This window comes from Pholcus phalangioides, unplaced genomic scaffold (assembly GCF_987345545.1).
Source record: "Pholcus phalangioides strain wild (caught in Gottingen) unplaced genomic scaffold, Ppha-v1.0 ptg000022l_1, whole genome shotgun sequence".
Lineage (NCBI taxonomy): Eukaryota > Metazoa > Arthropoda > Arachnida > Araneae > Pholcidae > Pholcus > Pholcus phalangioides.
Window position 1 is genome coordinate 29,308,713 of NW_028301615.1, and position 288,358 is coordinate 29,597,070.

The 288,358-nt window shown below is 37.4% G+C and overlaps 2 protein-coding genes across 2 annotated transcripts; both read right to left on the reverse strand.

The window, feature by feature from the left end:
• Positions 1 to 45,530: 45,530 nt before the first annotated feature.
• LOC149070155 (cholecystokinin receptor-like) lies at positions 45,531 to 151,428 on the reverse strand. Its single transcript, XM_089249864.1, has 5 exons — positions 151,214 to 151,428; positions 59,804 to 60,208; positions 58,524 to 58,721; positions 54,165 to 54,335; positions 45,531 to 47,761 (listed from the first exon to the last, which is right to left on the reverse strand). The coding sequence occupies exons 2-5, from the start codon at positions 60,156 to 60,158 to the stop codon at positions 47,283 to 47,285; spliced, it is 1,203 nt and encodes a 400-aa protein (XP_089105990.1). The 5' UTR covers positions 60,159 to 60,208; positions 151,214 to 151,428; the 3' UTR covers positions 45,531 to 47,282.
• A 39,057-nt stretch (positions 151,429 to 190,485) lies between these two features.
• On the reverse strand, positions 190,486 to 191,742 carry LOC149070156 (uncharacterized). Its single transcript, XM_089249284.1, has 2 exons — positions 191,001 to 191,742; positions 190,486 to 190,694 (listed from the first exon to the last, which is right to left on the reverse strand). The coding sequence occupies exons 1-2, from the start codon at positions 191,740 to 191,742 to the stop codon at positions 190,486 to 190,488; spliced, it is 951 nt and encodes a 316-aa protein (XP_089105410.1).
• Positions 191,743 to 288,358: the final 96,616 nt, after the last annotated feature.

Here is a 288,358-nt window from a genome sequence, read left to right on the forward strand (position 1 = left end):
ATGCAAAGTTTTCTTTTACAACATATGCAAAACAAAAATTTCACACAAAAAATTCAATATATATATATATTCATATACAAAACCCCCTCTTAAACATATAACGATTAATGCAATTTTCGTGACATAATGCAACGAACATAAACATAATGGACATGAAATGCAATACAAAATTTTGAATCAAATAATATGCATTACAAATACAAATACAACGCCACAACAGGCAAAATGCCCAACGAGGTGGCTGATAAAAAGATGCCCATAAAAATATGGATGTCATATGTTTCAAAAATACAGCAACCCAATTAAAAATACAATTAACACAAATTACAAACAATATATACACATGATAAAATATTATACAATGCCCAAAAATAATACTTATGGTTGTCTTATTCTAAGAATGGATAGAGCTTCTCGATTTACCCCAACATGTTTATCGTATTTCTTTTTAAACGTGTCAATTGTGTTACAATTTACTACCTCCGGGGGTAAGCTATTCCATTTATTAACAACCCTATTGGAGAAAAATTCCCTGCGACACCATAACCTTGCATTGTCCCTCACCAATCGATACTGGTGTCCCCTTGTAAAAGCAGTCGATTGGCGGTGTACTAAAAGTTCATGGTCCATCCTATCCATCCCATTGAAAATTTTGAACACTTCGATCATATCTCCTCGACACCTGCGTTCATCCAATGTAAACATATTCAAAAAATGAAGTCTTTCTTCATAACTCAAGCCCTGTGTGCCAATAAGGACACGCGTAGCTCTTCTCTGCACCCCTTCAACCAAGTCTATGTCCCTCTGTAGGTATGGTCTCCAAAACCTTGCAGCATACTCCAGTCCAGGACGAACTAAGCCTCGAAAAAGCGGAAGAATGACTTCAGGAGAACGCGAAGAGACCTTTTTGAAAATGAGACCAAGCATTCTATTCGCTTTTTTGACAACCGCTAAACAATGTTCAGAAAACTTAAGTCGCTCGTCAATGAGAATTCCCAAATCGGTGACTCTAGTTGCAATCCTAACAGCTTACACAAATTTTGATGCTTACTCTTTCCTAGACCTTTGGTAAGCATGTCAGCTGGCATATCCAAGGAAGCTAAATATTTTACACATCGATAACACCATTTTCATAAATTTCGCGAACAAAATGAAAACGTATACAATATGCTTGCTTCTAGCATGAAACACAGGATTTTGCACAAGCTTTGTTGCTGATTGATTGCCACAAAACACAGTCACGGGTGCAGTTAATGAACTTGGAGACAGTTCAAGGATGGAAATATACAGTCTCTTTCGCAGCTTCGGATAACGCCATGTACTCTGCTTCAGTCGATGATAACGAGACACTTTGTTGTTTTCGGGATTCCTAGGTCACGGCTCCTCCAGCGAGTGTGAACGCGTATCCAGAGTATGATCTTCTGTCATTGATGTCTGAAGCCCAGTCGGCATCCACATATGCAGTCAATGGCTTTCCCGAACGCTTGAATGTGAGACCTTGATCCATAGTGCCCTTGAGGTACCTCAGGATTCTCTTAGCTGCAACCCAATGACATTTTCCGGGGTTGCTGTTGAATTGGCTGAGAAAATTCACAGCACGCGTGATGTCAGGTCTAATTGCCACAGATACAGTAGTTACATCAGAGAACCAACCAGACTTCGGTACGGAACGTTTTTCATTTCGGATTTTTCCACATCATTTCCGGGACACATCTCTTTAGTCAGCTTGATGTCGCTTTCCATCGGATGTGGATACAGGCCTCGCGTCTTGCATCTTGAACCTCCCCAGGATATTCTCGGTGTATTTCTTTTGAGACATTTTTTATAGAGCCCATGGTTTGTTCAAACTCGATGCCCAGACAATAATGCAGCTTTCCAAGATCCTTCATCTTGAAAGAATTTGCAAGATTATCCCTGATTTTTTGTAGTTCAAAGAGAACTTTGCAATTTGTAAATACAATTGGATCATCAACATATACAATGATGATTGTTTCTGTGGTAGATGTTTTCTTGAAATATACACACTTACAAGAATTTAGAGGATGGAAATTCAGAGATTTCAATTTTTCATCCAATTTCTTGCACCACTGTCTTCCGGATTGTTTCAGTTCGTACAGTGATCGCTTTAACAGACACACTTTATCAGCACTCAGTTCGTCTTGGAATCCGTCTGGGAGTTCCATGTAGATTTCTTCATCTAAATCACCGTTCACATATGCCATCACAAAGTCTAGTTGATAACCCGTGAGATTATTCTCAACTGCATAGGCGATTACAGTTCTGATTGAATTTACTGCAAAGTCCACTCCGGGTACTTGAGAGCAACCTTTAGCTACGCGGAGCCTTGCTTGGTATTTTTCCACACTTCCGTCGGGTTTGTATTTCAATTTTAGTACCCACTTGCAGCCAATCAGCTTTTTGTTTCTTGGTCTATTGACGATATCCCATGCTTTTTCTTGGGTAAAGGCATCATATTCATCGTTAAGGAATCTGTTCGTAAGTCGGAGACTACTACTTAACTGTACATACTCTCGTATAAATATTCCTTTGCGGAATTCATAATGAATCGGTACATTTCGGAGCGTGTTGCGTGAGTATATGTTATGTAATGTAGTTCTAAAACGCGTCTTACTGTTGTCAAATGTTCTTTCGTATTCTTGCTGGTTCTGCCACCTGACTCCCATATTTTGAAGTAAAGATAAATTTCAATGTTATTTGCGTATCATGTTGAAGGTCTTCCAGCTCTTTGCGGAGAGAATGTTTTAAATGGGTGACCAGGAGGGCTCGTGTTCAAGCCTGGCAGTTGGAAAACTACAGGAAAAACAACTTAAAACGACCACCACTGGGCCGCCAACGGGAGTTTAAACGATGAGAGTTCAGTACGATGCTCACACGACCGCATAAGCGTAAGTCGGGGACTGGATGTATCTAAATAATGACATAATGCAAAACATAACAAAACGCCTAAAATCATACCTTTGATCAGCCATTTGAACAGGAAAAAATTTGAAAATATATCGAGAACGACTCAATACTTATATTTTCAGTGCGAAAATAAATCTGTAATTTTCTGGAATCTTTTAAGAATTTAATGATTAGGGATTTATTACTAATTAAGACACATTTCCGTTATCTTTCGCATGTATTTCATTAATTGGAGTTGCGTAAACAAAAATAATAGTACAGTTTGTTTGAATGAGGAAGAAGGGAAAGATTGGATTGAAACATTTTCACGCGTTAAATATTCAGAAAATAACTAGGAATGTGTTGCCGTTTGTAAATCAATCAACGAAAGAATCCGAACCTGTGTATTTACGAACGTATAATTACATTTCTCAGAGGTATGACAAGAATCTTTATTTACTTTGGCTCGTTTCCCACCGCATACGTAATCATATCACCACGGCTGTCAAATATGGGAAGTATTTTTCCTGGAATCCAGGAACTGATCACGCCTGTTGTTGTTGAAATGCCGGTCGCGTGCGAGACATTCCTAGATGAAAATATATTTGTATCAGTGGTTGATGGTAATTAGGCGTATGCGGGGGGGGGGGGAAGGGGGGGAGTTGCCCCACCTCCAACGGGATAGAAAATAATTTAGAGAAAAATATAATTGAGATGTATGTTTCCCAAAATAATAGCTGTTTAGTGACGTTTATGTTATTTATATAAATGTAAAAGTATGCATTGTCTGTATGTATGTGTGTTTGTTCTTTATACAAATCTACAAATTTCGCATATATGCCACACAGGACCGGGCTTGAACCGTAGGCTACTTTAGAAGTTCGTCAGGGGCTGGACAAGTGCCCGAAATGGGCAAAAAACCGTCGGGCAACAATGGTTCCCGGGCCTCAACTTTCGGATTGCTTACTTCGGTCGCAGTGGTTCCCCAACAATGCGTATCAGACATGCGCATGCCTTTACAATGTTTTGTCACTTCTTCAATCCTCCAAGTAATAGAAGAAAACGCGGGCAGCACCGGGTATTACAGCAAGTATCTTATATATGAATGTGAAAGTCGGTATGTATGTTCTTTATGCAAATCTAGAATTTTAGCAAAATTTTGCACATATACCAAACAGGACCGGGATTGATCCGTAGGCTACCTTAAAAGTTCGTCAGAGCCAGGCAAATGCCCGAAATGGTCAAAAAACCGTCAGGAAACAGTGGTTCCTGGCTCTTCCAACAGTCACTTTCGTCGGAATGCTTACTTCGGTCGTCGTGGTTCCTTAACAATGCGTTTCAGACATGCACATGCCTTTACAATGGTTTCCCACTTCTTTGATGCTGCCAGTATTATTGTTCATTCCTTTATAATGGTTTGTGTGTGTGTCACTTTTTCAATATCCTCCCAGCAATTGAAGAAAACCTGGGCAACGCCGGGTATTTTTTCTAGTTCTCCATAATCATGGAAATTTTCAATTATTTTTGAGTACAGTTCACGACGGTCAATGTGATCACGTTGAAATTGCGTTTCCGATGACAATAACCGGATGATAATTATGTACGAAAAAGCCCCGTTTGCAAGTGAATTGTACATACACTCGTTTGTTCGAGCGGGACAACTCGGGTCAAATCTGTCGAGTGGGTTTCTCGGTAAACGAGTATTGGTGAAACGTGACAACTATTTTTCTTCCCCACGTAATTAGTTTAAAACGTTTGATAGTTCCATTTTTTCTTATTGTATTCTAAAAAAAAAGGACTTTTTTCCCCTTTTACCTAAAATACATAATTTTGAATGCCTAAAATACATAATTTTGAATGGAATTGTCTGATGTATATCAAAAATCACGATTTTTTTTAAAGTGTATGACCCGTTTCAAAGATCCCTTGAAGAAGTATCTCGGAAAAAAAGAAATTGAATATGGTCAACTGAAGGAAATTGATCAAGCATTGAAGGAAAAAAAGTATTTTCTGTTATACATTTGCCTTCAGTAAATGAAGGACGTAGCACAGCGAATACTGCGGACTGATTACAACATTAAATACGGGAACGTTTATTAACAAAGGCGGTGGGGGAGAGAAACCCCCCCCCCCCCAGCCTCCTAGTAGTCACGCAGCCTGATAACAAGAACCTACAGGAAAATATGAAGTTCAGTTAAAACCTTAGATTCAGAATGATGAAGAAAACTGTCGAAGGCAGAAGAAAATTGATAATATTATCCAAAGTCCCGATAACTAAACGATGATATTGGTTTTTGTTCCTTTTTTTTTAAAAGTGATACCAATACCAGAATGATAACATAATTCGTGATTCTAGTAAGTGTCGTCAAGGTTGGAGAAATGAAATATTTTTCAAACCTCAATGTCCCGTGTATATTTGAATCTACATGTCAAATACATGATAAAAAATCCATTATAACAATTTGTTTTCTCAATTTTTCCTCTGTTTTTTAAAAAAGTACATCTTTTAATGTAATTTTGACACAAAATACGGTTATATATCTATAATACTCTTTTTCATCTAGAGTTGATTCTTCGTCGGTGTCATGTTTTGAGAGCTGCTGAAATCTCACATGTTCAGAGATTTCTAAAATCACACCAAATTGAGAGGATTGGAAATGAAAATTAAGTGGCCCGTGGGACATCCCAGCACCTCCTAGAGATAGAAGGCATCCGCAGTCTGCTTGAGACGTCAGTAAGTAGTCCGTTTTTCCCTCAGAATATTCAGGGAAAATAAAATTCCCTGCTCGTTCCAGTATCATCGTTGTGCGGAAAAGAAATGGTCAGGTTCAGAATTGGAGATTTCTACGTCCCACATTCAATCACTACGCGGTATTTGTGAGCCAATCGGAAAGATTCTACGCCAAAATAAGAAGAAACGAAATAGGAGGCTGTGTTTCAAAATGTGGCGAACTTGCTAGGTATATTTTTAATGACGTTTATGGCAACCCGTGCGGAGGACTTCGATCTCTAGGAGGTTCTGAACATATTCCCTTTAATTAAAGGCCCGTTTACACGACGCAAGCGCTTTAGTTGGTAACTTAATTTTTAGTTGCCAAGTACGATACGATGTATGCAGACGATAAGGGCCATTTACACGGCTTTAGTTGACAAGTGCGCAAGTGCAGAAGTGATTTAGTTGGTAAGTCAGATAAGAACGGTTCTATTTTTTCCGGTTAAGTAGACGTATGCGCATGCGCCAGTGGGCGTGACCTGCCGCGCTGGAGGGGCCATTTTGCTCTCTCACGGAGGGGTTTATTTTGATCTCAAGCGTGAACCTGTTCATACTCTGTCGTCTCCTGAAGTTTCGCCAGAATTCCGCGGAAATATTGGATGGTGAGGTGGCCAGAGGACACAACCTTCAAGTTTGTTGAAAAATATCTTCGCCATGAATGTTTGTTGAACTATAGAAATGAAAATTACCTTAACAAACAAGCTAAAAATTATTCGATGTTGGAAAAAGCTATAGAATATTCTGTCGACGTGATGTCAGGAGTGGAAAAAAATTGAAGATTCAAAAATATATATCGGGTTGGGAGGATTTATATATTAAAAACTGGAGGGGGGGTTTCGAATATTTCTCTCGTCCAGAACGAATTTGCTGCCATCTGTTGTAAAAATACATGATCAAATATTTAACATAAAGATGTCATCTCTATAGATTAAATTAAAAAATAATAATGATTTCGAAAATTTGGAAATAATTTTTGTTTAATGAATTTTTATTATTTAATTTTTAAAACTTAGAATTTCCTACGAATGCCAAGAATCTTCTCCCGTATTTTCGGTTTCCATAATTCATAATTTATCTCCTCTTCAACTTCGATTAAAATATCATATAATCGATATTTACAACTTGGACGAGAAATAGAGAAATCTTATATTTCTTCTCGATGACTTACATAAGTTTATAATATGTTGTGTATTCTTTTTTCCCCTGTGGCGTCATCTCTCGCCCCCTTGCATGGGTGCAGAGGCGAAAAAAGGGGACAAGCGAACTGTTTCCCTTGCGTGACCTACTTCTTGCTCAGTGTGTTGCTCTCGTGCAAGTGAGAAAAAAATTTCCCCTTTTTTATTGAATAAATTTATTTAAGTGAATAAATTTATATTCTTTAAAAAAAATATCATATAATGTGGCTCTGATCACAGTATTCGTAAGTTCTACCTGATCATCTTCATCCATCGTTACGAAAGCTATGAGCTTTAAAAAAAGCACCTCTCTGAATGCCAGATAAATATAAAAAAAAAATTATTACTATTATACTCCCGCGCGTTGTGCATCTGTCTCTCTTCGTGGATTTGAGTAGACTGAAGCGCGCATGCGCTAACTGCGCTCGCCTCCGTAAAAATTATCCAATGAGCATCAACTTGCCACTTATACGTGTGGACACTTTCAAGAAGAATCGGTAAGTTAAAATTAAGTTGCCCACTAAAGCGCTTGCCTCGTGTAAACGGGCCTTAAGATGCACATTCCCAGGTCACTGAAGCAAAAACGTGCCGTGGGCCATTGATCTGTAAATGTACCTAGGATCACTGAAATGATTTTTAAATGTGCTGTTGGTCACTGAATCGGTCTTTAAGCCGCGGGCTGCTTAAGTGATCTTGAGCTGTGTCGCGAATCACTCAAGTGATCTGTAAATGTGTAGTGGTTGCTTAACTCTATAATGCCCAGATCACCCCAAGTAGGTTAATGCCCATAGCCGCCTCAAGTCGGCCCAGCTAGGGGGTATGGGTATGTTTTGGTGGGCTTTTGTCACCAACGGGGAAGAAGATGAAAACTCTAGTCAGAGGCGGGAACGGAAAAGACAACTGCAACGCCCTATCAATGGGATTTTAAAAGCTGATGTACTAGAATGTTCCTTGAGAATGGACTAAGGGTACTCAATGCATTTTACAAAGAAATAATACTGTGAGGAAAGGGGTGTTTTCAGTATATATATATAGACAAATTATCTCCCGAAAATCCATTGAAATGAAAGGGTGGCATGAATAGAAACTCATGGAGAAAGGGTGGGGAGAGGGAAAGTGGCCGAAATTTGGACGAGTCCACTTCGAACACAAAAAACTTGGTATTTTCACGACCCTCCCAGGTTTTCTATCTAGGCGTTAAAGAGTTAAGTAATCTGGGAATGTGCCTCGGGCCAAATAATTGAAGGAAGAATGTGTGCGACGGGCCACTTGATTAAAATGAAAATGCACCACAGGACGCTTAAGTGATCTGGGAAAGAACTACAGGTCACTTGAGTGATCTGTATATGTGCTGTACGTTATAAAAGTGATCTGGGAATGAGTCTCTCACGCACACACACAATACTGGTAATATTCAAGTGATACTAGGATACTTAAGTAATCTCGTAATTTGCCACGTAATACATTTTTACAGAATCAGATTTGAAATTGGGGCCAAAATCAAGTGACTCCGATTGACGTGGAGGGATTTAAAATGACTTTTTTGAACTCAAAAACCATTTTCTGAACTTTCTGGAAGCTTTATTTGTGCACAAACCTATCTTCGTGAATTACAGTGTGTCAGTACCCATCAGTTGGGGGGGGGGGGGGGGGTTCTAATACACGCCTATGCTCAAACGCCCTCCTATTAGGAGGGGCCAACAGAGCTCTAGTCCGAGATGAATGTGGTCTAGAGGTGGTCTGTTTTTGCCTGTACGTTTGCTTCTTAGCAATAAACTTCTTATTACACTTAAGCAAACTTTACAGCAGAGAGTAAAGTTATTTTACCAAGCCTCAAAAAAATTGTGAGGTTCATGCTCAGCTTCTATTCATCTTGCATGGCTAGTAGTAGGTCTGTCCGGCATAATTTCATGTCCGTAGTACATGTTCTGATGGAGCGATACATTTCCATCGGGGAATTCAACCCGTTGTCAATCCTACCTGCGCGAATACGAGCCGATGTCCCCGTTAAAAAAGTCTCGCCACAGACAGCAGCAGTCCTCTACAACTATTCAACCATCACACTTCACTCATAGTTCGATATATAGATGGCAGCACCGTAACAAGCATCACACAGAAACAAACCACGTTAGGTTCACAACACGGACATGCACATTCCAACATGTACCAATTCGTCAGAATTCTCGCAGAGGAATAGGGGACGAGGTGCATGTGTGGTTTAGTAGCGGTAGTTGTCTTTCCTGCCGACTCTTGTAACGATACGGCTTTTGATGGCTGATAAGAACTATGGATTTATTTTTAAATAATTTGATTACGTTGAAGTAGATTGCCACGTTTTATTATAGATGGAAAACGCTATCACAGCGGCATGGCGAAGTGTGTCAGTCTTGGAACAACAAGTAGACGGGGAGGGGGAGGGGGAAAGGGTAGGTACAAACAGGTGTTGTTGGCTCCTGATTGGACGAAGGGAGAGATAGGTTTTGTGGAGGAAAATAGGGAAAGAAATAGAGAGAGAGAGAGAGTGTGTGCCCACACACACAAGGACAAGAGAGAAGAGGCGTATATTTCCTTGTATTATTTCATACATATATTAGCTGTTACCCGCGGCTTCACTCACGTGAATTTGGTAATCCGAAAAAATCCTTCCTTGAGACCTATTTTAGGGAGTGAATTTTGAGAAATCCCTCCTTAGCGGATCTTTTCATCATAGAATGAAGATAATGACCAAATTTCAAATATAGTTTCAGCGGTTTTCACTTGGCACGATTCCTCTACATATCATTTGAACCCAATTATGACCGCCCCCCCTTAAGAGTCAAATTTTGAAAAAACCCTTCTTAGTGAGTCTTTACGTCATACAATCAAACAACCGACCGAATTTCATGTTCATAACTCTAGTGGTTTCGACTCGGCAATAATGAATCAGTGAATGAGTCAGTCAGAACATGTCATTAGGGGCCGTTCAAGTATTACGTCAGCAAATTTTTAGCTATTTTTGACCATCTTCTTGTCAGCAAATGTAAGCAAAACTCTGATCACCCTCTCCCCCTTGTCAGCAAAATTTCGTCAGCACTGCCCACTACCTCCAAACGCATATTGGTGGGATCGGAAACGTACGTGGTAGGAGGGAGTCATAGGGGAACTCGTCTCCCCCCCCCTCCAAGACGGAAAAAAAATTAAATGCAAAGAACATTGGAAAAAAAAAACTAAAATTTCGAAAGAAAATACCTTTATATGTTATTATAATCTATTTCTGTTAATTTTAGTGCTATTTGAAGGGTAAGAACTCAAAATTTTTCTTTAAGAAATTCATTGCGACCCACCCTCCAAGCCATATGTAGTAAACTCTTAACCCACAGACCACTTAAACGATCCGTGGAATATTTAGAGATCCCTTGATTGACATGTGGCATAGTTTTACAGCAATTAAGCGGCCCCCCAGTGCGGTTCTACATCGCTCAAGTTACCCGCGGAACATTCCCAGATTACTTAAGTGATCCGTGGCATAATTACGGATCAAATGAGTGATGCTTTGCACAGTTCCAGAGCACTTAAGCAGCTCGGACACATTTCCTGAGCACTTGAAGGATCCGTGAAACATTTAAGAGATCGCTAAAGTGACTCTGTAAGGGATTTATCATTAGGGAGAATGATAGTTCAGTCTCTAGCGAAAGATTTTTCTCGTTTTTGGTGCACCGAATAAGATGTCATTAAGAATATTTCATATTTCATAAAGGGTGGATGATGACGTAAGCATCACCCCCCCCCCCCTGTCAAATGTCAGCAAATCGGAACCTCCCCCTTCCCCTTCGATGCAGACGTAATACTTGAATGACCCCCTTTGAATAAAAACCGACTCCTACCAAATACCAAAGCTTCACAACACTACAAAGAGAAACCACTCCAAGCTTTTATTCCAACTTAGTGTCCAGGATCTATGAATTCATGACAGGTTCGATTGAAAAATTGTTTGTCTTGACTTGTGCTATCAATCGAATTCCCGTTGACCGTGAATTCTGGGACACCCTGTACGTATCATACCAAAAATACTTGCATGCAAATAACTCACTCGTATATTAAATCTATAGTATAGTATAGAACCGTGCACGCCCAGGCTCTGTCGCTTTTGCGATATAAGCTCATTGATCGTGAGATCGTGGGCGTGCCGGAAAAAAACTGAAGCCGGCCGGGACCAACATCCACACCCCCACACCCCCGGGCACATCATCGTCCATCGACAAGCCAGGACAGCACCGCGGGCGCAATCTCCCCTCAACTCCGCCGACGCGGCCCACAACGTCCTCAATACGCCCCGCGAAGGGAGACTCCCGACCATCCTGACGAACCTCCACCGCGGACACGAGAGAGAACCCTCCGCAGGACGGGGACACCACCCCCACCAAGAAATACACGGAAATCTATAATTTGGTTTTAATATTGAATAATCTCCTATAGAGCGTTCGAGAAAATGGACCAAAAAATATTCATTGGTATAGAGATGATTAACGACGGCTCATTAATTCGTTCGAAATTCAATATTAACTCCATTCTTTAAAAGTTCCCATACGTATCTTTTGAATGCAATATAAGAAATGTCAATAATAATGGAGATATTTTATGCTTTTTTTGTGCCAGACTCCTAAACGGGCGATTCATTTATCATATCGGGCCTGTGGCTCGATTTACCGAAATATCCCTTTTCCATACAACCAATATCACTTTTGTGATAGATGTCAAAAGACGTCTAATATATGAGCATTGTTCACGACCCATGTCTACATGATTGTTGAAATGATGTTTTTCGGATCCATCATGTCATCGTGTCCCATGTCCTCTGTCGGACATTATAATGGGAAGGACAATTCTATTGTAAGATATATTCTTTCATAGCGTTACGTATTGGGAATATATTTGAAGGAGGGGAAAATATGGCTCCAACTGCGAAAATTTTCTCTCGTGAAATATCGTTGAGGAAAGATCCGAAGTCATATCACGAAACGTACAGGGTGATTCAGAATTCATGGTCACAAATTAAAGGAGTGATAGAATAGGGGCCGGGTTTAGATTAGATGGAGGCCCCAGGCTATATTGAAGGATGGGGCCCACACATTATATGCCCAACTCCAGCGGTTCTTTATCAAGGACAAATAGTCGCTGTTTTATATGTTCAATGTACGATATATGGTAATTTATGGACCAAATACGTATTTAAAGCAGGGCTGGACAAATCGCAAAAAAATCTAGACAAAAAAATTGTTTTACCTGAAGGAAAAGGTCCAAAATTATGCTTCTTTTGACTTTTCATTGCATGTTGACCCTCGTTCATGCTGCCATAAATTCCAAACATTTTGTGCTTGCAATTTAGTAACTAGACAAAGAAAATTTTGGGCGCCAGTACACATTTTATAATGACGACCAGGCACCTAAGATTTGTGCTGCCCCGATCTAAAGCATTTTGAAATTTTTAATCTGAGGTAACAAAATCCTAAAATTCCTACTTCAATGTGTCAACATTTGAACTTTGAGCAATTTCTTCCAAACATAACAGTTTAAGATTTTTGAGGCCCTCTGTAAACCTCGAGGCTTTAGGCTGCAGCCTGTCTAGCCCAGGCATCTTCAACCCGTTACTCGCGATCACCACCGTGCTCCCCGAACCACCCAGAGTGCTCGATGCTCGTATCCGATTTCGAGCTTGCGAGCACTTGACCAGCGATTCCAAATTAAACAACTTGTACGCATTGCATTCAAGGATTGAAATCACCTTAATTTTCCGAATTCTAGAAAAAGGAGACTAAAGTCGCGAGCACTGCTTGTACTCATCATCAAAAGAAGAGCACCCTTACGGCAAGTTTCGCATAAGGGTGCTCTTCTTTTGATGATGAGTACAGGCAGTGCTCGCGACTAGAAAAAGGTTGAAGACCTCTGGTTTAGCCTGTAGAGAAATCCGGTGATGGATAGAAGTAAAGGATCAACAAGTAATTTCTGTCGTACGTCCCGCAGTCGTAATAACGCAAGTGGTGAACTGCTGGACGGCGCTGTAATTGACAGCGTAAAGCGCCGGTTTTGGCCATTAACAGTCATTTCTATCGTAGTTTACAGAAAGGATGGTTGGTTTCACGAATCATCATTTCGTGTATGGTGCTGTCGACGAGATTGCTCTAAAAAAGCTCAAAGACTGCATCGAGAGTGCTCCCACAAGACGCTTGACAAATCGAAGACTCATTGTTTACAATTTCAATGTATCATTATCAAATTCAAGTTTCATACCGACAGTCTCAGTGATAATGATGATGATTATAAATCTCGGGCTCGATTTAACCAAAAGATGCTCGAGAAGCGGTGATTAGTCACGGGAGCCGGAACCTGAGGGGGGTCACAGAATATTTCAGCCCGCCTTCTACGCCTCGAAGAAGAGGGGGAGGGGTGGTCCCACCTCTAAATTTAGAAATTTCAAATTAGAACCTCCAATTAGAAATTTCTAATTGGTCTTTTGAGGACAGGGTGGCCGTGTGCAAAAGAAGTTATTTTTTTATTTTTATAACTATACGATTCCTTGCAACATGAATGACGTATCTGAGTACTACACGTTGTTTGGAAAATGCTTGTGATTGAAAGTACCCCTACGCCTTTAAGATCAACGGTTCGCCAGTATAAAGCGGCCATGGGAATTAATATTAATAGCCCTGTGTATGGATGCATTCTTCACAAATGAATTTTTTTTTCCAGATCTCTCTACGGCCCTCCTTAACCCGTCATGGATCCCATTTCACTTCATTTTCACCCTTGCCTGCCCCTCCCCCCTCCCAGAGACCGGTTGCGAACCACTGGACTAGTTTACGGTCATGTAAATGATTCCTCAGTTCTGCCAAGATTTTCCGGAATGCAATGTCAAATGTTTGCGGTTGTTAACATTTCCAAGCAGTACCGACTGGATATTTTATTGGGACAATAAATATCACTCGATACGTATTCTACGCCCTCAAAGGGGGTGCGGCCGTGACTCTGTGACATAGTCCTGTTTGTTTCTTCGTGAAAGACCGTCACTGAATCGGACCGAGTTATGTGATAGCACACATAAAAACACAAACATCCAAACGAAAAATAGTTGTTTCGACTCCTTTTCCAACGAATGAGAATATGTTGCGGAATCAACGGAAATGCCATGTAATAATTTTCCAGGGGTAGGAAAAATTGTCAATGCGCCCATCAAACAAATTTGTTCCCACGAGTATATACGGATTGAAAAGATCCATTCCTCTCTGGTTGTTTTTGTCAACTTCTTTTCTGACCTTAATGACAAATGAGCGTAAGAAACTCGTGAGCAACGTACAGATTCCATCATGGCTCTCGCTCTCTCCCAGCCTGTCACTTTGGTGAAGGAAAAAATATATGTACACATTAAAGAAGACAAAGTTGAGACGTGAGCTAAAGATGAATGGAATTCTTCGTTCAACTTGGTCGTCTTTCATATGCCATGACGGACACCGCGAGAGTGGATGGAAATGGGCATCCCATGACTGGATGATACACGATAGAGATGTTGGAAAAACAAAATAAGAAGTCCATGGTGCTGCTGCTGATGCTCCTCAGATAAAGTGGTTTCAGGCTAACACACGGCAGATACAAAAACAAATATGGCTGAGGGCCACGAGACACGTCTCTCTGATCATCGGAGAGAGAGAGAGAGAGAGAGAGAGATGAGATTCATGTGAGTTGTGATTAATGATTGTCTCAATGTCTTAGAAGATGCTAAAACTTGTGGTTGACATCGTGTCGAAAGCCTTGTGTGTCTTCTTTGACGATGATTGCCGATGGCTTTAGAAAAAACTAAAGTTTTGAGTACCCTCGAGCTATTTACTGAATACGGATATGGGTATTGCGAATTACATCGTTGAATCGTACAAGGCTGGATAAATCTCCAAAAATTTACATGTCCTGCCGGAACCTAAAATAATGTAATAAATATTCTGTGTAATATCCCCGTGGTGTTAAACGTCCGAGAAAGCGTCCCCCAAACAATCGGGATCCGAAAAGTGGCTGCAATCAACGGGATGGCAAAACCATCAGACAGAGTAAAATGGAAAGTAAGTTCACAGTATAGTATATACGCAGTACTGTATATGTTATGGTAAATGTGATAAATGCAGTTATTGTACATAATTGCCGGGAATTTTCCATCAAGTTTAATGCATTCCCCTAAATTTATCACGTTTACCGGCGATTATACATAGTTGGTAGCATCGTTGGTAAATTTCATTAAAACAAAAAATGCCACTTTCCGGCGATTATGCACAATACTCAAACGTCGCGTCGTTAGTAAACATGATAAATTGTATTGTATAACATACTATACATGGTAATTCATACATGTATTGCATCATTATGTCGGGGTAGGATCGTGAAATTTGTTATCACTATATCGGGGTCTGACTATATTCATCACACATACTAGAATCATTTGGAATTTTTTTAATATTTATCAAATTCACCAATTGCACTAGGGTATTATGCATAACCACAGATAAATTTCAAGTATTCATCAAATTTACCAACGACACTTGATTATTATGTATAACTGCCGGTAAAAGTGTAAAACGATAAACATGTTTGCAATTGCATTTTTAATTGGGAGTTGGTTGCTGTTAGTTAGAAATATGACATCTATATTTGTTATGGGCATCTTTTTCTCAGCCATCTCGTTGGCCATTTTGCCTGTTGTGACCTTGTATTTGTAAAAGTGATTATGTTCAAAGTATTTATCAAATTTACCAACGACGTTTAGGTATTATTAGCATATTCACCGCTAAAAGTGATAAATTAATCAACTTAAGAAGATTGGTAAGTATGCATAATAACTGATTTATCACATTCCACATCCATATTTTTAATGGGCATCTTTTTTTTCTCAGCCATCTCGTTGGGCATTTTGCCATTTGCATATTCATTAATAACATATTCACTTCTATGTCACATAATATACTACACGCAAAACATTATTGTAATGGAACGACTGTTGACACCTATACATCAAAAATACAATTGCTGTGATTTTTCGATTGAAATTGATGACCGGTTTTTGATTGGTGCGCCGCATTTAAAAACGCAATATAGTTATGATATTGACAAATATTTTTTAAACAATAATATTAAGTGAAAAGAACAAATGCCCGAATTTTCATGGTATGTGAGCATCACGTTGAAGATCTGCCTGCTGTCTACGGAGAGACTTTTTCAAGTTGGTATCTACTGTAATTCGCGGTTGTAAACAACGCAAATACGTGATGAAAATTAGATTATTTGCAATAAATATCAGCATGGCCCCTACATGGGAGGGGCTGACAGGGCTCTAGCCCTGGGACCCGGGACAATTCTAATCATTTTTTGATTTTCTCACTCTATAAATTAACTATAGAAGGGCCCTTGAAAAGTCTGTCCGGGAGGCCCCCCCCCAAAGATCCCAGCCTAGGGGCCCTGCTCTAAGATGTGGGACCATGAATATCAGCGTATCATAATGCACTTTTTCCTCCAATGGCCCCGTCATTGAAGCCCGATGGCGTCACGGCTATCTTGGCGTTTCTTCCCCCCCCCCCCCGCGAAAAAGTAAGAAATGATCATCGATTTAGCACAACTGTCTCCGGATCACAACAAAGAACACAATCGCGGTACGAGAAAAGTAACTTTGATGAGGCACGTTAAGCGCGTAATAACGCATATAGATTTTTATTCGTTTTGTTTTTCTTTTTTCGTTGTCGTAAGATTTTGGTCTTTTCTTAAAGATCGTTTATTTCTGGAAAAGTTCGTCCCGCGTCTGTATGGGAAGGAAAATGGAATCGATCGGCGGCGAAATCGTTCCCAAGAAAAATAAAATCGCCATTTAACCTCGAAAATTAATCACCTCTATCGCTGGGAAAACGATTTTTTCTCCGATGAAATGACTCTTTTGCGACTCTTGTAGGAGTGAGTTCCGATGGCTATTGATGAAAATTTACCCTTTTTACCCATTTAAGAAGCTCTTAGCCATTTATATCAATTTTCGGTTATTGTGCGCATATTCTTGTGCGTATTGTATATTCTGGCTGGTCTCCCGAACTTTGAAAAATATTTCCCCATAGTAAACAGACTCAGAACAGTGAAATCACCTCCGTTGATCTTCCTAATTCTCACTCACAGTTCACAAGATATATGGTAGCAACTGGTACATATGAGATACATGATACACACGCGACGTTGTTAGGTTTCCCAATTTTATCTCTGAAAATAGTGCAGTGTAATGTTGAAGACCATTCGTGATTCTATCCAGTTGAAATGATTCTATCTGTGTTCCCTCCTCTCTTGAGGTCTGAAAGCGGCTGCCGTTAATGACATCGCAAGATCCGGGTTCAAACCCCACCGGCGGCATAGTGGTGGTTGACTGAATTTGTTTCTTTGTAGTTCCCAACTTTGTGGTGCGAATGTGAGCGATATCCCCGTTAGAAAGTATTGCCACAGAGAGCGACAGGCCTACAAACGGTACAAATATTCAATCATTTCATTTCACTCCTTCTGAAATATACATGTCAGCACTTAAAAATCAGACACAACACTAGATACGCACTCAGACTGTTCGGTAAACACACTTACACTTCCGGCACAACAACAGGCCTACAACGGTTCAAATATTCAATCAATACACTTCACTCATTGTTTTAAAAATGGATGGCAGCATAAAAATTCAGGTACAACACCACTGTTAAACACACATGCACACTCATGACACAACTCATTCGGAATTAATCTGCCCATAGCTTGACATACGCGCGCACACACACACAATATAGGAATAGTTTAAATAACGATTAGTTTCTTCCAAACTGAGCACAACTCCGATCTATCGGCATGGATCGGAAATCCGTGTACTAAAATGAAAATGTGAAATGTGTGAAATGTGATTTAAAGTACGTGTATTTTTGGGTATTTAATTGTGCCTCCTCATATATAGTTGACGCAATCTCCGTGTATCATTCGGCAAAATGCGTATAAATCCTTAAAAAAATGTGAATTTTTACCTACTTAACACTTTCGGGTCTAAGGCCGAGCCTGATTCGGGATGCCGTTTTTGTTCAAGGCAACTTTTAACTCTAGTAGCTATAAAATGGCTGAATGTATATGTTCCCAGTGTTTTTAAACTTAATCTATAAATCTAGTTCCAAAAAAAAAAAAAAAAAAAAAAAAAAAATATATATATATATATATATTATATATATATATATATATATATGTATATATATAAATGGCAGCAGCCAATGGATGTAGCTTGTAGCTTTATGAAATGCTATAGAAGTAAATATAGTTGAAAAAACATTTGTCTTCCTCTTCCTAGGTAAGGTAGCCATGTTTGTTGGATGACAAGATGATATTTTTTTTTAATGAAAACAAATTTTAGATATTTTGTCCATTTGGATAAGTTTTTATTCAGGATTGTTTGAAATTTTACGTTAAAAAATGATGTTTTCTTGTGCGGAACTTGTTTTCGAACGCTAAAACATACTTCTTTAATTATTTCTCATTAAATATTAATTATTAGTAACTTTAAATAACTGCTATATTATGAAAGAAAAGAGTTTAAAACTGTTGAGATGTATATATTTCAAGTAGTTTTAAAAATATCATGAAAATTGCCAAAAACCCTCAGCCCACAGGGACAAACATAGTCGAAATACCTCAGACCAGAAAGTGTTAAACTCAAACTAAGGCTGTGAAAAAGAAGACACTTTTTGACATTAATTTTTCTGTCCATTACACGTATTTTTTTTAATATTGCAAAATGCTTTATCCCCCCCCCCCCTCCTCCAATAGATAAATTTTGGAACTAAATTTTTTTCGTGGAATACATATTTTCTTGTCTGAATTAATCCCTGTATGCAATTTCTTCTTATTTCGGTCTAGGGAATGCCATGATCGATTGGTAAGGGACAATTCCAAATTGTGGTGTAGAACAGTGGTTCTCAACCGGGGGCCATATGACCTCAGGGAGGCCCTAGGATATTGCACGGGGGCCATGGATGAAAATCTGGCAAAAGGGGAGCCACGGCTACTGATACGGGGGCCACGAAGAAGTTTGTGGAATTAAATTTTTTTAGTCACTCTGACTAAAAAAGTTTAATTTCAAACAAAAAATGCATAGAAAATATTTTTCGAAATTTTTCCGCTATTCAAGTAACATTAACATGAAGAAGAAAATAAAAAAAGCGTTGCATGTAATCTCGGTGGGTTTACGACTTGGGGGTGACAAAAACTATAGAAGAGGTTTGAAGCAAAATGGAGTAACTGTAAAGACAAAAAATTGTGTGCGTTCGAAGACTTTTCATTCAAAGAGGGCTGCCATAAAGAAAGCAGACAAAGATTTGTTGACCATTCATTGACATTCTTTTGAGTGCTGGTAGTAAATGGGCCAAGAAGTAAATGGGTGAAAAATGAAAGCTTTTAAAAAACCCCCATCGTTTTCATGCAATTACAGACGGATAGCCATCTAGTTTATCACAAAACTATCTTCAACCGGCACTGAGTGGTCTGATCATTGATAATTTTTGTCGCACCACGGTCATTTTCTGCACACGAGGGCTAATTAGACCCCGGGACCTACAATTTATTGCCGATTCCGAACGGCAGGCTTGTTGCTTATACTCACCGAGGGGTTGGTGCGCTAACCCCTCGGTGGGGGACTCCGAGCGGTAGCAATTTTTTGCTGCGGTCAAGTCGCCATTTTTTGTTGTACCCCTGTGTCAGGAAAGTTTTCTGACAAGGACGAACCGGGTATCGAACTCACGACACCTCTAAACCTGAGTGGCCAGATGGGGAATATATTTATAAAAATCGAATAAAGAACGATTGCTCTGGGGTATTTTTTCAATGAATTTTCGGGGAGGGGTGTGCCAACACCCATCGCCTCCACTGAAAAGAAACAAAGTCGAATTCAGTTATAACGAACTCCAAGAGACCAAATCATACATGAGGAAAAATACCCGCGAAATTACATTTTTTTAAAAATGTATAACTTAAGAAACTGTAATTGCATAAATTTGCTGTTGCTTCAAAATCGCAAGTGTTCATATGCCATTCATTTCAGTTTAACAGGAAAAACGTGATTTTAAACATATTTACGACGATCTTAACGTCATTTGGTTTGCTGATTGGTTTCTATATGCAATCCAAGCAGATAATGTATTGGTCTGCATCTGTCAAACTAAAATTTGTGGTTTTTAGTGTTGATAATACGCGTGCAAAACCAATTCAGCGACGCATTTTTCACAATCTTCAAAAACCTCGTTTTATTTGATTGTTGGAAATGATGTCTAAATGCCCAAGATTTGGAGTTCGAGTCAAAATGAAAATGCCAAATAATTGAAATTGTGCTTCGTATAAATGAAATATTTTAATATTGAAAGCTATATATATATAGAGGTTAATCGTAACCGTAGTCAAACGTCTCATAAATGTGAAATTTTGTCATAAAACTGAGTGTAAGGCCCGAATCCCCTTGCACACAAGTGGAATTTCAAGGCATTTACGCACAACCGAGCCCCTCTTGGCCATTTTTCTTTTTTTCTCCCCACACTTTCTTTCTTTTGTTTCCTTCTAAAATTTTATAAAAGTAAAATGACATAATCATTATAAAAAGGACTGCTTTCACATCCAAGGGGGACAAGGGTTACTCCAAGACACCGGAGTAATAAAGAAATTTCGTTAAATTTCAGATTTTTATATTGTTTCTATGTAAACTTATCCGGGGGGGGGGGATTAGAAAAGTTTTCGTTAAAACGATATTTTTTCCGTTACAACGGTATTGGTTAAAAATAGAGTCGACTGTATTTTTTTACGTGTATATGTAGACTGCATGGGTAACATGGAGTATGGCACTACTTGCGAGCCGTTAGTCTTAAAGACATACCCAACTAGAAAAAGTATCCAAATCACGTGCCCAACTCAGATATGTCATTCATGTTGTAAGGGGTTGTATAGTTATAAAATAAATAAAAAAACCAACTTTTTATGCCATCCCCGTGTGCCAAAGAATCCAATTAAGAAGTTGTTGCTCTGTCTTTTCCGATGACAACTAAAATAATTTCACGTTTCTAACTGCAATATTCACCGAGATATGCGAATTCGAAAAATTGAGGAAATTTGGGGGGAAGAAACAGCATTAAATGCGGGTAAAATGGTTTTCCCGCATCTAATACTGTTTTTTTCCCTCCAACTTTCTTCGAATATCTCAGGGAATATTGCACTTAGATATGTTGAATTTTTTTGTTGGAGACAAGGAAACAACTTTCCAACTGGGTTTTGGGGCACAGGGTGTCCATATAAAAAGTTAACATTTTTATTTTAATAACTATGTAACCCCTGGCAACATGCATCAAATATCTGAGTACTACACATTATTCGGGTACTTTTTCCAACTGGAAGTATGCTTCTAGGACCAATGGTTCGCCAGTAAAATGTCATATGCCCCGTTACCTATGCGCCCTGTATATTAAATATAGTACGGACTGTTATGTGAAATATTGTGTTGCGTTCAAGCCAACACGCACGTTGCTTCGTTCGCCTGCGAGAGAGCGGCAACATCATGAACCAAAAAGCCACTTGAAGGTAGCTTGTCACATCCAACGAAATATATCAGATCTTCACCGTATCGAAATTGAAGTCAACAAGCTGATAATTTTCTTATTTGAAAATCTGATTAGGGGTCATTCAAGTATTACGTCAGCATCGAGGGGAGGGAGGGGGTTTCGGATTTGCTGACTTTTGATGATGGGGGGGGGGAGGGGGTTGAAGGTTGCTTACGTCGTCATCAACGACCCCTTTTTGAAGATATGAAATATTCTAAGCTGCTGACGAAATTTTGCTGACGGGGAAGGGGGGGGGGGGTCAAAAATGGCTGAAAATCTGCTTATGTAATACTTGAATGGCCCCTTATTTATATTTGCCGACGGGCTTGAAATCCTGATAATGAATCATTATTATGTTCACATGAACAGTTTTGTCACTGCGTTACGCAATGACAAAATCCGTATATACCGGGTGACTCGAAAATGTTACGCCGTCCGCCAATAGAATTTTTTTTTTTTTTTTGCCTTGTAGCAGCATTTGCCGCGAATTCACAATGGCACTAACAATTTTAAAAGGGAATTAAAATTAATTTAATGCTCTAGAATACTTTAAGAAATTCATTTTTAAAAATATTGTTGGTGCTGCTACCTACTTTCAAAATCAGAAGTGCGTTATCAGGTGATGACGAGAAGCTCAGGTATAAAAAACCACGTTATAGTAATGTGCTGCCATCTAATGTCAAATTTAAAAGTGACTCATATGGTGATGATGAAGTTCAAAGTGAAAAAAACTATATGCTTTATTCCGCTCAGTTCCTTGTAAACAAAACTCGTGAACTGAACTGGGAATTCAAACTGAAAGTTCGATTATTTTATTTGAGCATGAGGAGACGTCCAAAACAAAGGGCCTCTTAATGAGCAGACGACAGACGGTTTGTTCGGTTCCCTACAAGCTAAGCCCACAAACAGAACTGGAAGTTCGAACTACCAGTTCGGTTATTTTTTAAGGACACAAGGAGAAGTCCAAAACAAATAACCTGGAGAGAAGCAGACGACATTACTGGTGGGACATTACTGGAGGGAGAATCCAGCCACCGCGACCGCAGCGACATCAAATGCAAGGAAATCGCGTGACTCGGTCAAAACAAACTTCTCGCCTGGCAATTTGCACATAGAAACGTACAGTTCGGGCTCTAAATATTGGGTTTTAAAGATTTGAAAAAAGGATAGAGAGAAGAACTCATCTAAAGAGAGATGAAAAAAGGTTAAATTATTTTTATTTAATACTGGAATCATTTCTTTCATCATTTCTTGAATTTTCCTTCATTATTTTTTGAATATTCTTTCATTAATTCTGGAATTTTATTTCCTTCATTAATTATTATTTCTTTCATTACTTCTGAAATAATTGCTTTCATCAATTCTGGATTTGTTTCTTTCATTAATGCTGGAATTATTTCTTTCATTAATGCTGGAATTATTTCTTTCATTAATGCTGGAATTATTTCTTTCATTAATGCTGGAATTATTTCTTTCATTAATGCTGGAATTATTTCTTTCATTAATGCTGGAATTATTTCTTTCATTGATTCTGAAATTATATCTCATGAATTCTGGAATTGTCTCCATTAATTTTGGAATTATCTCTTTTTCATTAATTTTGGAATTATCTCTTTTTCATTAATTTTGGAATTATCACTTTTATCAATGCTGTAATTCTCTCTTACATTAATTCTACAATAGTTTCTTCCATTAATGCTGACATTATAACTTTCATTAATTTTGGAATCATCTCATCCAAGCTGAAATTATTTTTCATTGATTGTTTTAAACTCCTATTTATGTCATAAGAAAATAACGTGACGGGGGGGGGGGGGGTTCATGTTTGTTTTCACCGAGTCACGTGATGTTCCGACGGAAGATATTGGGGGACACAGTTCTCAGCACTGCCAAGGCGGAGACCACCTACTCTCTCCAAAGGCTTGATTTATATACTGTTGGTGCTGCCATTTAATCTCGAAATTTCAGGCAACTCATGAGATGATGAAAGAGGGATAAGAGAGTTCTTTGTCATTTTTTGGCATGAAATTTTTTTATGAGTCGAAAATTTCGGTAACAAAATTCGTACATTTGCAAGAATCGATTTTATGTAGAAAAAATAATTATTTCTTTGTACAAAATCATTCGGAAAATATGGATGATCGAACAAATAAGTGAAAACACGGATTATGTGCTCTTCGGATGGGGTTACCAGATTCAAAACTGAAGAAGGGGAACGCCTGGTGCGAACCTTAGGCAGTGCCGTCTTAACGCATGCTCCCCCCCCCCCGGCCGTGCCTGAAGTGCCTCAAGAGCAGTGGTGCCTCAGAAAAACGAGACGTAGTTGAATTTTTCGAGAATTATCCAGGTAGGGCCTCCAAAAAATCCCTTGGCTCGGGGGGAGGGGGGCTATGATGCTATTACGACGATCCTGCCTGTCAGTCCTACTCTTGTGGAAGTCATGAAATTCCAGTAATTGATTCCTTTACTTCTATTAATTTACATCAATTACACAAAAATGGCAATAAAAAATTCGAAAAATGATCAAAGTTATCGAATTGCAACGTATATTTGATAAAGAGGTGATGAAGCGCTTTAAAAGTACGACAAAATGTTATGACTGTTCAATATGGTTCGAGCCACGATGAAGTGTCAGCAGGTGGACCACGTGCTAATTATTATTAATAATTTATGAATTTTGTAAAATTAATTTAAATGTCATTCTCTCTCAATGGGTCGTGTTTGATTACGATACAGGCTATCAACGCGTTCATGAAATAATGAAAAAAATTAGAGTAATAAAATGCGTTCTTTCTGGAAAAAAATTTACCTCCAAGATTTATGTTCGCAACTCGAAAAGTTTGTAAGTCGGGAACAACTACATAAAATTTTTTTAGAGGGAGTCGCAAAATTTTTTTTTTGCATTGGGCCGCGAAATTCTTCCGAGCCCGGACCTGTGTCCGATTTTGAATTTAAATATCTCAGGGAATAATGCAGTCAAAAACATGTGATTTGTTTGTTGGACTCAGAAGAGAAAGAGCAACAACTGTCTCATTGTAAATTAGAAGGGGGGGGGGGGGGTCGTACAAAAATTTACATTTTTTTATTTCGTGTACACTGTATTTTCATCCTCAAAACTCGTACAGGGTGATTTTTGGTCATATTTTCAGAATTTTTAAAATTATAACCATACCGCTACGACGAACGGTTGATGAATAAAGGCTGTATCAACACTCCAAGGAGAAACCATTGAAACTTATAATGGCCATAATATTACCAATAGGCAGGGCCGCAACTAGGGGGGGGGCAGGCGAGTCTGGTGCCCCGGGCGCATTATAAGAGGGGGCGCAAATTCAACCTGTCCTTCAGCATTACGGGGGGGGGGTGCCTAAACGAGTAGCTGCCCTCGCTAACCAAGTATCCAGTTACGCAGTTGCGGCCCTGCCAATAGGTATCTTATTTCTGACACATCGCCGTTATATTGGGTACTTTTTCTTTTAGATACATTCTCAAGGCAAGTTTGTAATTTACACCTGGTAGCATTTCTTTTACTTCTATGGATCAAACTGGCAACCAAGTGACAATTAGATCTGGTTCCGATTTTCAAGAATAAATATGCAAATAGGTAGGTAGGAATTTTTAGCAAGGTAGTAGTTCCTCTCTCAGAAAAGTCGCTTTGTACGTGGGCGTATGATAATGTTAAGACAGTCCCGGGCGAGCTTTATGAAAATTGTGAAAAGCTAATCGAAAAACTTGTCAATAATGTGAAGTTCATCTTTCGTGTCATTCTTGTGATAATGACCTCCAACAATACAATCAAGTGTTCTTACAATTTTAGGATCTTCTATCGGATGATGGATGTTGAAAAAAAATCGTGCATTAAAAAGAAAATGCCATATGATATCTTTTTGGTGGTGCCTCTTTAGTACTGATACCCTAAGCACGTGCTTATTTTGCTTAATGTTTAATCCGGCCCTGTGACTTTCTCTGGAATGAATGTTTCAAACAAATATTTAAAAATTTTTCACACGTGCTTCACACGTATTTTAGTTCATTTTTTTAAGTTCATAGTATGGCTACTACAACATGGACCTATGTATATCCTTGATACATTATTGAAAACGAGTGAAAGGTTGAACTTTTCAATTGTGATTCATTTCTGTCTGGCTACTCCCTCATTATATACCACTTTTATCCGCATGAAGAGAATAAAATTAATAAAACTACTTGCTATCACTTTTTGTGATTTTCATCACTACAAGAATGCTTATTTTGGAAGCTACAACTGACATTTTCTCAACGAAACCATAATAATTTACACAAAAACAAACTAATTTGAAATAATACAAATTTCATCCAGTACAGTAACTTGATGACATTGTACCGTCTTCAAGCGCAGAATTTACATTGATTGAAAATAATTTATTATATATATATATTTTTTTTTACTGTATTCTATTACGTTCATTTTGCTCTTTCGTTATTTTCATGAATTAAAAATTAATCAAATTAAATTCAAACATATTTATATACTTCAGACAATTTTTGAATAACTATCTTCTAATGGAAAAACGGCCGGCGGGAGAGGGGGGGGGGTAGAAAATTATTAATGTTCGCAAGAGGGAGCCATAGGAATGAGAAATGGTTGAAAGGGGGGCCATGGACAAGAAAAGGTTGAGAACCACTGGTGTAGAAGGCCGGGGTTGCGAATAAATGGAATAGCTTAACGCACGCACACACACAGACAATTATTGTTTTTCGAGATAATTGCTCTTTTATTAGGCTGCTGTGGGGCCGTTCAAGTATTACGTAAGCAAATTTTTAGCCATTTTTGACCCCCTCCCCTTGTCAGCAAAATTTCGTCATCAGCTCTGCCCCTCTGAATCCTAACTTATATATATTATTATATTTTCATAAAGGGTGGTCGATGACGTAAGCATTATCCAAACCCCCCCCCCTTTCATCAAAAGTCAGCAAATCGGAAGGCCCCCCCCCCCCCATCGATGATGACATAATACTTGAATGACCCCTGTACAGATATATTTGACATTCATATTTTTGTGGGCATCTCTTTTCAGTCACCTCGTTGGGAATTTTATATTTGTTTGATAGAGATACAGGTGGCTTTGAATAGTGTGAGTTTAATTATGGATACCCTGTACATTTTCAGTATCATTAGTATAATTGCCAGATTATAAAATCAAAAGTATTAGCAAAAATTGCCACGTTTTTTTTTAGAAATATCCATGCCCGAGCATTTTTCTCCGATATGTCCGTTCCCCTGAGACGGAATGGCTATTATGTTGCCCTTAAGAGAAGATGAGCAAATATTGTGATAATGATGACGAATCCATTCTTCACGAGTTGCTTCGTATACAAACCTCTCACTATCCATGAGATATTCATGAGTAAATGTAACCGGCTATTGATCAAATTCCAAGAAAGTTCGAGTTACCGCTTTCTCTTTGGAAGATGGATGCACTGTTTTGAAATTCTAAGGGGGCAATCTCTGGAAATCTGCCATAGGAAGTCAGCACGGTGGTGATTACCATCTGATATCTTGCCGTGATGGATCTACCAAGATGCAGTGAATAAGAGAGGGGGAGGGGGGGGGGTTCAACTTGTATGAGTATTCGTTCCTGTGAAAACTAAAACAGTGGTTTCTAACCTTTGGTATGCGTACCGTTGAGGGTAAGTGACTGCCCACAAAGAGGTATACGGAAAAGCTAATAATTAGGTAATAATGACTAAGTAATAATTCTCTTTCGCCGCAGAGAGCAACAGGCCTACAACGGTTATTCACATGCTTACACACTAGTTTGATCACTCACATGCTTGAAAACTCTCTTGGTAGCTCACCGACAACATGGTTCGTTCTTTGCTCGCCAAGTCGCTCTTTTGCTCACTCACATTGTTGTAAACTCTGTAGGTCATTCTTTTGGTATTTCAATGATCTAATCCCTCGTTCTGTAGGCTTTCAAATTCTTTAGGTCATTTTCTTGGTGTTTCACTGACTTATTCCATTGCTCTCTACGCTACTCACATGCTTGCCAACTCTCTAGGTGACTCTATTTTGCCCATCGACCAACATGGTCCTTCACTCTGTCGGTCACTTTTTTGATCATTCACATGCTTGCACTCTCTTTTGGACACTCGCATGCTTGCGTACTCTTTTGGCCACTTACTAGCAAATTATCTAGGTCACCCTTATGGGGATACAACGACTCGGTCTGTTGATCACTTTTTTGATCACACAGTGATTTGGTTAGTGACTCTCGAGGTCAATTACTGACGTAGTCCCTCACTCTCTACGCAGATGCGGATTTATGGTTTTACCGCCTGTGCGCTATATGGATTTTGACGTCTTTCTCCCATTCTATTAATCAACCGTCAAACCGAAAGATACCCAGGCCACATCGCCATATGGCAATATCGGCTCATTGTCCACACGGACTGGATACCTCTGGCAATTTATTCATAAAAAAGCATACATTACAAAATATACATTACAATCATAACAACTATAAAATTATAATCTAAATGTAAAATCATAATCTAAGTGTAAAATCATAATCTAAGTGTAAAATCATAATCTAAGAGTAAAATCAATTGCGAGATCACAAATCTACGTATACAATCGGAAATCAAACATATACAAATACAAATACAAATACAAATACAACGCCACAACAGGCAAAATGCCCAACGAGGTGGCTGTCCTATAGGAATATTCCGAGGTAGGAATATTCCTATATATTCCATATTAAATCTTAATTCGAGTATAAAGTCCTAAATCACATATTGAAATCAATAATAAATCAGATGAAATTCATAATCGATTTCATCCTCAATTTAAATCGTTCGATTTCCATGACATCATACTGGTCTTGGGCTATCAGTCAGTCTTCTTTGTAGTTGATCAGTTTCTTTTTTCTTTGTGAGCGGCGAGGTAATGCAGTTTGTACTTGTGCTATAGGTTGATATGGCGTCCGTGGGATCACTTTGTCTTCTATTCATGTAATTATTTTCTTGACTTTATTTATTCTACTTTTGTTTTTAAAAATCTCTCTGATCCAAAGTGTGTCATTTTCAGCAGCGGGCACAGCCATGTGCTTTAGATGTGCAGTTAATTTACATGTTGTCAAGTAATGGATGGGAGTGCCAATTTTATCACAAAGGCAATGATCTGTTTCTCGTTTTTTGAAGCGGTGAAGGTAATTTGGAAAAGGTTTGTCCGTGATTGGTTGTAACAAATACAAGTTCTCTGCTCCAATTTTTTGCGTTGTATGAAACTTTTGGTACTATTTTGTGGACACTTCTTCCAGTTTTGGCATCATTCCATCGGGTTTGCCATAGATTGAGTATTTCTTTTCTTGCCTTTCGTTGATGATGGTAATAATATTTTAATTAAATGTGCGCCATTGATTGTCGCTGCTTTGGCTATTGCGTCTGCTTCTTCGTTCCCCCACTCACCCACGTGCGCTTTGATCCAAGATATGCGAATTCGTGGGTTCTTGTGGAGGACCTGCCGAATTTCCCTAGCCATAGCGTCGGGCTTTCTTTGTTTTTCAATGTGAGAGACAACCCTTCCCCCCCCCCCAGCAAAAAAAAAAATTGTTTTTTCACCCTTACTGTCTTTTTCCATATTATCCTGAAGCAGGGATGCAACTGGAGGGCATGTTGCCCATGGTGTCGGATGAAAGGGGGAAGCGCAAATTTCATCCTTGGACCTCAACTTCAACATAGAAGGGGGCGCCAAAATATATTTGGATCGCCTACTTGCCCCGATTGACCAAGGATTTGGTTGCGACCCTGTCCTGGAGAAGGCTGGGTCGTGATTAGAATAGTATCTGCTGTCCGGATTGGAACTTGGGTTCTTGAATTCTGAGAATTTCGACGACGAAATTGTCGAAGCTTGTAAACGCGTGGGAAAACACACAAATCATATATCGCAATGAAGAGATATATATGTTCCAGGGTTCGTTTATAAATGCATTTGGGGAAGCTCAATTTTTCCAGTTTCTCTCTCGCTCATGAAAACAGTTTTTCTAGCATTCAATTGGGCCCGACTTCGAAGGCACCACGCTTCAGATTTTTGGCCCATCTCTTGAAGATTTGATAAGACTACCTTCGCCTTTTTATCTGATATAATTATGGCGCTATCATCAGCATAAGTAGTGGCAATTCCTTTTGGTGCCACTGGGAAATCATGCATGTACAAATTATGAAGCAGAGGGCCAAGCACACTTCCCTGAGCAATTGAGGCCCTGAGAGGTCCAGGATAAGATGTGGTATCGTTTATGTGGACTCGAAAAATACGCGAGTTAAGATTGGAGGAAAACATTTTCCCTAGGAAAGAAAATAAAATAATAATAATTACGGAAACCTGCAAAGGAGGAACAAAAGGGGTGAATTTTCTAAAACATAGGAGAATGTGTGAAATTACATCAAAAAGGAGGACATGTCCTGCTGAAGGAGATCTCGCAACGCTATGCTGACGTAATACTAGAATAACCCCAAATTTCAGATTCCATTGAGGCGGATTTAGTGTCGCCATCTATCGAAAATTCGTTATAGTATAAACATATTGAAAAAATCGCAACAAAATTAATATATTACCTATTAAAACGAATGTTTATAATTGCAAATCACTTAAATTATATTTATTAATTGTACGATTTAAATTGTATTCTTACGACTTTATCTGTTGAAATTTTAAAATAAATTTATTATATATATTAACTGTACTGCATATTTTTTGCGTCACGACTCCCATGTGATGTTTTTTTCCCCCGTTCCACTTCGAATATATATTGCAAGCTGCAGATTGTGTGAACTGTGATGACATTTGCCTGCTTATAGCCAGATCATGACTTTTCACCAATTTGACCAGTTCTTTTTACATACACTACACATTCATGCAAACACATATCTATCTACAAACATGTACACATTTTCTTCTTCACAGGCCTTCTTGGCCAGTTTTTATGCCGGCAGTTGGCCCTCGCGGGCTGGGAATCGGCTTAAAGTTCAATTCTGGTCTGGTCTGGTTTTTTATATTGGCGATTAATGCAGTCAATCCTCGTTAGTGCGTCACCCGGTTACTGGGTCACTTTTTGGAAGTCCCAATTGTCCTCGGGCAGGAATTGGCACAGCTATGGCTTACTAAGCCATATTTTTGCTCTCCCAAGAGCGACTCATTAACGAGGTTTGACTGTATTTGAAATTTTTGTTTCATGGGACTTCTCGTAATTTTCAACGTCCCGATTGCAACTGTATTTATTCTCAATGAAGTCAAGTTACTTAAATAATTGAAAACTAAATAATTAAGATTACGTACATGAATTATTGAAAAATTGAAGATTGTGGGGTGTTATAACCTCTTAACCTTTTGCAGTCCAATGATAAGTTTACTCGACATACAACCGCATCAGGAAACAACGGTACTCATGGACGCCGGAAGTCAAAAATTATTGGCGTTGCTCAAAGTATGAGTCACTTCTCTGTACAGGCCACGATATTTAAACATATTTTCCACTGACCATACGTCCTTTTTCTGAAGTAGAGTGTCGTGTTTTTTTGTTTCGAATCTATTTGATTTCAGCGATAACCCGTTCTTCAACCTACTTTTGCAGTAGTGGTAAGATTTTTACCACAGTAAAATTTAACAAACCTATGCAGGAGGGGGGAGGGGTGTAGGGGTACCATGTCTGCCCCAAGAAGACCAGTGCCGTCTTAACGCATGGGCCCACCCGGGCACCTCACAAAAATGAGACCCAGTTAAAATTTTCGAGAATTTGCCAGGTGGGATCTCAGAAAAATTACTTGGCCGGGGGCGCCCATGACGCTCTAAAGACGGCCCTGCCCAAGACAATCAAAAGTTAAAATTATTTTTTTCCAATAAATTAAAATATTGAAAGAAAATACCCTTATATATGCTATATTTTTCAATTTCTGTCAATTTAAAATATCTCTGGGACAGATGCCCTGTGCCCAGAGCCGTCTTAAGAGCATCGTGGGCCCCCCGGATCAAGTGATTTTTCTTAGGTCCTACCATACAAATTTTCGAAAATTTCAACCATATCTCATCTTCTTGAGGCTCTGTTTGTGGGCCCATGCCTTAAGACGGCACTGCCTGTGCCCCTTCATAATATTCACATTAAACTGTGAAATTCTATCACAAACCGAAAAAGTGGTGGAAAATGGGTTTTAATCATCAATTAATGATGGTTTTGATCATCAGTTCTTTAAAACCATGCTAACAGGGTCGTCTTAAGAGCATCATGGGCCCCCGGGCCAAGTGGTTTTTCTGAGGACCTACCAGGTAAATTACAGAAAATTTCAACCAAATCCCGCGTTCACATGGAAAGTGAAAGGACATGGGTTCGATTCCCCGCAGGGGCAGTTGAATTTTCTCTCTTCCCAAAATATATCTCGCATCAGCAAGCTGTTAAAAAGTGTATGGATAGCGCAGAGTGACACGTCATCCTCGAATGATAACTATAGTTTTTTTTTTTTAATTTTTTATAGTAAATTGAAATTTATACAAAAAAAATTGCTGACATTGCCACCAGATGGCGACTTACGCGAGGATGATGTCACTCTCCTCTATCCATGCAAAGGTCTCTAACAGCTGGCTGATGCTGTTAAAAACCTTTGTATGGATGGCGGAGAGTGACATCGTACTCCCATGTAGCTAATCGACGGCGGAATCGCCAAATATTGCACATAAATAACCCTTGTCATAAAGTACAGTGCTACGGCAGACCTGCTGAAATATATTTCACGGAAATAAAATGAACATGGTACAGTCGACGCTCGTTATGACGACTCCAAGTTGTAGTGATCATTCAGTTACAACGACCGATCTCCCCCTTTAACATTTCCGCTATTACTATGAAGGTATTGACAGCTGGCGGATGCGCAGATGAATTTTAGGAGAGAGAGAGGACACCTGGCAAGAGTGAGAGGACGTGGGTTCGAATCCCTGCAAAGCCAGTTGAATTTTCCTTCCTGGAATTTATCTTCGCATCAGCCAGCTGTCAAAACCCTTCGTAAAAAAGAACGTTAGTTTATACTGTTTTATCCCCAATTTTTCTCAATTTTTTTAAATCCAAATATCTCAGCAAATATTGCACTGAGAAGCGTGTTTCTTGTTAGGTCTGAGGAGAAGTCTTTCTTATTTTGGTTTTTTTTGGCACAGGGTGTCCGTTTAAAAATTTATTATTACACTTTTAAAATTAATTTTCATGAAAACTTCATGGAGGAAAATGGATGTGAGTGAGAGAAGTAAGAATGTATATTACGGTATGTATGTTACCGCCAAATCCCGAAGCTGGCCACTTCGCGAACTGCCTGGCCCAGTTGATCTGGCCAATGTCCGAATTTCGCGCTTTTGCTGGGCTTTGACCGGCCTCTATGTGCCGATTCCTACGTATGGGTCACTAAAATATCGACATTCAGATTCATTTGATCTGAAGGGGTTTGTCATAGCTCCCATAACAATTATGGCTAGCTATGCCAAATGTAACAATAAATAAATAGCTATGGCTAATTGTAAATTTCCATAATTATCATAAAAACATACGCCAACGCCGCGATAACCACGAATCATAGGGGTCAATTTTCAAGGATATAGAGGGTCCGGCCAACGCACGGCGAAACCCCGACTTTCGTACATTGGCCGGGGCTACCGGACCGGCCAGTTCACGAAGAGGCCAGATTCGGGCTTCGGCAGTAACATACATTTATGAAATAGGAGCGGTTTTCGGTACTAAAATGGTGTTTTTGATGGTATGATGAGAACAGAAAGTAAGCATTCTGAGAATTCCGGCCTATCCGGCTTCTATCTGGATCACCCTCTTTCTACCACATTAGGCCAGATACATGGATTCTACTGCACTCATTAAAAACGATATTTCTAATAAAAGTAACTGCAAATATTCAAAAATTTTCTACTTGAGAATGTTTGATGTTTCGATCCTATCTATAAAGAAATTGAAGTCAATGTAAACATACATTATACGACATTTGGGGGTTTTTTTTTGATTTCGTATCCAAGTAGAACTCTTTTCCCACGTAAAATTTCTTTACTTTCGTTTTATGTTTGTTATATATGGCTCCTTGAGTGTTATTTCTTTTTATAACAACTTCTTTTCCGTCTTATTTTGTAAAAAAAAAGCCCATAAACCAAAGAAAGACCAATGCCGAAGATCGGTGCTTGATCACGTACATACCATTAAGTTTTCGAGGAACGAAAAAAACAAACAGAAAAAAAAAGACTTACGATCGTTAGTTATCCGCGACTTCACCCTTTAAAATCGTAAAAGTTGTTTTTACTTACGATAAAATAAAAAACGCAGTTTTTGGTTCAAAAATATTTCTATGTAAATTTCAATTTACTATAAAAAAATTAAAAAATACTATAATTATCATTCGAGGATGATGTCACTCTCCGCTTTCCATTCACTTTTTAACAGCCGGCTGATGCGAAGATATATTTTGGGAAGAGGGAAAATTCAACTGCCCCTGCGGGGAATCGAACCCATGTCCTTTCACTTTCCGGGTGAACGCCCTAGAATATAGAGGAAACGAACATCTCTTAATATCTTGGGAATATCTTTCCTAAGAGCTAGCGTGCACTGAACGGGACCGTACATGGATGGTCGGACCTAACTCAAGCTCACAATTACTGATAATGCCACGAGATATCGACTTATGAAAGGATGATGTGACACTCTCCGCTATCCATACATGAGATGTCACTCTCCTCGACTTATCCGAGGAGAGTTACATCATCCCCGGATAAGTCGCCATCTGGTAGCATTGTTCGCAATTGTGAGCTTTGGCCCGAGTTAGGTCTGACTGTCCATGTACGGTCACGTTCAGTGCACACGACCTCCAAGGTAAGATTGAGAAATTCGTTGCCTCTCTGGTCTAGGGCGTTCACCTGGAAAGTGAAAAGAACTGGGTTCGATTCCCCGCAGTGCAACTGAAAAAATTTTCTCTCCTTCCAAATATATCTTCGCATCAGCCAGCTGTTAAAAACTTTTGTATAATTAATATGATTGAGGAAGGAAAAAAATTGCGGTTATTTCTTCTATTTTTCTTTTTAAATTTTCATATATGATTATAGTTGTGGATTCATTAAATATTATGCAAATATATCAAAATAATGAAATTTTTTTCACAGTTGTGGTAAAAAAATTAATATAATGTCTGTGCAAAGTATTTCCGATTTTAATTGATTCATTAAAAATATAATAATGCCAAAAAAATAATTCCCATTTGGTAGTAATAAATGAGTTTCAATTTGGTGAAATATGATTTATTACATATAATTGTTTGGTAGATAGCATATACAGGGTGACGGGAATTTAACAGCTGTGAAAGTATAAGCATCATCCTGATTACATTGTTTTCAAATTGCAGAAAGTTTTTGTTTTTTTGAAGTCACATCACATGAGCACGTGATGTAACATGCATGCTACATTCGAACATACGGTGCAATTAAGATTCTACTATTCAGATAGAGATATCTATTTTCGATCAACACTTTCCCGATGACCGTTTAGTCCAGCGGTTCTCAACCTTTTTTGACTCGCGGAGCCCTTTTCAGTACGTAATTCATATATCGGAGCCCTGTTTGACTCGAGGCGCCCTTTTTGTATATAATTTTTATGGCGGAACTCTGTAGGCCTCTTTTTTTCATTTATTTATTTACTTTATTTATTTTATTTATTTTATTTATTTACTTTATTTATTTTATTTATTTACTTTATTTATTTACTTTATTTATTTTATTTATTTACTTTATTTATTTATTTTATTTATTTACTTTATTTATTTATTTTATTTATTTACTTTATTTATTTTATTTATTTACTTTATTTATTTATTTTATTTATTTACTTTATTTATTTATTTTATTTATTTACTTTATTTATTTATTTTATTTATTTACTTTATTTATTTATTTTATTTATTTACTTTATTTATTTACTTTATTTATTTACTTTATTTATTTACTTTATTTATTTTATTTATTTACTTTATTTATTTATTTTATTTATTTACTTTATTTATTTTATTTTCCTTGAGTCGCCGCGGAGCCCCTGAGAAGTGCACACTCAGCCCCAAGGGCTCCGCGGAGCACCGGTTGAGAACCGCTGCTTTAGTCCATAGTTTCCGAAAGTTTTTGTTCCATCGCCCCCCTCCTTCAATTTTTTTGGTTGGCATCGTCCCCCAATTCATACCAACCCATTGGATCTCATACTAAACCCATAGCTTCAACCCCCCCGGACTATTCCATCACCCCCAAGGGGCGATACTGCCCACTTTGGGAAACAATGCTTCAATCGAACACTGAGGGTACTAAGGACCACCTCCCCCATCCCCCTACTATGTCATAGTCACTCACTCATTCCATTATTATTCTAATGTCTTCTTTTGGGGAGAAATACATCTCACGGACGCCTTAGCAATTTCTCGAGGACCGTGGAAGACCCAACCGTTCATGATTCGAGTAGCTCTCGGAAATGCGTTGAAGGCTTTGGTATCCCCTCGCGTCATTGTCGTTCTGATGCATTCTTAGTTCTATACTACTATTACTTAACCGTACACATTGCGCGGCTGAATTTCTAACGAAAGGATACATGTTGGAATGTGTGTTATGGTGTGTATGCGGGGCCCCCTTAACATATTTATGTTGTCAGAGTTGTGTTTGTTTCGTATTCTCGCTGTTACTGCCTTTAATCTTACTCATTTTGGAGTGAAGATGATTAACGTTTGAATTTTTATTTTCTGTAAGTATCATGTTGTAGGTTTGTCTACTGGGAGACTTTTTCAAATGGGAGGCTGGCTTGCATTCGCGCCTCGAGTTTGTTCTGGAAGAAAAATCACAGACCGCTTAGGGGCCATTCAATTTTTGACCCCCCTTGTCAGCAAACGTCAGCATAACTCTGACCCCCTCCCCCTTGTCAGCAAAATTTCGTCATCAGCTCTGCCCCTCTGAATCCTAACGCAAATTGGTGGGATCAGAGACGTACACGGGGTGGAGGGGGGGGGGGCATACTGGGCTCGTGGACACCCCCCCCCCCCCGACGATCAAAAACTTATTTTTTTAATGTTAAAAAATATTTTTCAATTGAAATTTCGGAAGAAAATACCTTTATATGCTATTATGATCAATTTCTGTTCATTTTAGTGATATTTAAGGCTATGAACTCAAAATGTATCTTTAATAAATCCATTGCGACACACCCTCTAAGCAATATAATGATAAATCACATAAAGGCCCTTGGCCCGTGGACCAAATATGACCCTGTGGGTTATCTGATGCGGCCTGCCCTTCTCAAACCTAATTTTCTAAAAATGAACTAAGCGGCACATTTACAGATCGCTTAAGTGTCTTGTGGCACAATTTCAGAGCATTTAAGCGGCCCGTGGCACATTTTCGGATCATTTAAATGACCCGAGACACAGTTCCAGAACACCTAAGCGATCCGTGACACATTTAGAGATCCCATGAGTGACATGTGACGTAATTTTAGAGCAGTTAAAGGCCTGGTTCTACGTCACTCAAGTTACCCACGGCACATTCTCAGATTATTTGAGTGATCCGCGGCATATAATTACGGATCACTTGAGTGACGCGTGACACAGTTCCAGAGCACTTAAGCAGCCCGTACACATTTCCAGAGCAAATAAGTGACCCGGGCACATTTCCAGATCACTTGGATCCGCGGAACATTTAGAGATCACTAAAGTCGCTGTGTAGGGCACTTATCAATGGGGGGGGGGGGGTGTTACTTCAAGTGCCCACAAACTATCAAAAGGTTTTTCTCGTTATTGGTGCACCGAGTAAGTGCCATTGAAAATATTTCATATTGTCATAAAGGGTGGTTGATGACGTAAGCATCATCCAACCCCCCTCCCCTCCCCCTTGTCATCAAAAGTCAGCAAATCGGAAAGCCCCCCCCCATCGATGATGACGTAATACTTGAATGACCCCCTATACAAACCACAGACACATCTTGCAGATACCGGTTGTTCCCAACTGGAACCCCCCCCCCCTTTTATAAGTACCTTCTGAAATGCGTAAGATTCTTTCTTTGCCGTAGAAATGCGTAACTGACATGCTATGCGTATTTCTGAAAACGCGTAGAAGGCGTATATCCCTGATTCTATATTATTCATGTCTTTCTAATTCTGAAACACATCTCGCGGACTCCCAGAAGTCCCAAATTTTCATGATTCAAGAACCTTCTGAATTCCGTTAGACGCTCCCTCACCAGTAGAAATGCGTAGAAAACGTATGAGTGCTCCTATAACGCGTGAAAAGCGATAATTTGGTTTTGTGTTGTTCCGATGCCTTCTTAGTTCTCAAAGAAAGCCCACAGATCACAGCAACCTGTGAGCATAGGTGTATGCAAAAAAAGAAGCCGCCATCCCTCCTTCTGAGAAGAAAAGAAAATATTGCCCCCTTTTTCTCCCAGAGATAGTTCTGTGTACGCTATTGCCTGGGAGTGTTGTTTGCGCACTATAAATTCAACATAGTGACCATAAAGTAAGTTAAAGCTGAGGTCATAGTGGTAACCTAGCAGGGGATGTACCACCTTCTGATTCTTAATAAGAATCCGCTTCTTAACTATGGATTTGATCTTTAGTTAAGAATCGAGAGAGAACTTTGCTACCACATTCTTAACTAAGAATCGTTTTTGTTCCATAGTTAAGAATCGAGTTAAGAACCAAGGCTACCCACTTCTTAGCTTGATTCTCAGTACACAGTTGTTTTCTTCTATGCGAGATAACTTAAATTCTTTCTTTAATATAAGTTTTTTTGTGATTCATATTTTAAAAAATGAAAAAAAAATTAATAATGCATTTTTATTTCGAAATAAGGAATTCATCAGACTTTTTAAGTTATCGAAAACTTATCTGAAGGTTGTGTGGGAGAGTTGAAAACAGTGTTGGAGTCTATATACAGCACATATATGTTGATAATAGTGATAAAATATCGGATTATTTCAATAAAGTTTGATAAATTTTGCTACATTTATCACATTTACCAGTGATTATGCATTATTCTCAATTTTTCAATCCATAAATATAATCGATCGATGAGTCGTAAATACAATTTTTTTTCATATTATGGGAACTTGTAGTTTTTAATTTTTTATTAGTTTAAAACTTGAGAGAAAATTGAATTTCTCGAACAATATATGTGAGATAAAGCTCGAATCGGCCGAAATATAATTGCAGATAAATTAAAAATCGTTTATAGCCTGCTACTGCGTTTGTTTTTTTCACATGCTTCGCTGTACGTGAAAAAGCCAACATTACCGAAGTGATGACCATTTTTAATATTGATGTATTATCTGATCACTATTATTTTTATTTGACCACGAAGCAGCTATGCAATACATGTGCAGCAGCACGTTCATTTCGAAATGACAATTAATTTAAAGAAACATGAAGTATATTATGTTATATTATGTTAGTCTTGTAATGTTAGCTTCACTTACATACATAATGTACACACAACGATGTGACTCATTTATCGCATTAACCATGGTTTGACGATTATGCATAATGACCTACAAATGTGATAGATTCACGGTATATGAGACAAATTTATCAAACTTACCGAAATGGCCGGTGATTATTCATATAATAACAGCTCTTTATCACTTTCATCATAACATATACAGTCAAACCTCGTTAGTACGGCACCCGGTTAACACGTCACTCCGCTTACCAGGTAACTTTTGGAAGTCCCAATTGTCCTCAGGTAGGAATTTGCACAGCTATGGCTTACTCCGTTTAACGAGTCACTCCGCTTACTAAGTCATATTTTTGCTCTCCTAAGAGTGACTCATTAACGAGGTTTGACTGTATAGCATATAGCCCCTCTTCATGGAGGGTGGCAGGGACAATACCTTCTAAAGCAGAGGCTTGCTCTAGAAGGTGTTGGCAGGGATCCATCCCTGTGAACGTGGGATGAATCGTTGATTCGAATCATATTGGATGTGTTTCATTTTTACTGCAATATGTTAAAAAAATATTATGTATTTATCATTTCATATCGGTATTCACATTTGCAGAGATAATTTCCGCATTTTTTCAGGTTAGCGTCGCTCTAAAATTTATTTTTTTCTCCTCCATCTTGTCAACATTAAGTTGTTAATTTTTAGCTGGGCGTTGATTGGCCAATAGCGAAATTCCCCAAAAAGGGAAATTTATCGGCCTGTCCATCGTCACGGGACCTTAAGAATAACTTTTAACAATCACGCCGTGGTTGCATTTGGAGCTCGATTCTTAACGTGATTCTTACGAACCGATTCTTACGTATGGATGATTGGTTATTAAGAAGCAGAAGGTGGTACACTCCCAGGTCTATAAAATCGAACCTCATGGCTCCCAAAGAACCACAGTTATTGTGGTGGCTCTCGGAATTGTTTTGCATTCTATGCTGATGGTACCTGAAATCTACCGTTTTCGTTGTGCAGATTAATTTTTGCATTATAATTGTAATTATTGATTTCTGCCATACGTCAATAATGAAGCTCTATGAACGCGGTATCGACGTTAATAATTTGTGAATGAGAATGATCGTTCAGGTTCAGCAGTTGCCATCGGCAACCGTTTATTGCAGATTCGGAAAATTTATAGTCCCCTTTCAGTATTATATTTTGATTTAAAAGCTAGATGGCAGCACCAACAACAGTGGGTGTTTTTGTTTTCTCGAGAGCCCAGAAGTAGTATATTAATTAGGGTAACTAGATTCAAGAAAGGGGAAAATCAGAAAGGATGCATGCACGTGCATCCTCGCTAACGTAACTTTTCCCATTACTCAACAGAGGGCGCCACTATACTAACAAAAATCCGCTCGCGATACAATAATTTTTTTCGAACCAGGACCACTCTCTTTCTTTCTTTCAACCAATCACAACTCCGGTCTATCGCCATGGGAAATTTACTATCTAGTGAGTTATGCCGAAGTGCGTGCACCTAAGAATCTGAGTGCCTATCTATTGTTACGTCTGATTTTTCAGTGCTGACATCTGTGTTTCAGAAGTGAAGTGTAATGATTGAATATTTGTACCGTTTGTAGACCTGTTGCTCTTTGTGGCGAGACTTTTTAACGGGGAGATCGGCCTCCTCGAAGTTGGGACAACAGAAAAACTATCTTCACCTACCACCACTGTGGCAACGGGGGGGGGGGGGGGACGAACGAACCCGGTACGACCACTCGATCACCACAGCGGCAAAAAAAACTAAACCAAAACAAATACCTATCCGTCTCCCCCCGCTCTTAATGAATAGTTCATACAGTCTGGTCAGATCTATTTATTTTGCTGAAGCAAGGCAAGAGAGCTTTCCTTTCTATACCCTCAGAAGGTTTTTTCTTTCAGGATCATCGATCGTTTTTGTCACACCACGGTCATTTTCTGCACAGGAGGGCTAATTAGAACGAGACTTGCAATTTGTTGCCGATTCCGAATGGCAGCGCTCTTGAGAAATTTGTTTTTTTTCATATTCACCGAGGGGTTGGTGCGCGAACACCTCGGTGTGGGACATTAAAGTTCTTTTCAGGAACATTGCTTTTTTGCCAGTGTTGATTTCGCCATAGGAATCAGCATTGAGTGTTTTTCATCTTATTTTTCTCATTCCTTTATGGGAGAGCTAACTTTGGTACTTTAGGCGAGTATCTTATCGAACTGGGCTACTGCGCCCAACAAGGACTAAAGTGTGATGTTTGAAGATTTGTACCGTTCTAGGCCTGTTGCTCTCTCTGTGTCTAGACTTTTTTTCAGCGGAAAGAACGGCTCGTATTTGCACCACCAAATTGAGAACCACAGAACTTCAACCGACCAGCACTGTGGTGCCAGTGGGGAGTTCGAACATATGTCCTCGCGGGCGAAGTGACTACTACTACTACTATTTAACCGAACATGCACCTCGTACACATTCCTCTACGGAATTTCTAACGAATTGGTACATGCCGGAATACACGTGTTATGAACCTAACGTGAAATTTGTTGATATGTCATGCTTGTTATGTGTAGTGTGCACATAATCTGCCATCCATTTTCTTCAACCATGATTGGATAACTGTTCAATGAGAGCAGCGAATGAAAATTCATGATTGAATGAAGTGAACACTTCAGCTGATCCCTACCTTATGATCTGAGGGGATCACAGCCACTGAGGGATCTTTTTAATATACAGTTTAAATTGTATAAGGATTGTTGAGAAAGAAACTCAGTAAGTCTTATAAAATTGAATCTCACGGTGCTTCAATTATGCATGTACGGTACTTACGAATCGGAAATAAGTTCTCAAAAAGTTATTCAAGTCCTTACTTTAAGTGGATACGAAAGCTCGATTTTTTTTTAAAGTCTTTAAACTAACGAATCTTTAATAAGTTACGGAATCAGCATTACCAGTTGGAAATAAGAATTGAATCGTTAAGAGTTCTTTTCTCCAGAGAATATTTGGAATTTTCTAGAAATTTCTACTCCTTTGATATTCAAGAGGGAGGGAGGAAATCCTATACCGAGATTTCTTTCATCTCAAAAGTTCCGGGTAAGTTTTTTATTTTTCTTTCTGCTTGCGAAGGATTATTTCCCATTCTTTAGTTGGTTCTTCGTGGTATTGTTCTCACGTCGTAAATGTAAAGGAAAAAAATATTTTCTGTAGCGAAATTTTCAGTGAAAATTTTCTCTTTTATAGCCGCAAGTACTTTCTTGAAAGTTCTTATGTGAACTGTGTGTAAGAATTTTCGGAAATCATTTTTTGGTGCATTTATTTTGAAAGAATAGGGGCTGTTCAAATATTAGGTAAGCAAATTTTTTAGCCATTTTTTACCTCCCCCTCCCCCTCCTTGTCAGCAAAAGTTAGCAAAAGTCTGACCGCCTACCCCCCTTGTCAGCAAAATTTCGTCATCAGCTCTGCTCCTCTGAATCCTAACGCATGTTGGTGGGATCAGAGACGTACACGGGGGGGGGCATGGGGGAGCTGGTCCCCCCCCTCCCCCTCGATGATCAAAAATTGATTTTTTAATGCAAAAAAAAATTTTTTTTTCGATTGAAATTTCAGAATACCTTTATATGTTATTATAATCAATTTTTCTGTTAATTCCAATGTTATTTGAAGGCTATGAACTCAAAATTTATCTTTAAAAAATTCACTGCGAACCACTCTCCAAGCCATACATGGTAAATCGCATAAAGGCCTTTGGCCCGCCGACCAAATATAGCCCCGGGGGGTTATCTGATGCGGCCTGCCCTCCTCAAGTCTAATTTTGCAAAAATGAACTAAGCGGCACATTTACAGATCGCTTAAGTGTCCCGTGGTACAATTCCAGAGCATTTTAGTGGAGCGTGGACATTTTAAGATCACTTAAATGACCCGGGACACAGTTCCAAAACACTTAAGCGATCCGTGACACATTTAGAGATCCCTAATGACATGTGACAGTGACATGTGACGTAGTTTTAGAGCACTTGAGTGGCCGCCCAGTGCGGTTCTACATCACTCAAGTTAACCGCGGCACATTCTCAGATTATTTAAGTGATCCGCGACGTATAATTACGGATCACTTGAGTGATGCATGACACAGTTCCAGAGCACTTAAATGGCCCGGATACATTTTCAAACAACTTGGATCCGCAAAAAATTTAGAGATCACTAAAGTGGCTCCGTAGTGCACTTATCAATAGGGGGGGGGGGGACGTTACTTCAAGTGCCCACAAACTATCGAAAGGTTTTTCTCGTTTTTGGCACACCGAGTAAGATGCCATTAAAAATATTTCATATTTTCAGAAAGGGAGGTTGATGACGTAAGTATTACCCAACTCCCCCCCCCCCCCGTCATCAAAAGTCAGCAAATCCAAAACCCCTTCCCCCATCGGTACTGACGTAATACTTGAATGTCCCCATATAGTTCTGTACTTTTTAAGGAGAAAACAAACTTTCTTGTGTGTTTCATGCAACGCATGTTTCTTTGACGAATTATTTGTCCTGTTAATGTATTTTTTTGCCAGTCCGTAACATACGCTTAATATTTACGTATTTTTTTTTTTACCTGTCCACAAATTATTTCTGTTATTAATGCATTTTTTACCGGTGCTAAAGTTGTTTCTCCTATTTACGAATTTTTTGGCCGGTCCGCAAATTATTTCCCTTATTAATATATTTTTGCCGATGCTCATGTCATTTCTCAAACCGTCGTGAGATAGGTTAGTTTCAGCCTGCTTTTGATAGAATTGGGCATTCCAGGTTGATACAGTGGAGTGAGGCTTTAGCTTAGTGCTGCAGTTTTGGATCACTAAGCCTTGCGGTCGAAGGCTATAGAAGGCTGCAGAGGCCCTGCGGTCGAAGGCTGTAGATTTACCATAAACCACACACGACGGACATTAAGAGGGTTGGCACCACCCTTTGAATCTGACTCCGCTGGCTCTCGATTCGAGAATTATTTCCGTCTCGTGCAGTCAGATCTGTACCGAGTAGGATGGCGGAGTCCGATTTACCGTGTTACCTGAATCGATAGATAGATAAAACCGCTCACAACCCCGGACTGATGAAAAGCACCTTACTTCAGTTACCTCAAAAAGAGGCAGAGTTTTGTCGGAAAAGTTAGCAAAGATTTACAGTGGTGGCTCCCCTTGCTCGCAAGTTTCGAATTACTCGCGTCGTTCTCCCCATGAAGACAGCCATCAACTCGATGCAACGTACAAGCCATTTGACAAAAATGGGTGACTGAATCCAATGACTAGGGAGAGAAATTGCACGTGCGTCCAGTGGCACATAATGTTACCTGAATACCCTTAGTGGGTGGGACAAGGGTGTTTCCTTGAAACTTATGCCATTTCTCATATTCATGTATTTCATGAAGGTTCGCGAATACTTTTTCTGGTCATTATCTCTCTTATTCGTGTATTTTTTTCCGGTCCGAAAGTTATTTCAGTTTTTGATGCATTTTTCTGCCGGTGCTTAAATCACTTCTCCTACTTAACGTATTTTATGCCGGCCAAAAAACTATTTCTCTGGTCCACACGTTATATTTCCTATTTATGTATTTTTTTGATAGTTCACAAAATTTTCTCCTTTTTGTGTATTTTTTATCCGGTCCACAAATTATTTCTGTTATTGATGCATTTTTTTTGCCGGAGCTCATGCCATTTCTCTTATGTATGTTTCTTTTTTCGTGCCGGCCCGAAAATTGTTTCTCGTATTTATGAATTTTATTTTGTAAATAAACATATTATTCGAGGATGATGTCGCTCTCCGCTATCCATACGAAGGTGTTTAAAAGCTGGCTGATGCGAAGATATATTTTGGAAAGACAAAAAAATTCAAATTTCCCTGTGGGGAATCGAACCCACGCCCTTTCACTTTCCGGGTAAACGCCCTGCTGAATTTTCTCTTTCCAATATATATATCTTCGCAGCAACCAGCTGTTAAACACCTTCGTAAACATATTATTCCTCGTTTTTACGTATTTTCTGCAGGTCTGTGTGTGATGTGCTAGTTATTTCTCTTATTTACATATTTTTTGCTCGTTTTTCGTTGCTCTTCAATCATACGGTCCAACTATACCACAGAGCCTACTGTTTAGAACACTATTCTTCAACCACTGGTCCGCGGTCATATATCGCCATATGGCAATTTCCAAGGCACCATTTAACGGTGGTCGCTCTCAGGCTCGAGAGGAAAGAACTTTTTCTGATGTTCTTTTGGCTGGATTCGAACCCATGGACCTTGACGGCAACCTTCATAGTGGGAAAACGAGCATCTTACCACTGCGCCACTCGGGAATATGGCATCTCTACTATTTACATATTTTTTGGCGGTCTGCTAATTATGTTTCCTGTGGATGCATTTCTTGCCAGTCTCCAAAAAAAGAACTACTCCCCAGCATGGCCCAACCCACATGGGCAAATTTATGGGACACCTTGCATTATTGTATGTATTAATCTGTATCGTGATTGAATGTGTTATTAAATATTATTATGTAGATGCATTAAAAAAAAATCCAGTAACTTTATTGATATCAAGACGGATTGACACATCAAATCCAAGAAGCCAGAGTCAACAGGATTGTTGTACACAATTCAGGATCAAAACATGCCATTATTTCACATGATGAGAAGGATTAGGTCATTAGGAAGTCAACGTGATGTATAAAAAGAAGAGAATGACTCACATGATTAAAATAAAAAAATCATTCACAAAAGGCCAGGAAAACATACTGAGGTCCAGCATCATCAATAGTCATCAATATTCAGTACATGAAAGGTGGATTCGTACTCCGTAAATGGGGAAGAATCATTTTCGCACTGAAATATTTCGATTTATTTCCAGAAAATTCCAATCCGACATGACAGAGTGAATATAAAAACTTCGAAGTCAACGTACGCTATGACTTTGGGATCAATTTATTTGGCGTAAGGATCGATTGCGGTTGGTTTCATGCAGGAAGCTTCCAAAATATACATGTATGCCAGATTACTTTGTTTACATGAAAGCAAAATTGATTCGTATAGAAGTAACATGAATCGTGACCGAATATTATTCGCAACCCTTTCCCCGGCATTGTTTATTTTCACTGATTCCCCCCTTTGGAAATACCATAGTAAAAACCACTGAAGAAACCTCTCTGTGAAAGGTGATTCATTCTTCGTATGAAGTAGGCTTTCTTCCGATTTCCAGCGGTTTCCTTGACGAAAAATTGTTCCGTGAAGAAGTCCACTTTAAAAAAATCTTTTAGCTCGAAAGTGCTGAAATACCAGGCTTATAAGTAGGCAAGGTACAGGGTGTTTCAAAAAGGATTTCCAAACCTTCAGATTTGAAATAGTCGCCTTGTCCGGCAAAAACATGACAAAAGTGAGGGGATTAGAGTTTCAATTCCCCCCCCCCCCCAATTTCGCAATGTTCTCAATATGACTCCACGAGTAACCGTTCAAGCTGATATAGCGTTTGAGGAGTCTTGCTGTAAATAATGACCCTCCGAAGGCCCACAAGATGACAGTTGTTAGATAAAACGACTTCAGTGCCATCTATTTGTTAACATTGTAGTTTTCGTGGGGCCCACTCTTAGCCTGCAGGCGATGTGCGTCTCTGCACCTGCCCATGTTCCCCCATATCTTTGTATATCATTTCATGCACAACAAGTGGGGAAGTATGTGTGTGTGTGTGGGGGATGAAGTTGTGGGAGGGTCCTGCTGCTGGTTGGCTTGTGGCTGTGTGGCCTGGTGTGGGTGGTTTGCTGGTCTTGGATGTCGTTGGATTTTTCCACCGTGACCCACGTCTCCTGATACAGGCCAGCTTATATCCACTAGGGGGACGCAGCGGGGTTCACGGTTGGTCTGGTAGTGGTGGTGTTAACATTGTATGGACTTCTTAAATCGGTGTATCTAAAATTCGGGACCTAGCGATCAAACATAACGCTTGTTCCCCCTCTTTCTATCACATGCAACGAATGAGCATGCTCTAAAGATGAACTGTCCAAACTGATGGAGCATTGGGGACTCTTGCTTTAAACAATGACTTACGCCTATGGCACCATCTATTGGTGAAAATTAAGATTAATATTGCAAACCGGTGCTTTTTTTAAAATTCCAGACCGGAACAGCAAAAACGTACCATTTGTTCCATCTTTCTATTACAAAGTTAGGAAGTCCCTTCTGAAACATCCCAATTATCGGTAATGCCAGTGATAGGGTAAATATACAGAAGAGGTTTTACGCAACACAACATTAATCAAGTGGCTCTCTGATAATAGTTGGAGGATTACCGATTCTAACGGATGTCGTCAATTCTGACCCGGCTCCTTCTGCACGGCATAATCTTGCAAAAACTCTCCCTGAAGCGTTCGTTCATGAAACAGTAGGTGATCGGATTACAGCAGGATGACGTGTAAGCCAGCAGCTGGAACAACAAGATCCCTTTCGATCCCAACACCGAATAGACGATCCGGCTTTCGAATAACGCGACGGTGTTTATCACGTACAGCGGAGTCCAGCATATGAAGAACTCCAGCACGACGACGAACAGCATCTTTATGATCCTCTTTTTCTGGGTGGTGCTGCGCTCGACGTTGCTTTTCCGAAAGTGCAGGCCTCCACCACCACCATAGCCTCTCACGGTCGAATGGGACTTTGATGATATCGAAGACGATGACTCGAACGTCAGTTGCTTTGGAAGTCTCGAGATCCTTGAATACTTCTTACTTTTACAAGGAGTGCCGTCTTCACTGTGGTATTGTCCTTCAGTGCCATCTACTGATACAAATTTAAATTAATTATCAACGTATAATATATATTTTTTTCTGAATATATATACAGAATGAATAAGACTTAAAATAGAGAAAAATAACAATATACATTTTTGTTTTCAGATAGGAAAAGTAATCACTTTAAATACTGAAAAATGGGTTTAGGACGGCCAGAAGAACATTTTCAAGCAAATTTTAAAAAATGTATTGATAAAAGAATTGCAAATAGAGTGGTGCCAGAAACGGGAATATAAATAGAAAGTGAAGGAAAGAAGTTCTGAAGTAAAATATATTTAACTCTTTCCCTACTATATCCGGCCGATCCGGCCCGTCATGCAGACTACCAGATCCGGCCCAGCCGGCCGAGGTAGGGGGGATAGGCATTTCACATTCTTTTATTCCGTGGGCGGGACGCAGTGACGGATTGTTGACGGCTGCTGAGTGGGGTTCTTGTCGGAGAAAGAGGATTATTTTACAGCTAGTTGCCTGTGAAAGAATGACTATTGACAATGACAATACCTCTGATGAGCTTTGAGAGAGACGCGTGGTTACTATCCTTTGAAATTTCGCCAACATTCTGATTTTCATTGAAAGTTTATTTCGTTTTCTTTGAAACTAGTAAAAGATCCGCCAGCTAGCTATAGGTTTAATTAGTAGTCGAAGAATTTTTTCCGTAATACAATAGAAAAAAAAGAACATTAATTTAAATACATCAGAATATCTTAATTTATTTTTCTAATTAAAAACTTACGAAAATTTTATTTTTGACATTTTTTATGAAACACTCAAAAAGTTCAGATGCACTGTACATCGGACCCATTAAATTTTGAAGGAATCAATGTCGAAAAAGACAACTAAATATTATTGTATTTGCACATCACTGTCGTTATTGTTAATTAACTTACGTACAATTTCAAATGATTTCTAGAACTAAGATTACCGAAGTTCGATCTTTCCCTATTTTTTCTAGCTGTTTGTGTTTTTCTAGCAAAACATACGCACACCAAGAAAATAAGATGTTTCCGTCAAAAAAGTAATTAAACATCAGTAAAACTGAAAGGGAAATTTTTATTTTTTATTTGTTTTGGATTTAGTGCGAATTCCATCTTCCACATCCAACTGCAGTGGTTCTCAACCTTTCGTCACTCGTGGCCAAACCCCCCCCCCCCCCCCCACATATTGAATCAGATTGGCTCGGATCTCCTGCATCACGGGCCTTCTTATGCGGGAGGGGGGAATTAAGAATCATCCCGGACCCCGGGGCTGGTGCCCTGTCAGCTCTACCCTTGTGGGGGTCATGCCAACATCTACTAGAGAATTTTCAAGGTCGCAACACGAGCTCGTGACGTCACTAAACTTAGGCGACTGCTTGCGCTACGCACTGTGGAATCGACTTGATATATGTACCGTACTCATTTATTATTCCGCGAGTAAAATTGGTGCTATGAAATATTTCTGCCTTAACGTTTTACTAGATGAATTTAGATTATATATATTTATATTTTTTTATTTTACTCACCCCCCCCCCTCCCCTCATTTTTTAGTTCAGACAAAAATACAAAAAATTCCCTGTACTTGTCTAGGTTCACAGAACCATTGAAAATATGAGCCACAGAAAAAAATTATCCTTTTCCTCCTTGAAAATGGTTTTAGGAAAATAAATTTATAACTGAAATGAAATTTTTCTCAATCAAGTTTCATATCACACACCCACAGAGAAAAAAAAATCAACGGAAAGTGGAAGTTTTTTTTAAATTAATATTTTCTAGTGGGTTTATTATGTTTTCTAGTGGGTGTTGGTCATGCTCGTGCCTCCCTTGCCCTGTTCATAGTTCATCTGTAGCTCGCAAAATAATTTAATATAGATATTGTACATCCATAAAAGAACCACTTTAAAGCATAAATAGGCACACACATACACATCAGTATTTCCAGCTCGTCGTGACGCCCCTCACAAAAAAGTGGGAACACCCCCTAGGAGCCACAACGCACACTTTGAGAAACACTGCCCTGTCGGCTTAAAATTGGTGATAACAAAACTAGAATAGATTTTGATAAGCACCACTCCTTGTCTCCAACATTTTCAGCTTCTAATCCACTTGACAGAAGGTTGAGATGCTTGAAGAATTCACTATCGCAAAGTGGACAATACATGTATGAGAAGATAAGTAAGGGCTGTTATACAGGCGAGTTCCAAGAAAAATTGGCCTGGCCTATACTCAACACATATACGCTTGTAACAATAGCAGAATTTGGGTTGTGGCTCTCACCATCGGTTTGTTGTGCTGTTTGTTATCCTGCTGCTTTTTCGTGTTTGGACATCTCTTTTCATTTTTAGCTCTCATTTTGTTTGTATCAAAACAACGGCTGGATTAAGGAAAATATTCGCCCATGGGCAGGGCACTGCAAAAGAAAGACTTCGTGAAAACAGAAAGACTTACGGTGAAAAGATTCGGGGCTTCAAATGATTTGAATGATTTCCTACTGCGATTGGAGTTTGGGAGGTCCTTACTTATCTGAAAACACGGTATTTAAAATTCTTTCAAAAAAGGGGATTTTTTTTATCGATTCATAGATTGGGAGTGGAGAACTACGGCTCTGTGGGTACGTACACGTGGCTCTTCAGTAAAACTAAGAAAAGCATAATACAGTGTAGTTTACTAGCAAAAAAAAGAAAAACTTTTTGTCTCGTGAATAAGTTTTGAGTTATTGTGAAAGACAGCTTTGAGGCTCCTTGGACTGAAAAGCTAGCTGACCCCAAGTGGCGTGTAATTCAGAGATCTCTATAAGTATTTTGTTGGGAAATGCAAAGGTGTTGTATTAGAGAAAATCTACCTTTATTCTCGTGTATTTCCCAGGGCACCTTTTTTTGACCACCAATGCGTCTGGTATTGGGTTCCATTGTGTGATAAATAAGGATTAAAAGTTTGTGGGATGTTTATATAGTCTAAACTCTGTCTTCTACTAACAGATATGCTACTAGTTATAAGCAATCTTCTTGAATAGATAATGTCCACAACATAGGCGTACGCAGAATTTTCTCGAGGGGGTTTTCAGATTTTTTTCCCTTCTGGGGAGGGGTTTTTACTTTTTTTCCTGCAAAATATCCTGCACTATAATCTTGGCTCAACCTCCCCCCCCCCCCCCAATACCCTGCGTACGCCAATGGTCCACACAATTCTGTAATGTGATTAGTTTAGGGATTATTTTTAAGCTTCACATTTCTCTAGTTTTCGTCATCTTGTCTTGATACATATTCTGTTTAAAACAGTAGGTCGTAAAATATTTTGTCACTCAGCCTCTTAAATCTTTATCGATTAATAAGTTTAATCCGATTTCTGCTGTCACAAAATGCCGTTGATGAGGACAATTGGCGAAGTTGGTTATGTCAAATAGCATAAGTAGCCAAAACTTTGCATCACGGGAAATTTACTGTGTGAAGAAAGACGAATCTTCTTTTCATACCCGTTCGCTTTGTTTGGTCGGAGAAGAGAGCGTTGAAATACTTTGCTTTCTACGAGTAGTCCAGTCATTGTTGCGAAAGGTTCTACAATGTGCAGCAGAAGAATAGACGAAATAAATATGGGGGGAAAGAAATTTGTCTCGAAGAAGCTCTCCGAAATTCTAGGGTCCATAGATTTGCACCCCTCTGGTAGGTAAAGAGTTAATGTAAACGGCTGAGAACACAATTTAGGCCAATTTTGTGCAAATGACCCATATACATTAGGAGAAAAAGCGAGAGAGAACACACGCACGCACTTGGTGCGTTTCATTGCTAGCCTCATAATACCATACTGGCAAGTAATACAATGTACAAGGTGTTTATAAGAAAGATGGGCTACACTTAAATGAGTGAACACGCGAAAAAACCATAGTGAATAGTCAAAATTCTTCTTTTCGAAATACTATAGACCACCTCCATATTCAGCCAACTCGTTGGGCATTTTGCCTGTTGTGGCGTTGTATTAGTAGTTGTAGAGGGATCGAGCGAGGAGATCGAATAGGTTCCTTCGTCTTCACGAAAGTGCAATCAGCCGTGTGTCCGCCATTTCTGTTTTTGGAACATCTCAAGAGCTCCATTTATGAGACTCGTCTTGGATCTAATGAGGAATATTCCATTCGTTGCTGTAGCTGTATGAAATATGCCTGGTGTCTTCCAGAATGTCCACGAATTCATTTTAATCTCTCGTGCGTGGCTGCTCTATGGCTGGCAGTCACTCTTCAGAACAAGTACAGTAAACTGGGGTCATTTGCAGGGCCGCAACTAGTGGGGAGGTGGGGAGCAGGGGGGTCTCGTGCCCCGGGAGCACGAGACCAGAGGGGGCGTAAATTTTATTCTCAAATCTCTCCTTCAACAATAAAAGGGGGCACGGGCACCAAAATGCGCACGTGCTCTGGTTGACCAAGCATCTGGTTGCGGCCCTAGTCATTTATATCGGAAGTTGATATTTCTGTACATTTTTTACCAAAGGATAGCCTTAAAAACATTAATTATCTTGATAACCTAATTTTTGCTACTTTTGTGATATTTTTCTAAGATTATATGTTTTTTCCCCCATACCAAAAAGTTGAATTTTATGTACAGGGTGGTTATAGTTAAAGTTCCCGTGTACTCTGTGTGTGTGTGAGTAGTTTTTCTAACTACTCATCCGAACACAGACAAATTTTCAGAATATCTTAATGAGACATGGGAGAGAGATTTATGCAATTAAAAAAATTATTCAATTTTTGACCACTAGATGAAAGTTGGCGATTTTTTATTGCATTTCGTGTTTCCCATGGTCCATATAGCGTATATGCCAAGTTTCAATGGAATACGTCCACCAGAACGGGAGCTACATAGGTCTGATCCGTGTCAGAATATTGAAACTACTCAGACCTGTATAGCGCCCGTTCTGGTAGATGACATTGAAACTTTGCATATACACTATATGGACCACGGGAAAATTTAAAATGCAATAAAAAGCTCCGACTTTTCACCTGGTGGTCTAAAACTGAACTTTTTTATTGCATAAATCTCTCTCTCCCATGGTGTCGTTAAGATATTCTGAATATTTGTCTTATTTGGATGAGTAGCTTTTCAGAAAAAACTACTCAGAGTACGGGAACTTTAATTATAATCACCCTGCACATAATAAATTATTGAAATTAGGGTTCAAGTCACCCCCGGATTTGGATTACTCGTACCCAAGCTACATTTCCCATGAAATAAACAATTCAAATAGGTAATGGGGAGTAAGTAATAATAAGTGATGCAATAAAGTAAGACGTAGGATCTGGAAATAATAACCCCTAAATATTTCAGAGACATTTTAGTTCTAAGAATATTCTCGTGATTTGATATTAAATTTATAATACATCATAAATTCTGTGATATTGAACGAAATATTTTAGCACCCATTTATATCTTTCGAATTAGTCCTAATAAGAATAATAATGTAAGAAAAATTACTTCTATTGGAAAAACGAGCCACCCCCCCCCCCCTCCCTTTATCAGTTTTGGTGGACTGATTTTCTATTTTATATCGCATTTCTTCTTCACTGGTTAAAAGAATTAGACGTCTAGGTCTGATTAATAAATGATTCTTCACAATCTCATTTTCATGTTTTATTTCAACATGATAATTAGTTATGACAAACCTACACATTTTAATGTGGGCTTATGCGTCTCTCTCAGACATTTCTCCTGATCTCACAGCATTTGAACATTCTTCTAGTTTTCCAGCTGCAGTACGCAAACTTTCTGCTCCCAGGAGACACCCTGTTTTTTTTGTGGCTCCCAACTTCGAGTTCGGTGCAAATGCGAGCTGATCTCCCCGTTAAGAAGTCTCGCCACAGAGAGCAACAGGCCTACAACGGCACAATCATTACAGTTCAGTAATAATTAGAAATATCAACGGCAGATGGCAGCACTAGGTTCACAGCACATACACGCACAACTTCCAACATGGTCAAGGTCTTGTCCGGCCACCTGCTGAAATCTAACTCTTCATTGAGACAGAGCGATGGGCCATGATCTGGTTAGGAGGAGAAGACACCCTGTAATTTTGGAGTGTTTTTGGTTTCAGATTTGCAAATAAATGCACATGTGAACCGTGACAGCAGACCCAGGAGTGATTTCAAATTTTTTTTTTTTGTCTTGGGTTCAAGTAACACCCTATCCTAGGGCTCAAGTAACCTCAGTTTACGCTACTTTAATTTTATTCATGATGGTTTTTGATACTTACTTCGTCGGTTTCCTTCTTAAGTGCATTTTCCAGCACCTTTACGTTAGATTTTCAACCCTGCGTTGTTATTGATCACGACAGTGTATGACAGAAAAATTTTTGGTGACTTTTAATAAGTTTTACAAATTTGTTTGAAAACCTTGTACATTTATAATGAAAATATTGAGAAGGAATAAAAACCATCGTTATCTTTGGAAGATGCCTCCATCGCTTTCCATAAGGTTCTGATGATCAGGCTGTAGGTCGCGATCATAATGATCAGCGGCAGCAGCAGCAACACCACGTCTAGGAAAATGGTGAAGAACTTCTCTGACGCTTCGTTAGGCCAGTGCTCCCTGCACTTGTATTTGCCTGTTTAAAAATGACACAAAAAATTAGTGCATTTATATATAGCTTCGCGTATCATACTCAAATAGCCTTAACCAAACAGTTTTTGTGGGAAAACATTTTAACTGCATTCAGGAAAGACGATAAGCTGATAAGATTTTCGAGATTCTTTCAGAATCTGGTAATCTTATGGTACTCTAATCGTGGTTCTTATTTTAAAGTTCTGACTTGGAGCAGTTTATAATGACCTATCTCTACCGATCTCTACACACCAATGGGTATTTTCAGCCGATGACCTGTTCCAGAAAGACGATGGCATGTTCCGAAATGGAGATGGAATGTTCCAGAATACTGGCTCTTCTCCATCCAAGAAATAAATATGTAAATAAAAGAATTCGTGTCTCATTCATTGTGATATTTGCTGATTGAAAATTAAGGAGGGCATCTCAAAAGTTAGATACGTTTCTATGCACTCCAATTGTAAGAATAATGTTCCGAATTTTTTTTCTCTCGACTTCGTCCCTTAGTAAATGCTGTTCTTTCCTTCATTTTTTCTCCGCTTTCTTGAACTGAAATATATTGGCTATTATTGCACTAAGCAATATTAATTTTTTTTTGTTGGGCTCAGGAAAGACAGAGCAACAATTTTTTAATTGGAAGATCGGAAACATAGGGACCGTCTAAAAAATAAATTTTGTAATTTTTTTTAAATTTTACTTTGCTCCCAAAATAGAATTTTGATCGCCTGGAGCATGGGGATCGTAAACCTCCCCCCCCCCTCCCGCGTACGTATTTGGTCCAGATATGCATTGGGATGTAGGAGGAGGGACAGAGCTGACAAGTGGGGTGGGTCACACATTTTCTTACTTTTGCTAACGGAGGGGGGGGGGGGGGGTTAAAAAAAAGCTAAACATCTGCTGGCGTAATACTTGAATGATCCCCTATAGCGAAACCTTTGGAAATGATACCCAAGAATGCCGGAACGCGTCAGGTTATTTAAATTCTTCATTCTTAATCTCTACTAATCTCGCTCCGTTGGAATAATCATATCGATTACCTCCGTCTATACCAGAAATGTCTAAACAAACTTTTTTCCTTTGTCGCAACTTCAAACGTTCTACTCGTGACGTCCGACTTCTCTGCTACAAAACTTGTATTTCCCACGTTCTTTCTTATGCAGCTGAGGTGTGGGACCCCCACACCTCTAGTAACATCGACAAACTTGAATCTCTACCCAAAATAAATCCGCCCGCTTTATTCACAACTGCTGGTTATCTTTTAGTTCAGTTTCCGATCTTAAACTCGAACTTAATCTCCACCTACTCGCTACTCACCGACTTATCTCCCGCTTATCCATGCTTTACAAGATTTAATGCTTTCATGGTCATTTAAATTTCGATACGTCCGATATTCTGACTAAGCCTTCCTATGTTTCAAATGGACTTTATCACCCCAAAAAATTAAAACCTATTTTTGCCTCCACAGATTGTTTTAAATTCAGTTTCTTTCCCAATACCATAGTTTAATGGGACAAGCTCCTCTCTAATATTGTTAACTCCCCCTTATCTCCCCCCCCCCCCACGATCTCCGATTTCTTGTCAAGTGTTACAAAGCATATGTGTACAAATCTTCCGCATCCTCTTGTAATAGGCCTTGGGCCAACAATATTGCATAAATAAATATTTGTCTTAAAAACATCCTCTTGAGGCTTCTACAGTAAACGCAATGAAATACTTAACGATGTTTTTGTTTTGGATAGGCAATGTAAATGACAAAATTTTTATATATAACTAATTATATCCACATCTCGCACTAAATATAGATATTCATTGAAACCCACGCATATACTCTCAAGTGTGAGAGTGAATATAGAGTGAATGTTTGAGCGCATACACTGGCTTTCAACTGTTGTTTGCCTCTAGGGAACGTAAAAGAAAAACCTAAAATATTCTAATTCGATAGGTACTATAATTTCAATTAGTAAAGGAAATAATTCTTTAGTTCACATATATTTGTAACTGAGTTACAGTTTCTGCTTTCAGTGGCCCCACCAGGGTTCACGGGTTCCATACCAGAAGAATCAGAAGTAAGAGAAAGTAGACCCGTGACTCACTTCTTTCTCGTGGTGAAGACAGATGGCGTCCGCACAGGAGGCGTCACCATCGAGTCACCAATAAAAGTGCTCAAAAGCAATGATTCTCAACCTGGAGCCATATGGCAAATTTGTGACCCTGGGTTATTTTAAGGGGTGCCACTGGCGAAAACCAAGTTTCAGTGGGAGCCATGGCAGGTGTTTGACGGGGCGGGGGGGGGGGGGAGTGACGGAATAATGTGAAAAAAATTCAGATACAAAGAAATGAAACTTTCAAGTGAAGTATGATGGGAAAAAAATTTAATAATACTACGCTTTCAGAATTGAGCAGAATTTTTCATCGTACCGGGTATATTATGGACGTATGGAACCCATCCGGGTATGGCACAAGGTATGGTCATACGAAGCCCACATGATGAGATCTGATGCAGTACAATGTTTTCCGAGAATGACTGTTTATACAGGATGTCCTGCAAGTCTTAATGTATATCCTTTTTATCATCCACCATTCGTCGACGTAGAGGAATGATTCCAATTTAAAAAATGATCAGAATGTGTTCAGAAATCACGCCGTATCAGCTCTAAGAGTTGAAATACAGTTTGTCACAAAACAAAAAAAATCTAAATTTTTATATTTTGACACCCTGTCCTAAAAACCCTATTTGTGAAAGTTGTTGGCCTGTCTCTCCTGAGGTTAACAAAGAAAAAAAAATTCCACGCTTAGAAGTGAGGAATTCAAACAGATATGCGAATTCAAAAAACGGAGGAAAGTTGGGAAATAACAACATCAAAATGATGGAAAGAAGCGTTGTGTGATAGTTTATGCTTTGTTTCTAAACCGAGCACAACTCAGGTCTATCGCCATCTATGAGCAATTTACCATCTAACGAGTTGTGCCGGAAGTGCAGTCTGAGCATCTAGTGATGTGTTTTGATTCTTCAGTGCTGCCATCTATATATCCAGCAACTTTTTTAACTTAGTTTCTGAAGACAAGGTGTCCATATAAAAATTAAGTTTTTTTATTTTGTTAAACACTATATTTTCACTCTAAAAACTACTGTAGTACAGGGTGACTCTTGAATATAATTTGATTATTTTTGAAATTGAAATCATTCCTCTACGACGAACAGTTGATTAGATGAAGACCGCATTAGAACTTACAGGACATCCCGCATATGTAAGCTATGACACTTTCAGCTAAGTACGGGGTCACAAGAACATCACTTCGAACGAGGGCATGTCTTCATGCCCCTGCATAGAATCTCTACAAGAGGGGGAAGTTCACTGAACTCTAACTTAGAGTTCCGGAGATCGATCTCATCTATCAAGTTTTTTTTTTTTCACTTTATATTCAGTCCAAAAGCAATTCAAAGTCAGTGTTTCTCAACATACTGTCCGCGGGCCACCCACATGTTTGCTACTACTATACCATACATGTACCTCATCCATATTCCTCTGCGGAACCTCTAACGAATTGATACATGTTGGAACGTGCGTGCACGTGTAGTGAAACCTGACGAGGTTTGTTTCTGTGTAATGCTTGTTATGTGTAGTGCTGCCATCTGCCACCAGCTGTTCTAACTATGAGTGAAGTGTAATGATTGACCCTTAAGTGTACTGTTGTAGGCCTGTTGCTCTCTGTGGCGAGACTTTTCAATGGGAAGATCGGCTCACCCACATGTTTGCTGCAATGTTCAATTTTTTTTTCCCCGTTAAATACATTTTAAGTCGGTGCAGACTTGTTTTAGAACTGCATATGGTCTTCCCCCAAGGGCTATTTACAAGCAATACTTGGCGATTTTGCTGTTACTTGACAACATTTTTGGCGAGAATCGACAACATTTCGTGTTCATGATCCCAAGTTTCCAGACGTTTTTATGATGGATTTCGGTCACCCCAATCATAATGAATAATAGCAACATCATGCATAGTATTTGATTGCATCTGGTTATTTTTCTCGTCCGAAAAGTTCTTGAAAATGGCAACCAGGGCTGCAACGACACCTCGGTTATAACGATAAAATTTCGTGGAATCTTCGGTGATTCGTAACCGAGTTTGACGGTACATAATATTTTTTGAAAAGTATACAAAAATATAAGCATTTCATGAAGATACAAAACCTGTCCGAAGTTTCTGCAGCTTGCTCAAAATGAGAACGGGCAACATGCAGGTGCAGGATCCAATCCACACTGCCGTAATCATCTTATACGAGTGACCTTTTGTTTGAAATTTTCTGGACTTCAGCGGGTGGCATATCGCGAAATACCGTTCTACCGACATCGATACCAACGTCCAAGCGCTGACGCTTACGCTGACAGCTGAAAAATTCCATAGAAAAAACAAATAAAACTATCTAGAAATGGTCATAGAGAAATACACAGTCAATTTTCGATAAGTCAAGCTCCGATTTATCGAATATCTGTTTAAATCGAAGTTTGCACTCAGGCTCAGAATTTTTCCGCATTTTAGAGCTAAAAATGTTTCTTAATTTAAAGTTTTCTTCCTTTATGTCAAATATTTCGGGAGTGAGAGCCATGGCCCCCCACAAAGGGTGGGCTGACAAGGCCCCAGCCCTCGGGCCCGGGACAATTTACACAATTTTTTTGCTTTTTCACGCTATAAAAGAGCCCCGTGAAAATCTTGTCGGAGGCCCACAAAATATCCCAGCCTAGGGGGCCCTGCACCAGGATGTGGGGGCCATGGTGAGAGCAATTCGATAATATAGCATCTAGTAATAAAAATTTAGCATTTAGAAATAGAATTTAGTATTTAGAAATAGAATTTAGAATTTAGAAATAGAATTTAGTATTTAGAAATAGAATTTAGAATTTAGAAATAGAATTTAGAATTTAGAAATAGAATTTAGCATCATTCAGAAATAGAATTTAGCATCATTCAGAAATAGAATTTAGCATCATTCAGAAATAGAATTTAGCATCATTCAGAAATAGAATTTAGCATCATTTAGCAATAGAATTATGCCGATTCATTTCTCTGCTTACGAAAAGTAAATGACTTTATCACAAAAGGAAAAAAAAAAGGGATAAACAAGGGGAAGAGTAAAAAAGTATTTTTCGACAGAAAATAATTTTGCATGCAATCATCATAAATTAATTGTACACTGCATTTATAGTTCGTTTCATAAGAACGAGTATCATGTATGCGTTCCATGCATGTATGTTCCGTACGGCATGTACGTCTATTTTATTTCTAAATATTCTCACGATATTCGCAAATAGCACTGCAATTTTAATAAATCTTTCCTTAAATTTTAATAAATCTTTTTTCCTTACTGTGAAATCGGCATTTCCGATAAGTCGAACTAACGATAACTCGAAGTATTTTTGTGCGCATTTCGACTCATTAAGACTAACACGCTTATAGACAGACACAAACTCACCCTGAAAGTATGGTATAAGACTGCATAGGGCCATGCCGAAAATGAATTCCCTCAGCAGCACACCCGTCAACGTAAACGGCATGCAGAGCACACCCAGGAGCAAATCGCTCAGAGCCAAATTGAACAAGAAGACGTTCGTCACGGTCCTCATCTTCTTGTTCATCACCAGCGTTATGATGACGAGGACGTTGCCGCATATCGATAGCAGAAATATCAGGCCGTAAGGAATGATGAGATGCAGAGTGTCTGATGACGAGAATCGGTATCCGGATTTCATCGACGAGAAATTGGCGGATCCTGTCGCATTGTCAGCCGAAGAATTCAAAGAATCGACCAGAGAGGATTCGTTCGACATGTTTCTGTGATCCTTCGGATTACGCTGACCGGATTAAAATTCAATTACACCTGGAAAACAAGAGCAGAAATGAGAATTTCAGTTACACCTGGTACGAGGGTGAATCGAATATAAACCAGAATTATTTTATAATAAATTTCTCAATAAATAAAAACATTACTTTTTTACATAATCTTAGATATTGAAATGCATTTTTCTAGACACGAATTGACAATTTCTGAATCCCTTCCTCGGAGAAAGAGGTGTGTGATCATCTAAGCCTTATCCTGGCCCGTGTGTGTGTGTGTGCTTGACAAAAGTTCAATCATTGATGCATCATCGTCGAATCGCTGTTGTATTCAATGCCGGGTATACACTGGACCGGTACGATAAGCGATACGACCGTGACGTCTCGACACGGACCAGTTAAAAAGCCTGAAAAACCCGGCCTAATAAGTGCACAAACGAAGGTATTAATCCATACCGTGGGGATGTTGTTCCAGAGCTGTCCAGTGATCTATCTGTCTTGAGCTTTTCAGTTTTTGTGTAGTAGAAACCATCAGAAGGCATATGTCAGCACTTGACAATTAAACACATAACAACCATTGTTCATAAAAAAACTTCATATTAGATTCACGCACATTCCGACATGCACTCATTGGTTAGAAATCCCGTAAAGGAATATGAACGAGGCGGATGTGTGGAATATACGTAGTTGTTATAGTAGTAGTTATTAATGTAGCAGTGTGTGGCCTCGCATTGTCGTGGAAGAAAATTTCAGGAGGAACCGACCAAGCCGACATTTTAGAATTAGGCCATAGCTTTGGACAGAAACAAACTAAACAAGGTTTTGTAGAGAAAGTTTTATTTATTTTCCAAATACAAACATATACTACAAGCATATAATATACAAATACAAAATAATACACAAATACACACGCATAGCACTACAAACATTATGTGGCCTTAAGGGGACTGAAAAGCCCTTCCACCAGGCCTAAAGGAGAATTCGTTTATTGAATATTTAGCGACAGCATTATATTCATCAGAGATGTTTTACTGTAATTTTGTTTATATATTTTTGATTAAAAAGTTCAGTATTTAGCTACTTGTAGTGGAAGCTCAAAAAAAATATATATCCATCATTTCTCTTCTTTATTATTGTTGGTCTCTGGGAAACATTGTTTTTATGTAAACTCTTATAATATATTCATCAAAATGGTTTCGTAATCAATCTTCTAACGAAGTCAAATACAGTAAAACCTCTCTTTTGCGGACACCAGTGGGACAAAGAAATCCACCCTTAAAAGAAAAGCGGGGTTTGAATATGCACATTAATCAGGGGTTTGAAATGCACACTTTTATTATACGAAGGGAAATTATTATTTGGCCGTAAAAGAAGGGTTACCGCATCTGAGAGGGTGTCCGTTAAGGGGTTTTTTACTGTTTATCTGATTTATGTTCTTACTATCATTAGTTGATTTTCAGTGTGAAAAGGTGAATACCTTTTGGACTATGCATAGTCTCCTCAAAATACCAGTTGGCTTTATGTTAGATCTGTTAGAAATTTTATAACAACGCCCTGCGCAACCGATATACACAAATACAAATACCACGCCACAACAGGCAAATTGCCCAACGAGGTGGCTGACTTAAGAACATCATGGATCCCCGAGCCATTTTTTTGGAGGCCCTACTACTACCCTACTGCTACACCACACATGCACCCCCCCCCCGCGGAACCCCCAACGAATAGGTACATGCGGGAATGTGCGTGTACGTATAGTGAAACCTGACGTGAAGTTTTTTGTTTCTCTGTAATGCTTGTTATGTGTGGTGCTGCCATCTGCCACCAGTTTTTCTAACTATGAGTGAAGTGTTATGATTGAATGATTTATCGTTGTAGGACTGTTGCTGTCTGTGGCGAGACTTTTTAACGGGGAGATCGGCTCAAATTTGTGCCTTGAAGTTGGGAACCACAGAAAACCAACTTCAGCCGACCACCACTGTGGGGTTCGAACCCGGATCCTCGCACCGCGAGTCCGTCACTATAACCACTCGACCACCACAGCGGCAATGTATAACAAATACATACATTTGATTTTTTCGTGTATAATCGTCTGGCTCTATGTGGAGTGCAGACATGTATTGGTGCAAAGAACAAGTAAGATACTGCAAACATCCAAACCACTGCAACTGCCACTAAACATTAAAATGCCATCCAATACCCCACCTTCTTCAAAAATATTCTGGTTTATATTCGATTCATTTAAACAGAGAAAAATTCGATTACATAATAATTTTTAATTTTTTTTAGGAATACAATTTTTTATATAAACAATTTCATTTAATGTTACAAAATAGCTTGATGCATGTAACTGTACGCATGTTACCAACTGTAGGGCATTGTATTAAGACTCGCTCCTTTCATTATGGGACACTAAGAAAAGCTGAGATTCAAGTGGCAACTCGAAATTTGAATCTCCGCTTTTTGTTAAGAATTTACATACTATTGTGAGTTAGAAAAGATCTTGACATTGATTAATGTGCGAGCCTTTTTCTTGTAGCCTTCTGGAACATTCTTACATAATAGAAAAGAATCTTGTTTTCAGTTTTCGGCCGCTTTTCTTGTTACATACGGTATAAAAGAAAGAAGTTTCTCGAGTGAAATTTTTTGATTTACAACATAAGGTTCTGTATAAATGTTGCTTTTCTACATGAAGTTTATAATATGGTCATAGATACATTTAGATTCTGTTTGGTTAACTATAGTAAAAACCCTCTTAACGGACACCCCTGAGATGCGGCCACCTCTCTTTTATGGGCATTTCCCCATTGCAAAATAAAAGTATGCATTTCGAACCCTTACTCACGCTCACCCCTTTTTTTACGGAAGAATTGTTTTTGTCACGCCGGTGTCCGCAAAAGAGAGGTTTTACTGTGATTACTTAGCTACTCAAATGCGCGCTGGTTTGAATACGATTAACGGAAAAAAAATCCCGGAAAAATAGCGAAGAAACGTGTTCGAGAGAAAATGACAAGTTGATACGAAATTTGCGTATAGTCTCTCCATGAAAGACTTCGGTCACGTGACATTCGGCGATTGTTATGGATTAATGTAAAGCGCCTATAAAAGAGAGGGGAATTGTCATCCATCTTAGAGCTAATAATAGGTTTGCTGCTCCAAGTGATTACTCGGAAATCGTCGAAAAGAAAAGCAGGATACGAAGTGATATTGAAATCTATCGGGTCATGAACATATTAAAATTAAACAAGCAATAATCATCTAAAACATCTGGCGCAATATACACTTTTAATGAATTACTGAAGCATTTGTTACAATTTGCGTAACTCAAAATAATTAATCGGATAGACGATATCAATCAAAATAATGAGAGAATAATTTTCATATAAAGCAAAAAAGCTATTATTTGCCACTCTTAACATTACCACTTACCCACCTTCAGTCCTGGGCGTCTGGAATATAAGTTTATATTTTACATTTTAAGTTATGTTCTTAAAACAAAAAAAAAACTTAAAGCTTGATGGCCAACTGTCCGAATGATCCTTGTACAGGGTGGGAAAAAAGTCCGTGAAAATTTTAAAAATTCATAAAAATTGAAAAAAATAACCGGAATAAGAAACGGTTTGCAGTAAGACAGGAAAAAATAACTAAAAAACTCGTACCAGTGCCACCTATAGGCTATTTTTGAGTTTTTTCCTGTCATAAAAAAATTCCCTTGACCTAGCGACGCTAACCCTGCAAACCGTTTTTTTATTCCGGTTACTTTTCCAGTTTTTATGAATTTTTAAAGTTTGTACAAACTTTTTGCCCACTCTGTACTTGAAAGACACACCACAGTGTGGTGTTATCAAGGACCACACTTGCAGATGTTTTCTATTCGGGTATGTTTATTGGCTAACAGCGATCAGTGGTGGTTTTCCTTGACTCTGGTGGTCGTGACTGTAGACAAAACAGTTTGATATGGAGGATATATCAAACAGCTTTCGCTAAAAACGAAGTTGAGAGAGACAGGCCTGTATCGGCAAGAGAGCAAAGAGAAAACAATGCTTCAGTCCATGATTGAAATTAAAAATTGAGGAAATTAAAACATGAGGAATTAAAAATATTAATGGGGAAAACGCTCCCACGAAAACTCCTTCAAACCCCATGTTAAAATGCTATAGCAAATCACCTTGAACTAAAACTGGTTTTGCATCTCAAAGATGGAGAACGATGAGTCCACCCGCGCCTCTTTAGGCAGCTTAATTTTGACATATCGATCATACTAACGTCACACTTTTGCCCAAAGACGGAAGATGAGTCAGTCTAGTATTACAAGGAGTGCTCTAGATGAAGTTTGCTTGAAAAAAAAATTTGCAACTATATATGCATTAAATATTTTCCGTTCTATTTCTTGAGCATCATACTAGCAGTAATGCCAAGGCATAATGACACTCGGGATACAGATACGATTATGCGACAAAACCCATTTTTAGTCCCTATCCCCCCTCCCGGTAAACTCTTAATTCACCCATTGAGAGAATTCCGGACAACAACAGGTTAATTCTCCTAGCAACTTGGAGAATTCTGCATTTCTTCCCACAACAAAATAAACCTCGTCTCCAAGGAGAATTCTGATTGTCCATCCAGGTTGGACTTTAGAACGATTTACAGATCAACTTTGATATATAGCACCAGAAATTTGCAGTGCAAAAATCTTTCACATAAGAATCAGAACCGGAACCGTGACTCGTCAATAACTCATTACAGCGCCAAAATCCTCTGCAACGTTTACCACGTTGAATCGGCGTAAAATATGCAAAGTCATCGAACTAAATACATCATGTGCTCGTGCATAGTAATACCAATTTTCTTTGTAAAGCGCCGGGCTTCCCTAAGAATAAGTTTTCTACGCCGCGTTCAGAGTGAAAAAACGCTGATTGCTTAAAAAAAATTAAAATTCCGGTTTTTCAACCAATCGGCGTGCTGCACGCGACTCATAAAACCTACTCTTAAGCCAGGTTTTCCTAGGAGCAGGTTATTACAGCGTGTGCAGCGTAACAACGCTGATTGGTCAAAAAACCTGAATTTCAGGCTTTTAACCAATCAGCATTTTCACGCTGCACACGGCGCAAAAGTTCTACTTATAAGAAAACCCGGCTTTATTGCTCGATAAGAAATCTTTGAAGCTCGAATCAAATTTTAGAATGTGATCTACATGCTATTTTCAGGACGAACTGAATTGTTTTCATTGCTTTCTCATGAACCCATTCATACTTATAAACACTTTTTTTAAACGTCAAATAAAACTCACCACATCCTGGGTTGTCTTGGAAATGAAGAGCCACGTTTTACGGTGGGAGATGCGAATACTGCTTACGACAACAAAGCTAAAAGGGAGAGCCAGTGACCCTCCTAATAACCTTTCTATGGATAGTGGGTAAACGCTACATTAATAAGACTCATTACCACAATGATTTACGTATTCACTAAACGGTATTTGGGTATATTGTTGAGCAAGACTCCAGAAATTATAAACGTCTTTGTAAACTCCGGCACGATATTGAGTGTGGACAAAACACGACGGACCTTTAGGTTGGATCAAAGCCAGGAAGGAATTCGCGCTGAGTCCACGTGACAACATGAAAGCGACTTTATAATTAATATCTCTCTGTCTCTCTCTCTCTCTCTCTTTCTCCCCCTCTGATGTTCGGATGTAAAAGCAGTCAATACAAATCCTTTTAGTCCACTCCTCGAGTTTGACGAAGATTGTTTCTTGAGGGTTTCGTATTTCCACGTTCCCTGGTTTAATGTGGCTCTTATTAATCCATAAACCTCTGAAATTGTTTGCATGGTTTTCGAATTCATCGAACGGATATTATTTCATTGCGTTCGAAAATGTTTGTCTTTCGTTATTTATAATCCTCTTTTCGTAATCTCTTCTTCAAGTGGAAAAAGTAAACAATGGATTCTTTCTCTCTGTCGAGCACTTCAGTTGAAATTAGTTGAAATTTGAGTGCCTGGGAATTTTTATTTGGTCCATATTGTCGCCCGCGCATCTTTTACTTCGTTTACTTGGATACAATGGTTAGAATTCCAAAACGAGTGAATACAGATGTATTTAAGTCTATATTTTGAGATTCAAATTGAGGAGTCAAACTTTTATTACTTGGCTTCTTTTATGATAAAACATGTGATTTATTTCAAGTTTGTGTAGACCTCCTTGAGGTACTAGGCCATAGTTTCTCAACCTTTTTTATCTCATCGCCCCCTTCTTTACAAAATTTTTTCTCCCATCTCCCCCCAACGCAATCTAACCCATAGAATACTATGTTACACTCGTAGCTTCTACCGCCCCCCCCTCCCGGAACATTCCATCGCCCCTAGGAACCGTTAACACCCATGCTGGGAATCACTATACTAGGCTGACCGATCCGACATCTTAGTTCCCATAGTGTTTAATTGTAATTTCTGCGAAGATTCCATCCGAACACTTCTCTACTTTGTCGTAATATTGCTTCGAAAAATTATCATTTTGGCCGTCTCCAAAACGTTGGCGGTGAAGACCAATGCAAGAAATTACGGACCAGTGTAGCGGATCGATCTGCTCTTCTTTATTGATGCCTAAGGCTGAATAGCGAAAATCAGCAGATCATGGTGAAAACAAACATGTTTGTTCAACTCCCGCACCTGGTTGAGTGGTCTCTTTCCTTGAACCCTTGATAATGAAGCTATTCTACGGAACTTTTGAGATTGATTGAGAACAGATTTTTGAGTATTTATCCAAAAAGAAAAAATTGCGTCCCTTCTGCGGTCTCCTGGGACTTCAGTGAAAAATAACAGAGGGCTTAGGCATGACCTCTTAATTTATTACATATTTATTGTCATAAATCATTGTACCAGATCTTTTCGTGGAAGCCCCTATGCAAATGGTGTTGTCGTGCTCAGGCGGGACTCATGTTTTAGGATGACCCTGGGTGCCTGGTACAAAAATTCTGCTATTCAAGAATATCACAAATAGATAAAAAAATGACCAGAAAAACATCAAGTTTACTACATATAATTTCCTGATGAAACGAAGAATGACATTCAGCAATTTCTGGTTTCGGAAAGTCGAAGTTAAGAAAATGCAATGTCACCGTTTCTTAAGTAGTTGAGTTATCCAAGATTGGTCTGATTTTCTTTTTTTTAAAGATATTATCTGGTTAAAATTTAAAATAAATAACAGCTTTGTGAGTATCAGTGACAAGAAATTTTTCTTTGAAATCTCTGCTGTTTCCGAGTTTTTAAGGTTCTCTGGCGTTTGATAATGCGGAATCCCTAATAACTGTCAAGGAATCCCGGTTGGAAAACAGGGCAAGCTGCGAATTTAAAAAAAAAAAACTGCGCAAGCTGCGATCTTTGGTCGATCGGCTGATGAAAAATCATAGAATTGTAGCCACTACCTCACCAAACACCAACTCTGGCCATATCGCTATATTGCAATTTACTGCCATTAGTGAGATGGGTTGGAAGTGAAGGCGCTGTCTATCGGTGGTCGCCTCGGGTTCGTTAGGGAAAATATCTTATCTATATCCTCCCTTGGGTTCGAACCCGGGCCCCTGACAACAACCCTCACGATGGTAGACAGAGCATCTTACCACCATGCCACTCGGGCACGTAGACTTGTAGTCAGCAACCTCTTCTATTTCAATATCTGGTAATAACACCACAACTTAGACACCTCCTGATGATGCCAGCTACCAGCGTGGGCGAAACGTTCAAGAGAAAACGAATTCGTAGACTGAAAAGAGTGGCGCGAAAAACAGAATTTTTCAAAATTGCGCAAATACACTTTTGTCATGAAGCTCATTTTTGCGTTCCTCGCAGTTTTGTTGTGTTTTAACATGAAAAGCTAATTTTTTTTACGGGGAGCCAAAATATCACCGAAAATGCCAAATGGGAGAGATTTGATGTGCAGTTGTAGTCCTTAGGACATGTTAAAAAAGACAGAATCACGTCTGATGTCCATGGGCGGTGATACTCCACGTAGTCAAACGTGGAGTCGACTGATGTAATGTATATTTGTATAGATGAATTGATATCATCATCATCATCGTGCCCCTTCCCCCCAGCAATAATGGCCTTGCCTTCCAGACTTCCAAGTCAATTCCGCCTATGCTGATGTCACGCGACACGTGCATGTTTTTCTCTTGTTCTTGGAGGACTATGTCAAAGACACATTGACTTCTAGGACACTACATTCAGATGTCATTTAATCCTTTCGAAACGTGGCAGCCATACATTTCTTGCATTACTTATTTTTCTTTTCTAGACTGATCATAAAATTTAAAAAAAGTCAGAAATCCGTGAATTTTGTGAATTGGCCAAACTCGATCGTCACTTGAGTTGATATAACTAAGCTTCAATGCGCGCAGACACTTCCGAGGCACTGAGAATCCACGACTAACAGATTCTACCCATTTAAAGAGGGGAAACAAATGTATATAAAAATGAAATATATATATAATGTATATAATGCAATATATAACTCCTGAAAAAACTCGGATCAAATCCCTTCCAAATTGATGAAATTCGCTGAACATCTATTCGGTTTGTTTTTGTTTTGTCTCGTGATCCTTCAATAAATCTACGGCAATACCCTCGAAATGCATGGCTCGAAATAAAATGTTCAAGCTTTCATGTCAGCAATGTTTACAGGCCATTTTTCAAAAAAGGCAATACGTTATTTTCCGTATTTATGTCCTTATGGAAAGAGAATCTTCTGAAAACGACACCGAATTCAATATCATTCACGCAATTCGACATTTTTTTCCCCCCTTCACAGTATTTTCCTTTTAAATTTAAACCGGATATTCTCATTGGGACTATTACTTTCCTCAATTTATTATTTCTCATAGTAGAGATAATAATACCTCGGAGATATTCTTCAGCAATTTTGCTCCAGAATTGTAAATTGTAAAGCTACACCGTGCGTAAGTGGACTCTTACTTTTTATTCTTTATAATGCTATCTATTAAGCATCAACAGTACTAGTTCCCTATTATTTGTATTATGTTTTTAACCCTTAAAGTGTTTTTTTGAAATTTATTTAATCCGCATTATACCTGCCATATCATCAAATCTTCTAGAAATTGCCATCTATTTTCAAGAGGAATATTTTTTTTTTTCAGATTTTGTGCTATAATATTGTTTTTCCCCCGAAACCAATAATGATAATAATAAAAACAAGGAAATAAATACTCTATCTTTTTTCTATTACTTATTACGCACGCATATTCCTATGCTGCTCCCAAATGAAGGGTGGGGGGGGGGAGCACTGTTTCTGTTTTGTTATTAAATCTCTCTCTATTTTTGTTATCGAAACAACTTCAACTCAGTAGCTGGGCTCATCATTTCCGAAATGAGGTCGTTTTAAGGAGCCGAGATATTTTGTTATTGTAGCTGTAAAGCTCATTAAGTTAGACGAGCTATCTCGTCAATGCAGCTATAGGGGTTAAAGCAGCAATACCTTAAGGGTTAAGGTATTGCCATTTATTCTTCTTGATGTTTTTATTGCATCACATTTTGATACGATTGAAGACAGAAAGTTGCCGTAGAATAGTCTTTCAAAACAAATTCCAGATTATTTAACTTTAGTCACGTATCCGGTCCTGCACTATCCTCATATACGGTAATTTAACAGTCGACGTGTTGGAATTAATTATTCTGCAATCTCTAACTGAGCATGTGATGCCCAGGGCCGTGTTAAGAGCATCATAGGCCCCCGGGCCAAGAGGTTTTTCTGAGGCCCTAGCTGATAACTTCTCGAAACATTCAACTACTTCTCGTTTTTTTGAGGCCCTCTTGACTTTTGAGGCCCCCGGGCCGTAGCCGGGTGGGCCCATGCGTTAAGACGGCTCTGGTGATGTCATTACAGACATAAAGTTGCATTTTTTTGGTACTCGACGCCGATCGCAAAATCGGCACTTATACCGCTCCCCCAAGAATATATGTGTGCTCGACGCAAAGAACGCACGGAACTGTTTATCGGCAGAAAGTCATTTTTCTGAATGCATCGCTCTCAAATGTTCAACAGACTCTCTGTCTCCGGACCAAAAAATGACTACCAATCTTCTACCAACTAAGGGCGAACTATCTCTTCGATTCAACGTAAGGCTCTTGTACATGCTCCGCTGCAACCAGAACTCACCGGTTATAATGACCGCTACAGTACTAAAGGACACTCGATCACGCCAGCTTGGCGAGATCGTCATCGCCAAGGTGTAAAATTGTCGAGGCGAGAGTACAGTCATCATGTAGCGAGTATAGCGGACGATTTGCTGTGGACCGCGTCGTCTTCAAAGCCCTACAGGCATAATACTAAATTAGTTTTTGATATTTTTCAGACTTAATAATTTTATGTTTATCAAATCAGTACCAGTCATGCTGCCCTGTCACAAAAGAAAGAAAGACACAATTTACACAATAACAAACTTCACATTCACGCAGTAACAGACTTCACATTCGCACAATAACAAACTTCACATTCACAGAATAACAAACTTCACATTCACACAATAACAAACTTCACATTCACACAATAACAAACTTCACATTCACAGAATAACAACCTTCACATTCGCACAATAACAAACTTCACATTCACATAATAACAAACTTCCCATTCACACAATAACAAACTTCACAACACGTATACGCACATTCCAACTTGTACCAATTAATTAGAAATTCCGCAGAGGAATGTGGACGAGGTGTATATTTGGTTGAGCGGTAGTAGTAGCAATAATTCAAAAAAAAGCAGTGGACAATTTCTTCATCTAAAAAACACGGCAATATTTTACAAAGGCTACAAAGAAATTTTGCGTCATAATTCTTTATACGCGCAAAATTTCTCAATTTACTGCGATTTCGAAAAAAATCTAATTAAAAGCTAGAAAAAGAATGTAATAAACTTTAGAAAAAGAGGAAAAAAACACAAACCCACGCAATCGCGGAAAATTCATTTATTTTTAAGAAAGAGGAAAAATCATAATTAAGAAAAGAACAGGGGTAATTTTTGCTAATAAAAGAATATTATTAGCAATTTTTATCTATTGATCCTTCATCGTATCCAAGTAGCCAATTAAAGATAATTATGACAGCGTATTGCCAATTTTCCAATATATATGAGGAAACATTTTGATTTCTTTCCCCACTTCATGAAACAAAAATGATTTTATTTAAAAGAATTATAGGAATAAAATACACAGGAAGACTGAGTTTTAAGCTGTTTTAATGAATTGCATATTTAAAGACATTGTGGTACCATCTAATTTGGTGACTCCCAACGTGGGGCCCCCTCACACTACAAGGGGACAATTTGGTTTTTTAAGGGGGGGATTTAGCATGATGTTTTCTATTAAAGCTTGTGTATGCGTGAGATTTTTCGGAACTCCCATAATTTTTTTATATTAGTTGAAATGTTTACTTTTTCAATAAATTCTTGATGATTTCTACTTTTCATTTTTGCCTCAAAATTTTCCTCGGAATGGGTTTAACGCAGGGCTGGCTCTTAATGTTTTGTGTCCCACAGAAAATTTCTGCCACGATAAATGAAGAAAAATAGAAAAATAAAAGCCTTTCGGACCTCTTTATGTAATAATATTCCATACAGGGTGTTCTGTAAGTGCAAGCACGGCCTTTATCTCATCAACCGCCCGTCAATTTGAGAAAATTCCCAACAGGTGTCAAAAATTACCCCGTATAAATTTTGAGAGTGAAAATACGGTGCGTAATAGTGTGTAATAAATTCCGGTTCGCATTCGAAAAACGAAGGAAATTTGGGAATAAAACCGATAAATGCGAAAAAACCACTTTACCCGCATTAAACGCTGTTCTTTCCCAAATACCTTCCGTTTTTCGAATTCGAATATCTCTGTAAATGTTGCACTTAGAAGCGTAGAATTTTTTTTTGTTGGCATCAGGAGAGAGAAAGAGGGCAATAACTTTCTAATTGGAAGGTCGAGAATGGGGGCGTATAAAAAATTTAGATTCTTTATTTTGTTACAGACTGTACTCTCACTCAAAAAACTGGTACAGGGTGGATTTTGAACGCCTGTTAAGCATTTTTTTAATTGAAGTCATAACTCTACGATAGACGGATGATGAGATAAAGATTGTGAAATGAAATGTATAGTATGCCCTGTATATTACAATGTGAAAACAATGAGTTAATTGGTTTCTCATCCAAGCTCATCGACCCCTAAAAGTCTCTCTCCAAAGACCCACGAGTGTCAGAAAATTCACCGCCACAGAATTTACCGAAAGGAAAATTCATCGAGAAAGTCACAAAGTAAGAGTGGATGAATAGGTGAACGAGCATGTAGGGGCCAGGATGTTAGTGAGTGATCAGGTGAGCGAACGAGTGAGGGAGTTGGTGAGTTAACAGATGAACATGTGAGAAAATGAGGGAATGGGTAGGTGGATGAGCTCAATCGCTTACTCACTCGGCCAGTTAGACGGTGGTGGGGTATGGACTAGAAAAGGTTCTGGAATTTTCATAAATTTCTAAATTTCCATGAATGTGGGTTTCCTATACTTCTTTTTTTACAATATTGTAGACCCAAAAGAAAAAAAATATTTTTTTATTTATATTCATTGTTGTACCTCTGATTTCGTAAGAAGGTGGCGGCACCTACCGATATCTGTCTTCCTTGTTCAAAAAATAAGCCCCCTAGATTAACATCATTAGAATAACTCATTTCATCAAGCATTCGTACCCATTGGTAATATATTTATTAAATCGCTTCATGAAAAATAGGGTGCAAGTCCATTTTTTTGATAGAATTAATTTATTGACACCTCTCACTTCTGCACGTCTTTATGCCAAAAGGGCGTAATTCTGACGTACATCGTAAAACACGACACTTTACATAACATGAAAATTCAAGCATTTGTAATCTTCGCTTCAAATATAGTGCAGGATATATAGGGTATGGAGGATGCCTGTGCGTGCGTCACCCTCGGAAACGTCACTTTTCACAATTTTTGTAATAGATGACGCCACTGTAATGACTAAAAGTTGACCAGCACAATAATTTTTATCTAATAAAACAGAACGGCTAAAAAGGTTAAAAACAAAAAACAACGATCCATTTCTCTTCGCTTACAGTGAATTGTTCCAGTCCGGTCAGTTTTATTGCTCTGTGACCTTTGCCTTTAGCGTGGCGAAATTTTTTGTTTTACTAAGAGACTTATTTTTTGTTACATTTACACTCGCGTTTCGGTTCACGAATGGCTCGGTTTGTTAACAATTAAATTCTTCAGTTTAAAACCTAGTCTTGGTTCACGAACATAAAGAAAAAAGTAGAGAATCTCGAGGAGAGGATAATTCAAAAGGCTGTGGTCACGGGCAATTTTTAGTCTTTTGAGTGAAGAGTTAGTTGAAGAATTTTATTTCATCTGATTTCATCGTCTCCACATACGACTCCTATTATGCACTCTGTGGTCCATGGATCAGCAAGTCATATCAAACTTCAAGAAGCTCTACATCGGAGAACTTTTTCAAAAATGTCTTACGATAATTTTTTGGCATAAAACGAATATTCTCGGTAACTTCTAGGAACATTATTGTAATATTTTACATCACATATTGCATTTGCTATCATTTTGACAGAGCTTAGCAGCTAATATTTTACGGAACTACGAATTGCAGGCAGAGAATTTGAAAGCTTTCACACTGAGATCATAGAAGATACAAAAAGGAAACCACAGACACATGGTTCTAGCATCGTTTTCATACTGTGGTTATTTTTTCTGTAACTTATTATTTTAATGTTGTTCATTGGGTTCATTGGGTGAGCATATTCGAAGACAGCAGGTGATGTTCATCGCGATACTTGCATAACATGAATATTTCGGTATTCGACATTTTCACTTCAAACTATGGAAGGCAGATGGCAGCGCCAGTATTAAATTAATCTCTCTAGCATGACCCAAATCAGCTGAGTAAATGACTTACATCCCTAGCGGGACAGAGCTAGGGCCCTGCCTGGTTCTTCAGTATTAAATGTATAGTGACTGGCGTCTTTCGGTGGTAAGATGCTTGTCTACCACTATGAAGGGTACCATCAGGCGCTCGGGTCCGATCCTCCGGAAGGACAGAGGTGATACATATTTTCCCTACCGAACCTAAGGCCACCACCGACAGATGGTACCTCAAAGCGCCCGAGTGGCGTGATGGCAAGATGCTCATCTACCACCGTGATGGTTGTTTTCATGGTCCCAGGTTAGAGCCTGAGGGGGGATATAGATAAGATATTTTCCCTAATGAACTTAAGACGACCACTGATAGACAGCGCCTTCACTGCCAACCTATCTCATTAATGGCAATAAATAGAGACATGGCCAGAGTTGGTATTTGATAACTCAATATCCTCTCACCGGAAATCTCATCTGACACAGACAGAAGTGCAAAATACGACTTTCCGAACTAACTCGATCGGTAGTAAATTCAATCGCCATATGGCGATATGACCGCAGTTGTTGTGCTGTCAAAAACGAAGCAAGCATAACTCTGACGACATTGATACATTAGGGCTAAGCATACACTCAGAACATTCATTCCGGCGTGTGCCGATTCGTTAGAAATTACCCAAAGGAATGTTTACGAATATACGGATAAGAAAACTACTCTATGGTAAAATACACTCATGTCCATAAATTAAGGATAATTCAGAATCACACGGAAATCGAAATCTAAAGTAAAAATTTTACCTGTAGAATTATCACACACATCTGCAAGAATGATATATGCAAATTTCAGGAAGCCACCAGATGATGCCGATAATACGTCACAATTACGAGAGTGTAAGAGGGGAGTTTATAAGGAATAATGGCAAAGAAGTAAAATTGTTCACAAGAGTTCTGTAAGGCGCTCAGTGCCATAAGCGAATAGTTATGACACAGAGGACGCATGTGGATGATTTTTTACGTGGTAGAATTATCGGCCGTCTGGAATGTGGGCGTACTCAGATGGAAGTATCCAAAGTGTCATCTCTACGCTTTGGCAACGATTCCAAGATAACGGAAATGTCAGTAGACGTTACAGTACAGGTCGCCCCCGAGTTACAACGCCGAATGAAGACCGGTATTTGGCAGTAACTGCCAAAAGAAGCAGACGGAGCACAGCATCCGACCTGTCTCGTTAGCTATCTGCAGCCACGGGTACCACAGTTTTTAGGCAAACCGTGTACAGACGTTTGAGAGATATTGGTCTATATGCTCGCAGGCCTGTCAGATGTGTTCCGCTCACGGCAACTCACTGTCGGCAGCGATTAGCCTGGAGTAGAGAACATGCAATGTGGACATCGTCACAGTGGGCTTGTGTGATGTTTCCCAACGAGTCCAGGTTTAGCTTGCAGTCTGATTCACGTCGGACTTTCATATGGAGAACGCTAGGTACCCGTTACCACCAAGACAACATCATTGAACGACACCGTTACGGTGGTGCAGCATTGTTCGTTTGGGGTGGAATTATACTGGGTTCCAGAACAGATCTGCATGTTCAAACCGGAACCATGAAAGCCCAAATTTATCGGGACATCATTCTGGAACAACATGTACGTTTGTTTAGGGGTGCCACGGGCGCAGAATTTGTGTTTATGGATGACAACGCCGGTCCTCACCGAGCAAACATCGTAAACGAATGCCTTGAATCTCAGGATATAACCCGTATGGAATGGCCAGCATTCTCACCTGACTTGAATTCGATAGAGCATGTGTGGATTGACGGGTTGCAGCCCGTCAACCACCTCCTACATGTGTACCGGAACTTCGGAGAGCATTGCTTGCTGAGTGGAGTGATCTTCCCCAAGATCAGATCGATAATTCGATACTCAGCATGCCTAGGCGTTGTACGGACTGTATTTCATCGCATGGGAGACATGCAATGTATTAACCATCATACCAACCATGTAATAGTAAGTTTTTGTAAAGGAGATATTTTTTACAATTGCTCCAGGGAGCAAAAAGCGTAGTTTTTATGAATGGTATCATACATACAACATCGTTTTTGTTCTTTATCTTTTGTTTAATAAATGGGCTTTATGAATAAGTAACGTTTGATTTAGAGAGATATAGATGGCTTTTTTCTCAGCCAGAGATATCAAGGAAACTGTTATTTTCCAGATATTATGCTGAGGTGAGCTCGGAAAGAAAAGTCATCACGTCTCCGCCGGGACTCGAACCCAGGTCCTCTTGCATGCTTGCCCGGTATGCAAGAGGGCCTGGGTTCGAGTCCCGGCGGAGACGTGATGACTTTTCTTTCCGAGCTCACCTCAGCATAATATCCGGAAAATAACAGTTTCCTTGAACGTTTGATTTGTTTCTGAACCTTTATTTGCCGGAGCTGGCATTATCCTTAATTTATGGACATGAGTGTATATCCATACCAAAATTTTCAATTTTATACCAAAAAGGCTCAAGTCTTAGACAGTTAAGTCTTCGACTTTAAAAGCAGTTTTTGTGACAAATGCCTTTTTTTTGCATGAAGCGACTCTAATTCGGGAGACATTAAATATTAGAATTTTAAAGAATATTTAGAACGTAATTTTGAAACCTTAAAACGTAAAAAAAAAAAATGTCTTCATACATATTTAAAAAACTCAAATAAAGAGTAAAAGCCATTTTAGAGTCTTAGCTTTAATGCCAAGTTATACTCTATTAAGTCTACTACATTTACCCGTTTCTATACCTAAGAAAAGGAATACTCTTCGGAGATAAATCTGTTTGATCTTAGAGTTCTCATGTTACCCCTGGTATAGGATTTTTTTTCCAATTATTCTTTTTCTTTATCATTCCATTCTATTTTAAAGAAAATAAAATCCTCTAAAGGACTTTTAACAAAGATTGAAAGTTGTTATTTCGGTGTCCGTTTTCCTCGTTTTATTTCATAGAGAATCCTTAATCGATTCGATTAACTTTTTGACAGTTCTCCTCTCTTAAATTGATTTCTTCCGCTACGTACTTAACTGAAAGTGACTTTGATGTATCGAGATACAATGAAATAAGATGAGGCGTAAAATATAGTATTCTCGATATGTATGTACATATTATATTCGATATAGAAAGTGAAGAATTGTTTTTGGATGTAGAAATTCTTATTGGTGATTCATAAATAGTACAGACCTGCTGTCTGGCTTTAGAATGCAATTATTAACAGGATGTATCAATGTAATCAGGCAACTAAACCAGCTTAGATTAAAGGATGCATGCTCAACCTGTGACTGACGAGCTAGATACGGCCCATGAACCACTCTTTTTTTTTCTTTCAAACGGAGCACAACTCAAGTCTATCGCCATCTATAGGCAATTTACTACCTAGTGAATTGTGCATGAAGTGTAAGTGTGTGTACCTAAACGTTTGAGTGCGTATTTAGTGTTGTGTCTACTACTACTAAACGAAACATGCACCTTGTCCATATTCATCTGCACAACTTCTAACGAATTGGTACATGTTGGAATGAATGTTTGTTTCTGTGTAATGCTAGTTATGTGTAGTGCTGCCATCTGCAATAAATTTTTTTAAACTATGAGTTTTCTCAACTCATAGTGAGTGAAGTGTAATGAATGAATAATTGTACCGTTGTAGGACTGTTGCTTTCTGCGGCGAAGCTTTCTAACGGGAAGATCGGCTCGCATTCGCACCTCGAAGTTGGGAACCGAAGAAAAGAAATTTAAGCCGACCACCAGTGCGGCGATGGTGGGGTTTGAACCCGCGATACTCGCGATGAGAGTCCATCATTATGACCGCCCGACCACCACAGCGGCTTAGTGTTAAGTCTGATTTTTTTAATGATTGAATTACACTTTTATCGTTTGTAGGTCTTTTTCTCTCTGTGGCGAGACTTCTAATGCAACTCTTACGCATTCCTCTGCGGAATTTCTAATGAAACGGTACCTGCGCGAACTGCTGTGTGTGCATAAGTGGGGCCTTAACATATTTTTGTTGTTAGAGTTGTGTATGTTTCGTGTTCTACTCCTACTTTACCAACTCCAGTTATTTCGCCATTCGGCAATTTCCAACAGATAGAGTTGGGTGAAATCTATCAATGGCCGCGCCATGCGAGGTAGGTGAAGAACTTATTTTCTATATTTTTTCCCGCTTATAGATCCCGCTAACGCTTACAATAATCATCATGGTGGAAGATAAGCATCGTACTACTACAACACTCAGGCACTTTTATGCTATGCTGATGCTGCTATCCGTCTTACATGTTTTGAAGTAAAAATAGTAAGTACTTAAAATTTCATACTACACTATATGACAGCATCGTGCTACTACCTGTGCTCGTCTACGATCGTGAAGGTTGTTGTCAGGGTCCCGGGTTCGAACCCAAGGGAGGATTTAGATAAGATATTTTCCCAAACGAACTGGAGGTGACCACCGATAGACAGCACCTTCACTTCCAACCCATCTCACTAATGGCAGTAAATTGCACTATAGCGATATGGCCAGAGTTGGTATTTGGTGAAGTAGTAGTAATCTCCCTGTGCAGAGACTTTTTCAACTGACAGACTCGATTGCATTAGCGCCTTGAAGTTGGGAAACTGCAGAAAGCCAACATCAGCTGGCCACTACCGTCAACGGGTTCCGAAGCTCGATCCTCACGATGAGAGTCCACACAGCACCCGATACAGAGACTGTAAGATATTTGAGATCAAATCTGAAATGTTACGATTATATGAATTCGATCGAAATATTTCATGGACTGGAGGGAAGTCCTGCACTTACCAGAGCTTGAAGCATACTCTTCACATTTCTTCAACCTTTTGGATCTTTGTGGACCGGCATAAATGTTAAAAATAATTTCCGAACCGGCAAAACAAAATGGGTAACAACAACAATATTTCAATAGGAAAAACTTTCTTGTCGTTATGCGCTATTTCATCCCGTATTTATTACTGTTACATGCGAGAAAAATCGTTGAGTTGCGACCCGTGATGCCACCTATTAATTAAGAATGAAACCATCCGTATAAATAATAAAGTAACGTAAGTAAAACATAAGTAAAGTAAATCATAAAGTAACGTTTATGTTGCAAGTGCTGCCACCTACTTCACAAATGAACAGCGAAAGATAAATGTGTAAATAATAAACTAAAAATTATTTTTTGATTTTTTTTTTTACCTCCAATTTCACTGTGAGGCTTATAATTGGACAACCAGGTCATGTTTCCATTTCGAATATCTTTCCACAAAAAGGGGGAATCCTACAATCTATGGAACTCCATGTATTTCGGAAGGTCATGAATATGAAAGTGCGTTTTCAACAAAATCATTGCATATGGAGGAAAAAAAAGAGAAAATTTCAATTGGAAAACTTTTGAGTAAAGAGATCGGAAACTTGTGCAATTGGTTGGGCAAATCCAATTACCGTCAAAAAGCAGTAACAAATGATAGTAACTACTTAAAGCACCTCGCAGTTACGAACTACAGGAAATTCCACTCGTCAGTGACAGTTTCCGAGACACATTTTGGGAGAAACTTTACAGTTAATTGTTTCTCTTCCGGAAACAACAGATGGACGAAACGAGCTCGAGTTGATTAGGTGCAATCTCAGCGGGAAAATAATGATTATGACGTGCTAAAATAAATTACACGCGATATATATATATATATTGGAGAGAGTCCGTACATTTTCACCTTTTGTCTTGAAAACTCCGTTAATTGAGTTTCAATGGAGTGAAACTGTCTCAAGTTCCAAGACGAACAAAAACCAATATATGGGAGTTCGTATTTCAATCTAATTGATAGTATCATTCATGTTTGATGGCAGCAAACTTTGTTCTTGAATTCTACTAAAATTTTATTCATATTTAACGGAATATATGTTTGCAATAAAAAGAGCAACGAGTGGAATTACAGAAAAAAAAAGTTTTACGGTGTACACACAGGGTGCTTCATAAATACGTGGTGATTTTTGAAAGCACGTGCAAGGTGAAACGGACTTTTTTCTTTGCCATAGGGGTTTCTTTGCCATATGACGTCAGCATAAGGGGAGGGGTTTGGATTTGCTGACTTTTGATGGCAGGGGGAAGGGAGAGTTTGAAGGTTGCTTAAGTCATCAACCACCCTTTTTGAAGATATGAAATAGTCTAAGCTGCTGACAGGGGGGGGGGGGGAGAGTGGATAAAATCTGCTGACGTAATACTTTAATGCCCCCTTTCCCCCATAGAAGAAATGACACGTGTAGATTAAAAAAGAACCAGTTTAAGTAAGCGACTTTCCTTCAGGTTTGGAATGATGTCATATTCCACTTCAGCATGCTCTGGTATACATCGCTAAACGAATCTGGATCTCATAGATATTATTACTTTTAGCTGAAACGAAGAAGCAGCTCGGAAGTCGTACACTACAACTACAACTTGACCGCACATGCACGCCGTATTTATTCCTCTCCGGAACGCGTTGTGTGTGTGTGTGAATGCGTATGAAAACATATTTATGTTGTCGGAGTTATGTGTGTGCTTGTTTCGTGTAGTGTTGGTGCTGTCACCTGTGAACACGAATTTGAAAGTTTTACACTGTCAAATTCTCGACCATAAAACTTTCGTGTCACTGAACAAGGGAGCTTTCACACTGGCAGCTGTCCGACAGCCGCAAAGAGCAGACAGACTTCCAACACCATAATGACAAAACATGAAAAATTCAATAATTTATCATTTTCACTTCAAAATGCGGAAGGCAGGGTCCCGCATACAATACCTTCCGGCATGTAACAATTCGGTAGAAATTCCGCAGTAAAATATGGACTAGGTACGTGCACATATGAAAAATGAAATGATTGGTTAGAGCTCAAATTTAGAAATTATTATCTAAAATTTTAATGGTTTGGTGGCGGCAGAGAAAATAATTTTACCAATAGTCTAAATGGTTTATAAGTCAGTGTCAGAAATTATGTATTAATATTGGACCTAATACTAATCCATGCAAGAGCCCATAATTGACCTGCATAAATGAAACAATCGAGGTTATTGGCTCCAAGTGAAATAGTGAAAGGTGGAAAATACTTAATCTTATTTTACAAAAATGTGTTTGTTAGAGCAGAATTTGATGATTTACACCAACCTTTTCCAAAATGAGTGATATCTCTCCTTGGTTCATGGGCCATAGAATATACGGGTACAACATGTGATCCTATGTGTTGGTTCAGCAAAGAAGGCGATGTGTGAACAATTTTCTTCTGGAAAGGGAGGTGATGTCACTCAAGAGCATGGAAGAAGCTGACTTACCTTGTCAAAAGACTTTATAATGTCAATGAATATTCTTATAGTTTTATACATTTAACTAGACCTCTTTGAAAATCCCAGGATGACTCTTCTTCCACCTTTGAGCAAAGGTGGATCCACTAACACTGTAGCCAATTAATGTATAATAATATCAAAGTACAATAAAATTCTCTTTGGAGAGCGACAAACTTGTTCTTTGCCCAAAGATTGACGACGAGTCCGCTCTCCTTCACAGGCACCGTAGATGGATCAGCTATTCTAAAAGCATTCCGGAAAGGGTTAAAATAAATCTTCACGACGGTGAGGAGAGAGGGAAGAGAACACAGAGAACTGGATTGAATTTATGCCCCTGGCGTTTGCTGGAAATATTTTTTTCCGTGATCGCAAAGGATTTTTATAGGCATAACTGTATATAGTAGATTTTTAGATATTCAGGAAATTCATAGAGTACTTTTCTTTATTTTTTCGTAGTTTTCGATTAGTTTTCTTAGCCGAGACCAACATGCTCTCTGGTTCCACGAGCGTTAGAGGAATCTCATTCAAACATGTTTGTTGCCTTGCAAACATCCAAACATATCATCATCACCCATTTCCAATCCACTGCTGGATATGAAGGTCTCGTCTACATTTTTCCATTTTACTCTGTCTGATGCCAAATATATATCGATACTTTTATTTTCCCATCGATCCAAATATTTGCGTATCCCGCCGACTCGAGAATATTTTACGCTCCCCACACTTATTCATCTTCATGGTTTGACATATTGGGAAACTTCTATTGGACGACATCTGTCTCTCCGATTTCTTTCATTTTCCTTTGCATTTCCTTTCTGTTGAGCACGAATGTGTTGCGTAAAGTCCCGTTTTATCTAGTCAAATCCTTTTTCTTTCCCCACCTCACGAATTTTCCTCTCTCGTGCTCTGCAGCAGAACGTGATAAAATATTTTGATAAATTTCAACGGAGAGTACTACCTGTCAATATGAAATACGTAGCCTACATTTTTCATGGGTGACTTATCTCGAGGAGGAATAACACCCATGTGCAACATTTTACCGACGTTTCAGAATCTAATGGTAGTTTTTTTCCTTAAAAAAGAAATTGAGGTTTTTTTTCCCCAGTGGTGTTTTTGTCAGTGGGTCCTCTATCTGGTCCTCAACACAGACTATTTTACATTACTTAATTCCGGGTTTTCATTATTTATGCAATTTATTATTTCTTTTATTTACTTTGAAATTATTTCCGTGGTGTTTTGTCAGAATATGACATCTGAAAAATAAGACTTTTTGATCTAAAAGTAAATCTTGCTAATTATAAATAATTAGAAGTGATATGAATGCACAAATACGTGTGTACGGCTAAACAACATGCTGATGTATGATGTTTTCATTTTTCATTTGTGTGTATGCTTCCTTAAATCACAATGAAAATGCATGTACCTCAAAAATGTGATTTTGGAATTATGTTTTGTCAAATACCACAGAATTAACATTATCAATTATAAATTATCAAAATAAAGTGTTCGAGACTCTGGCACGAAGCTGGGCTGGACGAGATCTCGGCAACGGGATAGGTCCAGTGGCAAAGTCCTGACGTTCATTCATTCAGTGGGACCTACTGCCTCAGGGACTCCTCAGCTGTCTCGTGCCCAGTATGCCGTCACGCCGTGCGACCTGTGTGACTGTAAGAGGTGACCATACCTCACATTGGATTCATTTTCGGTTCGATCTCGGAAAGTGGTTTTTGAACATTCCTGCAATGGTGAGCTTTACTGACAATCACGCGTGCGTACTATGAATTTTGCATGGCACATTTATTTTTCCGTTATAGCTGTGCATTCGTACCAAATTTCATTAAAAGTTGCCCATTAGTTTTTCAGAAATTCGACAGAATGTGCCAATTCTCTTAATTTTGCACACGAGTGAACATGTTGTATATATACACTGCTCAAAACAATTAGGGGAGCACATGGTTTTAACAAAATTACGCAAAGATGTATACCGATAAGTAACATAAAATGAATCATCCATAATTTAAAGCCTAGCAGGAAACGGAAGAAGAAAACTTCATATGCAAATCAAAGTTCATGACGTCAAAAACCAGAAAAAGGAGATAAGGGCAGAAATCGGGATGTTGCAGAAACGTCTGTTTTACTGCCGTAACTGTGAAATTCGATTACGCAGTTTTTTTTTTTTTGAGACAAGGTGACTTGAGGATGTCTCAACAACGTGATTTACCGGAATCCATGGCATGGCGTGTTATAGGCAGACTGGAATCCGGGCAAACACAACGTAGTGTCGCGGAGTCGCCAGAAGTGTTGTTACAAGGCTGTGGAATCGATTCCAAGAAAAAGGAAATGTTAGACGTCGACCAGGGCAAGGTCGGCCACGCGCCACTACAGCAACTGATGACCGGTATGTACGGTTAACAGCCCGTCGAAACAGAACAGGGAATGCTACGCAGCTGCAAAGACGGTTGCTCTTGGCAATAGGACGAAGAGTGTCCAGCCAAACAGTACGTAATCGGCTTCATGAGGGAGGGCTCTATGCACGTAGGCCAATGGTCTGCATTCCGTTGACCCCACGCCACCGTGCGGCCCGAAGAAGATGCTTGCAGATTGCACTTCTTGAGGATTGGAACAGTATTCCCCAAAGTCTGATCGATAACCTCATCGCATCCATAGCAAACAGGTGTGCAGCAGTCTTAGCTGTTCGAGGAGACCACACGCCCTATTAAAACTCATGCATCATGTCTAAACGGTACTTTTTTTTATCGTTTACATTATAGTTTACATTAGTTACACCAAATTGTTACATGTAACTAAATCATCTTTTCATGTTTTTTCCATATTTTCAAAGAATTAAAGCTTAATTCCATATTTTTTTACGTCTTTTTTCTGTATTGCGCATTGATACGCGTGTACTATCCATTGTATGCCAATACGTGGCTGTCTCGCACTGTTTTCTTCACTTTTTTGCTTGCTCCCCTAATTGTTTTAGCAGTGTATTATGCATTTAGTTTAATTTTCTTTCTTCAGCCAGATGCATTTTCCTTGCAACATTATAACAAAGTAAAAGAATTATCTTTGTTCCGTCAATAGAATGTACAATTTTCCTGGGAAACTAAACTTTATGATTTTTAAAACGTTCGATATAACGACCTTCAAAAATATAACGTCCGTTTTTCGTGGAACGAAGGGGGTGGTCGTTATAACGAGCGTCGACTGTATTTTCATCGGACTGCGGCTGTGAAAAGAACACTGCTCCAGAACATGTGTGACCTTCAACAGAAACAGGAGATTGGTATGAAAAACATTTTTCTAAACATTATAGTAGAGATAATTTCCGGACAATTGTGATCCCAATTTCTATAAATTTCAGTAAACAATGTTAACTATCGAAAAAAACAAATAAAACTAATTGAAACTCTTTTTCTTTCAGGGTTTCCTTCGCGGAACAAATCGGTCTCAATCCAATTTTAGCATTTCGGCATGCTTTGTTATTGTTGAATGCTTCTTTGACCAAAAGGAAAAGTTATGATAACTTCAATTAATCATCGAACGAACGAAATCTTTGATTCTCGAAATAGTGGGAATGAAAGAAATAACATTTCACTCTACTCAAAATATCTTCTCATCAGAGTAATGGTTCTTTGATTGATCACGTGGAAGAGCCACTGACCACACAACAACAAAGGACACGGATTTTTCTAACAAAACAGCAAAAGAGAAATCGCTCCTTTTGCCGACGGAAGTGCATTTCATTTCTGTAAGGTTTCGTCGTCATGTTTTGCTCTGGACCTTGTTCATTCATTTTGTATTAAGCCCAATACATAGCAAAGTTCGTTTTTCTCTTCAAAATAATGATACCGAAGAATAAAAGATATAGGTAATAGAGATCATTTCTCTCTGGTGGAAAAACGGTAAGACATACAAAGAAAAATTACTTTTGAAATTGAAAGAAACATCTGTGTGGGTAAATATTATATTTAGTCGAGATAGGAATATAACGTATGTATATTCACGGAAATATAGGTAGCTATCATATTGCCTAAGTATTTCCCGATCTAAGTCTTTTAAGAGCGAGTTCGAATAAATGTCAACTGAAAATATTTTTAGATGTCTTTTTGACCTTGTGAAACGCTTATAGGAGAAATGAGAAGACAATCCGGTATCCAATACTGCAATAGGAGACGTATTCGGCGTCGGGAGGAAAATTGAATTTTTGTTATAATTTCATAAACATAGTCAAAAAATTGGTAACTTTGTTTTTTTTCTTCAACTTTCTAAAGTTTTTGTTGATTTTTATATGAGAATTGTTTTCTTCCTTCTGATTTATGGGTATGGTGAAAATAATTTAGAAAAATTGAGAGAAAGGGACATTTGTTTGACCCCGTACAGCCGACCGAGAAGACCTCACCTTGATAGCACTTACCAAAATATTTGTCGTTTGTGTCGCATTCCATGTGTCATAGAGTTTTTATTGTTGATAAAGTGACATCTGTGAGTGAAATATGGAACTATTTTTTAGAAATTCATTAAAAAGAATCTTTACACCATCAGGGGTATGAGAAAACATGTTTTCTCAAACTGCACATAATTTATCAGTTTTTCGTTTCTGATTAAGCGGACAGATGGCAGCATCCACCACATGAACGCGTAACGAGGACGAAGCAAAATCGGATGATTAGCGAGAGAGTAGTGGTAGATTAGCGAGAGAGTTTATAAGCACAAAAATGTGTGGGATCATCACCGGTATAAGTTTATTTCCTTCTAAACGTTCTTATCAAGGCTAGAGGTTAGTACCATTGAACATTGAAGGACCCGACACACCCCGCTTCCCATCTCAAGGAGATATCGAATCGTAGAGATTAGTACCATCAGTAGGTTCTAATTTTATTATTAGATACTGTATTGGAAGATTTGTCATTAAGAGATACTAACTCCCGGACCGGCAAACATTGTTCGCCATATGGAGTTCCCCGAAGGGAGCATTTATTTTCTCCACAAAAAAAAAGCAACATTACATCTTACCCCAGGGAGCAACCATTAACAACTCGCGAGCAGCAATTTAGTGTCCCTGAGGTTTATAATAATTACTTCACTTAAGTATTTATTGCATTTTACATTGTAATTATCACACTATAGATATACATTCACAACATATCATCGTATGATTCCGACAATCATTTGATCTTTCAACAAAATAAAAAAAAAAAACCACCCTATACATATCGGGTCAGCTGAAATATACACAAAAGCAAATCAGTCCGTCCATCACCCAACACTGTTCAGCGGTGATAAAAAAGGCAAACAGAATACTGGGTTTCGTTCTTAAGGTGTCTTCGCGATGTCCCCTAAAGTGATTCTTCCACTTTTCCGGGGCTCAGTTCATCCTGGACTGAAGTGCGCCGTAAGGGTCTGGAGACTTTACCCTTACCTGCAGAAGGATACAGACTTGTTTGAGAGGGTGCAGAGAGAAGAGCTACTGCTCTTGTTGGTACACAAGGATTGAGCTATTGAGAGAGACTTCATGCCTTGAATATATTTACATTGGATGAACGCAGGTTTCGGGGAGATATCATCGAAGTGTTTAAAATTTCCAACGGGATGGATAAATGGACCATGAGTTATCTATACAACGCTAATCAGCTGCTTCGACAAGGGGACGCCAGTATCACTTACTACGAGCCCCACCGTCACCACAGTGGTGGTCGGCGGAAGTTGGTTTTCTGTGGTTCCCAACTTCGAGGCGCAAATACGAGCCGATCTCCCCGTTAAAAAGTCTCGCCACAGAGAGCAACAGTCCTACAAACAGTACAAATATTCAGTCACTACACATCACTCACTTCACTTCTGAGATATAGATGGCAGCACTGAAAAATCATACACAACACTAGATACGCACTCAAACTGTTAGGTTCACACACTTACACTTCCGGCACAACTCACTAGGTAATAAATTGCCTATGGCGATAGACCTGAATTGTGCTCGGTTTGAAAAAAAAAAAAAAATTTCGCATACTAAGGGACGACCCAGGTTAAGGTGTCGCAGGGAGTTTTTCTCTTATAGGGTTGTGAATAAATGGAATAGCTTGCCCCCGTGGGTAGTAAATTCTAACACAATCGACACGTTTAAAAAAGAAATACAATAAACACGTTGGGGCGAATCTCGAGAAGCTATCCCTACTTAGAATAAGGCAACCATAAGTAGTTTCCATGGGTAGTGTATTATATTTTATCATGTATATATAGTTTTTAGTTTTATAATTGCACTTTAAATTGGGTTGCTGTATTTCAGTAATATATGACAGCCATATTTGTTATGGGCATCACTTCTCAGCCACCTCCTTGAGCATTTACCTTGTATTTGTATTAATAAGACACTAAAATTATCCACAATTACTCTTATTGCGATAATAATATCCGTAGGAGTCTCTCGGCTTCACATCGTCCTCATTATCTCTTGAGAATAAGAACAAAATGGATTTGAATAACCCATAAGAATATTCGGGGGAAAAAACATATTCAATAAATGTTAAAATAGTACATGATTCATATCAAAAAGAAAGTTATTCGTAAGTATATTTCCAGAAAAAGGGGGTGGTCTCTTCAAAATAAGATACATAGGACATGACTGACATTATGTGGAGAATGTAACGAGCAAACGCTGATGCTTCTTCAAAATGTGTCCAAGTGATGACGTGTGAGAAATGGTAATGGCGGCTCCGACAGAAATGGCGATATTCATCTGTGTCGGTCGTTTAGCGAATCTTTACAGTCAAGTAAGCAATTCTCAATACGAGTAGTAGTAACTCTTCCTTTTCAACCAACTCTATAACTGCGTGTCATAACGTGAACAAAAAATGATAATGGCGGCCATCTATTTCAATAAATAAAGAAGCATTTACAAATAAACGTCTCCAAAAAATAACGTCTTACAAATAAATCCGTCTCCGAAACACACACATATCTCAAGGAGAAACATCTGATAATGTGAGAAATAATCGATGTGCAGGGTGTTTCACGAAGAGTATTTGGTGGTGTTTAGGGGCTATTCAAGTATTACGTCAGCAGAATTTTAGACATTTTTGGCAGCTTCCCCCCCCGTCCCCCTTGTCAGCACCCCGTTACCTCCTAACGCATATTGGAATCAGACACGCACGCGCGGAGGGGGAGGGGGTGCATAGTGGGGCTCATGCCACCCTCCCGATGATAAAACAAAAATTTTTTTGATGCAAAAAATATTCAAAAACAAATTTAATTTGGGAAGAAAATACCTTTATGTGTTAATATAATCAATTTCTCTATTAACTTCAATGCTATTTGAAGGCTAAGAACACATTTTTTTTCCTTTAAGAAATTCATTGCCACCCACCCTCTAAGCCACAAATGCCAAACTTATGGCCCACGGGCCAAATGTGGCCCCCCTCAGGGATATCCGATGTGTTCCGCCACCTCAAACATAATTTTGGTGAAAATGAACTAAGCGGGGCATTTACAGATCGCTTAAATGATTCGTGGCGCAATTCCAGAGTATTTAAGTGGCCCGTGAGAAACATTTTCAGATCACTCATGTAGGCCTGCGGCACGTTCACGGATCACTTAAGTGACCCGCGACACATCTACAGATCACTTGAATGGCCCACGGCACAGTTCCAGAACACTTAAGTTGTCAGTGGCACATTTAGAGATCTTTCATGTGGAATGTGACACAGTTTTGGAGCACTTAAACGGCCCGCAGTGCAGTATTGCATCACTCAAATTACCCGCGGTGCATTTCCAGATTATTCAAGTGATCGACGGATCAGAGTGACGCGCGACACAGTTTCACAGCACTTTAAGCGGCCCGCTACACATTTCTAGAACACTTGAGCGGCCCGAACACATTTCCAGCTCATTTGAAGGATCAGCGGGACATTTAGAGATCGCTAAAGTGGTTCTATAGAGAACTTATCAATAGGAAGAATGTTAGTTCATGTGCCCACAAACTAGCGAATGGTTTTCCTCGTTTTTGGTGTACCCAGTAAGATGCCATTATGTCTCATATTCTTATAAAGGGTGGTTGATGACGTAAGCATTATTCAACCCCCCTCCCCCCGTTGTCATCAAAAGTCAGCAAACCCGAACCCCCCCCATCGATGCTCGCGTAATACTTGAATGACCCCCTCAGAATGAAAGTAAATAATATAGTTGCCACCGTGCGGTCGCACATCTGTATTAATGCAGCATCGTCCTGCACTCTCATCGTGAGGACAAAGGTTTGAACCCCATTGACGCACAGTGATGGTCAGCTAAATTTGGTTTTCTTCTGTTCTCCAACTTTGAGACGTCAATGCGAGTCGGTCTTCCATTTATATATGTTACTGCCAAAGCACGAAATCAGCCAGTTCGAGAATTGGCGAATTTCGTTTAATATTGACCCAGCCAATGTCAGAATTTCGACCTTTGCCCAGCCAGTTCACGAAGTGGCAAGAGATCAATGACCAAAGCACGATAAAAAAAAAATAAACATGATTCCGGAGCATCGCCAGGTTGGCGTATTTTCTCGCGATAACCATGCCAGCTATGGTAGCCCGCCAAACCAGTCACACAATGCGGAATATATATATATTATTTTGTGAAAATATATTTTTTTAACTTCAAAAAATTTGATAGAAAAAACTATGTGTCTATTATTATATTAAAATACTAGGACTAGGAATCGATTAAATTTTTGAACTAGTTAATCGGAAATTTTTAATCGATTAATCTACTGATTCGATTAATTTACTGATCGAATTTTAATCGAATATTTTCTTTCTAGAAATGCTACTTCATAACTTATTAATTAGTAAAATTTTTTTTAATTGATATATTACAAAAATGTATTTTATTTATTAACTATTCGCTAGATGCAAACAAATATTGGAATAAATTAAGAAATTCAGGCTGTACTCTTGAAGTAATACTTGACATTGTCAAATCCTGGAGTTTCTTCAGTAGGATTTTGTCGTTTTTTTTTAGATAATCAGTCGTTTTAGGTTAGTCACGGATATCAAAAAATTATTCTCTGTCTTCATACTGTTACTTTTTTTTTCCCTAGAAGGTGTTTCCGAATGGTACGGGGGGGGGGGGGGCTGAAGTGTTTCCCGAAAACGAAAATTACTGTTTACAGTTGCGACAACAAATTTTAGCATTGTCTTGTGAAACTTCCACCAGACCTAATACAAAAATGAAATCATAGTCAGTTTTCGTTGAACTGACTTATATTTCCTAAATTTATTAAATAAATTCCGAAGTTTTAATACAAATTTTAATAGAATTTTCGTCGGATTAATCGAGTTGAACTAAAATTTTTAACATTGATTAAAAATTGATCGATTAACCGACCCGATTAATCGATTAATTGGACCAGCTCCCTAATAAATACTTTTTTCCTCTCAAATTTCTCTTTTTTTTTTTCTCTTGTTACATGGAGCTAATTGGACATTTTGTGAGTTGTGGGCTTTGTATTTTTGTAGTGCAATATAGCTACTTATATAGCCGTGTATCATATATTGGCGATGAAAAAAAAAATAATTTGGTGCTTACTGGACCATCTTACATCAGCGCATCGAACTTAGATCAAGGATCTCCGGCTTCTTGACACATTGGCAGGCCAAAGCCCGAATTATTTTTGAAAATCGGACTTCAACCAAATGTATCGGCCATTGCATGAATTGACCGCAATTCGGGATTTGGCTGTAATATATGTATCTCCGCAGAGAGGAGGCAGGCCTACTACACGACACTGACAAAAAATGAAAATTCAAGCACTTTTTACCATCTTTACTTCAAAATATGGAAGACAGATGACATGATTCTGTCAACCTTCCAGCATGCACCAATTCGTTTGAAATTCCCTAGAGGAATATGTACGAGGTGCGTGTAGAGTAGTTGTAGTAGCAAATTACGCAAACTTTTCATCAATACAAGGTCAATTGGGTTGAGGGAGTCTCCACTCGGTAAATTAAAAACATCTAGAAATATATAGCACGCATACGACGTCATCTAAATACGATGGAGTGCGTACTTTTACTTCTTTTTTTTTTTCAAACAGCCCCGTTCTGTTTGCCATTATGATGACTTCGTTCCGTTTTACACCTCAGAAGAATGAGTTCAATCTGAGTTGTGTTGGCTTACCTACTGGATTGTCTACGTAGCGTTAAATTATAAGTATTTTATGCGTTTACGGGGGGGGGGATTCCCATGCATTGAAAAGTTTCAAGTCATCAATATCTCAAATTCGCATGCCGTGTGTGTATCGATAATTATATGCGTTGCTGCTAGCTACGGTGATATTTTTCGAACGAAAAGTTTTTCAAAATTTGAAAAACCACAAAGAAATTTCAGTCAACCGAAAAGAGCTATATGTAATTAGAATTACATTTCCACTTCAGGTTTTACCACGCGTACACGCACGTTCCAACATGTACCAATTCGTTAGGGGTTCCGCAAAGGAATATGGACGAGGTGCATGTGTGGTTTACTAGTAGTAGTGGCGAACTACTGTATGTGATTAAAATGACGCGTTTTTTTTTTGTTTTCCGTCACGTGAAAAGATTCCGAAGTACATTTTGTGATGGGCGGTGAGGCTTTGCAGTGGTGCCAACTATCGGTGATGGGTCAAGGTGATTTTTTCTTCTTCTTTTTCAGACTCTACAATGGATCCTGTTGATTTTTTGATGCTTCTAACACAATGACAGCCGTGAGTTCTGCCACTGCACCACAACGCACCCGATCCAAACACGGTATTTCTTGTAGTCTAATTACATAGATACATAATCTAGTTGTTACATAATCTATCTAAAAACTAGATTAATTATATTCAAATAAGAGTTTTAAACTTTTTAAATTAAAAAAAAAGAAAATAAGTGATTGAAAATTTTTTACGATTTTTTTTAAAATTGAAAAATTAAGTACGATTTTTTTGTAATGTTATTCCTAGCCATGGAGCCTGAAATTTTAAATAACTAAAAGCCCCATAAAACAGGTGGTTAAAAACAGGAAATAATAGATCGAAATCTTTAAGAAATAATAATTTAGAATAGCTTATGTATAACAGCGGTGAATGCGTATCCACCATATCCGCCTTCACCGAGCACTGTGACTTCAGCATTATCGCATGATGCGCCCGCCCGTATCTTTAGACTTTATAGATCAGGTACATCACAAAGAAAGATAAGTAACCAGTTTCTAGAACAGAGAATATATGAAGGAAAAAGAAAGTGAAAGTTTTTTTTCCATAGATATCGTGAAGAGGCGATGAGTAGCCAACTGTTTTAAGAATTTTTTGAGTCTTTAATCATTGCATTTTGCCTCTAATATTTGTATTTTTATGTATTTCTGGGTGAGACGAATGTACTTAGATTCTTTTTTAAATAATTTCCTGAGGACAACAATTTGAGATCCTTTCCTTGTGAATAGCACCATAAAATTCACAAACTTTTCCTTAATTCCATGAAAAAAAAATTATTCATTTTATCTCTTTTTTCCTCCCTTTATTGCAAAGTCTTAACCATAATAAATTGAATTTCATCGTGGAGAGATAGAGACTCGACTCTTTATGTTAAAAAATACTTTTTTCTTTCTTCTTAAGAATTAGAAGATTTTCTTCTGTTTAAATATGAACTTTTAAAAGAAGTAGTCACTTTATGTCAGAAATTATTTTCTTCCCGAAGTTTCTAGAAATTTGCAAGAGCTAAAAAATAACTGTCAGTTTTTTTTTTCTCCCCCTCAAAAACAAAATCCATGTAGAAAAGCAGGGGATGTTCGATTTTGAAATACATAAATGTAGAACGAATTGTGTAGCTGATTTTTCTTATTCCGGATTTTAGATCTGATTTACGTTAATTTTTATGAAATAAACAAATATTATTTTAGTAAACGAAAAATATAAGTAAAAATAAAGACTAATAGAAATATGCAAGATGAGACATTGAATGAGAGGTCAATCAATGTTCGGCGAGTATGACGATGAATGAATGATTAGTAATGCAAATCGGAATGTTTTATATCTTATTAGATCGTATTTGACACATTTATGTTTAACAGTCTTTTATGTGCGTGGTGTTTTTTTCCCAATCACATTGTAGGGCAATTTGCCCTCCTCGAACCTTTAATTGTAAAAATTTGTATATCGCTGTGCTGTTTGTAGATGAGATTATAACAGCGAACGTTGTATTTGTATTATTCTATTTGGTTAACCCATGAGTAATGTGTTTTTGGGACATGATACGATCTAACGGATTTCATTGGACCATTTCAACAACACGAGGCACTATGGACCGAGCAATGCATAAAGGTCCTCTGCAAGTGTAGGTACATGCTCTACAATTGATGTTAATTGCTAAGTAGGTTGAACCGATGTCCTCGGGCTACACCTGTTTGAGCCAATGAGTTTTAGCCCTTTATATCCGAGATTGTGAAAAGTAAAATAAGAAAAAAATTATAATAAATTAAAATAAAAGTATGTTATAAATGAAATGATAGTAAAATGAATAGAGTTATCAATGTAAATTATTTGGTAAATTATTTTAGTGTTAAATAAAGACAAAAAAGAACAATGTTTTTGAAATAGTTCGTTCGAAAAAATTATCTAATTGGTACTTTAAAGTACCGCCAGGATAATAAAGGGTTAATAGAGCCCGATTAATACAAAAAAATCACGAGATTAGTACTCTATACATCTGTTTACTACGTTCTGTCAAGGCTAGACAAATCTATTGCATATGCCGGGGGCATATGGAATTTTTGATATGGGTATTTATGTACTTTATCCAACATTCAACATGTTTTTCCACAATAGGCATATAAAATACTAATTTGGGTATATACATTTTTGAAGATGAGTCCAGCTCTGGTATCTGTATATCTGTCCATGTAGCCATAGCGGTTACGTAGCTTTGACTTTCGTTTGAACATGGCCGAATCTGATGAACACTTAGATATATGAGATATATGCTTAATAACTAACATCAAGGACATTCAGTGCCTGTAGTGGCATAAAATGCGTAGTGTGTATTCATAAGACCCTTGATGTTCGAGATGTCAAAGATATATCTCGTGGAATTGCGGTCTAAAAAAACCTGACTGTTGAACAAGGGTGACCGTTTGAGCAGAAAAACGACGTTCTGAGAAAACATTTTCAGAAAAAACCACATCAGGCACTTGCAGAGTTTCTTAAAAGGCTGTTTTCGCTCATTTCAACAGCTCATTATCGTATCTAGGATCTAGCTTAAGTATAAACAAAAATAGGGAAAATGGATAATTCGTGAATTTAAGAAAATACGGCAGAAGCAGTGTTTGATCATTCGCAGTTCCTTAGCGATCCGTTGCAGAATTCACCCCTTTTAAACCCCTTCATCTACTTGAACTTGCTTTCATAGGTTTCTGTTTCGTAGCTATTATAAACAATCTTGACAAGAAAAAAATACTACGAGACATAGAAGACAATGAGGTTAACAGCGGACGATTTTGTGCTCGAAAAACCAAGAATATCTTTTAACGAGTTATTTAAGAAAAGTGTTTGACATGTGGCAGAGAAGTGTCGAATCGCAAGACAATGATATTGATGACCGAAAATTGCGTTCCAGGCACGTCATCGCCCTTTTCTTCCTTGCGCGAAAAAAAGGGACATTATTTATGGGATGACCTGACACAATTTACAAAAATAAATTCGATAATGTGAAGAAATCGAATTCCAATCACGTCAGCAAAGGAATCCAAAGTAATGCACTTGTACAGGGTGTCCTGTAAGTCTTGATTCGGCCTTTATCTCATCAACCGTTGGTCATAGAGATATGGTCACAAGTTAAAAATGTGTTCTAAATGTATTCACAGAAATCACTGTGTACCAGTTTTGAGAGTGTAAAATACAGTATATCACAAAATTAAAAAAAAAACTATATTTTCAAACAGACAAAAAAAACTGTCCTTCAAATCCCAATTGGTGGGGAAGTTGTTGTGCTGTCTCTTCTGAGCCGGAAAAAAAAATCCACGTTTTTAAGTGCAATATTCACAGAGATATTCGAATTCGAAAATCGGATAAAAATTGGGAAAGAAGAGGGCATTGTCGGTTAGTTTATGCTGCTTTTCCCTCAACTTTTTTTCCGATTTCTGAATCCAAATACCTCAACTTATACAGTCGAATCCCGTTTCAACTAATACCGTTATAGCGAAAACCTCGTTTTAACGAACAATTTTCTAATCCCACAGATAAGTTAACATGGGAACATTTTTAAAAGACCTGTAATTCCTTTGTAACGAAATTCCGTTACAAAGAAATGATTTCTGCGGGCTGTTGGAGTTCGTTATAACGGGATTCGACTGTATTGCAGTTAAAAAACATGGTTTTTTTTTTTTTGTGTGTTGGGTTCAAAATATACAAGGCAACAATTATCTAATTCGAAGTTAGAGGTGAAAGGGGCCGTATAGAAATTAAGACTTTTTTTATTTTGTGAAACACTCTATTTTAACGCTCGAAATCGGTACTAACAGTTGATGAGATAAAGGACACGAATCAGGACTTGCAGGACAGTGTATAAAATAACGCATCCTGACATTCATAACCGCCAAGCCATAAGTGCCGAAGCTATAAAAATGAAATTACGTCAGTACTTTTAATTCATAATGTAAAGATTCACTAAGAAAGGAGTTTTCAAAATTCAATCCCTAAGAGGTGATGGAGGGGTGGGTTCAAAGGTTACATAGAGTAATCATCGCTGAGCCGAAAACTCTAAATCAATAAATATGAAACTTGGTCAGCATTTCTATTTTGTAATGTAGAGGATCGCTAAGAATAATGTTTCAAAATTCGACCCCAAAGGGAAGCATGTGGGGAGGGGGGCGGATTCAAAATTTATATGTGGCAATAATCGCTGAGCCCAAACCTCTGAAGCTATAAATATGAAATTTCTCAGTATTATATTTGACAATATAGAGATTCATTAAGACGGGATTTCTCAAAATCCCCTAAAGGGGGTTCAGGTTTCAAATGTTTAATGAAGAAGGGGGTCATAGCGGAACAATTTTTACATTACAAATTCAATCATTCATTATCCACGCGAGTGAGGGTTCGGATAACAGCTAGTTGCACATTTATTTTGAAAAAAAAAATCACCCAAGAATTACTTCTTCCCCCACAAGCGTACAAAGCATAATGTACATTTTTGCTATAGTTGTGGTACTAATGCACTTCTTCGCAATCAATGAGAATCTAGACTTGACAGCAGAGAACCGATCATTAAAGCTGCAATAGATGTGCTTACAAAACCCATCCAAGCATCCAAAACATTGCAGCCAAACGTGAGAAAATCAGACGGATAATAAAACAACTACGTAACTCCGAACAGCGAATAGTATCATCCGTCTAGAACCAGACGGCGGCCATTTTGTGTTGGAATCATTAATTTCACGTATACTCGGCTACAAATGGATTTTGTTGGATCTTCTGATAGTAATGGAGAAACGAATGTGCTAGAAAAGGATGTGGAGTACAAAATACCACGTAGTAGGTACAAATTATATGGAAGACAAATTGTACAAATATTATTGTGAATCACGACGGATAAGTGAAAAACAATTGTTTCAGCATTTTACTATCAATTAAATTATTGTAAATTAAGTAATTAATTATTGCAATTAAAGTTTTAGTCTATAATCTCAGCAGGGGCCCCCGACTTTGACTTTAGTGATCTTTGAGCAGGGCAAGCATTGAGAGTCTCGGGGCTCCAACTGTGAGGGAGCAAACGGGTCACATATCTTAAGAGCTATATACCAGAATTTTATCAACATTATAAGCACTACTACTACAGGGTTTTGCATAAATTCGCAAATAGTTTAAAAATTCACAAAATTGAAGAAATCGGTATATTTAAATGCGGTTTGCGAAAAAAGGTGCTCTCACGAAGAGGGGAATTTTTTTTTTCGTTGGTGCAGAAAAAAAGTTCAAATTCTGTCGATAGAGGGTGCTACATATCTATCTGGCAGAAGTGATTGGACTTGAATATTCTTCAATCTCTTCTGTGTCCTAAATATTCGCAAAGCTTCAGTCGGCGAATCGTGGTTGAGGTAGAACAACTACACCAGTCGTGCTTATGAATCACAACATGAACATCGCAACGAAAATTTTGTGGAAGCACCAATAACAGACAGACATGACCACTGACCGCCCAGAGAGACCATCTTGGGATGGTTTGCGCTCTTTCCCAAAGGGATGGACGGTCTCTGAGAGAGCACCAATAACAGTAAAATTAAAAAAAATACGGTTAATTATACAGTACACCCTACATTTTATGGGACTCTGATTTGCATATTGCATTCCGCTCATTTGATTTCGTGCTGCACCAAGAAGAAAAATCTCCCATCTTTTTCCGTTAATCGCATTCAAATATACCCATTTCCTCAATTTTTTTAATAAATTTTTAAACCATTTACGAAATTATGGGATTTATGCATGTAATTAATTGAAATTGCAACCCTGGTGAGCTTACATGACAAGGGTGAAAGACTTAAGCCTGAATCACACTACACTGATGTGACGTGATGTTCAGAAACGTTGTTAATTCTGATTCGTGAAAATTCTGTGACAGGGGAAACGTTGGGGAGAGAGAGAGAGAGAGAATCCCACGTCAAATAATTTCTCCGTCACAAAATTTCCACACGCATAAGAATTCACAAATTCTCTGACGTAACATGACAAGTGTGTTTCGGCATCCATCAGCATCTCCTTGAGCTAAAAGTGCTGCTGCTCGTGACGTCAGCAAGTAGTCCATTTTCCCCTCAGAATATTCAGGGGGGAATTCCCTGCTCGTGCCAGCATCATCGTTGTGTGGAAAAGAAATAATAAGGCTCCGAATTGGCGATTTCTATGCCCCACATCCAATCACCGTGCGGTATTTGTGAGCCAACCAAGAAGATAATACGCTAAACTAAAAAGAAACGAAATAAGATGCTGTGGTTCAAAATATGGCAATCTTGCTAGGTAGTCTTAACGACGTTACAGATGAACGTGGCAACCCGTGCGGAGGCCTTCTATCTCTAGGAAGTGCTGCCTTAATGCATCTCTTAAAACATCAGGCCAGTGTGCACACCATATAATGTCTAATATGTTACCACGCCATCTGACCTGACGTGGTTATATGCCACGTCACATAATAGTGCGTACCGGCCTTTATTCAAGCCCATGAATGCACATTGTTTGATTTTCCAGGAAAAAAATCAAGCTTCCCCTCCCCTCCTTCTCGTAAACGGAAAACCGATCTACGGTGTGCACAAAGTGGAGACGTTGAACCAGGAGGTGCTGGTTGAACACTCTATTATGATTTCTAAACCGTTGATCATAGAGACATAACGTGTACAAATCTCTTAGTACGTCATTTATTTCTCAAGGGGGATCATTAAAAACATTTATCTATAGTCCAATTAGTCTGATTGAAGATTGCGGAAAAAGCTTACGAGAGGAAGATGAAAGATATTGCGCTTATGAGATGGCAGTGTTGGGGTTTTTTCGCTTTGGATTATTGAAAGCATGGAAATGTGTGCTTTAGCAATATTATGTCTTCGTAATCGGGAGATCGTGATCTGTATCTCTGGTCGGAATTCGCAATCCTATGCTAATGATTAGCATAGTTAATTTCTAGTATTTCTTTTTATTCGGTTTCCCCATCACCAAAAAATATTATGAAATGGATTTTTGTCGTGCGTTTGATGAGTCAATGAGAAAAAAAAAAATTCTATGTTTCTCTGAGTGTGATGTTGACGGAGCTATCAAAAAGTCAGATTGATTAAAATTTTGAGACTGCACCTAGAAAGCGGTAAAATTCAACTTCGTACAGCGAATTTCGCTTATAGCGTTGTTAGAACGTTTTTTTTTTCAAGCTTGGTATGACTGATTTACGTGTCATCTCTCTCCTAACTCTTACTAATACTCATCGAGAGGGGTCATTCAAGTATTACGTCAGCATCGAGGGGGGAGAGGGGTCAAAAAGGACTGAAAATCTGCTTACGTAATACTTGAATAGCCCCAGATTTCTCGTTCAAATCGTATTTTGCGGACCGGCAATAAATAGATAAATATAACTCGTATACCTTCTGACGGCTAAGACAGGAATATGAACTAATACAGAGATTACATAGACGGGATAGATATTAATATAGGCGGTATCGAAATTAAATCTAAAGTTATGCAGCCCACAAATTAGGGTCTTCAACCTTTCAAACGTTGCTGGCAAAAATTTAACTTTCCACGGAGCCCGCGGACCACCAAATCATACCGCGGTTGTCTCAGTTATTAACCCCCTTTGGTTACGAGCGAATTGGAAAGAAATTCGGATGCTCTCTAATTGAAGAATCCGCAATAAGTATAGTAACCTTGTCTTGACCTAACCGAGCGTTAGAAAATGGGAAAGGAAAAGAAACAAGAACAAATGTGAAAGAGTGAGACAGTATAATGTATAAGGTGGATAACTTATTACCATGGTTCTATGGACAGATTATTTAGTTGTTGAGTTACTTTTCTTCTGGCTTATTATTATTTGGTAACTTGGTAACTGTATTTGGGTGTGACAACTATATTTTATTAATGGGGGGGGGGTTATTCAAGTATTACGTCAGCATCGGGGGGGGGAGGGGTTTCGGATTTGCTGACTTTTGATGAAAAGGGGGTGGGAGGGGGGTTTGAAAGTTGCTTACGTCATCAACCACCCTTTTCTGAAGATATGAAATATTTTAAGCTGCTGACGAAATTTTGCTGACGGGGGTGGGGGGGGGAGGAGTGTCAGTGTTTCGCTGACAAGAGGAGGGGGTCAAAAATGGCCGAAAATCTGCTTACGTAATAATTGAATGGCCCCATGTTTATACAATGACACCTTCGTTTCCGTCGGTAATCCGTCCGAAAACAATCAGTGAAATCCAAAACCGACGGAAATCGAGGCAATTATTTCCATATGAATCAATGTAAATCTAATCGTTCTAGACAATCCAAAATAATCTCAAAAACACATTTTAAAAAGAGAATAAATACAGTGTTTAATACTAAAAACAATAAGAAATTTATATAAAGTGAATATAAAAGACTAATGTGAAGAATAAATGAACATTTAACATGACACATTTACATTTTCATACCTTTCAAAAGGCTCTTGGTGAATGAAAATTGATCTCATGACCCATGCTTTCTTGTTTCCCCCTAATCACAGTGTTTCTGCTAAATTCTCTGGGAGTTCCTGAATGGTTCACCAGTAAGGGCTTCACTTTACAATCACCACTACCAGTCTTGGCAGTTCCTTTTTCTCTCGTGTAATGAGTCCTCTGGCATTTTTTTTTCCAAAAGAGGCCAGTTTGGCATTTCACGGTTGAAGACTTGTTGAATAATTTTTAAATTCGGAGCAAATTTTTCGGCCCCACACTTGTCTACACTTGCACCATCTTCGACGTACCTAGTAGTAACACTGTGTATGATAGTGTGCATCTTGAATTTTTGGAACCATCCTCAGCTGGTCATAAAAATCAAGTATACTAGCGCTCGTCCCAGGAATTTTCTTAATGAGATCGGCATACAACATTCTGGTCTTTTTGACATAAATGGCCTCCGAAACAGAATCGTCATCTAACTGCTTTTTTTGATTGATCCAAATTAATAATAACTATTCGACATCATCAAGTGCTTGCGATCTCTGTTTCGTTAGCACATTCACGACATTTCGCAGCATTAGAGACTCCTTTATTGCTTCCTTTTTCGCACCACAATGGAACTTATCGTGGCTGGCGACTTCTCGTACATGCGGCCGATTTCAGTAGCAATCTTAATGCCGCTCTCATATTTTTCAATGATTTCCTTCTCGAGTTCCTGGCCTTCTTCTTCACTGTTTCAGGAAACTTTTTTTGATTCTATGGAATCCCATGGAATTGTTTGGCTAGACGACTGGGGTGATGCTCACACAACTATAAACAATGCCACACTGAGCAGGAGAACGAAAATTAGCAGTTAGGTCACGTGGGCACACCGACAAAATTCGAGGCAACCAATTTTACCTTCATAGTGCTGTTTATGTGCATTCCCAATAGTATAAAAAAAGGGACATTTTTGTAATGTCAATAATGTATGCGTATAATTCAAATGTGAATATCCAGCACTCAACGGAGGCTCTGGTTGATTATTCCCGTCGCAGTGCAGGCTCTGTGTTGTGTGTATACTGCATATTCTGTAAAAGGAAAGGGAAGCAAAACTGCCCAGCACTGTGGACGGAGGCTTTGTTTCTTCGTTTCTCGTCACAGTGGAGGCGCTGTGTATATATATTGTGTATTTAGACCATTCTCAAATCTCTCCCATTTCAACATGCCCGCTTCTTTTTCTTCTTTCTTGCCCACAAGTTTTTTCCACACTTCTTTCGAAATCCATGGCTGTGGTCTCCGACCCTTATGCGCCACTGGGCGCACATGCAATTTTTCTCCCTAGTCAATTGGTTCAGCTGTCAATTTAAGTCAAATGTCTTGTACGTTGCATGAGATTGGCTGTCTTCATGGGGAGAACGACGCGAGTGATTCGAAACTTGCGAGCACGGGGCAAGGGGAGCCACCACTATAAATGTTTGCTAACTTTTCCGACATAACTCTGCCTCTTTTGAGGTAACGGAAGTAAGGTGCTTTGCATCAGTCCGGGGCTGTGAGCGGTTCTATCTATCTATATATTGATGTTATTTTATTATAATATTTTTTATTATTCCTGTATATTATTATTGTTTTGTATTTACTTTTTGTTATATTTCCTTTTTTTTCCAGCCACCTTGTTGGGCCTGTTGTGGCTTCTGATTTCTTATTTATACTGTATTTGTATTTGTACATCCCAATGGCAATGGATAATTTTACCGGAAATTACGGTAACGAATACAGACCTCTTGACTAAATGACTCTCAAATAACTTCCTTACTCAAATGGAGTGCAGTCACTGCAGTCACTGCAGACCTTACTACACGGAACTCCACATGGATCAAACAGCCGAGGTCTCAGATATCCCGGAAGATATAGTTTCTCATTCGAGGACACGCTATCCAAACATTTGGATATGGAAATGAGATAACTTACCTTCGGTTCCCATAGGAACAAACATATCTGTGGTGATACACAGTCGAAAAATGGTTGTAATTTCATTTCATATTTACACGCATATATAACTTATATTTTCAAACGAAGTGCAAGTTAAATGGAGCTGGGATTCATTTCAATACCAAATGGTTGATTCAACACACAACAGCATACAAAACATCCGTATTGTTTAAAGAATTCGGTTTTTGGTGTTTTTTTCTTCTCTCGTGTCAAATAGATGGTTTTTTCGTGTAAAATCAAATAAAGCTTTTGTCGGAAAGAATCTTACAAAAAAAAAAAAAAAATTGGGATTGGAAGGATATACGGCTACATTCTGGGATATGTTTCTACGTTAGCAGCTTCGAGCGTAAATAAAGAATTCCTGGCTTGGAGATGAAGCAAAGGTATCTGTTGTACCGCATACCTAAAGTACTGTTGAAATCCGTTTCCCTTTAGAAGAGACTATCTGACAGCTGAGTTCGTGTCCTGACAAATAAGTTTGATTTGAATTATTGATAAAAAGCGGTACGAAGATCTCAGAAATCACAAAACATGCGCGAATCCCAAGTTCCTTACTTGAAATCTGAAATTTGCATTCCGACACAGCACGTTGAATATATTTCTTTGGTATGTATCTTATATAAAATAGAAATTCCGTAGAATGTCGTATAGAGAATTCTTGGTGAATGAAAATTCCAAGTTACATCACGAATTATTCGTGATGTTACTATGAAATGTTTGCTGTGAATTTTTCCATGAATTTACGCGGTGAGTGGAACTGAAAATGAAAGTGAAAGTCAAATTCAAGTGCATCAGGGGATGGAGTTTTTAATGCACACACACAAATCCAGAAAAATACTGGTTATTAAAACACTTGGACCGAAGTTTCATGGAAACTTTCACGAAAAATTGCTATCAAAAATTCCGTTTTTGCCTACGTAATGCCCTGAAACATGAAAGAGAAAGTTATTTTTATGGCCACGGATTCAAGAAATTGAAAACACTCGAACGGCAGAAAAAAAAAAAAAAAAAAATCAGTGAATACACGAATGTCATGTTTATGCCGCTTTGAAGTTTTTGACGACATATCCTTTGACGACCGGCGAAAAAGGTTCCATTCCACGTATTTAGCCATTTACGTATGAGTTTTTGGCTATACAAATTTGGCCAATTTACATTTGTAGTACCAGTGATACACGTCAGAAAATTATATCTGCTTTTAACATTTAGGAAATAATGAGGACGAAGATGAGAGAGAGAAGCAGGTTTTTCCCTCTTTCATCCCAGAGTTTCCCTTTTCCCCTAAAAATGTGGAAAGATCAGAGAGGGAGTCCGAATTTATTTCTTCAATCTACTTCCAATCCTCGAGAAGAGCGTTAGTGGTGATCACACCTTTATTCGAAATTAGAATCTGATACTTAGGGCTTCATTTCAAAATTGTAGGCAAGTTTTTCATTTTTTACTGCTTTCCCCAGCTTCTAATTTTTGCCTACAGAAACTCAGTCCTGTCGCCGTATATAGCTGCCAAGTCTCCCGGATTTTCCGGGATGATCTTGAATTTCTACTCCACTTCTCGAACTCCGGAAAAATTCTCATATCTCCTGAATTTCGATCATGATTGTGAGAAAAACTCCTACTTTTAGGGAAGAAAATTATTCCAAAATAAATTATACTCAGAAAAAAAGACCGTTGCGTTAGTTTTTAATCCTCAAAACGACGTCGCAAGGGGCATATAATTTGACATGTAAATTGTCACCGTTGCGTCAAATAACAAAACAATATTTCATTTTCGGGGGGGGGGGGGACACTGTCGATTCAGCCGTTTGACATCCCATATTAAGGAGATGACTTGTATCCGACTTGACCATGTGTCTCGTAGTGCCTTCATGCCCCGCTTCGGGCCCGAAGGCGATTTTTTTTTGTCCGCGAGTAGTAATTTCAGGTATGCAATTTAACATACTAGTTGCCGATTATTGATGATTTGGCACTAATCGACGTTGGCTTGAAAAAGACCTCGTTTTTGCAAGGAGAAAAGTCCCTACAGTTTTGCCTTTTTATTAACGAAAAAATCGATCGAAAAAACGATCTTTTTTTGTTTGGAAATTAGATCCACGTGAGAACCCCCCCCCCCCCCCCCCCACTGAAGTGAGTTAAGATTTCGTATCCAACACAAGTGGGATCCTCAGTCAGCGTGGATTTAGGCAGCCTGCCTTAGGGGTTTTCGTATTTTTCGTATATTTGCCTTGTGTGTTGGTGATTTCTTAACCACTTTACGATCACGGACGTCATATTACGTCCAAAAGCCTTTGGAATGAAGTCAAACAAGCTCTCTTTGTTTTCTTTCCTCTCTTATCACCGTCAGACTTTGTTGTAAGCCTAAGAAGTTGTCTTTTTACTTTCCTTATATTTCTATACAAGTATTAGTGACTTTTCCCCCACGTATAATATAGCCTTCTACTATATACAGATAAGAGCAAAAGAGAACTGATTGGGTGAAGTGAAAAGAGAAATCTACTTCGTATATATATAACTACACTCTCTTATCTATATCTCTTATCTGCACTTGTGTAATATACTGCTTTCCTTTCATTTGTTTTTTTTTCTTAATTTTTTTTACCTTTCTCTAACGTGTGGTTAGGTTAGGACTAGTTTAACATATTTTTTGCCTATTCCTCAAGTAGAGAAAATCCGAATTTCTCGCCGAAACCTTGTAAGCCAAGCGTTAATAGACTTGCCATCAGTAGGTAAAATAATAGGAAAGAAATTTAAGTTTTGCTGAATCATGATTTTTTTTTTATTTCAGGAGGGGAAAACAAGTTTGGCGTTTCGTGAAATTTGTTCAGTAATAAAAATGACGCCAAATTCCTACGAAAAAAGGAAAAAGAATCATGAAGATCATTACCCCGTAAAACACACAGATTGTCGAGACTTTGAAATAGAGTTCATTTAGGGGAACATCGAGAGCTGCTGAAGAAAAACGTTAACTTGTTGCAGTGAATTTGAATGTTTCGAACATTTCAGGAAAGCCTATTCGTTTGCCAGTTCTACCTATTACTTCTAAACGAGATGAAAACTTCGTGGAAACAAGAAATATATCCCCCCCCCCCAATACGTTTCCACGCATTAATAGAGACAGCACAGTGTCAACAATGAACTTCCATTTTGATCTTTTGAGACGTTATTTTTAGGGATGAAAAGTAATGTATAAAATATATGTTACTCCTGCATCTTCGTACGAGTCACAGTAACCAAAAAATTTTTTTGCATATGCTTGACTGCAAAACATTACGACAGATATTGCGAGAGATACTGACTGATCATAAATAGGCACGTTGTAGGCCCTGTAATTCACCCGTTTCTATATCTGTTAAAATTTATTGCAAATACCGAATAAGACGAGAAAACGTATTTTTGCGCTTGTTTTTTTTTTCCCACAGAGGGGAAATGTTTGTGAAATTATTGAAACTCTTCTTTGAAAAAATTTCTTTGGGAATTCATAGAAAAAAAATATTTCAAAACTGCAATATTAGATCTTGAAATTTCAGAATATCAATTCATTTCTTGGAAACTGACGCGAATGTTTTCTTCCCCTGACTTCCCTTTTTTATTTTTCCCCCCATTTAATTTTCGATAACATATATACATACAGTAACGCCTTCAGAAATTCGAGAGAACTTCAATTTTTTTTTTGCTTTCAAATTTCTTTCAAAACTCTCACTAATGTCTTCTTAATGGCACTCAAATATATCACAGCTCCTTTAACGTATGGAAATCTGCCGAATGGAATTTTTTTTCCACCCCCGTGTTGCGTGTGCTGAAATGCTTCCAAAAAATGTTCATTTCTCGCGAGGATTTTTTATTTTATTTTCCAGAGGAATATCTATTGCAAATTCTGGATTTTTTTTCATCGACTCATGATTAACTTGAACTTAACATAAATATTATATCTTATATTTGGCATTAAAAATATTTCATCCACTTCATGATTACTGTGTTCGTACGAAAAGTAAAACTTACATGAATGTTTCCCTTTAATTTTTTGCAATCGAATAGATGTTCGAAGTGATCAAATATTTTTAATATATATAAACATCCAAATATTTTTAAATGGAGCCTCCAACGAAGGTGGCTTTGCCCTGCAAATATGATCCTTTAGCAATCTCTATAGACAGAAGTCGAGAGGTGAAACTTCCAGGAGACATAAATAAAGCTCAACAGCAGCGCCTTTTCGACTTTGGCTGGTCGTCCACTGGAAGATCGAACGAGCAAAAACAAGTCACGAAACGTCACGTGTATGCGCAAGACCGCTATAGTAGTCTTGCGCATATAAGTGACTTACTTTCCCTCGTGGTAACTGCAAGTGGATGACCAGCGTTTTATAATATGACTACATAGTGCACGCTGGTTTTCGATTCTGTGAGTCGGCGCCTTCACGGATTGCTGAAAGACCTGAAATTCGGGGTTTTTAAAAACTTGTCTGAATCATACGAATAATGAAACGTATTCTCATATGTATTTATAGGTGTCTAGTAGAGTCATAGGTAACGAACCGTACACTTTAACGGTAGAGCAAAACCTTTACTTGAAATCAGAATTGGATAAATAAATCAACTGCCCGACCCGACAAACCCGGGGCATGTAAAAATTTGCATCGCCATGCACTTTTTTTCGACCACATGTCCGACGCGGGCGTATAAGACCAACCAAAACATTGCACATCCTTCTTTTAAAAATTTTTCATCTGTGATTATGCAAGTGTTCTTACACATATGAGTGAAATTTCACCAAATTTTTTTCTTTGGAAGACTTATTGCAAATATTCAGTCGACGTATTTTGATCAATTTTTTCAGTCCTAATATTTAGCAGCCCGGTACGATCATGGGCCATACACGAAACTATCTAAAAAAGATACCATCCAAAATATATGGGAGTACGTACTGCAGCTGGGCTGTTTTGGAAAGCGGAAAACCTCACCTCCAAAGAAAACAATATAATATATGGTCGTTATAACGGCCGTGTACTGAAGTAATATTTGAGATTCCCTCCATTTACCAAAAGAAATTCACTCCGTAACATTTTTATAAAAACTCGTCGATGTACCGGTAATTGAAATGTTAAATTTTTGTCACTTCCAGATCAATCATAAAATGACCAATGATGAGAAAAGAAACAAAAGGAGAACGACATAAAAAATGCCGATGAAACCCGTGTTTGCTGCTAATCTTGGTTAGATTTTTGTTTCCTTCCAATGGCCTTGGAATATTAATCATGTGTCATTATTACATCGCTTTCGAACCAGACCTCGGACTAACTTCCAAATACAGTTAGTTCAATACGAATTGAATTCGTCGTTGCTGTAGAACTTGGAAAACTTGACTGAGAGAAACTAATTGCTCCTTTTGAAGTTCCTAAACAGTTTCTATTCATCTGTATCCGTCAATATCTTTTGAAGTGCTCAATCAATACTGCACTCTTTTATTTCATTAAGTATTTACCTCGCTGGCGGTATCATCCATTAAAGTAATGGGACTCTATGAAATTCCTCTAAACGAAGAACGGTTCGTGGTTTTGTTTGAAAGACAGGTTTGTAGCAATGATCGAATAAAATAGAGAGGAATTTAATTTAATTTAGGAAAAGGTGTTTTTCGTTGTCCTAAAAGTGCTTTTGATTACGTGGGACAATCGGCCAACAAAATTAGGCATTTGTTTCAGACGGAAAGATATGGTATAAGAACGAGGTACATATCGTTCATGGTGAGCATTGATTGAAAATTTAAAATTGATGATGATGGATTACATCCGTAAACTAGATCTTGGCAGGGTGAATTTTGATTTTACTCTTGGAGTGAAAAATGGTTGGAGGGGGGAAAAATATGTATGGTGGGCACGAAAGAAACATACAGAATACAGAATGAACCGAGCACGTCCAGGCTCTATCGCTATTGCAATTTAAGCACAGTGGTCATAAAACCGCGGACGCACCGGGAAAACCTACTGGTGTTTCAGCCAAGCGAAGCCACCCCAAGAAAATCCCACCCCCCAGGGCGCCCTTCACCAACTCTGTCAGTTCTCAACAGCTCCTCAGAAATTCATTGCATTGCGTGTAGCGCCCTTATGTCGTGGCTACACAGTTTTCCGTCTTCTTCACGTACAGGGCCCCTGTGGCCAGTCCACGCGGGACTCTTTCTCCTTCACGTGCAGGGCCCCATTGGCCTGACTACACGGGTATCCAACTTCTCCACTTGTAGGGTCCTCATCCTAATAGATCTTCGAGTGGAAACCGGTGGGCTTATGGGCCTTTTTCCTTTATTGGGCCGGCCGAGCTAAATATCTTATTTTCCCTCTTGTTCATCGTCAAGGTAAGATCTAAGGATATGCCGATGAGCATATTAGCCTTTTTCCAAAAGGGCCAGCCCTACGTTGCTTCTTTTCCCTTCTGTATCAAAGGTCAGAATACTAATTCTTACATTACTATCCCGGAGGTTGTCCTGTGGGTTGAGTTACCTCTTTTCCCGTTAGGGCCGGCTGGGCCATTCAGCCACCTTCTACCCTATTACATCCTCCTCCTCTGAATCCTGGCCACTTCCTAAGTCGGTGTAGGAGATTAGCCTGTTTGCTAATCTAGAGGATCGTGCTCTGGTCACTGATGTTTGATTATCGTCTAGATCATTGTCGAGTGTCATCTTCACTTTTTCGGGGTGTAGCTCGATGAATTTTATCATAGGGACCAGTTTTAGGGTGGAATCCGGTCTGTTGATGATATTTTGAATCCCCGCCGCTTCATGTTGTTCCGCCGGTGCCCGGAAGTGCAGTTCCCTGGTGAGGGCACAGCTCGTGGCGTAATGCCACTTTGATCTCAGAGCCCCGCAGTTGCATCTGTCACTTGCTGTTAGTTTGAATCTTTTCAGGTTCTCTGGGAATGGTCCATGTCCTGTCACAAACATCGTCACTTCTCGTTTCCAGTTTGAGCTTCGTAGACTGACTTTTTTAATTACCGCATGTGTAGAACGACCAGTAATATCCGAATCCCATTTCGCTTGCCATTTCTTAAGCATAGAAAGAAACATACGGGGATTCTCAACCTATTGTGTACCACTAACCCTTTATACCTTTTTCCGGACCTCGTGGATCTCTCTGGAACCTTTTTAAGCGTCCCTAATGGGGTCCATTCACCCCTGGTTGACCATCAAGAAGTAGTTCCCCGAGACTTTTCATTCCTGTATCAAGGTCATCTTGTAGAATATAACTGATCTGAAACTCACGGGATCATAGCGGCTGTTCTGAGTTCTAATAAACAGAGGAATGTACCAGAATCTTGAGCCTGGCTAACTGGGCTGGAAAAAAATCCTTGCAATGGGATATGTCGTGTGGCAGAGCTTCTTCGTTTGTGTCTTGCTATATGGTGTGCTCTGAAAAATATACGCTACAGGTATTGTCAAAACATTGATTATATCGTAGACCAGTATTCTTCAATGTGTATGTCTAACTACCGAAGAATGGAATCTTGAACATCCATAACAAATCGGACTGCCATAGATGAAACAGTAACAGCTCAATACCCTCTACGTTACCCATAATTATTGTCATTATTATATTTTGGGTGACATATTTTACTAATGACATCATTGGCATACATCGTTTTCTTCATAACTTCAGAGCAGTAATAAGCAAATGACAGAAGTTTGTTAAAATTACTCCGAAAGATTTGAGTGTGCCAGGGAAACATGTTATGTTGCCTTTACCATTCGTGATTGAGTTAAAATTTTCTATTCACTTTCCGGCGTCGATATTTTTGTATGGAAGAGAAATGTGCATAAATATAGCAGAAAATAGAGAAAACTTTGCGCTAAGAGTTCTGCTGCCATCTATCGAATAAAACGAAAACAATTTATATATATATTTTTTCAAAAAATATTCATTGTTTGTTTTTGACCGGTGTGTAGCATGAAAATGCATAATTAGCGGTGTGATGTCATGTATTGCTATTTTTCATGCTATATAATGATGAAAATTTTATGCGCCAAAATACCGGTCACTTTGTTTTTATGGTTTTCGCAGCAGTGCTAGCAAAAAAAAAAAAAAAAAAAAAAAAATCGATTTTGCTGCAAACATAAAAACATGGTGACCGGTATTTTGGTGCATAAAATGTACATATCACGGAGCATTAAAGTAAACAACATACGATATTGTGTTAGATACATACTATATATTTTCATGCTGCTTACTGGTTTAAAATCGAAAACCAATTCCGTTTTAAGAATTATAATGGATAGTTTTGTTTTTATTTGATAGGTAGCAGCAGAGATTCCGTCTCAATGATTTTTCCTAATATTATTATTTTTTCGGTTCGTAAATTACTGTCTTGTTTATCCGTAAAATAGTGTTGATCGCTGATTAAGCCCGAAAAACGTTTAAAACCGAAATATTTTTTCAAATACACACTCCTGTTTAATCAACATAAAAAAACCGGTGCACCAAACGGAGTGAAATGAGCTTTTTCGGTTATTAGTTTGAAATAAATAAAAGAACAATAATATTTCATAAATAATATTAAATAAAATATGATGGGTCTCTACATATAACCATTGTAAATTTATTCCGAGATTATATCGGAAGATTTTCCCCCTCTTTTACGAGCATAATTGGCCCATATGGCTTGTGTCACCATAGGGGGAATCATATCCCTGACGCGATTTCAATTTGGCTTGAATTGGAATAAATTTGAATTTATGCTGTTGCTACAATGACGGCCATTCATCACGTGCGTAACGAGAGTAAATAAAAATATACATGTAACAACGGCAATGAAATCTGTTTTGGATCAAATACATGAAGCGAATGCTCGTGAGGATCGAAATGACATTATTAGATGGCTTTCGTCATCATAACTTTCCCCCTGTTGGTGGATTTTGCTTTTTTCCCTCGTGGTTGTTATAAGCAGATTTAAATATTCCAAATGTGAATTCAGAACAAGGTGAAGTATATGTACCGGCGCGGTAGCCCAGGTCTATAAGATACTCGCCTAAAGTACCAATGGATGTTTAGAGGCGTCACGTGTTCGATACCCGGTTCGTCAGAAAACGTTTCTGACACAGGGGTGCAACAGAAACGGCGACATGACCGCAGAAAAAAAAATACTTCCGCAGGAAGTCCCCCGTCGAGGGCTCTCGATGAGTATTAAAAAACAAGCCTGCCGTTCGGAATCGGCAATAAATTGTAGGTCCCGGTCTAATTAGCCCTCGTGTGCAGAAAATGACCGTGGTGCGACAAAAATGATCAAATGACATCTGTCATTTTCACTTCAGAATATGGAAGACAGATGACACCGCCACCAGAACATGACAATAGTGTAATTCTAACAACATGAATACATTAGGGTCATGCATACACACACAACACGTTCCGGCATGTACCTACTGGTTAGAAATTTCGTAGAGGAATATTTGGGAGGGCATTTATAGAAGTCACTGTAAACATCGAGACCAAGACTGGAAAAATCATCTAAATATTTACATCTTTAGTCAGGCATATAACTTGAAATAATGGATGCTCAAATCAATTTTTTACATGACGAAAAATATCTTGCTAAACATCTTTTTTATTGGGTTTAAAAATTAAAATTACTGATATTTGCATAAAAAATAGAAAGTAGGAAAAACATTTTTTTTATGGGTATAAATAATTACAAATGTTTAAAACCAATTCGGGCACCAATTAAAAATCGAAATCATTGAAACCACTAATTATAGGTTGAGCGTAAGAAAAGAGGTCGCCAAGTTGATGTTTACGTCGTTGTGGGAATCACCGTTGTGGGATAACCAATTAAAAAGACAGTAATACGCCGGAGGTACGCGATATGTGGGACAGACGCTAAGCGCTTAAGTCGGGTGCAATTTTTCATTTAGAAAACAAACATTAAATACTGGTTAATTGGAACCAATATTTCTGAAAACAGGTCTTTCGAAAAAAAAAATTGCCATCAAAATGCAAGATTTTGTTTTTCATGTAATTAAAAAAAAAGTCGCATCAGTATTTTTTGACTTGCTACAAAATATGAACAAATGAGAAATTTTTGTCTATCTAAAGGAACGAGCTTCTTGTGTTAAGCAGGGATATGTTTCGAGTAATAGGCGGCGAGTAATCTGATAGGATTGAAGTCTCGTGGATGTGTCCGAGTCTGGAGGTAGGCTAGCAGAAGGTCTAGTCTTGGTGTGCCATATATACGAATGGGTGTCCATGGAATTTATAAGGTTTTCCATCTTTTTAGCGAGGACATGCGACCTAATGATTTGTTTCTTCCATATGTTTATGTAAGATGGATTTACTTGTGGAAAATGAGCATCGCTGGTGTACGGGCACTGCGTGAAATAGTGCAGTAGGTCCCCTTTACCGCCACAGTTACAGAATTTGTTGTTGGAGAGTCCGAAGCGTTTTAAATAAGTTGGCAATGGGCAACGATCATGTGACTGATAAACCGGGCCAAACCAGCACCTCCTAGAGATAGGAGGTCACCTCACGGATTGCTGTAAACGTCATTCAGACTACCTAGCAAGTTCGCCACATTTTTGAACCACAGAATCTTATTTCGTTTCTTCTTAGTTTACCGTAGAATTTTCCTCGTTGGCTCACAAATACCACATGGTGATTGGATATGGTGCATCGAAATCGCCAATTCTGAGCCCGATCGTTTCTTCCCCGCACAATGATGATGCTGGCTCGAGCAGGGAATTTTACCCCTCTGAATATTCTGAGGGAAAATGGACTACTTACTGACGTCACAAGCAGCGAGCGGAGGCCGTCTATCTTTAGTAGGAGCTGGGAAAACCCTGATAAAAACCGGAACATTAAAAAAAATAATAATAAAATCAGAGGGCATTATTTGTGCAGGGTCTTTATAATTAAATTTTCACTTCGAAATGGCCATAAAAAAGAAACTACTGGACAAAATGTTATCAAACTTTTTAATAGTTTACAGGAGGTCATGGATTCAATTTTCCGCAAAAAAGAAAAGAAAAATAGTTCAAAAACTCACCACCTGTCGGGAATGACACTACATGCAATATTGTTAAACGAAATAAGACATGAAGAAACATCGGTTTAAAATGTTTTTAATCGTTTCTAAAACGTGTTACAAAGCATTCTCAAAATGTCGTGCTCACTATTTTTTCAAAGCAAGTGAAATCGCATTACTGCGTTCTCAACAATAGCTCTTATCATATCAGGAAGAATGTTAAGGAAATGTTAGTATATCGCATTTTTCCATTCCGCCAAAACCCCACTAACAGTTTCGTTTTAGAAACGATTAAAAACATTTTAAACTGGTACCTTCGTGTCTCACAATATTGCATACAGCGCCGCATACATTCCCCGCAGGTGGCGAGTTTTTGAACTTTTTTTTGTAGAAAATCGAATCCCATGACCTCCTGTAAACTATTACCAAGTTTTATAACATTATGGCCAGATTTTCTATTTATGGCCATTTCAAAGTGGAACTTTAAATATAAAGACCCTGCATATATAGTGTCGAATTGTGTGGTGGTATGGCAATGGATAAAATTACCTTACTGGCACTGAAAATCTGGGCCTTGCGCTGTTTGTGTGTATATAACCCGAAATGGGCTGAAAAACCGTCGGGCAAACAATAGTTCCTGGGGACCCAACAGTCACTTTCGGAATGCTTACTTCGGTTCTCGTGGTTCCCTAACAATGCGTTTCAGACATGCATATGCCTTTGCGATAGTATGTCACGTCTTTGATGCTGCCAGTATTATAGTTCATTCCTTTGTAATGGTTTGTCACTTTTTCAATCCTCTCAGCAATTGAAGAAAACCCGGGCAGCGCAGGGTATTTTCGCTAGTCTGTTATAATTCGCGAAATAAAATGATTGCTGGTTTTAAACCGGTGTGCGGAATGAAAATGAACAAACATGTGGTGTAAAACAATAATTTTTACTTTTATTGTGTGAACCGTCGTAAATTGTACGCTCCAAAATACCGGTTACTAAGTTTTTCGCTGTTTACAAAAATAATCTGGTGGCAAACACAATTACGTATTAACCGGTATTTTGGCGCATGAAATTGTAATCAGAATGCAGCGTGGAAACATATAATCCTATAACATCATACCAAATTTTGCTCGTTTTCGTGCTGCACACTTGTTTGCAATCAACAACCAACTTTAATTAAGTTCAGAAATTATAATATATAGTTCAGTTTTTATGTGATAGATGGCAGCAGATGCTCTATATTTAGTGAAGATATTTTTTCCGAATTTATTTTATTGTGAAGAGAAAAATGCACTACCAATATTTTCTACAATTTTTAGAATCAATTGTAGAATTTTTATCCCTTTCGGACACTTTATATACGATACATAATTTTTTTTTGAAAAGAAATATTTTTACGTTTTTATGCGAACTAAGTATTTTCTCTCTTCTCTTCAGTGAATACCATCAGGATAAACTATTTCGCTGGAAGTGAAGATTTTTTTTTTGTTTTCGAAAACAAAGCCCAGTTGCAGAATATGAGGGCCCGTGACCACACGGGACTGCGAAATATTAAGATGTGAAAATATATAAAAATGCGTTGACTATTCATTAAACCACGACCATTTATTCATCCATTAATTATTTCCATTTATTATTTATCCATTTATTATTTCCATTAAATTCATCACGACCGCTAAAGAAAGCATTTTTATGGCCTTTCACGTGTGTGTATGACAACTTGCATTATCGTGAATGAAAAACACACACAAAGAAAATGCTCAATTTTTTTCGGGTTTTCTTATGTGCCCACGTCGGGCATGTGGTCGAAAAAAATGTATACCCGGCAAAAATTCTTACATGACTCGGGCATGACGGATAATAGAATCATATATTTGACCAGCTTTGGCGGATACGTCCTCGGAAATCGGCTTCATTTGTTTCCTTGGGCATCCACAGTAAGCGACTTCAGGCAGAAAGTCGCTACATTGACGCGATGTGATTATCACGTCACGTGAGACACGTTGTGAATTCTGATACGTGGATATTATGGGACGTGGGATTCTCACGTTCCAGAATTTGCACAAATCAGAATTCACAACGTCTTTTACATGACGTGAAATCACGTCACGTCAGTGTAGTGAGTTTCGGCCTTTAGCATGCTTTTTCGTGAAGTCTATTCTTTCTTTTTGCACGTCGATGATCGTGTTGTTCTCATGTCCCGTTAGACCTTGTTTTCAAAGATCGGAACTGATGAAAGTCACATGGTGACAGATAGGAGTGATATGATGGGTGTTGGATAACATTACGATTTTTTTTATGATTACACACACAGCAAATTATTCAGAACATTGTCGGGTAAAATAAAGCCGCAATAATATACAGTATATTATTGTGGACCTAGATGCTTGAAGCACGTTTATATACGTGAAACGTGCTTCACACATCTTGGTGAACGTGCCATTGTAGTGGGCCTATCAAAATCTTTCACAGACGATGTTTCTCTTAAAAGAAACAGATCTGAGAGAGAATGCGTGTGATTTCTTTCAGCAAAATGTAAGCTTTGATTCTACCACTCCGACGGGAATTTATTTTCTTAAATTTTGTGAAATCTATTATAGCTGGTTTTATTTGATTAGCCTTAACAGATTCGTTCACTTATAGGGTATTCCTGAAATCATGGGCCAAACTTTGAGGGGAGGTGAAATGCACATAAAAAAGCATTTTTTGTACACAAATGTCGGGTCGTAAATGCTGAGGAAATGGGGGGGGGGGAAATATATATATATATTTACATCATTACGTGAAAGTCTTGCTAAGAATGCTTTGATACAATTAAATGCTGCCAGGCCTGTATCGATGTTGGTGGTGGCACATTTGAGTGCTTACTGTAATTATTAATGCAAATAAAAATCGTTTTCATTTCCTCAGCATTTCGTGATTTCCACCAACACTTTTCATTTCTGACCCCACATTCCCATACAAAAGATGCTTCTTCACGTGTACGTTAACTTCCCTTACAGTTTGACCCTTGAGTTCGGGGAGACCCTGTATATTATCATGTTCAGTCCTCAATGAAAGAGAAGTGAAAAGGCTTGTTTTTCTTAGAGCTCTTTCCAATGAATAGACGGAGAAACCAAATGTCAAAACTCAATGTCTTACTAAGCAGTTTTCTGGGCTGGACTTGTGAAAGGAAGAATTCCTGATTGTGCTGATAGTGGCAAAGATAGGCAATGTATTCATTAATTATTCATAAGAAGAGAAAGTAGAACAAAAATGTGAATCTATCCTCGTTAATAAATGAATGTCTTTGTGGCCTCCGTGTCTCATTTATCAGCTCCCGTGGAACACACAAGTATAATTTCTTATATGTAGTTTTATACACGCGATATTGCGACGTATTCTTGTCGGGGGCGAGTTCTGAATTTTCCAATTTCTAATATTTGATAAAATTATTTCTTCCAATACTCATTAGTTATGAAATCATTCTTTTCGATTCCAGTTAATTCTCAAAATTGTTATTTTCAATTTTCGTGCATTTTGAAACTACATTCCATTCAGTTTCCATTGATTCCAAAATTATTTCTCTCATTAACTCTAAAATTATTTTTTTTATTTTCCTGAAATTACTTCTAATTATTTTCAAATTATTTGTTCGAAAAGTAGTTTCGAATTTTTTTAAACAATAATTTTAAAATTATTTTTCTCTTTCTCTCAATCCTAGAATAATTTTTCCATTCAAAGTTTTTTAAGCATTTAAGATAGTTTAAGATAACCCCGTAACTATGCATGCCTTTACGTCAGCGGCCCAAAAAGATACGAGGGTCCCACGTCACCTGTGGACCGTGAGGCGAGGTCCCCTGAGCAAGACGATCGAAACGACCACCAAGTACTAATCAGTAACAATTGAACGAGCATTTCATTGTAGAAAACTAGCAGATTCTAGTTTTAACCATTTATAACAGCAGCTAAAAGTGCCGAAAAGTGCCAGTTTTCTTTATACTTATGAATATTTGTTTGAAGTTATTTCGATTGCATTTATAGTCTAACAAAAAGCAACATGCAATATTTTCTTTATTAACGTCATCCGTATACTCTTTTGCCGATTATTTTCACAGATATTCCATTTACTTCGAACTAGGGCTGGTCCGATCAATCCATTAATCAGATTGATCAATCAGTCAATTGTTAATCGCAGTCAAAATTTTTAGCTGTGTTAATTAATCGACTCGATCACACAATCGGATTAAATGTTTTATTAGAAGTGTATAGTTTGACTAGATTCCTTTCATGAAACAGATTAGAGATGTCTTGAATTACGTTACAATGCATAGCATGCCATATAAGTAAGATTGCTACCGCAGGGAGTCCCGCATCGAAAGGTTAGCGCACCAACCTCTCTTTGAGTACGAAAAAAAGGCTGCCGTTCGGAATCGGCAATGAATTTTAGGTCCCGGTACAATTGGCCCTCGTGCACAGAGAATGACCGTGGTTTCGACAAAAATGATCAAATGACCATATAAGTACCTGTCTGTTAGCATGATCGTTAACCCCACATCCCGTGTCACGTATTTCAAAAAAAAAAAAAAATTTGGAGCCTTCTAGTAATAAATTTGGGTTCGCAGATGATGTAGGTGGTGTTGGGGCTTCAGATGGCCAAAATATTTATATGCAGGTAAGTTTCATTCGTTCCGTTGGACATCATGTGTAGAGTCAATTTATAATAATTATCTACTGCTTAGCATAATATTTTTCCTCTTTTTTCAATTCCCCCGCCCCCCCCCCCTCCATTTTTCTATTTGTTGTCTTTTTTCCAAAATTCCCTTGACTTTGGTTTTCAAAATATTTCAAGACTATTAACTTGCTCTACAAAACTTGCGCGAGTAGGTATTTTGATCATTCAAAACTATAAGATTAGTCACTTATTATTCGCAGGCCAGGCCTTACAGAGCTCGGGCACAAATGTCAACCGAATACATATTAAACGAGTTAGAATTTCATTTTCAAAACTGAAGGAAACATTACACGAACCAAGCACATATTTTGCAAAACAATCGCATGCAAAAATATGATTTAGTTTAGTTTTAAAGAGAATACTGACTTTTTCAGGCGCGTAATAGAGCGCAAGACTCAAGTACTTGAAAATAGTTTTCTCTTTTAAAACTGCAAATGATCAATATTTCACGGGAGAGAAAATAGTAAAAAAATCAAATTTTTTACATTTATTCGTCAAAATTTACAAATTTCTCATTTATCGCATCTATTTCGTTAATACGAAATTTATACGTATTGCTATACCAATACGTACCAACTCCTCTACCCTCAAGTAACATTTGGGAAGAGTTTCTATTACAACAAGTAACATTATAATCGAAAGTAGTTCCGAAATCAGTAACTAACTTAAAATAACTGATTTTTCCTGAAAAAAAACGGCAAGATCAAGGTAAATAAATTTCAGGATTTGTCAAATATATTCAACATATAGCTCTTTTTAAATGGATGCCCCTCAGATGCGGTCACCCTTCTTTTACGGACAAATAATAATTTACCCTTCTATAATCACAGTATGCATTTCAAACCCCTGATTAACGACCACCCTTCTTTTACGGTCGAATGTTTTTGTCCGGAGAAGAGAGAGGTCTTACTGTATATTCATTCAAGCAGGCGGACTTAATTTCATTATATTTCCATATTTGTTTACATCTGGCAAATAGTTGGAATGAACAAAATATATTTTTGCAGCATCAATTAACACTGTACAGTTACCAATACGTTTGTAATCAATGACGATCGTATGAAAATATTCGATTAAAATACGATTATTCAGTCGATTATTCGATTAAAAGTTTTGTGATTATATAATAAGTTAAAAATTTCAATCGATTCTGCGAGCTACTTTCAACCTATACGACAGTATATGGGATGGCACATGTGTGTTTACATACATCAACATCTATAACTTTGTCCTTAAAAGGTTGAAATATCACTAATTCCATTTCAGTCATTGATTTATACATTACACTGAGGCGAATAAACTGCACAAAAGCCCGAGACGTGAAATAGCTTCACGCATTGTTTTTTGTTCTGTTCCAGTGGAATCGAAATGTCAGTTTACGCAAGGGCTGACACGCTTTAAATCAAAGATCTGTGGAATGTTCATTGTTCTCACAGAAGAAAACGTCTAATTGCCTCCAAGTCCGTGGAGTCGTTATCCGAACTTAATGTGTTTCCTGAAGTCTCTTTTCTATTTTCTTTAAACAAGAACAAGGGGAAAAGTCTGTCTCTCTGTATATGCGTGAAAAACAACATTTCGCTTTTAGGATTTTTAGAGTCAATTTCCTGTATTTAAGTTATTTCTGTTTTCTCGATGTTCATACTCGCGCGCGAAAGTATTGCATTTTCCAAGAACATCCTGATGGATACGAATTTACAAACCATCTAGTTTTATTTAATATAGTAACAGTATAGTGGAACCTCCATAAAGGACACTTTCGTCTGTATTACAGGGTCACAATGTATTTCGCTGTAAAGGGTGCATACGGAAGTCACTTTACCCTGGCATAATTTGCGAACCGTTGATCTTGGAAGCATAATTCCAATAGGAAAAAAGTATACAAACAAAGTGTATAAACGTCACTGATATTGTAAGGGGTTGTGTAGCTATTACAATAAAAATATTAACATTTAATTTGGTCACCCTGTCCTAAAAGATTCAATTAGAATTTTTTTTTTGCCTTGTCTTTCTTGAGCACAGCCAAAACAACAAAACTCCATGTTTTTAAGCGTGATAATCGTTGAGATTCGAAATCGCTGAAAATGAAAGAAAGCATATGAAGCGTAAAGTGAGCTTGCCTGGCATTTTATGGGCTCTTCCTCTCATCTTCAGTGATTTTTGAATTTAAATATCTCAGCAAATATTGCAATTTGAAACATGCAATTTTTTTGTTGAGCTCAGGGGAGACAGGTCAACAATTTTTTAATCGGTGTTTTAGGACTGGAAAAGACCAACTATAAACTTTTATTTTAGTAACTATACAACGCCTGAAGTCTACACGTTATTTGGATACTTTTTTCCAATAAGAATGCTTCTAGGATCAACGTTTCTGGAATTGTTCCACGAAAAATAGACTTTCGTATGCATCCTGTACATTAATGAACAGGATTACTACAAATGCCTATATTGCTCTCTGCCCTAGACCCTTTTATCGAGAGGGGGTGGGCTCGTTATATTTATGTTTTGTATTTGAATATAAAGGGTGTTCTGTTAATGGACCGAAAAACTCGGAGGGTTGTTAGTAGGCATCAAGAGGAACAAAAATTGCAATGGAACATGGTGTCGCAAACCACGTTGAGAGGGTGAAAATCGCGAAAAACGCATGCAGTCTCTTATATACCCAAGGAGGTAGATTGGACGCGCAGGACCCGTTGCTAGGCCTTCACGTTCGCCGGATCTGAATCCGCGTGACTTTTTCCCTATGGGTCACCGGAAATCACTCGTTCATGGACACGCCGGAGTATCTCATAGCGCGGATTGTCGTCGCTGCGGCAGACATCAAAAGCATACCTGGTATCTTCGAGCGCGTCCGGGAATCGTTTCTACGTCGTTGTAGACCGTGCAATGACGTCCACTTCCAACAACTCTTGTAATAATTAATCAAATAAAACTTTTTGTAGTTATTATTGTACTTTCTGTCGTTCCAGCGCGACGTCGAAACCTGCATGCGCGATTTTCACCTTCTCAACGTGGTTTTGCGACACCAAGGTCCATTGCGATTTTTTGTTCCTTTTCATGTCTAATAACGACCCTTTGAGTTTATCGGTCCATTAACAGAACACCCTGCATATATATTTAAATATAAATTTTATATTTTTGAATATATATATCAACATATTTTTGTGGAAAAAATCAGGCTCACCAGAGTGCAACAGATCTTACCAGAGTACAAATATTCAATCATTGCATTTCATATTCACAATGTAAACTATAAATGGCAGCACTTACTTCACCATCAATAATCAATATTAGATAAGGTCGCAGACCGTTAGGTACACACACGCACACGTTTGCATATACACTTTTCAACTTGCCAAAACAACTCAGTCATCATCTTTTGATTATTACGGCCCTCAATCAGGCACCAAAAGAGTATATAACCGACTCAGTTCTCTCTCTCCGGGCAAGTATATATCTACCACCTCATTCAAATCACGGTTGCAGAAAAGCATTATTACTAATCTGTGAGTTGTTCTGTGATTATGGGTGCTCTTTTTTTCCCCTCAAATGCTGAACATAAACGGTGCTCATGATGCTAGGAAAAAAAATTGAAAATCTCCTTCCACACAGTAAGTATATGTAATATGTCAACTAATTACTAGGCCGTGATTCAACTGTTAATGTATACCATATTTATTTCATTACTAAATAATTTGCTCAACCGTTTAAACGGCAATGACGAGATATCTCGCCTCCATAAAAGCCTCTTATTAGGTTTTCTCTATATTGATATTTTGCACGGGCTGAAAATCGGAAGAAAGCCTACTTCATTATATAAGTATATGACATTTTGAAGGGGGGGGGGGTTGTGATTTCTAATTGCCGCTTAAAGAGTTGAAATTCGATGCAAATTTTCTGTTGTTATATATTGTATATATTTAAAAATTATAATGCGTACAAACACAGTACACCAAATTAAAACATAACTAGGCCGTATTCAAAAGTTAATCCCGTACTCGAATATTTTCAAAAATTTCAAAGTTATAAACATCTAAAAATATCCAAATACTTATTAAGCCAGTCAATGAAACTAGTCTAGGATCTTGATAATTAAGCTTGCCAACGTGAAATGACAAGTAATTAATAATCCCCCGAATACGTTCCGAATTCATGTCCGGAATAAATTCCAATAATTCCTGCGGCAAAACACAGAGTATCAACAGTAGTACATCAACACAAAATCCTTCGAATATAATTATGGGCCACGTTGATGAAGTAATTAAACTCAGGATGCAAAGATCATGGTCTCTAATTGATGCATTTCATGCAACCTCCCATTGTCATTATTTCGTTAAATGAAAAGAGCGCGAACAAAGAAAATGTCAAAGACCTCATTAAATTCTAGAGATTTTTTTTCTGTGCATTAAATTCCTTTAGGAATTAGAGAGATTCGTTGCTAGGAATAATGAATACGTGAATCGCGAATTCCAACAGGCAGGAAAAATTCAGGAAATTCGTTATTATATCACGTTCCTAGGCAATATCTTTAACCGAATATGTTTCCAATTATGTTCACGTTACAGTTTCTAAGGGGGAAAATGTCAGCTCGGCGGGGTTTGTGTGTCCATCTGGAAACATGGGTGGAATTTTTCTCGGAAAAATGTTTTCCTTCAGTTTTTTTTTTTTTAAATATATATATAAATATAAATAAATATATATATATGGGAAAAAACTTCCCGCTATTTATCAAAATCGGGAGATTCTTGGCCTCCAGTTTAAGAAAGATACAGTTTCCGAAAATAATGATAAAATACAGAAAATATTTTTTCGAAAGGATATACGAGACAAATCGTTCCGTTCTATCATCGGGCCCATTCATGTTTATTTGAATCCTCGTAGCTTGAAAAATGAAAGTACTTAGAGAACGAAGTATATATATGTATCGCAGAAGAGAACATGGGAGAAACCTTATCTTGAAACAGGAGCGCGAAAGTCAATTTTTCACACAGAAAAGAAACATGAGTTTAAAGGTTGTTTTTTTTTCAGGGCAAACAAGCCGATATTTGACAAAATATGGAGGATGATCACATGAAAAAATGAGGCACCGTTTCAAGTTTGCTTTTCGAAAAATTGAGAAATTTGAATCCATACATGGTGTACACGAGTTGTTTTCGGTTTTTATGTATAAATAGATATGAAGTACCGGGAAATATACAGGGTGATTCAGAAAAGATAGGAAAAACTTTAAGAAGCGGTAGTACACACAAAAACAAATAATTTCCATCAAAGAATGCATGGTCTAAAATGAAATGCAAACGTGCTACAGGACGAAACATAGTAAAACCGAGGATACGATGACAAAACACAAGTATAACGTATACGTTAATAAAGCAATTTTAATGAATAATTTACAATAATTGCTCAAAAGAGCGACCGCCAACGGTGATGCAACTAGAACAGCGGCGAAGGAGGGATTGGCGGACGTTCTGGAATATTCCAGGCACATCGCCAGCATCCACAGCCGAAACTGTGATTGAGTCCTCTTCACAGTCAAGAGGAGTCTCATACATCAGTCTCTACAGCTGTCCCCACAAAAAAGAAATCAAGACACGGCAGATCGGGTGATCTTATTACTAAAGTGCGCCCTTATCCCGTACGTTACAACAGTTAGAACGGCTGCACGCTGGAATAACTTCACAGGGCTGGCATCCACGCCCTTTTATTTACCATGACGCAGATTTGCTTGCGGTTTCCTTCTTTTTCTTCAGGCTGCATTTGCATGGATGGCGTTCTTTTCTCCCGATAAATTTCAACAGGAATGTCGTTTTAACGTTTGCGGAACGGCCGTTTCGAAACGGGCTAGCGCGTTTGCGTTTCACGTCGGAGTATGCATTCTTGGATGAAAATTGTTTGTATTAGTGTGTACTACCACTTCTCTTAAAGTTTTTCCCATCTCTTCTGAATCACCCTGTATATTAGACGGAAATACATATTTTTGATAGACCTTTTAATGAAAAAAAAAAACCTAAAAAATTATTTTAGTGGAAGTAATCCATGCGGACCTTGTTTTGAAAAATAAGTGAAAAAAATTAGCTCAACTTATGTGCGAAATTCGTCTCAGGGCTGTTTAAGTTATTATGCCTTTACATTATTTTCTATAGTAAACATGATCATGATCAACATTGATAATTTATTAATAGGTGTTGCTTTTTATTAATTTTCGAATTTTTCGTGGATATATGACGCGTTGTTCTGTATTTACCAGCCATAACATTCGAATAAGATTGAAAATAAATATCATAAAAAAAAATAATAATTAAATTAAATTAAAAATGAAAAACAAATTAAAAAATTAATTTAAGCAAAAATAAAAATGAAATTCAAAAATAAAATTAATTAAAGCAAAAATAAAAATGAAATTCAAAAATAAAATTAATTAAAGCAAAAATAAAATAAAATAAATAATTATTCGAACGAATACAAATGTAGGTAAAAATAGACAAAAAATTGCATAAAAGATAAAATTTAGCAAGTAAATGAGGAAATTAAAACCAGTAATGCAAGAAAATAACGTAGAATTGAAATAAACAAAAAAAAAACTATATCGATGTATATTAATAATAATTAGTTTTTATCAGATATAATTAGTTGAATATAATAAAAATAATCTAATTCTAATTTAGTTATGATAATTACACTAACGCTATTGATTAATGGGAAAAACACATATCGAACTAAATTAAATCAGAAATAACTTGATTAGCAAATATATTAACTTTACAAGGTGTATAAACGAAAACAAGATGTCTCTGCTCATAAGACATTCCGACTTCAGACAACCACGGATGGACGATCTCTCTTTCGATCCATCAATGGAAGACACTTCTTTTACGTTTGTTACTTTTATTTTGCCACGGAACTGATCTGATTAAATCAATGTCGGGCTGATTAGAGAGAGCAGCTGCACTTGAGAAGTGGACGTTACAATGGAATTAGGAACCTTTACTGATTTTTTGATTTGTGCAGCAGGAGGCCCATTTCGACTTTTTCCTTCGAGCTGGTACGTACGTACGTATGTCGGAGCATCCATCGACAATCCGACTAACGGAATATGCGTTCGCAGTAACCGGAAATCGATGCCGCTCTTTCCTCTTTTTTTTCTCCTGTTTTTCTGGATTCCTGTCTTCGAAAAGTTGATTACGTCTCACGTAACAGGGTCGTTTGACACGAGACTTTTTAAACGCTTCCTTTTTTTCCTCCCATGATTCTTTGTTTTTCCCACATTTCTGGTCATTTTTACGCTAGTGAGAGCTAATTAGCCAGCCACCTTATGCTTTAGGCTCATTATAAAATGTCTAACGAACCCATAACTTCAGCGTCGATGCCTGGAATTTTAGTGGCTTTTAAAAATTTTAGTTTTGGAACTTTTTTAAAGCTTTTACTTCAATTTTAATCCTCTGTTTGAAGAATGCCGTACGTCACGGTATATATATCATGTTTTATAATGATATACTGTATACAGCATGGGTCTCATTATCTTATATATAAATGTGAAAGTATGTATGTATGTATGTATGCTCTTTATACAAATCTACGGTTTTAGGTCGATCGTCGCCAGATTTTGCATATATACCAAACAGGACCAGGATTGAACCGTAGGCTACTTTAAAACTTCGTCAGACCAGGGCAAATGCCCGAAATGGGTGAAAAACTGCCGGGCAACAATGGTTTTGGGGCCTCAACAATTACTTTCGGAACGTTTACTTTGGTTACCGTGGTTTCCAACAGTGCGTTTCAGACGTGAATATATGCCTTTACAATGGTTTGCCACACCTTTAATTCTATTATTATAACAGTTTATTCCTTTATATTATCCTTATATATTCCTTTTTCCAATCCTCCCAGTAATTGAAGAAAACCCGGGAAGCGCCGGGTATTTCAGCTAGCCTATATACAGGGTGTTCTGTAAGTGATAATGCGGCCTTTATCTTATCAACCGCCCATCTTATAGGTATAGTTTCAATTTAAAAAACTCTGGCACAAAGTTGACTCTCTGGTACGAAGTTAAAAAGTTATCATTATCCACCAACATGCGAGTTCAACTGCAAAATGTCTCAGCACTGCTATCATTTTCACATCAGTTGATCAAACTTGGCAATGGAAGAATTCCCGTAGACTCAAGCACTGGACTCATTCCGTTCCCAAATGGATTCTGCCAGTTGTTAAATTCAGTTCAAGAACTTGCAGACAAAGTCTTCCCAAACATTCAACAAAATCACCGAAACCATGAGTGGCTTTGTGTGAGAGCGATTCTGGCACCGAAAAGTGACAGTGTGAACAAGATCAACGAGAAAATCCTAAAAACTATTCCAGAAGACTCTAAATCTTACAAATCGGTTGACACTGTCACAGACACAGAGCAGACAGTTCTGTATCTGTGGATATTCCGGGTGTGCCACCACACAACTTGACCCTCAAAGTCGGAGCACCTATAATGCTTTTAAGATATTTGGAGACACCGATACTCTGCAATGGCACCAGACTCCGCGTGAAGAAATTGCATCATTCAAGCAACGATTCTAACTGGATGTGCCGGAGGAGAAGACGTCTTCATTCCACGTACCCCAATTATCACTGAAGAAATGCCATTCACTTTCAAGCGATTAGTTCCCGATTCATTAGCTTTTACCATGACAATCAACAAAGCGCAAGCCCAGTTGTTAGTAATGGCAGGTATCAACCTACTTGAGCCCTATTTTTCACATGGACAGCTTTACGTCGCCTGTTCGCGTGTTGGTAATCCTAAAAATTTTTACATCTACACACCAGATGGGAAAACAAAAAATATTGTGTATCCACAAGCAATTGCCTGAAGTTTTTAATTAAAATATTTAAAAATGAAAGTAATTTTTTCTTACTTAATGCAGAAATTTTTTGATTAAGAAATAATTAATAAGCTATACATATATGCATTTTTTACGGGGCGGGCAACGTCGCCGGGTATCAGCTAGTTATAATTATTTCTAGCCGTGACCCAGAATCAACAAAGCGATCACTTTTACGACAGGTGACTTCAAATTTAAAAATGCTTGTTAAATATTCCTAAATAGCAAAATGTTTGGTTTTTGGAATTCGTAAAACCAGTCAGTTGTGTCTAACTGGTCGTCCATCGGGTGCTGAGCCCAGGGCTCCGAGTCCAACATGGTCCCCAAATTATTGAAAAACTTTCACTAATTCTGTAATTATGTCTTTCATAAATTTTGAACTTTCGTTAATTCCAGAATTATTTACTCATTAAATATGAAATTATTTACTCATTAAATATGAAATTATTTACTCATTAAATATGAAATTATTTACTCATTAAATATGAAATTGTTTATCTCATAAATATGGAATTGTTTATCTCATAAATATGGAATTGTTTATCTAAATTTCCCATTATTTCTTTCATCAATTTGCCTCACTAACTAATTGGACATTTTTCATTAATTCTGTAATTATGCATTTCTTTAACTTCAAATTATCATCGATTCCAAATTATCACTAATTTTTGTTTTAATGTGTGTTCATATTTTTTGTACAAATATTTTTCAGCATTTCTGGGCATTCGTTGATTATTAAAATCTTGATCCTGAAAATATTTCTCTCATAAGTTCTGAATTTTTTTCTGAAAATATTTTCAAAAATCAATCAATCCATAATCAATCCTGAACTAGGTTTTTAATTAGAGGTTTTTTCAGCATTTATATATAGAATCTGTAACTATGTATTCTTTACTGTCGGTGTAGTTCTTACCTTTCTGGACTACGACGAAAAAGATCCGAGGGTCGCTTGTGGCACGTGGGCCATGCTGTAAAGAACCCCCCCCCCCCCCCCCCCCGTACTGGACCCATCGAGACAACAGCCAAGTATGATACAACATGGCAATTGAATTGACGTTTCATTATAGAAGATCGGCACAGATTCTAGTTTTTACCTGTTACTAGCTGATACCCGGCGGCGTTGCCCGTCCCGTAAAAAATTTATATACGTATAGCTCTTATTAATTATTTCTGTTATATTTTAATTAAAAACTTGAGGCAATCGCTTTTGTGGATACACAATATTTTTTGTTTTCCCATCTGGTGTGTGTAGATGTACAAATTTTTGGGATTACCAACACGAGAACAGGCGACGAAAAGCTGTCCGTGAGAAATACAGGTCTCAAGTAGGTTGATACCTGCGACTGCTAACGACTGGCCGTGCGCTTTGTTGATTGTCATGGCAAAAGTTAAACGAATCGGGCACTGTAATCGCTTTAAAGTGAATGGCATTTCTTCAGTGATAATTGGGATAGGGGTCATTTAAGTATTACGTAAGCAGATTATCAGCCATTTTTGACCCCCTCCCTCCCCTTGTCAGCAAAAGTCAGCAAAACACTGACCCCCCTTCCCCCTGTCAGCAGCTTAGAATATTTCATATCTTCAAAAAGGGGTAGTTGATGACGTAAGCAACCTTCAAACCCTTCTCCCCCCCCCTTGTAATCAAAAGTCAGCAAATCCAGAACCCCCCTTCTCCCCCCCCCCGATGCTGACGTAATACTTGAATGACCCCATACGTGGAATGAAGACGTCTTCTCGTTTGGCACATCCAGTTAGAATCGGTGCTTCGATGATGTAATTGTGCAATTTCTTCACGCAGTCTCTTAAAAGCATTATAGGTTCTTCGACTTTGAGGGCCAAATTGTGTGGTGGAACACCAGGAATATCCAAAGAGTTCAGAAAATCTGCAGCATACAGAACTGTGTCTGTGACAGTGTCAACCGATTTGTAAGATGTGGAGTCTCCCGGAATAATTTTTAGGATTTTTTCGATGATCTTGTTCACACTGTCATTTTTCGATGCCGGAATCGGTCTCTTACAAAGCCACTCATGGTATCGGTGATTTTGTTGAATGTTTGGGAAGACTTTGCAAGTTCCTGAGTTTAACAACTGGAAAAATCCATTTGGGAATGAGTCCAGTGCTTGGGTCTCTACGGGAATTCTTCCATTGCCAAGTTTGATCAACTGACGTGAAAATGATAGCAGTGCTGAGTCATTTTGCAGTTAAACTCGCATGTTAGTGGATAATGATAATTTTTTAACTTCGTGCCAGAGTGTTGATGATTTGAGGCAAGCATTGTGTTCATCGGCTGGCGTTAAAGATTTTTATTCCCAATTTTGTCGTCGTAGTTGTTGTCCTCTGTTGTTAGCGACGTCATACGTCCAGCTTGTGCAGCGAATATTATTCAAACGCCTTTTAAGCATTTTTTAAATTGAAACTATACCTCTACGATGGGCCTTTGATGAGATAAAGGCCGCATTAGCACTTACAGGATACCCTGTATATAGGCTAGCAGAAATAAACAGCGCTCTTCCCGGGTTTTCTTCAATTACTGGGAGGATTGGAAAAGTTACAAACCGTTATAAAGGAATAAACTGTTATAATAACAGAATTAAAGTTGTGACAAACCATTGTAAAGGCATAGATAACGTCTGAAACGCATTGTTGGGAACCACGGTAACCAAAATAAACATGATTGTTGAGGCCCCAAAATCATAAGGTGCCCGACAGTTTTCGCCCATTTGGGGCATTTGCTCAGCTCTGCCGAACTTTTAAAGTAGCCTACGGTTCAATCCCGGTCCTGTTTGGTATATATGCAAAATCTGGCGACGATCGGTCTAAAACTGTAGATTTGTGTAAAGAACATACATACATACATACTTTCACATTTATATATAAGATAACTGCACCTAAAATAGGAATGAAATCCCAGAATAAAAAATAGTTTTCCGATACAGCCAAAATTCTTCGGAAATAAAATTTTTAAAAAACCTGTGGCAACAGGACTAGGGCCATGTATGGTTCGCACATATAGTGAAGACTTCAATTCATCACTATTCCGCCAATGATGTATAAAAACACTCCTTCAAGTAATAATTCCTAAGAGTGATGAATCCGAAGAGGAAAATATTCAAGTGAAATCGCCAAACATGGGAATCTGACATGATTGAAAAAGTGTTTGGAGTCGTCTTGTTGGGAACAAATGGTATCCAGAAATTTTAGCTGTAAATCTAGGATGAGTAATTATGTGATATTTCATATTTAGTATTACCATTCAAAGTCACTGCATCATCTTCAAACTAAGGGGCCAATAACACTCTTGTCAACAAATTTAAACATTTTTTTAAAACATGAGTGAAATTAGTTTTTCCGGACTAATTTTGGGATGCTGAATATTATTAGTGTAAAAAATCTCCATCATGTACAGCTTTCTCTGTATGCGTGATGGCTATTTTATAAATACACATACACTATGAAAAGTTTACACATCGTGAAAAGGAGATATAGTCAGCATATCCTAACATATTATATTTATTACGATTGTCATTTTATCATATCCATACATCGTTATATATGATATAGCAACAAAATTTCTTTTTATTCATGCACATACATGTAATATCCATAGAGTGCGCACATGCATATACACAAAGCGAAATTTATACTAATTTTTCTGGTGTTTCATAAATATAATTCATTTCTTTCTCTTATGTATCGTGTTGTATTCTTTCTGCAAAAACCCACAGTAATTCATCATTGAAGGATCCCACCTGCCTTGATTTTCCCCTAAAAACACCTTCATTGCAGATGTGAATGATTGGCATGCAGCGAGTTCTATGTAAAAATAAAATCACTCGATATTAGTTTCCTCATTTGAGGACTTGCAGATACTTCTTTTAGTTTTATCACATTTTATTTCGGAAAAATTTTCTTTCAGATGCAAGAAACCTGGGCCAAATTTGTCCATAGCCTTCATAATGTTTTCCATCAGGCCCAGGGGCATACGCAGTATCGACTAAATAGGGATCATAAAAAGGGGTTGCGGGTGGGAGTTTATGAGGATTTTCTTCCACATAGCCTACATTATTAGCTATTTACCTAAAAATCATTTAAATTAACAGAAACTGATTAAAATAGCTGATAAAGGTATTTTATTATTCTTTCGTATTCAGTCTTTCGAATATATTTTACAAAAATATGTTTTTGATTTTTGATAGTCTTGGGAGACGATCGACCCTCGTGCCCCGCACTGCGTACACCTCTGATTTAATGTGGTGGCAGCAAAACTTTCTTAAATTTAATCCATTAATGAATTCTTATAACATTAATGAATCTGCGACGTTGATGAATATTTATTTATTCATTTATTCAATATTGCTTGGCCGAGGCTTATACAAAAGAATGAGGTGGTAAATTTTAACACTACTTCACCAAACATATCGCTATATTGCAATTTACTGCGATGGGTTGGAAGTGAAGGCGCTGTCTATCGGTAGTCGCCTCGAGTTCGTTAGAGAAAATATCTTATCTATATCCTCCCTTGGATTCGAAACCGGGAACCAGACAACAACCTTCACGATGGTAGACGCGTATCTTACCACCATGCCACTCGGGCACGGCTAATTTTAACAGGAGAGACGGTTGATGTTACGAAGGAAATCGGAAACTGATGCACAATCAAAAATGTTAGGTATGAGGTTGTCCAATCGGTTAGCGGTCATTCAAGTATTACGTCAGCATCGGGGAGGGGGAAGAGGGGAAGGGGGTTCGGATTTGCTGACTTTTGATGACAGGGGGGGGGGGGTCAGTGTTTTGCTGACGGGGGGGGGGTGCAAAAATGGCTGAAAATATGCTTACGTTATACTTGAATGGTCGTTATTGTTTGAGGAAAGAAACTAAATTTGTGCGTGTGAAACAATGAGTGGATGCATAGATGGGTTTCAATTTATGGGATACGTTATATATCAATAAATGTTCTTTTCTAATATTCTATTAGAAAGGTATGAAGCTCGAATTAGAGAAATCGAGGTGTCGCTATGAAAATGGCCGTGAAGGATTTGGAAAAGAAATGGTAATCGAGAGATATATATCTACGGGTAAAAAGCGGTTGCATATTGAGTTGGCGCTTGAGTTCAGTGATGGAGGCAGAGGAGGAACAACAATTAAGAATGAAGCGGGCAAATTTATTTTGAAAGATTATAATTTGTCTATATATTGGAGAGAGTATGGGGTCCCAGATTTCACAGGCATATGAGAGTACAGGATGAATATAGGTTTGAACGCAGACATGTCTGATGAGACGGGTGGCATTTTTAAGGTTTCGACGAGGAAAGGAGAGTTTTTGGAGACACTTATGAAAGACGTAATCAACGTGGAGGTTCCAACGGAGGTCGCAGAAATAATTACACCCAGATATTTGTAATAGGAAACCTCGTTGATTAGAGAATTATTGATAGAGTAAGAAGAATCGAGGGAAAGTCTTTCGCGGGTAAGTTTCGTAAAAACTGTTTTTTAAGAATTCAGGATTAATTGCCAAGACGAGAATCATTCCGAAATAATGTTGTTGTTTTGGAGAGATGCTTCGTCGGATTCGTTGCGCACTGTTTGGTAGATGACGCAATCGTCTGCAAAGAGTCTGACATGGCAATTGATGGAATTATGAAGGAAGATCATGTATATGAATCAAAAATAATAATGACGAGAGAACCGAACCCTGGGGCGTGCCAGACTTAACTTGGAGAACTTAACCTGGCCCTTGAAGGAGACAAACTGACTGCGGTTGGTAAGGAAGGCTTCCACCCATTTAAGCAGTTGAACACATAGGCCAAGACAATTTTATCTGTTTGAACGTTTTTATCGATACTGCTTGATAAATTATATATGAAAAGATCTGATTGGGTAGTTACTGATAAAGATGATCGAAAGCCGTGTTGATCAGGGAAAAAGAAGTTTATTGAATCAAGGTGTAAGCGGATTTCCTTGGCAACTATGTGCTCAAAAAGTTTGCAGCATGTAGAGGTGATAGCAACTGGTGTGAAATTAAAGGGATTTGAAAGATAACCCGCACGCGCGCGATTTATGCATATATGAATTGGAATAATATTATTACTTTTCCTGTCAGAGGGCACGTTAATTGAGTTTAATGAGACGTTGAAGATAATTAAAAGGTAATATAAATTTTATCAGTGAAAAATTTCAGAGAATATGATTTGGAATCCCATCGGGGTTTTCAATTTTTTTAGAAGATTCAAGAGGCCTACTTTAGTGAAGAAGATAGTACAAGAATTGAATAATGAATCGGAAAAGGAGTACTGAGAGGAATGGGATCAGAGGAATAAACAGAAGAAAAAGCCCAATGAAATTCTGTGACGATATCAAGGTGAGAAGTCAGGCAAATGTTATCAATTTTAAGGGAAGAAGGGCCAGCTGGTTTAGGGCGAAGAATATTGCAAAATTTTGAGGGGTTAGTTTTAAGGTATTGAGGCAAAGAGTTAGTTAGGTAATTTGTTTTTCGGTGAGAGATGAGATGTTTAAGGTTACGTGTGGAGACTGAGATCTTATTTCTGAGAGAAAAGGAGTTATTGAATTTGCGTGTGGAGATATTTCGAGGAATTTTCCTTTTTGAATAGATAAATATCATTATTGATCCAGGGGTTAAAGAGACATTTAAAAGAGGTATTTTTGATGGCAACAGAGGCTTTGCATTTTTCGATAACCGCTTTGAATTTACTCCAGAGAATATGAACATTTAAGGGAGATGATGAAACGAAATCCGGGGAATGGGTGCGAAGGATATTTTGCATAAGAGGATAATCGACTTTGTTAAAGTTGAGTTTTGCAGCATGTTTAAACGAAGAGAGAGTGTGATGGAGGGAAAAATTCACAAAAGGAATTTTTTGGTCGGAAATGCCATCAAAAACTGAGAAATCGAAAACCGGAATTTCGTTTGAAACAGCAATTAGGTCTAATGTAGAGCTAGTGTGGTTTGAGATTCTTGTTGGGTCTAGAATAGTTTGAACGAGATTAAACTTCATGAAAAGAAAAAAAGAACTCTGTTATTAATATAAGTGCTTACCCGAGAGGGACTTCATTTTGTGCCAGTCAATTCCGGGTAGGTTCGAGTCACTGGGTATGATTAAGAAGTGTGAATTATGAAATCTATCTAAAATTGATTCCAATTCAACGAAACAGTGAAGATCTGGAGCGGGGAGGGGTAAATAAAGAGAAAATACTGCAATAGGAGTACAGCAGCTCTGGCAACGCCACTCGGCACCAACGATTTCTTGATTGGTGTCCAAAGGAATTTCAAGAAGAGGGATGGAGCTACTAAAGACGAGGGCAACGCCCCCTCCATGGGAGTTTCTATCTTTACGAAACGCAAGGTAGTTAGGTAGTAAGAATTCGGAATTGTTGATGTAACTGTGTAACTAGGTTTCAGTGACAGCAAGAGAATTGGGATTATGAACCAACAACATTGATTCGAGAGAATGAATTTTATTAGTAATGCTTGTTGTATCCCGAGCCGATCTCCCCGTTAAAAAGTCTCGCCACAGAGAGCAACAGTCCTACAACGGTAAATCATTCAACCATAACACTTCACTCATAGTAGAAAAACTGGGGGCAGATGACAGCACTACACATAACAAGCATTACACAGAAACAAAAACTTTACGTCAGGTTGCACTACACGTACACGCACATTCTCGCATGTACCGATTCGTTGGGGGGTTCCGCGGGGGGGGGGGGAGGGGTGCATGTGTGGTGTAGCAGTAGTAGGTAGGGCCTCCAAAAAATGGCTCGGGGATCCATGATATTCTTAAGTCAGCCACCTCGTTGGGCAATTTGCCTGTTGTGGCGTTGTATTTGTATTTGTATTATTAATATTTCTGATTTTTAAGGGGTCCTTTTGAGGTTCTGCAAGGGAATTTGAAGTGGTGAAGTTCGAGGGGCGAGGCCTAAAAGGGTGGTGGAGGAAGATTGAGGGAAGTCAGAGGGGAGTAGGACTACAATGAGGTAGGGAAATCGGGAAAATATCATTATTGTTGGGATCCCAAATGTATTTAGTGTTGTTGATAATGACAAAGTTATGAAATAGTTTAACTTTCAAACCAGTATCGTGGAATTTTTGGGAAGCCCTCCAAATCTGGGCCCGCAGTCTGCGGGTCTTCGGCGAGAAATCATTGGAGATGGAAACGCCACTATTTTTTAATTTGAAGGCGCTTTTAAGGATTCCGGTGTTTACCTTGAATTTATTAAATTTAATTATTGAGAGTCTAACGGCTCTTTTAGAGCCAAGTGTGTGTACAAGCCAACGGTATACATCGGAAGGAGAAATTATGATTTCTAAAAAATCAGAGCAGTATTTGATTATTTTTGATTCTAGCATCGAGGGGGTTTCCAAGCCCGAGGGATCCTCTGGGATGCCACGAAAAATTAAGTTGGCACGACAGGAGTGGTCCTCGAGATCGATTATGAGATAAATCGTTCAATTGTATTCTTAAAAGCCCCGTTTACATGTGCAATAAAATATCCCGGGCAGTTCCTGGTAACAGGGATTTTCGCTACAACCCGTTTACATGTCATTTAGTTTTTGTCGGTATTTACCCCTCCTTTCTTTTTGGATGTCGTCACTGGTCACGTGGATTGAACGGGTGGTTGGCCCAAGATGGCCGACGAAGAAGCTAACAGCAATTTTCACAGCACAAAGGATTATGGAGGAAGAGGTCGAAGTAACCCACCATTATTCCGCATTTTCCGTTCCACCTTTTTTTCCCCATGAGAAAAAAAAGTTGCCATGCAGGTAATAATCCCACACCAAAGCTACCCGCAATCTTGCGCACGTAAACGGGGCTAAAGAGTTCTGTTTTTTGAGAGAAGCGTCAGTTTTTTAATTGAGAATAGCCATTTGAGTATCTTGTATATTAAGAAGGATGAAAGAATAATCGGAATTATCGGGTGCTTTGGCTGCCTCGGAAAGGGAATTGGATCTGGTTTGTATTTGAGAAGTTGTGAGGGAGCGGATAGCTTTAGGACCAGGATTCGACTTGGTATCTCCAGAAAGCAAGAAAAGAAGGAACAGGTGGGAAGTGGGGGGGGGAGAGAGCGGGGGAAAATACAATGATGGGAACAACCTCTAACAAATAATAGCGGAGATGGGGCGATTCACCCAGAAACAAAATATAGGCGGTACGGCAAACAAAGCATAGGTAAATATGTACATTAAACGATCAGAAGATGGATGTGGGATCGCCGGAAAAATATTGACAACAAAAGAGTGAAATAAAGATTTTAAAATACGGTATAGATTATATATATATAGGAAAAGGACTAACCTGAATAAAAAGTAATACTTTTAGCATCTTAGCTCCAATTTTTGAGTAAAGGGTTGTACGTAAACCTAAAGCGTGTGTTTCTCTTCAACATAAACAAAACTGAGAATCCGGTTGCCGTTACAGTTAAAATCAGCTTTGCCATTTCCCAAGTGTTAGATGGCAAATCATAGCAATATGGTTTTTAGTATCATTTCACACATATATATAGCCTAAATATGTAAATTTTGAAAGATATTCAAAAATAAATACCATGTAACAAAAAAATTAGACGTGATGGCCATTTTTAAGGTCAGATGTGGGATCAGCACCCGAAAATTAATTGAGAACAGCTAAATTTTTCCATATGAGGAAAACCTTATAGACTTGTGTAACCAAACGAACACATTTAAATAAATTTAACATCATGCCGCAACTTATTACCCAATTCATTTCATATGAAAGTCAGAAATTTCCAAGCAATTTTCATCCAGCTATCATTACAGATTAATTTCCCCAACTTCACTAGCTCTCAATAAACAATAGTCATACCATACATGCGTATACTTATTGTAATAACGTTGTCGGTTAAAATTGGTAGACAGACTATTGCATATAGTTCACCATGATATCTTCCGATAAATGTGGATACCATCTTCTCGAAGATATTTTATAAATTTTAAGTATAAAATATACATACTTCATATTATTATTATGATTTATATAAGAAACAAGAATCCCGTCCGTTTTTCCTAGCTGATAAAAATGACATATAAAAGCCCTGACGGAGAGGGGAAAAAAATATTTATTGCGGTGAATAGAGTCATATTTTTGTTTTCCCTTCTTATGAATAATTAATGAATATATTGGAGCTATCTTTCTCTCGCCATAAACACAATTTTTTTTTTCTTTCGGAATCGTCCAACCCAGAAAACTGCTTGTAAGACTGATGGAGAGAGAGAAGCTCTCGAGAAACAAGCCTTTTCACTCCTCTCTGATGGAGGTCTAAACACGAGAAATATATGTCTGAATATGACCAGGGATATATCACGCGGGAATAAAAATAAATATTTGAGAATATTATATATATACAATAAAACATCCTATAATATGCCCACGATCATTGTCTCCGTCGTTCGTCATGGCGTCTCTTGAAGTTCGGTCTACTTATAGCGACCGCCAACAGAGAGAGAGAGAGAGCTACGACGATGAGAAAGCTCTTTAGTAATGCCATTTTGTGTTTTTACATGCATTCACATTAACTCATTTAGAGAAGCCGACGGTACTTTTGAGAAATAGAAATTAAATTTTTATTTATTGTTATTGGATGTGCACGTAATGGACGGAATCGTTCGTCGACAAATTAATCTTATTCCGAGCAGAACAAAAATGTATGCCAAGTATATCTTTTACTGGTTGGGAATGACAAAAACCAGATGGATTTGTTACGGTAATGTGATAAATACGGTTACTATACATCATCCTCATCATCATCATAATCAACAACCATTTTCAATCCACTGCTGGATGAAGGTCCTTCTCTAAATTTTTGTCACTATACATAATAACCAGTTATTATGCATAATTTCCGAGCATTTTCGTTAAGTTTTATAATTTTCCTAAATTTATCACTTTCACCAGTTATTACGTATAGTATAAGTACCATAACACAGTATCATAAGTACTTGTACCATAACATGATAAATCGTACTAAATGATATACTATACATGAGGTAATTCATGAATGTATTGTATGATTATATTGAGGCACGATCGTAAAACTTTTTATCGATTATATGGGGGTCCGCGACTATATCATACACATACTAGAAACATTTGGATTTTTTTTTTTTTTCATTTTATCAATTTCACCAATTACACTAGGGTTACACTACTTTATCTGTGCATAATCACAGATAAAGGCGATAAATTTCAGTTTCATTTATGATTATGCTTCGCTAGTAAAAAAATAATATATTCATCAAACTTACCAAGACGATTGGAAAGTACGCATAATAACCGGTTGTTATGTATAATAACCGATTTATCCCATGTACCGTAACAGATACACTGTAAAAGATGACATTAATCTTGGTGCATGGTTCTCAAATACATTTTCTCAATATCATGATCGTATATCAAGCCAATTAGTATGGCAAACCTCTTCTAAATTTTGTACATATATATATATATATATGGGGGTACTACGGCCTCCCCCTGCCCCCCCCCCCTAAATGACGGGCCTGATATATATATATATATATATCAGGCCCGTCATTTAGGGGGGGGGGCAGGGGGAGGCCGTAGTACCCCCCTGGCTTTTGAAAATACACTAAAAATGGTATATATATATATACATACAATGAGTACATGTGCTTTGTCGTCCTCCCCCCCCCGGAAAAAGTTGAAATGACGGTCCTGAGAGATATATATATTTTTCACTGATAGTTTACCGGAAAGATTTAAAACTGAAATATTCCATTTTTCTCAAAAAAATGCATTAAATTAAGCAAAGTGACATATGTCGGTTATTATACACGATAGTAGGCTTTTATGCATACTTACCAGTCGTCGATAAATTTCAGGTATTTATCAAGTTTACCAAAGACGCTTGTGGATATTATACATATTCGCAGGTACAAAAGTGATAAATTCATCAAACTTACCAAGGTAAGTTTGATGAATTTATAATACCCTAGTGTAATTGGTGAGTTGGATAAATATTCAAAAAAAAAAAAAAAAAATTGCGAATAAGTCTAGTATGTGTGATGAATGTAGTCGGGCCTCGATATAATGATAACAAATGCTACGATCGTACCCACCGATGTAATGATACAATGCACGTATGAATTATCATTTGTAGTAAATCATGCAGTACGATTCATCATGTTTACCAACGACGCAACGCTTGGGGTGCTATGCACAATCGCGGGTAAGTGATAAATTTAGGGGAATTCATTAGACTTACCAAAGTGCTCGGTGATTATGCATAATACCCAAATTTATCACATTTACCGTAACACATATGTACAGCAAAGTTACATTTTAAGTTTGGATGTGTTCCTTTTGGTTATTAAGTATTACTTGCCATTTCTTTTACGCAATATAATAAGGGCCTTCATGAATTTTCATCAATAATTCTCTTTGGTGCAGTCCAAGTACTACTGCTAAACCACACATGCACCTCGTTCATATTCCTCTGCGGAACTCGTAACGAACTGGTACATGTGGGAATGTGCGTGTAGTGAAACCTGACATGAAGTTTGTTTCTGTGCAATGCTTGTTAGGTGTAGTGTGCTGCCATCTGCCACCATTTTAATGATTGAATAATTTATCGTTGTAGGTCTGTTGCTCTCTGTGGCGAGACTTTTTAATGAGGAGATCGGCTCGCATTTGCGCCTCGAAGTTGGGAACCAACTTCAGCCACCACCACTGCGGCGACGGTGGGGTTCGAACCCGGATCCTCGCGATGCTAGTCCGTCACTATGACCACTCGATCACCGCAGCGGCAGTACCAAGTGCTAGATCTTTGATTTCTTTCACCCTGTATAATAAAACCCGGTTGTAACGTACTCGGCGGTTAGGACATCCTCACTGATAAAATAATTTTTAATGATCATCGCTTATAACGTCGATGGAAACGCAGCGACCTCGACATAGCCTCGATACAGTGATGTGGTCCGTCTCTTTCATACGTTCTTACGGTGTTTTCCCGAGAAATTCCTAGAATTGCTAAGCGCATTCATCGAATTTTCATGGGTTGCTCTATTCATAACTAATGAAACAAAATACTTATCGCGTGCTTCGATGCTTATAGTTATGACGCCTATGTTGGACGTTCTCGAATTTTTCTTGGCCAATGTTTCGTTTTTCTGTGATACTCACTTTAACTTTACTAAAATCAAGGATGAAGATTATTTGCATGTTATTAGGATAGTAATGATAAAATTAACATGACTGTAAATATAAATATTTATCTCATACGTTCATTATGTTCTTTTTTACGAGAAATACGTTTTAATTTAATACTGCAAAGTTGTATCAGCATACGATAAATTGTATCGTATTCGATTAAATCTTCACATTTGAAAGATATTGAAAAGCCAACCTTGGTTGCAACGAAACATCGGTTATAATGACAATATTTCGTGGAATGTTCGATGTCGGTTTAGGGAGTTTGAAGAGCTCCACGTATATATAGAAGAAAGCCTCCACTGAAGAAGGTCATTTCATCTATAGTCATTGGATATACTGCAAAAAAAAAAAGAAGATATCGCATACGTCGATGCTATATCCAGTGGCGATAGTTGAAATGACCTTCTTCCGTGACGTCACGAGCTTCGTGCGGAGGCATTCTTCTATATTTGGTGTTGGTTTGACTATTACTATTCGACCGTATATGCACGTCGCATACTCTGCGGATATATATAATGTTACGAAGGGTAGAATTTGAAGAGGCTGTGAACGAGATTCCAAATAGACTCGGACCAGTGCGTCTTAAGGCATGGGGCCCACCCAGGCACGGCCCAGGGGGCCTCAAAAAACTAGAAGTAGGTGAATTTTTACCAGGTAGGGCCTCGGAAATATCACTTGGCCCGGGGGCCCATGATGATCTTAAGACGGCCCTGACTCGGAAAGTAGAATTCGAAGGGACAAGACGTTTGGAAGGCTGCTCTAGTTTTAGCAGTATTTTCAGTTCATGTAAATAAAGGCGATTATTTGTTCTCGAATCCTCGTTCCCGTGAGGGTCTACCCATATTCAAGTCTTCGAGGAAGAACCCCGGAGAGATCCACCCAACGGGACGAATCTGGTGACTAGAGGTTCGACGAGTGACCCGGCGGCGTAGTGCGACGCAACAATATCTATATATATATAATTGATTTTCTGTCTGTCTGTCTGAGTGTGTGTGTATGTTCTCTATACAAATCTACAATTTTAGATCGATCATCGCCAAAGTTTGCATACATACTGTTACGATCTGTAGGCGATAGATGCGCGATTTGTTCGATGGCTCTCAGAAATATCGAAATCGGCTGATGCCGGTTTCGGTTTATCGGAAAGATATGCTTTTTTGGTGGGAACATTCTAGAAAGTCCCACCCCTCCAGACATTGGTTCAACCCCTCCGTACGGTGGCGCCGCCGACTAGGAAACTGTAAAATAGAATTTTGTGGAATGTTCTTTTTCTCGAAGTTTCTCCGGGGTTATAAATACCGTGGCGCTCACAAGATGGCAGGCACAAGGAGATTCAGTCAGTTGTGTTTAAACTTTGCGAGAAAGTTGTTAGTTCTCTGGTTAGCCTGTAAATACGTGTAAGTTGCTGTTCTGTAAATAAATCTGTGTTTTAGAGAGATATAGATGGCTTTTTTCTCAGCCAGAGATATCAAGGAAACAGTTATTTTCCGGATATTGTGCTGAGGTGAGCTCGGAAAGAAAAGTCATCACGTGTCCGCCGGGACTCGAACCCAGGCCCTCTTGCATACCGGGCAAGCATGCTACCATCTACACCACTGGAGACACATGAATCTGCCTTCCTAATTTCACGCACTGTGTCGTGAGGCGCTGAAGTAGAGGCATTAGTAGCCTCTCTTAACTTCAGGAAATGGCCCCGGGTGGGAGAGTTCATGTGTCTCCAGTGGTGTAGATGGTAGCATGCTTGCCCGGTATGCAAGAGGACCTGGGTTCGAGTCCCGGCGGAGACGTGATGACTTTTCTTTCCGAGCTCACCTCAGCATAATATCCGGAAAATAACTGTTTCCTTGAAATCTGTGTTTGTCCGTCGAACTGCTTCTTGTTTTTGCAATCCCGAAGTCTTGTGGAAAATCATCCGGAACAATACCAAATGGGACCCGACTTGAACGATAGGCTACTTTAAAATTTCGTCAGATCAGGGCAAATGCCCCAAATGGTCAAAAAACTGTCGGGCAACAATGGTTTTTGGGCCTCAACAATCACTTTCCGAACGTTTACTTTGGCTACCGTGGTTCCCTAGCAATGCGTTTCAGACGTGTGTATGACTTTACAACGGTTTGTCACTTCTTTAATTCTGTTAGTATATGCATATGTATAATAGTTTGTGCCTTTATAATGGTTTGATACATTTTCAATCCTGCCAGTAACGAGGCTTTTTGAATAGACGTCATAATCATCATCAGCATCGCTTTGAGGGTCAAGAAAAGAAGGGTGATCCTCATAGAAATCAGTGTTAAAATTACCGATTTTACTGTAGAAATGTGAAATTTTCTGTCACATCAATAATTTTAAAAATTGTATTGAATTCTAGATTTCTGAAACATTGAGTTCGATTAGAGATATACGAAGCCCAGGAGATTAAATATGAAGTAATTAGCAGGATCTACTTTTGAGTTGGACATTCATGCAATAACATTGATTTCAACTTTTTATTTATATCTTCTCAAGAATGAACATTAATGTCTCCGTATTGTCTTTTAATATTCAACTGCATAAATTCATATAGTTTGGGATGTTTTAAAATTAATTATGGGCCCGTAAAGTACATTGAAGTAATTCCACAGCTTCAATTAAGCATTTTTGAAAGCTGAAACAGGTAGATGGATAACTTAAAGTACAGGGGGGGGGGATCGAAATAGCGCCCCTTAAAAAAAGGAAAAAAAAATATTCGTTTCTCTATGTTTCTTTAAATCCAGATTTGTTTATTTCATGAATCGCCATATTGGTTAACTTAGACACGGTTTGCTTGTCCCTCAAAGAAAGAGGGAGATATCACGTGATCCAAAAAGCCTCATTAAAGAAAACCCGGGCAGCTCCGGGCATTATAGCTAGTATATATATATATATATCAAAAACACTTACAATTTTTTTTTTGTTTTAAGTGAAACATTATTTAACAAGCAGTACAACAACGAAAAATGCATGAGTTGACAGTTACAGAAAATTTAAAAATATAGCTGATATAGCTATAATTTTTTTAACCCTGAATTGAGAATAACAGAATGTATAATCACCATACATTATAGAATCTCTCGCTCTACTAATTAATTTTATTCCATCTGCTGTCAAGAATTGATGTCACCTACGCAAAACGCGACGCACAAAAGTATTATTTTCCACGAAATTTATTAGATAAAAGAAAGTTGTTCAGATACGTGTAAACATGTCAGGTATTACCATAATAATGAAGGATTCGTTGAGTTTCCGCTTATAGGTATGAATATTCAAATAATCTGTTAGTAGCGGATTTTAGAACTATCGCTTTTAAATAATTAGCTAAATATTTAGACAATAGATTGAACAAAAGTTAAGCCAAAAAAATTTTTTTTTCTCTTGAGAATTGGGGAGCGTGAAAATTTTGAAGTATGCAAATGAAGAGGATAAGCTTCTCATTGTTGTATTCAAAATAAATATCCACAATTTACAAGTTGTTCCATAATTGACTGACCAATTTCAAAATAGAATAAAAAAAGAACGGAAGCGATAGAAAAATGCGCCATTTACTGCATTGTGCTTGGCAAAATTTACTTTAGCATTATTTAATCCATTATTATTATTTCCCAAGCACAATGTCAGAAAAAATTTCAAAATTACTTACGAATTTCGGTAACAAAAGACATAGCAGTTTGAAAAAGCTAAAATACGATAGTTTCAAAATATTCACCATTTCCTGGAACAACATGGTGTAGTTTCAAAACAAACTTCATAGAAACCGGTGAGACTGTCTCAGCCAACACCTTCTATAGCAGAAAGAATCCGCACGAAGCTCGTGACGTGACTGAAGTCATCCATTTCACCTATAGTCATTGGATATACTGTAAAAAAAAAACGTAAAGATTTCGCATATGTGGGCCTGCTATATCCAATGGCTATAGGTGAAATGGAAAACTTCAGTGACGTCAAAGCGGGGGCTTTCTGCTGTAGAAGGTATTGTCACAGCCGAGATATTGAACAAAAAATTCTGGAAAAATCGATACCGCGTGCCTATATTACTATATCGGTTTTCCGGACTGCAGTTACATCTATTAACGGACTTATAACTGACGGTATAACGGATGGTATAACTAATTTCAAAATTCTCTGTCAGTAGGGCATTGCAGCTTGTTTCTGCAGAATTTGTTCTGAGATTAGATCATGTTGTTGCTGCTGCAGATGGTGGATATTCTGAAATATTGTATTTTGGTATTTTTCTTACATTGCAGCCATCTATTGCAAAAAATTTTAAATAATTTTTAAATGCCTGAGTTCCAATCAGTTATGTATGAAATTATAATTTAGCAATTTTTTTCGATTTGAGCGCATGCTGAAGAACCGACTCTTGGTTATATATCCGAGTGAATCACAGATTTCTATATTAGCATTATTAAGTCGCCAAAAACTGGTTTTTTTTTTTACAAAACAGGTGTTTAAAGAACAGGGCTTGTGCTAAGAACTGCCAAAGTTTGACATCGCTGAAGAAAGCTCTGAGTCGGGAATGATCTTAGTAACGGACAGTACGGCGAGAAGCTCAAAATTTTACAAATCGTTTAAGCTTTGTATCGCAGCCAAAGGCAGCTACTACTTTAAATTCTAGTTAATGAGACTGTCAACCAAATGCATATGTTTATGTTATTAATTGTCAATTTGTTGTAATCAGAATTAATAAAAAGTTTATTTGTGAAAAATGTTGCATATATTTATATTTTGTCACCCTGTGCAAAACAAACAGGAATGCTGAAAAATACACACACACAAATTATACGACCAATTAAATGTAAACTGACAAAAAAACTAATGAAAATTTGGAATCCAAGCGAATTTTAAATTTATGAAAAAAATAATACCAAAACCAATAGAAATTAGGACCTAATGAAAGTAACTGTCTGAGAGCTAATGGAAAATCAGAATCAATGAATTTAAAATAAGAAAAATAATTCACAGAGTTAATGAGTTAATTTCAGCACATCCGTGACAATTCAGAATATGAATGAAAAAAATATATATAGTTACAGAATTGGGGAAAATTCAGAATCGATGAAAATTGAGAATTTCTAGATTGATGAAAATTTATAATTTATGAAAGTATTATTAAAGTAAGTGCGTTGCCCGGTTTGACCGCACCTGTCGCACACCCGTAAGGGCGGCTCTGCCCCATAACAGCATATTAACCGTTGTTGTATTAAATAAATTCGACTTTAATGCTAAAAAGAAAAGCACCTGGAAATTGAAATATCAGCCAAATAAATTTCTGAATAAATCTTTTCTTTTGAGTTTTGTTTTCTATCTACAAGTTGTTGTTTTTTTTCAAAACTATCGGGAAATATCGTGATGAAAATCATCATTGATATTCAATTTTATTCGTTAATGAAGCTGTGGAAAGAGGGAGATGCAAATCAAGTCGAAATTTCACTAATAATTGAAAATTTATTTCAAAAATCTGTTACTCAACGAACGTATTTTATTGCGTATAATCCGAGAATTATACGTCAGAAAACATTAGCATTTTTAGTGTGATTTGATGCAGCTGCATTTCACCCCCGTTCCTTTTTTTTCCGAGGGCTACAATATAAATAAATATTATTAAATATTAAGGTTTTTCAAAGCAAATCAAATTTTAATCGGTTTAAAATCAGTTGAAACAGCCAAGGGGATCGAATAACTTACACTAACGTGTTACAATAATGTTGCCACATTATGCGCAATCATTTTCAGTGTAAATTAACACATAAACATGGTTTTAGAAAAGAGCAAAAAAATGTACAAGATGGCAGCAAGCATAATGTGCATAAATTTTGAAACTATCTATAGAAATCTTTAATCAGGCATCACAAAATGATGCCATTCGTAAGTACGTAATAGCATGTACTGAAGTGGGAAATGTCGTTAAGTGAATTTTGTGTGAAATAATGCATATGTGGATTATACGATGCCATTTTCTTGTCGTGTCAGTGAGATTCGCATCTGCGTATTTTTTCGCATGTATTATGCGAAAAAACTGCGTACTATGTATTCGCATCTGCTACGGAATATTTTAAAACTAATGTTCCACCCCTCCCCTAAAAAACGTATTGATTTTTTTCAACAAATACGGATGTAACGATACCGCCTGGTGGTCGAGTGGTTAGGGAACTAGCTTCTCACTGCGCAGGTCTGGGTTCGAATCCCGGTTCGGGCATGGATATCTACTAACACTAACAAATTCCCTGGGCGGATCATGCTGATCCCTTGGGAATACGTGAAGATCACGTTATTATTATTATAAATGGGTGCTAATAGCATACTCTTAATTGGAACAGTACCTCAACACAGTAACTTAATTACAGCACTTTAACTATAAGGAATCCTCTGATTTTTTGGGCTTAAAATTTGGAAAAAACAGTTGGAAAAATATATCTGTAATACTAGGGTATTTTATGAATGGCACTAATATTATTAATATGCAATCCATGTATCAGGTAGACCTCCTGTTTTTAGGACCCAATTTTTAGCAAAACAGGGTTTCTTATACACGTGAAGACACGGTAGTTAGAATAATTTTTTAATTAGTAACAATGAACAATTAGGGATAAAATATACATTTTCTCTTTATTTTCCTTATCTATAAACGGATTAAATCTGCCTTAGCAAAGTAAAATAGCTGCTAACTTTGATTTCATTTCCGATTCTCCAAATTCGGTGTGATTTTATGAATCTCTGAACACGTGCAATTTCAGCAGCTCTCAAAGAATGACAACAACTAGGAACCCAAAATTCCCTCTTTCATGGTAAAAAAAATATTGTTCTTATATAAGCTGTTCCAAATTGTTTGCAAAGCTTATATCTCTGCTCTGCAATCGTTGGCACTTTAGAGGCACATACTTTTAATTACGAAAAGTTTTCAAACAACGTGCAGTTATTTGAAATCTTTAAATTTGTTTGAGGTGTAGAAAACATAAAAATAAAGAAATTAACTTTTTTTATGCGAACGCGCTGTCTTCAAAAACCTAATTATAAAGTTGTCCTGTCTCTTTCGAGACCTAAAGATGGATGAAAACAGCATAAACTAACGGACAAGCTAATTCTCCGATTTCCCAACTTATCTCCGATTTTTCAATTCGAATATTTCAGCGGATATTACACTCAGAGACGTGGAATGTTTATGTAAGCAATTTCTAATTGGGTTTTTTGAGCACACGGGGACTGTGTAGAGAAAGTTGATTTCTTTATTTTCACACCTCACCTCGAATGAGCACATGGATCAGCTGAGAAAAACTGTCAGCCGGGAAATCGAAATAATCACTAAAATATATTTTTTTCTCCGTTTTTAAAATCAAGTTGCTACTTTGCAATACCATGATTCTTCCGCCTCCCACTTACTGTCACCTTGTCTGGGGCAGGACCACTGATAGCAATATAAATAAACTTTTTGTTCTGCAGAGGAGATTTTTACGTACAATAACATATTACGTTCTCTATTGACCAATCCTTTTTCCCGTACAATATACTATCAGTCTCGCTTCTATATGATTATTTTATTTCCATTCTCACGTTCAAAACAATTAGATTCTGTGACCACAGAAGTAATCCTGCAATAACCACAAGGCTCACGTCACATCATTATAGCGTACTCATCTGATACCAGCCCACGACAGAGCTAACATTTTCTACAATAATGTAAATTCTCTTGGACGCAGAACTTGGAATAGCCTACCACAATCCTTGACACTCATAGTCTGCCCATGATTAAGAAGAAATTGAAACACCGTTTATTATTGACATAATAACCTCTAGTGTATATACAGGGTGATTCAGAAAAGATGGGAAAAACTTTAGGAGGTGATAGTAGACACCAGTACAAACAATTGTCATCAAAGAATGCATGGTGTAACATGAAACGCAAACGTGCTAGCTGGTTTCGAAACGGCCGCTCCTCAAACAATAGAACGACATTCCTGTTGAAATTTATCAAGGGGAGAAGGACACCATGCATCCAAATGTAACCTGGGGACGACGAAGAAACCGTATGCAAATCTCGCGCCACAGTGAATAAAAGGTGCGAACTGAGTATTACTAAAGTGCGCCATTATCCCGTATGTTACAACTGTTAGAACGGTTGCACGCTGGAATAACTTCACAGGGTTGGAGTCCGCGCCGTTTATTCATTGCGACGCAGATTCGCATACGGTTTCTTCTCCTTCTTCCCCAGGTTACATTTGCATGCATGGTGTTCTTTTCTCCCGATACATTTCAACACAGGAATGTCGTTTTAACGTTTGCGGAGCGGCCGTTTCGAAACGCGCAAGAGCGTTTGCGTTCCATGTAAGAGCAAGCATTCTTTGATGACAATTGATTGTATTGGTGTGTACTACCACCTCCTAAAGTTTTTCCCATCTTTTCTGAATAACTCTGTATATGTATGAGTGCGTAGGTATGAGATATTAGATATGTGTATGTGATCACGATACACATTTTTAGCTAATGTATTACGCTGTTGCCATTGTTTTTTGACCAGGGTGAGGGAACTCGCCAGATCATATTATGATATTTTCAACCTTATCCCATCTTCATACATGTATGCATATATCAAAATAACTATTATCAATTCTTTTACTTGTGTAACATGTGCAGGTGAAATAGGAGAAATAAATTTGAAATTTGAGAATCTATGTATATACAACTCCCTCAAACGAATTTTACGATTTTAAGTAGCTGCACGTCATTTATAAACTTTTCGTAATTGAAGGTATGTTCCTAAAGTAAATAATTACAGATATATCCTCTGTGCAAACAATTTGGGTCACCCTGTATAGCCGTATTTTGTACAGAAACAACACAAGAAGATGTAATTTATAAAATACCAAAAAATTGAAAAAAAAAGAACCAGTATAACGGGATTAGTTTCGATGGTGTATTTTCCATGTGCATTCAAATATACACCGGACCATAGAGGATTAAACATATCAGGAAGGGTTAACCCCTTTCACTACGGAAAGTCTTTAAGGTACCACCAATGTTTTAATCTCCATTACATAGATTGCATATGTTGTTAGGTATTGGTATTCGGAAGTATAAAGGCTGCATAACTTCTTTACAATCACCAGATGACAGCACAAGTGTGAGACAACTAGGTTTTAAGTATGCAAATTATTAAAATTCACTTGGATGTTTCTCCAAATAAAGTTCTTACTGTTTTTATAAAATTTTCTTCAACAAATGTATAAAAAAAATTATGGCTTATTTTGTAAAATAAATATCCAGTATTATTCAACAAATTTGAATAGAATTTTTTTAAATTGTAAACGTATAATGCTGACGAAACTTTTAACTACCTGGTTAGTTAAGAGGTCTCCTACATTTTAACATGGTTTTTACTACTTTCTTTTTAATAGAAATATTGTTAAAAATATTATTTATCGAGATTCATTCTTTTCAAATTTTACCACATATATTTCATTGCGTATGCTATTCTGTGCCGGTATAAAGTTCTACATATCTTCAATAGTTAATTTTTTCCAAATTTTCAAAAAGAAATGCATTAAACTGCTTGCATGCGTGATAAAAATTCATGAAATCAATGTAATTGAAGGAAAAAAAATGATTCCAAATAAACAAAATTGAGTTCACAAAAATATGAAAAAGATTGAAATTTTACCGAATCAAATTTTATTCAAAATTAAATTTTAAATTAAATTTTTTTAATTTAAAAAAGTCATAACCAAATTATTTATTAATATATCTCAAATCTTTTTCATCATTTTATATGAACTGAACAGTTTTCTTTTTTCTTAATCTTTTTTTCCCAATTTCAATAATATGTCATGTTATTTCAACCTGTGCGCAAGCTGTTTTTAATGCATTTTTTTAAAAAATTGTGCAAAATCAAGTATTAGAGATGTGTGAAATTTTGTACTAGCATTAGATAGCATATACTGGGTGTACTGTAAGTGCTAGCACGACCTTTATCTCATCAACCGTCCGTCGTACAGGTATGATTTCAATTTAAAAAATATCACCAAACATTCAAAAATTACTCTGTAATGATTCTGAAAGTGAAGATACAGTGTACAACAAAATAAAAGTCTAAATTTTCATACGGTTCCTTTGTACTCTACCTTCCAATCAGAAAGTTGTTGCCCTATCGTTCCTGATATCAACAAAAAAAAAAAAATCCATGTTTTTAAGTGTAATGTTCACGGAGATATTCGAATTCAAAAAACGGAGAAAATTTGGAAAATAACAGTGTTAAACGACGGTAAAACTGTTTTTCAGCATTCAATGCTGTTTTTTCCCAAATTTCCACCGTTCTTCGAATTCGAATATCTCAGTGAATAATGTTTCTAATTGAATCTAATGCCTCTAATTGCACTTAGAAACATGCAATTATTTTTTGCCATGAAAGAGAGACAGGGCAACAACTTTCTAATTAGAAGTTAGAGCACAAGGGGGACTATTAGAAAATTAAATTTTTTTTATTTCGCAATGCACTGAATTTTCACTCTCAAACTGGTACAGGGTAATTTTTAAGCACCTGTTATGCATTTTTTAAATTGGAACCATAGCTCTCTACGACGGACAGTTGATTAGATAAAGGCTGTGCTAGCATTTACAGGACACCCTGTATAATCAAATATATGTGGTAAAAATTTGAAATAAATCAATGGATAAAAATAATATATTTATAATATTTCTACTCAAGAAAGTTTACCATGTTGAAATTTAAGAAATCCCCTTAAATCGTAGCGCAAAAAATAATTTTCTGAAAAGAAATTTTTTTGTTTTTAGATTTTATTTAGAACTGTATTACGACCTAAAACTTAACAAGATAACTATTTCATTTTCTCATAATTTTGTAGTGAAAGGGTTATTAAATACTAGAACGAAAAATCGACGACTCACCAGGTAGCAAAAGTTTCTTGAAGACACAACACTTAGTACTTGTAAAAACGACAACCAGAAGCAGAATGAACTTTTCACTCAGTAAAAATTAACGTTCGAACACATCTCACGGTGTCGTCACCATCAAAATTTATCCCGCGTATCGCGGCAATTTATAACGGGAGAAATTTCCAAGATAGGAGAACAGGAGAGGAAAAATATCTTTTTCCCGGACAACCAACTCATTCGATTCTGGCGAGAAAAGACTTTGTGCTCCCGCGCTTCCGTGATCTCAAGAGCTTTTGATCATCTCAAAAACTCGAGTTTGCGCAGAATCACTTTCTACACTTTCTTTTCTCACCACTAAAAGGAAAAGAAAAACGTAAGGCACCAAAAGCCTGTTCCGAAACATTTGGTAATCGTCTAACGATCGTAAAATAAGATTAAAAAATATATAGAAAAAAAAAATAAATTCCTTTATTCTTTCTAAGAAAGGCCATCGAACGACCAATTTTCAACCTCACTTTCGACCGTTTCATTTTATTTTTCAAGCCCATAAGCAGTTTGACTCTTTGAGTGAGAGAATGAACCCTTCTCTCTCTTTCCCCTTATATGGTATTATAAAAATCCTGACTTCTTTCGATTTGCCACGATTTTCCGGGTCGGATAATAATAATAGTAGTGTTAGGGGGAAAGAATCCAGGAATTTTCAATGATCCCTGGATAAAAAATTGTCTTTTTTTTTTTTTGCCCCTCTAAGTAGGAGGTATTAGAAAGACAGTTTTGTCAGTTAATGGATTTGGTGCTGAAGGTGTTTAAAGTGTAACTATTTCAAGAATCCGATCATGGAGTCTTCTTCCATTCGATTTCACGCATTTGTTTGATATTCTTTGTTCTTGTCAATTTGGAAAAAATTGTTTTTCACACTTAGTTTTCGAGGGGGAAAAATTAAAGGAATTCGAGGAATAATTCGAATGAAATTTATTGTTTCCTATTTAAGTGTCTTTCTCTTAAAGAATTTTTTTCTCTAATTTTTCTGTCGATAAAGGACTGGAAAAGTTTTTATTCTTGTGATGGATTCTTTTTTGAATTTTTATAGGTGGTAATTTCGTTCCCAAATTGTTTTGTTGAGCTCAGGAAAAAAAAATTATTGGAAATTTCATCATTGGAATTTAACTAATGAACAAAAAAATAGTTTCTATTTCAATTTTTTTTCCCCATGGTGAAGCGAAATATAAAGAAATTGAAAAATCAACTTTTGTTTTCCTTGTAGGTCACTCTGAAAGTTTTCAAGAAGCAAATTGAATTGAATAGCAGCTGAAAGAAATATTTACAGAGAAATGACTCTTTACCTTTTCTTTTTCAATCCTCACATCTCGAACTGCAATTATTAAAAATTAATTACATTAAGGTAAACAATATTAGGACTGCCATAATTAAACTTCACCAGCTGCTATACGTGTTGTGCTGTGGGAAATAAAACACGATTCCCACTAAAATGTAATACATTTTGTTCCGGCAGGCTAAAGTATACCGTTTTAACGTTTTCACCGACGTGGGGCAAGATATCTGGCCTTACTGAGTAGATGTCATCATGACAATGACGATCCTAATGCTCAGGAAATTTAAAAAACTTAAGAGGTCACATACCTTTTAACATTGGGAAAAAGTTAGAATATCATTTAAAAATACTATTTAACCATTGATTTATTAGAAACGCTCTGTCTCATGGGACATGTAAGCACTCTATCCCAAATCGCTGGGTCATGTTGGATGCCTCTAGACTGTTTTTTGCTTGTTTTCTTACCACTCACGTGTGAAGAAAAACTGGGAGATGCATTAGAGCGGTGTTTCTCAGCCGTTTTCAGCGGGCATCGTGCTGGACTCTCATCCTGAGGATCCAGGTTTGAACCCCGTTGACAGCACAGTGGTGATCGGGTGAAGTTGGTTTTCTGCGGTTGTCCAGCTTCGAGGTGCGAATGCAAGCCGGTCTCCCATTCAGAAAGTCTCTCCGCAGAGAGCAGGCAGACCTATACACGATACTGACATAACCTCAAAATTCAAGCATTTCCGTCTTTACTTCAGAAAGTGTAAGACAGATGTAAGCATGAGCACGAAAAACTTGTAACTAGACTGTAAACTTGCAACTCTACAACATAGACACGTTAGGGGGTAACACATTCACTCAGAACACACATTCCGGCATGTGCCGATTCTTTAGAAATTCCGAAGAGGAATGTGTACCAGGTGCATGTACGGTCAAGTAGTAGTAGTAGTAGCAGCAGCAGCCGTTTCCAGCTCATGGCCCCATTGGACCATATTTTCTTCTCATAGCTCCCCTATCTTATAAGGCCCACCCCCCCCCCCTTTATCCAAGAGCGAGACAATTTATAATTATCGAACTGAGTTTAATCATAATAAAATTTACAATGAACAAAAATTTTAGAAACAAGACCGATTCCTGCAACCCTGGATCAGGCGCGGTTCCAGAAAGTAGGTAATAATTTCTCATAATAATATGAGAAAAATAGGTCTGCGTAAAAAACAGGACGATTCAACAAACCTACACAATAAATAGAACCTCCCGATACATCAACCTTTGGTCCACGCCCACCATGGGCTAGAACTGAGTGAGCCTTCTTCTTGTGAGAGTCTCATGTATGGCCGTCTCAACATCGTGGGTCCTCAGGCAAAGTGTTGTTCTGGGGGTCCTAATACCTAGTTGAAAGTAACAGTTAACACATATTTACATACTTTCATTTGAAAATCACAGTACCAGATTTCAGCATGTAACCCCCCCCCCTCCCATGGATATGAGGTCCCCGGGATATACCCCCATGGGTTAAAGATAGATGCCCTTGGTCCCATCGACAGCTCTGTTGGACTCTGAAAGTAGTCACATTTTTCTTGTCATGTTTCACTCGAAAGCTTTATTTCTTCATAGCTCCCTGTGGACCCCTTCACCATCGGTCGTGGCTCCCGTTTTATCTGATTTTCATTCGTGGCACCCTTAGAATATCCCAGTACCACAAGGGAGCCATATGGCTCCACGATGAGAACCATTGCTTCAGAGCACAAAAAGTAATTTTGCCATTTTTGGTTTTCATTCCCTTCTTAAAACTGACGATTCAATTAATACGAAATGTTGAACGCGTCTCGGTGTTATGTAGATGATATACAAGGAAAGTAATAAATTAACTCGAATCTTCTCATTAGATATGAAATCAAAAATTTCTTTTCGAAACTAAACTGAAATGAAAGAAATCCAAGTGGGAGCTTATCCTGGAAACAACGTGGAATTACGTAATGTAAACGTTTACCACACGGGGATTATAAGTATATCATCTGGTAAACAAACGCGACGACATTGCATCAACTCTGAAGTTTCTCCTCCCTAGGAATTATCTCAGTCGGATTATTCTCGAGAGAACAGTAGGCCTTCGTTGAGAAATTACGCCATATTTTCGGCTGGATGATTTTTGTACCGCTATCATCAAGCCGTTCTCTTTGCTGAAAGAATGTGATAAGCAACAACTGTGACTTCAAGCTATTAAGGATAAATAATGTCCTATTATTGATGACGATTGCGTGTACACTCCGACATGATTAGAATTGTATTCGGTAAATACTCATGGCACAGTGTGTGTAATTAATATCGGTTTTCTTTTCTCACTAATAGGAGTGCCTTTCTGAGTTTGCATATTATCTTACTGATTGAAGTTGGAATAATTATCCAATTTTTCGAAGTGAGTCGGATAATTCTCAAGCAATTTATACGATGAAGAACATTATGCTTTTTCGATCCCTATGCGAAATGATTCCCCACATCTGGAAAAAAACAACTAAGTTCACTAGGAAACGTTTTCATGTTATAATCATGTTTCAAACTCAAGTAAAATGTCAAAAATAGCATTCTTCGTGAAACACGTTTAACTCTATAATGCCCAGATCGCCCGAAGTCGGCCGAGTAGGTTAATGCCCATAACCGCCTCAAGTCGGCCCAGCTAGGGGGTATGGGTATGTTTTGGTGGGCTTTTGTCACCAACGGGGAAGAAGATGAAAGCTCTTGTCAGAGGCGGGAACGGAAAAGACAACTGCAACGCCCTATCAATGGGATTTTAAAAGCTGATGTACTAGAATGTTCCTTGAGAATGGACTAAGGGCACTCAATGCATTTTACAAAGAGATAATACTGTGAGGAAAGGGGTGTTTTCAGTGAATGTCTATATATATTTGTCTATATATATATATATATAGACAAATTATCTCCCGAAAATCCATTGAAATGAACGGGTGAACGTTAATGCAAAGGGTGGCATGAATAGAAACTCATGGAGAAAGGGTGGGGAGAGTTAAAGTGGCCGAAATTTGGACGAGTCCACTTCGAACACAAGAAACTTGGTATTTTCACGGCCCTCCCAGGTTTTCTATCTGGGCGTTAAAGAGTTAAAGTTTTATTCACGCATTACTTGTATGTAAAAATACAACACTAAAGTGGAAATACACTGCTGGCCACCCAAATTGCAACACCAAGAAAGACAAGAGATATCGCAACAATATTTATTTTGTAGATAACATGTTGACCAAGCATCAAATGATTAAATTTATAGAATTCCGTGAAGTGTGGTTCCTGCCAAAATCAGTGGCCAGAGTAGCCGCCATTGTTGGAGATCACCGCTGCCACACACCTCGGCATTGATTCAAAGAGACTTTGGATGTGTTCTTGGGGTACAGCAGACCAAGCAGCTTCCACGCGTTGCCAAAGTTGATCTGGTGTGGCAGCTGGGGATGCAATCTGGGTCAATCGTTGAGCAACCATGGACCACATGTTTTCTATCGGCGAAAGATCCGGAGAGCGCGCTGGCCAGGGAAGCAATTCAATCTGGCGATTGACGAAGAACCTTTGGACAATGCGTGCCACGTGTGGTCGCGCATTATCCTGTTGAAATATGGCTGTGGGCAAGCCCTGAAGGTAAGGAAGGACAACTGGCTCCAACACCTCGGAGATGTAGCGCTGGCTTTTTAAAGTACCGGCAATGCGTACTAGAGGAGTGCGAGAGTGATATCCAATACCGCCCCATACCATGATACCCGGTGCAGGACCAATGTGGCGGTGCATAACGCAGCTGTTCAGCATCCTCTCTCCACGGTGTCTCCAGACTCGAATCCGACCATCGTGGTGTTGCAGACAGAAGCGTGACTCGTCAGTAAAGACAATTTCATTCCATTGTGCCGTCCACATCTTTCTTTCATCGCACCATTGGCGGCGGAGACGTCTGTGGTTCTGCGTCAAGGGTAGACGAAGCAATGGACGTCTTGCGGACAGACCACTCTGCTGTAAACGGCGTCGAATGGTACGCGCAGACACTGGATGATGCGGTACAGACTGAATGTGCTGTGCTATGGTTCGTGATGTGGCTGAGCGATCCGTCACTGCCATACGCACAATACGCCTGTCATCACGTGAAGTGGTGCACTGAGGTGGATGCGATCGAACACGTCGGTCCGTCGTACCCTCCTGGATCCAACGATCACATATCCGCATTACAGTTGTTTGGTTTCGTCCAACACGACTACCGATTTCCCTGAAAGATAATCCACAATCTCGGTAGGCCACTATCCTTCCTCTGTCGAACTCGGATACTTGATCAAAAGATGACCGCTGTTTTCTACGAGGCATAATTGATCGTTTTTTTGAAAAAACCACAAGAAAAACACAATTGCCGTACTTCAAATCGTCGAAATCTCCAAGCCTTAAATAGCGCTTTGAAGTGGCGCCACAGGCGCGCGTGATGTGCGTCTGCGCTGAAATTCTAATCATTTGCATATCTCACCTCCGCTAATGCATGTTGTAAATTTCATATTATTTGCATGCTTCCTTCAGGGTGTTGCATTTACGGTGGCCAGCAGTGTAACTTCGATTTTAAGCGTCATATGAACAAAACAAGGCCTGCTTTGGAATCACAACTAACAGTGATTTAGTAAAAAATAAAAACTAGAAATCGATATTTTCTTCCAAAACGTAGTCGGATACCTTTATATAAGCTAATCTCAATATTTCAAATGTTCAGTAACGGAACTCATTTTATAATTGCTTTTGAATTGTTGAGATCTAAGTAGTCGGAATTCTACCCACCCCCTGAGCTAACTAATTGTTAGTTCTGCGGACTAAAAATTAAAGAGAAATAAAAAGACATCGTTCTGCAACAATTTCCTCTGTCAATGGTAAAAATAATGAAGGAAATGTCACTCTATACCCCTATTGAAGTTAATAATTACCTTTTATCATTTCTCATATCGTATTGAAATTTTCCGGAAATCTGGATCTCGATTGAAAAAGAGTAAAGGTAAAAAAGGGGGTGGGGTGCGTATAGATTATATACTGCATTACGGTGCGGAAAAGTTCCAATATCTTCATCCGTTCGGCTTTCATCGAACTTATCACAGCTTTGAACTTTGAATCTTTCATCTTTTAAAAACACTTCCTGGAAAAGGTAATTGAAATTCCGTTCCCGTAAAGCGTAGAAAAAGGGCGGATATTAAAAGAGAGAAATAAAGAAAACTGGTGAAGAAATCGTTTTCTTAAGGGAATTCTGCGCAGTTTTATTTGATCTTTAAGGAAATAAGCTTTAGGATAATTCTTGAAAGGACACTATTTGAATTCACGAAGAGATCACGTTCAACACCTTTACGGTCTGGAAAATACCATAATTTATTTTCCCGCTCAATTTAAAAAAAAAAAAAATTACGCATTATAAATGGGGACTGTACTGTACAAGTTGTCTGAACTAGATACCCACAATGGATATGCCTTAGGTTCCTTCACATTTTTGAAGAGAGAAACCGTTTCCACAGGAATTTTATCGGCGACCCCTTACATAGGGTGACCATATGTGACCATACTAATCGAACTACCCACACTATTTTAGTTTTGAATCCTGTGAACAGCGTCATCAACACAGCCGCAAGTTAAAACATTATTTGTATCTTGCGTATTGTAATGGTGCAGAATGGACAACTTGGTAACCAACTCGGGGTCACCCATTACCAAACACGGAGCGCAGTGCCAAAATATTTCGGGTTCATTCGTGGAAGAATAATTTTAGTTTATTTCTTACACAGTATTTTAATTTTGATTGTTGTGGGGCACAGTCAAACCATGCTTTATTATAAACAACAGAACGGCCGAGTACGACCAGACTCTGTCACTTGCGCGATATTTAGCTCATTGCCCCAGAGGACGTGGTGGTGCCGGAGAAAATATTGGGGTCTGTATCATGGGACCTGAAGGATTTCTCCCCCCCCCCAGTCATGTGTGTGCATTCATATACAATTAAAAATAAAAGATACTAACCCCCGGCCCGGCAAACATAGTTCGCCATACGGGGTTCCCCGAAGGGAGCGTTTATTTTCTCCACAAAAAAAAAAAAAAAATCATCAACTCGACATTTTACCCCACGTTACAATTATTCAAATAACTTTTCAATAATATCTATTTATTTAAAACAAATATATCATATTATGTATTCATTTAAATCTTGTCATAAAATAGGACATTATTGGTGATGTATATAATATTCCACGCTTTTTTGCATGATGGATTTTAAGAAACTAGCTATTTTCTTATTTTTCACCAATGTTAAGATTTTTATGTTGTGATCGCTGAAATTGCATTCTTTTCTGTCTTTGTCCCATGCTTTACATCTACATACTATATGTTGAGCGTCGCTAGCCTTCTCCTTGCAGAAGATACATAATGAGTCTCGTCTGTGGAACCTTGCCTGATAGACTCCCAGTGCCCCATGTTGAGTCAACAATTGGTTGATGTAGAAGTCTCCATAGATGTTGGTTGTTTTAACCTTCGGCATTATTGAGTGTAAATCTCCCTTTTGTAGTTGAGTTCCACAGCCTCTGCCATTCATCCAGTATATTTTTTTTAATGGCATTTTTAAGTTGTATTTTAGTGATTTTAGTTTTAATGTCAATTTGGTCCTTTTTTGTTGGCTCTTTAGCTTTATTATCCACATAGTCATTTCTTTTATTATTATTATGCGCTTTGATCCAATGAAATTTCATATTATTTATCGTAGCCAGATTTTGTATTGTACGATGAATTTCGTTATAATTGTTAAGGTTTGCTAGCGCTTGTAGTACCGATTTCGAATCACTAAAAATGTGCACATTTTGAAGGTTATTTTCATGAGTATATTGCACTGCCTGTGATATCGCTATAATTTCGGCTCTAAATACAGTGCTATTATCACTAAGCCTTGTTAGTTGCTCCTTTTCAATCTGTGTGTTTTTATAATGCACATAAGTACAGTCAACCCTGTTTTCAATCCTGGATCCATCTGTGTAAATTGAATTTCCCATACTGTCCTTATGATCTTCTTTCCAGTCGATCTTCTTTTTCTCCCACGGTGGTATTAGAGCTGGCTTATCTTCTTCTATGTGCTCTATTTTAACAACATTTTGATTAATGCATGTTTGTTCTCCAAGTTCAAACAATTTGCAACGTTTCAGCAGGTTTTGTAGCGTAATCTGTATGGGTGGTATCCCAGTAAGCACATTCAATGCTTCATTAGAAAACGTAATATAGCATTTTGAGATTACAATTAAAGCTTTCCTCTGGATAGAAATTAATTTGCCATCCTGAGTTCTTGTATTTGTGTACAAGATTTCGTACCCATATATTAGCATTTTCTCCGAGCATTCCAAATAATTTTTTTTTAGCACTTCAGCTTTGACAAGCAAGTGGCCCTTGATCTATGAACAAATTCTTGCGTCTTTTTGGCCATTTTGTTCTTAATGTATTGTAGATGGTCAGTCCATGAAAAGTTTCTATTGATAACTACGCCTAAGTATTTGAATTTTGTTACATATTTTAGTGATGTTTTATTCATCTTTATAGAGGGGATCGTTGGTATTTTCCCCCTTTCTTTTACTATCGTAAATAGACATTTTTGAAGATTAAATTTCAAGCCAAATCTGTCCGCCCATCTTGCTAGCTCCTTAAGGATGTTTTTTGATTTCTTGATGAACTTGTATGGTGCTTCTCCTGTTATTATGATCAAGAAGTCATCAGCAAACGCTTGTAGTATTATACCTTTAGATGTGGCCTTTTTTAAAATCTCATTTGCTGCAATGTTCCATATCGTGGGTCCCAATACCGAACCTTGTGGCACTCCAATATTATATTCTTCAAACTTATTTGTAAGTTGATTCCAACACGTTCTTTGTTGTAGGTAGTCAAACAATATATTTTGTAGATATGTTGGTATTTTCATTTCACTGATGACAATTTTAACTTGATCTATTCTAATGGAGTTGAAGGCATTAGATACATCCAAAGATATCAAGCATGTTAGTTTATCTTTCTCAAAGTTCTCCATCATGGTGTTTTTAACTTGTTATAGGGCTTGAATTGCATTTTTGTTTTTCATAAATCCATATTGATTATCAGACATTATCTTAACCTTCTCAAGGTGATATATCAATCTGTTATATATACATTTTTCTAATGTTTTCCCCAGATCCGATAGTAAGCAAACAGGACGGAAGTTTTTAATATCATCGATCTGTATCTCCTTTTTGGTTGTATATAAAATTTTGCCCCTCTTCCAAATCTGTGGGAAAGTTCCTTGTTCAAGACACAGATTGTAGATATGAAGAAGTTTGTCGGGGTATGTTTGAAATATGATTTTTACAATAAATTTAGTAATGCCAACTGTAGTGACCTTGTGTTCTTCGAATAGTGAGCACTCATCATGACAAACATAAACAGAAATGCATTAATAAAAACAATTAGAATAAGAACGTAAACTTGAGACTACGATCCTACTCGAACGCTTTCACACACCATTTCCTCTCTCTGTTCACTTTCGAATGTTTTTTTTTTTGCAATCTTCCGTCTCCTGAGACTTCTCTTCTTCTTGTGCTCTGGAGCCTTATACCATATTGTTACGTCAAGGTTTTCAACTGAGAGACGCGCTACAGAACACTACACCATCTATTCCCGGTGCGGTGTCTTTACCGAAATCCTCTATAATCATAGAGAGTTCTTCTTGCCCTATATACTGCATATCCAAATCTCCCTCTATCTTCATAAATGTCGAATACTGCTGATCATAGGGGAAGAAATATCTATTCTTTACGTCATTCATCTCTGCTACATCACACACTTCTTTACCTTCTGAGTTCATGACCTTCTGATGAATTTAATGTTTTCTTTCTTCATTGATTATGACTTTATACCTCCGCTCACATAGATTTTCCTTATTTATATTTTGCTGGTATTTTTTGAATGAGTCTTTCTTTGCTTTCTTGCTTATACGTTTGTATATGTTATACTGTTTATTATATAAAATTTCCATCTTTTTCCTTTCTTCTTTCCCTTGTATTTTTTGCATTCTCCTTCTGCATGCTCTCACTTTACTTCTTTGTTCTTGCAATTGTGCATTCCACCGCGGTTCAGTTTTATCTCGATTAATTCTCTTCAGGCTCGAAGTTTTACACATTTTAATACGTTCTTTTTGGAAGTGATTCACATAGTTCTCGATGCCTATTTGTTTAATGCTGTCTATATCATCTTTTTGTGGAAAGTTTCTCAAGCTCTCTTTCAACTTCATTATATTAACATTCTTAGTACTAAAGTTCAAATTCTGTCTTTTGATTTTTTTGTTTTCCTGTTTTCTTCGTATTTATAAGTGATGAGTCTGTGGTCACTAATGGTACATTCATCGTGCACCTTCCAATCTCGAATCGTCTCTAATCCTCCCCTTGTTATTGTGAGATCAATCCATGATTGTCCACTGATGCAGAAAAATGTTGGAATATCTTTGTTGTTGTTAGCACAGTCCATATTATTAGTCAATAAGAAGTTTTCTACCTTGTCACCTCTTTCATTCTTTGGATCCGGTCCCCATATTTTGCTGTGAGCATTTAAATCACTATTTATAATAATAATTTCATTGCCATATTTATTGCACACATCTTCGAGTTGTATTAGATGTTCATCTATGTCTGGCGATGGAGAAAAATATGTAGATATGTATACAATCTTAGTGTAATCAGTCTCTATCTTTGCAGCAACAATATTTTTACTGGTTTCTAATTTTATCACATTCAGTCGTTTATTTGTTATTGCTATTTTAGGTTCTTCTTAATTGGCAATTATCCTCCATCTCATCGGAATCCCCATAACTTTTCCTTTGAAGACATATGGTTCATTAAGGCTGAGGATGTCAATTTCTTTTTCTGTGGCAGTTTGTCCAAGTAAAGACGACGCATAGTATGAGTGGTTCAAGTTTATATGACCACACTGTATCGTTACTATATTCATTTTTTCTAAATGTTAGATGTGTTTGTATATTTTATTTCAAGCTAAAACCACTCTTACTCTTAGAAATATTTCTTATTGTTGAAAACTCTTGTTATGAGGATCCGTCCTTCTTTTATAGGTCTATAAGTCGTATGTAAGTCATTAGAGGTATCCTTGTTTTGTGAAATATAAACTGCATTTTTGTTGCTTACATAATTGGCCCTATTTGCATTGTTTTGTCTGTCTTTCCGCTCATTTTCTTCTACACCATTCCATCGCCTTTCTCTCTCATATCCATTGGTGTTTTGTCGTTGATAATCGTTCCATCGTGCTTGCATATTGCTTCCAAAGTAAGTTCTTGTATTATACCCCATGCCATTCCATTCGTTTCCTTCACTTTTGTTCCAGTTTGTTGTTCGCTCATATCTGTTGTTATTTCCTTGCTTATAATCATACCATTCTGTTCTTCCATATGTATTCGCATATCCTCTTCTGGGGTTGTATATTTGATAATTTCAGTTCCTTGGTAAACGTATGCTCTGCTTTCTTCTATTGAGTCTTGGACTCCATACATATATGGTAATTTCTCTAAAATTCATCTTGTAAAATCTTTTGTCTAATTTCTTCTTTTTCCTTCTCATTCCGGCAGTACACAATTACAAATAAATAACATGTACGAGGTTAGACATATACCAAAGAGAATCAGGTTATTTGATCATTTTCGTCGCACCACGGTCATTTTCTGCACACGAGGGCTAATTAGACCGGGGCCTACAATTCAATGTCGATTCCGAAAGTCAGGCTTGCTTTTTTTTTATACTCATCGAGAGATTGGTGCGCTAACCCCTCGACGGGGGAACTCCCTGCGGTAACAATTTTTTCTGCGATCATGTCGCCGTTTCTGTTGTACCCCTGTGTCAGGAAAGTTTTCTGACAAGGACGAACCGGGTATTGAACTCGCGACACCTCTAAACATCCTTTGGTACTTAAGGTGAACATCTTATCGACCTGAGCTACCGCGCCCCGAGAATCAGGTTATAAAATGAGTTCAGGGAGCCTACTTTTAAGGTACCTAGAGGACTAACAATATGCATTCAAATACGAGTTTCAAAGTAACATGAACTGATATAAATATACAGTGTGATTCAAAACTCAATGTGCAAACTTTTAGGGGAAGGTAAGAAACACAAAATAGAATCACATAGGAATGTATAACCGGAAATCCCAACCTGATCAGCTGGAGGATAAACGAGGATGAAGAAATGCCATGCCAATAATAGGTGAAAAAACTCTTTATTCAGCGATACTTTACACGAGGACAGTATACGGTACACGTTATGTTTCCCTACCCCCTTCTCGATATTTTTGAGCTCTACTAATAGTTTGAATAACTTCGCTTCTTCATCAAAACAGCTTCATAAACTCTAGCGTTACTAATTGTTTATAATCTAAAATGTAAGCATTTGTTTCCTCTATGCATTCCCATATTACTCATCAAATGTTGACCTATAGTCCGTTTCAGGTTAACTTTGCAGTGAAGAGGAAGCTACGAGGGAACCGCATCACTCGTTGCTATGACAACGAAAGCCTCTTAACCTATGTATCGATGCGCAGCCTCGGTAAGGTATGGCTGATTCTCGCCAATCTCGCAGAAAAAAATATTTTTTACGTGTAACGTAATGCTTGTAGAAAAAATTGCAGTCAGTTAGTAACAAAAAATTAGCTAATGAAAAAAAAAATCATTGTCGATACTTTCAGAAATCAAAGTTGCAGTTTTTGAAATCATTTTTTTTATTGAACAGTACCTTAGTAACTCCTATTAACCCGGTTTTCACGTTTGAATTTGGGAATAGCCCCAAATAATAATAAAAATGATATGGAAAAATTTAGAATTCTTTTACTCACTTTTCTTGCCGAAATTTCCGTCACTCACCCACCCGAACGCATGTACGTCGATGCCACTTGTTATCACTACAGTTTTAGTCATTTTTTACGCCATTCTATGGAATCCTCACTTGAAGTTGTAGAACTATCTGATTCTCTATTACTTATTAATTGCTGTTGCTCCAACATGTGTTCCGTCTGTCTCTGGTGAAAAGATACAACTGTCACAGAAGGAAAAAATACACTGCAAGCCTAAACCATTGCGGGTCTCTCTCTTGCTTATTCATATTTATCTGGAGAGACAGCCTCTGTGTGTGTGTGTGCAAAAGAGACATTACTTATGGCAACACCCTCCGCTATCGGCTATTGGAATTCAGAAACCACCCCTATCCCACGAACACAAGAAATAGATAATTAAAAAAAAGGGGGGGGGCGCCTGGAACCGTAACCTACACCCGTAAAGAGCCTCTCACAACGGTATCGGCGCTGTCGTGAAAGAGGGACTTTTCCTGTAATCTGTGAGTGAATATCTGAATTCGTTGGAGGTTATTTTCGGGAGAAAAAAAAACCCTGATTGAATATTCGTCTGGGTGTGTACGCCTATAACTACATGCAAAACTGAATGGAAAAGTGTATTGGAAAATTCAACAAAATGACGATATATATAATATATATATATAATTATACAACCAAAAAAAATCACGACAGTGATATTGGCGGGGAAAATTTCTTGGAAATCGCGCCAAAATGCTCTTGAGTTCACCATGGATTTTTGATAATGGTAACCAATATTTTTTCTAATTTAAATATTTTTAACAAATATACATTGGTTCAAAACGGTATTTTTTCAGTATCATTTTCGAAATAAAAAAAATTTGAAATATTCTATATAAATGATCATCAGAAACCTCCGATGTATGGGAACTATATTTTGCGGCGAAGGAATACACTCTCTACCTTTCTCTTGTCTGCAAAGTTAACCTGAAACAAACTATAGGTAAAATTACGTTTTATGATAAGTTCAGTTCACACAGTTGAGGCATCCTTTAGTTTTTCACATATTAGTTATAAATTTCTGCAACAGATGGCGATGCAGTTAAAGAATCAAAGTCCAGTATTACCACGATATATTCGTCGTTTGCATCAATCAGTGATGGTAACTCGTGGAGAATTTCTCATATTCGTGGGAAAAATTGGCCAAAATTTGTCCAAGTGGGTAATTTCTTAGCATTTGTGGGAAATTTTGAGAGTTCATCAAACAAAAGAATTTTTTGGAAAAAAAAAAATGAAGAAATTAATGCAGTGAAGTACTTTTCTATTGTAAAATACTTGATTACGTATTTTTCCCGCTAGATGGCAGCAAATTTTTCGGAATGCATGGGAAAAATTCAGTCAAAAGGGAAATTTTTGAGGGAAATTTTGCTGGAAGAGGTTACCCCATCACTGGTACCAATAACTTTTCACTTAGAGCACACACACACACACACACACGTAATCAATCCTACAACATTTGAAATTCACGCATTGTTCGTTATGCGAACAAATACTGCAGACTACTAGAAATAAAAAACAGAATTGAAAAAGTTGATACAAATCTTTGCGACAGGTGATGCTAAAATGTGTTACAAAGTTCGTTACCGGATGACGTTGCAGTCTAAAGAATTGAAATACGGTACTGTACTTTCAAAACCCCGAGTAAGACTCGTTTGCCAGGTTGCTATCCATAGTCAGTTTTGAATGTCTTTCAAAATTTACATATTTAGACTATATACACGTGAAATGATACTAGAAATCATAATTCTAATTATTGCCATCTGAAACTTGGGGAAATGGCAACACTGATTTTATCTGTAATTGATAGCAAATTCTCCGTTTTTTCATTTGAAAGAGGAACACAAGATTTATGTTTATGTACAACCCTCTTATGTCAAAAAATGGAGCCAAGTCAATGTCGCAGATGCATTTAATGTTCAAAATAAGTTTTGCTGTACCACTTCACATTAAGTTGTGGCTGATCAGAGATGTATACAATGGGGCGGGGGGGGGGAAGCATGGGGGCTAATCGCTCCCAAGACGATCAAAAACTAAAAATATCATTAAATATTTTTGTAAGAAAATAAAATATCGAAAGTCTAAATGTACGAAATTCAAAATATCCCTTTTTCAGCTGTTGAAAAAAAACCAAAAAATCCGCGAAATCCATTGATTACACGCATTAAAATATACGGCAGAAAAAAAAATAACTTCCTCACTGTAACAGGGACTGGGTTCGAGTCCCGGCAGAGACCAGATGACTTTTCTTTCCGAGTTCACCTCTGCATAAAATCCAGAAGACATTGCTTCCTTTCCAGTAAGGATGTCTAACAGACTTGGACGGCTTCTAGTTCCAGCTGTAATTACCGTAATTCACACAAGTTTTCCGTGCATTCTCATCGATTGCTGAAACGCAAGAAAAAAGAGGAAAAATACATAGAAAAAAAAATCCTCAAATTTATCATCACTATTCAAAACCACAGAAGGAAAGAAAAAGAATCAGTAATTTTCTTATAACGTTGAAACAATCGGAGATTTCAACAAGTGTGGTGCGTAGTAACGGTATATATTCATAAAAATTCTGCATTGCGAAAAATCAGATAACAATAATACCAATAAGTCTATGATGTCTGGCGAACAAACATCTCACGTTACTTCATTCTTATATGGGGAATCCCTGGATTTCTATTCAAAGTAATTTCTATATAAATCCAACTTATTTCCATTCTCTTTCGTTTCTTCGAATGCCGGATGCAAAATAGTAAAAAAATCAAATAAAAATCAGCAAAAAAAATTTTTTGTGGGAAAATTTCATGCAGATCCCAAATGAGATTTCATTTCTATTTTCTCTTATTTTTATATACATTATCCTTCCTTTTTAAATTCCTGACAGAAAGTATTTCAAGGATCCAATTTCTTCTTCAAGAAAAAGCTCGAAACAGGATTCCCATACACGACATATTTACATGCCACTTGAGGATGCGATTCCGTTGTTTTTTATTGGGGACCAGATTTTACCTCCTTGAAAAAGAATTGGTTTTTTTTTTATCCCTTACAACAAACAAATCCCTATTTTTCTCATTCTTTTTATCCCTTACAACAGACAAATCCCTATTTTTCCTACTCCTGTATATATTCCTTATGCTTGCAGGAGTGCATGTTTACTAGTGAATAAACTTTTCAAGCACAGGTAATTTTATTTCAATGAAACAGTATCTATTTTTTTTTCTCATGTCAAAGGACTTACTTTATGGATAAAAGCAATATTAGAAAACAATAGAAGTAAAAATTTAAAATAAAATATCTAATCATTCATTAAATTCCGAAGTTAAATACGCTTTTGTTTTTTCCCCAATTCTTTCGGACGTATTTCCATGATTGCTTTTCTCCTTCGAGAATTATACAAGAAAAATCATTTTTTTCATGGATTGTACAGGGGATACATACCACGTCCTAGTCCTTAGAATGAAGCTAGAGATGCATAACTTCATCATCCTTGAGAATCATTAGCCGCTCCGAAATTGAAACTAGTCCGTAAAGCAGTTGATACTACTCGACCGGCACAGCGGCAGCAGTATCAGTTAATACTACTACTACCGCTGTAGTGGTCGAGTGGTCATAGTGGCGGACCCCACCGTCGCTACACCGGTGGTCGGTCGGAGCCAAGTCAAAAAATTCACAACGCGTACACTTACATTCCGGCATGTACCAGTTCGTTGGAAATTCCATGGATGTGTTCCAGGTGCATGCACGGTTAGGTAGTTAGTTAATTATAGTTACAGGTAATACCGTCTCGACAGTGGTGATCACCTGAATTTGTCTTCTATGGTTCCCAATTTCGAGCTAATCTAGCACCTCCTAGAGATAGAAGGCCCCCGCACGCTGCTTGTAACGACAGTAAGTAGTACATTTTCCCTTAGAATATTCAGGAAAAAAATTACCTGCTCGTGTGCCAGTATCGTCGTTGTGAGGAAAAGGCTGATCCGGCTGCGAAAAAACTGATCGGGCTCAGAATTGGTGATTTCTATGTCCCACATCCAATCACTATGCGGTATTTTTCAGCCAATCAGGAAGATTCCACGCTAAAATAAGAAGAAACGAAATAGGATGCTGTGTTTCATAATGGGGTAAACTTGCTAGTTAGTCTGAATGACGTTTATGGCTACCCGTGCAGACGCCTTCCATCTCTAGGAGGTGCTGGCTGATCTCCCCGTTAAAATTTAAAACTCTCGCCATTGGGAGAGCAACAGAACTACGACGATACAATTATTCAATAATTTTACTCTTCACCTCACACTACGTATATAGAAAAATTGATGGCGGATGGTACAAGTCAACACATAACAAGCATTACACGTAAAAAAAACTTCACGTAAGGTTCTTTACACTTGCTCGCACATTCCAACATGCATCAACTCGTTAGAAGTTCTGCAGAGGAACATGGACGAGGTGTATGCATGGTTTAGTAGTAGTAGTTGATACTATATATATACAGGGTGCATAGCTAACAGGATATATCGAATTTTAATGGCTAACTGTTGATCCTAGAGGTAAACTTCCAATAAGAAAAAGTTTCCAAATAACGTACAGTACTCAAACATTCCATTCATGTTTCAATGGGGTTGTATAGCTACTAAAATAAAAAAAATAACTTCTTATACAGTCCCCGCCTGCTCCAAAACCCAATTAGAAAGTTTTCGCCTATCCCTTCTGATGCCATTAAAACCCATTTTTCTAAGTGCAATATTCACTGAGATATTCGAATTCGAAAAACGGAGGAAATGGGAAGGAATCGTTAAATACGGGTAAAATGGTTTTTCCGTAAATCAATGTGTACGGAATTAAATTTAAATTTTATATTTTCCCAGGAACTCTATGCTCATGGTCGGAAAATTTTTGTTGCCGCAGAAATATATCAAACAAAACTAATTTCATTACTTTACGACAAAAACTGAGCGAGACATTTTATTTCAAACTGTGCAAGAAATTCTTCGGTGCTTGGAAGCCGTCGTTTCAGATGTCAAAGAGGAGAGTTGATGCAAAAAATATAAATTAAAATAAGTAGAGTTTGATTCATTTCCCTTTTATATAATGTCGCTTTAGCATTTGTGATCTACTAGGAAATGAAATTAGTTAATATAATTTTGCTTCTTATATTATTTCGTAGAAAATAATTAATGAATAAAATTATTTTTAACATCAGAGACATGTTTGAAACCGACATTTAATTCGTTGGTTAAATACAAATTTAACTATTTGCTTGGGCTGGTAGCCCTAGTCGATAAGATACTGTTTAGAGGTGTTGCGAGCTCAATTCCCGGTTCGCACTTGTAGGAAAACTTTCCTGATACAGGGGTACAACAGAGACGGCGACATGAGCACAGAAAAAAGATTGCTACCGCAGGGAGTCCCGCATCTAAAGGTTTGCGCACCAACCTCTCGATAATGTGTATAAGAAAAGGCTGCCATTCGGAATTGGCGATTGGTCCCGGGTTAATTAGCCTTCTTGTGCAGAAAATGACCATGGTGCGACGAAAATGATCAACTATTTCGCTGTATCCAGTTTGTGAACGACGCCTGAATTTCTCAAACCTTATGAATTAATTTATTTTGTTTTAATCTTTGTCGTACGGCAATGAAACATTTCTTTTTACATATTTCTGAAAGAGCAAACTTGCTAGAAATATTTCTATAGGAGGGTCCTACGCAGAATATAAAAAGTAAAATTTTGTAATTTTTAAAAAAAATTAATTGTTTCATGGAGAAATGCCACAATATGCATATTTATCTCATTCAAAACATTGCAATTAGAAGTTTTTGTCTATGGCGAACGGACTTTCTGAACTCGCTGTTATGAATATATCAATTGCAATTATTTCATAATTCCTTTTCTGCTGAAGCAATTTCGAAAAACTCCCTCCGAACAACAATGATTGCATTCTTTCATCACAAGGAAATTTGTACAGACACTACAACATTGTTGTTCAAGTGAAACAATAGAGAAACCGACAGCTGTTTCACACAGTGACCAAGAAGTGGCAGCACTGCATGGTTTGGTGTTTTTTGTAGAGCAGCAAAAGAACGTGATCAGTCTGAGACGTGTATCATGCAATCTGAAACAGGGGTTTGCCCCAGCGGCGGAATATGGTGGGCCGGAACCCCTCACAGAATTCCGAATCTGAAAAACGAAACCTTCACAAAGTGCAAATTAACAAAACCATACATTTAGGATTTCATTTCTTTTGTACAAAATTTGCCAGATTGTTTGGCCTTTCCACAAAAATACTTACCTATCACAAAATTGTGGACCGTTTTCCCTTTTGTATGGATATATACCTCTAAGAAATAATTCTGGCAAGAGAGCGAGCTGGACCTCTCAATGCCGAATTTTCCAGCCAATAAGTGGGAAACACTTGGTTTCTGAGCATTTCTTTCCACGGTTCCCCATTCTAATTAGTCAAAAGCTGATCGCGTTACTTCTGGAACTTGGTAAAAGTGTGTGAACGACAAAAAAATTGCGTTTGTGATTTGACAGAACTCGTGAGTGAAGTTATCACCTACCCCCCCATGCGAGAAGCAGGGGCATAGGCAGGATCGGCCTTTGGAGGGGGCACAATAATTTTTCTTCCCGAGAAATTTTGAGTCACCACCATTCAAAAAGCATTTAAATTAGCAGAAACTGGTCATGTAGCGAAAAGGATATTTTGCTTTCGCTATTTCACTTTTTCATCGAAATATTTTTTTCTTCTAATTTTTGTTTGATTTGGCTGATGGACCCGGGTCCCTTGAACAGCCCCTCTGGTCAGGAACACGAATGTGCAATGTTTTTTGGGGAAAAACGAACGCGGGAAATGCCATATTTTCCTAAAATATTTTCTAATATGCGTTTCAATAGGGATACGTATTCGCGGATCAGGCAAAACTTGGGAAAACAAGGTATAAAACGTACCGATAAAGAAAAAAGGGAAATTAGCACATCCGTGCTTCTCGCATGTGAGGCACAATATATATCATTTCCGTATATGGAACTTCAAAAGGTTTTTGCAGAATTCCAAAAAAAACAAAAGTCAACAACGCCGTTGGTAGGGAAGACGGAGAGAGAGATAGTTATAGTGATGCAGCCGAGAAACCCCCAGGCTCTGTCACACTCGGTGATGTAAGCACATCGTTCCAGGGAACTCAGGTGCCTGCGGAGAACCTAACCATCCATTAAGCTGGAACAAGGCATATATACAGGGGCAAGTGAAATTATGCATATCGCCAGCAAAGAAGCATAAAATTTATAATCAAAAAATGGGGATTGTGACTACCATTTCACTATCAATTTATTTTATTCAATAGCAGTTACATTCGCAAAAATAACACTACCCAAGAGGCAAATAGCTGCCAATACTGGGGTTATGATCATGAGAAAAAATTAAAAACTGATACAAACGCTTCATGGGAAAAAAAATATATATGCCTAAATTCAAATACACAAATGATCATAAATACGAAATCAAGTTAATTAGTAGTACAAGTATTTTGAAATTAATTAGTAAATATTTATAATGTGTTCATTATGTTGAAGTAAAAAAGAAAAAGGGGGGGGGAATGTGTGTGTGTGTATATACATGTACATATTGTGGCTGGCTTTCGGAGTGCTACTTCAATTAGACATTAAAAGGGATTAATAAGATTTGCAGTTATGGAACTATGTGAAAATAAATTTCAATATCATTTATTGAGTGAAGATATTATTTAAGTTTTCTTTTGAAATGAGGCAGATTTGTAATTGTTTGCATTTCATAAGGTATTGAATTGAAGAACCTTGGCGCTATGAAAATGAAGTGTTTTTGCAAAATATCTTTGTGTGCATGTGGAATAGAAAAAATGCAATTTGGTCTACGTGGATTTAATGTAGTGCGCATGGGCAAATGGTATTGTTTTTTGTACAGAGTAATTGCAAGTACAGCTGACGAACAGTTAAGACGTCAGCATTACGGAAAATAATATTAGACTGGGTGTTATAGTCATTATATATTAGTCGAATTACTTTTTTTTGTAGATTAATTATAGGACGAATATTACTATTGTAATCTCCACCAAATATACAAAGACCGTAATATATGTGTGATTGAAACCACGAAAAATAAAAATTTCTGATGAACACTTTATTAACCTGACTTCTGAGATGAAAAAACTTGAAAATCATGTACCTCAATTTATTATGTAGAAAGTTTACGTGTGATTTCCATTTTAAATTATTATCGAAATAGAGGCCGAGATATTTAATACTCTTGACAGCTTTAAGACAGTTACATGAACATGAAGTGAGATTACATTGGTTAGTATGGTATATCAATTGAATAAGGTCAGGAGAATTATCTCGTAGGGAAAATTTCATGTATTTGCTCTTTTCAATATTAATTTCCAGATCATTAATAAGAAACCAATTCCGAATTTTTAAAAGATCTTCATTTATTTTTTCATTCAATACCTCTAGTGGATCATTACTTGCATACATGACCACCGTATCATCAGCGAAGCAGATAATTTTACCAAAAATATCAATGTCGCAAAAGTCATTTATGAATATTTGAAACAATAAGGGACCTAAAACCGTAGCCGGTCAATTTGTCGAAATCAACTTGTCGCGCTCAACTCGTCGCGCTCAACTCGTCGCGCATCTATTTGTCGCAGTGCCAATTCGTCGCGGTACAAATTCGTCGCGGTACAAATTCGTCGCAGAGCCAATTCGTCGCGGTACAAATTCGTCGCAGTGACAATTTGTCGTGTAACCAATTCGTCGGGACGTCAATTTATCGCAGAGTCAACTCGTCACGCGATCTGTATGTAAGTTTTTTGTCTCATACGTGAAAAAATAAACATGAAGAAAAGTTTTTTTCCATCAAGAAATGCACACAGTTTACTAATTTTTTTTTTTTTTGTCATTTCGAAAAAAATCATCGAAATTACATCGAAATTAAAATTGCAATTGATATTAATGTTTTATTATTCAATTATTGTAAATGTTAAAAAAATCATTTTTTCTATGATAAAATTTTAAAATTATGTAAAAAAATGTCGGTGTTTATGATATTCCCCAAACTACAGTACAGCGGAGGCTCTCTTTAAGTGTAAACTTGTATCTGTCCCATGTGGAATCGAGACTCCCACCAACATTAACCACTACAGTATCTCCACAAGAACCTGAAATAATTAATAATTTAATTTAATTAATATTTCATTTTCACCGGATAAGCCACACTTGTCGCTTTCTCTCGAGATTTCCATTACTCGTAGCGAGGGGAGTTGGGGCGCACACCGAGATGATAAATTGCGATCAGATACATTTTCAAAATTTAATTTGCACCGGATAAGTTGCTCAAGTTAAAAACTCAAAAAATCCAACCAATAAAGTTCATAGGTTACATTCGAGCAAATGCAACCGATAATCTTATTGGTTGAATTTTTCAAGTTTTATAAAAGGACTTTTAGAACACTTTCATAGTGTAATGCTAGCCTTAGATATATTGTCGGTTAAAAATTAATCAAAGATGTATTCCCTACATGGCAGATACATATTCAATAGTGAATTAGGGCCATTCAAGTATTACGTAAGCAGATTTTCAGCCATTTTTGACCCCCTCCCCCTTGTCAGCAAAAATCAGCAAAACACTGACCCCCGTCAGCAAAATTTCACCAGCAGCTTAGAATATTTCATATCTTCAAAAAGGGGTGGTTGATGACGTAAGCGACCTTCAACACCCCCCCCCCGCCATCAAAAGTCAACAAATCCGAAACTCCCTCCCCGATCCTGACGTAATACTTGAATGACCCCTTAGGCAAATTGTGCTTTGGGATGGGCATTGATCCTAATTTATCATCTTGGTGTGTTCCCGCAACACCCCTCGCTGCGAGAAATGGAGATCCCGCCAGAAAGCGGGAGTGCGGCTTATACGGTGAAAATTTAATTTTGAAAATTTATTTTATCGTAATTTATCATCTTGGTGTGTTCGCCCAACGCCCCTCGCTGCGAGAAATGGAGATCCCGCCAGAAAGCGGGAGTGCGGCTTATACGGAGAAAATTTAATTTTGAAAATTTATTTTATCGTAATTTATCATCTTGGTGTGTTCGCCCAACGCCCCTCGCTGCGAGAAATGGAGATCCCGCCAGAAAGCGGGAGTGCGGCTTATACGGTGAAAATTTAATTTTGAAAATTTATTTTATCGTAATTTATCATCTTGGTGTGTTCGCCCAACGCCACTCGCTGCGAGAAATGGAGATCCCGCCAGAAAGCGGGAGTGCGGCTTATACGGTGAAAATTTAATTTTGAAAATTTATTTTATCATAACTTATCTATCATCTTCGTGTGTTCGCCCAACGCCCCTCGCTGCGAGAAATGGAGATCCCGCCAGAAAGCGGGAGTGCGGCTTATACGGTGAAAATTTAATTTTGAAAATTTATTTTATCGTAATTTATCATCTTGGTGTGTTCGCCCAACGCCACTCGCTGCGAGAAATGGAGATCCCGCCAGAAAGCGGGAGTGCGGCTTATACGGTGAAAATTTAATTTTGAAAATTTATTTTATCATAACTTATCTATCATCTTCGTGTGTTCGCCCAACGCCCCTCGCTGCGAGAAATGGAGATCCCGCCAGAAAGCGGGAGTGCGGCTTATACGGTGAAAATTTAATTTTGAAAATTTATTTTATCGTAATTTATCATCTTGGTGTGTTCGCCCAACGCCCCTCGCTGCGAGAAATGGAGATCCCGCCAGAAAGCGGGAGTGCGGCTTATACGGTGAAAATTTAATTTTGAAAATTTATTTTATCGTAATTTATCATCTTGGTGTGTTCGCCCAACGCCACTCGCTGCGAGAAATGGAGATCCCGCCAGAAAGCGGGAGTGCGGCTTATACGGTGAAAATTTAATTTTGAAAATTTATTTTATCATAACTTATCTATCATCTTCGTGTGTTCGCCCAACGCCCCTCGCTGCGAGAAATGGAGATCCCGCCAGAAAGCGGGAAGTGTGGCATGAATACCATGAAAACTGAATTTTGAAAATTTATTTGATCGGCGTACTGACTCTGCGACAAATTTGTACCGCGACGAACTGATTCTGCGACAAATTTGTACCGCGACGAACTGATTCTGCAACAAATTTGTACCGCGACGAACTGACTCTGCGACAAATTTGTACCGCGACGAAATGAGTCTGCGACAAATTTGCACCGCGACGAACTGACTCTGCGACAAATTTGTACCGCGACGAGTTTGTAGCACGACGAATTGACGCTGCGACAAATTGATTGCGACGAATTGTCGCGCGACAAGTTGATCGCGACGAATTGACCTAGACCCACCTAAAACTGAGCCCTGAGGGACTTCCCTTTTAATTATTAAAGGAGAACTGTAGAAACTTGAACATCTGACTCTTTGGGTTCTATTTTTCAAGTACGATTTCATCAAATCGTGTGTGACACCGCTGATGCCAATTGAATACATTTTCGAAAGGAGAATATCGTGATTTATTGAATCAAAAGCTTTTCTTATATCCAAGAATATTGCTATTACTTTGTGGGATTTATCAACGTTTTCATAGACAAATTGAGTAAAAGTTAATAATGCTGTTTCAGTATTTTTTTTAGGTAGAAACCCATGCTGATTATCAGAAAAGAATTTTGTTCTGTTGAGGAAGTCAAATACTCGGATTTTTATGATGGTCTCAAACACTTTCGAAAATGTTGGAAGAACAGATATTGCTCTATAGTTGTTAAAAACATTCACTTCTCCTGATTTGTAAACTGGAGTAACATTTGCAATTTTTAAAACATCAGGAAAAATAGAGTATTTAATGCAGTCATTAAAAAGTTGGGTCATATAAGAAACCACATTATTTGGAAGCACTCTTAGTATCTTTGAATTAATAATGTTAGAACAATTTTTACCTCGAGATATATCAAATATAATATTCGAGACCTCAGTATAACTTATTTCAGAAAAAAACATTGATTGAGAATTATTGTTAATTGAATAGGCAGGAACGTAATTTTGATATGAAGAGTTATTTCCACCCGACATCGTGATGAAATGAGTATTAATATTATTTAAAGTTAAAATTGGATCCCTTCGCATAGGCAAGGATTGTTTTGGCCCATCGGTACCTAATATTTTATTTACAAATTTCCATTGTTGTTGTGATGTATGGCATTTATTAAATTCATGTAGAAAAAATTTATTTTTTGCTTCAGTAACTTTCATTTTAACACAAGAAGTAACCGATTTATAGGCAATGTTCACCAAGACATCAAATGGTTTTTTTTTACATTTCAAATAGAGACTTTGTTTTAGTTTTACAAGACCCAAAACCTCCTTTGTAACCCAACTATTTTTTTTTCTGTTTTTCGGTTTATTAAAGCACTTAGTATGATTCATAGTTATAATTTCAAGAGTTTTGAGAAAAGAGTCAAATGAAATATTGGGATCACTTTCTACATATGCAAATTCATAATTGCTTAAGTAATCAGTAATGTTTTGGTAATCAACAGAGATAAATTTCTTTCTCAATTTATTGGAATTGTAAGTATTGTTAATAAAATTTAATTTACAACCAATAGCATAATGATCAGTTAAACTAGATTGGAAGATAAATGAATTAACACATTCCATGTTTCTGCTCATTCTGATGAAAACGTGGTCAATACATGATCCACTGCCATTAGAATATGATCTGGTTATGTTATTGATGAAACATTGGAAACCAATACCATAGAGAAAGTCAAGATAATCAATGACAACGTTATCATTAACATTCAATAAATCTATATTTATATCACCAATCAGTCAACATTCCGATATTTAAGTGTTTGTAAAATCGGACTAATTTCAGATACAAAACAGTCAGAGGAGAACGCATGAGATCTATATGCACTAAAAACCAACAATTTTAAGAGATCACTATAAATTACAACATATTCAGCGGTTTGCATTGTTACAAGGGTTATTTGATTGAAATTGAGTGATTTTTTTGCAAAAACCATAACCCCTCCAGATCTATTTTCATTACGACACTGAAAAAATTTTGAAAAATTGGGGATATTGTACAATGCAATTTCATTTTCATAAACCCATATTTCACTTAAAACCAAGACATCTATATATTTCAACACAGGTGTTAAAGTTAAAATTAATTCGTCAAAATTTGTTCGTAGGCTACGTATATTGTAATGGAGTATGTTAAATTGTAGTTTTGGGCAAGATAAATCACATTTCGGGTATAAAAAATTTCGGAGATCATCCAGAGTGCACAGTACAAGACAATCTATTTCTCTATCAATGAACGATATTATTTAAGTCCTCAATAGCACTAATCCTGTACACTCCGGAACCCTCCGATTAACGTAAAAATATCTTACCTCCTTTTGCCCAACAAAACTTGTAATCATGCTCCGTTTTGAATTGTTTAGCGTGATACAATACCTGTTTTAAATAAGGAGCTAAATGTTCATTGAAATAAACAGTATTTGGTCTCAGCCTAGAATCAATTTTCGAAGCACATAATTTCAGTTCACGAGCCGCAGCTAAACACATATCACGGGTTTTTTTTTAGTCAAATTGGATTATGATAGGCTTAATCTTGTCCTTTCTTGAAGTTGGCGCTCTATGGATGGCTGTAACTCTCTCAGCTATATCTAATTTTAGGTGTTGGAACAAAGCTGTCTTGATCGTTTCAATGTTTTCATCAGCTGTCTCTGGCAGACCCAAGACCTCAACATTACACCTCCTAGAATATTGTTGAAGTTCAACAACTTCGGAATGCAATCGTTTTATTTCATTTTTTAAGCTTGAATTTTCCTCTGTCAAGAGAAGCTGTTTTTCTTTGCATTCCCTCAGTTGATTACAATTTTGTTCAAGCAACAATTTCAATGAATCTACAGATTGTGAATACGTTGTAAATTGGTTGGTGATATAGACCATCAAAGATTGAAACTGCTTTTCGAATATTGCGATAACGTTTTTTATGACACTGGTAGATTCCGGCGATGAGTCGGTTATAATTTCACCAATTTCTTTAGCGAGATTTTCATTTATTTGCGGCACCAATTCAGCGACACTTGTTGATTCTGTATTTATAGTCACATCACTTGCCACTGATTTTACCGTCGAAACACCAGAAGTTGTAGGAGCACCATAAACACACCTGCCACATTTCCATGCCAATTTACGCGACACTGTTAATTTTCTGAAATTTTTTCTGCAAGTCCAGCACAGTAAAAGTGAAACATTGCCTTACAATTCGAACACACAATTTTGTCTTCATCAGATTGAATATATGTACTGCATGGTAAACACATCTGAATGTTGTTGTACGCCATGATTAGTGTAGCAACCCCGACAAGCTTTACTAATTATAGTATATTGACTAGAAATTAATTGTTTGAATATATAATTTTAACTTTTTGTTATTGCGTTAATTTACGAGCATCCACGGGATGCGTATGACTCCGTGCCGTTGCCACCGCTTGATTATACAATTATATAAATCACACAATCGTCATAATCGAGAGTAGTTTTTTTTAATAATAATAACGTGATCTTCACGTATTCCCAAGGGATCAGCATGATCCGTCCAGGGAATTTGTTAGTGTTAATAAACATTCATGCCCGAACCGGGATTCGAATCCAGACCTGCAAATGGAGAAGCTAGTTCCCTAACCACTCGACTGCCAGGCGGTTCTTGTTGAGATTTGATTTACTTCTCTTCAGGAATTTTCATTAACACTTTTCATTGATTGATAGTGACTGATTCAGTCTGCATCTGGGTTGATCCAATTGCTGCACCGCATAGTTTGTGTCAGTTCGAAAGACATTCAACAGTTGCCAAGACAGACAGACAGAGAGAGAGAGCAAAAAACGGAAAAATGTGGGGGGGGGGGGAGACTCAATTGCATTCATCAATACTTATGTAATTGAAAGGAAAATATTAGAATTTCTATAAATAACCTGGAAAGAGATCGACATTGCTTGTCCATAAATTTATACAGACTATAGATCACGTTAAACTATCATTATGGAACTACGCATTCTCATTCAAAACGTATTGCTTTCTCGACATTACGCATTCTTCAGCAATAGGTAAGCTCAAAGGAGAACCTACCCCCTCCCTCCCCCTTTGAGGCTATCTATTGTAGCGTATAAAAAAGTTTTATTTTACTCCAATACAGAAGTAAATCGCGTTTGGAATTTCTATATTCAGCATTATAAGTGGTTTTTTTCTTCATCGCACCTCTCACTCCCGATTTCGATAAATCCATAAAAGATATTCAAAATCCTTCCGAAGGCATCAATCCTTGAGAGACCGGCTACGCTCCTGGAATTTCAATGACATCCAATTTTTCGATTCCATCACCGAGAGAGAGGAAGGACTCTATATAGTAAAATTCAGCAGCCAAAAATAGCGCAGTAAAGTATCAGCGAAAGTAGGAAATCCATCGCACATTCATTGCGAATTCACACATGCCACCTATGCATCACCTATGTCACCTACTTTCATCCACATGTGTTTATAATGGGTGCGTCAGATTTCGATTACGAACTTTGAGGGATGATAGAAAACGTATATGATGAACTAGCCGTAATCCCGCGGCTTCGCTCGCGTGCATTTGGTAACCTGAAATTTTTTTTGCAATGATCCCCCTACCATGTAACATTTGGACCCCCTTGGGGGTTAAATTTTCAGATATCCCGTCGTAGTGATTCTGTGTATTATAAAATATAATACTAACCAAATTTCATATTTGTAGCTTCCGCTGTTTGGACTCAACGATGATTGTGACATATAACCTTTGGAACCCCCACCAATCACAGAAGACTCCTTTAGATGTTGAATTTTGTAATATTCCTTATTAGTGTGTGTGAGAGAGTCTCTAGATTACAAACTAAAATTACTGACAAAATTTTATATTTATAGCTTCAGCGGTTTCGGCGAAGCGTGATTTCTCTATGTAAAAAGTTGCATACCTTTGGTTACATTCCTTTGAATCCTCTTAGGGGCCGTTCAAGTATTACGTAAGCGAATTTTTAGCCATTTTTGACCCCCCCCCCCTTGTCAGCAAAATTTCGTCATCAGCTCTGCCCCTCTGAATCCTAACTCATATTTTCATACAGGGTGGTTGATGACGTTAGCATTATCGAAACCCCCTTCCCCCTTGTCATCAAAAGTCAGCCTATCGAAACCCCCCATCGATGATGACGTAATACTTGAACGGCTCCTTTTGCCCTTCTTTGGAGTCGAATTCTGAAAAAAAAGAAGAAACATTTTAGTTTGTTTTTACGTCATGAAATGAAAGTATTGACAAATTCCATATTTATTGTTTCGGCTCAGCATAATCTCTCTATATAATCTTCGAACCCTCTTATGACCCCCTAAGAGAGGGGGGGGGGTTGAAAAAACCCGTTTCTTAGTGGGTCTTTACTTCATAGAATGAAACTACTCATCTTGTGGTGACATCATGTATTCATCATATTATCACATATAATTAGTTAGCATCAATTATCATCCATATACGTTGTCCATTAGTTTCCTTTGGAAGTGGCCAGTAACTCCTAGGGTGAAGATGTACCTCCTCAGCCACAGTTCTTTTCCAATATTTTCGCTATCTTAAAGATGGAGTGAGAGAATCCGAATTTGTCATCATTTCTGTTGTCTGTTTTGCACTACTGTATTTAATTGGCAGAGCTATGGTGGAGGGATTATGAGCTGTTATAGTCTGAACTACGGCACCGCGATACATGAGTAAAGATTGAAGGTTCGTTTTCTGTTCCGATCAGTCCTCATAATTTACCCTATGCAGAGAATTTTCTACAATCACAGAGAGGATCAGCCAAAGACATTTCGAAAGTTTCTGAATGCGCAGTTTTTAATCTTTTATAGGTCTCTGGGGGTGGGGGGGAAGGAATAATAATTTCCCACTACTAAAAACGAAATAAATTATTAAAATTTATTTATTTTTTCTTGTGAAGATATATACAGTTGGGAATGTTCATAGATACAAACATTTAATCTTATTTGTTTATTCATCACTCCAACAACAGATAATTTAGTCATAGTTGGAGAAAAAAAATATGTATATATATATATATATATATATAAGACAACGAATGCACACACACAAAAAAGAAAGCTTCAAATTAAATGAAATAATCGATATTCATATGAGATTCATTTCCTGCCTTCAATGAATATTTTTTCATTAAAGTCGGAAGTATGTCTCTCAGTAGTTTACTGCGTAGCGGCACTTGGCTGGATATCGTTGTTCTTGTGGAGTTCGCTTTCAAATTTTCCTCATTAAAAAAAGCAGTGACGTATTCAAAAGGTATGTACGCCAGTTTCATTGTATTTCAAAGTATAATTTGGTATTAAAAATTTCTCGGTGACGTCAAAAATCTTGCTCACATGAGAATTTCAAATATAATAATGAAAGTTTTAATTCCATGTTCTTAATTTGTTTTTTGTTAGCAATGTCCCATCCATTATTTATAATTTTTTGTTTTTTTTCGAATTACTGAATGTACACTCATTGCCATAAAAATTTGCGCTCCAAGAAATAATTGTGGGATCGAAACGAAAGTTGGCCTGAAGGTACATGTCGGGCAGATATGCAAATGATTAGAAATGCAGCGTGATTGCGCATTGCGTAATGCCACTAGAGGGCGTTGAACTTCGTTCTCCTTGGAGTATAAAACAGGTAAGCAGAGCTTGCTGGAGTGTATTTAATCATTTGCAAAGGAAATGCTGAGGTAGACATGCCGTTACGCCGCCGTCGAAGACCATATGAGCAGTTGTCAGAGTTCGATAGGGGAAGAATCATCGGGATGATGGAAGCTGGGTGGTCAGCTCGTCAACTAGGCCGTTCTGATTTTACTGTGAGGAGGTGTTGGGACCAGTGGACAGAAGAGACGTTATTTACACGGCGACCAGGTTCAGGACGCCCTCGACAGACCAGTCGTCGAGAAGACCGTCACATCATCCGAAACGCACGCGTAGAGCCAACTGCCTCATTGGCCGTTATCCAGACACAGGCAGCAGCTTCACTACTGGTCCCTGTGTCTTCCCGAACCATCGCAAGGCGCCTGGCTGAAGGACATCTGGTATCGCGGCGCCCATTACGTGTGCTGCCAATGACACCCACCCACCAACGCCTCCGTTTGGAGTAGTGTCGAGCACGACGGTATTGGACTGCAACGGAATGGAACCAGGCGGTCTTCAGCGACGAATCGAGATTCAACTTGAGCAGTGATGACAATCGTGTTCGTGTATGGAGGCCCCGTGGTGAACGCTTCAATCCTGCCTTCGCTTTACAGCGACACACCGCTCCCACAGCTGGTGTCATGGTATGGGGTGCCATTGCTTACGATACACGGTCACCCCTAATATTGATCCATGGCACAATGACAGCCCAGTGGTACGTCCATAACATCCTTCAGCCACATGTGTTGCCGCTCATGGCAGGGCTCCCAGGAGCCATTTTTCAACAAGACATTGCTAGGCCACACACGGCAAGGATGTCACAAGACTGCCTCCGCCACATTACCACCTTTCCCTGGCCTGCTCTATCCCCAGATTTGTCACCAATCGAACATATCTGGGATCATTTGGGACGGCAAGTTGGACACCCTACGAGGTTGGTCGAACTAGAGGCGCATTTACAGCAACTGTGGAACGAGATGTCTCACGACATCATACGGAACTTGTATGCCTCAATGCCCGCTCGTCTCGCATCGTGCATTCGCGCTAGAGGGGGTCCAACAGAGTACTAAAACTTCTGTTCATCTGTATTTTTTTCTGCAATAAATGATCCTTTTTCTTGGATTTTCTAATAGTTAATATCCATTAATTACTTGCGCATTCCGTTTTTTTCATGTTTTAAAGCAAACAATAAAGTAATTTTCGCATAAACTTCGATTTTAAATAAAATTTTGCTTCATTTACATGATCTTTTCCTTATAAAGTGGGAAATTATTATCCCATCGCTCACTCGATGTAGCATGTTGTGCTAAACGGGCGTGCGGTGGGATAATAATTTCCCACCCTATAGCTTGCATAATATCAATCATATTCATAAAATTTCTACAATAATATGATCTTATATACCTTCTGACGTGCAACAAAGGAGCCATTCAAGTATTAGGTAAGCAGATTTTCAGCCATTTTTGACCCCTCCCCCCGTCAGCAAATTTTCGTCAGCAACTTAGAATATTTCATATCTTCAAAAAGGGGTGGCTGATGACGTAAGCAACCTTCAAACCCCCTCCCCCCCCTTGTCATCAAGAGTCAGCAAATCCGAACCTCCCCCCCCCCCCGATGCTGACGTAATACTTGAATGACCCCAGAGGAAAAAAAAACACACATTAAAATATTTGCCTCAGTCTTTTTCCCCAAAAGTTTTAATGAACAAAAGCTAAATATTTTTTTTCGAAATTTATTCAGTTGTCTTCATATATTGCCCAATATCGTTGAGATTGGCCAATACCTCACGGAGACTAAATCCAAGAATTCTAGGAGAGTTTTCTAGATATTTTCGTTGAAAGATTCGTCTCGGCTTCATCGGGTCGCAAACGTGATAAATTATCTACCTCGAGACATTTTCTTCTTCGACCTGTGACTTTCCTCTTGCGACAAAATTGTTTTCTTCTCGGATTTCATTCGAAAATAGCTACACATGCCCCGTGTATATAAGATATTGTAGAAACTTCTGAGGAAATACTTTTTTTGATTTTTGGAAATTAGCCGAGACCTTTCACACCCTCGACGTGATTCTGATTAATGTTACCGACCATTAACAAAAGGTTGATGTGCACATTTTCTGCCAGAAACATTATGTGACATTATTAATGATTTAAAGAGGAATACTCACTAGATATATACAGTAAAGACGAAAAAAATTTCACATGAGAAAGTTTTATTTATGTCGTTAGGAGAGTAACCGGCTCATTTTATTATCTCTTTCATTTCTTTGAATGATTTCTGGAAAAAATCATTTTTCTAATTTTGTATCGGTGACAAAATTTAACGTTAATTTTTCAGTATATATACAGGGTGTTCTGTTAATGGACCGACAAATTCAGAGGGTTGTTAGTAGACACCAAGAGGAACAAAAATTGCAATGGAACATGGTGTCGTAAACCACGTTGAGAGGGTGGAAATCGCGAAAAACGCATGCACACTCTGAGTGCAGAGAAGACAAAAGGTGGATGTTAGTTGATCGCTGAATCTAATCGTGGGTTCGCTCACCATATTTGACGCAAGCAGAGTCGCGAAACTCATGCGCTGGAGGATTACACGCTACGCATGACGTAAATTAGCGCTATTGCGGAAGTAAGCACGTGTAACAGTTAGTTTGTCTGCTTCAATGAGTATCGTGTAGGCTGACTACAAGAACGAGGAATACGCTTATATGCTTCTGATTTACGGTTGAGCAGATGGCGATGGGCGCTTAGCACAGCGGATGCACCAACAGCAATATCCGATGAGACGTTGCCCGCACCATACTACCTTCGCCACGATCGACTACTACGGGAGACAGGGATTAAACCCAGCACGGTGTTAGATGCAGGGAGACCGCGCAATGCACTCCTCAAATGAAAGAAACCGGGTTGACACGGTTTGCTGATTCCCCATCGACAAGTACACGGCGGTTGCAGCTGAATCGCGTCCGGAAATCGTTTTTACGTCGTTGTAGACTATGCAATGACGCCAGCGCGGTCGCCATTTCCAACAAGACTTACTTCGAAATTTCACTCATATGTGGCGCTGTATCACAAAACACTTAGAATAACACAGAAAATAATGATAATTTATTTTGCATAAAATTACCATATATTTTTTATGAGCACCCTTTCACCTGTTTGACTGTAGCCCAAACTATAAAGTGAGTTTAGGTTAAAATGTATTATTTTCATACATTTTGTTGCATTGTAATGTGTTACGTTGAGTGTGTGTGCGTTTTTTTTTTGTCGCGATACAGCGTCTTCAGTGAAGGAAAATTTATCCATTTTTTTAAAATGCATATCAGATTTAAAAAAAAGAAGACTTGATCCTTTTATTGCATCTGATCAAATACAGGGTGGGCAAAAAACCGTAGAAAATTTAAAAATTCATAAAAACCGGAAAAATACGAAATAAAAAACGGTTTGCAGGGTTAGCATCGTTAGGGAACGGGAATTTTTTTGACAGGAAAAAACAACTCATAAACAGCCTATAGATGGCGCTGGTACGAGTGACTTCGGTGGAAAAATGCAAATGAGACGGTTATAAGAACTTGCGATCATAATCCACAATCAGTTCACCGTTGTAAACCGTGTACGTGAACAAGGATGCTTAGTGCGAAAGATAAAGCTTTGTTGTAGGTGTGACTCGCCTGCAATGTGTTATCCCCTGTGGTCGTGTGGAACACATACTGCTGTGATAAATGATAAATTGGAGGCATTCTGTTCGTTATTTGCGTATTTTTCTTTGACTCGTGTACATCAGCGCCACCTATCGGCGGTTTTTTGAGTTATTTTCATCCCGTCTTTAAAAATTTAACCATGCCTTGGCGATGCTAACCCTGCAAACCGTTTTTTAATTCGGTTATTTTTCCGGTTTTTATGAATTTTTTTAAAGTTTATACGAACTTTTTTTTGGCCACCCTGTATTTCATCTATAAAATATCTTGGAAAACACCTAATTCAGTCGTGTAATGACAACCTCCCTTTTAATGACGAGGTTTCAAGGAGTCTTCCATGTCGTTATATACGACTTTGATAGTATTGTGACTGTGTAAACAGCGTTATAAGTGGCGTGAATTTCATTCTAAACAATCTGACAGTAGAATTGGTTGGTTTTAAATAAGGCTCGAACTTTGAAGAACACAGTAAATGCAGAGCATGCATCATTATATACATAGAAAGAATATACAGGATGTCCCAAAAATTCGTAAATAATTTAAAAAATTCATTAAAGTTGAAAGAATTGATAAATCTGAATGCAGTTTGCGAAAACGTTATTCTTACGAACGGAAATTATTTCTTTATACAGAACGGAAATAATTATTTCAAACTTTGGTCGACAGAGGGCACCGGATATGAGCAAATCACTGGGAATATTTTAATCAGACTCCAGAAAATCCATTGTGTTCGGTTAATTGCTCATTTCTAAATTTCCCAGATTCTAGCGCTTACATAATGTGTAATATCTTGTGTGTATACTACGCATAGTGTATAGTTTCTCATTGTGATGCTGAAAAATAGGCGGATAAACAACTGTAATTGAAGTTTTTGCACTTCTGGCATGAATCATCAACTGGAGTTTTACGAACGTTTTGAACTCAGAAGAGATTGAAGAAAGGTTCAGGTACATAACACTGTGACTCACACAAGTGCAACGCCCTCTAGCAACAAAAATTGAACTATTTTTTGTGCAAAAGAAAAATTTCCCCTTTCGTGAAAATAACTTTTCCGTTATCCGGCATTCAAATACATGTACCAGATCCTTTTATTTTCATTACTTTTTAAACTATTCACGCATTTATGTGCCCTCCTATATGCGTCGGGATTGAAGTCTTCAACTAAATCATGTCGAATAGTTTGATTCATTGAAATTCTTTGAAATTCAATCGTACAAACATCGCTTGAAAATATTTTTTTAAGGTGAAACCCGTCGAGATGGAGAGGATATTTCATACCCGTTTGTGACGATAACTGTGATTGTGAAATCTCTTTTGTATTATAAAATTACTGCAAGTAAATTGAGTTTCACTTTTCGATTCGGGGAAATTTCGAGAATTTCCGGAAATTCTTGATGTGCTCCGTTAATCCATTTTGGTTGTCGATAATGAAATAAAAAGATCGCTCTGAATTCGATGGAATAAACAAACATTTCCGAGTAAGAAATTAAGTATGTATTCGTTGTGATAAGAATTTTCAAGCGTTGATTATGAATCACATTTACCCGCAAACAAATAAAAGAGAATAGGTGAAGAAACCGACATTTCCTACATACCATAACACGTAGATAGATGGATAGAACCGCTCACAACTCCGGACTGATGCAAAGCACCTTACTTCCATTACCTCAAAAGAGGCAGAGTTGTGTCGAAAAAGTTAGCAAACATTTATAGTGGTGGCTCCCCTTGCCCCGTGTTCGCGAGTATCAAGTCACTCGCGTCGAAGATCACTCCTCATGAAGACAGCCATCAACACTGGATGATGTACAAGACATTTCACTAAAATGGACAGCTGAACCAAATGACTAGGGAGAAAAATTGCACGTGTGCCCAGTGGCACGTAAAGGCCGGAGACCGCAGCGTGGGATTTCGAAAGAAATGTGGAAAATACTTGTTTTTAAGAAAGAAGAAGCTGGCATGTTGAAGTGGGAGAGATTTGAGAATGGTCTAAATACACAATGTATACAAAATATATATACATATATACAGCGCACCATAACACGTAAATTGCAAAAGGATGTCCGTAAAAAATATGGATGCCAAATATAACCAAAATACAGCAACCCGGTATAAAGCATATATCAACAAAGAAAAAGTATGATTATTACTATATAATACACTGCCGATAAAAAGATTACAGTTGTCTTAATCGGTAATGTAAAGTACGGACAGTTTCTCTATTTACCCCAGCATGTTTATAATATTTCTTTTCAAACGTTCGAATCGCGTTAGAATTCACGCGTTAGAATGGTAAGATATTCCATTCATTGACAACCCCATTGTAAGAAAAATTCCCTGTGACATCGCTGGAAACAGTTTCTGCAAGCATGTAAAAAAATAATCTAACTCTAGAATAATGTTTTTCTTTCAATTTCATTAAAACCCCAGGTTTTCACTTTTGGCGGATCTGCATTAGGGAGGTAAAAATGTATTTTGTTGAAAGGAGCGAGAACGAAAATATTGAAGTGGTTACAAAAACTGAGAATCATGTTAGAGATAAAAATCAGTGTTGCCATTCCTCAAGTTTTAGATAAAAAAAAAATAATAATAAGAGATTTCTAGTATAATTTCACATGTATAGACAGACAGACATGACCGGTGACCGCCTAGAGACCATCTTGGGATGTTTTTCGCTCTTTCCCAAAGGGATGGACGGTCACGGAGAGCCTGATATCAGACTCGATTATGGAGGGAGAAAAAATAAAATGAGATGCACACCTATTTTACCCACCATTAAGCACCATTAACATTTAGTGCCCCTAAGGTTTACATTCTTGCATATATATAAAAAATAATAATAAATAAAATAAATAATAATAATAATAATAATACACGTATTCTACATCTTTTCAATATTCATTCACTGGTTGAAAAATACTGGCGCAAATCAGTCCAGCCCGTTATACCTCAATACAAACTCTCAAATATTGACGCGTCGATATTAATACATACCAAGAAATATTTATGTACATTGTATGCGTATATTACCTGTACCTTTTGCATACACTTTCCCACGTATAGTCTAATTATGCAAATTTTGAAAGTTATCCAAAATCAAATACCATATAACAAGCCGCTGTGGTGGTCGAGTGGTTATAGTGACGGACTCGGGATGCGAGGATCCGGGTTCGAACCCCACAGTGATGGTCGGCTGAAGTTGGTTTTCTGTGGTTCCCAACTTCAAGGCGCGAATGCGAGCCGATCTCCCCGTTAAAAAGTCTCGCCACAGAGAGCAACAGTCCTACAACGATAAATCATTCAATTATAACACTTCACTCACAGTTAGAAAAACTGATGGCAGCACTACACATAAACAAGCATTACAGAGAAACAAAAAGTAAACTTCACGTCAGGTTTCGCTAGACTTACACGCACATTCCCGCATGTACCGATTCGTTGGGGGTTCCGATGGAATAACAAACTCATTGATTAAAAGTACCCATTGCTTTCCACAAATAATTTTCCTGACTCTTTTTAATAAATGCCTCAGGTTCAACAATTTTCCTACAGCATTCAAGAAAGGGCAGCTGATACTGTTTCTAAAACCCCGCGAAAGGATACGAACAATATCAATTCATACCGTCGAATAACTCTTCCAATCACAGTGGGCAAAATTCTCGAAAAGTTGCTGACACAAAGAATCAACTTCTACATCGAGAAAACGAAGTGGATCAGCGATAAGCAACATGGATTTAGAAGAGGATTCTCAACGGAGACAGCACACTCAAAGATTCATGACAGCATACAAACAACATTTAAGAGCCAAAAACAGGATGTTGCCCTAATATCAATAGACATTAAGGGATCCTTCAATAATATTTCACATAAAACAATAGTAAAGCAACTTCTCAGCGTTTCAATGCTGGACAAAAACATGTGGGAAAAACAATGATTGATGCAATCAGAGGAAGGCAGATATCCCTTTTCACGGATGAAAGTGAGGTTACTATAGTTCAAACGAAAGGATGCCCCCAAGGCTCCTGTGGTGGGTCTCAATGCAATAATATTTACTAATTTGGAACCTAGTCATAAATGACTTACTCACGAAAAAATGACCTGAAAATAAAAACTTCAAGCGTATGTTTATGATATTGCTATGGTAATAGGTGATTCAACAAGAATCCGCATGGTCACTGAACCCGTAAAAGCAGCAATGATATTATTGGATACATGGCTAACGTAAAGTAAATTAGAAACCTAATTCTCCAAATCCAATTATTTATGGATTCTCACGCTGGTGGGCCTCCCAGCGCCAGGCACCAGCGGGTTTCCATTATTATATCAAATAAGATGAAAATTATTGTCTCACCAAATTCATTAAATTTTTTCAATTTATTCCAAAAGGTGTGTTTTTTTACCTTGGGATTGCCTCTTTTATTGGACTATTGCCTCTTTTGTGGTTTTTATGTCTAAAATGTAGACAAACTCTTTTTTGGGCAATCCTCTTTTTTTTTGGGCATTATAGCCTCTTTTAAAACAAATTACAACAAATCTTTTTACAGTTACAGAGCAAAAATAATAAAAATAATAACAGTGACAACAATAATAAAAATGAATATGTACAAAAACTTGGATATTTTATTACTACTCACTCGGGTAGTATTCTGAATCCAAGTCTACACTATTATTTGATATACATTCTTCAAAATCAGAATCATATCGTGGATCAATGTTCGGAGCCCTAATTCTCTCCCTCACCATGGATCTGAGAACTCTATCAGAAGGTCCAATATTATCCAAGTTCCTTGAGATTACTGGAGGCTGTTTATCATGTACTTTTTCAAGATTAGCTTCTAAAAAGTGAATTAAATTGGTAATTTTAAAAAGCCAATTTGGAACTTTAAGAATTCTTCTATACCATTCTTTTATAAGTTCACTTCTAGGCGTAACAATATGAAATTCTTGTGAGTAGGGACATCTAGTAGCATAATGAATGGGAACACCTGTGTCCCCACATTTGCAATTTGAATTATTGGATTTTTTAAATCTTTCTAAATAATTAGGAAAGGGTCCATGATGAGAGAAGAAAATTGTGGTCTCTCTCGACCAACCTGCTGCTTTAAAGCTTACTTTTGGCAATACAATATGTATTTGCCTACCTTTTGTTTCTGGGTTATCCCAGAATGTTTGCCATTTCCTCAACAGATATTCTTTCAAGATCTTTTTCGCTGCCGAACCAGGTGGTTGAATGTCTGCTACATTATTTTCAAATTCTGTTGCCTCTTTAGCCAAAGTATCGGCTCGTTCATTACCGAGAATTCCTTCGTGGCCTCTTATCCATTTGAGTGTAATATGTTTGTTACGGTATAAAATTTTTCTAATTGTTCTTGCATCCATGCTAGTTGAAAGTGGATTACATATGGCTAAAAGACCAGATTTACAATCAGTATAAATAATTACAGGGTTCTTTTGTAGTGCAGCTAGCTGTATTGCTTTCCTTATGGCAAGAAGTTCCGCTTGAAAGACTGAACATTGATACATTAATTTAACCTGCCATATTGCTGTCTCTACATCATCTATGTAGCTTACCCATGCTGCAGCCGTTCCTGAGGAAGTTTTTGACCCATCGGTAAAGATTGTATTTCCTCGCATACAGACTGGTTCTTGTTCTTCCAATATGTTAACCTGATTAATTACGTCTGTTGCTGGATGCAAGTCCCAACCAGATATTTTTGATTGAAATGAGTTAGCAAATATTATTGTATTATCAATTTTAACATCAGTATTCAATCTGGTAAGAAGAGATGTTTTAGCAACAGTTTCTGCTAGAAATGGCAGCGGTGGGACTCCCGCTATCACTTGTAAAGCTGCTGTTGATGTTGTACAGTAAGCTCTTGTCATGTACAACAGAAAAGGTCTTTGAGCTACTAATAACTGATTGCTGAGTCTTACAGTTTGATTGGCTCCCCAAACGGCTGCAGCATATAACAAAATTTTAACCGCCACCTGCTCATATAAAATTTTTCTTTGTTTATCTTTGATTCCCCATTTAGATCCTGCTGAATGAGCCAAAACTTGTAGTGTTCGATTAGCCTTTATTTTCTGTTTTTTTAAATGAGCGACCCAATTTAGTTTGTCATCAATTAAAACCCCTAAGTATTGTAATGTTGTTGCTCTCTTAATTTTATCATTTCTAAGATGAACAATTGGCCTTCTAGAAGTATCACTCAACCACAAATAGCTGGATTTCTCCATTGCCGGTTGAAGATGATTTCTTTTCATCCAACTATCTACAATTACCATAGTTTCTTTGACTTTTTCAGACACACCTTTGATTGTTTTGTGTGCAATCATTAATATTAAATCATCGGCAAATGCTTGCACACGTACTCCACCTGGCCAGCGTTGTTTAAGCAATTCATCCGCAACAAGGTTCCACATTAGCGGGTCCGAACAAGACCCTTGTGGACAACACATACGTAATGATTGTTTAACAAATTTTCCCTCCACTGCCATTGCCACATATCGGTTTTCTGTAAGATTAATAAGGAGTTGAGCAAGTGCATTAGGAATTGGTAATTTGTTAATTAATTGTTTAAGTCTAGAGTATCTAATACTATTAAATGCCTTCTTAATATCTAAAAATATCAATGCTACATGTTTTCCAATGTTCTTGTATTGATTTACTCTATCTAAAAGATCACAAATAGCGTCTTCCGTTGAGCGCCCATATCTAAATCCATATTGCAATTGATGCAAATAAGATACTCTTTCAATAAAATAAGAGGTTCTTTGAATTATGATACGCTCAAATATTTTTCTGACATACGGCAATAAAGTAATAGGTCTTAATCTGATCACGAAAACACACAGAAATGTTTACAAAATTTTCAAATATTGGCTGGTATCGCATGGGGCATCAATATACAAGCATTAGAAATACGCTTTATGTGAAGTTGTCGCCATCCGCATTAATGGTGTTATCGCATGGTTCAATGATCCCAAACAACAACTAAGAATAAAAAGAAGCAGACTCTCCTCAGAGAAAATCCCTGCTATTCATCGCTGGAGACTATTCCACAACACCAAACACTGCGTTACAGAGACATGAGTCTGGATCGAAACATCAATGCAGAATTTCATCTATTCTGAAATACTTTTACCCTCAGGTATAAAGGAAAGGCGCCTTCTTGTACAGAATCGTAAGAAAAGGGGATGGTAGCTCCGAAAATACCCATCGTAGGTGCCTGAAGCTGTACAAATAACCATTGGATACGTAAAGCAACAAAACGTATAGGGTGAAGGAAAAAAAAAATATTTTTTTTTTTGTTAGTTTTACGAAAACTGGTTTTTATTTTTGCTGCAAAACACTGTGAGTGCTCAAGCAGCAGCGGCACCCCCCCCTCCCCCCGGCTCAGACACCACACCTTTCCAGACCGGACACACCCCGCTTCCCATCTCAGAGAGATATCGAAGCGTTCCCGAAAGATGGGTGTATCCAGACACCACACCACCAAAATATATACATCTGGATATCCTCCATCCCTTAGGGAAAACGGCAAAACCGGGAATCCTTGACACAAGCAAAAAATTGTGAGAAAGTGAGGGTGTGGGTAGTAGAAAGTAATGTTTGCTGTGTATTGGCGCCTAAATGCTCTATCAATTGCGATGGCAACGGAGACTCCAGCAAGATTCAAGACGCATAGTGAGGAAATATGTGCAGTTTTTCCTTTCAATTTTTTTTTTCCGTGTTCGATATTTGCAAAAAAAAAAAAAATCAGAAATCTATGTATGAAATTTTTATTTCTGAATAAATTTTATGGGTGCTCTGTTCCGTTCTATAAAAGAGTGTGGTTGCTCGAGCACCCCCGGCTCCAACGCCACTGTATCAGTTAATATTAAAACGATTCCTACAGCATTGAACATTAGAACTGATGGCACTTCGCTTTATGATTTCGCCGTCATAATCAGTGCCGCCATCTTAAGGCATGGGCCCGGGTCCTCACGCGAATAGGGGCCTCACAAAAAATCAGATCTAGTTGAAATTTTCGAGAATTTGTTTGGTAGGGCTTCAGAAAAATCAATTGGCCCTAGGGCCCCCCATAATACTCTAAAGACGGCCCTGGTCATAATTCCTCGATAACTTGTGATGATTTCAAACTCTTAGTGCTGCCATCTATTGGAAATGATGAAACATACCTGCCAGAATTTACATTTTGATTGCGTGAATAAATGTACACTCACGTAAAACTTTGAAATGAGAAATAAATACCTATTATTTTAAATTATTTGACAAATTTTATTCTTTCCAGTGTGTCTTTCTTATAATAAGCAGTTAACAGAATTTGAGACCATTGCTTTGAATAATATATTTTTAAAAGGATTGTAATGGCAATTTCTTAGTGACTTATCTGCATTCAGGTTAAATTCTGTATAGCTCTGACCTGGATTTGACTATATATGCTTTCCTTCCCACACGAAACACACGCAAATTATCTAATAAAACTGACAGTCTATTCTTTCCCCCTCCTTCATAGGCCTTACTGGGCCCGTTCGTAACCCCACAATCAGCCAAGAGCTAGGCATGGGGGGGGGGGGGGGGGGGTAGCAATTTGATTCTGTTCTGTTAAACGCTGAGGTACGCCATTTAGATGTAAATTGTAAAGACAAGGCTCTTTAAATGCGTTTTGTCAATCTTTGTCAAGTATCTTGTCAAAGGTTTAAGCACTGGTGTGGAAGCAACAGAGTCGAACTTAAACGTTAATAAATCGATCGTTATTTGGATCACTGGCAAAATTGACTTGCATAGACTTATTCGCAGGGACTATTGATCCCCTGCGAAGACCGACGGTAGTTTACTCCCGAACAACTAATAAATAAAAAATAATTATCATTGTAATTATAATAATTAAAATAAAATAATTATTAGAAATTTTGATTTGAAACATAATGTACCCTGTACTCAGAGCCTGTTTCTCGCATGGGCAAACAGATCTTGTGCCCAGGGCAGGGCCGTAACTGGGATTTTTGCCGCACGGGGAAAAAGTCGCCCCTAAAACTCTAAAAAATTCAATAATTTAATAACGGTTTTCTCTTTGTTCCTACCTAACACTGCCAAAAAAAAGACAAAACTTCACTCCCGTGGTGTGTTGGTTTGTGCAGAAGTTCATTGACGCGAGGCACCTGGAATATACCGATCGCACCCAACACCCTCCATTACAGCTCCTGGGAATCCCAGACTGGCTCATCCGCCATATTTTTGCGAAGCGTGACGTTAATATTTCCGCTACAGATGTTATTATCACCAATGGCTGTTCCCTATCCCATTTTTTTTTCTTCAACGATCGCGCGCGCGGATGTCACTTTAACAGTAAACTAGTTTTGCTACTTTAAGATTTGCCCAATAAACATTAAATCTCTGTATGTTGAAAATGAATATAAATTTGATTTGATTTGATCTCTCACAGAGAGGCTAGTGCACCAAGCTCTATGTGAGTATGAAGAAAGGTTGCCGTTCGGAATTGGGAATAAATTGTAGGTTAAGGTCTAATTATCCCTCGTGTGCAGAAAATGACCGCGGTGTGACAAAAATGATCAATGAGTGGCGTTTGGTATTTCCGGGTTCTCACCAAACTGGGAATTAATAAAGCTAGCTAGGAATTAATAACTAACAAGTAATATTTATCGGTTAAATGCATCGCAAGCGGGGAAAAATTAGATTTTTCCAATTCCAACTTTACCCGACTGGCATATAAAACTCGTTCCTCAGCTGCAGAAAGTTGCCGAGTGTCGATTATTTTAGTAAAATTCTAAAACGAGGGAAAAGAAATAGTGTTCGACGTATTTCCCTCCCTTCTCTTTATATAATTTAAGAGTGTAAAAAATTTATAATTGGGGAAGGGGGAATGAAAACAAGGTAAGGATATGCGAATGGCACAATCTTGTCTTTACAGGGTTGCAATATTGTGCCAGTGTTGCGCCTACAAGCAAGGATAACAATTGTATAAGGATAATGCACTTTCACCGTTATAGATGAAAATCGTCAGCATAAGATGGGCGACATCAATATGGGAAGAATGGTACTTCCGTTCACGTATAGAATGCTGATATTCAGCCTATATTTATGACTCTGCCCACCAGAGTGGCGTGGTGGTAGAATACTCGTATACCACCGTGAAGGTTGCTGTCTTATCCCAGGTTCGAGCCTCCTCCTCACCAGAATATAGCCCACCGCTTTGTCTGAATGAAGAGATTTTAGCACGAAGAACACCTCGGCCATGCTGGAAGCTGCGCATACAGGTGCTGTGAATGAACATAATTGAAGTTTGCCTCGTGTAATGCTTGTTATGTATAGTGATGCCAACAATGAGTGAAGTGATTGAATAATTGTATCGTTGTAGGCCTCTCTGTTGCTCTCTCTCTCTCTCGCCACAAAGAGATCGGCCAGGTTCTAAGAATATAGACAAGATATTTTTCCTAATCAGATTGAGACGACCACCTATAGATGGCACCTTCAACACAACTCGTTAACGGCAGCAAATTGCAGAAAAGCGATATGGCCGGAGTTGGTGTGTGGTGAAATAGCCTATATTAAGCAATATTCAATGATTACACTCATGACTTCACTCATTGTTCGAAAATTAGACGACAGGACTATAGATAGATAGATAAAACCGCTCACAACCCCAGAAAAATGCAAAGCAACTTACTTCCGTTACCTCGAAGGATGCAGGGTTGTGTCGGAAAAAGTTAGCAAACTTATAGCAGTGCCCTCTCCCCCCCCCCCCCCGTGCATGCAAATATCAAATCACTCTCGCCGTTCTCCTCGTGAAGACAGCTTGTCAAGTTAACGCCCGAGTGGCGTGGTGGTAAGATGTTCGTCTACCACCGTGAAGGTTGCTGTCACGGTTCGAATCCGAGGGATTATAATAGATAAGATATTTTACCTAACGAACTTGAGGCGAACCACCGATATAGACAGTGCCTTCATTTCCAACCCATCGCAGTAAATTGCAATATAGCGATATGGTCAGGTTTAGTGAAGTAGCTTATCAAGTCGATATAACGTACACAAGCGATTTCAATAAAAATGAATAGCTGAACCCAACTAGGGAGGAAAATTGCATGAGCCCAGTGGCACATCCGGGCTGGAGACAGTAGCCTGGGATTCCAAAAGAAGTGGGGGGAACATTTGTGGAACAAGAGAAGACAACACTATAACAAGCATTACACAGGAACAAAATTTCACGTTTGATTCCCAACATGTACTAATTCATCAGAAGTTCCGCAGAGGAATACGGACGAGGGGTGTGTGAGTGGTTTAATAGTAGCCTATATTGAGTCACAGTATAGATATATCTCCTTGTAGAATCTGAATTGTGTTTGCTGTCAATGGTGGATTTTAGAAAATTCTAACGCTTCTCTCTGTCAAAGCCCCCGAAGAGCTTTACATCAAGTAATTCGGATCACATTTCCAACTTCAAATGGAGAATGTTCAACAATAATCTAGAATATTAGATTTGTTCAATCAATGTCAATCCCCATGTTTCCAAATCCATTTTCTCATAGTTTAAAATTAGATTTTCATCTCGCAAAGAAACCTCCCGGGAGCGGGAGAAACCGGAAAAGACCCGGATTTGGGAAAAAACATGAAAACACTGAGAAATCTCATGTTTAGACAAAGAGGCACGCTCTCACGTGGGCAACTGATGGCGTAAACAGAGAAATCGGATTTTAAGAATGAGAAGAGGCATCTACATTACAGACGTCTCTGAAGTAGTAATCCTTCACCCTTGTATACAGTATTCGTGTGGAATATTCTAGACACATTTCAGTTCGATTTGAATTATTGATCCAAAGCGGGACGGAAATCTTACCGGTCAAGAAACACGAGCGAAAATCTTGTTTTCGATACTTGGGTTGAAATGTATAAAATTTACATTATGTATGAGCTAAATATTATTATATGGATTCCGTGAAGTAAACTCTCGTGTCTAATATATTCTTTCTGGATGAAGTTTCAAGCCATTCGTGAAGGGATTGTTGCGAAGAATATTGCAGCAAAGTTTCATGAATTTTTCACCGTTTATAAGGTTATTTTGATTAATAACTTATCAATTAATTTTAAATTAACATAAAGGGTTGGTCGTGAAGAGGTGGGGGATGCGTGCACTTAACTGCTACCCAGGTCGTTATCGAAGAATAAAACATCTTATAACCAATTTACACAGAAAATATAAACACCATAGGTCAACAACCACACTTAATTTTTCAATGTAAACACTTCATTCAATTTCTAATAATCATCATTGATTTTTAGGGAAGGGGCCCTGAATTATGGAAGAAAAATATTACATCAATATGAGAATCAACCGATGTAGGCGTATATGAAGACACTCTTTACCCTACACCAACTCCGGTTATATATCGCCATGAGTAAATAATACAGGAAACTTGAAACGGAATTCGATTTCCCCCCTTCCCCCACACACAGAATTATTTTCTTTCCTCCCTCGTTATCACAAAGATGGGTCACAAAGTGTTAATGTGTAAAAATAAGAAAAATATATCGTGAAATGGCTTTCTACTGGTGAATCTAAAACGCATTTCTCAAGGAATAAATCTTTGTTTTTTTGAATAATTTCTCTGAAATAATTCAAATTTCAAATGAAACATCTTGAAATATATTTTCGAAGTATGTCCAAAATCTTCTGGGGAAAGAAAGGCAAAATTTTAGCGACATATTCCTGTCACTATCTATATATATAAAATTGATTTTCTGTGTGTCTGTGTGTGTATGCTCTCTATACAAATCTACAATTTTAGATCGATCGTCGCCAAATTGTGCATATATACCAAATGGGACCCGACTTGAACGATAGGCTACTTTAAAATTTCGTCAGACCAGGGCAAATGCCCCAAATGGGCAAAAAACTGTCCGGCAACAATGGTTTTTAGGCCTCAACAATCACTTTCCGAACGTTTACTTTGGTTACCGTGGTTCCCTAGCGATGAGTTTCAGACGTGTTTGTCTTTACAACGGTTTGTCACTTCTTTAATGCTGCCAGTTATGTATAATAGTTTATGCCTTTATAATGGTTTGCCACATTTTCAATACTCTCAGTAATGAGGCTTTTTGAATAGACGTCATAATCATCACCATCATCGCTTTGAGGGTCAGGAAAAGGGTGATCCTCATAGAAATCACTATTAAAATTGCCGATTTAACTGCATAAATACGGAAATTTAGTGGGGGGGGGGGTTCCCTGCCACATCAATAATTTTAAAAATTAAATTGAATTCTCGATTTTTGAAATATGGAATTCACTTGGAGATACGAAGCCCAGAAAATTAAAAATATGAATAATTTGCCGGATCTACTTTTGAGTTGGATATCCATGTAATAACATTGATTTCAACTTTTTATTTACATCTTCTCAATCATGAAAATTAATGTCTCCGTATTGTCTTTTGATATTTATTTGCATAAATTCATATAGTTTAGGATGTTTTTAAAATTAGTTATGGGCCCCGTAAAGTGCATCGAAAAAAAAAATTCCACAGCTGTAATTAAGCATTTTTGGAAGCTGAAACAGGCAGAAATTGATAACTTGAAGTTCAGGGGGAGGGAATCGAAATACCTAACACCCATAAAAAAAAGGGGGGGGACTATTCATTTCTACGTTTCTTTAAATTTAGATTTATTTCTTTCATGAGTCGCGCAGGACGTCGCCATATTGGTTAACTTAGACACGGTTTGCATGTCCCTCAAAGAAAGAGGGAGATATCACGTGTTTCTAACAGCCTCATTGAAGAAAACCCGGGCAGCGCCGGGTATTATAGCTAGTCATCACATAAATAAGGAAAAGATATGTTTCAAGAGAAAACAGGAAAAAGTCTGTCTTTCTTTTTACTTGATAATGTATTCGAATTCATAAAACACACAAACTTGACATGAATCGAGTAAAAGACAGTTCGATTGAAGCTAATGCCGATATGACTTCCGTATACAAAACAGCCATTTTTTTCTGGAAGGAATTTCTTCTAGTCCATAAAAGAAACATTGTTTTCTCAAAAATTTACCACTTCTTAGAGACATATGCTGTGCTTCACGACAAAAGGATTACAATTCCTTTTTTTTTTCTCAAAATATATTCTAAAGTAATTTTCAAGTTGACAGGGCTTTACATAAATGAAATGAAAATATTTCTTTTTCCCCTTTCAAGATTTTTTTGGAATCTATTAAGAAAATCTATATTGTTTATTAATAATTGATAAGGTTTACGCTGCCATGAAAAATGTCCGTTCGGGTTCGAAGACCGTCGTCCGTTTTGAGTTAGTTCTCAAAGTTTCACCAACACTATTGGTTGGCACCTTCAGGATAATTGTTGAAACTGGAACAGTTAAGTCAAGTTTTCCGGTGTTAATAGTGTAGGCTAAACTCGTGGCGCAAATGCAACCTGAGAATCCGAAAAACTTGACTTTTGTTCCAACTCCGGAAAACTTCACTTTTGTTCCAACTCCGGAAAACTTCACTTTTGTTCCAACTCCGGAAAACGTAACGTTTGTCCCAGTTTCATCAATTCTCCTGAAGATATGAACCATTAATGTTGGTGAAATTGAGAACTATTTCGGACGTTTTTCATCATTTTGATTATTATTGGTTTTTTTTTCGTTGGTGTCCTTTGTCAAATGAAGTTTTGGGTTTATTATGTGAGCGGATTAAAGCAACACTACTTACAGAAGAAGGCCTCCGCACGAAGCTTGTGACGTCACTGAAGGTCATTTTACCTATTGCCATTGGATATAGCAGGCCGACGCATGCGATATATTTATCTTTCCTTGCAGTACATCACATGACTATAGGTGAAATGGACTTCTTCAGTGCCGTCGCTAGCTTCGCTTGGAGGCCTTCTTCTGTAGGTGGTGTTGGTTGAAGTCACAAGAGCGGCGTAAGCCAAGAATCCCCATTCAGAAAAAGAAGGTTCTACTAGAATTTTTGTCATAGAGTATACAATGTGTTAAAAATTTTAGACTTTAATAAACTGAATGAAGAACTATTGAAGCTGAGACTTGGTTAATTTTTTCTTCCAATAGTTTAGCTTATCTAGATTGTATTTCTAGACTTTAATCAGATTTGCTGAAAATTGATTTTACAAGATTCGAAAACTGATAAAGGAGGACGCCTGCGTGAGCGACCTTAATAAAATCACTTTTTCCATTTTCCACAATAGATGGCGTTACCATTACCGACCCAAAAAAACAGCCACACACAATTTTTTTTTCAACTAAAACAGAACCGCTAGACAAAAGAAAAACAAAAAAAAAGTTCTGGGAATTTTGACGGCTGTTGATCAATGCATGTGGGGGAAAATACATATATAAACACTCATATATCAATATAGATATGTTTCGGAGTGGAAAAAAAATTCCTCGGGGTGGGGGAGAATAATTCCGAAAACCAAAATCGTGAATTTTCCGAAACGTAGGACTCATCAAAAGTAAGACTCGTAAGACATCAAAAAGGAGGACCGCAACTAGGCAGCACCTCCTAGAGATAGAAGGCCTCTGCAGTCTGCTTGTGACGTCAGTAAGTAGTGCATTTTCAATCAGAATATTCAGGGAAAAAAATTCCCTGCTCCTGCCACAGTATCATCGTTGTGGGAAACAGAAATGATCGCGCTCAGAATTGGCGATTTCTATGCCCCACATCCAATTACTATACGGTATTTGTGAGCCAATCAGGAAGATTCTACGCAAAAATAAGAAGAAACGAAATAGGACGCTCTGGGGTTCAAAAATGTGGCAAACTTGCTAGGTAGTCTGAATGACGTTTATGGTAAACATTACAGATACCTTCCATCTCAAGGAGGTGCTGAACTGGGTGTCAGCAGACGGGACGCAGATTTCACCCAAAGGAAATTTCTTCAACCAGTGGCGTATTAAGGTCGGTCGGGGCCCCCGGGCGCTAAAGAAAATATTGGGCCCCCTAAATTAGAAAAAAATTGTGTTTTTCGGAGCCCAGAAAGCGCGCCCGCCGTTAAATCCGCCTCTGTCTTCAGCATCAGAAGGGAGCGCCAAAATGCATACTTGCTGCGGCTGACTAATTGTGACCTGGCAACCCTAACTTACACCATGGGTGGAGATACGGGGGGGGGGGAGCCTAATCAATATGTGTATATATGTACTGACATTATCACCATCATAATCATCATCCTCCTGCCTACCAGACTTTCAAGCCTACGAGTTACATTACTTTGATTTCAATCCCCTCCATATTAACGTTGCCGTTGCTAGTTGATGCGAAGTACCGAGCACTAAGCTCTCGTCTTGGTTTCTCTACTTAGGTAGAGATATTGATCAGTCAATGGCAAAATGGTTCCTTAAAAACAACCACCGGTAATTTTTTTTTCTTTTTTAAATTATATATAACCCTTTATATGTAAAATATTATCACTAATACAAAACAATATCAATATACTGTTAACAGTTTTCAGGGGTTAAAACATCTTCTACCCCATCAGATTACACTTACTTTCAAAAATAAATCTCGTCGATTGCAAACATTCCCAATATCTATTTTTATTAAACAAATCAGTTTCACAAAGTGATTAACACAACATAAGTTTACAGCATATTTTGCAATATATTTCCATTTAGACAAAAAAATGATATGTGTATATACATGAAAAACTCCAACAATGTCACCAAAACCATTCAATATGATTTCTAAACATTTGACAAATATATTAAAAAAATATATAATTATAAAATAGAAAAATAGAGTATAAGGTTACAAATGGTCATCATAATTTACAGAATCTCAATACACTCCTCATAATCATATTATGTAACTCTTGAACATTTGACAATTATATTAGATTAAAAAATCTATGCTGACTAGGTCACCTAACAAAGTACTTTTTGGCCAGTTTCTTTATATATTTGTAGATGGATGGAATTTGAAGATCAGCGTGCAGGTCGGTTGGTCTGAAGTATTTTGGAGCACCTGTGAATTTTCTGAGAATATAATTTTGATGTTTCTGGAGGTTGTAAATATTGCTTTTCTGGGCGAAAGCCCAAGCCGGTGCACCATATGTAAGAACAGGTCTGATAATTTGTTCATACATAATTTTCTTGTTCTTTAGTGATACATGTGACTTTGGGTAGCAAAAACGGAGTAGACTGCCTATTGCAATTTGGGATTTTTTTATCACTTGCTCGACATGATATTTGAAATTTTGTTAACATCGTTACCTTCCTTGTACTTTTCCCTTATCCAATCAAATACAACGTTATCAAATATCTCTCTACTCTCACCTGAGTCAGCATAATCTGCAGCTAACGCACTCAATCGTTTGACTACAGAAATGTCATTAATGTTTGAGAAAGGACAGATTTTCCCCATAGCACTGAGTAATTATGAAACAGAACTTACCTTGGTTTGAAATCACAAAAAACCTAAGAAAAAGGGGCAAATATGGGGCAGACGTATCACTGGGGAGGGGGGAAAACGTCGTTGAGCACACACTTGAGCACGCACACAGCACTGAAATCACCATAAAACTGCATGAAAAACGACCGTTAGAATATCCGTTGGTGACACGTCCACTCTGACGATTACCAATCACAATCCTAAACTAGATGTTTGTACATGTGGACTCTACTCCTTGAAATCCAGCAATTTAGCAGGTGAATAGCCGCAGAGATTGCACATGGGACTCCAAAAAAAAAAAAAAGTAATAAAATAATAATTAAAAAGAGGGCAGGCGTAACACTGGAGGGAAAACACAATTAGCAAGCGAAGACTCAAGATGACCGTTATGCCGCATTGCAGACATCCACTAGGCCTACGGTTGATCGTTGCCGAAGACTTCCGTTATACTACTGACGGAGAGAAAACTACATGCGACCGATCGTGACGAAATCTAAACCTAGACTCTAACACCCAAGTCCTCGAAATTTAGGCGAGTGTCTATGTATACTCCTAAGTACTTCAGAACAGAACAGAATCAAATTGTTACCCCCCATGCCCAGCTCTTGGCTGATTGTGGGGTTACGAACGGGCCCAGTAAGGCCTATGAAGAAGGGGGAAAAAAAATAGACTGTCAGTTTTGTAAGATAATTAGTGTGTGTGCATGTATGTGTTTTGTGTGGGAAAGAAAGCATAGTCAAATCCAGGTCACGGTCATAGCTATACAGAATTTAGCCTAAATGCAGATAAATCACTAAGAAAAAATGCCACCACAACTCTTCGATGACACGTCACTGCCGGATGGAGAGAGATCCAACTCACATATTTATCTTAGTGGTAACTGCATGCGTCAAAGTGAACTCAATCAGAATAAAAGAATGGTGGTTATAATCCAAAGCTTTAATTTATACACTCGTCAAATTAAATGCCATTCGTCCGGGTGGCTTTTTATTATTATTTTTTTCCAAGTTCCAATATATGTGCCTTATAGTAATTTCCATATGTACAAGGTTTTAATTAAATACGATAATTAGATGCGGAAAAAGTGAATAAATAGGTGCCAAATAGATAAATGCGATTAAAATAGGTGCCACATAGATAAATGCGTTTAAAATAGGTGCCACATTAGTAGAGAATAAGCGTATATATATAATATTCACAGTCCTAATTATAGCCTAGGAGGCTTCCAAGTTATTCCTGCATTATCCAATCTCCTCCCAAGGGAGGTGGAAAATCTGCTGGGGTCTCCTATACACTGTTCGAGCCGATGTTTTTGGTGTAGGTGCTGAACTATAATCAACCAAGTCTTTGATATGTTGATGGCTGGAATTTTTCATTCTCTCAAATTGATTTTTATTAATTTCTTTGATATATTTGAATATATGAGGAATGCCCAGATCTTGGCGAATATTAATATTTCTGATGAACCAAGGAGCATTCAAAAATCTCCTTAGAATTTTATTTTGTTCAGTTTGCAAAATTTTAATATTGGTTTTGCATGCATGGGCCCATGCAGGTGAGGCATAAAGCATCGTAGGGCGAAGTATTGACTTAAATAAAAGAATTTTATTTTTAATAGATAGCTTAGCCTGGGGAAATGAAATTTTGTTAAGAGCACCCATTACATTGTTTGTTTTATTACATACATAATTAATGTGCGGTAAAAATGACATTGTTTTATTTAAAATGCATCCCAGGTATTTTATTTTCCTAACCGGACTGATCTGGTGATTACCTATATATAAATGCCTATCCGGTATACCATGTTTCCTAGTAAACCATATAAATTGTGTTTTTTCACGGTTCAATACAATGTCCGACCTCTTGCACCAGTCCATAATTCCTTCTGTGGTTTCCTGCAGATTTTCCAGGGCCTTGGAGGGGTCTCGGTTAGCACATAGTATAGCCGCATCATCGGCAAACAAGGCAAGTATACCCACTTGAGGAGCTGGAAAATCATTGATGTATATTAAAAACAACTGTGGACCCAAAACACTACCCTGTGGTACTGATGCTTTGATGTTCTTAACAGATGAATTAGAGTCCCCTATTTTTACCTGGAATGTTCTGCCGTTCAAATAACTGTAGAAGAAAAGTATAAAGTGTGGGGGAAAATTGAGATCAATCATTTTGGCTAATAAAGTGGGGTGGTCACATTTATCGAAGGCCTTTTTAATATCCAAAAAGGCGGCCACCACATAATCAGAATGGTTGAATGCATCGATTATATATTCAGTCACCCTAATCAATTGAGTGACACAGGAATGTTCCTGTCTAAAGCCATGTTGTTCTTTTCGAATTATGTTATTGTCATCCAGATATTTTTGAAATCTAGGAGCTAAAATCCTCTCGAAGACTTTTGAACAATTAGATAAAAGGCTAATGGGCCTGAACGATTCAGGAAGTAACGGGTCAGTTCCTGATTTGGGTATTGTTCTAATGAGTGAATGTTTCCATATCTTTGGAAAGTGGTTAAATTTTAATGCTGCGTTAATAATGTTCGTGAATGTCAAAATAATATGACAAGGCAGATTTTTGAGAGCTTTGTTACTTATACCATCATAGCCACTAGCTTTTCTGTTGTTTAATTTGTTTATAATGTCAGTGACTTCAGCCAAGTCTGTGGGTTCAAAGCTGGAAATATTATTATTAATGTGAAAGTGTATATAACGAGCAACTCTACGACGGAGCTCAACTTGAGTCGTTAACGGTTGTACGTGATTGGGTGTAAATTGCTTTTCATAGGCGGTAGCAAAGGTTTCAGCTATTTCTTCTGCTGAAAAAACCAGACCATTGGGGCCTTGTATTTTATTGATTATACGAGTACCACCAGGTTTGCAAAGATTCCATGCTTTCCATATGTTTCCATTTTCTGAGGTAGCATTCTCTACAAATTCGGTAAACCTACCATTTACAAAATTTTGCACTTCTTCTTTAATCTCACGATTGAGACGATTTAGTGTAATTTTGTCTGAACGTCTACGAAAGCGTTGCCAATTACTACGTATTTTGTTTTTGTGTCTAATCTTTTGCATGATTTCTCTAGAAAGTCCATATTTATTTTCAGGCTGTAGCACTTCTGTAGATGAATCATTTAATGCAGCTTGTATTATTTGTGTTAAATGTGATACCGCCTCATCTATATCCTGAGCGTTGTTCAGGGTCAGCCCTGCTGTTTGATTTGTTTCCAAAATTTGTCTATACATGTCCCAATTAATACGTTTAATTGTTCTCCTGGTGCAAGAGCGAAGAAAATCCATAATAAAAAATACTGGATTGTGCGGTGAGCTGAGAATTGACTTTGTGTAAGTTTGAACGTCAAAGAGAATGTTTTTGGAGATGCCAAAATCAATTACATCAGGTTGATATCTATTTTGAGGTGGTACATGTGTTGGTGTAGTGGATGAATGTATATTTAGGAAATTATCAAGGCAGAATTTTCTTAACACTCGACCACATCTGTTGGATTTTTTACTAAAGAATAGATCGTTTTTACTATTCCAATCGCCCCCTACAAAAATTGGAAGCCCTGTTCTGAATAAGTGTTTTAGTAAGGAAATATCTATGCAATTATTGGGGGGCTTATACATTGCACAGAAAGAAATGGGTGTTCTATCTATGTAAACAGTGACAGCAGTAGCTTCCATTTGAGTGGAAGGGGGAAGTTGTAGTTCTTGAAATGGAATATCAGACTTCACAAATACAGCTACTCCTCCCCCCCTACCATGTAATCGGTCTTTTCTGACGCCAGTGTAACCATTAATTTTGATTTTTTGTGAGGGCAATAACCATGTTTCTGATAGAAGTAAGATATCCACTTGATAATTGAATAATTCTTCTTTTAATTCCCTTAAGTTGTCTTTGAGACCATTAGCATTCCAGGCCATAATATGTAATGGCCTGGTATAGATATTTCTTGTTGTGCTAATTGTTGGGCTGTGAAAGAATGTCAATCAAAGCTTTATTTATTTGACTTATTTTGTCACTAGATATTCCAGCGGCACTCAAAACAGTGTTGAGTAGGTCATTAAATTGTAAAATTTCAGGAAGAACAGCTGATGAGTTGGAATTATTGTTACCCTTTGGTAAATTTGACTTACTCAAGGACTTTACTTCATCAATAGACTTAATTGTGTATGTGTTATTTGTGTTTGATTCCGCGTTCAGAGGATTGTTATACAGTTCTTCATTTACCTCTGTTTCTGTATTATTTCTGTTATCCATTACATCAACATATAGTTCAGAGTCAGAAGTAATATTGTGTCTATAAGTTTGTGTAATCAATTGATGTAACACATTCCTATAAATTAATCGTGAATGTGCTTCAATAAGATCCAATTTAATTTCTGCAGTTGTTGGGATATTGCCCTTATTTTTTGCAAATGGATGAGTTCCTTTCCTAATTGTGTTGTGTAGAATTGTTTGTTTTTCCAAATTCTCATTTTGAGATTGCTCATCAGAAATATTGTTATTTATAGTAATGTTCCATGATTTTTTAGTTGCTTGTGGAGTAATTGTAATTGGACCTATCCCTGTGTCCAAATTATCAACATCTTCATCGCGAAGATTTTTCTCAGTCAAAGGCACTCTCATAATAGGAGATCCTTGCAGCCCTGGCGGAATTGTAGGAAGGAATAATCTTCCTCTATTTTTATTTAATGCTGGCCGGGCTTTACATCCAGAGAACGTCGATGTGTGAGGACCCCCACAGTGACAACATTTAATCATCCTTGAGTTACCTTTAACTCTACAATCTCTGGTCTCATGTGATCCGGCACAAAATGCACAGGTAGGTGTATTTTTACATCTATATGAACTGTGCCCATATAATTGACAGACCCTACATTGAATGGGTCCTTGAGCGCCTCTGTACCTTTCTATTTCTATTGGAATTTCAGCTATTTCCATAATATTAGCAATGTTTTTGTCAGCAATAGGTACCTCAACTAAGAAAAGGGGAAGACATCTACCAGTATGGTAATTTTTCATATTTGACACCTTAACCGGCTTAAATTGTTTTTTTTCCAAATCAGCAATAATTTCCAACGGGTTCACATTCGTTGGAAGTCCCCTAATTACAAACTTTAGTGTTCGTTCCGAATGAGTGTTATATGTAAAGTATCGAAATTTTTTGTCATCAAAAAATTTCGTAATTTGTCGATGGTCTTTCTCAGTGAAGACCTGAAATACAATTGTGTTTTCCGTTGCTTTAAATTGTGGAGGTATTTCGCATATTTTCTTGGCAGCTGCAAAGTCAGAAATCCAGCTTCCACCCCATTCTGTGAGAATAATGGACGGAATATTAATTTTACGTGAGAAGTTAGGGGCATTTCCAGTTGGGTTAGAGATTGATATGTTTCCGTTGTTTGTCCCTTTATTAATATCAATGTTGTAATTATGTGTCTTAGTTTTTTTCCGAGTAACAACCTTGAATCCCTTATCATCACTTGATTTATCAGATGCATTACTTATACAAGCGTTTCCCGGTGCCATTTTTTTTGCAGCATTCGTGAGCATATGTGCTTCAATGGGGTCCTGAGTGGTCTTATTATGTGTATTAGATGCATTTGTTTGTCCGGAAGTGCAAGGCCCAAGATTAACCGGGAAGACCTCGTTACTTGTTGTAATTTTATATTCGTGAGTGTTGGAGGGTGTTACCTGTTTCTTATTCAAATTACTTTCTTGTTTCTCCTGTGATATTACCGTTTGTGTAATTTCTACATCCTTGTTACCGCAAGAAGTAATATTTTTAGGGAATTTTGGTACAACATCAAGCTGTGTTTCGAAGGAACCATTCACAGTTTCTATCGTTAAACTGCAATCACTTATGGTACCAGTAGAAGTCGACTCATTACTACTATCACGATGGCTCAAATTTTGTGTAGATGATCCCGAAGTTGACTCGTTAGAAGTATTTAAGGAGTCACTAGATTTAACGTTTTTATCTTGTACAGGATTTTCATCCTCCCTACATCGACCAATTTTGGAGATGTTTCTATCAAAAGATTTACATAATTGAAAGTTGGAATTTCCATCATTGTGAATGTTTTTGGTCCTAATTTTCTTCTTTTTTCCCTTCTTCCCATTATTACTTGCACCCCCACTAACTGGAGTGGAAGTCACAGCATCTTTCCTGAACGTGAGTGACATTGCATGTCGACAAGAATCAAAATTTAGGGCGTCAAAAAAAGTAATTGAATTCATTACAAAAGATTCAAAAAATGTTTCCTTCTGCTTTGACACTGCATTTTCCCAGTTAATGAAATCAGCTAACACAATGAGATCGAATTCTCGAACCAGAGTACACTTATCACTCACATGGCTCAGGTTATCTCCCAAACGTTTTTTTTCCCCAACAAAGTCAACCAGTAATTTTTCAAACTTCTCTCTAGTGACACTACATTCTAAGGCATTACTAGCCCATACACACAAATTCTTAACCACCACCTGATTTGAGTTCACAAAAGGGCAAGTACGACCCATTTTAGACGCATACAACGCCACTTACCTTGAAATCCAGTAATTTAGCAGCTAAATAGCCACAGAGATTGCACTCAAAAAAAAAATTAAAAAGAGGGCAGACGTAACACTGGGGGTAACACAATTAGCAAGCGAAGACTCCAGATGACCGTTATGCCGCATTGCAGACATCCATTAGGCCAACGGTTGGTCGTTGCCGTAGACTTCCGTTATACTACTGACGGAGAGAAAACTATATGCGACCGATCGTGACGAAATCTAAACACCTCACTCCAGTGTCATCAGAATACATCTAAGAATACTTAGTTACCTATTGATGTTTATATTAAAAAAGTTCTTATAATTAAAAAGTTTAATTGATATTCGAATAAAATGAAAAATTATCTGCTTAATTACAGATAAGTAAATAAATCAAGCTATATAATTTTATTTCATTTTCTTGTAAGAAAAATGAGTAGAATCATGTATGAGACACCTGTTGCCATCTATTTCCAGTTATACATTGATTCAAAACTCCAACTGTAGATGGCAGCAAAAGACTTACGCTTCTGAATGAATAATTCATGCTTTTTTTTTTTTTGAGAAAAAAAAATTAGTGATGAATCTTTTTCGAAATTCCACGTGGAAATAAAACTTTATGAGATTAGTCATTTGACGCGAAAAAAACTGAAAAATGCAAGTCAGCGGAAATTAATTAAAATTTCTTGTGAAAATATATTTTTTGAAATTTTTTTTTACAAATTTCGCTGATTTTTCTCCTTTTTCAACTAAGAAATTGATTAGCTTATAAAATGATACAGAAATGTTACTTTAAAACATAAATTTAGATAAAATTTAGGATATTCATAATAGAGATTGGTGTAAGAGACAGGATGTCCCATAAATTCGTAAATAGTTTAAAAATTCATAAAAATTGAAGGAATTGGTGCAGTAAGAAGCTATTCTAATTAAATAAACGGTTTTTTTTTAACGCAGAAAAAAAAATTGATTTAAAATTTTCGTCGATGGGAGACGTACGTAAGCCGGGCAGGAGTGGTTGGACACAAATTACGTACTTCAATCCTTTTGTGTCTGAAACCTTCGTAAAGTTGCCGGTTATTTGTGGCTGAAGAAAAACATCACCAATAGTGTTTGTGACAACGGGGCACGAATGTAAACATCATGATGAAAGCGCCAGTGACAGGTAAATTCAGAAATGAAATGTTAATCTTACACTCTATATTTCCCTGTAGTCCAATTTGTAAATTTACAGTTATTTGTTTCCGTGCAGCGTCCTCTATCGACGAAGCTTTGAACTACATTTCCTTCTTTTAAAAAAAAAAAACCCGCTTCATGGAAATAACTGTTCTTACCAATCGCACATTAAAATACAGAATATGCTAATTCTTTCAATTTTCATAAGTTTTCAGTCTAGTATTTCACTAGTACTAAAAGCAATGTGATGTAACAAAAACTAATTTTTATCCACGCTCGAAAACACAAACATTGATAAAAAAATCGTTTTCAAGTGCAGGAAATATACAAATAATTCTAGAAATAAATAAATTCTTTTGACGTTTGCAAATTAGTTACTTGGCAGCGTTGCGTTTTAGTGAGTCATCAATGAATGGAAGAAAAACAAGTTAATTGGATTTCTCTGCATCATTGCATTTCTTGGAATAAGCAGAATTTATTTTAAGATTCTAAAAGTCCAGAAACTAAACTCCGAAAATTATAGAAAATTCATTAGAAAGTATTTCCCAAACTCATCAAAAAATATCATAACCTAATCGAGACTGATGCTGAGAGAGAGAGCTTTATTTGAATTGCGAAACCATCACCAGGTTATCCAATGAAAATGTTTGTATCGTCTATGTAAGTTTTTGAAGTTCGGGAAAAATTTAACTTGATTTAATTTTTTTTTCTATACGGGAGCCTAAGGGATTTAAATAGTAAAAAATTCTTTACATGCACTGACATTTCCGAAAATGACAAAAGAAAAATCAGGGCTGGGACTTGAATAGAAATTTTAATTGGTTAATAATATTTTTTTTTTATCTTCCGTATCTATATAGTATTAAACGGTACTATGAAAAATTAAGATTCGGGCGTCGATTCGAATACGATTCGTCGTACAACGGGGCTGCCGAAGGGTTTTATTTCTTCCAAAATAAAGAAAAGAAAGCATTTTTACCCCAGAAACTGCCATTAACATTTCGTAAACAGAAATTTAGTGCCTCAGGGAGTTTGCATTGTTGCATGAAATTTTAAAAAAATTATATGGAAACGCTGACTATCATAAAACTTTCCTTTTTCATACAAATTATTTTCCACACGAGTTTATACATACGGTATTTTACAAATTTCCAATATTCGCGGTATTTTTTCCAGCATTTGTTTTAACTATATTTAGCTTACAGCTATATGCCTATATTTTCCTTACTAAGCTTTTTAACGAGAGAATATTCATATGCCGTGGCGGGAAATCGAACCCACGTCCTCTCTCTCATTTACCTTCCCTTCATCTCCAAACTTACTCCTGCTCTGTCTCTTTGATCATTTTGTCGCACCACGGTCATTTTCTGCACACGAGGGCTAATAAGACCGGGACCTACAATTTATTGCCGATTCCGAACGGCAGGTTTGTTTTTTCTACTCATCGAGATGTAGGTGCGCTAACCTTTCGATGGGGGGACTCGTTTTTGTTGTTGTTGTACCCCTGTGTCAGGAAAGTTTTCTGACTAGGACGAACCGGGTATTGAACTCACGACACCTCTAAACATCCCTTGGTACTTTAGGCGAGTATCTTATCGACCGGGCTACCGCGCCTCAACGCTCTGTCTCTCATTTACCGGGTGAGCGCCCTGGACTACAAAGGCAACGATTCCCAATCTTTTCTTGGAGCTCGTGTGCGCTGAACGGGACCGTTCATGGACTGTCGGACTCAGACCAAATCTCATTAATTGCCGACACCGCCACCAGATGGCAATTTATCCGAGGATGATATCGCTCTTCTCTATCGTACGACGGTTTTCAACATGATGCGAAAATGAGTTTATGAAAGTGTGGAAATTCAACTGCCTTTGAAGGAATCGGCGGGTGATCGTCCTAGACCACCAGACTACTAAGGCAACGAATATCTCAATCTTTCCTTAAAGCACGTGTTTAGCCTTTTACGGGACCGTTCGTAGACGGACGGATAAGTCGCCATCTGGTGGCAGCGTCAGCAATTGTTAGATTGGCATGAGTTAGGCACGACCGTCCATGTACGGTCCCGTTCAGAGTATACACGAGCAATGAGGAAGCATTGCCTTTCAAGGAATCGGCGGGTGATCGTCCTAGACCACCAGACTACTAAGGCAACGAATATCTCAATCTTTCCTTAAAGCACGTGTTTAGCCTTTTACGGGACCGTTCGTAGACGGACGGATAAGTCGCCATCTGGTGGCAGCGTCAGCAATTGTTAGATTGGCATGAGTTAGGCACGACCGTCCATGTACGGTCCCGTTCAGAGTATACACGAGCAATGAGGAAGCATTGCCTTTCAAGGAATCGGCGGGTGATCGTCCTAGACCACCAGACTACTAAGGCAACGAATATCTCAATCTTTCCTTAAAGCACGTGTTTAGCCTTTTACGGGACCGTTCGTAGACGGACGGATAAGTCGCCATCTGGTGGCAGCGTCAGCAATTGTTAGATTGGCATGAGTTAGGCACGACCGTCCATGTACGTCCCGTTCAGAGTATACACGAGCAATGAGGAAGCATTGCGCTATCCGTTGTCTTTGTAATTTAGTGCGCTCACCCCGTCAAGTGACAGGACGTAGGTTCGACTCCAGTAGAATTTCTTCTCTTTCAATTCATCTTCGCTTCAGCCAGCTGTTAAAACCTCCATATGGATAGCGGGGAGTGACATCATCCTCGGATGTATTTTCCTTACATTCACTGGCTGAAAAATACTGGCGCAAATCAGTCCAGCTTGTTATATTTTATTACAAACTCCCAGTTACATGCTATGTTGAAATTACACACTACTAAATCTTATACTCCAATTTATATATATTATATGAGTATTTTAACTTGTGGAACTTGTCCCATTCACACCTCCACCAATACATATCGCATATTGCTGATAAGGATAGTTATATACACAGGGTGTATAGGTAACGGGGGTATGACAGTTTCCTGGTGAACCGTTGATAGGAATAATTCCAGCTCGAAAAAGTATACAAATAACATGTAGTACTCAGATATGCTATTCATGTTTCAAGGGGTTGTATAGTTATCAAAATAAAACTTAACTTTTTATACGGGCAACCTGTGCTCAAAAACCCAATTAGAAAGTTGTTGCCCTGTCTATTAAAAAAAAAATCCCTTTTCTAAGTGCAATATTCACTGAGATATTCGAGTCCGAAAAATAGGGGAAAGTTGGAGGAAAAACAACGTTGAATGTGGAAAAACCAATTTACCCACATTTAATGCTTTTTTCCCCAATTTTTTTTAAATTAAAATATCTTGTGAATATTGCACAATAAAACCTTTTTTTTGTTTTTTTTGTTATCATAAGGCTAGACAGGGTAACAACTTTATCAATGGGTTCTTGAGCACAGGGTGCTCGTAAAAAAAGTTAATTTTTTTTACTTTGATAACTATAAAATTCTTGGAACGTGAATGGCATATCTGAGCATTACGCGTTATTTGGATACTTTTGTATAATTGGAAGTATGCCTTTAGAGGATCATCGGTTCTCCATAAAATACCATGCACCCTGTTACCTATGCACCCGATCCTATAGAAACTCCTCTCAAATGATATTTGGAGGTAGAAGTTCTGATGCTTCTCGGATACTAGTACCAAGATCATAACGGGCAAGCTGACCAACAAGGGTAGTTGACAGAAATACAAAAATATGCCAATAAAAACATGGATGTCAAATAAAAATTTATACAGAATAAGGAAACCGCTGTTCACAGTGGAGAAAATGAATTTTGGTCTTGTCTTCTGAAATTTCCGCCAAACTCAATTGGAAACTGAGATCATCACCAGTTTGAATTTAATCCATATATTGAAAAATCTGATAAAAATTATTGATTCAAATATTTTTAAATATGGTCACTCATCCAAAATGAAATGTAACATATGAACGTAATTTGAGATAACTAATTGGTATCGTTTGTAGAAATGAAGCTAAAACTAACAAACTTTTTCTAAAGACTTTAATCGAATTTTATTCGGGTTGATCGAGTCGATTATCTGGAACTAATCGAATTGGATTAACGGACTTGGATTAATCGATTATCAGTTAATTGATGGATTAATTAACCGATCCGATAAAATTGATCTGCTCAAAATTGGATCGGATCTAATCATTTCTGTTCGGATCAAACTAACCAAGTTATAGCCGAATGAAGTTGGAGCACCTCTTTCTTGCTGGAAATTGAGGGGGGGGGGGATCATAGACAAAATTATTCACAAGACAAATAATTTTGATCAATTTAATTTGTTTATTGGGAGCTCACTAACAGCTTCAAATGAAGGAAATCTGAAGTAAATCATGTTGGATTATAAGATATAAATTTTCGATCTTAAAATCAAAATAAAGTCTTCTTTAGAACTAGGACATAATGATGCGTTTTCGGATCAGAAATACGTATGAATCAATAAAATTTTATATTTTATAACTCGATCAGTTTTTGTAGACGTGGAATAGATTTTTTTTTGTTTCACGTATCATTGCATGAATAATGTTTTCTAAATATATCTTATAGAACCCGAAACCATTCAAAAACATCAGATTTAGTAGCTTTTTAAGAATTTTTATTTTTACTCAAATGTGGCTTTCAACAAGACAATATTAGGTTGGGGACAAAGTTCTTGCACAGAAATGATAGGCGGCGCCAGACGAGCTGCAGTAGTCGTGTTTAAGTCTAATTAGCATAATCGCAATCTTTTGGAAAGGTTAAAGTGTGCTTTCTAGTGCTACGATTTCGTTCGTTTTTTTTTGAAACTTTAAGGTGTTATACAAGACGTGAAAAATTTCTGTTAAAAAAATTCGTCACATCATTTGTTTCCTCTGAAAATCCAAACTTATTGCTTTCAGGGCTGCAACAACGATAAATTCCGTCTTAGGAGAGTCCACTGTAGGCGCCAGAATTATTTCAAAATTTCTTGTAAGGTGTTAATTCTCACCTAAATTCCCTAGTGTTTAATTTGTGTTCGTTGCCGTGATCAAAACAACATTTTTTTCCAGCTTCTTTATATTTCTAAGTTAATTAAAAATCTTTCACTTTTCTTTTTAAATCTTTCGCTTCAGATCGTGTTTTGAAACTACGAAGGTCACAGTTTCTTTTCGCCGTCAAACTTTTCCTTTTCCTATTAATTAAAAATTTCATGTAAAAAATATAAATGTCAATTTATTATAATTAAACATAGTAAGCAAACATATAACGTAATTGGTTATATAGCAATTAAACTTTTTTTTTCATATGCGAAAAATACAGAAAAAAATTTAATTTGTTCAACTGTTTGGGAAATTTGTTTTTGCACATTTTCCTTTTAGACAGATTTTAGAATTAAATATTTTTCTTTCCAAACATTTTTACGTTTTATCAGAATTTCCCTTATGACCCAGAAAATTCACTTAAGCTTATCTTGGTCAGATTATTATATATAAATATTATCCGAATTTTTCTATAAATTCTGTTTGTAATTAAAAAAAGAAGCTCTCTCTATAAAAACTTTCGATTTGTGAAATGCGAAAGCAGCTCCGAGAAGCCATTTACGAAAAATTGCATATTTTTAAAGCAATATTAACGGAGATTGCGTTTGAAGTGTTCGGCATTTATCGCCAACGATTGAGGGCGTGGCTCATTAATTGCGAAACGCAAATTAAATTCAAAGTTGTACAAATTTCTGCAATTGTCAAAATAGTTGTTAATAAATGCAATTGCAAATTATCGTGAAAAAAATAAGTTAAAAAATGTCAACTTTTGAAATGCCCTGTAATTGCATTAATGGAAACTTGCCACTACAGTGATATTATATATTTAATATCTGGCGCGATAAATATATGAAATACATGGCCTTTGAAATGCAAATACAACGCCACAACAGGCAAATTGCCCAACGAGGTGGCTGACTTAAGAACATCATGGATCCCCGAGCCATCCTTTGGAGGCCCTACCTACTACTACTACACCCCCCCCCCCGCGGAACCCCCCAACGAATCGGTACATGCGGGAATGTACGTGTAGTGAAACCTGACGTGAAGTTTTTTGTTGTTTCTCTGTAATGCTTGTTATGTGTAGTGCTGCCATCTGCCACCAGTTTTTCTAACTATGAGTGTTATGATTGAATGATTTATCGTTGTAGGACTGTTGCTCTCTGTGGCGAGACTTTTTAACGGGGAGATCGGCTCGCATTTGCGCCTTGAAGTTGGGAACCACAGAAAACCAACTTCAGCCGACCACCACTGTGGGGTTCGAACCCGGATCCTCGCATCGCGAGTCCGTCACTATAACCACTCGACCACCACAGCGGCATATATCGCATTTAAAAATATGAAAATTTTTTGCTGATGACTTTTCAGAGCGGGACCTACATTTCGATAATTGAAAGGTTTGGCCGATGGGGATTTTATAAAAGTTAATTTCTTTATTATTTTGATTAATTATATCAATATGAGTATTAGTAATGTAATATGGTAATAATATAGTATAGTAAAGTATAATATAACCTATATTATAACAATTAATTCATACGACCCCCTCAAACAAATTTTGAGATTTTAAGTAACTTTGCGTCATATTTTAAAAACTTGTAATTGAAATTCTACATTTTTAGAGCTATCTGTTGGGCAAATGGTTTGGAATAGCCTGCACTGTGTCTCTTGGCTTATCCGCAACGGTACTTGTGTTTGAAAACACGAGTAGGGGGGGGGGGGGAGGCCTTGCAATGCTTACTCTGAGGTGGCAACTGTGGTTACTTTTTTAAAAACACAATTTTGAAGAAATTGGCTATGATTATTATCGTTATAACATTCAAATACCACAATGAATATTGTTAATGTTTATATACACAGAATGCCCTGTAAGCACAGTCTTTATCTCATCAAACGTCTGTCGTAGAGGTATGATTCCAATATAAAAATTTTCAACAGGCGTTCAAAAATCACCCTGTATCAGTTTTGAGAGTGATAATATATTGTGTAACAAAACAAAAAAAATTTAAATTTTTACACTGTCCCTTTGTACTCTAGCTTCCAATTAAAAAGTTGTTGCCCTGTATCTCTCTTGAGGCCATCAAAAAAAATTCCAATTTTTTAAGTGTGACATTCACAGAGATATTTGAATTCGAGAAATTGAGGAAATTTGGGAAAGAACAGCGATAAATGCGGGTGAAACCGTTTCACCCGCATTTAACGCTGTTTTTTCCCAACTTTTTCCTCCGTTTGTCGAATTCGAATATCTCTGTGAATATTGCTCTTAGACACACGGAATTTTTTTTTTTTGTTGGCATCAGGAGATACTGGGAATGAACACACAGAAAATGAATTTATGTTACCAACCTAGCCAGAAATACTTCGGTCAACTTATTGAAAACACAACAAGAGCTTCTTTCCAAACGAGAGCAGCACTTTTCGAAATGCACTTTCCAACGGATTCTTTGGGAAGAGCTCTGTCGGATTACGCAACAGGGTTTATTCAAACTGGAATATTTGTGGTCGAAATTACAATGTGTGAAATTGGTAGTTTCTAAAAACGAAACACATTTGTTCATCCACTTCGATATTTTCATTCAAAAGGGAACATAGCAAAGCGGTTGTCCTATTGTCGTTGAGGCATTTTTTTCTCAAAACGGCACATTTGTCTGAAGAAATTTAAAAGCCGCGTTCTACAGTAGATCCTCACGATAACGGACACCCATGGGATTCAAAATTTTGTCCGCCAGAGAGGAGTAAGTATCCTTTAATCTTAACCAGCTCCAATTTTGACCAAGATATAAAATTTCTATTAATTTTATTTCAAAACGGCACATTTCCAAAATTTGAATGCAGAAAATTGCCTAGAATATTGATCAAAGAACATAATATTTGAATATTGTTATCCCCCCCACTCTCTTATACCTTTCTGATCCGAGCATTCCTTTTTGGAATTTTCAAAAGGTTTTTGCATTTTTTTGATACTCAAAAAATGCATTAAAAACATAAATGCCAGCAAATCATTATTTTTTCCTTTGAATTTTCAAATTGTTTTTTGAAGAAATAATTCACTTTTATAGTAACAATAGTTTATAGTCATCGCCACATGCATTTTTTTCCAGAATTTTCTTGTTGGATTTTATGTAATAAATTACACTTTTCACAGAGTCACTTTCCCCTGGAAGCCATCTGAAAAACCCATTGAAGGTTGAACTTTAAGTGTTGCCCTCTGATGAAAGCCTCCAAAGTTCATATTCACCTTACTTTTAACTCAGAACTTACAGAATCTTTCAAGTCAGAGCTTATTTAACTCACTGAGGAAAAGAAAAACTCTACTTTGATAAAAAGCAACCCACACATTTGTGGAAACAGGGTCTGATCTAATGTAAGTTTAGCAGAACTGGAAATATATCCTTTTGAATATGAGCTCCTCATTGATACTATGACAAAAACATCTCATACGATAGGCATTCCGGAAAGGAATTGCATTAATGGACCCCAGAATATTACAAACATGTAAGAAAAGAAAGATATATAAAATCCTAGAAATATCCATAAAATATGCCTAATAATATGCTACCAAGAAAGAGACAATCGATCCATATGATATGATAAAACATTCAATAAACTAATGGTTTTTCTTCTAAGAGGAACGTGTACGCATTGTGATTAGGAACGCAATAATTCAATGCTCCCGTGTTTGACGTTATTAGGTTTCATTGGATTTTCGTTTGGACGTTGCTCTCCGGATGGAATAAATATATTCAATCAGAAAATCTCTCTTTGAACACATCTCGTAGTGGATTATGGTATGCACGAGCTGTCTTCGCCAGTTACGTGAATGCATTCATGAATTTTGAATCATATTGTCATAATGTGTTGAATTCTTCCTCCCCGCCCACGAAGTTCTAATGCTCGGGAACGACATGATCATTATTGTAATAAGAGCAACTAATGGAAATTCTGTTGCATATGAAGTAGATTTATTATTTATATTCAGACTTGGTTCAGATCGCATTATATATGTCCAAGTTTTACAGACGTCCGTATTTGGAAAGACCTGTGCGTGGCCGTAATTTACAAAATAGGTGAAATATTCATATCCCTTAAACCTTTCGCTTACAAGGTACTGGCAAGAAATTCAGATGATCTCTATTTGACGAATGGGTGACAAATATGGTAACCTTGTCCTAACCTAACAGCACGTTAGAAAAAGGGAAAAGAAGTTGATGGAAAAGAAAAAAAGTAGAAGAAAAAAGGGGAAGGGAAAAAAAACAAATGAAAGGAAAACAGTATAATGGATAAGTACAGATAAGAGACAGAGAGAGAGGATAGAGTAGATATACGAAGTAGATTTCTGTTTTCACCTTCACCCTGCCTGTTCTATTTTGCTCTTAAATGGTATGCAAATAATAGAAGGATACATCATAATGTGGGGGAAAAAATCACCAATAATTGAGAGATAGACGGCTTTTTTCTCAGCCCAAGATATCAAGGAAACACATATTTTCTGGATATTATGCTGAGGTGAACTCGGAAAGAAGAAGGAAGGAAGGGTCGTGTTTCCACTGGTGTAGATAGTAGCATGCTTGCCCGGTGTGAAAGAGGGCCTAGGTCCGAGTCCCGTCAGAGACAACATGACTTTTTTTTTCCGATTTCACCGCAGCATAGTATCCAGAAAATGTATTTGCTTCACTAATAACTGTTCAGAAATAAAAAGAAGGTAAAAAGAACAATTTCGTATATAGTAAGGGAACAGCAAAACCTCGCAATGATGAGAAAGGGAAGAAAACAGAGAGTTCTTGTTTGGGTTTATTTGACTCATCACTCATCATTATCAGACAAGTACTTGGACGCAATATTACATCCTTGATCGTAAAAGTAGTTAACTGACGTTGTGAAAATTCTAGCTTAACTGGCGTCGTGATTCGTGGTGCACGTCATAAATTTGTCAAACCCCATGTAAACAACCAGCTTGAAAGGTACCGAAAATATAAGAGAGTCAGACGTATTTCTTTCCCAAGGGGGACGCAAGATTAGCAATGCGTGGGATATGAAATGATCCCATCACGCCAGTTTCGGGATAATTACCAAATCTTAATTTGCACCCCAAAAATCCTTTTGTGTTTTTTCCTCCAAATTTATAATAATGTACTTTTGTACATTATTATTTTGTAATGTAAATTTGTATTTGTATAGATAAGAATATATAGCCACGTATTTATCTTTAGAAAAGCATATATTGCACACAATTAAAAAAAAACACACACACATTAAATAATTATTTTTTATTTGATAAAACTCTCAAAATTTCACACAAACGCTGAAAAATTTCTCTGTGGACAAATTTTAGCCAATTTTTTACACGATTTGTCACTGATTCAGAGGATTAATCTATTTACAGCCTCACGCCAGTGTTTTTCAAACGCACCATTCACAGCCGTTTACTGACACTTCCTATGCGTGGTAATGGAGTCTTCTTCGGTGCCACCGACAAACCGTGATATTCAGATTGAAATGCTAGTATTTTTATGCTCTAAAAATTCAATGGCGTCGCTGATTGGTTGCGAAACCCGAATTTTATGATTGTTTACCAATCAGCAAAGACGCTTCATTTTTGAATGATAATAAACAATCCTAACCTTAAATTTTTCAAAAAGGTTGCTAAGAAGATTTTGAAATATATGACATCCATAGTTTTATGGGCATCTTTTTCTCGGCCACCTCGTTGAGCATTTTGCCTATTGTGGCGTTGCATTTGAATTTGTATTTGTATAAGAAGAAAGAAGTCTCGTCAGAGAAGGAAACCGAAAAACCATTCTGAAGCTGAATTAGAATATCATGGGAAAAAAAATTTACTTTTCATCGAAAATGATAAAATATGGCTTCTTAAAATTTTGAAAATATTCTCTACCACGTAAAAATAGCGAAATATGCAGAAAAATGAAAAAAAAATAAATATCCAAAGACATACAAATCCGAGCCCTAGTTATTATAATAAAAAATAATTAAAATTCCTAAAAATAGAAGTTAATTAGCGACACTGAACTCGACAAGTTTGTGGAATATTTTATTTTTCGTACAAAAACACTCTTCAAACCTCTTCTGAGGATTCTATGAGCTGTTTTTATTCTTAATATTACTCATTACTGGAAAAATTGGTTTCCCACCAATGACATGTTAGGAACAGAATTTTTTTTCCATTTTTGGAACATTTCAAAAAGTGTTATGAATTGATTCCGAAATTTTTTGCCCAGAGGAACCCTTCTAAGAATAAAATTCTGTGCTGGAGCCCCTTAGCAATCATTTTTATTCAGTCACTAAATTTAGTGATTAATTTTATTTTACTTCATTGGCCGCGGAACTCCAAAGACTTCACACGAAGAACAGGTTGTTGTGAATCGAATGGGTTTTTCCATGTATTCCGGAGAAAATACTCGAGAATGCCGGTACGTATGACTTCAGGATCAACAGTTCACCAGTAAAATACGGCAAAGGGAATCGAGTAATCACCCTTTATAGTATCAAATTGTAAATGAATGGATGCAGTTACCTATTCGAACTAAAAGCCTGGTATGTGGGTTTAGTCCAGGCACCACGATGCTCCCCTGAAACACCTAGAGTGTTTGATGCTCATATTCGATTTCGTGCCCGCGAACACTTGATCAACGTTCCAATTAAACACCTTGTACAAATTTCATTCAAGAATTAAAATAATCCTCTTTGCTTTCACGCATTTTTATGCCAAACTTGCTGTATGGGTGCTCTTCTTTTGATGATGGACGCAGGCAGTGCTCGCTACTAGCAAAAGGTTGAAGACCTTTGGTTTAGTCGTTGTTCTTCGACCTTTTTCTCATTGCAAACCACTGAAATTGATTGAAATTTTTACGTACTACCATAAATGGGAGGAATAATTTGCGAACCAGTGTAAAAACAAATGTTCGAAGTAAAAGTTCTTAACCTTATAACTTAGAATATCCCATGTTTATACTTTGCTATTATAAATACAAGAAATCGAGATATGTGCTGTCACCTATTAAATAAAAGCGAAACTAACTCTTACAATTTAATAGTTGTTGGATTTGAGTCGATGTGCAGAATGGAAATGAATTATTATGAATGAATGAATGCATTATGAACGTATATTTTTTGTGAATTTTATGCATCAAAATACCGGTTAAAATGGTCTTTTATGATCTTTGCTTTTGCAAAAAAACAATCTGTAACTACAGAGAAATTATAGTAACCGGTATTTTGGTGCATAAAACTTACCTCGATAAAAATAAGAAATTATAATTTCTTACCATATGTTGATTATTTTCATCTTGTACATTCGTTTGTAACCCACAACGACCTTATTTTAAGAATTTGAAACAGATACTTTTGGTTTTGTTGTGATAGATAGCAACAAATCTTGGAGCAAAACTTTACTATTTCAAGCAATATTTATGCGTGTTTCTCTTATATAATGGAGAATATCGGTACTCTGTTTCATTATTTCGTCCCGTCCAATAGGACATGCGACTATCTAAGATTATCAGACGCCGCGAGAGCCGTCTTGTTCAGTATTTATTTTTTCCATGAGTGTTATTAGTCCCAATCGTAATCATTAAACCTTTATTGTTTCTAATCCACGTGATAAAAGTTAATTGAGTTAGTTGAAGATTAACAAAAAAAAAAAAACCAATGAGTAAATTAGTATTGAGACTTGTTCTCCAATTTTAGAGTTTGCCAACACAAGAGAAAATAAAAGAAAGAAGAAAAATTGCAGTGTCCTCTCCCGAGACTCTCGGGACCAGACGACAAAAACACATCACATCAAAAACTATTTACAAACTTTCCTGCAACTTGCATGTGTTTAACAACAAATATACAAAATTTAGTTACACACACGTCATATTGTGTGTGCTAAATGAGAAAATCAAAATATTCTTTCACATAAGTTCTAAATACTTTGCGATCTTTTTAACACAAATCCCAAATATCTCATATTGTTAGTGTTACTTTGTCAACACAGTGTTACCCGCTTCACAATACAGGTTTACACAATATACGTTATTGATGGATTCGATTTTTCATGCTCATCAATACAATTAGAAAAGTTCGATCAGTTGCATCACTATTTTAATTTTTTGGTACAAATTTGTCAAAAAACAACACACCCATCACGAAATATTCATGTTAATAAATAGAGTTTGTGGGAAACACTAAACAAAATGAAGCAGTTACGAGCTAAAAAAATTCTAGTTTACAATGTTACACTATGTTTGGGTATTTCAAATCACCCACAAAACATGAATTATATATAAAGTAAACAATTATACCATTAATATTCTTTTACAAAACACTTTTGCACTATGTTTTATACACACTATAAGATATATATTCAAACCATTCAACCATTACAAATTTAAGTTTTGTTAGATTTACTTTACATTGGATATTCTAAATATTTCACTAATGCTGTACCCAAAGTTTCTCTTAGGAAGTCTTTTAATTTCCTTGATCTTATAATGTATTTTATTGATAACTGTCTCTGATCTTGTGTCATGGTTTCTCTACTTGTCTCCCAGTGTGGCCGGAAGTGTTCCAGACCCGTGGGTGCTGGTGCTCGCCCTGAGCATCATGCAAAAATTCTGATTTTTGAATAGGCTCTGGTTTGCTGGGACGTGTGCCAGAAAAGTAGTGGGGTGCTCGAGCACCCATGGCTTGGCTGCGAAGCAACAGTTTTGCCTACGAAGTTATATAAACAGTCCTTAATGTATGAAGTTTTAAAATCTCTCGTTTAAAAAAAAAGAGAGACATTTTTTAAAACGAGAAACAAATGATAGCAAATTGCCCGGCAACCGAAAATCCTTACTTACTCCAATGATGAATATTTAATCATAGATGTCTCCTAGTCTCGATATACCGCATCGTCTATTGTTATCGAATCGCTGAAACCTGATTCTGCAAGTAATCCTGTACGTGAAAACATAAGAAAAATAGTTTACTTATAATAATCCCCATTTTTTCCCTGTTTTCTCCAGAAAATTGGTTTCACTTTTGGTAAATCTTTCCATGGAGGATGAAAAAATACTTTTTACTGGAAGAAGGAGCAAGGAAAAAACATTGGAGGGGTTAACGTTGATAACAATTTGCCTCACGCTAAACTTATTATTGCAACAAAAGAGGTTTGTTTGGGTATGAGAGATTCAGAATTTTGCCTTTTCATAAATCTCTTATTCGAACAACTTTTTAACTGCAAGACGGCGCTCCTTCACATTAGGAAAAAATTGACGAGGTTCATACAATCAGCGATTCCCTGGTTAATGAACCTTTGTTATGGTTATTTTGGTCTCCAGATTCTACCCCTCAATTGATTTCTTCTTTTTGCGGGGTCATGTAAAACGTGAACATAGGTCCTCCTGTTGCGAGTCCGTCACTTTAAGACTACTACTTAACTGCACATGCACCTCGTACACATTCCTCTGTGGAATTTCTAGCGCATAGATACATGCCAAAATGTGTGTTCTGATTGTATGTATTTCTGAGAGACGTATTTATGTTGCCAGAGTTGTGCTTATTTCGTGTTGTGCTGGTGATACCTTATTGTGCCTTTCATATTTTTAAGTAATGGTATGACGTGTGAATTTTCATGTTATGAACATGGGAATTTTTACACCATAGTGGCCACGTCACTATGACCACACGACCGCACCGCGGCTGCTTTTTTGGCTGATAAATATATTGAATATCGTCAAGTTCATTATAGCCGCATTATTCACCCACCTGCCGAATAAGTTTGGATGAAAATATGCTTCCAATCTGCAAAAAAAAAAAAAAAAAAAAAAAAAAAAAAAAACCTTTTCCCATCGATAACTTTAGTACAAAATATTTTATCCTTCATTCCGAATTTTATAACGAGCTTCCTGGACATCTGGACATTTTTCATTCGTCTGTTACTGACTTTGGAAGGTGTTTGCTGTGATTGCGTTGTACATGTCTTTGAGTAGAGTTTCTGTATTTTGCATAATTTTTGTTGCCTTTCATTTGTCTTTTCTGTACTTTATCAGGTAGTCGTATTTTTTATTCCGTGCTAATTTTTATTTTTACTTCATGCTGTAATTGGGTTTAAGAACCTGTAGCTTTGTATTTTAAATAAATAAATCAATGTTCTCTGCACAGCACAAAGTAAACCGGTTTACATTTCAATGGACTATAGAAAATAAACCATGATTTTATTTTTTTTTATTTTTTGACTTCAACATGGGATCGATTGGACACTGCAGTAAGTGTCATACTTTTGTTCATCTCCGTCAGTCTTGAAATTTCATCGAGCACAGCTTCGAAATTTCCTTCGTGGACACGTGCATCGGACGTTTCTACTATTGATGATTATAATTTAATTTCGTCCCTCCGGATGAAGATTGAATTTATTTTGAGTAACAAAAATCAAATACAGTCGATATACACACATGTAGACAAGAAATTCACTCCAGTTCACCAGAAACTTGGATACATGATGTTTACCGATACGACACGTGGTATTACGAATCCTATATAATGCCAGATTCTCGATATACTTCCTTTCATTTTCGATAATGACACTTCCACGTTTCGGAAACTGGAAAGTATCGAACATTAGAGAGAGAGAAATTGGGACATTCATCACTATAGATAAATTTTCTAGTTATTCGGTTGAGTTCACGAAACACTCATTTCCTATCTTCCCTGACAGCCTTGAAAAGCAAATGACTTGTTGACAACATTTGTAGAGAGAGAATGAAAGCGGTAACGTGTTTGAAAAATAGATAAATAGGCTCTTCAAAAATAGGGGAAAAAAGCATATATAAATACAATATTTTTTTATTCATCGTACGAAACAATATTAAATTCTTTCAGTGCTTTTAAATAACTGTTTAAAATGAACGTGAAAAATCGTGCGATATACGTTCAAACTCATCAGATTAGAACTTTATTTAGATTTTATGGATGAAAAAAATTACAATTCATAAGATATCACCGATTACGGCTGTCCGGGGGGGGGGCGATGCAAATATAATAACATCGCATTCAATAAATCCGTTGAAAATTATTTCTATCAACGTTTTTGATTAAATAACAAATTCCAGAAAACTTCAGATCAAAACACAGAAAAAACCGGGCCCATACCGAGAATTGCGGGAAGTATGGTCACCGTTATGCAAAACAATTTGAAAAATCACTCCTGCCAACAGCAAGCTCAACTCTAGATCCGCCCATGCGCCTGTCAGGTATATGTTTATAAAAATTGCCTATTAATAATTGCCTATTATTTCAAATCTAATAAGAATCAAGTGGAGTAGAAAATAACCATCAGGATAATAACACAGTATTTATGCTCGGAACAGCTGCTTCGAAAACAAAGCAAATGATCACCATGGGAATGCTCTAACCTCCAACTTGATCATCGAGAAACAATTGGAAACATGGCTTTCTGGTGAATTCGATCTATTTATACTTGAACATTTTCATCACAATTGGCGAAATTGAAACAAATTGTCCGTTCGGTCTATCGATCAGAGTTAAATCAGCAAATTTTTGTAGCTAGAAAGAAAATATTCTTCTTTAGGAGTTGCTGATTTAATCCTGGGCTGATCGTATTTCGTGAAGAAAAATACAGTAAATGGGAATCCCTAATACTACAAAAATATAACAGGAATGGACAATTCTTTCGGAGAAGCAGCAAATATGGAACAGATGTTTTGTGGCTGAAATAGCTCTAAAATTCCCAATGGGATGGTAGAAAAAAGGGCTACTGCACTTCATAGTGAATTAAATCATATTTTATGAAAAACAAAAGATCGACCTGTGCCAACCGACCTGTGTTCTTGATCGTTGACAGACAATTGGATACATTTTCTTTCTGACTAATTCAATTTATTTTTACTAGAAAAATTTTATTAAATGCTAGAAAATGCGAGAAAGTGCCAATTCTCGCCAAAAAAAAAACAGCTAAACACGAGAAAAATTGTGAATTATGGCTGAAATTGCTGTTTAATTTCTAATGGGTGGTACAAAAATAGCTACTGCAAACAGTAGTGAGTTAAATTATATTTCCCAAAAAACAAAGCGCATTGTCGTGATCGACCTTCTCCAATTTCAAATTTGAACGTCGAGCGACGATCGTACACACGGCTTTCTGGCGAATTCATTCTATCGTCACTTAAAGATTTCCGTCAAAATTGGCCGAATGGTGATCCAGGCCGACCATATTTCATGAAGAAAAATACAGAAAATTGGGTCCTATATACGAGAAAATAGGGGAAATTGCTAATTCTTGTCAAAAAAAGCATACAGATATTTAAAAAAAACCCCTGCCAATTATGGCCGAAATTGCTTTCCAATTACCGTTAAAAAAAGAGGCTACTGTGAAATAAATTACATTTTCCGAAAAAGAAGGAGTATGGTTATGATCAACCTGCTATAAAAATGCAGAGAAACAGTCGGACATACGGCTTTCTCTGGCGAATTCGATACATTTTTACCTGAAGATTTTCGCCACAATTGGGAAAAATGGTGATCATTCGCTCTCTTCTACGTTCTTTTCTACGGGATGCTGAATAAACCTAAGCTGACCATAATTCACAAAGAAAAATAAAGGAAATTGGGATTTCAAATACAAGAAAATAAGGGAAATCGTCAATTATCACCAAAAAAAAAGCAACTAAACATGGGAAAAATTACCAATTGATGACTGAAATTGCTTTCAAATTCCCGATGGTTAGTAAAAGATAAAGGGTTCACTGCAAAGTGTAGTGAATTTAAAGATTTATTTCACAAAATATCTTTATAACATGATAAATCTGTGAAATGAATACAGTAATTATATATATATACAACATCTACATATATATAGTCATAATTATCATCATAAAACATATTTTAAGTCACTGGTTTTTTTATTTCCGTGAAGAATAACTTTTCATAACATTTTCATTTAAAGAATGTCGGCTCGGTAAGTCCCGTAAAATACGGCTTAACCCCCTTCGCGTACAACGATTGAGTGCGATAAATGTGAATGATCTGTATTAGACGTATAGGCGATAAATATGGTAGCCCTGGTCGCACGTTTAAAAAAGAAAGCAAAGGAAAGAGAGGAAAAGAAAAAAAACAATAAGGGTGGGGAGAAACTGTACAGACAGTAAATAATTAGATAAGCCAGTTACAGAGAGATAAGAGATGTACAGTACCTTGCTTTTTCGCACTCACCTACGTGTTCTCTTTCTCACTTCCATGTACAGTATATTATAGAAGAATCAGTTCTCTGAGAAAGATACGTTGTATGCTGGGTGGAGGAATGTGCCGTGGAGAATGAGGAGGGGGAATGCTGAGGAGAACAAAGCGGGAGAAACACTATTAAACACTCAACTTTGTTTAATAGGGTTACAGTAAAGCTTTGCGATGAGAAAAAAAAAGAGGTTGAAGAAACAGATGGACTAAATTTACTCGACTGGCATTTGGACACAATATTACGTTCCTGATCGCAAAGCGATTAAATGATTATACGGCTGATAGCTTATCTTATTTGGTTAAATATAAAAATTAACCAAATCGGGGGTCCTTGGATAGTAAAGGGGATGGATCCGGACCTTCTATTGGACCCTGTATATATTTTCCTCTCATTGTGTGATTTTTACCAAGGAATCTATTTTTCATTATCACTACTGCCTTTGGATTTTAAATGCAGTCGGAACCGCAGTTTGAAAATATTCTATCGATCCTTACATGCATGTTTGCCTGAAAAGCTTTTTGATGTAAAAATAGTAAGTATTCTTGATTAAATGTACTGATTTAAAAAATATATATTTTCCTAATCTCCTCTTGAGGACTATCATTCCTCCATCTGAACGTTCCATTTATTCAATATATATATGCGCAATATGTACATATACATTACAGTATTGATTTATTATGAATAAATTCTCAAATACTGAATACGTAGCAGAAAAAATTCATTTCGGGCGGGGGAACCTTTCATAAATGGATGATCTTTTGAGATGCGAGATTCACCAATAAAATCATAAAAAGTGAAGCTTATTTTTTGATGCACCAAGAAATATATAAAAGGAAATTTTTTTTTTTTCCACAGAAAAATATCCCAGTACAATCTTTTCAGCAATTCGTATTTCTATTTTCGTCTTTCCCCAGGTATCACAATGGTTGGAGTTTTCGATAAATATGAATAAAACGATTCCGTTCCTACCTACATATACGAGATGGAACCGTATATGAGAATTATGGGAATACGTATGCACTTACTGATACTATTTTTTTAAATTCTGCGTCTACAGGATTATTTTGTATTTTTTTTATAACTAAAAGAATAGCGAAAAGTGTAATAATATGAATAAAAGAAAAATATTTAAATTTTTTAAAGTTCTTTTAATAAATGTATAGACCAGGGGTGACCAACCCTTTCCCAAGTCATGCCACAAAGAAGATTATTTTCGATGCGAGTGCCACTCTACGAATTTTAACACGCAGACCACGCTTCCTGTATCCCTCTTTCTGCAAAATATTGTTCGGCTGTCCTCTTAATTTCGCAAAAATGTTCAGTTTGTCACTCTTTTGAGTTCTAATTTGTTTTTATTTTAGGCGTAGATTAGATTATCTTGAATATAGATCGTGTATGTACGTATATCGGTACAAATTCATCTTACCCACACCTCCGCATTAAACTGTGTAAGAGGGCTTAGTTCCCCACCCTCGCCAAGAATTCATAGAAGGTTCATTCATATTCAGATACACACTGTAATTTCATTATACAATACATGGACATTCATGCGAAGATCTCATTTTCACGACGGACGTCCATCAACTATTCCCAGAGCTGAAAAACCAAATAGAAACGCATTGAATACAGAAATTCATCACAATTATTACTTTGAGAGTGCTGCCTATTATACTTAATTATAAGTTTGCGGCCTACAAGACCATGATTCATAAGACAAGGATTGTTTCTGACAAGGATTTGTTAGAGAGAATTTCTTTTTGAATAAAAAATGAAATAGAATTTATTTATTTTTTAAATCATTCGCGTGCCACTTGTGACACGCTTGCCGCAGGTTGGCCACCCCTGGTATAAAGCAATACTGAATGAGATGAATGTGTTTTATGAATTTAACGCAGTCAAAATCGGTTATAAAGACATCGATTCCATGACCTATTCAGGTTGATGTTATCACGACCTTTTATGATAGAAAGTATAAATCAGAAGCAATCAAATACTGCGAAGTTGTTGTTCCATAGAGTAACCATATTTGATTGAGGAAAATATGGGGAATGACAATAGAAAATTTCTTCGATTTCCGCCTAAAATGTAACCAAATTGCTAAATATTGCTTATAAATTTGACCCTTGGCGAGAAACACAGTGTTACAGCATATCTACGGTGATTTAAAATGCATTTTACGGAAAAATATGACAAATATGTGAGATATATATATTATATATATATTATTCATTTTTAGCTTCAATTAAAACTAAAAGTACCTACCAAATGATTTACATGAATATTATTAAATTTCATTATTGTAGTTATATTTTTATTTATTACCCTTTTCTTCGATTCTTCTTTCAATAATGTGATAGATGAAGATTGAAGTGAGCTTCGTTGGAAAAGCATTTTTGTGACAAAAAAAAAATTGTCCACAACGGCAAAATTTCGAGAAAATACGAATTGTGTCGATGAGGAAGTTGGAATCAAACATGTAATTTCCTTTAACGTTAAGTTATCAATATAGAAAGACAGATTAAGATTCCCTTTTGATGTGATGAACTCCAAGTCTAGGAATTTTGAGGAAAAACACAATAAAAACGGGAGCAAAAGTGATGGAAATCGTGTTTTATATATTTAGTCGATGCACTTCATTCATAGTTAGTAAAACTGGTGGCAGATGGCAGCACTGCACATAACATGCATTTCACAGAAACAAACTTCACATCAGGTTTCACTACACGCACATTCCAACATGTATCATTCTTTCTTTCAAACCGAGCACAACTCAGGTCTATCACCATCTATGGGCGATTTACTACCTAGTCAGTTGTGCCGGAAGTGTAACTGTGTGTGTACCTAACAGTCTGAGTTCGTATGTAGTGTCGTGTTTGATTTTTCAGCGATGCCAATATGTTCCAATTCGCAGAGGGACGAGGTGCATGCGTGGTTCAGTAGTAGTAGTCATATCAGTGATTCCCAACTTATGGTACGCGTAATCTAATTGTGGGGATCTTTGAAAACACAGGTCTGCGGTGAAAAAAAAACTTTCTTAAAACTAATTAGTGTTACTTATAGTTTCTGAATGCTAATTACTGGAAAAATAATTAAAAAATTCCATCACGTCTAGTTTTTGAGATAAAGCGAAAATTAAATTTCAATAGTTATGCATAGGCAGCGTACAAACCACATTGAAACTGTGCGTTATAAACAAATATAGTAAATCCTTTGCAAAGATATTTCAGAGATTTTAGAATGATTTTAGGGCGCTGATTCCGAATCTGGCATTGGTTTTGCAATGCTGGTTCTACTTTTTGAGAGAAAAAAAAGTAAAAATAAAATTTAAATATTTATAAGTTTATAACATAAACACACCATACGAATCACATTGATACTGCGCGGTATAAGGAAATAAAGTGAATCATGTCTAAAGATATTTCAGTGATTTTAAAAATGATTTTAAGGTGCTGATTCCAAATCTGTCATTGATTTTGTTATATTGGCTGCATTTTATGAGATAAAGTCAAAATAAAATTTCAATGGTAATACATAAGCAGTATACAAATGACGTTGAATCTGTTCATTATGAATAAATATATTAAATCACATCGCCAAATATATTATATTGATTTTAGGAGCTATCATTATAATGACAACGTTAGAATATAAATTTCGAGTTACCGAAAAAATTTTTACACTAAAATTCAAGAAAGTTCTATGTATGAGTGAAAACTTCAAAATAATTAGAGAGATATTCGAGGTATCGGAGTTCGACTCTTACCGCGAATTCACTATATAGTAAATCATTGCAAAAGCTAGATCAGTGATTTTAGGGCCTATCATTATAATAACATAGCTATCATATAAATGTGAAGTATGTATTCATGAGATGATAAAATTAAAATTCCAAAATATTTGGAATTGAGTTATTTCCGGAAAATATGAAATTGTTTTCTTCGTGAAAAAAACTTTGTTATAGAGAAAAAAAAATGGATTTCATTTTTGGAATGACCACTGAAAACAATATAAAAATCAGTGATCGAAACTAAAACAATTTTCAAAAAGTATTAATACCTGTGAAATCAACTGCACGTATTTTTCATTATATATGTTAAGGTAAAAGCCCGAAGAGTGGTAAAACCTACCGGTAAATCCTAGGTTTGATCGATAAATCCTAAGTTTTACCAAGTCGAGTTGGTAAAAGCCCGAAATACGCTTGAAAACGTATACATTTTGGGCTTTTACCAAGCACTTTGGTAAAACCTGACATTTAGTAACTTTCATGAAAATTAGTAAAAATGCGAATTTTATAATTTTCATAAATTTGAAAGCTTTTCATTTATCAATCACAACGATCCTAATGCTAATTAAGATCATAATTAATTAACTAATTAGTCATTCAAATTCGCGAAAATTACTAAAAATTCCAATTTTATCATTTTTATAAATTTAAAAGCTTTTCATTTGTAAAAACCTAGGATTTACCGCCTAGGTAATTATCACTCTTCGGGATTTTACCGTAACATATACACGGTTCTTTGATTTCCCTGTAATATTTTGAATATTTTTTATGATTTTCCATTTTGAATATTTTTTATGATTTTCCATTTTGAATATTTTTTATGATTTTCCATTTTGAATATTTTTTATGATTTTTCATTTTGAATATTTTTTATGATTTTCCATTTTGAATATTTTTTATGATTTTCCATTTTGAATATTTTTTATGATTTTCCATTTTGAATATTTTTTATGATTTTTCATTTTGAATATTTTTTATGATTTTTCGATTTCTCTCTCTCTCTCTCAAAAAAAAAAAAACTTTTCTTCATTCATTTCACGTCTGACAATTTTGTTCCTTATTATTTCGTGCTAAATAAAGGAGTCCAGAAATAAGGGTTTCTGTGTTTGTGCAGTTAAGCCTACCGATCTTTAATAACACCTTTTATATATTTCTATATCTTTCACAGTTGTTTCGTATTATGGCAGACGTGCATGCGAGTCTCACCTTCGGGACGTTACCTTCAAGTAAAGAATAGCTTGTTGTTCGCTACATTCTACATCATCACGTTTATAACCGTGACTCTAGGTGTTCAGAAAGCTACGTGGGTGTAAAAGGAGTTCACTATATACAGTTGTGTACATATTTACGGACATCTAAGTAAATATTAATATTACAGAACTTCAGTTTGTTTGACTCTTATATGAGTTGCGAAAGTTTTTATAACTTCTCGTTAAGCAACGTGAATTTTATTGCGTTTCAAAATATTGCATGTGCAGTATGTGCATGTATGTACAGGGTGGTCATAAAATAACTTTGCCGATCGTCGATACCATTGAAATATCGTCATTTATACCATTGAAATATTTGAACTTTTACATAGACGAACTCTTTTGTTTTCGCTTTCACTACTTGGCAATCATCTCTTGCTCACCAATTTTTTGATGTGCATTGGACAACCAATTGCTCATTAGTTTTAAAACTGGTGAGCAATTGATTGTCTTTTGCAATTGCACTAGTTTTGAAACCGGTTAGCCACGACTTGGTATATACTAAATTAGGCCCAGACATTAAAGCATAGGTGTAAACATGATTCCATTCCCACTGTTTAATTCACCAATCCAATTTGAGGTTTCCCTTAACGTAGAAATATCTGTTAGTTACACTCACTTTTTGCGTGTAGAGTTCGCGTGTTAGGTAGTTCCCTGAGGTGCTCGCGATTATTGAGCACAGTACCCTTTTTAAAATTTTAAAATATAGTTCAAAAGGCCATTTGGGTCTACTACCGGCAGAAGGAAGATGGTGATGACCAGCCTTTGGTTAGTCCATTATGTGTGGCACATTACAATTCGATATAATCTATTCTTTTATTTATTGTGAAATAATATGTAGATATTTAAACGTCAAATGACTAATTGAATATCAAATATGCGGTTCACAACGTTTTCTCTACTTAACTAGATATATTATTGATCAGTCAATGTCAAGATGGTTGCTCGAAAACAACCATCGGTGATTTTTTTTAATATACAGGGTGTTCTGTAAGTGCTTGTACTGCCTTTATCTCATAAACCGTCCGCGTAGAGGTGCGATTCCAATTTAAAAAAATGCTCAAAGTGTATTCAAGATTCAAGAATCACTCTGTACCAGTTTCGAGAGTGAGAATACAGTGCGTAACAAAATTTTAAAAATCTGAATTTTTTATATGAACACCTCTGACAATTATATTAGATAAAAATCTAGGCTGGAAGGCCAAAAACGTTTATATGAATTGTTGATATATGAATGATCATATTGGAAAATGATCAGCGTATCAAAAAAAACATAAGCAACAATTTTTGGAATTAATGGAAAATATGTGAATATATATTAATATATTAAGTTCACTCTTAAGTCCAACACCTACACTTAAGAGTGGGCAACTGGCCTCGAAGTATCTAAGTTGTCATCAGTTTGTACATTTGATTATTTCATAGTTCAGCCCAAAGAGGTTGCTAACTTCTGCAATAAAAAAGTAAAAAGTTTAGGTATTGTGATCGTTTTTTGTAATTCAATATAACTTTTATTATATTTTGATGTCTGATTTATTCAAAACGCAGAATGAAAAATTCATTCTCGTCAGTTTTCAATATGCAAACTATGCTATATATATAAACATAACTGAAATATTACAGAAAATATTACTGAAATATTACTGAAATATTACTGAAATATTACTGAAATATTACTGAAATATTCCCCGCAATAATCGAATACCTCACTTAATCTATATATATAAAATTGATTTTCTGTATGTCTGTGTGTATGTTCTCTATACAAATCTACAAGTTTAGATGGATCGTCGCCAAATTTTGCATAAATACCAAATGGGACCCGACTTGAACGATAGGCTACTCTAAAATTTCGTCAGAGCAGGGCAAATGCCCCAAACGGGCAAAAAAACTGTAGGGCAACAATGGTTTTTGGGCCTCAACAATCACTTTCCGAACGTTTACTTTGGCTACCGTGGTTCTCTAGCAATGCATTTCAGACGTGTGTATGCCTTTACAACGGTTTGTCATTTCTTCAACGCTGTCAGTATATGTATAATATTTATGCCTTTATAATGGTTTAATACATTTTCAATTCAACCAGTAATGAGGTTTTTTGAATGACGTCGTAATCATCATCAGCATCGCTTTGAGGGTCAGGAAAAGGGTGATCCTCATAGAAATCAGTGTTAAAATTGCCGATTTTACTGTAGAAATGCGGAAATTTGGTGGGGTTCTCTGTCACACACACACACACATTAATAATTTTAAAAATGATATTAAATACTCGATTTTTGAAATACTGCGTTCGCTTAGAGATATACGAAGCCCAGGAGATTAAATATGAAGTAATTAAGCCGACCTACTTTTGAGTTGGATATTAATGCAATAACATTGATTTCAACTTTTTATTTATATCTTCTCAAGCATGAAAATTAATGTCTCCGTATTGTCTTTTGATATTCAACTGCATAAATCCATGTAGGTTAGGATATTTAAAAATTAATTATGTGCCCATAAAGTGCATCGAAGAAATTCCACATCTTTAATTAAGCATTTTTGGAAGCTGAAACTGGCAGAGATGGATAATTTGAAGTTCAAAAATGGGGGGGGGGTCGAAATACCTAGCGCCCCTTAAAAAAGGAAAACAAATATATATATATATTAATTTCTACGTTTCATTAAATCTAGATTTCTTTCATGAGTCGCGCAGGAAGGGCAACGCCGGGTATTATAGCTAGTTCACTTATATACCTCACTTAATAAGATATTGTGTGCTGGAACCGTTGATATCCGTTTAAGGGAAGCTGACTATACCTCTGTACTATACGATTGCACTCTGAAAACTTTCATTTACAGGAGAGTAAGAAAAAGGATACAACAAAACACATGAAACTAAATAGAGTGAAAACTCCCACAACGATGTACTCGATACATCCCTCTGCAACTATATGTTTTTGAATCTTGTTTGAGATATTGTTCGACAGTCTAATATTAATAAATACATCCTCTCGATACATCGATATCCTTCACTACGATAAATATCTCTCTATAACGATGTTTTGGAGGATATATTGAAATCACTATGATGATGATATTTTTCATAATTTCACTCAAAATTATCTTCAATATATTTTTAAACTCCTCACCAGTGTTTGTTCTTTTGAGGATGTTCAATAACATCGGTATTTTGCGCTATTCTACCCTCCGAAAGTGTTGAAATGAAGTTGCTGGGAAGATATTTTCCACGTAGCATACAAAAGTGTTGTGCAGATAACTACTATACAGGGTGAAAGAGCAAATAGAATTTTATCACAAAAATTAGAACTCTCTCTCTCTCTCTTTGCCTGGTTAAAATTTATAGAAAAAATTGACACATTTTTATCGGTCGATTTAATTGGTCAACGCGTTTCGGCTCTACAATGGAGAGCCGTTATCAGGACCTCGTGGTCAGAAATCACACAAATGAGTCGTGGAGGGGTGATGTTTATGTCTGGTCATCCGGAGAGTTCACCTTTGTATTTGCTGAGTCCGAGTGGTCTTTGGATGCGAATTGCGGGGCCATCTTTTGCAAAGTGTTGAAAATTCTGTCTAGACTTGTTAATAAAGCCTGCCGACGCTGGCGAAATAGGTGGCGTGTTCCTTCTATCGTTAACGAGAAAATCCTGGCGTCGACCAGTCGACCAATTAAAACTTTATTGGTCTATAGACAAATAGAATTTTGTTCATCAACTAATCAATTGTAATATTTTGCCCCGAATAAATAAAAAAAAAAGAATTTTAAATGAATTCTATGGTGATTCTAACAACGCAAAATTAAAAGACGTGCCAACAACAGCATAAATTTGGTCACGCCTGATGATACCACTACTTCTCAATATAACGATAACCCTTCTACAACGGTAAAGTTCGAAGAATGAAAGATCGAGATTTTAGTTGGAGGATGTGTTCTTCTCTGCCTCTCAGGTACAGGAATATTAATAAATGTATTAACATTTTGACTGATTTTCTCACGAAGTAAAATATTAATAATCGATACACAGAATATATTTCCTCGAAACAATGAGGAAATTTAGGATATTCAATTCGGAACATCGCCCAATATATCCGAAGTAATTGCTTCTAAAACTACTGAAACATCCTAGCCGTCATCATCAATATATTGTAATATTGTATAATATCTCTACCAATAATATCTCTAGTTAAGTAGAGAAACCAAGACGGAGAGAAAATTAGAACTCAATGCTCGGTACTTCGCACCAACTAAAATACGTAACATAAATCTGTACTTTACTGGATTTTCAGTTCAATAATGTTAAACACGTGACGCGATGCCACCAAATTTGCAGGGTCAACGAGCAACAAATTTCCCACTTTAGAGAGGTCTGGAGAGTGCTCAATTCCAAACGAGACGAATTTTGTTCAACAGATCATTAATATGATGCTCTTGTGGTTTACTTAAAAAAAATAGAAGAAAAATTTGTCGATAGGTGGCACTGGAGCACACACACATGAATATTGAACAAGCTAACACGTATAGATGTTTAATATAAGGCACTAAATCTGTGTGCTCAATATGTCTCCCTTCAGTTTGAACAATGTGTGCTCTAATCTTAAAACTATATTTTCAATAGCTGAGCGTAGTGAGTCAGCCGGAATATCCAGAACATTACGCCGTATGCTGTGCTTGAGATCAATCACAGATGCAGGTCTTCTACGGTAGAAACTGTATCCTTCAGGAAACCCCATAATTAGAAAGTCGCACGGAGTGATATCTGGTGAGCGAGGAAGCCATGCGGTAGTAAAATGTTGTGCATCTGTGGAATGCTTTTTTAGCAATCGCTTTACGGGACCAGCAATGTGAGGAGGTGCGTCATCCTGCATAAAAATGATGTCCTGAAGGCATTCACGCTATTTTGGGATAACAAAATCCCTCGGCAAGCCATTGTACCGTTGTCTTTTGGCGGAACAGGTTTTGATTCCATTTGCTGTTATTTCTCCAAAAAAAAAAAAAAATACGGCTCAGTGAGATAAAAGTGGACGCACAACCACACCATGCTCTCAATTTTTCAGAATGCGAGAGTTGTTCCTGGACTGTGAGGGGGTTTTCCACTGCCTAAGTTTCACACTTATTGGTGTTATTGTGAGGAAAAACTGGGCTTCTTCAGTCCACAGACTGTTCCATGGCCAAGTGACGTCAGCTACTATTCGAGCAAGGAACTGAAGTGGTTTTGGGAATCTCTGAGTCCCCTTCATGCAATAGGTGCACATGCTTGACTTTATAGGAATAGAAATGCTAAATCCGCCGCATAGTGGCTTGTACAGTGGACTATTCACAGCACGGGAAACATCTGACAGGCCCACACTACCATGTGGCGACAGATTGCTGGCTTCCACGACCGCAGTAGCCACATCTTCGACGCAAGCAGACTGGATTCACTTTCGTCCTCTACGCGGAATAATGCCAAGTTGTCCAGTTCTTTTAAATTTCTCAATCATCTTGTGAAACGTAGACACTGGATCTCTTCGGATCTGCTGAAATTCTTTTACAGCTGCTACGGAGTTTTATTGGTTTTGGTGGAACAACTGTACTGGTAAAGCTCTTGTTTTGCAACATAGGCGTGATGTGCAGACACGTTTTCAAATGCTTCGATTTGGGGTGGGGGGCTACCAGTTCACCAGTTTCGATTAATTAGTGATGATTATAGGTTATTGTGTCACAGGGAGATTTTCGCCAACAGCGTTGTAAATGCATGGAATAGCTTACGCTTGAATGCCGTCAATTTCCTCACGATGGACACTTTTAAGAGGAAATACGATGAGATGGGTGGGAGTAATAGAGAAGCTACCCATATTTAAAGATTGACAAGATAATTTAGTTGTTTAGTTACTTTTTCTGGAATATTATTTTTGGACAGCTGTATTTTGACTACGACAACCTCAATTTCATGGGCTTTTTTTCTTCCAATACTTAGTTATTTCTCCTTTTATTTATTTCCAGCCACCTTGTTGGGCAATTTGCCTGTTGTGGTTTCCAATTTTGTGTTTGTATAGGTAACTAATGCTCGTACATAATCTGCCTTCATCTTACCCTACGAATAATGGCAATAGGCACGCGCTGTAATTCTAATGGTGTTTCAATTGTTCAATACACTATATGGAAATAAATAGCATTCGTGTTACAGCGCCACCTATGGACGAATTTTTTGTTCTATCAGTATTTTTTATTTTTGTTTTATTAGTATTTTTATTTGATAGATCACAAGCGTAGCGTTTGAATAAGCTGATGTAGAAATTCAATCTCATTTGGGGCAGTATAGAACACACTCCACACTTCTCTAAAGTAAGAAACGTGTTTCTCACTGACCCTGGATAATTATTTCTATATGGCATCTTGTCCATAATTAGCAAAATCAAAACTATTTCTCGTCACTGGATCACCAAAAATAATGAAACAAGTAATTAGAATCATAACAAACATTCCAATCATATGCTACATGATATTCTATTGGTAAAAATATATAGTGTGCAATTCGCGAGGAACATTTTCTTCTCGGAGAGCCACCAATATCCCATTAATCAATCTTTTTGTTCCAGCGACTTTTCTTTTCTACTACTTTCTTACCCAAAAGAAACGAAATGGCCGTCTTCTTCAAGCACTTGGAAAATAAAAAATGATGTGGTAAGATATATATATATTTCCTACCACAAGCGAGAGAAGCTCTCGTATGGGAAATCGAGTGTAAAACAAGGAATAGAAAAAAAAATGGAGAAATAAAAGATTGTTTCATTTCTTACTTTTATAGGAAAGAAATATTTCGAGAATTTCTTACGAGATATTGAATTATGGTTCTCGACTGGAATGGCTTATCTAAGTCGTTTATTACGAGGTATCTGATTTAACGCACTCAAGTGCCATGAAAAATAACTCGATTTCTTCATTTTTATATCCCATAACAAGATAGATATTCGGAGCTTCCCGTCTCGCATATGTTGTCTAACATGAACACACATACCGGAGTAAATTATACAGTATATACACCATGCATATAATGTATTCCCTAAAGGGATATATGTAAGCGTGGGACCCAGAACCGAGCATATACAATATATTTATGTGTTTATGGAGATTCAAGATTGAAAATAGGGTTGACTGTGCTTATGTGCATTATAAAAACACACAGATTGAAGAGGAGCAACTAACAAGGCTTAGTTATCATATCACTGTATTTAGAGCTGAAATTACAGCGATATCACAGGCGGTGCAATACACTCATGAAAATCACCTTCAAAATGTGCACATTTTTAGTGATTCGAAATCATCACTACAAGAGCTAGCAAACCCTAACAATTATAACGAAATTCATCGTACAATACAAAATCTGGCTACGATAAACAATATGAAATTTCATTGGATCAAAGTGCATAATAATAACAAAAGAAATGACTATGCGGATTATAAAGCTAAAGAGGCAACAAAAAAGGACCAAATTGACATTAAAATTAAAATCACTGAAATACAACTTAAAAATGCCATAAAAAAAAATATACAGGATGAATGGCAGAGGCTGTGGAACTCAACTGCAAAAGGGAGATTTACACACTCAATAATGCCGAAGGTTAAAACAACCAACATGTATGGAGACTTCTACATCAACCAATTGTTAACTCAACATGGGGCACTGGGAGTCTATCAGGCAAGGTTCCACAGACGAGACTCATTATGTATCTTCTGCAAGAAGGAGGCTAGCGACGCTCAACATATAGTATATAGATGTAAAGCATGGGACAAAGACAGAAAAGAATGCAATTTTAGCGATCACAACATAAAAATATTAACATCTGTGAAAAATAAGAAAATAGCTAATATCTTAAAATCCATCATGCAATAAAGCGTGAAATATTATATACATCACCGTTAATGCTCTATTATGACAAGATTTAAATGAATACATATTATGATATATATGATAGGTCTCTATATGTTTAAATCTATATATATGAAATTGATTTTTTCTGTGTGTGTGTGTGTATGTTCTCTATACAATAATATCACCAAATTTTTCAGATATACCAAATGGGACCCGACTTGAGCGATAGGCTACTTTAAAATTTCGTCAAAGCAGGGAAAATGCCCCAAATGGGCAACAATGGTTTTAGGGCCTCAACATTCACTTTCAGAACGTTTACTTTGGTTATCGTGGTTCCGTAGCAATGCGTTTCCGACGTGCTTTTACAGTGGTTTGTCATTTCTTTATAACGCTGCCAGTGTATGTATAATAGTGTATGCCTTTGTAATGGTTTGCCACTTTTTTCAATTCTTCCAGTAATGGGAGCTTCTTGAATGGACGTCATAATCTACATCAGCATCACTTTGAGGGTCAGGAAAAGGGTGATAATCATAGAAATCAGTGTTAAAATTGCCGATTTTACTGTAGAAATGCGGAAATTTAGTGGGGTTTTATGTCACATCAAATGTGACAATTACAATGTAAAATATAATACTTAAGTGAAGTAATTATTATAAACCCCGGGGACACTAAATTGCTGCTCATGAATTGTTAATGGTTGCTCCCTGGAGTAAGATGTTAAGTTGTTTTTTTGTGGAGAAAATAAATGCACCCTTCGGGGAACCCCGTATGGCGAACTATTTTTGCCTGGCCGGGAGTTAGTATTTCTCATGTGTTTATGTATTTTTATACAGGGTGTCCTAAAAGTGCTAATGCGGCCTATCTCATCAAACGCCCGTAGTAGAGGTGTAGTTTCAATCCGTTTAAAGGCCAATGTTTCATAAATGAAACATAGTTTTTATTTGCAAAAATATCAGATAAAAATGGATTCAAACATTTCCAGTTTTTATCGTATATAGACGAGAGTTTAAAGTATTTTTTGAAATATATTTGGAAACTTTAAGTTTATATAAACGTTTTCGACAGAATTTTGAAATTTGACATTTTCTGGGCGGGTTGCACTGTAGAATTTTTTTTCTTTTGACCTCAGGGAATTCAGCCCTAACTTAGAGGATTGTTTAAGTTTTGAGTTAGGGACATTGTGAATATGAACTTTGGGTGCTTTTATCGGGGGTCGCAAATTTCAAATCGGAAGTTAGAGGACAAGGGAGACCATGTAAAATTTATATTTCTTATTTTATGCTACACTGTATTTGTCAATCTCGAAACTGGTACCGAGTGGTTTCTGAACACATTTTGATCATTTTTTAAATTGGAACCATTCCTCTACGACGAGCGCTTGATGAGATAAAGGCCGCATTAGGACTTACAGGGCACCCTGTATAATTCCTACCATATTCTCAAGTGATAAATGAATCACATAGACTTTCACTACGAACAGAAAACTCGAATTTTTTATATTAAACTATGCAAACCTTCAAAATACCGTCAGGCAGACAGACAGACAGGCAGGCAGGCAGGTAGGCACGCACGCACGCACGCACCTTTTATTTAAAATCTAAATTATCAAACAATAGCTAGTGTGACACCACTTCCCCCCCCCATTCCACCCACGTTGTTTCCTTGGAAAGGATAATTACCCCGCTGGTCAATAATGGCTTGCCCTGATTCTATAATTCGTAATTTGGCCGTTTCCCCCTCTTGTTGTGCCAAAAGTAGCGTAGGTAATAAAATGAGAATACCTGAAAAATTCCCTGATTTTTCTACTGAAATTCAATCGTTTTTTGTGTAAAATTGGTAGCTGTGCCGTTTCTTTCGGGGGTGTGCCGGAAGGTATACTACTTCTCAGTGAATGAAAAACTCTCTGATAATGCTTGCAACTGAAAACAAAACGTCTGATAATGCTTGCAACTGAAAACAAAACGTCTGATAATGCCTGCAACTTAAAACATGTACTGAGAATTAAGGCCTAAAAATAAAGAAGCAAAAACATGTGATAAACGATGTGCCTGAAAATATCTCTTAATAATGCGCCAGTGCCTGTGAACATCTCCTGATGAACCGCATTTGCAAACGTCTCCTGAAAATTAATCTGTAGAAACCACTTTATGATGCATGCGCCTAAAAACATTTCCTTGTGAAGTACCTGCAAGGATCACCTCTGTGCATGCACTTGCACAAAACATTCTTGCAGCTACCTTCAAACATCGCTGGATAATGTAACTGTGTCCGTAAAATACTCCTGCTGATGATGCATTGGAAGAAATCTCCTGATGATGACATCACTGTTTAACCCATCCAATGTTTCTGACGTGATACGGTATTAGGTCGGAAGTGCTAGAGAGTAAATACAAAACACTGATCTTTCGCTTTTCATGCTCCCGTTTGAGACAAGAGAGTAACTTAAGAATTTAATGTGTGAGTAGATAGATAGAACTCAGTTTTCACTCGAAAAATCCCTCCCGTTTAATCTTTGCTTGTCTTTGCGAGAGGGAATTTATACTAGAACAATTTCTTACAGCGAGAGAATTTGATACTGACTAGGGCGTTATCAAAATAAAAGTAATATCAAGTAACATACGGCAAAGCGTGAAATTAAAGGCTGGAGAAATTTACAAAAATTTACATGCCCGACTGGGCCTAGGATAGGGTGGCTGGACCATGCGACTGGGAAAGCGAGACAGATCCTGATGAAAACCGGAACATTAACACAAAGTCACTGATGAAAACTGAGAAATCGTGAGAAAAAATGTTGAGAGGGCATTGTGCAGAATTTTTTAGGCAACGGTTAAAATTGCCTATTGTAAATATAAGCCTGGGCCTATTATGGTTTTGTTCAGTGTTCTTCAACTTCAACATTTTTCTCCGCTGAAATTAAGTGAACATTTTTACTAACAGAATTAATTTTTTATGAAGCTTATTACAGCGTAAACTGAAGAAATAGTTTGTGAACCGGTGGGAAAAAATATTATGAGCATACTTTCTGAAACTTCTGACTTATAATTCATGTTTGCACATTGCTATTGTAAATACGAAAAACCTCTCCGAACTGAAACCCACTGCTATATGATTTCATACCACATTTTGTCCATTTTGTTCCTGCACATTCATTTGAAACAATCAACCATTTTATTTTAAGAATTAAAATAGTTTTGCTCTTATTTGATGGATGGCAGCAGAAATCCTTGAGAAAACTTTTTAATTTCAAGCAATATTTATGCTTATTTCTCTTTTATACGAAGAATATCAGTACGGGAAAGCCAATAGAATACGAGGAATTCTGTGATAATTTTCGTTTGTCTGGTAAGGGTGGCCATGATTTAGTAACGTGGTCCCATCTAACGTGAGTGTAGTGTGTAGAGGCATCAAAAAGATCCGATGATGAAACTGTTGACTTCTCTAATGATGATGCACCTATGTCGAAAACCTCTGATGATGCGCTTGTGAATATATCTGGAGCTGCCAAATAGTACTACTATGAAATAGGGTTTCGCAGGTGCATTGTCAGGAGATGTTTGCAGATGCAGCATCATCAGCGGATGTTCAAAAACACAGTTGCATCGTGAAGCGATGTTTGCAGATGCAGCATCATCAGCAGATGTTCAAAACACCACAGTTGCATCATCATGTTCAAAACACCACAGTTGCATCATCATGTTCAAAACACCACAGTTGCATCATCATGTTCAAAACACCACAGTTGCATCATCAGCAGATGTTCAAAACACCACAGTTGCATCATCAGCAGATGTTCAAAACACCACAGTTGCATCATCAGCAGATGTTCAAAACACCACAGTCGCATCATCAGCAGATGTTCAAAACACCACAGTTGCATCATAAAGAGATATTTGCAGACGCATGGAATTATCAGATGTTTTTGTTCATGGAAAGTCTCGTTCTCGGAGAATGTTTTGTTTTCAGGTGTGAGCGTTATAGTATTGCACGAGCGGGGACGAACTCATGTCTACTTTGGTTATTTTATCTCGAGGAAATCGAGGGACTTTGAATTTTTTGATAGTTCATTTTTGAAGTTAAAAATGCATACATTTTCCACATTTTTGATGTTTATATCAAGTAAGTAAATCAAAGGAACATAAATAAAATAAAAACTACTCAATCAACATTTGAAATTTAGTTTAAATATAAAAACTACTATAAATTGTGTATAAAAAATAGAAGTTATTCAGAGTTTATTTCATTAAACTGTAATCCAGTTTTCCCAGTCGTCGTAAACGTAAAGAGAGTTTCTCGAGCAAAAATGCTGTTGTTGGTTAGTTTCCTATACGTTTCTTCAATAAACTATAAGGTACATAATTAGAATATATTTATTGGTTTAATTCAATTTATTATACTCTTCCTTGATTGCCGTGTGCCTGTAAAGGCGGGGCGGCCGAATTTATTGATATACTCTTCCTTGACACTCAATTTCTGTATTCCATTAGTTTAAAAATTAATTTGTATTAACGCCCAGGGATTTTTTTTTTTTGGTTTCAAAGTGATTCGCACGAGCTACACAGGTCATCCCTATGACGTTTTTCTTGAGTATATGTACTTGTTGTACATACGTATTTCAAAATTCAGTGATTCGTCATCATTCCTCATTCGACTTTCAAATTGTATTCTAACGTTTCGTCTTCGTAGTGCAAATCGCAACTGCCATCAACTATTCCAGGGAACGGGACATAAAATAGGAATAAAAAGAAGTTGATTTAAAGTACTTCTCCATACGTTGTTCTGTAATCCATCACCGATTTTTAAGGGTCACGACAAAATTTATATGCTTCTGGAAAACTGAGCCGGATTTTCGTCTCTTTTCCTAAAAAACCAAGAAATCCCACAAACACTCATTTGTTTCCCTTCTCTCTCCATAAAAGCTTCCATTCTTACAGACTTCACCATACAGAAAAAAATCGTAGGATGAAAGAGCAAGAAGAGAGACATGAATCAAAAGTGATTCATGGATATGACATATTCAACCACTCTCTTGGCCCGGTTTAAATTAAAAGTGTCGAGAAATAGTCAAACAAGAAGACACATGCAGGAGGGTGTTTTATAGAATTATTTTATATATTATATTTCAGTTTTAGACACAGTAGAAAATGTTATTAGGTGTCCTAGAATATACGATATAACAATATTTGATAATTTGACCACATGTATGTCGCACCATGATCATTTCATGCGCATAGAAGCTAACTTGAGAGAGAATCTGTATTCAGCCCTTTCTATGGAAGAGTGTAAAGGTCACCAAATTCCTCTGCAAAATCGCTTATAATTTCTTATGTGAAGTAGGATTTTTTCTGGTTTACAACAAGGGCAGCGAAAATAAGGAAATTGTTCTACGTTAAGGAATCAACTTTACAAGGTATCCGGGCAAAGTATAACCAATGCTAAAATAAGGGGTGTTCCAGGAGGCGCGAGATAACTTGCCAATGCCTGTGATTAAAAGTTTTTCTTCCCCATCATGCTTACAGATAGGTTGGTACGCTAAAACAGGAATATCATAGATACGCTTATGCGCCAAGATAGGAATACGACAGGCGGAATAGTGTGCCAGGTTGGCATATCACAGATGGACTGTGGTCAAACAAGTTCTGTTGCGTATTTTTTTTGCGCTCTTGCCATATACAGTCGGCCCCGCTAAAGCGGAAAACGTTACCCCTCTTAAATGGATATGAAATTCTCCGACACCAAGATTTTTACTATTGAGGCAATATTGAAGTTCCCACTTAAAATAATTTCAACGACTTTTTCCCGCTTAACCCTTTGAGGGGCACTATATAAAAAAAATTTTTTTTGGATGAACTAACTTCATATACTTGATACATAGGACTCATATAAATATGTTTTGCAACTATTATTTTATTTTCATCAAAATCCAGCGCACAACAGGTGGTCGCACAGTGGGGACACCGCACACCTAGAACACTGAAAGCTTCCCTAGGGTGTAATGCAGGAAAAGCAACATTTTTTTTTGAAAAATTCCCTTTCTACCGATTTTGTAGGCCAAAGTGATCAATATAAGCATATTGATAGCTGGTAAATCTTTTTCAATGAGATGGCAGTGTAAATTTTCCTTCTTGAGTGGCATATAAATTTATTCGAAAAGCCAAATTTTCCATCAGTGGCACTGAAAAAAACAATAAGAACATCAAGATTGGGGATGTATCCGGCATTGGTAGAATTTACTGAGATGGTCCCACTTCTTCCTTGAAATCTGGGTTTTGGTTTTTTCTCCTGAACCATATGAAATTGTCGAGAGGATCCAGGCATTGGGCAGTGTATACAGTTCAATACATCAGCATCATTTTCGTGATAATCCATGCAGTAAGCTTTGTTTTATTTTCTTTATCTGGTGTATCATCAGATACATTAGACTCCAGATCAGAGAGAAGCTCTGAAATTAGTATAATATTGCTTCAACTGTACTTAGGAATTTCATAGGCATTTCACCACCAATAAAAGTAATAAATGCCCAATAATCGGTTGTGAAGAGGGGGGGGGGGGACTCAAGGCGAAATAAATTCCAGAAAATAAAATTAAAGCAGTAGAGAGAGCATAGAAAGTAGTCGTCAAAAGAAAAAGCTGCTCTAAAACCACTAGAATGAAGGAATGGTTATGTGTGGGACAAAAAAATAACATATGTTGTGTCTTCCATTCTAACCCCCGAAATTTCCACCACAAATACACATCTGAGATGTTTCAACACCATTGCTGCTGTCACCCATTTTCTAATAAACAAGACAGAGGGGAGAAAATGAAGAAAAACAAGGTCGCTTCGTCTCAAGAGAGGTGGTTTCACACTGACGTCACTTGGTGTATCTCATTGCTCTAGGTGTGCGGTGTCCTCACTATGGAACCACCTTTTTAAAACTTTCATAATTTGATTTTAAACTATTCTTAAGTTTATTGAATGGCTTGATTTCAACAAATAGGGCAAAATCTATAAAAAACCATTATCAATTTAAAAAAAAAAATTTTTTTTATTAGGAAATAAATTTTAAAACAAGTACCATAAAAATAGAGAAAATGGCGGATTTTTTTACCAATTGCAAAACAAAACCAGTATGATGCTGCCATCTCTGACAGAAAATCTAAATCTTAAGCTATTTAATAAGATTTAAATGATTACTGTGGGAAAATTAGTTATTTTTTGATGGAATTTTGAAAAGGTGGTTTCGCTATGGGGACACCGCGCCGGAAAGGGTTAATGGAATATTACGCTTCACATCCACTATTAATTGCACATCAACCCCTAAACATATACCATTTTTTATTAATGAAACATTTGGAATTAATGGCAAACATGTAACTATGTTCAGATTTGAAAAAAAAATTGACAGAGTGGGTACCAAGTCTTTAAGTTGTCTTACTTAATACTTCATTTAATTATTTTATTTCTGTTGTCCGTTGAACAAATAGAGGGCGCTAACTTTCCTGATGAAAAGTAAAAACTCGTAGGTATCGTGATTACTGTAATTAAAATAATTTTCTTTTCATTTTTGTGATAATTCTTGATTCATTTTTGGCTTCATTAATGTTGATTCTTCATCAGTTTCTATACTAACGGTTGTGAAACGGCAATTAAATTGTTCGCCGCATAATTGGACACCCAGCTTAATCGAATTATGTGCGCTGGAATCGCTGATATATATATCCGATTAAGTAGGGCCGACTGTATTTTTCGCGCCATCTTAATGCCATCTTTCTTCTCCAGCTACGGTGAACTTACCTACGATGAAATGAGAAAAATTTTTGAAAGATTTTTGGATGTCAGAACTCATCATAGCGGCATAAATTTGAATCGACATTAGGTATACTGTATATATTCATAATATAAGTATTTTGTCTGTTTATTTTTACGAAAAATTACTCGTATGTAAATGGTTCTTATTTATCATTTATTATGCCATTTATCGACAGGAAATCTTCATTATCTTACGTAAAAAATAAAATTTAACGCACAATTTCCGTACAAATATCGCCAACTTGGCAACAAACTTAGCGAAGTTTGGCGATATCATGGCGCCAAGAGACTAGCCCGGATACTCTAGATCAGGGGTGGCCAACTTCTTTCTATTCGCGGGCCAACATAATGGTCAGCTATCGCGTCGCGGGCCGGGTTAGTGGCGCAACATTGGTGTATAAGCCACTCCATAATTAATTAGTTAGCAATTAAATTAATTTCGTCACTAGAAATAAGACATTTGTAAGCAGTTTGTTAATCAAGAAATCTGCTGTTGGAACTGATAGTTCAGATAATGGTCACAAATTTAATTTTTTCACGGTACTTTCACCTTGTCGCATGCCGCACGAAATCACTTCACGGGCCAGCTGTTGGCCACCACCCCTTCTCTAGATTCTACTATACTTCAAAGTAACGCCAGTATTGAAAGGGTTAAGATGATAATTACCAACTAATTTCGATTACGAAATTTCTTAAACGTAAGATACCAAGTTGTTGATGTAAGTAATAATGATCGAACTAAATATTTTTTGTTACATAACTTGAGAAAAGAAGCAATAATCCCAATAGACTATTCTAAAAGGGGAAAAATGTAATGAGATTATTTCATTCACGGATATGATTAAAAGAATTTTTTTATGACACGAAACTAGACGATAATTTGATTTTATAATTCCGACATTGAAAAATGACATCTTTGGAAATTGCGGAACCGATTTATAGCTGAGAAAAACTTGACATATGTCGGCATCAATTGCCAATGCAAAAAGTATTAACGTATGTAAATTCAATTAAAAGATTATATACGCAGCTCTTTTTTAGTTTGGCAAATCTTTCTATAACTCACCGTGTACATTGATACGTTTTTATTCTTTGAGGCAATGTGAAATAGTTAAGGGGAAAAAAATGTAAGGTTTTTGAAGACTAATAAACTAGAGGCTATGATTTCTTTTTCGCTGCACCCTCTTAATGAAATCAAAATCTAAGAAAATCAAATATTGTTCTTCCTCGTAAAGCGTCTTATACATTTTCACTGTGGTTAAAAATCCTCGAAAACCATGATCTGTAGTAGAAATATCATTCAAAATATTTAATCACTGTTTATTTCACATTACATATGTCACTGCCAAAGCCCGAAGTGCATTTATTTCATTTCATTCCGTGCACCGCCCAGGCTCTATCGACCATTGTCAATTTTAGCCATTGCCCGGATGAAGGGCTGGGCGATGTCGGGTGCTTTATTATGCATATAAAATATAAAATACATGAACATTGGATATCAAAACACATTATTTAAAAAAAAAAAAAAAAAAGTATATACAGATTTAAATATTTCTATTATACAATATACAATTTATTCCGATGAGCTCTTCTGATGTCCTTTCCAGCGTTATTGAGCCCGAGCCCCCTGTTCCTCTCTGTGGCCAAGCGCCAGGTCCTGGACCCATGTCTTCCCTCGTTGGCTTGTTGGCTAGTGTGAGCCCTTCGTGTCACACTGGTCCGACCAGGTGCCAGGTCTTTCAGCATGAGGGGAGGGGGTTGTTCGATTATTCAAAAGGTCCTCAGCTTTTGATTGGGTGCTTCACAGTTTAAACACTGATCATTGGGACTTTGTTTCTTCATTACTCTTTCACTGGATCATCCTATTTGAAGTCAGAGTCAGAGTCTTCCCATATTTCGACCGCTTCTTCTCTCTCCGATTGCTCTCCCTCTGTGTCGTATTCTTCGTCTTCTAATTCTTCTATTTCCTGGGAGAGTACCCTATTGACGCTGTCTTCGGCTTCTGCCGTTGCTCTCAGTCTTTCGCTCCTCCTCAGTTGTTGCGTTTCATGTGGAGTCTGGATGGTCCCATCCCTCTTGGTGTGGAGATGTTCCTGGTTGGCCTCCAGGAATTTAACCAGGTCCTTGATGGTTTCCAGGGCTTTTCCCATCTCTCTCCCCATCCTTTTGAATCATTCATGCTCCAACTGAGGGAGCGGCTTAACCAGGTGGAACTCTGAGGTCTTTTCGCACTCTGTTGCGTAATGCAATGGGCTTCCGACTCCTCCACACAGGCACTTGTCATTGTTTGAGATCCCGAAGCGGAGGAAGTGGGTGGGGAACGGCCCGTGGCCCGAGAAGAATATCGTCTTCTCTCTGCTCCAAGATCTCTCTCACCACTGTATTTTGGGCAGGACCCTATGGATTAACTTCCCATATGTGGCAGGGTGGTCCCAGAATTTCTGCCACTCTCCAAGGATGTGAATCTTTATTATCCTTTTTGCAGTCGCTGCTGGAATCTTCTTTTCCAGGAGGATCGTACGGCTCAAGGTTGCTGCCTTGGCCAATCGGTCCGCCTCCTCGTTCCCTTTTTCTCCGACATGGCCACGAACCCAGTTCAATTGGATGTTTGGATTTTTTAATAGAGCCCTGCGGACGGTCCTGGCGTCCTCGTGTCTCGTGAGGGGGGGGGGTCTCTTATGGCTTCCAGGCTGGATCGGCTGTCTGTGTATACTTTGGACTGGGTCGCTGTGTTTTCCAAGCTGCTTACCGCTTCTCTTAGAGCGAAGAGCTCCGCCTGGAAAATCGTGCACCCTGTCAATATCCTCTGCTTCCACTTCTGGGTTACTACGTCATCCTCGTATCTCACGAAGGCAGCACCCGTTCCATCCTGGGTTTTAGAACCATCTGTGAATATGGTGGTTCCTTCGTCTTGGGTTTCTTGAACTGTACCACAGGTAAGAACTCTTTTCGATTGCCGGCTCCAGATCGTTGTTGTGTAGCCAATTGGCCATCTGATCCAGAGTCCTGGTGGCCTTTCCTTCCATCTCTTTCCATTTCTCTGTGGCCATGACTATGAGTATGTCGTCCGCAAAGGCCTGGACTCGTACTCCCTCTTCCCAGGACTGTTTAAGTAGGCCGTCCACCGTGACGTTCCACATAAGGGGGCCCGAGCACGAGCCCTGCGGACTACCTCTCGTTTGTCATGTTCCACGAGCCCGAAGTGCAGCCAATTCGCGACGGGGCCTGATACTTCGTGAATTGGCCAAGAGTTTCGGCCAAAATCCGAATTACAAAAATGATTCGGACTTTGGCCGGCCATTTCGTGAAGTGGTCGGAGATTTATGGCCAAATAAAAATACTATAACTACGCCACAACGGGCAGATTGCCCAACGAGGAGCAAAATCCATTTTTTGAAATCGCCAACGTGTGATGCATGCCTATACACTCGAATACCGTTATAGCGAAAATCTCGTTTAATCGAAAACTTTTCTAATCCCCAGATAAGTTTATATAAGAACAATGCAAAAATCTGGAATAAGGAATTTCAATATAACGAAATTTCGTTATAAGGAAGTGATTTCTCTGGTCTCTCGGAGTTCGTTATAACGGCATATAGCAGCTGTATTAGATTAGCTTCATGTGACGAGGGGAAAAAAGTGAAATTTGAGAGAAAAACTATAACAATTATAGTATAAACATTAGTTTTTTCTGCCAAATTTTGGAAGAGAACAATGATCACCGCATCCTGACTGTGGTTTGATGGGTTGCCATAACTAACGTCGACAGAATTATCACGAAAAAATACGCCAACTTGAAGATGATTCCGTATCATGTCTTTTATAATCGGACTTTGTTCAGGGATCATCTGCCAGTTTTGGTCAGCCAATGTCAGAATTTCGGGCATTTCCCGGGCCAATATTTAACGAAATTGAACAATTCCCGAAGTGATTGTCTCCATCGCGAATTGACAAATTTCGGGCATTGACAGTAACATACACACACATACAGTCTAATCCCGTTATAATGAACTAACTCCAAGAGACCGGAGAAATCACTTCGTCATAAAGAAACTCAAGGTTTTTTCATTAACCGGTTGCCGTGGAGCAATCTTTTCTGACTCGAGGAGCCCTTTTTGGCCTATAATTTCTATATCGGAGCCCCGTGGGCCTATTTTCTTTTATTCATCAAACAAAGTTACTGATTTATTTTATTTAAAATACTTTTAACTATTTTTTTTCTTCAAATTTACTGTTTTTTTTTTACTTTCCTTGAGCGGCCGCGGAGCCCCTATGGAGTACACACGAAGCCCCTAGGGCTCCGCGGAGCACTGGTTGAGAACCGCTGCCGTAGAGGTATGGCTTTAATTTAGAGCATGCTCAAAAAACATTCAAAAATTACACTTTACTAGTTTTAATCACGGCAATACAGTGTATCACAAAATAAAAATAAAAATCTAAATTTTTATACGGTCTCCTTGTTCCCTAATTTCAAATTACAAAGTTTTTGCTCCGTCTTTTCGGAGCGCAACAAAAAACCCCATGTTTTGTACGGCCGTATTTACTGAGATATTTAAATTCGAAAATCGGAGAAAAGTTGTTAAATAACAGCAAAAACTAACACACTCACACACAACACACGCTCCTTTCCCTCATTCTTTTATGCTGTCCTTTCCTAACTTTTCCCCGATTTTGAATTCAATTACATCAGCGAATATCGCAGTTGAATATATGGGATCTCTTTTATTGGACTCAGAAGAGACAGAGCAACAACTTTCTAATTGGAAGTTAGAGGGCAATGAAACCGTATGGAAAAATTACGATTTCTTTTTATTTTGTGACACTTTCAAAATTGTTACTGAGTAGTTTTTGAACACATTTCGAGCATTTTCAAATTGAAACCAAACCTGTACGGCAGGCATATTCAACTCGGTGCTCCCTGAAGCACCTAGAGTGCTCGACGCTCGTGTCCGATTTCATGCTCGCGAGCACCGGACTAACGTTTCGATGCATCACCTTGCGCAAACTGCATTCAAGGACTGAAATAATCCTGATTTCATGCATTCATATGGTATGACTTGCCACGTAAGGGTGCTTTTCTTTTGATGGTGGATATGGGTAGTGTACGCGACTAGAAAAAGGTTGAAGACCTCTGCTCTACGGTAAACGGTTGATGAGATGAAGACAGTATTAGCACTTACAGGACACACTGTATATACACAATATTCTACTCAACGGATCGCTTGATCCGCCCAGAGTATACAACATAAATTTCTTCCGTGGTGGTACACCTTGGCAGCAAATATCATGTACTGAAACAAAATATATAAATGGAGACAAATACTGTATTATAAAGAACTTGGTGTGTGACAACAATGTATAGCAGACATATTCAACCCGTTGCTCACGATCACCACTGTGTTCTCTTAAATTACGTTGAGTGATCGATGCTCGTATCTAGTTTTGTCCTCGCGAGCGCATGATCAACCTTCCAATTAAACCATCTTATAAAAACTGCATTCAAGGATTGAAATCATCCTGATTTCACGTATTTGGTACATTAAACTTGCAGTAAGGGTGCTCTTCTTTCGATGACGAGTACAGGCAGTGCTCGCGACTGGAGAAAGGGTGAAGAGAGCTGCTGTATAAGGATGACTGAAATTCAATCACAAGGCACTTTGTGCTCAAACGTGTTGTGACGGGTTTTGAAGAGTGATACATACAATTGTAATAATTAGAAAGCTATTATTGCAGCAGCAATTATTACAAAGCAGCTATTTTTCATAGAAATTTATCGCACATTTCAAACGACCCTCGTATTTCTACTGCGGCATCATTTTCGGGACTTTTTACAATGTAATTAATGCATAACATCTTTTTTAAGTGCATGCGATTTCTATTTTTTCCACGAAAGGGAAATTTCATTAGTGCAGGTTTTCTTCATCCAGTTGTCGGAATATTCTTAGGAATTCTGTAAGGTAAAGTAATAAAGCACATCAAGAAATACGATCTGTGACCCTTTACCTTCAATATCATGTAATATCTTACGTCACTTCGGCGAAACGATATCAATATTCAGGGAGTTATTATGTTGACAGATATTAGTTTTCCTTCGGAAGCGAATGAAGGTAGTTGGACTGAAAATATTGGTGAGTTGGGGAACTGTCCGTATCGGGATCCGAAATGTCTCTTGTCCATCATAAAACTTATTTTCAGTTCCCTAGCGAAGGGAGTTCCTGGATATGTGAGCAGTTAATATAACTTGGAATACGATCGATGACCCGTAAAATTACGATTCGAAATCAGGGGAAAAATAAGGTTTCTAAAATTAGAAAAATTATTTCAAGATGCCAAACTTTCCTCGAAGTTCCAGTAAACATGTTATTCGGCGATACCTGGGAAATTGAATTCCACGACAAGGAGATATCTGAGAATTCCATTTAATGAAGAGATTAGTCGTTGGTGGGAAATGGTTTCAGATTAGTAAATATGGGTTTTCTGCAAAAAATAGTGTTCATTATAAATAAATAACTCTTGTGGACATGGATAGAAAAATGTGCTTTTACTTAAGAATAACTCTAGAATAAAAATTGACATCCAACTACTTCCAGAATCCATATTTCTTAATTATTTCCCCGCTCGCAAAATAAAGTAGAATTAGATTTCGGGAAAAAATCTAATCCGTTTAGGTATTTAATTATGACATTCGAGAGTTAATTGACGATAGATATTAAGCTTTTTCCCAGTTTTTAATAACTTACTATGAAGATAAGTAAAAAAAGCTTATTTCAGACATTTTTTTAGTCACGTGGATCAATAATAAAGACATATTGATGACAAAAACTTGATGAATTTTCGCTATTTTCTTAACTGAAAAAAGCTCATAAAAATGTTTTTAAGTATCATAATATTCGTTGAAGTGTTTACAGTTCACTTGAGCAGCTGTTACTCCCAAACACACGAGCACGTTTTATTTATATTTATACATATATAAAAAATAATACAGTGATACCTCGGCTAACGAAGATTCCGGAATTGAGTTCGTAAGCCGAAATCTTCGTAGCCGAAACGCGATTTTCCATAGGCTTCAATAGAGAACCATTCAATTTGTTCCAGGAACTGACCAGGCGCCCGAGTGGCATGGTGATAAGTGAAGGTTGCTGTCGCAGTCCCAGGTTCAAACCCTAGGCCAGTGTTTCCCAAAGTGGGCAATATCGCCCCCTGGTGGGCGATGGAATGTTGCAGGGGGGGGGGCGATAGAAGCTACGGATATAGCATAGTATCCTATGGGTTTGCTTGAGTTGGGGGGCGATGAGAGAAAAAAGTTGCTGAAAAAAGGGGCGATGGAATAAAAAGTTTGGGAAACTATGCCCTAGGCAGTATGTAGATAAGATATGTTCCCTTAACAAGCTTGCGACGACCGCCGACGGTAATGGCAGCAAATAACGGTACGACTAAAGTTGGTGAAGTAGGTACTGACCAAAGCTTAGAAGATGATACGTTTTTTAAAACGCTAAACAGCGCTATGTAAAAGACAAAAACTGATGAAAGGCTAAAATGAACAGCATCCAAATTGGGTAAATGAGAATTGTGATAGGAAGCAGAGATACGGTAAAAATCTCTTTATTTTCCATTAAGTAAACAACCAACAATTACTTTATTCAGTTCGTTAAAGTTGGTTTTGGCACAACCCAGTCGGATTCGTGGGTGTATCCCCACCCATCCATGTCGACGAAAACGTTCGTAAACCAAATCCGTATTCGTTAGGCGAGACAGGAACATCACGGAATCTTCCTTATCCGAAAATTCGTAAGCCGAGACGTTCGTTAACCGATGTATCACTGTATTAACATTGATAAAATAAATGTAAAATCCTCAGGAGAGTGAAAAATAAATCTACTGAAAGTGATGAAAAATTAAATAAATATTTTCTCGGTGTCAATTTCATAATAGAAAGTGGAAAACATCGATTCTTGGAAGAAAAATGTTTCTCCCCCTAAAAATAACAACGATTCAAATTGATGAAACATAATTTTTTTAAATAAAACTCTCTATATCCGTATATTCGTTTGCTATTTGTGACTTTCAGCTCTTTGAAGAGAGAAAAAAATTGATGGAAATAAGTTTTCTCTTTATATTTCACAGGGATAAAAATTTATTTTTTGACAATAACACAATACATTCTTCGTTTATAATTGCATCAAATTTCAATTATTTCTGAGAAATAGAACCTGATATTTTTCTTGATAATACAAATTTTTGATAATTGAAAATGTAGTTTTAGTTGCAATCGAATCAAATTATTATTTTTATACTGAAAAAAAGATCTAAGGGTAATGAAAATACTTTTCAATCATTTTCCAATTAGCATATGGTACGTTTCATGCAGAATAAAAAACAAACAAACTATGAAATGCAATACTTGAATGAAATGAAACACTGAATTTAAAATACAGGGTGCTTCAAAAAAGAATCATCCGATTTAAAGAAAAATCATAACTCTTCAGCTTTTCATCCGTTTTAATCGAATAATGTATAGGTAGAAAGAGGGAAATCTGGAGTTTCACGCCATTGCCGACAGGTAGTGGTAACACTCTTCGTTCACGCTGCCACTTAAGTGATTGTCAAGATGGCGATGGCACAACAGAAATCGTTTTGTGTTCGATGTCTGTTTTGATGTTCGAAAGTTTTGCGAATTGTGAGTCCGTATCAGCTGTTCATCGTACTTTTAGTCGACAATACCCTGGTGTTGAACTTCCTACCGTTCAGAACATCAGGCGATTATATAAACAATTCCGAGACACGAGTATTCTGTGTAAAAAAAAGAAATCCCCTGGCTGTCCCCGCATGTCAGACGAAAATGTGGAGCCGGAGTTTCGCACGTAATCCGCAGAAATCCACTCGCAGTGGACGCAAATATGCTCGCAAAAGTTTGGGACGAATTTGACCTCAGTATAGACATATGCCGTGCATTCCAAGGTAAACATATTGAGCACCTTTAATTTGGTTTGCAAGAAAACTCTATGGTTAGCCCCGTAATTTGAAATTAATCTTAAGTGTCTCTGTGTTCAATATTTTTCGTAATATACGCATTTCAAATCGGGTGATTCTTTTTGAAACACCCTGTATAATTATAAAAATAAAATAAAATATACATTTATAAATAGGAGAGATATTTATCGAATCGTTTATGTGAGTATACATTTCTCCTGAACATCTCTATTATATAAGGGTATACAGTCAAACCTCGTTAGTGCGTCACCCGGTTAACACGTCAATCCACTTACCGGGTCACTTTTTGGAAGTCCCAATTACCCTCAGGCAGGAATTGACACAGCTATGTCTTACTCCGCTTAACGAGTCACTCCGCTTGCTAAGTCATATTTTTGCGCTCCCAAGAGTGACTCATTAACGAGGTTTGACTGTATAAGGGGTCATTCAAGTATTGCGTCAGCATCGATGGGGGGAGGTGGTGTTGCGTGTTTGCTGACATTCGATGTAAGGGGGATGAGTTTGAATGATGCTTACGTCATCAATCGCCCGTTATAAACATATGGAACATTCTTAATGGAATCTTACAGGGTGTGCCAAAAACGAGAAAAATATTTTATAGGCACCTGTCTGTGTGAACCAACATTATCCCTATTGATAACTCACTTTAGTGACCTCCAAATGTTCCGCGGATCCTTCAAATGTTCTGGGAATATGTCCGAGCCGCTCAAGTTCTTTAGAAATGTGTCGCGAGCCTCTTGGGTGCTCTCTAACTGTGCCACGAGTCACTCAAGTGATCCGTAATTATGACGCGTAATAATTTATTATTAAATAATCTGGGAATGTGCAGCGGGTAACTTGAGTGATGTAGAACTTCGCAGAGGGCGGCTCAAGTGCTCTAAAACTGTGTCAAATGTCTCTCAAGGGATCTCTGAATGTGCCAAGAACAATTTAATTGTTCTGGAACTGTGCAGCGTGTAACTTGAGTGATCTGTGAATGCACCATGGGCTTACTTGAGTGATCTGAAAATGTGCCACGTGCCGCTTAAATGCTGTGGAATTGTGCCACAGAACACTTCAACGAACTGTAAATATGCCACTTTGTCCATTTTTACAAAATTGGGTTTCAGGTGGCAAGCCACATCAGATATCCCTGAGGGCCGAGGGGTCAAAAATGGCTAATAATCTGCTGACGTAATACTTGAACGGCCCCCAAAACTATGAAATATTAAACTCAAATTACCGAGTATTTTTTATTCGGTTAGTTTAATATTCGAATGCCTAAACCCTTATTGAATAATTAAAAAATTTAAGGCCATATTTTTTCCCACCACAACAACGCTGAACTCCATGCGACACCACAACCTGAAATTGCCTCTTAGTAGATGATACTGGTGGCCCTTTGTCGAATCAGTTGATTGACGGCGTATTAAAAATTCATAGTCCATCCTATCCACCCTGGTGACAATTTTAAACTCTTCGATCATATCCCCCCCCCCCCCAGAGATACCTGCGTGCCTCTAATGCAGTGATTCCCTATGTGGGCGTTAAATCCCCCTGGGGGCGGTGGAATGTTCCAGAGGGGCGGTTGAGGCTACGGTTATAGCATAGGATCCCATAGGTTAGATTGCGTTGGGGGCGATTAGAGAAAAACAATTTTAAATAGGGGGAGGTGTGGGATAAAAATGTTGGGAAACTATGCTCTAATGTGAACACATCTAAAAAGTCAAGTATTTCTTCATAGTTGTCAAGTCTTTCTTCATAGTTGTCAAGTCTTTCTTCATAGTTGTCAAGTCTTTCTTCATAGTTGTCAAGTCTTTCTTCATAGTTGTCAAGTCTTTCTTCATAGTTGCCAAGTCTTTCTTCATAGTTGTCAAGTCTTTCTTCATAGTTGTCAAGTCTTTCTTCATAGTTGTCAAGTCTTTGACACTTTCTATTAATTCATAGAAGTCAAGTCTTTCTTCCTGTTTGCACACAATGCAAACAGGAGCACGCGCAGCGCTTCACTGCACCCATTCAACCAACTCTATGTCCCTCTGTATTTATGGTCTCGGAAAACTTACGGCAGAGGTCTTCAACCTTTTTCTACTCGGGAGCACTGCTTGTGCCATCATAAAAAAAGAAGAGTACCCTGATGCCAAGTGTGGCATACGAATGCATGAAATCGGGGTGATTTCAGTTCTTGAATGCAATTTGTACCAGGCGTTTAGTTGGAAAGTTGATCAAGTATCAGCGAACACTCTGGGTGCTTTCAGGGAGCACCGTGGAGCCCGCAAGTAACGGGTTGAAGATGCCTGCCTTACAGCATACTCCAGTCCAGGACGAACTAAGCGTCGAAAAAGCGGAATGCCTTTAGGAGAAGGTGAAAACACCTTTTTTAGAATAAAACCGATCATTCCATCGCCACGTTGGCGTAGTTGTTGTTGTTGTTTTTTTAACAATTATTGTCATTTATAATTATGGTTAGCTATAGCAACTAACGACCGAAGGAATCGGATTACCGATATCTTATCGACCGATATACATAGGGGCTACACAAAGCCTGGTGAAAGCCCGAAATTCGGACAGCTTCCAAACTGGCCAATTTCGAGCTTTGACAATAACGTATACAGTCGACGCTGCTTATTAAAATCACGGATGATGTTATTATTCGTGTATTGTTGTTGTTCAGTTCGAAACGTGCTGGCCGGGGAAATTAACTGCTACCAGCATCGCGGGTTCAATTATTAATTTGCAGAGCGACAAAAACTTAACGTGTTTTTATTTACACCTTTTCAAAGGAACAAGACTGGACTGGACTTGCCAGCTTGATAAACTTACTGTTGCCACTCACATGAACAGAAAAATAATAATAATTATAAAAAATATCCGAAAAGCCTATACAAGACTTGACAGTTGTCGCTTTTGCAAAGAACGGAACGTATCAATAGCAAGCATAACATGGGAAGAAATTTGGTTTTTGTCATCAGGACTTCGGATAATGCAATCTTTTAAAGGCAAAAAAAAGAAGTCCTGAAAAATCCCGTTTCGGAAAGAAAGGAACACAAAGGAATTCCGCCTAACCGCGGGCGGATTGGAACCGCTGCACGGGGTCGTGCGCTGCAAGATCGGCGCGCTAGTGCATACGCGCCTTTATGTGCACCCTGTACACACGTGTGATGCCACTGCTTCTACCCCGTACATGCCTCCGATATTAATTATAATGTCAGAAAACGCTAGACATCATCAGAGATATTGCGTAATCCACGCCAATGAGCAAAATAATTTAATCAAATTGGAATTTTTCATGCGCGTACAATCGTCAATTCGATTTCAGAACATATAGTTTACTTTGGATGATTTTCCTTCAAAACTGAAACGATGGAGAGATTAACATTCGGAATTCCATCCCGCACAAATGACTTTAAATCGAAACGAATGCAGCGCATAATCATACAAAATTGAAAAGAAAATAATTCCTTGTCAACGGTTCTCATAATTAAAACCTCGCCAAAGAAACAAGAGGATTATCATGGGGAATGGTTAAATACTTCAAAAAATTTAATTAAAATGTAATATTGAAGTTAAGTGATACATATGTGAAAATTGCGTATTTAATTAACGTTTCAGTAAATTTCGAATTAGATGTGATTATATTTTAATATTCTTGAAATGGAATCATTTTTGTTTTAAATCCTGCCATACTTATACGTATTAAGCGAGAAATTCACGTTTTTGTATGTGAAAAGATGGGATTTCTTCGGCCTGTAATATACTGAAAAATTCAATTTTCTGGATGTTAATGCCGAAACTGATATTTGGAAAGAAAAGCTATTTGTGTCCTCCTGGTCCCCTTGAATACCGGGCAAGTGTGCTAACCAATACACCAGAGACACACTTTTCAATTCCTCATAACACGCATTAGTCCCGTGAAGTAGTAGCACGGAGGAGACAAATCACTTTTCTTTCCTAATATCCGAGAGTTTCGGGATTAACATCCAGAAAATTCAATTTCTCAATTCACGTTTTTGTTAGCTGATTCTACACTTACATGCTAATCTCAATTTTTTGGGGGAGAATTTCTGTAATTCTCTAAAAGAATTTGCTTTTTTGTGTTACATTTATGTTGTGCTAGAAGAGTAGAGTGCGAATATAACCGGTGTTGGGATTTTTGTAATGTAGAATTAATGTAAAATTAATGATTCACAAAACTTGTTAGTTTGTAATTTTTTCTGACTCCAGATTCTTGATTCCATCTCTAGCTTTGGTTCTTCAAAGAGTGATTTCTAAAGCACAACCAGAAATAATTATTTGCAGGTTAAAAGCTCTTATATATAATAAAGCAGGGCTCTTCCAACTCATTTAACTGCTGGCCACATTTGGTCCTTGGAGCTTTTTTGCCGTCTCCCGCATTCTCAGAAAATGTTTGAGTACATTCAAAATTGATTAATTCTAGAAATAATGGAAGGAATAATTTCGGAATTAAAGAAATCAGTAATTTTGGAATTAATGAAAGAAATAATTTTGCAATTAATGAAAGAAATAATTTCGGAATTAATGAATTAAATAATTTCGGAATTAATGAATGAAATAATTTCGAAATTAATTAAATAAATAATTTCGAAATTAATTAAATAAATAATTTCGGAATTAATTAAAAATAATTTTGAAGTAGATGAAAGCAATAATTTCGGAATTAATGGAAGAAATAATTTCGGAATTAATGGAAGAAATAATTTCGGAATCAATGACAGAAATAATTTTAAAATTTTGGAAACGAGTAGTTTCAGAATAAGGAAAAAAATACCATTAAATATCACTGATATAAATTATTTCACAATAAACAAAATAATAATTGCATAATTACTGAAAGACATAATTTGAAGATATATATTTGGAAGTAATTTAATTTTTTTTCACAACACACCATAATAAATAGATCCAGAATCATTTAAAATGATTTCAGACAAATTAATCTCAGAATATATATATATGTGTATATATATGTGTGTATATGTATGTGTATATGTATATGTGTATATATATGTATATATAATCAGTAATTAATAATAAACTTTTTCAGAATTCACAACTAATCAAAAAATGGATTATTAATAAAAGAATTATTTTCAGAATGAGTAAAAATCTACAATTATTTTTTTCGCTTGTTTAAATCTGGGTCTAATCGGCTCCTTTTAGTTAAATGCCATTTGGTCCTTTCCATTAAGAAATCACTAAATGTCATGAGTTGGTGCCGCGGACTCAGTGCGGCGTTTCAATTTGGCCCGACGCGTCCGAAGCGTATGGAAGATTCCTGTATCAAATCATTCGAAGTTTTTTTGCATAAAGTATGTCAAGAAAAATAAAAATCTTTCACACTTCACGAAGTTTTGGCATTGCCATTTCAGCACTGCCTATGTGGGGCCAGCTCTTCTGGTTCTTCCATCGAACATATTCCGCCGAGCTCGGCTACAGCTGCAATGTTCCTGTTATCACTGCACATACGAATAGAGTGGGGGGGGCGGGTCAGTTCATTTGCTCTGGAGGAGGGTGGTCACATGACTTGTATAAAATAGGAGTTCCTAAATGATTTCAGTCGTGTTCCCCAGGAAATCTTCGTGCTTTCTATGGACCCACACTTTTAGCTATAGCACCCCCCCCTCCCCTGGAAATATCGGTGTCTGTCATGGAATCCCAAGAATGTTCTCGAACAATGGAGGACACTTAATATAATATTAGTAAATGGCCGCTGTGTGGTGGTCCACTGGCCACAGTGACGGGAACCCGGGTTCGAACCCCACCGTCGTCACAGTGGTGGTCGGCTGAAGTTGGTTTCCTGTGGCTCCCAACTTCGAGGCGCAAATGCGAACCGATCTTCCCGGTAAAAAAGGTCTCACCAGAGAGAGAAAGAGAGCAACAGACCTAAAACGTTGCTATTATCCAATCATTACACTTCACTCATAGTTAGAAAAATTGATGTCAGGTGGCAGCACCACACATGGAAAATCATTAGACAGAAACAAAGTTCGCGTTGAGTTCACAACACGTACAAGGACATTCCAACATGTACCAATTCGTTAGAAGTGAAATACGGACGAGGTATGATTTAGCAGTAATATAGTAGTACCAGAAAGATTTTTTTCGTGCGATAGCAATGAAATCCTCTGGACTGCAGAAGAACCAAAACTACGTTTCATACCCCTTTGTGTCGAATTCTTTCAATGCGTTTTACAGCATTCGATGTGACTTCTTAAACTCCATGTCTATTAATATTTAGATGCTCTATTTTTTGCGAATTCGTTTCGTTTATCTTATACAAGCATTTTTACCCCTCCCCCCCCCCCATTAAAGTACATATATTTATGGATAGAAACATCAGAAAAAAAATGTTGTGTTATACTACTGTCAAAGGATGACTTATTGTACATATGTATATCGTTGTTTGTTATTTTCACATAAATTAATAAATTTCCGGATACACCCATCCCCTGGGAAAGCTTCGATATCTCTCTTAGATGGGAAGCGGAGTGTGTCCGATCCTTGAACCCTCAATATCGAAAGATTGATGTCACAGGAAAGAGAGAAAATTCATCTTCGCACATCAGCCGTTGATAAAATAAAGTATTTGGTATGTATAGCTAGCGGAGATTGACGTCATCCTTTGATAAGTCGCCATCTCGTGGCAGCGTCAGCAATTGTGAGCTTGGTCTGAGTTAGGTCCGAGTCCGACCGTCCATGCACGGTGCCGTTCAGTACACACGAGCTCTGAGGAAAGATTTAGATGTTCTTTGCCTTTGTAATTTAGTGGTCTAGTGCGTTCACTCGGAAAGCGAGAGGACGCGGGTTCGATCCTCCGCAAGTGCTTGTTGACTTTTTTCGCTTTCTCAAATTCACCTCTCTTCGTATCAGCCAGTTGTTAAAAAACCTTCGCATGTTTTACACTGGTCAACAATTTTTAACATTTGTTTTTCCTAACATGAGTGAAACAAATTTTTTAGACTAATTTTTGGGTGCTGAATCCAGATATAAATGTGGTCACTTTTTGAAATGCATATACACTGTGGCACTAACAAATTATAATATATACTTTACGATAATTCTTTTGCCATATCCATACATCGTTGTATATGAAATAGTGAAAAAAAAATTGTTTTTCCTCATGCGCGTATAAATATCCATGGAGTGTACATGAATATACGAAAAACGAAATATATACTTATTTTTCTAGTATTTCATACGATTCATTTTATGTATTTTATTCTTTCTGCAAAATAACGATCGTCATCACTCACCATTGAAGGTTCCCACCAGCTTCCTCCATAGTTATAATGTGTTGGTGGAACCTTTGGCCTTGCTCATCAATTTCTGCTCCGAGGTTATCGGGGGAAAATCGAAATGCATTTTTGGAAAACATTCGATATCGGGTAATTTTGTGCTAGCAAATCATGTCTTGGATAAGCTATGCTAGTAATCTTCCTGTTTGTGGTTCCTTAAAATAAACCGCCAAAAATGTCAATGAATGCCATACAGGGAGTTTGTTCTTTGTGAAAACAAAATCACTCGATAACTTCTTTATTAGAGGAGCTACGAATAGAACTTCTTTTAGTTTCGTCTCATTTAATTTTGGAAAATTTTTCTTTTAGGTGCGATTAATCTGGGCCAGATTTGTTGGCAGTTCATAGCATTCATTTGGTTGTGCCGCTGCGGTGGTCGAGTGGTCACAATGACAGACTCGCATCGTGAGGATCCGGGTTCGCGCCTCACCACAGCGATGGTCAGCTGTAGTTGGTTTTTCTGTGGTTCAATATATAATTACATCATAATATTGCTCATAAGATGGAAAAATAATATTATTCCTTGATTTTAGTGAAGAATAAAAATTTAATTTTAGCCTTCGTTGAAAATAAATTAAACGTGGCAGTTTTTTAACGTAAAAGTTGGGGCTGCCAAAATTACGTGAAAATAAAGTAATGTCATGAGAAATGCGGGAAATATGGAGACGCTATTGATTAAGCACTTTTGAATTCAATGTGTAATGAAGCTGATCTTGTTGTTGGTTTTGGATCACAGGCTGAAAATGGTTACGAACCCCTGACTTTGATCCTAGATCTATAGTCCCAGACCTCTTAACAAGAACTCAAAGCTAATATTTCCAACACAGAGAACCGTCTCATTTACTCTCATGGAATCAATTTTTATTTGCAATCCTATAATTTCAGTTAGAAATCGCAAAGAATGATTTCTCTGGAGAAAATTAGGATGAGGAAGAAATGATAACTAAGAATAGACACATCCAATATTGAACTCAATATTGAAGAGGCCTCTGTGTTGATTTATTATTTGTTTATATACAAATTTCGTAAATACATGCATCCATTAACAAAAACCGAAACCATTCCTTAAAACATCTGAAAATTGAGTACTCTGTAGAAAGGAAAACTATTTCCTTTGAGTTAGTAATTTTCGGAGCTTCAGTTTATCTGACGCGTTTCACTATTATTTTCATTTTCATGGATTTTTATCGTAAACAGAACATCGTAATTGCGTGCATTGCAATTCATAAGGTACAGTATATATAACCTCGGGATATATTTATTATCATTACTTCCATTTCCCAGATGCCATTAATCTCTTGCGCTTTCTTGTTGGAACATTTATACATATTAGAATGATTGATTTTCGTTCCGATTGCTCATTTTTTATATTTCGGAATAAATATTTATTAACACGGGTATGTGAACTATTCATTATTCATAGACCATATGCGACTATGGGATTCCATATGCATTATTGGTATCTTAGGGGAAAAATATTTTATCTATTCTGTGAAATTCTAATAACATTAACATTAATTTTATATCTTTGAATTTTCTATTCACGGTCCCGGTTCAAGTCCACAACATGAAATCTCCATTGAGCAAGAACATGACACTGCTTATTAATTCATTGCGTAGGATATATCATCTTTTTTTCATTATCATAACAATTTACTTATTTCAAAATTTCAAAAGAAATGCGATTATAAAAAGTAACTTTTTTTTACTCATGAAAATTAATTTCTTTTGAAATTTTAAAATTAGTACACTATTAAAATGGATGGGAAACTATTTCCCAAGCAAAGAAGGCATTACTCGGAAAAGCTTCATCACAGGAACATAATCTTAAAAGTATTTTTAGATCGTCTTTGATGTATTTCTTCCATCTTCAACACATATCCAAGGATTCTCGGAATTTGTCAATTCTAGTGAGAAATCCGAGGTTCTAGACTAATATCCAGTACATATTGTTAATATTAACACAGCTATAAACATGAAATTTTCGACTGATAAGTTGCTTTTGAAAATATATTTTATTATAATATATGGTCTGTATGTAGAGGCAGAACGCTTAAGTCCCTTTGCTGCAAATTACAGGTTGTAGAACAGTTGAAACGTTGACCCTAGAAACATACTTCTAATTAGAAAAAAGATCCAAATAACGTGTAACAAATAACCGCCATTCATATTGCAACAGGTTGTACTCGTATAGTTATTAAACTTTAAAAAAATAATAATAAACTTTCCTATTTCACTCTGTCCTAAAAAAACCGAATTTGAAAGTTGCTGTCTTTTCCCTTTTGAGGCGAACCAATTAAATTCCGCATTCCTATATAAGTGCAAATGTAATGTAATGTGATATATATTATAAAATATTTTAATTCAAAAATTGCTGAAAATGAGAAGAAAAGAAGCGTAGAATGAGCTTCTCCGTCAGTTTATTTAGTTCTTTCCTTCATTTACAGCGATTTTCGGATTCAATTATCTGAGTGATTACTTCACTTATAAATGTAAATTCGTTTTGTTGGCCTCAAAACAGAAAGCGTAACAGCTTTCTAATTGGGCTTTTAGGACAGGGTGACCAAATAGAAAGTTAATTTTTATGTTATTTCGAAATGAAATAACGTACCTCAAGTCTATACGTTATTTGGATACTTTTTCTAATTGGAAGCATGCCTATAGGGTCTACGATTCATCAGTAATTTGCAGCAGGGGGATTTCATCATTCACCCTGTATGTAACATTTTACTTCAATAATACTCCATTTCTCTCAGACAAATAATAGAAATTGAAGCATTTAATAAAAATTTATAAGGGAGTTAATACACAAAAATTCGCGAAAAAACACTTTTTATCGTTTAACATGTTTTCAATTTTTAAATACCATAGAATTTTGTGCATCTAACTGTTTTCGAATTTTTTGTTCCCTTAGTTTTACGCCACAAGAGTGGCGTAAAACTAAATTTGCGTCATTTTGGCGTCATTTTTGTTTCCACAACCATTGTGTATTATATACCTGCTTTTAGATTGAATAAATATAGATTGTCCCATTCGAATTTTGACTCCGGATCGTGTTTTGAGTGGTTTTCCCTCCCAGTTACGAACTATGAAAGTGGTCGATCCTCAACAAAACATTATATAAATATTCATTTTTTTTTCATGTTCTATGTGTTGCTTATGCAAGATGGAAGTGTAGCGATGTGTATGATCATTGATCTTGGTATACAGGGCGATTAAGAAAACATCATCCGATTTCAAAGCGGTTCCACTTGAAATCGACCGTTAAGCCGGGTTTTTCTAGGAGTACAATTTCTGCGCCGTGTGCAGCGTGAAATTGCTGATTGGTTAAATACCTGAAATTCGGGTTTTTTTTTTTTTACCAATCAGCGTTTTCACGCTGCAAATGCTGTAGGAACCTGCTTCTAGGAAAACCCGGCTTTAACAAAAATTCTTCATAAATCGTAGGAATTTTTTGGCCTTACATTCTTTCTTATACAGGGTGCAGAGCAAACAGGGAGGTATGGGATTTTACTGGTGAACTGATGATCCTAGAGATATACTTCCAGCTAAAAATGTTTTCAAATAACGCGTAGTGCTCAGACATGTCATTCATGTTTCAAGGGGCTGTGTAGTTTTAATAAAATAAATTAACTTTCTACACAATCCCCGTGTACCCAAAACCAAATTATTAGGAATGTTGTTGTCCTGTCTCTCATGATGCCAAAAAAAAAAAAAAAAAATCTATGCTTCTAAGTGAGACATTCACTGAAATATTCGCATTCAAAAACGGCGTTATTTTGAAATCGGGTGATTCCCCCGACTCATCCCGTTTTAGTAATAGCTTAATATAGTCGAACCCCGTTATTAAAGGAAACCGTTTGCGGACCCAATAAAAAGTTCGCTATAACCCAAGGTTCAGTATATCTAAATTTTTTGAAATATTGAGATTAGTTAAATAGGTGTTTAGTTCGGACCATAGCAAAGTTCACTATAACCGAGAGCTCGCTATATCCCGGATTCAATACGGCGAGGTTCGACTGCATATTGATTATTGTACAAGTATAACTCTATAAAATTACATCGTATATTAGCTGAACTGATTAAAGGCATTTTAAAAATAAAATGAATTTGTTATTTGTACACATGTTTGTTTTGGAGAATATCTCTCGTGACCCCTCTAGTTTTCATTGACGTGAAATTCTCCCCCCCCCCCGCACACTTGGGTGTCGCTATTCGCACTTTGGGAATCACTGGGTTCAGGTTGTCATTACTATCTATCTCTCCGTTTTTGTAGAAACAACATTTCTCGCCAAATTTCATGTATCGCTACAAGAAGAGCAGCTTTAACGGAGTAATTACGACTTTTTTTTTAAATTCCCTAAGCACATGAACGCATTTGTAGTATTTCATATACAAAATAGACTTTTTCAAAGGTGATGGCTTGTATTTAATTTCATAACGTTCCGTTAACTTAAGCGGTATTCACTATTTTTTTGATAACAGGATCGACACGGATTGGTTGAATTCAGGATTTTAACCAATCTGTGTTGACCTGTAATCCAAAATTGTGACTACAGTTTAAACCATGTTGGTGAATACGGCCCTTAATGTATTCAAATCTATCTATCTATATATATAAAATTGATTTTCTGTGTGTGTGTGTGTGTGTGTATGTTCTCTATACAAATCTACAATTTTAGATGGATCGTCGCCAAATTTTGCAGATATACCAAATGGGACCCGACTTAAACGATAGGCTACTTTAAATTTTTGTCAGAGCAGGGTAAGTGCCCCAAATGGGCTAAAAACTGTAGGGCAACAATGGTTTTTGTGCCTCAACAATCACTTTCCGAACGTTTACTTTGGTTACCGTGGTTCCCTAGCAATGCGTTTCACACGCATATATGCCTTTACAATGGTTTGTCACTTCTTTAATCCTGTTAGTATATGTATATGTATAATAGTTTATGCCTTTATAATGGTTTGCCAATACTTTCAATACTACACAATACTACTATTCAATACAATTACATTTCAATACTCTCAGTAATGAGGCTTTTTGAATAGACGTCATAATCATCATCAGCATCGCTTTGAGGGTCAGGAAAAGGGTGAGACTCATAGAAATCACTGTTAAAATTGCCGATTTTACCGTAGAAATGCTGAAATTTGGTGGGGTTTTCCGCCACATCAATAATTTTAAAAATTGTATAGAATTCCCGATTTCTGAAATATTAGAGATATACGAAGCCCAGGAGATTGAATATGAAGTAATTAGCCGGACCTACTTTTGAGTTGGGTATTCATGTAATAACATTGATTTCAACTTTTTATTTATATCTTCTCAAGCATGAAAAATTAATGTCACCGTATTATCTTTTGATATTCAACTGCATAAATTCACATATAGTTTAGGTTGTTTTGAAATTAATTATGGGCCCATAAAAAGTACATCGAAAAAATTCCACAGCTTTAATTAAGCATTTTTGAAAGCTGAAACAGGCAGATAATTAACTTGAAGTTTGGGGGGGGGAGAATAGAAATACATAGCGCCCCTTCAAAAAGGAAAGAAAAGTATATATTCATTTCTATGTTTCTTTAAATCTAGATTTGTTTATTTCATGAGACGCACAGGAAGTCGCCCTATTGGTTCACTTAGACACGGTTTGCATGTCCCTCAAAGAAAGAGGGAGATATCACGTGTTTCTAACAGCCTCATTGAAGAAAACCCGGGCAGCGCCGGGTATTATAGCTAGTATACATATAAAATTGATCATTGATCATTGATCATTTTTGTCGCACCACGGTCATTTTCTGCACACGAGGGCTAATTAGACCGGGACCTACAATTTATTGCCGATTCCGAACGGCAGGCTTGTTTTTTTATACTCATCGAGAGGTTGGCGCGCTAACCCCTGGATGGGGGACTCCCTGCGGTAGCAATTTTTTGCTGCGGTCAAGTCGCCGTTTTTTTGTTGTACCCCTGTGTCAGGAAAGTTTTCTGACAAGGATGAACCGGGTATCGAACTCGCGACACCTCTAAACATCCTTTGGTACTTTAGGCGAGCATCTTATCGACCGGGCTACCGCGCCCCACATATAAAATTGATTTTCTGTCTGTCTATGTGTCTGTGTGTGTGTATGTTCTCTATACAAATCTACAATTTTAGATCGATCGTCGCCAAATTTTGCATACATACCAAATGGGACCCGACTTGAACGATAGGCTACTTTAAATTTTTGTCAGAGCAGGGCAAGTGCCCCAAACGGGCAAAAAACTGTCGGGCAACAATGGTTTTTGGACCTCAACAATCACTTTCCGAACGTTTACTTTGGTTATCGTGGTTCCCTAGCAATGCGTTTCAGACATGCATATGCCTTTATAATGGTTTGCCACATTTTCAATACTCTCAGTAATGAGGCTTTCGGAATAGACGTCATAATCATCACCATCATCGCTTTGAGGGTCAGGAAAAGGGTGATCCTCCTAGAAATCAGTGTTATAATTGCCGATTCTATTGTATAAGTGCGGAAATTTAGTGGGGTTTTCTGTCACATCAATAGTTTTAAAAATTGTATTGAAATCTCGATTTTTGAAATATTGAGGTCGCTTAGAGATACGAAGCCCAGGAGATTAAATACGAAGTAATTAGCCGGACCTACTTTGAGTTGGATATTCGTGCAATAACATTGATTTCAACTTTTTATTTATATCTTCTCAAGCATGAAAATTAAGTTCCCCGTATTGTCTTTTGATATTTATTTGCATAAATTCATATAGTTTAGGATGTTTTTAAAATTAGTTTTGGGCCCCCGTAAAGTGCATCGAAAAAATTCCACAGCTTTAATTAAGCATTTTTGGAAGCTGAAACAGGCAGAGATGGATAACTTGAAGTTCAGGGGGAGGGAATCGAAATACCTTACACCCATAAAAAAAAGGTGGGGGGGACTATTCATTTCTACGTTTCTTTAAATTTAGAGTCTTTCATGAGTCGCGCAAGACGTCGCCATATTGGTTAACTTAGACACGGTTTGCATGTCCCTCAAAGAAAGAGGGAGATATCGCATGATCCAAAAAGCCTCATTGAAAAAAACCCGGGCAGCGCCGGGTATTGTAGCTAGTTAACATATAAATAAGAATCATTTCTCAGAAAACGAGTTTTCTTAGAAATGGAACTTCCAAATCTCATAGGAAATAATCCAAAAGATCCAAGGAAATGCTTTCATCGACATCATTAGAAAATATTTTACGATAAACAGATTAAATGCATTTAAATAACATGTCAAAATTTTTTTCTAAACGTACATGAAAGACATTCTTTCAAGCGTATATGGCCTACACTTAATGCCTTTTCTCAGATTTACCGCAAACTTACATCGAAACTGGTTCTAAGAGTATCCGTTACAGATTCTTAAAGATGCTTTTCCTGAGGGGAAAAAGAAAATTGCCAAAAATTCTAGGAAATACTTTCCAAGGAATCGCATTATCAGGGTATATTATTTGAAAGATGTTTTCTTTTAAAAAGGAACCCTCTTAATGGAGGTATGAACTCTTTCTATTTACTCCGATGTTAATAAAGATATGCAATTATACAAAATTGGATTTTATGCTCAAAGAATTTTAAAAGATTAATCTAAATATAGAAATAACATTTTGCGCGAGGGAATTTCGTGGAATTCCACTTTGTCGGTATTCGATGCGCGTTAAAAGTATTGCCACTTGAAATAGCAAGCCGACTCACCCGCCATTTTGTACCTTTCTGTAGCGATGCTCACTGTTATCCTACTGTATGCAATCTCCAAATTCTTCCTTCTTATTTATTGGAGCGTTTTGCGTAATTTTTTTTTTCTCGAAATAACTGCGAAAATGCCTTGTGATTTGGCTCCGGAAAGTTCAAATTCCGATAAAAAAAATGTTTCCAGCATGATAAACATCGATGCGAGAAATGGATCGTGAACTGCATTAGTGCCAAGTTCTCACCGAGAAACGAAGCTTGTGCCCGTGAGAAGTGAAATTTAATTATTTTGTGAATTGAACTTTTTCAAAATCATATATGTGATAATGTTTTTAAATCATGAGAACCAAGTGAGAAAAAACGAAAACAAAAAAATAAAAAATGGTGGGGGAAATACATAGCAGACATTTGGCGCCATAATTTTGTGTTGTGTCAGCCACTGAGCTATAGGGGAAGTGAAGACTTCCTATTAGATTGGCGCGAATGCGAGCCGATCTCTCCGTTAAAAAGTCTCGCCGCAGAGAGCAACAGGCCTACAACGTTAAAATTATTCATTCATTACACTTCACTCACTACGAGTTGAAAAAAACTTCACGGAAGGTTCACTAGACATATACAGTCAAACCTCGTTAGTACGTCACCCGGTTAACACGTCACTCCGCTTACCGGATCACTTTTGGAAGTCCCAATTGTCCTTAGACAGGAATTGGCAAGCTATGGTTTACTCCGTTTAACGAGTCACTCCACTTACTAAGTCATATTTTTGCTCTCCCAAGAGTGACTCATTAACGAGGTTTGACTGTACATTCCAACACGTACCAATTCATTAATAGTTCGGCAGAGGAATATAGACGAGGTGCACGTGCGATTTAGTAACAAACTCCCTATCATCGAGCTTATATTACTGGAGGGAGGGAACATCGAACCGCTGCGGCGAGATCAACATCGAATGCAAAGAAATCACGTGACTCACGAAACTTCATTTTGAAATGTACAGTTCAGTCTTTAAATATTGCGTTTTAAGGATGAAAACGGATAGAGAACTCGCCAAAAAAGATTAAATTATTTCTTTCACAGTAATGCTGGAATAATTTCCTGCCATTCCCGATTTGTTCCTTTCATTAATTCTAGAAGTTTTTCTTTCATTAATTTTGGAATTACCTTTCATTAATGCTGCAATTCTTGCTTTCGTGAATTATCTTTCATCAATTCTGTAATTACCTTTCATCAATATTATATATTGTATATTATTATGGAATTATCTTTCATCAATATTATATATTATATATTATTATGGAATTATCTTTCATCAATATTATATATTATTATGTGGTGATCATTAATTTGGTTCTAACCAAATTTAATATTAACTTTTTTATTTCCAATGTTTCCAATTGGGAACATCAGTTTCAATAATTAGAAAAAAAAAAAAAAAAAAATTTTGTTCATGAAAGCACTTGATTTTTTTCCGCTGATGGTGAAATTCTAAATTTAATTTTAGGAAATAAAAATTTCATACATTTCAGCACTTCGATTCGGAAGATGAGCAGTGGCATTTCAAACACGCCTCCTATCAATTTGTTAGAAATTCTATAAAAGAATGTCTTCGATGTACATGTACGATTGAGTAGTAGATATGTGCTTACGATAAGAGTGTAACATGATGAAAACTATTATAAAGTCTTTTTTGTACTTCTTCATATCTTGCATTAATTTTAGAGAGAGAGAATATATATTTTTCCTTTTATTTCATTATCCTATCATTTTTTATATTTTAATCTAAATTTTTTCCAAACCACCTTTTAGGGCGATTTCCCAGTTGTTTTTGGTGTTTGCATTCGTGAAAGTGCACAAAACATGAAATAGAATTTAAATTTTTTTAAATTAATTGCAATATTAAAATGAATCAATCAATTAAAAAGTAATTAATTTAATTTGAAAAATAACATCAACTGAAAACAAAATAAATTTAATTTGATTTTTTAAATTGAAAAATTTCAAGTTCTTTCTACTCATGGATAATTTTAAGTTTTCGCCTAAAGCAAGAAAAAACACATGGCGCCTTTCCGAATTTCGCTCCCCCCACTGACCAACGCCTAGCTACGCCACTGATGTAGAATATAGTAAATACAAGTGCAAATATATTCAATAAAGTTCAACTTATACTGTGCACGTAAGGACAACTATTTAGTGTGAACTCGTGTGTTTATGTGAAGAGATAATAATCCATGCATTGAAAATAACATTCATCATACACTGTTCATTACGGCCAACGGGAATCGCATTTCTTGCATTCTACTGAGTTAGAAAAAAAGGCTTCCCTGAAATTAATAAATCAGTTGATTAGCTGTGAGTCCTGATGAATGACTGTTAATCATCCTTAAGTCAAATTCGTGTTATAAATATGCATTATTTGAAGCAGTTGTAGTTTCATGAGGTGAAGAAGCTTTATTTCCTTTTTAAAAGCTGACTGCTTTATACGTACCGAGTGAAAAAAAAATAACTTTGTTTGTCTTGGAGGAGTATGGGGTTTTCCTATATAACTCCCGCACGCGCACATGATCTATATTTATATTACACGCATTCCAATGAAGAGGGATTTGGGATTAGTGTTGCAGGCAATGCTTTCTGTAGAAAATGCCAAGACGTATAAAATATGTACTGTGTTTATCTTTTTACAAAATTCAGTGTCGGGCCACTCCTCATACAACCTCCACCGACGGAAATACGATGACATATTTCAAGAGTCGCGTCACTTTTGTTGCGTTCGACTAGCACGCAGTGTCACCAGTGACTCCACCGCGTAGGATATTACGTCGCCAATATCCTCTTGTGAGGAGGTGCAAATATACGTGTTCGATCCTCTGGATACCGAGTCGCTTATCAGTCGTAAGACTTCAGTATCCCCGTGTCAAGAGGCCCCCAAGTCTTCCCAGTTATTTGACCGCTCACCGTTCTTCTGTCCAGATAACACCTCGTACCGTTAAATTTTTGAATTCCACTAATATATGTTTAAGGCTTTTAAACATATCTGAAGAGATGTGTCTAAAACATATGTTTACAAAACGTATAGATTTTGAAATTTTTACGGTCTCCCTGGACCAGGTTCAAACACATACCTCACATTCAGACATTTGCACATTCGTTAGAAATTCCGGAGGAATATGGACGAGGTGCATGTGCGAGTTAGTAGTAGTAGTGTACTTTTTATTCCGTACTGGCTGAAGTTATGAGACACTAGTCCCTATACTCTTAACCTCTTCCAGCACAAGGGCGAGATATCTTGTACTAGAGCAGATGTAAGAAATACTTTAGAATAAGAAATTAGTTGAGAAATACTTTACTCTCATTTCCCCTTTCGTTGTCGCGGTTTCTTGTTGATAACCCTATGGATGGAAATCGACATATTTTCCTTTACCTCATCATTATATTTTTCCCCTTTACTTCCTTGATACGGTTTTGACAAGTAAAAGAACGCATATACTATCACATATTATATTTTCCCTTATACTATCACATACTGATAGGTTTCTGAGGTGGAGATAAAAGAATACCTGTTTTATTCGTCTTTTTTTTTCTCTTTATTTCTCGAATGTTAACAAAGATACTAGTTATTGAGATATATCGCTGGTACTTCACTTTTAAATCGCCCAATGTTCTTGCCAAAAACCTGCACTTAAAGTAGTTAAAACACGAGTAAAGACAGTTTTTTTCCCCGTAACTATTCACATTTTGTATCGGGAATGTTTCTCATCCCAAAAAACCCTTCTTTCGACAATTCAAATAAACAATTTCATCACCTCAAAAACATATCGATCATCCTCCACACACACACACACACACACACACACACGAATCAATCAATCAATGCCGAAATGAAGATTATGTTCCACGAGGAACTTTATTATAACAAGAATGTTTACTCATGTCTGAGTGAGTAAGAAAAGAAACCATTTTTTGTGATACATAAAAATGCTTTCTTCTCTTCCTCACTCAGGCACGAGTAAACATTCTCATTATAATGAAGTTTATTATTCTGTAATTAGAGAATAATTGATTTTTTACCTGGAATAAAAAATCCGAAATTCCTGTTCAGACTAGAAATATTATTTTCGCCTCTTCAATAAGTTTCTAAAATGTATTTTAATTAAAATATATCTATTGTCAATACATAATTGATTAGTAATAGAAAATTAGCCTCAAGCGGGTCTGAAGTTCAAACAAAGATGGCCGATACAGCTCATGCACCTTCATATAATACATGCAGAGTGCAAGTATCATTGCCCATAGGGATACGGAACGTAATGAAATTCATCTGAATCATTGAGCAAAGGAGACTATCCATAAACGTGATTGTTTGGAGCAATCGATAACTTTTGAAATATTTCGCTATTGTATCCGATACTAAACGCATCATTGAACAAGAAACCGTTCTCAATGCTGAAAGGAAAAGCAATTGCAACACTTCGAAGTGTTGCAAAGAATACGATGAAATTTGAAAAAACACCGATGTCGTAATTTTTTGTACAGCCCGAGGGTAACGTGAGGAAAATATTAGTTTTCAATTCTTTGCTGGCAGGAAAATAATTTTGATTCCGAAACTAGAAGGAAAAATATTTAAGAAATAAGTAATAGATGGCGTATGGATGAGAAGCGGAATTTCCATTTATTTTCTCTCAAAAACTATGATTAACGACCGAATCTGGTCAAATCTCCAAAAATTTACATGCGTTTTTGGGCATGTAATAATAGATGCCCGAATCACAAAAAGTTTTAGATTTCCGAAAAATATTATCAGTGGATTTACTTATTTGAAAAAAAAAAAATTAAAAACGAATTGATCCATTTTTTAAAATAAAAAGTTTGAAAGAAATACGAAAATTCAGAAAGAATGTGATCACAATTAAAAATCTAAAATTAATCAAACCGCTAATTATGATTTCCCACGCTGCTGGCTTCGGAAAAGAAGTCGCGAAGTTACAATTCACCTCGTTTATAGAATCACGACCGATTCACGGTAAGAGACCTGACTTGAATAAGGACCTGACCTGACTGACAAAGGATAGTGTGGCCAGGTCATACGACTCAGAAACCGGGACACCTCGAAAAAAAAATTCAATGGTAATTATAGTGTCGAATAAAATTTTATGGATAAAATTATCCACTGTCACCAAAAAATTAGCCCTATCCTGCATAATTACAATATCGATGATCAAACGCTCAAGAGAGTAGAGCACATGAAAGGACCTAGGTGTAACTTTTCATAGGACATTTAATTTCAATCATCATATTAATGACATCGTTTCAAAAAGCATCAAGAAATATTAGTTTCATAATTCGCAACAGCAAATTTTTTACAAAATGCAGGCACCTTTCTGCGCTTCGTTACAATTCATATGTCAGATCAGTTCTAGAATATTGTTCCATTATCTGGACTCGATATTACTCGTTCAATACCATTAGGATTGAAAGCACACAAAATAGGCTTTTCCGCTTTGTCTATTTTAAGAAATCTCAAAAATGTTTGGTATTCGAATTCCTTTAGAAATACTCAGAACTCATTCTTTTAACTATGAATCACTCAAAGTCCGCGGTCAGTATTGATAACCTTTTTTTGTGAAAATTCTGCACTTCGATTTGGATGTACCAGACATTTTAGCGCAAATCGGTTTTCACCGTAGTAACTTCAATCTTCGTAACCGCCATACCGAACCATATGTCCATGTCCGAACTAACGTGTTGGAAAATTCTCCGCTTTTTCGCTTCCTCAGGTGTGGAAGTTCTCAAGTGCCTTTTTTGGACATACGTTTTTTTTTTCTCCTTGCATTGTATGTACATATTTTTTGGTATTATATTTATTTGTGGAACTTTATTATTATTTGTATTATATTATTTTTGCTTTTCTGTATTGCAACGCGCTGTTTTTGTTCTCCGCCTGTTGTATGAGGTGATCAATGAATAAATAAATAAATAACACTGGCCTTCTACGTTTTAGTTCGGTGGTTTTCAACCTCTTCCTCATTGCACACCGCTGAAATTAAGTGAAAGCTTTCGACTTCCGTGAGCCGGCTAAATGGAAGAAATACCGGTAATTTGCGAACCAGTGAAAAAGAAAAAGCATAAGAAAGGAAATTTATTAACTTTCTCTGACTTTCTATAATTTGTATTTATATTTTGCTAACATAAATACCAGAAACATCACTTTAAGCTAGGACACCTGCTGTCACCTATTAAATAAAATAAAAACTTGCGGTTATAATTTTTAAAATAAAAATAGTTGTTGGTTTTAAACCGATGTGTGTACACACAGAATGGAAATTACACAGTGTGAAGATTGTTGAAGAAGGAATGAGGAGCGCGGGGTTATAGGCAACACTTCCTTTACAATTCAATGATAATTAACAATTTATTACACAACTAACGTAAATCCCGGTTTCCCTAGGGGGAGGTTATCTGAAACCTGAATTTTAGTTTTTCTAACAAATTACCGTTTTCACGCTGCACGAGCTGCAGATAACCTGAATTTCAGGATTTTCAACCAATCCTCCTCCCTCACGCTGCACACGGCGCAGAAATCCTACTCCTAGGAGAACCCGTTTTAACGGAATCTACAAGAATGTATCGATACAAGCGTGACTGTGACAAAGTGAAATAGAGCACCAGATCGATTTTAATAATTTAAGATCTACATCTCCTCCATCATGTATTTCACCACTGACGTGATTCTTTTTTTAAAACATTGTTCTTGTATTTTAATTCTCTATTCCCCCCCCCTTTCCCCCCCCCTCCCAGAAACAGCCTTCAGAATTCACTATTACCCTTCCTTTTGTGCTATTCAGCAACTACGCAAGATCGGTAAATCATCCAGTACTGTTTATCCTTGATTTTTTTAATATTTATTCTCATATCACATTCTTCATCTTCAACAGAAATTGACGAAAAGTTTTATTTCAACGCTCAAGGTGATAATTGCTGCCTTATCTTTATCAATTGATTTGGTCCCTATATTCCATCAGTCTTTTTTCCATCAAAAATTACTGTATTCATCAATCAATCATTATCATATATCTTTTTTTATTATTATTATCCAATAAATAAAAATGGATTTTCCCCTTAAAAAACTCCCTTACAGAAGTAGATCCATAGAGTTACATTGCACTCTTAAATAATATTGATAATATAATGTGCATATCTTTACTGTAATAGTTATTACATACAGTTATATATATATTATAAAAAAAAAATTATCCATTGCTAATAGCATAATATGTGATAAATATTGCATAAGGTTAAATGAGATTAAATGCAATTCAATACTTCTCTTAAAGAGGGTTTTCCCCAAAATATCTTACAGAATTCCAAAATTATTAACAATTTTCCTATTTTAACTGAAAATAGGACATTTAAAATGTAAAAATTTTGACATTTTGAATACTTACTCCTTTTTGATATTTTTCCATAGATTTTCAGAATCTTTTCTATATTGGATCGTCAATTTTTAGGTCTGATGCGTCTCAGTATCTCAATATAATCATATATTACTATTTCTCGGAGATGTCTCATGTTTGAATTTTCCAGTCTATCGTAAATGTTATTAGACGTCCTCTTTACAAATTTGAAAATCGACTCAATTCCAAGTTCTTTGTGAAGATGAAATGATTTGAAAAGTTTTGAAGCACCGGTGATTCTTCTTAATATTATATTATCATAATATTATATATCATATAAGTTCGCATTTATCACGGTTAAACTTGGCTCTATTATAAAAGCTCTAACTTTCTATCTTATATATTTCTTTATTTAGTTTACTAATTTAGTTTATTAATTCCGAGTTTACTAACATTAGAACCCCATAGAGGATGATTGGGATGTCCAAAAAGTGACCCAGTAAGCGGAGTGATGCGTTACCCGGGTGACGCACTAACGAGGTTTGACTGTATATAGCAACTCCCCCTTCTCTACCATCAAATCTATCTTTTCTGATGCAGTTGTAATTTTGAATTTCAGCCTGTACCATCCAGGTTTTAAATGCGTTTCACTGATGCAACATACATCAGTTTTGATTATTTCGCATACTATGGCGCGAGGCTTTGAAGTAGAGGCATTATCAGAATGTTTCCTGAAGTGAAGTGAAGCTACTGGCTCTACTTCAGTGTCTCAGGCCGCAGTACGCGAAATAAGGAAAACAGGGTCGCGTCTCCAGTGCTGTAGATGGTGTTGAAGATGTTATTAACGTACCATCATTATTATTATAACGAGAACATGAGTGACACTTTAATACTAAACATCCGGCCTAGACATATGTTGCCATAACAACCGAAACGACATTCTGTTCCATTCATACTGTTGCCATTCCGTACCATGCCATACTGAAACCATCAGCCGACGACCGCCGCCTGTCCATGGTTTGCAGCTACCAAGTCTCGCATTTCTTCTTCTTCTTTAGTTGATCATACAACGCTGGCAACCTTCGATGAAAACTTACATGTCACGCTGGAATGTGATGCAAGTGATTATGGAATAGGAGCTGCAATGTTCCAGATGGATAAACCAATTGCATTCGCAAGCAGATCTCTGTCGGAGACCGAGCGCCGGTACGCACAGATTCTCTTGAGAAATTCCACCATTACATTTATGGAAGGAATATCACCATTAACACCGACCACAAATCCCTGGTGGCTATTGTGTCTAAGCCTTTGTTCAAAGCACCAAGGCGTTTACAATCTCTGTTGCTAAGAGCAAGACACTATGACTTCAACTTGAGGTTCGTTCCCGGAAAGCAAATTCCTGTGGCAGATGCTTTTTCACGAGCTCCTTCAAGGGACTCCCTCAACTCCATCATACGGCAGATGTGGTGGATTCGATTATGAACATCAGCTTCTTACCAGTGTCTGACCATTACCTACCTATCATGCAACAGCATAAGCGGAGCGATTCTACTTTGCAGGAAGTTAAACGTCTTATATTGGAAGGTTGGCCAGAGACTAACACGAATATCAGTGCCATGGCGGTGACATATTTTCCATATCGAGAAGAATTGGCTATCTCCAATGACATTATTGTCAGAGGAGACCGCATTGTAGTGCCAACAACACTTCGAGCTGAAATGAAGAAAAAAATACATGCCGGGCATCAAGGCATAAATGCATGTCTCAGACGAGCGAGAGAAGTAGTCTTCTGGCCGAACATGTCAGGAGATATTCGGCAGTATGTCGAGTCATGTGGCACATGCGCTGCCTTCGCTCCAGCCCAGTCAACTCCAACGATGATAGTTCATGATATTCCTCTGGGCCCGTGGCTTAAACTGGGTGCTGATATTTTTCAGCTGAAAGAACGAAATTATTTGGTCCTGGTGGATTACTTCAGCAAGTTCATAGAAGTAGACTTCTTGAAAAATACTCTAGCTAGCACAGTAATCCACAAATTGAAGCATCATTTTGCTCGGCACGGAATTCCTTGCACGCTCATCACAGACGGTGGTCCGCAATTCAAGAACAAACAGTTCCTAGATATTGCCAATGGCTGGAGCTTCCGTTATCTCATGTCGAGCCCAGGGAACAGCCGCTCCAATGGACAGGTGGAATCTGCTGTAAAAATTGGGAAATCTATCTTCAAAAGTGTGCTCGCTCAGGAGAGGACCCATACCTGGGCTTATTAGCTCAACGTAACGCGCCAGATGGTCAACTGAGGTGCAGTACAGCGCAAAGGATCTTTGGAAGACCTACACGGACGAGCCTGCCGACCAGTAGCCAGCGTCTACAATTCACTTTACCGCAGGTTCCTGAAGTCCATGCAAAGTTGCTAGAAAGGCAAAATGAGATGGCTCAGCGACATAATAGAGCATCACAAGACCTTGTGCCATTGCATCCTGGAGCTTCAGTGTGGCACCGGAACCCTCTACACCAGAGACCGATTTGGGAAGAAGCCTGCGTAACAAAACAGATCAGTCCGCGCACGTATGGGATCCGTACAAATGAGGGCTCCACGTTGAGAAGAAGCAGACAATTCATTAAACTACATGTCCAACAAGATATGGAAATTAAGCAAACAGCTTCACAGCCAGCCTGTCACCACCAAAACAATATGACATCCCTACCTGAGATGCAAGAGCCTGAGTACAAGCCAGACAGAAGTGGTCCTAAATCTTCAACAGCCAAGGATGAGGTATCACCTCAATGCCAGGGTCCGACATCACAGAAACAGGTAGCAGGCCCATCATCACAGACAACCCGGGATAATGGATCTTACACGGTCACAAGATCGGGTCACCTGGTAAAGCCTTCATGGGCCTCCAGGCTGACTTATTCTCATAAATTGTCCTAAAGGGAGCGCCTCTCCTAAAGGGAGGAAGATGTTATTAATGTACCATCATTATTATTATAACGAGTCACGGAATGGCAACAGTATGAATGGAACATCATGTCGTTTCGGTTGTTACGGCAACATATGTCTAGGCCGGATGTTTAGTATTAAAGTGTCAGTCATGTTGTCGTTCGTAATCGATGTAGTCGCATCACTAAACAGATGGTAGCATGCTTGCCCGGCTGCAAGAGGGCCTGGGTTCGAGTCCTGCGGAGTCAAGATGACTTTTCTTTCTGAGTTCATCTCAGCATAATATCCAGAATATACCAGTTTCCTAAATTACGTTTTCATTTGATCGTTGGCTGAAGGGGTCCCATAGTTTTTCTGGTGTTTTTGTGTGGAAGAGAAATGGCATAAACATTTTCCACAATTTCAAAATCAATCGCAGAAGTTTTATTCTCATTTCGGACACTTCGTATTCTGTATATTGGTGCCATATAATATGTGAGTTTTTTGGAAAAAAATATTTTTGCGTTTTTAGGCAAACTAAAGTCTGAAAAAACACGAGACTTTTCTCTTCTGTGAATACTATTAAGATATATTCGTTAGAATTGAGGTTATAAAAAAATATCCGCAATGTGATGAGGACAAATAACAATTTATAACACACCGACATATGTTTCGGCACTCATGGGTGCCGTTATCAAGGTGGAAAAACACGTTCTGTCTCGACGAAAAACGTGGTCAGAATGAAAGAGCGTCTGTGGTGGTAAGAGTTGTTTCCTTCGTCTCAGTATCGGTTTTGACGCCATAATTGCTGCCTTCTGTTTTAACTGACGTCATATATCCAGCTTGGCCTCTTCGAATATTCTTTAAATGGTTGTTTTTTTTTTCAAAATGAAAATGTGGTAGGGTAATGGAATGGAGGGCGCTGATTTCGTGTGATTTACTAATTGTTTTGGAAAAACCTTTATGTAAATACCCTCAAAGAAGTCTAAAACAAATGCTGATGGAGCTTTTGGATCACTTTAGCCTCTGGAAAATTGGTCATGATGATTTAACACACATCTTATGTTTTCAATCTGTATTTCAGAGAGCGTTTGGTTTGACCGATGGTTCGCGATCACCATTTCTTTTAGACTTCTTTGAGTGTACTTACATAAAGGCTCTTCAAGAACACAATTAGTAAATGACACAAAATCAAAGCCCTCCGTTTCATTGCGCTACCACATTTTCATTTTGAAAAAAGAAAGCAAAATTGAGGAATATTCGAAAGGGCCAAGCTGGACATGTGACGTCACTAACAACTATATGAGGATGATGTCACTCTCCGCTATCCATACGAATGCTTTCAACAGCTGACTGATGTGATGAGATGTATATATATATTTAGGAAAGGGCGAAAATTCAACTGCCCTTGCGGGGAATCTAGCCCACGTCCTCTCACTTCCCGGGTGAACGAGCTAGACTAAAAGGCAACGAATATCAAAATCTTTCCTTGGAGCTGGTGTGCAGTGAATGGGACGTACATGGACGGTCGGACCTAACTCAGTCCAAAGCTCGGAATTGCTGACACTGCCACCAGATGGCGACTTATCCGAGGATGATGTCACTCTCCGCTATCTATACGAAGGTTTTTAAAAACTGACTGATGCGAAGATATATTTATAGAAAAGAGAGAAAATTTAACTGCACTAAAAAATCGCAAGGGCAACTGAATTTTCTCTGTTTTCAAAATATATGTTGTCTACTCGTAGGCAACAGCTATGGTGTCAGAACAGATAATAAAAGTACTGAAGCCTACACTTCGCGAACTGGCCAACCCAGTTTACCTGGCCAATATCCGAAATTGCACCGTTCGCCGGCCCCTATACATCGATCCTTATGATTCGGGGTCTTCAAGTTCGCGTATTGTTTTGCGATAATTATGGCCATTAGCTAATTATAATTATTATGGTTAGCTATGACAACCCCTAACGATCGAAGATATCTGAATATCCATACATAGGGATGCTGAGGGAAGAGTGGGGAGCGTTAAATGCGAAAAATCCGTTTTACTCGGATTTAATGCTGTTTTTTACACCACTGTTTTTCGAATTCGAATATCTCAGTGAATATTGCGCTTAGAAACATTGCATTTTTTTTGTTGCCATCGGGAGAGACAAGGCAGCATCTTTCTAATTGAGTTTTTGGGTACACGGGGACTATATAAAATGTTTATGTTTTTATTTTTCCATGTATACGACTCGTTTAAAATCTTAAAATTTGATCCGAACTGCACGTCATGTGAAAACTTTTTTGTAAGGAAAATTATGTTTCAAAAGTCAACGGTTACAGAGATGTCCACTGTGCAAACAATTCGGGTGAGCCTGTATAAATAGGGGTGCACTATCAAGAAGACATTGGGAAGGAGAATATGGTTTCTCTACAACAAATCCACGAAGTGGCCCACAAAATAGTCCAATGCCCAACGAAGTGGTACATTGAACATTGGGGGACCGGACGCACCCCCGCTTCCCATCTCAAAGAGATATCGAAGCTTTCTCAGGGGATGGGTGTTTACGGAAATTTATTAATTTATGTGAAAATAACAAACAACGATATACATATGTATAAGGGGACGTCGTGTCGGAGGGTGCGTCTATTTTCCGTGAGGTGGCGGAATATCACTAGACCAGCGGGTCTCAACCTTTTTGACTCGCGGAGCCCTTTTCATTATATAATTTCTATGGCGAAGCCCTGTTTGACTCAAGGAGCCCTTTTTTGTACATAATTTTTATGGCAGAACCTTGCAGGCTTCTCTTATTTACTTATATATTTACTCATCTAGTTTACTATCTAACTACTATAAAATTTACTGATTCATTTTATTTTCCTCGAGTCACCGCGGAGCCTCTGGGAGGTGCCCGCGGAACCCTTGGGGCTCCGCGGAGCACGGTTGAGAACCGCTGCCCTAGACACTTGATATTGGAGGGGTGTCTAATTTTTACCAGAAACTACAGAACTTAACGAGAAAGACTATTTTGAAGCACACTCAGAACACACAACTTTCCAGGACGGAAGCCACATTCCAACTCACGCTCTATCTTGTGTGGAAGATAGGGATTTTCTCTTCTCACCTTCTATTAACTTAGAAATAAAACACAAACAAAACGCATTATGTGCTGTAAGGCGTCAGAGAGTTAGTAAAAATGTTCATACTGGAAAGATAGATTCGTTACATATGTACAATAAAGAATCTGGAATAAAAATTGTGATCTCATAGCACATCATCCAAAGATAATCAGTCCGTAATCGTAACACTGTCCTTATGTAGATAATCAAAGAATAATCTTGCCTTGTATGTGATAGAATCTGGAATTGTGTTTATCCAATCTAGAATATACCAATCTCATTTTCAGTATAAGCAATAAAGCTGGAATAAGATATAAATTGACGTTCACATATCGGCCGGCACCTGCGTTTCATTCACACTCGCCGGAAAAGGATGAAACAGTTGACGAAGTGGTACAAGAACGGGTTGTTTGTGTGTGTGTGTGCGTACGTGCGTGCCCCTAACATACTTTTATGTTGTCCATTTTTATCGGTGAATTCGATTAGTTCGAATTTATCGAAGCAATCATTTCAGAATTTGTGAAAGCTTTCAATAATTCGGGACTTATTGCTTAGAACCGGTGCTTCAAGCTTTCAAGCTCGCTCTGCTCACTTTTTAAGACTCCATTAAGAGTGGTGTTTTTCATTAATTTCTAAAAATATTTTATTAACTAAAAAATAATTTTTTAATTATAAATTTAAGTATCGGTCGCGAAGTTGATCGGGTTCGTGATTTTAGATCACGGTCTGGGAAAAATTAACAACCGCTGAGAGATTTATAGAGGTACAGGAGGAAGGGGGGGGGGGGGCTTTCGGTGGAAAAATTGGTGAAATGATTTCAGTCAAATAATATATTATTAGCTTAGGTGGAACGATAAGGGGGAACCCTACTTCTTGTTCACCCCCCCCCCTGCCCCGTTCAATATACAGATCCTTGGTGATTCGCATCGCTCACCGTCCGATGAGACTGCGTCCACTTATGAGTCGTGGATGGTATTAGTGAATAGGGGGGTTCGGCTCAGAAAAAAGTTTCACCATCTTATTTATTGCGATATCATCG

Coding starts and splice junctions, on each gene's coding strand:
- LOC149070155 (XM_089249864.1), bottom strand. CDS start 60,158: ATGTCGAACGAATCCTCTCTGGTCGATTCTTTGAATTCTTCGGCTGAC. Junction 58,722..59,803: donor TCTTATACCATACTTTCAGG/GTGAGTTTGTGT, acceptor GGAATTTTTCAG/CTGTCAGCGTAAGCGTCAGC. Junction 47,762..54,164: donor ATCTTCCAAAGATAACGATG/GTTTTTATTCCT, acceptor TTGTATCAGTAG/ATGGCACTGAAGGACAATAC.
- LOC149070156 (XM_089249284.1), bottom strand. CDS start 191,742: ATGACAAGAGCTTACTGTACAACATCAACAGCAGCTTTACAAGTGATA. Junction 190,695..191,000: donor GGATAACCCAGAAACAAAAG/GTAGGCAAATAC, acceptor TTCACTTTTTAG/AAGCTAATCTTGAAAAAGTA.